The 286,924-nt window shown below is 44.8% G+C and overlaps 10 protein-coding genes and 2 long non-coding RNA genes across 32 annotated transcripts in view; 7 read left to right on the plus strand and 5 right to left on the minus strand.

The window, feature by feature from the left end:
- Positions 1–210: 210 nt before the first annotated feature.
- Positions 211–44,945, plus strand: pclob (piccolo presynaptic cytomatrix protein b). Its single transcript, XM_029842048.1, has 36 exons — positions 211–386; positions 1,642–2,824; positions 3,524–4,369; positions 5,117–5,866; positions 5,963–6,754; positions 6,835–7,689; positions 7,847–8,650; positions 8,776–9,603; positions 9,749–10,894; positions 10,964–12,379; positions 12,825–13,733; positions 18,239–19,063; positions 19,176–25,662; positions 25,998–27,559; positions 27,662–27,927; positions 28,254–29,076; positions 29,155–30,205; positions 32,170–32,196; positions 33,097–33,176; positions 33,264–33,339; positions 33,418–33,543; positions 34,837–34,945; positions 35,144–35,211; positions 35,304–35,542; positions 36,264–36,311; positions 36,438–36,568; positions 37,290–37,316; positions 37,768–37,861; positions 38,586–38,657; positions 38,871–39,162; positions 39,421–39,615; positions 41,365–41,506; positions 41,598–41,656; positions 42,145–42,282; positions 42,357–42,502; positions 42,720–44,945. The coding sequence occupies exons 1-36, from the start codon at positions 211–213 to the stop codon at positions 42,861–42,863; spliced, it is 22,932 nt and encodes a 7,643-aa protein (XP_029697908.1). The 3' UTR covers positions 42,864–44,945.
- Positions 44,946–45,897: 952 nt separating this feature from the next.
- LOC115251120 (uncharacterized) lies at positions 45,898–47,638 on the minus strand. The gene is made up of 2 exons (XR_003889675.1): positions 47,500–47,638; positions 45,898–46,593 (listed from the first exon to the last, which is right to left on the minus strand). It is a non-coding gene; the product is annotated as an uncharacterized lncRNA (long non-coding RNA).
- Position 47,639: 1 nt separating this feature from the next.
- Positions 47,640–90,026, plus strand: LOC101064543 (voltage-dependent calcium channel subunit alpha-2/delta-1). Of its 7 annotated transcripts, none has more exons than XR_003889674.1 (41): positions 47,640–47,770; positions 51,622–51,703; positions 51,870–51,986; positions 62,246–62,305; positions 62,774–62,809; positions 63,539–63,668; positions 67,500–67,631; positions 68,367–68,436; positions 68,651–68,701; positions 68,910–69,009; positions 71,725–71,883; positions 72,212–72,316; positions 72,614–72,692; positions 72,886–72,935; positions 73,017–73,106; positions 73,243–73,317; positions 73,408–73,488; positions 73,735–73,809; positions 76,302–76,373; positions 76,748–76,819; positions 76,945–77,006; positions 77,082–77,158; positions 77,923–77,934; positions 79,059–79,067; positions 79,607–79,667; positions 79,743–79,834; positions 80,927–81,008; positions 81,926–81,988; positions 82,551–82,654; positions 83,075–83,164; positions 83,249–83,316; positions 83,433–83,471; positions 83,589–83,660; positions 84,422–84,574; positions 84,669–84,721; positions 84,906–84,961; positions 85,074–85,203; positions 85,740–85,852; positions 86,619–86,701; positions 88,278–89,603; positions 89,677–90,026. XR_003889674.1 is itself a non-coding variant. In XM_029842280.1 (40 exons), the coding sequence occupies exons 1-40, from the start codon at positions 47,682–47,684 to the stop codon at positions 88,386–88,388; spliced, it is 3,255 nt and encodes a 1,084-aa protein (XP_029698140.1). In that variant the 5' UTR covers positions 47,640–47,681; the 3' UTR covers positions 88,389–90,026. The 7 variants fall into 7 exon arrangements, 5 of the variants coding, with proteins under 5 accessions (XP_029698140.1, XP_029698141.1, XP_029698142.1 ...); XR_003889673.1 differs by having other exon boundaries at positions 88,278–88,591; positions 89,472–90,026; XM_029842280.1 differs by having other exon boundaries at positions 88,278–90,026.
- Positions 90,027–97,330: 7,304 nt separating this feature from the next.
- On the plus strand, positions 97,331–113,678 carry hgfb (hepatocyte growth factor b). 2 transcript variants are annotated; one of them, XM_011606941.2, is made up of 19 exons: positions 97,331–97,493; positions 98,483–98,636; positions 99,081–99,193; positions 99,643–99,757; positions 101,156–101,304; positions 103,345–103,465; positions 104,248–104,366; positions 106,406–106,571; positions 106,645–106,775; positions 107,469–107,562; positions 108,588–108,718; positions 109,404–109,433; positions 109,775–109,880; positions 110,298–110,372; positions 110,469–110,591; positions 110,699–110,805; positions 110,925–111,067; positions 112,140–112,309; positions 113,305–113,678. In XM_011606941.2, the coding sequence occupies exons 1-19, from the start codon at positions 97,445–97,447 to the stop codon at positions 113,477–113,479; spliced, it is 2,271 nt and encodes a 756-aa protein (XP_011605243.2). In that variant the 5' UTR covers positions 97,331–97,444; the 3' UTR covers positions 113,480–113,678. The 2 variants fall into 2 exon arrangements, with proteins under 2 accessions (XP_011605243.2, XP_029698158.1); XM_029842298.1 differs by having other exon boundaries at positions 113,231–113,443.
- Positions 113,679–141,820: 28,142 nt separating this feature from the next.
- On the minus strand, positions 141,821–147,105 carry lrrc4.2 (leucine rich repeat containing 4.2). Its single transcript, XM_003967101.2, has 2 exons — positions 145,682–147,105; positions 141,821–145,522 (listed from the first exon to the last, which is right to left on the minus strand). The coding sequence occupies exon 2, from the start codon at positions 145,408–145,410 to the stop codon at positions 143,416–143,418; it is 1,995 nt and encodes a 664-aa protein (XP_003967150.2). The 5' UTR covers positions 145,411–145,522; positions 145,682–147,105; the 3' UTR covers positions 141,821–143,415.
- A 49,682-nt stretch (positions 147,106–196,787) lies between these two features.
- Positions 196,788–198,095, plus strand: LOC115251092 (uncharacterized). Its single transcript, XR_003889645.1, has 3 exons — positions 196,788–196,999; positions 197,906–197,989; positions 198,062–198,095. It is a non-coding gene; the product is annotated as an uncharacterized lncRNA (long non-coding RNA).
- Positions 198,096–222,593: 24,498 nt separating this feature from the next.
- On the plus strand, positions 222,594–224,043 carry lep (leptin). 2 transcript variants are annotated; one of them, XM_011606885.2, is made up of 3 exons: positions 222,594–222,834; positions 223,168–223,363; positions 223,450–224,043. In XM_011606885.2, the coding sequence occupies exons 1-3, from the start codon at positions 222,791–222,793 to the stop codon at positions 223,750–223,752; spliced, it is 543 nt and encodes a 180-aa protein (XP_011605187.1). In that variant the 5' UTR covers positions 222,594–222,790; the 3' UTR covers positions 223,753–224,043.
- A 391-nt stretch (positions 224,044–224,434) lies between these two features.
- On the minus strand, positions 224,435–230,327 carry rbm28 (RNA binding motif protein 28). 3 transcript variants are annotated; one of them, XM_029841964.1, is made up of 20 exons: positions 229,974–230,327; positions 229,723–229,869; positions 229,549–229,646; positions 229,395–229,470; positions 229,210–229,302; positions 229,061–229,132; positions 228,865–228,973; positions 228,548–228,774; positions 228,364–228,430; positions 228,113–228,222; positions 227,968–228,041; positions 227,758–227,893; positions 227,609–227,673; positions 227,345–227,503; positions 227,087–227,236; positions 226,899–226,973; positions 226,670–226,802; positions 226,391–226,529; positions 225,921–226,032; positions 224,435–224,820 (listed from the first exon to the last, which is right to left on the minus strand). In XM_029841964.1, the coding sequence occupies exons 1-20, from the start codon at positions 230,101–230,103 to the stop codon at positions 224,680–224,682; spliced, it is 2,313 nt and encodes a 770-aa protein (XP_029697824.1). In that variant the 5' UTR covers positions 230,104–230,327; the 3' UTR covers positions 224,435–224,679. The 3 variants fall into 3 exon arrangements, with proteins under 3 accessions (XP_029697824.1, XP_011605241.2, XP_011605242.1); XM_011606939.2 differs by having other exon boundaries at positions 228,524–228,774; XM_011606940.2 differs by having other exon boundaries at positions 224,690–224,823; positions 228,524–228,774.
- Positions 230,328–231,033: 706 nt separating this feature from the next.
- Positions 231,034–233,832, minus strand: LOC101063872 (transmembrane protein 53-A). The gene is made up of 4 exons (XM_003967144.3): positions 233,659–233,832; positions 233,021–233,339; positions 232,557–232,803; positions 231,034–232,443 (listed from the first exon to the last, which is right to left on the minus strand). The coding sequence occupies exons 2-4, from the start codon at positions 233,252–233,254 to the stop codon at positions 232,082–232,084; spliced, it is 843 nt and encodes a 280-aa protein (XP_003967193.1). The 5' UTR covers positions 233,255–233,339; positions 233,659–233,832; the 3' UTR covers positions 231,034–232,081.
- A 2,191-nt stretch (positions 233,833–236,023) lies between these two features.
- prrt4a (proline rich transmembrane protein 4a) lies at positions 236,024–240,949 on the plus strand. Its single transcript, XM_011606938.2, has 3 exons — positions 236,024–236,162; positions 236,251–236,912; positions 238,021–240,949. Exons 2-3 carry the CDS (start codon positions 236,324–236,326, stop codon positions 240,126–240,128), a joined length of 2,697 nt encoding a protein of 898 aa, XP_011605240.2. The 5' UTR covers positions 236,024–236,162; positions 236,251–236,323; the 3' UTR covers positions 240,129–240,949.
- Positions 240,950–240,953: 4 nt separating this feature from the next.
- Positions 240,954–247,211, minus strand: impdh1a (IMP (inosine 5'-monophosphate) dehydrogenase 1a). Of its 4 annotated transcripts, none has more exons than XM_029842258.1 (16): positions 245,999–247,211; positions 245,506–245,604; positions 245,100–245,148; positions 244,603–244,704; positions 244,417–244,491; positions 244,123–244,329; positions 243,925–244,012; positions 243,625–243,824; positions 243,453–243,543; positions 243,264–243,371; positions 243,039–243,182; positions 242,809–242,950; positions 242,585–242,728; positions 242,422–242,505; positions 242,160–242,176; positions 240,954–242,015 (listed from the first exon to the last, which is right to left on the minus strand). In XM_029842258.1, exons 1-16 carry the CDS (start codon positions 246,232–246,234, stop codon positions 241,909–241,911), a joined length of 1,893 nt encoding a protein of 630 aa, XP_029698118.1. In that variant the 5' UTR covers positions 246,235–247,211; the 3' UTR covers positions 240,954–241,908. The 4 variants fall into 4 exon arrangements, with proteins under 4 accessions (XP_029698118.1, XP_029698119.1, XP_029698120.1 ...); XM_029842259.1 differs by having other exon boundaries at positions 240,955–242,015; positions 243,276–243,371; XM_029842260.1 differs by lacking the exon at positions 242,160–242,176 and having other exon boundaries at positions 240,956–242,015.
- A 2,618-nt stretch (positions 247,212–249,829) lies between these two features.
- Positions 249,830–286,924, plus strand: part of frmd4a (FERM domain containing 4A) — a 72,793-nt gene continuing 35,698 nt past the window's right edge. For 2 of the 8 annotated variants that reach the window (XM_011606937.2, XM_011606934.2), the window contains exon 1: positions 279,672–280,176. In XM_011606937.2, coding sequence (XP_011605239.1) covers positions 279,991–280,176 — 186 coding nt within the window. In that variant the 5' untranslated portion in view covers positions 279,672–279,990. Of the gene's footprint in view, positions 250,627–261,936; positions 262,456–273,751; positions 274,054–279,671; positions 280,177–285,896; positions 286,919–286,924 lie in introns of those variants that run through there. The other 6 variants (XM_029841372.1, XM_029841371.1, XM_029841375.1 and 3 more) reach the window with 5 other exon arrangements.

Below are 286,924 nucleotides of genomic sequence, written 5' to 3' on the forward strand. Positions count from 1 at the left end.
GTGCTTCATACCAGTAAAATCCAAAAATAAAGAGTAAAATTAAAATGATCGTAAATGGCGAATTTTAGATGGAATCATCAGGGAATCAACAGTTCTTGGGTTCTACAAGCTAATCTGTAGATCAGAAGACCTTGCCTCTGATCACACGTGACACCACAGGAAATAAATCTGCCTGTCCCTTTTAATTTCAATTTCCGTGCGTGATATATTATGATCACCTGTCAGCGGCGGCGCCTGCGCACTGCAGCGGGAGGCGGAGTGGATGCTGATCACTCTGTATCTGGTGCCCCGTGCCCTCCATCCCTTCGCGATCAGACACACACGTACAGCGGACATCCGAGGAGGTTTGCTGGGGAAGACAGAGAGCCGGAGGTCCGGCCATGCAGGTACGCTCTTCGCGGCTCCTTCCGGAACGGCTGCGCTCCGGCGTTTGACATTGTGACCGTGGAGGGTGAAGGATGCTCAGCTGCAGGATGGGAGGAGATGAGTGAGGGGGACTCTGCGCGGAAAAACAGATGGCATTTCAGCAGATGAGGGGTTTGTCCGTGTTTCCTCATGATTCTTGATTTGAACTGATCTATTATTCGACAATTACGATTGTTCTCAAATCCGAAAAGTCCTCTCGGCCAAGGGCAAGTACAAACAACCCGTTATTTTTTTTTTAAATATTTGTGAAACAATCATTTTCCTCCAGAGTCACCTCTCACCCTCTGCGGGCTTACATTAGTAGCGCATAATGCAAACCGCTTTCCATTACAGTAAACGCTTTGCACGCATCCGAGCCGCTTCTGAGGCTCCGGGAAAACCACCGCGGCCAGAGGACTTTGCGTCGTAAACGTGAACAATTCTCGCTGTGAGACCGCACAGACGCGCACGGTCACACGAACACGTACCGCCTTTGCTTCGGATAGCGCGACTGCTCGCTTCCTATATGCATCATCTGTTGGGCCTCCTTCCGGATGCGCCTGCGGTTTCTCCAGAGACCGAGTGTGTGTAATACACGCGTGCCCTGCATGATGTCTCACCTCTCCATTTGCTGCTTGCGTGGATGAAGTTGGGGGTGGGGACTCGTGACATGTAACGACATTCAGCCGGACCGACGAGTGCACCTTTAGTGGTATTCTAGATTCGGTTTGTGACAGCGGGGTCAATTAACGATGTCTTGCATCGTGTCGAGGCTGCCGGCTGCTGTCAGGGTTGTCGACTGCGATGTGATCCACGGAGAAGCTCTGACCCTATCCACGGTCCTGAAAGCAACTGTTGCGCTGTCATAAACGCCTGTATTAATATGCAAATCATCACTTCACCACGGGGTTGTTTTCTAAAGCAAATGCAAGGAATGCAAGTATCACACATATTTTGGGAGGCGAATTAATCCGGTTTTTCAAATATAAAATTAGAACTTTAACCAAAATCACCCCACCTGTAAACCCATCTACATAATGCATTAATGCTCTGGAAAGGGATTTGTCTCCTCAGACCTTGAATTATTGGATTTGTGATATCAGTTTTCCTGCTTCAGTCTCTCTGTTGGTGCAGCTGGTTGTGTTTACCAGACTGTCTCGTGCCCATAATAAATCCTCTCGCTGTCTCGATTTACAACCCCCACTTTGAATGTTACTCTGTCTTTCATGGTTTTAGGAAGGCTGATGCTGATGCTGAACCAGAGGAGAGTCCTGGGAGCAGCAGTAGCGGTGGCGGCAGCACCAGCAGCACCAGTGGCAGCGGCAGTAGCAGCAGCAGCAACAGCAGTGGTGGCAGCAGCGGGGCTGTAAATGCCACAGCTCCAGCCCCAGCCCCACCTCAGGCCTCTGCAGGAGACCCTGGAGGGTCAGGAAAAAGCTCCTGCTCCGACTCTGACAGTTCCATAGGTTCCAGCTCCAGCGAAGAGGAGGAGGAGGACGACGACGAAAAGGAAGAAGAGGAGGAGGAGGAGGAGGAGGGAGATGAAGAAGATCCCATAATGTTTTCCTCCAAATTCCTTAGTGGGGCTAATCCCCTCAATGCGGTATCCTCTGCTGTCAACAAGTTTGGTTTATTTGGAGATGATGGTGAGGGAGATAAAAGTCAAAAGGTGCCAGCCCAGCAGTCGGCGAAGCTACCTGCCCAACAGCAGCCAGTTGGAGGTCAAAGTAAAGGAGTGCAGCAAGGACCTCAGAAATCAGGCCAAAGCCCTTCTATGCAAAAGAGTCAACCTCTCCCTAAACAAGGATCACCACAGTTGAGTGGGGAAGGACAGACTGGACCTCCCAGCAAACCTGGTGGACAAGTTCCTCCAAAATCAAGGGCACCGCCTGAAGGGCAGCTTAAAGATGAGCAACAAAAGAAACAACCTCCAAGCTCACCACAGCCAGGGGCTCAACAACAGACTCTGATCAAGAGCGGCACCCAGCCAGAATCTCGAAAGTCGACATCACAACAAGTCGCACCAAAGACAGGGACACAAAAACAAAACCCTGTTAAGTCTGGAACACACCAAGAACCTACAAAAAGTGGCTCCCAGCAGGCACCACCTAAAGTAGGACAGGGGTCACCAAGAGCTGGACAACAACAACAACAGAGCTCTGCTAAAACTTCTCAGCAACAACAGGGCACACCTAAGGTGGGACAACAACAGCAAGGATCTCGGCCCACACCGCAGCAGGGGTCTCAGCCTCAAGGCCCACAGAGACCATTTACAGCGACCAAAGGAGGATCTCTGTGCCCTGTATGTAAAACCACACAACTCAATGTAAACACCAAGGAGCCACCCAACCATAAAATCTGTACACAGTGTAAAAAGGAAGTGTGCAGCCTGTGTGGTTTCAGCCCTCCAGACTCTGCTGTAAGTATGCGATTAGGATTTTATTTATGCAATACTTTCATTTAGTGCTGTGTACGCACATTACACTTTGATTATGTAGAATTCTATTTAATTTGGAGCGGTAGGCATTATTTTACATCATTTTATGTTCAACAAAGGATAGCCAGGAAACATACAAATACATAATCGAATAAAGTAAATAATTAAAAAAATAAAGTTACACCATTGAAGTTGCATAGAAATGCATTTTTACTGTATTATCTTACCAAAAGGCATATATATATATTTTAGTTTATTTAAAGTAAGATATGGGCCCTGAAATGTTGCTCTGCCCCTTTTTCAAAAGCCCAAATTCAGACAGCAAAAGTCTTGATTAACCTGTCAGCTATAATCTGTACAGAATTGAAAACCAAATTTAAATGTTTTTCCCCAAATTTCAAATCAGAACCCTGGAATGCCAACATTTGTGTATGCAAACATGCTACTGTGGCCAGCACACCCCACAATGCATTATCCATTGTGGCATATGGGGGCCAGGCTATTATTTTTGAAATAGGGATTTTTGGATGTTTTTCAATATTAAACTTTCTTTTTCAAGATATCTTTTTTTAAAAAATGTGATAACATTTTGATGCTGTTGGTGCTTTATTAAAGAAATGCAGTTGTTTCTAATATTTTTTCATATCTATTATAATTTGTCTCCTATATATATATACATAGGGGTGTGAGTGGCTGTGTCTTAACTGCCAGTTGCAGAGAGCTCAAGGAGCATCCGAACCACAGGGAGCATCTATGAAAAAGACCACACCCAACAAAGGCTCTACTACTCAGAATCAGCCACCGTCTGCCTCACCCATCAAAAGAGAAACGTCAGCTTCAAATTCCCCTCAGAAAAGGCTGTCGACATCAACAAAATCTCCAGCCCAGGGTGAAGTTGAAGTGTCTGATAGTCACAAACAGGCCAGTCCAGTCACCACTCAGAAAGTACCACCCAAGACTGAGAGAACAGAAGGGCCGCAGAAAACAGTCCATACAAATCAAAACACGAACAAGCAAAGCGGAAGCGCACCAGCTCAGCAGAAAGAGTCGGGGGGATTATTTGGCCTCGGGGCTGCTAAAGCTGAAGTTACAAAGACAGAAGAGTCGGTGACTGGGAAAATGTTTGGTTTTGGTTCCTCCATCTTCAGTTCGGCATCTACCTTGATAGCATCCGCTGTCCAGGACGATCCTAAAACCACTCCACCAGTCTCTCCCAAAATGGCACCAACAAAAGAGAGTAAAGCACCTGTTATCCCAAAGCCTGAGCAAGAAAAGAAACAAGTGGAACCCACCCAGACAAGAGCCCCCCTGGCCGAACAGGTCAAAATGGCCAACGGTCTGTCGCAAACACAGAAGGATGCAGCTGCTTCCCACGGTCTTTCTAAAGCAGGTCCATCTGCATGTCCCCTCTGTAAGATTGCACTCAACATAGGGTCAAAAGATCCTCCCAACTATAACACCTGCACAGAATGTAAAAGCACTGTGTGCAACCAGTGTGGATTCAACCCAATGCCAAACGTTAAAGAGGTAAGACACAATTTTCATAATTAGTCTTGAGTTTTTTAATGTTTAAAAAAAAAGAGGAATAAGTGGCAAGACACAGGATATTAATTAAACTAATCAGACACTAGAAGGTGTCAAAATGTACAGGAAATATAATTTGTTTTTACTTTTGGCTTTTGGTTTCCTTCTATATATAAAACATCTTTCATGTATTACACAGATACACAAAGGAACACCACATACAGAGTAAATAGGCTCTGTATTTTTCAGGCTACCTGGAGCACAAAGGAGTTGACACTTGACTCTGTAATTCAATGCACAATTAGTTCCCTCCAAGGCTACTTGATCTTTTCTTTGCTGAAACTGCTTAAACTAATGGCAAAATCACAGGGGAACTACAGGGATGGAGAAATCTTGTTTCTCCAAGTGTCCTGTATGTGTGTGTTCGTGTGTGTGGGGGGGAGTGTTCTAAAATTTGTGCTGGTGTGGCTTTCCCAGTTACACACTGAAGAGACTTCAATAAAAAAATGCTGTGTATTATATGCAGCTTGTATACAATTATGATGACAAAAACAACTCAAACTCATTTTAAGTTCTCCATATTTATCTTATCAAGTTGTCTGACCAGTAAAAAGACAAATATTTTGTGATTCATTCTGGGGTGTGGGTGTTTTTGTTTTGTTTGTGTTTTATTTTTTTACTGTTGAACAGTTTTTTATTTATATTATTTGAATTATTCATGCATTATTTGTTTATTTTTATCTTTTGAAGGGAAAGGAATGGCTCTGTCTAAACTGCCAAGTGAAACGAGCTACCGGTGGAACTGAACATAATCCTGTGATGAATTCATCAGTTACAAAACCTTCTCCAGTGCCTCCTGCACAACCAAAGACATCTGCACCAGGCTCTCCCCAGAAGAAAATGTCAACACCAGCAGCACCTCAAAGCAAAGTTGATGCTCCTGGTCAGAAATTGCCAATAGAGAGCAAGAAGACAGGTCCACCAAGTCGATCAGGGCCGACAAACCAAACTGCACAGAAACAGGAAAATGTTAGTGCGCCTGCACAACAAGGAGGGGGATTCTTTGGCTTTGGTAGTTCGAAAATTCAGACCAGTCCTGCAAAACCTGCTGACTCAGTGACGGGCAAAATGTTTGGTTTGGGTTCCTCCATCTTTAGTTCTGCGTCTACTTTGATTTCAACATCTGGTCAAGATGAGCCAAAAATGACCCCACCCGTTTCGCCTAAAGCACCTGTTTCAAAGGAAACAAAAACCCCTGATGCAAAGAAACCAGATCAGGAAAAGAAATCAGACCAAACACAGGCCAAAGCGACTCCACCAACAGGTGACAAAGGGGGAAACGCTCCATCAAGGCAGTTAGGGAAAGCATCAGCCTGTCCACTCTGTAAACTGGAGCTAAACACTGGCTCTAAAGATCCTCCCAACTTCAATACCTGTACGATGTGTAAGAACATGGTCTGCAATCAATGTGGATTTAATCCCATGCCAAATGTCACAGAGGTAAGATCTTAAAGTTACGACAATATACAACAATGGTATTCTATACAATTTCTGATTTTTTTCTATGATTTCGTATATTGATTTTCTTACATTTAGGTGAAGGAGTGGCTTTGTCTAAACTGCCAGATGCAGAGAGCACTAGGAGCAGCTGAACCTCCGGGAACTCCAGCAACAAAACTTCAGCCTTCTCCAAATAGAGTTAGCGCCCCTGCCCCAAAGAAGTCGCCATCTCAATTAGATCAGTCTCAAACGAAAAACTTTCCAACTGGTGCAGAATCTAAAATAAAGGAATCGTCTGCACCCGGTTCCCCCCAGCAAAAACAAACAACAGCAGAGAAGCCATCCAAAGCTGAAGTTGGTAAAGGACCAGATAGTCAGAAAATAGCTGGTGCTGGTTGTAAAACCCCGGAGAAGAGAGGTCAGAAACCTCCAGACCAGCCTTGTCAAACTGAACTCAAAACGATCAATACTACCTTAGTGGAACAGGAAGAATCTAAAGGACTTTTTGGATTTGTTGGACCTAAACCTCAACAAGACTCTGCAAAGCCCGCTGAGTCGCTAGGTGGAAAAATGTTTGGTTTTGGATCATCCATCTTCAATTCTGCATCCACCTTAATCAACTCTGCTGTGCAAGATGAGCAAAATCTGCACACAAGAGAAACACCACCCAAGTCATCCCCGTTAAAACAAACCAAGACAGAAAAAGCATCATCGGAGCAGGCGAAGGAAACTGCCTCTTTAGTTCTTCCTAAAGTGTCTACTTGCCCGCTCTGTAAGGTCAAGCTCAACGCTGGATCCGAGGAAACTCCTAACTACAAAACCTGTACAGAGTGCAAGAAAACCGTCTGTGTTCAATGTGGATTTAATCCAATGCCAAACATGGCAGAGGTAAGAAAGCGAAGCATTTGAATAGCAACCCAGGATGAAAATAACTTATTCTTATTTGACATATTTTTTGTTTTTTTCAGGCAAAAGAATGGCTATGTCTGAACTGTCAGACACAAAGAGCTCTAAATACTTCTGAGCTCACAGCACATCCTAGTAAACCAGCAAACAAGGTTTCCCCATCTGTTGCCAATCCAAAAACAACACTTTCGAATCCAGTGGAAAATGTTAACAAAGAATTATTGAAATCTGAAGCAGTGGGAAAAACAGAAACTCCGCTGGCTTTAGTACAAAACAAAAGTTCCCCAAAAGGTTCTCCTCAGAAAGTGGTTGAAAGACCAGAATCTGACTCACTGGGATCCAATCCTCAAAAACCTGTTGATCAGGCAAGTCAATCTAAAGCAAAAGAAATTAAGGCCCCTCAAGGTCCACAGCAAGAGTCAAGAAACGTCTCTGGTCGGAGTAGCCCTCAAAGAAAGCCCACTTCTGCAAAAACAACAGAATCAGTGACCGGTAAGATGTTTGGCTTTGGCTCTTCCATATTCAGCTCAGCATCCACCTTGATATCATCTGCTGTTCAAGAAGAGTCCCGCACTACACCACCCAGCTCTCGCAAGATGTCTGCACCACCACAGGTCTCTCCTAAACTGTCTGTCAAGAAGATGTCTTCTCCATCAGTTCCTTCCAAAATGCCACCAACGGAGTCCAAAACAGAAAAACCAGAGCCGAAAAAGGAACCCGACTTAAAACAGGAGACTGCTCCCTCACAAACTCCCACAATGGCAGCAAAAACCCAAAAAGCAGACAACACCTGCTGTCCTTTATGTAAGGTTGAACTTAACATTGGTTCCAAGGACCCTGCAAACTACAACACCTGCACTGAGTGCAAGACCATTGTCTGCACTCAGTGTGGATTTAATCCAATGCCAATAGGAAAGGTAAATCAACAATTATTTGGGAAAAAATATGTTTTAATACTGTTTGTGTTGATAATATAACATATTTGGCTTTCCTTTATCTTGGCTGAATTTTATGACTTTTGACTTGTGTCACTATTGTTTATGTTATTTTTTAATTATGTCAACTGTATTTTAGGTGAAAGAGTGGCTGTGTCTTAACTGCCAGATGAAACGCGCAGTTGGAGCATCTGAGCCCCCAGGACTTCCCACCAAGGTGCCAGAAAAAAAACAAGACTCTCCTGGCAAAGTTTCTGCACCTGCAACACAAAAGCTGGATGAGTCTTCAAAAGCAACTACACCAAAGAAGGAACCTCACAGTTTGGTTTCACCAAAGGAGACCTCAGAATCGATTACATCTCAGAGAAAAGAATCAGTTTTATCCGGCAAGTTGGACTCAAAGATAAAACAGGTAACAGATCCAAAGGCAGCAGATCAAGCAGACCAACCTGCACTCAAGCAGAGTGCTCCTGCTGCAGCTACAGAGCGAACGTCAGGGGGATTCTTTGGATTTGGTGGTCCTAAAGCTCAGCCTGATGTAGCAAAGCCTGCAGTTGCTGGGAAGATGTTTGGCTTCGGTTCATCGATCTTCAGCTCGGCATCTACTTTGATAAACTCGGCTGTCCAGGAGCAGCCCAAAACTACTCCACCAGTTTCTCCCAACATGTCTCCTGCAAAAGGTGTGAAGTCTCCTAGTGTTCAGAAATTGGAAGAGTCAAACAAATCACAGATTCCAACAGAAGTGGCTAAATTAGACAAAGCCCAACCAACAGCTGCTGTGGCTTCCCGAGATTCTGTGAAACAAATCCAGTCTACGTGTCCTCTGTGTAATATTGCCCTGAATATGGGGTCCAAGGATGTGCCCAACTACAATACCTGCACTGAATGCAAGAACGTTGTCTGCAACCGGTGTGGATTTAATCCAATGCCGAATGAAATGGTGGTAAGGATTACATTTTATTTTAATTTTACATAGTTGTTTGTTTTAAATATTATTCACATCCTGTTATTTCTAGAAATGTTTCAAAATAAAACAGTTTATAATGTTTACTTTTTCTCATTATTTAGGTAAAGGAGTGGCTCTGTCTCACTTGCCAGATGCAGCGAGCCCTTAAGGCCCCAGAAGCCACTTCTGTTAATACCCAGATACCTGTAAGATCCCCAAAGAAAGAGGCCATAGGCCCAGTTAAAGTTGACAATAAAGCACCAGAATCTGCTCAGAAAATGCCAATAGTAGGTCAGCCAGCTAAAACTGAAGGTACGGGTGATCCAGGTGGTGTAAAACAGCCTACATCTTCACAGAAAAAGCCACAGGAACCCCAGAAAATTCAGATTCCTGATAGAGCAGCAAACAGCCCAATCCAAAGTGAACAGAAGGAGAAAAGGGCCAATTTAACAACACAACAAGAATCTGGAGGCCTCTTTGGATTTGGTGGTGGAAAATCTCAATCCAGTGGTGAAAAGTCAGCTGAATCAGTGACTGGCAAAATGTTTGGCTTCGGTTCTTCCATCTTTGGTTCTGCATCCTCATTAATTACTTCAGCTGTTCAGGATCAGCCGAAGACCACTCCACCAATTTCTCCCAAAATGTCCCCAGCTAAAGAAAGCAAACCCAACGTTGCCACCGAAGTCAAGGAAAAAAAGAAGACACCACAAGTAGCTCAGCAGAGCAAGAAACCTCCATTAGTGGAGCCTAAATTGGATGAGGCTCCATCAGAGCCTCAAAAGCCTGCAGCATCTGAAGCAACTGCCAAAACAAGTCCGTCCTCGTGTCCACTCTGTAAAATTGGACTTAACATAGGAACCAAGAACCCTCCTAACTACAGTACCTGCACAAAATGTAACTGTACCGTCTGCAACCAGTGTGGATTTAATCCCATGCCAAATGTCTCAGACGTAAGTAAGATTATTTTGGGCAAATCAAAGATTATCAATCAACTGAAATGCACTTTAGACAATAATGTTAGAATTTCATGTATCACTGTACACATGCAAATGGTTTATACATAAATTTACACTTAATAATGTGTTTTTCCCACAGAATAAAGAGTGGTTGTGCCTAACTTGTCAAATGCAACGAGCTGTCACTCCTGCTGAACCAACAGAGCCTCAGATAACGAAACCGCAGGCATCACCAAATAAAGTGTCCACATCCAGTGCTAAAACAAGTCCAATCAAAGAGATTATAACCATACAAAAGTCAGGAGAGAAAGATGAAAATCATCAGGGAATCCAAACAGCTGGGGGACCAAGAAAAGAAGACACGATGCCTCATGTAGAGAAGCCCTTAGGATCTATTTCAGGGCCCACAGAAGAGAAGATAGACGGGTCACCTCCTACCATGGAGTATCCAAGCATCACTACACCTCTCACCAAAGGGACAGCAGCTGTTACATTTGACAGTAACAAACTATCTCTGGATCAACCAGTTGTGGTTGATAAGGCTATAAAAACATCTGAGAGTTCCCCTGCCAATAAAGATATTGGCAAAAAAGAAGAGGCGGCTGAAACAGTAAAGAAATCTACTGATAAACTAGAGGAAGTAAAACCCAAACAAACTCTAATCAGAGAATCAAACCTTACATCTTCACTAGCTGAAACTACTCCTTCAGTAACACAAACACCAAATCAGGAATCGGGAGGATTCTTTAGAAGTAGCAGCCCGAAGCCTCAACTTTCTACCTCAAAAACCACTGAGGCAGTCACTGGAAAAGTGTTGGGATTTGGTTCATCTCTCTTCAGCTCAGCATCAACCTTGATAACATCTGCAGTTCAGGAGAGTCGCACAACGCCTCCAAATTCACGCAAAATGTCGGCTCCAGCACAGATTTCTGACAAAGTTTCAGCTTCAAAGATTCCTCCAAAGTCTAGTCCTCCAGTTTCTCCAAAGAGAATGTTAACAAAAGAGACCAAACCACCTACTACTCAGACACTACTGACAGAAAAGGAACAAGACAAACCTCTGCAAGCTAAGGTTACTACGCCAACCCAGACCAAAGCTGACAGAGGGCTGTCAGAGCCTGGAAGACCAGACGTTGCTCCTGCAGCAGGCAAATCTACTTGTCCACTCTGTAAAGCAGATCTTAATGTTGGCTCAAAGGACCCTGCCAACTACAGGACCTGCACTGAATGCAAAACTCTTGTCTGCAGTAAATGTGGATTTAGTCCTATGCCAAGTGTAAAAGAGGTAATACAATTTATTAGTCCCAGTCTTCATGCTTAAGCGAAAAACTCATTTATTGTCTTTATTTTTCAGGGAAATGAATGGCTCTGTCTCAACTGTCAGATGCAGAGAGCACTTGGAGCTTCTGAGCCTCCAGGCTTTCCAATGATAAAATCTCCAACTTTACCGCATAAAGCGGTCCCTGCCAACACACAGAAGGAAAAGAGCCCAGCATCGACTTCTCAGGAAGATATCCCCAAACCAGATTTAGCCAAGATTAATGTTCTTAAAGCAGGTGAACCAGAGGATTCATCCCTTGGTGAGGCAGCAAAGAAAGTCACTCCAGACACTGTGTCTTTGTCCGACAAACCTGTTACCCCTACTGTCTCAAAAGTTGAAGAAAAGATTTTGGACCAGACACCAAAAGGACAACCTATTTTACCTGAGCAAAAGGCTCCAAAACTGGATCCCACTGCAGCTAAGTCTACTCCAGATCAAGAAATTAAAAAGCAAGACCCTTCAAAAGATGTGACTTCTATGACTAAACCCCTGTCACCAGCAGCTCCAGAAACAGTTAAATCATCCCCTCAAAAGCAACAACCAGCAAAGCCAATAACAAAAGAACATTTAAAAACTGGAACATCTCCTGCCAAATCTGCCCCACCACCAGCCCAGCCTCCTAAACAGGATTCGGGGGGCTTCTTTGGCTTTGGTGGTCCAAAATCACAACCTGCCGTTGCGCAGTCTACTGGGTCAGTAACTGGAAAGATGTTTGGTTTTGGTTCGTCTTTTTTAAGCTCTGCATCTACTTTCATAACGTCAACCGTCCAGGATGAACCCAAAACTACACCGCCTACTCCACGAAAGATGTCCACTGCAGGGCATGCCTCACCTAAAACTACACCACCTGCTTCTCCTAAATCATTACCTGTGAAGGACACTAAGCCTCTTAAAACTGAAGAGAAGACACCAGTAAAACCTCCGCAGGCTCCAACAACAGCCCAAGCAAAACCACCGCAGGCTCCACCAACAGCCCAAGCAAAACCTCCGCAGGGTCCACCAACAGTCCAAGCAAAACCTCCGCAGGCTCCACCAACAGCCCAAGCAAAACCACCGCAGGCTCCACCAACAGCCCAAGTAAAACCTCCGCAGGCTGCACCAACAGCCCAAGCAAAACCTCCGCAGGCTCCACCAACAGCCCAAGCAAAACCACCGCAGGCTCCACCAACAGCCCAAGCAAAACCACCGCAGGCTCCACCAACAGCCCAAGCAAAATCAATGGAGGCTCCACCAACAGCACAAGCTAAAGCAGAACAAGCTCCACTAGAGGAATCCAAGGCATCAACAGACCAACAAGGTGCTACAAAGGCCAACTTATCCATCTGTCCACTCTGTAAAGTCCAACTCAACATGGGCTCCAAAGAGCCTCCCAACTACAGCACTTGCACACAGTGCAAGACCACGGTCTGCAGTCAGTGTGGATTTAATCCAAAACCAAACATGGTTGAGGTAAATGGCACCATACATGACAGATTCAAAGTGAGCACTAACTTAGCTAGACTATTAAATGGTCTACAAATTGGGAATATTACGAAGTATATGATAGTATTGTCTAAATATCTAGAACTCATCATCATCATTAATTATCATTAATTAACTGACAACAGAAAACTGTAACACATCAGTTTATTAATTCATTCAGATTTCTTACAAACTGAACTCACCTATTTCAAAGCAGGATTAGAAGATTTGATGTGGCTTTTTAACACATAAAAAGGCCTGATGATTCAACTGATTTCTGTTTATTTCATTACCAATTGAAACTTGCATTAGACATAACATAAGAAAAATATATTTAATAGATGGAGATGTCTGAAATTGTTGAATATTCTGAATATATGTGAACACCATCTTCTTTAATTTCTGATTGTTACAATTTATTGTTCTTTATCAGGTTAAGGAATGGCTTTGTTTGAACTGCCAGATACAGAGGACTCAGATGGAATCTGAACCAACTGGACAACTTGCAGTGAAACCACAGCTCTCCCCAAGTAAACTTGTTACACTTCCTGAATCGGAAAAGAAGGATGTGTCAACAGCAGCCCAAAAGGAGAAGCCACCAGTAGTCAAGAAACAGGTCACTGATAGGCAAGACACAACCAAAATTGAGACAGTGACTCCGTCCATAAAAACAGAAACACCACAAAGAATTTCTACAGAAAAGAAGCAGATTATTCCCACCACTGAACCAAAACAAGGCCAGGAAGTCTCAGACAGAAAGCCCCCTCAAGTCCAACCTTCACCAAAAGCAAAGCCTGAGATCAAGACAAGTACTTCAAAACAAGAAGAAGCTGGTAAACCCCCTCCACAGCCTCCAAAATCTGCACCTGATTCTGCCAAATCTATACCTCCACCTGCAGCTCAACCTGCTAAACAGGAGTCCGGAGGCTTTTTTGGATTTGGTGGTCCAAAAACACAACCCACAAAGTCATCGGAGTCCATGACAGGAAAGATGCTGGGCTTTGGTTCCTCTTTTTTCAGTTCTGCATCAACACTAATAACCTCAGCTGTTCAGGATGAACCTAAAACCACGCCGCCAACCCCTCGCAAGATGTCTACTTCAGCCCAAGCCCCTGAGACACCACTGCAGGCTAAGGCTGCCTCATCGGCAAAGGCCAAAGAAGAAAAAGGTCTGCCGGAGCCTCCTAAAGTTGCAACTAAAGCCAGAGTGTCAACCTGTCCACTCTGCAAGGTTGAACTCAACATGGGCACCAATGACCCTCCCAATTACAACAGGTGCACAGAGTGCAAGAACACTGTCTGTAATCTTTGTGGATTTAATCCCACACCTCATACCGGAGCGGTAAGTCCTATGAAGCATGTTTGTGTACTATTGACCTTGATTTCCTGTCCAAATCCTTCAATCACAAGAGTGATTTTGCTAGCTGGGCGTTACTATTATTTACAATACAAGAGATTTTTTTGCGAACACTTTTTTTAGAACTCTAACCAAAGTTGGAGAATCTATGATAATGGTTGTAGACTCTAAACTATAACTGAAGTGGTTACCTACTAACCTAAATTACTTATTTGCTTGTTAGGTCACAAATGGAGCAAAATAGTGTATTACTGAAGTTGACTTGGTTGGGGTGCTCCTTATGGATTATATATTTATTGGTGGCTAAGTGTGAGACATTTCCTGATAAAGCAAAAACAATGCAGCGGTTCACAGAGGCTGCTCTCAAACAGAGAGCTTTGAGTGATTACATAATGACCTATGAGGAGCGCAGGCCAGCAGACTTGCGGAGTGAAAATGTATTAACGTGATGGAGGGTTGTGCAACAGCATTAGTGAGATGGGATCTACTGCCGTAGCAGAACAGGGAATCTCCAGCCGCCCCCGTGAGGGATCGGGGATGGCAAAGCCTTGTGATATGCCAATAAACAGAGGTGAAATGGATTAAGTCCAAGCCAACATGGTGCACTGCATTAGAGCAGCACGTTTCCTTTTAGGCCACCTGCGCTCACTGCTTGGTGGCTCTGTGTTGTTAGAACAACTTCCCCTTCATTTAAAGCAGGTGTCAGTAGTCTGTGTTTAGCATTCGTGACGCCTAGCCATGATTGTCATCAGATCCACCTCCTGAGACTTAATAACCTATTGATGGTCAATATCAATTTGTTTAGTGACTCACTAAAGGAAATGTCACAACAGTTAACTAATAGACTTCCTGTTGGTAATTTCACTAAACTGACAAACAATACTGAAATCTTTTTAAATCAGGATTTAATTATCATAAGATAAATTGTGATCACATAATTGCAAATCGGTTAGAAGTGTGTTTTATGAAGTGCAAAATGCACAAAATGATTTGCGTTTGGTACAATTTCAGTCCCTGTGGCAGAATACAATCCAGAGAACACATTTCGTGAAGTACACCTGCTCCTCATATGTCACTGACCATCATGGAGGGAATAGACAGCCTGTGCAACATATTGTTCACTTAAAGGAACATAAAATAACTGAGTAAGGTCAGCTACCGTACTGAGTGCTCCCATTGTGACACATTCTCTCCACAGGGCATGCGAATCAAATGGTTTTAGGGACAGACCACTTTAGAAATATTGGCCGCTAGCAGCAAGCCTATCTATTTTCTTTTTCCTGTTCTGCCTCAGCTGATGTCATCAAAAGCCTCGGACCATTGTCTGAGAAGTAGGACACACGTGTGACATGCTCTGCCAGCTATGGCTTTGTGTGTGACAGATGAGACAGCTTTTTTTGTTTGTTTTGAAATGTGAACAAACTTTAAATAGATATTCCTTTTTATATCAGAAAAATGTTATTATATTTTGAATTTTATTGTTTGTCTTATTCTGGCAGCCACTGGAGATTGTCTGCCAACATTTTGCAAAACTTCTGTGAAAGATAAGCATCCTTTTTTGGCTTTATAGTTGCAAGGGTGCACAGTTTTAGGTGTAAGCCAGACAACCGCAGACTTTTCCTGGTAACTGAGACACGACTGGTGTCAGTGTTAAAAATAGTCATTATAACGAGACCAAACACAGCCTGGCAGGTTTATTCTTGCTCTTTTTCTAGAACATTTGTCTTGAGGGAAAAATAATGCTTTGCAAGGCTCAAATTGAGCAAACTAATACACTGGACCTTGAAAGCCACAGTGGGAAGAAATGAAAGAAACTGTGTTTATTGGCACGATAAATCTTTGATTATCTGCATTTTGTCCCTGAACTCTGAGGCATGGTATGTTTAATGACAAATACATTTTAAAGGATTTTATGCTTTAATTTCTTATCCACCAAGAAAGGACAATGTTAGGGTCACAAATTGTGACTCTTACTGAGAAAACATTGGATATCAGCTTAATTGTATGTTCCCTCAGTGATGTAACTCCTGCTTTTTTACCTTTTTAGACGACTATACAGCATATTTATGGTAGCTACACTTTACAGCCATCATTAAGATTGCCGATGGGAAATTTGACATATTGTAGAGAAATGGAAATTTCCCAGAGTTTAGAAAGAAACCCTCTCGAGTGCATGCTGTCTTGTCAGAACTTGATTTAAGGGCTCTCGCTTTGTCTGGGTTGCTTGGTATATCAGGCAGCTAGAGCTTGTGACAAAGGTGGTTCCCAGAAGATCAATAAAGGTCTTTTCAGCTCCCCTACCAGCAGCAAAAGAGCTCTAATGAAGACTTAGATAAGCTGTTAGAGCTGCAGTCCTGTCTATCACCTTTAAATATCATACCATGATGACAAATGGAGAGCGTCAGGATTGATACAAATAAAGGATGTCAGGTGGCTGCATTTAAAGTTGTTTTCATTATAAATATAAATATGGAACATCTGGTTTCACAATATGTGAACTGGACATTGGAATGCTTTATTGCCCAAGCACGTGATGTCCCAACTGCTGTCACAGTCAATGTCTGTTAGTCAAGCTCAGAGGCTATTTGTGGGCAGCATCTTCTTCCTGAATGCTCTGCTCTCCTGCTTCGAATTTATGAATCAGATTTAATTAGACAAAAAGACAGTGGCGTCTCTCCAAACATTGATGCCTGGCATCCAGACTGGAAATGAAGCAGTCACTGCCACCGGAGAGGAACGTGAGGGGATTAAGGCTTGTAAGGTGGCTGCAGCATCTACTTCTTTGAAAAAAAATACTTTGCTTTAGCAGATTAAGAAAATTCTGCACAACTGGTTTAGTGTTAAAGAGTGAATGTTCATCGACATATTTAAGGCATTTACTCAGCTTTCAAAACACCACATTTGCATGCTTGGATAAAACATGACTGCTGTACTCAGTGGTGTTGAGTTGGAATGGAAAAGGTCAACGACCGCAATCACAGTTTCGGAGCGTATGTGAAGTGGAAAGCTGCATTTTGAGGACCAACAAAAGGACTCAGAAATGAAAAGGCATGGCTGACAATGCTGTTTGATCATTTCCTTCTACTCATTCATCTGGTTTCCTTTTCTACTGGATTAAAAAAAGGCTAAAATTTACATTTTAATGTGATTTCTACAATGACATAACTGATTAGGTAAAGAACAAATGGGTGTCGGCCACTGTATTTATGTCACCATATCCTGAATTATTTAAAAATGTCAAAGGTCTGAGCAGCTCTTATTTGGAAAGGCTAGCTATCCCATAAATTGGGAAGAATCTCTACCAAGGCTGTGTCATACCAACCTTTACACATTTATCTATGAAAGATGAAATCATATACATACATATCTGTCTGTTTTCATAGAAAGTCTAAGGTACATGGGCCCAAGAAAATCATGATAATAAATTACCTTACATTTAGCAGCGTCAACTGCTGTAAACTGGTTTAAAGTGCAACATAATATATGCATTACAGTTATAATCAATTATTGTAATTAATTATACATTGATAATTCAGTTTACGTATGAAACACTGAGTGTGCAAATTGTCCTGTTGCTGTATTATATTAATCACAACAGTGGCACAAGATTAAACTTGACGTGGGCTCATTTTGATTTTGCTCTCAGCTTGCAACAGATCATGCTGAGGTTAGATTCATTTTTGTTTACTCGATTATCAGTAACATTCACTCTACTGATGAGGCTCTGTGTCCCCTCAGGCTCTGTGTCCCCTTTGTGATTATCTTAATGTCAAAAACCATAAATAACAACACAGAATCATCTCAATAAAGAACAAATTCCATTATAAAAAGTTCCATTCATTCTAAAACAATATTCTTCAGTCTTTGCAAGTGTTTAGATACGTGATATTTCAACAAATTGAATCAGCTACATTTGCAGTGCGATATTTTTGCCATGCTTCGTCCAATATAATAAATGATGTCTGGTGCAGCTGGACTGGAAACTCAGTCTTACGCCAGAATATGACAGAGGGTGGGTTACATCACTTGCCAAAGCTCAGCTCAGCATTTGAGCACGTGAACGGCGTTATTTACGTCACTGCAGTCTGAATCAGCCCTAATCTCCATCACAAACACACAACTTCCTCTCTTTATAAAGTCTAGGAGGATTAGCACATGTCATTATTGTGGTTTCATATTGTATTAAAGGCTCAAAAATAATCAAAAAGTATAATAGAATTTGGGTTAACCCAATTGGACTACTTTAATAAGAAAACATGTAGATACCAGTCACAGCGGTGAAATAACAGTACACAGCTGGCCTTTCCTCTCATAGTCATATAATGTTGGTACATATAGCTGTAGCTCATTTAATTGCTGATTTAGCTGATGAGTGAGTTGGTGTTGCCAAATGATGAATGATGCAACGTATGCTGAAACAGACATGATGGGCTCAGTTTTGGATTACAATTGTTTGATGGCTTCTAATTAAATATGTTATTTTGCTGTAGGAGGAGTGGCTCTGCCTGAACTGCCAGACTCAGAGGGCATTGGCTGGACAGTTGGGTGACTCAGGAAAAATGCCACAGCCTTCACCTGTTTCTCCTAAGAAAGAGAGCAGCACTAAACTTGTATTAAAGAAGACAGAGCCCACACCTGAAGAATCAGCCCCTATATCTGCCCCTCTCAAAGCAACTTCAACTGGTCCCAGTACTAAAGCAACTATGGAGCCCACTGCTGTTAAGCCAGGAACCACACCACCACCTGAGGAAATAAAAGCTGGGACTACATCTGTATCTCCAGCAGCCATCGATTTGCCTAATACAGCACTGGTATCCACAGCAGGAACCAATCTGAACAGTGTAACAACTCCAAAAGAAACAGCACCAAAATCAGAGGTTGCAGTGCAAAATGTAGATATCCCAACAGTTGCAAAACCAGAGATAAAAGATCCAAATATGACCAAACTTCCCAAAATTGAAGCGCTTAAACTCACAGCTGAAGCAACGCATTCTACAGTGACAGAGGATGCTGATGTGCCCCCGTCCACTGGTGCTACAAAGGTTGATTTGGCTGGTGCTGTTCAGTCAACAGTGAAACAGACAGAACTGTCTACTCAACACAGTATTACAAAGGAAGCACAGCCTGGCGATAGCATTCCAGAGACACGGAAAACAAAGTCATTACAGCAAGTTGAAATGCAACTGAGTTTACAGGAACCACATCTGGAAGCAAAACCAGAGACACCAGCCGCAGACAAAGACAGAAGTAGTAACCAGGCTCAAGATGTGGGCATTATCGTATCTAAGGAGACCACAGAGAGCATCGTTGTCAAAGTAAGATCATGTCTTTGACTCATTTTATTTTTTTTATTTTATAATAGTAAAAAAAAAAAAAAAATCATACTGTGACTACAAATTAAGTGTTTTCTTTCTTCTTCAATTTTAGGAGCAAGCTGAGACCCAGAAAGAGCCAATAACAAACCAAAGACTTTCCCTAACTGGAGGGCAGATTAATGCTGAAACAACAGAAGCAGAATCATCTGATGACACAGCACCCCAGATATTACCTATATCACAGGAGGTGGAGGAACGGATTGTCAGTGATACAACTGAAAAAGACAAAGTTAAACCCCAGAGAAGGCGCCTCAGTTTTCAAGGCAGAGGCGATAGCACTGAAAGTGAGGTCACACTCTCACCTAAGGTCCAGAGGAGAAGGCTAGAAGTGAGCAATATTTCATCTAGCAGTGAGGACATCAAAACTGAAAGCCCGGACTCCTATATGGAAGACGAAGATTTCATTCGCCAACAGATAATGGGTATGGGTGACGAAGAACAAATGTCACTTTCAGAAGATGAAAAAGAGAAGGCGCCGATGAGTGAAGAACCAGTCAAAGAACCTGAGCTTGATAATTCAAAAATTAGCAAAGATGACAAAACAACAGATCTCCCAATATCTGAAAAAGATGTTCAACAAACAACCCCCAGCGTGTATAAAAAAGCTATTCCTGTCATGAGGCAGGCTACTGATGAAGATATAGATAGCATCACAGAATCCCCCTCTAAGGGGTCATCTAGTGTGCAGGCATCTAGTTTTACTCCAGAATCTTCACATACATCAGCCTCGTCTTTGGAGGAGGACAGTGACAGCAGCCCCAGTCACAGGAAAATCAGTGGGGACAAACGTAAAGGAAAATACAGACAGCAAAAACTGCCTCTGCCTATAATCGAAGACTCTTCAGAGGATGAGAAATTGAAAAAGGAGGATAAATCAAGGAAAGATAAAGATGACCTTGAGGGACAACCATTGTCTCCAACTGATGGTGCTTCCTCTCCAAATGATCTAAGACAGGTTGTTGTCATGGAAGAAACCAGTAGAACATCTGGCTCTGAGTTCTCTGCCAGCATTGAGTCAGAACCAGAGATGAGGCAAGCTGTACAAATAGGACGCAAGCCTTCAACAACAGTAATTCCCTATACACCAGTTGAACCATTTATAGAGAATACTGTGACAAAAGTTCTCAAGAGTGCTGAAGAAGCATATGAGGAAATTATTCAGAAGACAAAAGCTATTCCCGGGGAAAGTCCTCCTGATATAGAGCCGCTGTATGGGGGAATGGCAATAGAGGACTATCTTTATGAATCTTTAGTTGAAGCACCTGAAATTAAAATAAGTGAATCCAAAGATGAAGCATTCCAAGGCGATTCTGGGTCAGAATCTGTCAAAAAGCTCAGATCTCCAGAGGAAGTCTATGAAGAAATGATGCAGAAAAAGCTAGAACTGATGATGATTGAGCAAGAATTTCAACAGGCCCAGACAGCCATGGAATCTTCCTTTGGGGATTTAGTAACTGGTCCTTCATCAGAGGCTGAAACTTGCATTGTTACCATACCCGCAGAAGAATCCTCTATCACCGAAGAGACAAATGTGTCTCCTACAAGCCCTGAAATTCCAAGTGAATTACCTGTGAAGAAAAAGAAACGACCAGCCCCACCTCGCCCCTCTGAACCACCTAAGCGCAGTGAGGTCTCAACTATTACTCCAGGACGGTCCACAGGCTTTGTCAGGCCAATGACTCCTCAAGATCCTGCACTCAGAAAGGCACTGTTCCCTATACCAGATCTTAAAATAACGCAGTGTTCATCTGGCGAGGAGGAAGATGATAGTCTTGCTGATGAATATGGTGTTGGTTTCTCCTCTGATATCACGCCCAGTGATGAATCTGAGACTAAAGAAGATCCACCTGTAAGCCCACCATTTTATGAAACAGCAGAAATTGAACCAATCTGTGTGGTTTGTGAAATTCCAGAACCAAAACCAATTCCAACTCCAATTTCAGCCCCAGAACTTACTACTACACCTTCACCAGTATCACCTACAACTTCCAGTCCAGATTCCAGTTTAGAATCCAATGCTACTTCTTCACCCTCTTTCAAAGCTCAAACACCACTTTCACCTGATTCAACTCCATTGTCTACCCCAACACCTCCAACTTCATTTGTATCCCAGTCATCTGCAGATATTTCACCACCATCACCAGTGACAATGGCAGTACACCCTAGTGGGGTCCCTTATCCCACTTCCTCCACAGTTGTGGTTACAATACCAGATGTTGTGTCATATCAAGCCACAAGTCAAACAACCGCAGTAGCCCAAGTAAAAGACTCTACAGAAACCCCACAGTCACTAGCAAATATGTCCACGCCTTCTGCTGTTGTAGTTCAGATGCCAGATCTGGTTTCATCTCCGTCCCAGGTGCCATTTGAACCTCCAGCTTCTATACAAGTCTCAGCAGCATGCCCATTGCCAGTTGTTGTTTTGAGTCAGTCTACATCCCTGGTTTCAACAACACCAATTAAAGCCTCCTCTTCAGCTGCAGCCCATGATGTTTCTCCTTCTATTCCTGTAGCTTCAGGGCCAGGGCCAGTTATAGTCCAAATGCCTGATTTGGTTTCAACTACATCTCCAATATGTGGACAAACTCCAGAACCAGTGTCTGCACTTGTAACTCAAGCTCTAGTTTTAGCTCAAGCTAACTTGGTTCACTCAGTTCCTCTACAACCCGTCACCCCCGGTACCAGCCCAGTTTTAATTCCAACTGTAGCTCCAACACCAGCTCCTGCGTCAACAACTATAGTCAAAAAGAAGGTCCCACCACCTCCTCCTCCTCGTTCTACATCAGTGTCAGTATCTGAGCCTTGTGCAGAGCAGTCCCTTATAAAGATTGATCATCATGTCAGTTCTACGTTGACCACTACAGCCAAGGATACCACTGTGACTGGTCAGCCAATGAAGTCGGTGATTGTGGATATACAGCCAAGAATGGAAGAAATTCTTGCAGATAACATGGCCATTGCATCAACCAGAAAGGGACATGTCGTCATAATAGTTCCCAGTGCTGAAACCACATGTCTGCATGGACAAACTTCACAAGACTTAGCTAACACTGCACCGACTGTTTCCACCCCTTTGCTGACACAAAACAGGCAAGCGGCATCACAACTTGAATCTAAAATACCATCAACTGTTGCACCTTTACCCTCCACTAAAACACCAGCAGAGATTATGGTATCAGCTTCATCGCTTCTGTCGAAACCAACACCTGGGGCAAGAATTGTACAAGATACATCCCCACCACCTTCTACCACAACGCATAAGCCACCTCTTTATCCAAAACCACAGGTTCCCACTACTGTGACAGTTACTTCAGCAACATCAGCTGTTACAACGGTTTGCTCTTATCAACCTGCTAAACCTCCTCCACCTATTCCACCTAAACCTACATCAATTCCAGCAGGATTAGTTTTCAGCCACAAGCCTGGTGAGAGTGTTAAACCACCTCCTGTTGTCCCAAAAGCTGCAACGCTTCCTAGGACTAAAGAGCCTCCAAAAGCTCTTTCCCTAAGTTTAACACGACCAGTGGAGTCTAAATTGGGGACAACCTCTCCAAAATCGCCCTTATCTCCAAGATACGCTAAGTGTTTGCAGACCTATGTTGTAATAACCCTTCCATCTGAGCTTGGTTCACCACCAGAGGCCATCACAGTCCAGGCACCTGTGCGAAGAGGTTCTATTCCATCTACAAAAACTTCAGACATTCAGACTTCAGAGCAAAAAGCACCCATTGAGGCATTCTCGGCACAAGATATGGTTAGAAGGGCCTCTGTCCCTCATGTCAGACAGCTACCTCCAAATTCTGCAGGAGAGCAAGTACAAACAACTGTGGTGCCTGTAGTAGTTCCTACAGATGTGCAAGTCAGCAGAGATTATGTTCTCTCTGTAGCACCAACACCACCATCTGTAGCTGATGACAATAAAGTGTCATCAGATCTGGAATCATATGTTATGTTACGCAGTGTTCCTGCACCTATCAAGAAACCATTTATAGAGCAGAAACAACAAATTGCTCAGCAACCAACCAAAGCTATACCTGAGGTCCAACCTCCAAGTGAGCAAGAACATGCACAGTCTATTGTACCACATCCAGACTTTACCGTCAAGATCACTCCCAGAGTGCCAGAAGTTTCAACTGAAGCATCAATTCCACAGAGCCAAACACCATTTGTTTCTGCAGAGTCACAATCTCAAATGGACTTTGATACTAAACAGCAGCCGCCTGAAGTACTTTTAGAAGTAGTAGTTTCCCAAGATAACCTAGATTCAATCCCCTCTCCTGTTCCTTATACACAAATTGAAAATCAAATTAAAAAACCACAAACAGAAGAGGATATGCCTATTGATGTAACTATCACAGAGGAGGTTTTGAGGTCACAAACACCACATAGCAGTCAGCAAACTGCTCTCCAACCACTAATGGCGATTCAACGTCCATTGTCCGTTGACAATGCATATACCATTGTCGAGGTCCCTCCAGCAATGCAAATTCTTCAGCCCTTGGATGTTCTGCCCCCAGTAGCACAGTACCAATTCATACAACATTCACTTCCTGTGACAGAAGAAGTCACTCCAACAAAACCATTTGCAGAAGTATTTCCAACTGAATCTGTCAAAGGGCCAGAAGTTACAAATCTGCTGACAGCAACGCAACCAATAACTGAAACGGCTGAATTTACCCAAATGCCCAAGCTTTTTACAACTGATGATGGAGCGACATCATGTTCTGTGACAGAAACCCAACTAATCGCTGGACAGCAAGACAAAAGTCATGTCACTGATATTCCACAAGTCTCTGAAGTAATTGTAACATCAGTCGTGGCACACCCAACACCCCAAATAGATCTAATGGCTAAGGAAACTTTAATGGATAAGGTCGTGACAGGCACTGCATTTTCATCTTTATTATCATCCGAGCAGCCTCAGACAGTACCTGGGATGTCCGTGGGAATAATTACAACTGAGGAAACCACCATGAGAAGGAGGGAATCTATAACATCTACGGTGCATTCACCTTGTACTTCAAACCAGATATTTAATTACTCCACAGGTCATGGAATCCCTACAAAGGTGGCTAATACTGAAGCCTTTACTTCCAGTAGGAGAGAATCCATAACCATTCAGCATCCTTTGGCAACAGTACAGGTGATCAGCATGCCTGCAGAAAGGGATCTACACTCTGATGGTCAATCTGTTCAGGTCCACTATGAAGCAGGATCCGTACCTTTAACTGAGCAAGGACCAGGAGTATTAAGTTATTCATCAGAATATGATCAACCTCTGGAAATAATTACCACTGAGGCATACACCAGGAGAACATCAGTGCCCACTGCACATGACATTGGCCAGGACACAGGTGTATCATTGGTCCCACTCACCATTACTAAATTTCAACAAGAGTCTATTGAGAGCCAACAGATTCGAGGTCCTGAAAAGGTGGTCTCCAGTATGAGTCACATGTACTCTTCAATTTCTACCTCAGGTCAACCACCTCAAAGCCTGCCTAGTTTGGTCACTCAAGTGGTTACAACTGAGGTCCAGAGAACCACTGTTTCTGTTGTCCATGAAAGACTTCCTCAGGTCCCTCCACCCAGCGTTGCGGTCACTATACAGCCAGATCTAGCTAAAGTCCAACCCTTGACAAAACAGAATGGAAGGATTCTGTATCCTGGTGATGTTATTGATTTGCGCACTATAAAAACTGGTGTAAAAATGACTGAACAAGGTATGGATTTGACACCTCCCGAGTCACATCGGCAGTCATTTTTAAGCGACTACACCGGACGTCAACTCACAGCGGTGCAACCAGAAATTGTAAATCTTAGCTCAGAAATCACACCTGCGCCCACTCTATCTGTTGTCACTGACAATATCACAATAGTCACATGTACAGCAACAATTTCCTCCTATAATAACACCCCAGCAGAGAAGCCACTTGATTTGCAGGGCCCTGCAACATCATTGCCTCTACCTCTCACTACATATAAACCATTTGAACCACTAGCACAGATAGTCTACAAACCAGTGAACTCTCAGCCTGTAGCCCATACTGTGACGGCTCAAGACACACCTATTAATCTTTCCTTCGGAGTTTCCTCAGTAAACAAACAGTCCTTAACCCAAGGAACCATAAGCAATGGACGGCCTGTAGTTTCATTAGAAGCAACAGGTGCAATTGATCTGTCAAATTACAGACCCGTAAGAGCTATAGTAGCTTTGTCTGGCACAAGCTCAGGAGTGGTGACAAGTGTTGTGGAGGATGATGGCATCCCAGTAGATCTCACAGCTGGAAGAAGGAGTGTATGCTGTGATGTTATTTACAAGTTACCATTTACAGGAAGCTGCAGAACACAGCCTCCTGTTACAACTCAGCCGGATGGACTGTATGGCAGTCAAGAAATGACTAATGTCAAGACAACCATGTCTGAGAGCAATCTAATGGAGTCAGGACTTTTCTCCTATGATACCAAAACTGATCAAGGATACCTCAATGGATCATCAGACGGGGCTATAGACCTTACTGCGGCCCACCTTTCTGCAGGTAAGTGCAATGCTGTTGTTTTTTTTAAAATTGAATATATGCTTGCTATATAGTTGTTCATTGTGCATATTATATTTTTGTTCATGTTTGTAATGTGCATATTTTCATTATTTTTCTTTCTTGTTTTGTCTTTATACAGATGCATGTGTTTGCCTGCGTGTGCTTCCTCAGTATTTTGGTTTTGCTTCATGCTAGCCAAAATGACTACAAATGTGCATGTGCCATAAGGAACATTTACAATCAAATTTGCATGATCCATAACTCAAATTGTAAAATAATTGTGAGATCATGATTTACTGCACTTTGTAAGTCTATTATATTTTTGATTATGACAGGTAAAGCTCTAGACTACACTAGCAAAGCAACTGGAAGCTACCCTAGGACAACTGCTGCTCCACATTCCCAAGTCCCTGCTGCTGGGTTTGGTGTCAATACTGTTCTGAGAACCTCAGATGGAATAGTTTACTCTTCTGTTGCTGCCCCTGCTCCATCGACATATGCAATTACAACCCAACCTGGCTCCATTTTCAGCACAACATTGACACCTACATCAACAGTTCAAAATGAAGCATTGGCATATTTATATGGATTCATTCCAAGTGCAGATCCAGGACAGTTAATTCCATTTGACCCAGGTTTAGGTAAGGAACTTCTACCAACTGCTTTAGCTGACATCATAACAGGATATCCAGAAATATACTCAGACACAACCCTCGAGGCAATTGCTGCCTCTCTGGATGTCTTGTCCTCCTCTCCCATATTCCCTGGCTTAGACAACAGCAAGATGGCCCAGTATCAAATGGAGAGAGAGTTTCTCGAGCTAGAGAAACTTAAACAGCTCTGTCTTGCTGAGGAGTTGGAATGGGAAAGGCAAGAGATCCAGCGTTACCGTGAACAGGAACAGTTTATGGTGCAAAGAGAAATTGAAGAGCTTCAAGCTCTGAAACAGCAGCTTCTCCTCCAACAAGAGGAAGAGCACCATGCTCACATGGTGGCCCAGCAGGAGACCTATGCCCAGCAGAAGGAGCAGTTGCAACAAATCCAACAACTTCAGTTACAACTTCAACGGCAGCTAGATGAGCATTATGGCAGCACTGGCACAACAGCAAACCTCTTAGATGCTAAATATGCAGGTGTAGGAGACAGTGGCCAATACTGGCCTGTCAAAGATGAAGGAACAGTTCCATCTGGTGGGCCACAATTTGTGGAAAGCCATAACCATCTTAATGTAGTGAATAAACAACAAGCTGATCAAGACATCGGGAAAAAAATAATTGATAGTGGAGTGCACACAGATGATGAAGATTCATCAGAGAAGCCCCATGTAGGAAGAAGAAGGAAGAACAAAAGAAATATTGATAGCGATACTTCAGGTCAGACTGATGATGAGGACCAAGATGAATGGGATGCTCCCACAAAAGCCCGAAGGCGTTCCAGAAAACATAGTGGTGATGGAAAACATGGCTCCAAAGTCTCAAGCATTGCTATTCAAACAGTGGCAGAGATTTCTGTCCAGACTGACCACTCTGGAACTATCAAGAAACCCAATGTCCAAATGGATACCAAGGTGGAAATAATAAAACACATCTCAGCTCCAGAGAACTCTCAAAGGGGTGGCAGTCTGAGCTGTCAGACAGAGTCAGACAGAAGACACATTGAGCTTGACTATAATACACGCCTTTCAGGGGATATGCCTTCAAAATCCAAAATCTTTTACAACCAAGTCCCTCCGTTATCCCCGGAAAAATCAAGCCAGAGAATGCTGACAGCTGATCCTAGCAGATTTTCATCTGGCCCCAGGATTTTAAAGGCTGGCCAAAAATCTCTCTCTGATCCCAAACCCCTTAGTCCCACCACTGAAGACAGGATGAGTGGATACTATATGGACAGCTATTCTGTAAGTGACATTAGTTTAATTTCACTAACTGGTTCTAATTAATTGTAAGATTGGTACTTATTATTCCTTTACTTAGTTTGATTATTTTTCTATGTATACAAGGGGCGGGGCTCACCCTCTGGTACAGGTAAGAAGGTAAAGAGGACTTTACCAGATCCTCCTCCGGAGGATGATTCACTCGCAGGACGGTCAGGCTACAGCACCAACTCTGCACGTCGCCGTCTTGCTCGCAGTACAACAATGGCCAGAGCAAAGATCCTGCAGGACATTGACAAGGAGCTTGATCTGGTGGAGAGAGAATCTTCAAAGTTGCGCAAGAAGCAAGCTGAACTAGATGAAGAGGAAAAGGAAATTGATGCTAAATTACGGTGAGATGCCACAGATTTAAAGTGATCGTTTATCATGCAGGTCTTCAATATGTTCATATATCCTTACATTTTGCATTCATTGCTCTCATTCATTCTCATGCATCATTATCCCTATTTCATCTGCATGATTCCATTCTTATCTTGGTAGCTTATGGGCTAAAAGGCTGCCTTGACATCAATAAGTGAGACTTCATCACACTTACACATTGTAACAGGTACCCACTGTGTGAGAAGCCATATAAATATTGGTTTGTTTAGTTGTAGATTTAAGAAAAATGCAAAAGCACTGCGCAAAACAATATGTACTTTTTTCCTTAATACTGTAGGTACCTGGAGATGGGTATCAACCGCCGTAAGGAAGCCTTGCTGAAAGAACGAGAAAAGAGAGAAAGAGCCTATCTGCAAGGGGTGGCAGAGGAAAGAGACTACATGTCAGACAGTGAGGTTAGCAACATAAGGGAGGCCAGAGGTGAGGGCTTGGAGAGACCAAGGACAGCACCTCAATCAGAATTTGACCAGTTTATCCCCCCACAAACTGAAGCAGATTCCCAGTACAATACTTTAACCAGTCCTTACTCTCCATATGCCCAGTATGTCCCACAGACCCAAACAACCAGTCACTTCAACCAACAGAGCCTGTATCAACAGCCATCTCTTTACCAAGTATCTCCCTACCCAACCCTATCCCTCTCACATGGCCAGACTCAATCTAGCAGCTATCAGCATGCTCTGCTCCTGCAGCAGGGAAAGCAGCATCAGTCCACTCTGTCTGACTTAGATCCCAAGATAACCTCCACCTATGAAGTGATCCGCAATCAGCCTCTGCTCATTGTCTCAACTTCCACAGAGAGCGGCTATGGGGTTCCTCACCTTGGAGGAAAGTACGCCAATGTGGATTTGAGATTAGGGCTAGAAGAAAGGAGCATGGCCTCCAGTCCGATGTCCAGCATTTCAGCTGATTCTTTTTATGCTGATATTGACCACCATAATGCCAGAAACTATGTTCTGATAGAGGATATAGGAGAGCTGACAAAGACTTCATCTGCACTGAGCAGTACAGGCTTGGGGTCTGGATTCAGTCTGCCTGATAAAGAGTTGTCCAAAGCAGACAGATTGCTCAGAGCCACAGAAGCCAGACGTTCAGCAGAGGTAAATACCTTCTTGGTCTCTGTCTATGAACATTTATGTCTACATGGAAATATACTTCAATTCTCTCTTTTTTTGTAGGTGGCAGATTTTTTGGGCTCGTCTCGACTTCAGACCTTTGGGAAGGGAGAAGATGACACCATGGAAGATCCTTATGAACTGAAACTACTGAAACAGCAGATCAAGCAGGAATTTAGGCGAGGAACTGAAGGACTAGAACATTTAACAGGTCTTGGCCTGCCCCATTATATTCCCAGCGATAGTAGTTTTCGTCACTTCCCTAAGGGAGAAAAATACAGCATTGGCCGACTTACCCTTGAAAAACAGGCAGCAAAACAATTACCAGCCGCTGTGCTTTACCAGAAACAGATGAAAAACAAAAAAGCCTTAATAGACCCAAAGGCTGTCACAAAATTTTCTCCAATCCAGGAGAGTAGGGACCTGGAGCCTGACTTTACAAGTTACATGGGAACTGGGGCCTCCTCTGTGACCAATCTGGCTACCACAGCAAGGTTACTTCAGGATGAGATTACATTTGGATTGAGAAAGAACTTGGCAGAGCAACAAAAATATTTGGGCTCCTCACTTGGGGGAAACCTTGCTGGTTCTCTTAATCTTGGGCAATCCCTTGGACTGGGATCAGGCATCAGGGCCACTGGTCAGGATGATGGCACATACCCAAGTGGCACCCGTTCCAGACCATCATCACGTCCCTCCTCTCGCCCAACCTCTGTTTATGGATTGGATTTATCTATTAAACGTGACCTTTCCAGCTCCTCACTTAGACTGAAAACAGAAGGAGATGTTCTTGATGCAGCATTTGCCTCTGGAGTGGCAAGAACAAAACCTACTAGCTTACCCATCAGTCAAAGTCGGGGACGTATTCCAATTGTAGCACAGAACTCTGAGGAAGAAAGCCCCTTGAGCCCTGTGGGGCAACCAATGGGAATGGCTAGAGCTTCAGCAGGACCTCTCCCTCCAATCTCCGCCGACTCCAGAGACCAGTTTGGTTCTAGCCATTCCCTCCCGGAGGTACAACAACATATGAGGGAGGAATCGCGAACACGTGATTATGAACGAGATACCGCATTCATCATGGATGACTTGCAAGGCGCCATGTCTGACAGCGAAGGTAAATGGAGGCTAAGACTTTTACACCAACTTGACTCTGTGGACCAGCTTTTCATGCATGCTAATGCTAAGTGGTCTGAATTTATGCATTAAGTGGTTCTTTTTATCAAAAAAATCTGCTGCAAGTTGCTTCTGGAGTTTCATTACTTTATTCCCCCCTTTATCTAAACAGTTTTTCTGCATGCTGTCACTTTTCCTTTGTATATCTGACCGTCTGATACATAACACTCTGATGGGCTGTGTTTATGTATGTACCACTCACCTCTCTCCGTGTTTCTGCGACTTCATTTGCATGCTAAGTCTTTTAATTTTCTAAACTTACTGGAGCACAAAAGGCAAGCGATACATGCTTACTGATAGATGCAGCCCTTAAATGGTAATTTACCTCTGTGATAACACAAATATCCCGGAACTTGAACTGTTCTCACACGTGTTAACGTCATAACTGCCTTATTCCTTAAGTTGCAAATGTGGACATATATGATTAAAATATACCCAGTTTGTATCCACACTCCTGAGGATGTACTCCTGCATATATAGTTATGTCATGACAACATAGGACATTGAATAGTAAGCCTGTGGTGAACCAGAAACTAAGAAACAGATCTTTGATGTTTTGTCCTTCACAGTATAAAACAAAGGTAAATGTCTAAAGATGTTTGTTTTATGCCATGAATAGAGATTAATATGTTAATTTAGTAATGTCCTAGCTATTGAAACCTTTTTGCAAAGACAAGCAAACCTCTGAAGTACTTTAACTTCCTATTTTTGAATGATCTTGTAGAGTGAAATAGGGTTTTTTTAGAACTAGATGATCACCTAAGAAAGTTACACTGTACATCAGTCTTTAGCATGAACAGCGACTTCTGTAGCCTAAATAGTTGTTAAGAAATATATATATAACTGACTCACACCTACCGTGGGTTTATGGAGTACATTTGTGTCACCAATCCCGTCAATAATGAGGAGTTCCCCTCAATACCCCGCTATGCAGTGACATATTATGATAAAATAAAAATTTAGATTGATTCCTGTTTACCATTTGTAAAATATCGTAGTTGCAGTTATATATTTTTAATTTGTCTGTATCCAGCTTTGAGTTCTTGCATGTTGTGCGATACATGTTTTCCATTTCCATCTCAATAAAATCTATGTTTTCTGCTTGTTGGTTGTTGCTCTGGATGTCTCATTGCTCTATGAGATGTCTGTGTCACAGTGATTGACAGCCAATATTGACATGTACCAGTAACAGTGAGATTGATAGTGTTGAATTACTACAGCTTAGTTAATTCTTTTCCAAAGGAATTCATCGTTGCTGTTATACTCTACCTGTCAGAATGACACAGCAATCGTACAAGAGGGCCCTTGCCTGATTTGGACGATGATTTGGCTTTTAATTTATTTACTAGCACGATGCAAAAAATAATGTATTAGGACCTATTGGATCTTTATTTTACCCAGTACAAAACAAAATGTAAACTACAGTAAATTTCTTGATGTCTTAATCTTGTTATTATAATTATTTTTACTTTTAGTATTATTGGAATTGGCTACATTTAATCATCTCCATTGCAGCACTTAATAAGTCAATGCTAGCTTTTAACAAATATGATGGACGGTTTGTTGAAGTATCAAACACATTAATGTGTCTTACTTGCAAAAAAAGGTTTAATGGCTTCAACTTTCACCAATTAATGGCTCTTAATATTTATACACTACAGTACAAGCCTGCTTCCTTTTATAAAAATCTGTTCATTGTGCCCTACAATGCTTTGGCTTGAATTTGTGTATTTACTCGCTAGCAGTGTACCCATGTGGTCTTGTCCAGCCATAAAAGTCTGCTTTTGCTGCATGTGCTGAAGTTTGATTAAGAACCTTACTAAATATAGCTCAGCTGTAGTCTGTCAGATTAATGAAATTATGTTGGACAAGCTTCTGAAAATTATATATAACCTTGTACCCCAGCTGGAGGCCCAAACTGGAATATAGAAGGTGAGAGAGCATTCCAATTTCCACATAGTGCCGATAGAGACTGTTTGCCTCCATGCCTCGCTTCATGGCTCTGGCCATTTGATTGATTTTGTAAACATATCAGGCTCATTCTGGAATGATCCACATCTCAATCTCAGTATATAATACATGTCATTTAGCAGATCTTTTGTAGTTGACATGCCGTTGACATGTCTGATCCATTTTGGAATGAACCACCATCTTAACGACTTTTTATTTTGACAATCTCATTCTGGAATGATGACACGTCACATTGGTTCTGTAAGACAATTAGACCCATTCCCAAAAGGCTATTCATGTTCATGCACGTTTTCATAAAGGAAGTGTGTGTTGTGTGTGATGATGCTAGGTTGGTAGTTCGTAATTGTCATTCGGTGGCAAAAAGGCTGAAGATTTCTTACCAAAAATGCTACTGGATTATGAAACTCGGAAATTAGACAACCAAATTGTTCAACACACATTTACATCAGGCCGTTTCTCCTCATCACTGCTTCTGCGTCTGATAAGTAATGCTGACAAGATGAAAAGCGTCATTTGAAACTTGGGCAAATTTTGTCATTAGTTGTGCCACTGAACCGCAAATTTAAGCCCAATTTTTCAACAGTTTTTTCCCCAGTACGGCTGCCTTTTTCAATGCACACTTTAAAATTACTTAACAAGCTTCACAGTTGCTGTCTGGTGGTCCATAAGTCTCTAGTAAGTGTACTAAAACCCACAATGTAAGTTAAAGGTAAGATTTAGATACTGTTCAACTAGTAGTACCTATACTAGAAGGAGAAGCAGTGGTAGTAATGGTGGTAGTAACAGTAGTCATCATAGAAGCTGCAGAGGCACCCAAATGTGTTCTTACTATATTTTGTTGATGAAATCTTCCTGTTGTAGCCTACCATCTGAGGAGAGAAGACACTGATTGGTTTGATAAGCCAAGAGAAGGACATCCAAGACAGGCAGATAGAAGACAGGTGAGGTTTTGTTTTCTCCAAATTTTCCACTATGTTTTCAGAAAGGAATCACTATTAAACACGTCTCATGTTCCAACTGTCTCACAGATGAAGCTGGTTCCTTATGCCTGTCCTCATGTCCGGATCAAGCTAACGAAAGACCCGAAGGACACCAGAGTGTCAGGTCAGGCTAATGCGGTCTTTCATGGCTTAATTCGTTTACAATCATTACTTTGCTAGCTGATATTTGATTTTCCTGCAGGAAATGGACTGGGGATTCGTGTGGTCGGAGGAAAGGAGATTCCAGGGAGGCAAAGGGAATGTGGAGCCTACATCGCCAAGGTTTTCCCCGGAGGTGTGGCTGAACAAACAGGAAAAGTTGTAGAAGGTAAAAGTAGATGCGTAAATCATCCATGTTTCTTTCCCTGTGTTGACACCAACGCCTTAAAGGAGTATTAACTTCAAAGCTTGTGCTCCTTCAGTAAACCTGCCTGAATCTTCAGTAGAGACATGCAAAAGGTTTCTGTCTGCAACCTCTAAACGCAACAAACGTCTGTAAACTAACCCTCTGCAGAAGCAGGCTGTTAGTCATGATGTTAAATTTAGCACCACACACACACACACACACACACACACATGCAAAAAAACAGGCCAAGTCTTTATCTCAGCAATTTCATTCCTCACATTATTTAATATGATTTTTCAGAGGGATCCTCCATTCCATCTTTTTAGCCTAAACTGGCTCCATTGTCTGTCTGTGATAGTGAATCCTCCGTGGCCTCTGCCATGACATTGCTAATGCCCATGAGAGGGGGGGGTGAAGGGTGTACCATCTATAGTGAATCTGGGCTCATCTTCTAAAGTAATACGAGGGAAAAGTCTCTTGTTTGCGTTATTAGTTATGCAAATGTGTTATTTATGTTTCACTGAACATGGATATGAAGAGAGCATGCCTTCGGGTGAAAGGAGAAATAAAGCAGAGACGGATGTGGTGAATTTCATGGCGAGCACAGTGGGACTAATCTAAATGAGCACTGGTTTAGTGCTGAAGGATGTAAGGACGTGACTTCAACTCTGCTGTCACAGCAGCTGCTCAATCCTTTCTTACGCAGAAATCTCATCCAGAAAACACATTTGTGTGTGAGTCCTAAAGTTTGATGCGCTCTGATCTTTCAATGTCATTGGTAAAGACGTTTCATATTGTAATTGGATTTATAGTGATTAATCATTGTTCCAAATTAAAGTGTTAGACAAAATACAAATGAGAAAGACTGGGTTACTCTCTCTGCCTGCCTGCCTGCCTGCCTGCCTTTCTGTCTGTCTGTCTGTCTGTCTGTCTGTCTGTCTGTCTGTCTGTCCGTCCGTCCGTCCGTCCGCCTGCCTGCCTGTCTGTCAGTCTTTTGTGTGGATGGATAGTATTTGGTCGACTAATTAGAAATGAGAAAGAAATACATTCAGGTTACTTCCTCTGTTGGTGTGTGTTTGCGTGCGCGCGCGCGTGTGTGTGTGCGTGCGTGCGCGGTGTGTGTAAAAAGGCTAAACTGAAATTGAGTTTATTGCTTTAAAACCATATCAGCTGTAGATAAATGGACGTACAGCAGCGCAGAGGTGAAGAGTTCTGAGGATTGACCTTTGAATCGTTTTTCTCCCCTCCATATCCTTTCCTTCCATCTCACCGCAGGCATGCAGGTGCTGGAATGGAATGGGATCCCTCTGACAGCCAAGACTTATGAAGAAGTGCAGGGCATCATCGGCCAGCCGTGCGCAGAGGTGGAGCTGTGCGTCAGGCTGTGAGTTCCATCTGTCATCGTTTACCTCTCTGTCCCACTGCAATCTTCATATTTATCTGCAATATGGCCTCCCTGCACTGATGCACGCCGCCCTCACCGTCCTCCGCATCTGACCATCTGACAAATATCACTCTGTGACTGATTAGGCTGAAATCACACTGGTTGTTATATAATCATCAATTTCCTGTATGGATCCAGTGACCTGAATATGCTGTCCGACCCTGAGCACCCACAAGCCCTGGAGCACCACGTCCAGCTTAAGGCTGGTATGTACGAGTCTGAATGCGTGCACGTGCCGACGCATTCTTTCCCAACCCTCTCGTGCTGCGTCAATCAGTGCAACCATTTGTCTGCGCAGGTGGGCAGCGTTCCCCTGGTGTGGACCCGAAGCAGTTAGCCGCAGAGCTGCAGAAGGTTTCCCAGCAACAGGCTCCCGGGATGGTCGGACCGGGGATTGGGTCCGGGGGTCTGGGCGTGCTGTCTGCGCTCGAGCGCTCCGCCCTCCTCCACTCGGGAGCGGGGTCGGCAGCCTCCAGCGGCGTACCGAGCCCTGGCCAGCCTGCGTCCCCCGCCATCAACAAGAAACAGAGGTCTAAGGTATAGAATTTGGTTGTGAGATGATTACCATGAGCAGACTATGGACAAGAATATTATACACAGAAGGTCATGTGACTCAAGGGTTCTGCCCTTAGCTTTATTTAATAGATAATTGCAAACCTGGAACATTTTGGTGTAGAAACACATAAATACATTCAATAAATGTATCCTTTTTAAACTGATGTATTTTAAAACAGCTTCTTCTAACCTCCAGCAGAACGCCAGTGGGGGCTGACCCTAATTAACATGACTTACAGCCCTGTAGAAGATTAAGAGTTCAAACTCAAGTCAGTGTGGTTTGAGTGTAAAAAAAAATCAAAGACGATGAGTCCGTACATTTGAATCTGCACAAAAATATGTCAACTCCTTGACTTTCCTTTTGCTTTTATGTTCCATTTGTCTGCGCAGTTCCACACTTGCTACTTAGGCAAAAATTATCCCCAAAAGGGGGGGATTTAAAGAGGATTATATTCTCTTACAGTATGCGAGTTTCTGTCCTTTCATAATCAAGTCCCATTTTGGGACAGAGTAAAATAAACACACAGTTTAACCTCAGCATAAACGCTTCAAATGATTGATGATGGTCATTTTCAGTCGTTTGCACGCTGCTGCTGTCAGCTTTCTGCGGGTGATTCCTGATCCAGGGCTTTATAGAAACTGTCCATTGTCCTCATGTATCTACTGCTGCTCTGTCTCTTTCACACTTTTTCTGTCCTTGCAGCCATCGGAGTTGATGAAGGCTCCTCATTCCATCACAGGAGAAATTCAGGTATTTAAATACACAAATTATTAAATCGTTTTTTGTTTTCCAGCAGATGTTGGAGCGCTCTCTCTCTCCGTCTCTCTCTGTCTCTCTCTCGTTCTCTCTCATCCCCATGTGCTTGCTTTCCCTCAGCTCCAGATCAACTACGACAGGCACCTGGGAAACCTGATTGTCCATGTGCTGCAGGCCAGGAACCTGGCCCCGAGGGACAACGACAGTTACTCGGACCCTTTTGTCAAGGTTTACCTCTTACCTGGGCGAGGGTGAGCTCCCGCTCTTTTGCGAGGCCTCCAGAATATCCGTTCTGTGTCTCCCTTTCTGCTTCTGTGTCTGTCTGGTCGTCTATTCCCTCTTTTCTTTCTGACCTTGTATCCACGGCGCAGTTTTGGAACTGACTAACTGATTCTGTTTGTATGAGAGAATGAGAATGGATACGATGACATGAGGCAGTCACACCGGTCCCCCCCTCGATTCGCACAAACACGGTGCATTCACTGGCTCTGTGCTCCGGCGTATTTTGGTCTGGCTCTCTTGTGTGGTGGCACCGGCCTCCTCTCCTTATCTCGCTCTATGTCTCCACACACGTCGAATCGATACGCTTTTAGCTGCTCTGTAACAGTATCTGCTCTTAGATAATGACTCCATCAGACCTGTTTATGAGATTATACCTCCTACATGCTGCACAGGTCTCAAAACTCAAGCGGGGGCACGTTGAAAGACGCTGCCCTTACATTAGTGCAGTCATGCTATATCAAATAGTCAATTGGACCTATGTGTAAAATGGAATCACCATCAGGGTTTGGACGTGCATCACAAGCTTAGAGTACCGTGGAGTAAAACCAGAGACGCCCTGCGGAGAATATTGATTGCCTCAGCTCTCTATCCTTTTATTGCCTTTTCTTTGAGCTCTGACTGTTTCTTTGTGTTTTTTGCTTTTCTTGTTTGTGATATCTGCCCTCCTCTTCCTCTTCTGGGCTCCCTCAGACAAGTCATGGTTGTCCAGAATGCAAGGTAGCGTGGTGCTGATCTTTGCTTTTAGTTGGTGTTATGATTTGCTGTCTGTAAATCTGGGTTCTCCAGCGTTTCTTTTTTTCCCCCCCTCCATCCTTCTGTTGTTGCCTCTGTTGTACGTCCAATTATCTGCCCACTTATCTCTGTTTTATGGTGTTTAGGCACACACCAGCCATCGCTTTCTCCCCCTCAGTGCCTCGCAGTTTAAACTCTCCTCTGCTTCTTGCTCTGATGTTAGCATCTTGTTTTACACAAGCCAGTATTTTATTTTAATAAGCCATGTTTATATTTGTTTTCTGATGTGTTCCAGACATTTTTCTTCCAAGCATTTATTCAAACTAGTCTAGTTCTTTTTATTTCCTTTAATGTTTGCTGTTATTTGGGGGTGAGGCCAGAAAAGGGCAATTTTAACTTTACTGCTGACAGCTGCTCTGAATATTATAACCCGCAGTGCTGATAACAAGAGAAGGACCAGGTACGCCCAGAAGACCATGAACCCAGAGTGGAACCAGACCGTTATCTACAAGAACATTCATTTAGAGCAGGTACTGAGTAAAACACACACACACACACACACACCTCAGCATCTTTGAACTTCTGTCTTTCTGCAGACTTCCAAAGGTGTCCATAAACCTGATCGTGACCTAAACAAAGCTCCAACCTCAATCTTAACCCTCAAATAGTCCCTTGAGGTTGTGAGAACCAGCTAAAATGTCCTCACTTCCTAAAAATGTAGAATGTGAGATTTCCTACTCAATATGAGCAAGTACAAAAGACACACACACACACCGCTTCTGTTCCCTGAATTCTTGCTCAACCTTTTATTGGTGCCCATAAGTCTTAATTCATCAGCATTTTCTGCAATCTAACAGAAAAATGTTCGTGAAAGGAGTGATAGCGTCTTTATTTGGCAGATGATTCAACTCCTTTTGGGGTTGATCTCCTCGCCGACCAGGACAGGGTAGAAATGGCAACACTGCAGCCGTATTAGTGAATGTTTCTGGCTCCTCCCACTTACACCAAGACGCATAAACGGACGCACGCGACAGTGAATGAAGCCAGCGTAGAGTTTCACCTGCGTGGCTGACTACAGTATGGCCTTCCTCCTGGAAGCCTCGCTGTTGTGCACACAAACATAGCGTGCTGGAGCTGTCTTGTGCTTCCTACGCCCCCGGATGCAAATGAGCAGGGACGCTGTGCCCACACTCTCACAGGATCCGCCATGACAGTCTCCCGTCTTCTGTCCTCCTCTCCTCTCTTTTTGTTCAGTTGAAGAAAAAGACGCTGGAGGTGACAGTGTGGGACTATGACAGATCCTCCTCCAACGACTTCCTCGGGGAAGTGAGTGTTTTTTAGGATGTTTGAATTGTCAAATCTGCTTGTGTTTGCTTTATTTTGCCCTCTTCTGTCTTCCCTGATGCTTCTGAGCTTTGGAAAGGCCCTTCAAATCCTTTGGTCTTCGGTTAATTCTCCTTCCTTTGTGTGGATGGCTCGTGGGGATCAGTGTTTGATCTGGAGTGACGTCGCATGTCTCCTGCGTCCGTTGTCTCTCAGGTGCTGATCGACTTGTCCAACACCGCCCAGCTCGACAACGTCCCTCGCTGGCTGCCTCTGAAGGAACAGAGCGAGAGCATCGAGCACAGCAGAGTCCACCCTGCTCAGGGCCCATCGGGACCCGGGTCAGGTCAGGGTCATGGGCAAGGCCACGGCTACATGTCCAGTTTGGGGCCTGGGCAAAATTTCGGACTGGGTCAAGCACCCGGGCAAGGGGACGGGAGTCAGGACTCGCCTAAAAACTCTGTCATTAAAAGCAGAAGCCATGGAATTTTCCCTGATCCAGCCAAAGGTATAATCACGTTAGCACAATTATTCCCTAACCATCCTGAATCATGACGCATCATTTTCAGCAGGTTTCCAATTTTCCAAATTCCATTATGTGGTCAGTCTGTTGCCATAGAAACCCTGGCTGCTACTATGGAGATAAATAATCGAATCATTTTTTGACGCCTATAATTAAATTCCATGTATTTGCCACCGTGGAGCAGAAAAAACAACATTAAGGGGCTGTAATGGAGTTCATTTGTCGGGTCTGGTCTCCTTTCAGACCTACAGATGATGCCTTTAGAGAAATCCCACAGCAGCTCCGGCAGCTCCAAGTCCTCCTCCGACGGCCAGCTGCGCTCCCACGGGCCTTCACGAAGCCAAAGCAAGAGCAGCGTCACTCAGGCCCACCTTGAGGATGCTGGGATAGCCATAGCTGCTGCTGAGGCTGCTGTGCAACAGTCTTGCCTGCAACCAAGTAAATCCCCCCCCTACCCTTAACACGCCCGGCGACTTGCTTCCTTTCTCTCGCATGTCGTTACTCTCCACTCAAGACCTGCTGTGTGTGGTGTTCTCCTCGTCCTATTGTTCTGAGGGCAAAGCGATCTGTTTTGGATCGTCTTCACTAAATTAGTCACTAAAATCAAGGCTGGAAAAGGAGATCTAAACCTGAATAAGTGTTTGAACTCATACTTGATTCAAGCTTTAATTTGAAACTAAAAGGTTAATAATCACATTCTATGAGTATTATTCATGTCGATTACTTTGTTTACTCACTTTTACAACCAATTGATTCTTAGTCATTCATTAAATTTTACTAAATACATACTAAACAAGATATCGCAAAATTTAAGGATGCACATACAGTATTTAAAAGTCCAGGGTGGAAGCTATGATGTAACTTTAAGGAGTTGAATACTTCCTTTTAATTGTAAGTATATTCAGCATTAGATTTTCTCTCTCGTAATACATGTTCCTAGTTAATGTTTTGGTTTGTCTGTTTGTTCAGGTCTAATTAGCACACTAAGGATATTATACACAAAGAAAATCATCTCTTTGTACAGAATATTAGAGCGCACAGTAGCCTATTAAAGTTTTTACTCTCTCAACGTTTAATTAATTCCAAAATTCAAGCCCAAACCCCTCTGCCGTTACATAAATTCTGCATGTGCCAATCCCATAAATGTGGTTTCTACAGATTCTTAGTGTACAGACCTCCAGTCCCAGTGTAGAAACCAACCTGGGGATGGCAAATTTGTCTTTCCTGTGGCATTTTAACATGAGTCAAACATCCATTCGTGTTCATGAGTAATGTCTTAAAACTAAAGCCCTGGCGTCGTGGCCCCTGTGAGAGAACCTCGCTCAGCATCAGAGCTACCTGAGCATGCACCTGCAACCCCCCTGGCTGCTGCTCCCTGGCCACCGAGGACTTTGCGATGCTGCCGTCTGCATGACATGACATGAATGCGTCGGCCAGTTGAAAAGAACGTCACCTAAACGCACATGCTCGTACACACACACATACACGGCACCCAGGTTCCTCTCCCTGCCTCCCCCTCCCCAACCCACTGCCTTAAACAAAGGGGACACAAAAGTGAGGCTGACGCAGTCAAACCGAGAAAGACAGACACGCGGAGATGTGCAAACGTCCACAAGACGCTCACTGCACTGACCGCCCATTGAGAGGAAGAGAAGTGTCCAGGGAAGGTGAGGCAACATAGGAAAACAGCACCAACAGATGCTCAAATACGCAATATAATTCAATCAACGTTAACCTAAACATTCCATAAGATTGATGAACCCTGCTAATCGTTTGTAATGGCTTTCATGAATGTCTGAGAATGTGCATGCGTGTCGGTTTTTTAAACATATATTAGCTTTCACACAAACTCCAGCTACTATTAGTCACCCTTTGGCAGCAAATGTGACGTCATCTCCTCACTGCTAATCATACTCTTACCCTCTGTGTGAGCGTTCACTGATGAATGAACGAGCGGATGATTAAAACCTGCAAAAGAACATTCACATTGTCATGTTTGGTTCAGCATTGAAGCCAGGTTACAGGCCAAACTGCCGTCCCTGATACATGTGTAAAGATATGTGTGACAGGCGGCGCTTCAGCGTATCTCTTAGCCGTGCGTGCATCTGTGGTGACAATCACCAGTGCAGACGGTCTTGTGTCGGTCGGACGCGTCCTCACAGCCGCTCTCACGCTTCCCTCCATCAGGACCGGGACACAGACTGAGCGACGTCTCAGGGTCAGTGGTGCTCTCCGCCCCGAGCCTTGTGGGCGACGCCTTCGGGAGCATCAATGAGGACGACGGCGAGGGCACCGGAGTAGACAGCGCCATTTTTCAAGTCCCACGCATGTAAGAGCTTTAAGAATGTATTTATTTAGCTCGTAAACAGCAGGGCAACGCTTCAGCTACTGCAGTGTGTAATATTCGCTGTGTGTTACAGTGGGAAGACTATCCCCAACGGCACTGACAAACTCCATCTGGGAACTCCAGAAAATGAAGGTACATTCCAAGTCACACCACAATGTCAAGTGTTTCTTTTCCTTCTCTGGATGTTGGGATGAATATTGGAATTGGCTGGAATCTGCTCCAGTTCCCCTGTAATTAGGGACAATTTGAAGTTAACAGGAAAGGGAAGGATGGATGAACGGCGTATGGCTCCCTCTGCTGGACAGATTGTATAATGACACTTATTTCGCTTTTTTCCAACCATATAAGCTGCTTACCCCAATGTGGCTGAAGGCCTTTTAATCAGGGCGTTTACTCCAATATTTTCCCTGTGGAACAAGTCCACCATTGGCTGGAGATGAGAGGAGGGGAGTGCTTGCCACCCAATTGCACGCGCTGTCTGCCTTTCACGCAGCTCAGGTGTCATCAGGCCGACCCTCCGGCTCTAGTTTCGATCGGGAGCAGAGTCAGAGGGCGTCATTGGCCTGGAAACCGCTGTGCAGCTGAGGGTCAGGGATCTTTGATGTCTTTTATCATTTCAGGTGGCAAAACACAAGTGATGGGGGAGATTAAAGTTGCTCTCAAGAAGGAGGTGAAGACAGAGGGGGACCAGCTGGTTTTGGAGATCCTTCAATGCAGAAACATCACCTACAAGTTTAAGAGCCCGGACCACCTACCAGGTATGTGTGCACGAGCACGGTTGCTTCAGCAGCCGTCGCTTCACTCATCCCTTTTTCATCCCCGTTCCCCTCAGATCTATATGTCAAGCTGTATGTGGTGAACGTCGCTACTCAGAAGAGGATCATCAAGAAGAAGACCAGAGTGTGCCGACATGACAGAGAGCCGTCTTTCAACGAGACCTTCCGGTTCCCGCTCAACCCCACCGGACACTCCATCCAGGTACGGCTGGCAGCGCGAAAACGTTCCCACTGGGAATTGCTCATCAATGCTAATTTAAGCTAAAGGCTTTAAAACTGCTTCCTTTATTCAGAGGGAGCTTTACTGACGAATAAAAGAAATGTTGAACATATAAACAGGCGTAATTATATTCGAATGGCCTTGCTGAGTGGTTCTTGTGGGTGGATAAGAGGCTGTGTCTTCTCTAACGGCTCTGCAGCTTTTCCTGGTATCCAACGGAGGCAAGTTCATGAAGAAGACCCTGATAGGGGAGGCCTACATCTGGCTGGACAAGGTGGACATGAGGAAGAGGGTGGTGAGCTGGCACAAGCTGTTCGTCAGCTCCACTCAGACCAACCCCTGAGATCCTCGACGAGGACATGAAGACTCAGCAGATCGGCAGCTCCATGGGGCTCGGACGTCTGATTCAGAAGATTAACGTCACAACTGGGGGAAGGAGATAGATTCAATTTGCAGTCCTTCCTTTAGTCCGATATGAACGTTTCTTTTCTTTTCCTCATATGGGCGTCACCTGGGTTATGTCCAACTGGGTGTGGTGCATGTGGAGATCCGTGAAAGGTTTATTGACAAGGACATTTCGGCTTTTTTCTTTCTGTTTCATGTTTAAAAAGGTACATGACAAAGAGCAGCCATAGTCAGAAGGATGACTTTGAGGAGCTGAAGATAAAACTGCAAATATCACACTCAGACCATCAGAGACCCACATGAGATATATGAAAATCTACTGTAGACAATACGATATACCGTGAAACATAAACATATGATGGAGGCTGGGGGTGGAGGTGGCGTGCTGACAATCCAGCAGGATTCTCCGGTCTGTTCTGATGCAGGAAGCTCAGCTCAGAGACGTCCATCGGTCTTCTCTCACACAGACGCACCCCTGGAGGTTTACTGGGGAGGGGGGGCGAGAAAGCCAACGTTCCACCAACAGGAGCGCAAGGAAAACGGCTCAGAGTTCAGAACTCAACGCGGTATTAAATGTCAAAAAGCCGTGTCCGTATTGCTCACCCTGCTCTCCGTGGACGCAATTCCGCTGTCCGCACCCCCCCCTCGTCTGGGTTTTACACAAAATAGCTTCAAAATCCCAGGGAAAAAAATACTCCTCTCGGGTTCCTCGGTGCGTCTGGATGTGCTGTGAGCTGCTGTTCCGTGCCAGTGATCCCAGTTGCGACCAGTTAACCGGCCTTTTTCACTGCCCAGAAGCCAAACCCTCTCTCAGGTGCACAGGGGCGAGGGGGTCACATTTATAGGATAAAAGAAAAAGAATAAAGCGAGTCGCAGTGCTACAGCAGTGAGGGTGAACCATGTATTCATCTTCAAGCATTTTGCCACCATTCATTAAAAAAAATATATATACATACATATATTTAAATATCTATATGACAGGGCTGGTGCAAATATTTAGGTCCAGAAGAAACAGCAGGTTTGGAGTAAGATTTCACTCAAATCTGACAGCAATGGCTGACAAGAAGAGAAAAAATATATATTAAGGAAGGGGAATGCATTCATTTGTTTTGCTGTGCCAATCTTTGTTAACATTATTGTTCTTTTTAAGTTTATTCCAGCCCCATTGGTTCTTAATTCTATGCAACATAGATGTGGCTGAATGCGTCAGTGTGTGCGTTTTTTATGGATGTTTTGTTGTTGAAAATGTGTCCAGTAGAAGATTCTTTTGATTTTTACCGTGCTGAAAGACAGCTTTGACTGTATCCCCCCCCCCTAATTATAATTCATGTTGTCTAAAGTTCTTTGCTTGTGCACTTTACTAGAGTATTATTGATTTCCACGTCTCTCGTCCCGACATGCAAGATTAAATGTATCGTATTTCTGCACTGGAATGGATTGTATTATGGCGTACGTGGCGGTAAAACATGTTTCTGTGCATTTTATACCTGTGGCAGACGATGTGACATGTGGGAGTTGTTACACACAATGCACAATCTCGGGGGGGGTTGAAGAGGAAAGGAAAAAAACAAACAATAACGCTCACAGTCTACATATCAGTGTGTGTACAAAAAAATTAGAGTCAATTAGACATTTGCCCTCAGTGGCCAGTGATGACTGTTTAACCCCTGGTGTTCCATCAGACCCCTCGTGGTGCGTGTCCAGACCAGTCGTTGCCTGTGTTCGTGAAACCATCGCTCGTCGTCGTTCACAGAGGGTGTGAATGTGACTTTTGAGTCCTTTGAGGTGTACATAGTGTTTATTTTTTACAGAGACTGGATGTTTATATTGTCTGGAAGCATGTGAGTGTTGACAAAAAAAGAAGTAGTAATAATAGAAAAGAGTTAGAGACTTACTTGTACAGCAATGCGTGTGTGTCGTCGTTTAAGGGGGGCCGAGTGTGTCATCCAACCGTGTGCTGTCGACCAATGAATATCTGTGCAACCCAAATGGGATGGGGAAAAAAAAACTAAAAAACAACTAAAAAACAATCTATTCAACCTGGATAGTCGTCTGAGACTTTATGTTCTGGATGTTGCATGTTTTGTTGACGGTTTGTCTGTATATTTTGCCGACGGTTTCTGTTAAAAAAAGAGAATATGTATAGATTTATCTGTATGCTGACTGCAAAGAAATATGCCTGTTCAATCGTCTTGTTTTTCACACCGTGTAAAAGCAAGAATCCGATGTTATGGTCATGTAGTTGTACACAGGATGTGTTCGGATATTATGCAAATTGTTCTGTAAAAATGGTAAAAAAAAAAAAAAAGAAATGGAGAAAAAAAGATGTTTCCCCTGAATCTAAAGAATAAACATTAAGGAGAGCTATATTACACATGCAGACTCGACCTGGGATTTATTGTGAATCGTGAAACAGATGTTTATACATATTTCAACCAGGTGAGAGTATTATTTGACAGTGAATAGTGTGCTAAAAGAACTTTAACGATCACAATAGATGTCATTCTCTCGGTTTCCACTAGATGGAGCCAAAACCGTTAAGAAGAAAGGGCTTAGAATAGTGACATTACAATATAATATATATATCTAGCCTCGATTTAAATAAGGCAATAAGTCCCGAGGAAAGACAGAGTCACTAATTGTTAATGTAACCTGAACAACTGTTGCTCAGTTGATTAATTCAACATAATTACTTAGAGGCAATGGTGTCAGTGATTGCTGTGTTACCCTGCAATGGACTGGTGATCTGTCCAGATTGCCAGATATGGTGATCTGTCCAGATTGCCAGTTCCGCCGAAAGATATATTTTGCCAAATAAAGGCACAATAGACACACGTATAACAAGATTTTGCTTTCATTTTTGCGCGCATCATCACAAAAATGTAGAGAGAAGCTGCAGTTTCTATGAGGATGCCTTTCTGTTTGGCACACCAGCAGGACTGTTAATATGTAGAAGCACTCATTCAGTCTTGTTAAAAATAGTTTATATTCATTTATGTTACACACTAAGCCCTTAATTTTATAATCAGGAAATAAAATTACAACACATAACAATTACTGTATATACTGTATACTCATTTTTTGTCTGTGAGTTTTATATATTGCCGCTAGAGGGCAGTGTTTATCAAGTAAACCCCACCATAACGGTAAATTACGCGACATTGCCCAATGCAAAGAAATATCTACAAAATCTTACATTAGGTTTGAATGCCTGTTAATGGAAAAATGTCCATATTTAACTAATTCGGAAGCTTTCCAGACCAAAATCTACTTTTATCAGAAGTTTTAGGGTGTGTCGTGTTTATCTTCAATGCGATCGAGCTGAACTGCTGTCACCACTTCTGCTTTGTCAGATGTTTACAATTGATTTTTGTGTTTTTCCAAAGAGGAAATCAGATTCAGAACGCCCGCCTGGCCCGAAGTCTCCCCATCTTCTCCTCTCTCGCGGTTCCTTCACCTGGCATGACCTCCGCGCGTCTCCGGTCCCCGACTTCCCCTCCATCAGTCGGTGCATCTGAAGAGGTAAATTCTGGGTGGTGGTAGTGGTGCTGGTGGTGGTGCGTGTGTGTGTGTGTGTGTGTGTGTGTGTGTGTGTGTGTAGGGGCTGCAGAGGGTGATGCGATGGGAAGTGAGAGCAACAGTGCAGTGCTTCAGGAGCTGGGTGAGATCTGTTGATGAGAGACAAAGAGTGAGAGGACAGGAGAGATGGTGTGTGGTTGCCAAGCAACGATTGATAACCAAATCCCCAAGCATCACGGTTGTGGTGCCCTGCCCTCCCTCCAGGCCTGAAACTCTCTCTCACGCGCGCGCATGCAGGGACATACGCACGTCGGCTTTACATTTCCCCACTTCAATTATTCAATCAAAGGGAACAAAAGGATGGGCGCTCTCGGAATTTGAAAGCGAGGTCCAGAAGAGTGACTCGGCTGCTGCTGTGTGGGGTTCTGCTCTGCTTTATCTAACGGCTGAGATTAGGATGCAGAGCACACAGCTGCAAATCCAATCTCACAAAACAAGTCCGAATGATCGCGCTGAGATTCATGGGCCCTCTTACAGTACCTTGCTCATAAGATTTCACACAATATCGATAGCTCTGTCACTGCACCGATTCCCACTTGGGACAGACTCCCGGCTCACCGCCCCCCCCCCCCCCCCCCCCCACCCCACCCCTCCCCATGAGTGATAGTGACTGGCAGAGATCGGGCCATCAAAGCCTGTAAATTCTTCTGGCCCCTCTGGGTTGAGGGAAATGAAAGGTTGCGGGGTGTTTTGCAACAGCCAGCCTGCATCAGTATTCAGCGAGGGGTGCGTGAGCTCCGTGTGTGGTACCTGCAGCCAGACCCTCAGCCGGCTCTTTCTAGAAAGAGGAGCGTGCGCGCACACGTAAATAAACATATTTATTTTCTATCATTTTTGATCTCCGTCCTACAGCCTGCGTCTGCAATATAGAAATCATGCATAACATAACAGCAGCATGTGTGATGTAGACTGAAAAGGAGGAGGAAGAGAGAGAGAGGAGAGAGGGAGAGAGAGAGAGAGAGAGAGAGAGAGGGAGGGAGAGAGAGCTTCAGTACCTGTTAGAGCCTGATGACCGGGTGATCAGATTAGAGGCGTCTGTTGGTTAATCTGCCGCTCCTGCCGCTCCTGCTGTCACCGCTCCAGCGGCGCGGCGTAAAAACGCGTTTGGTGCTCACGCACGTTGGGGAATCCCCCTCCAGCCCCTGTCCTTTTCTTCTTTTCTTTTTTTTATTCCACAATGGATACCTACAGGGCACGGCTGTGGGTGTTCCTGTCCCTGCTGTTCCAGCACGGGTGTTTGGGATCCCAGTTTCCGACTCAGCTCATGTAAGTACAAGCGCGTCTAATCCAATTTGGAGCGGCGGATGACGTTTCCTTTTGTTTCCTTAAGATGTGGACGCGGTGGGAACTGGGAGGTGGGTCGGTTTCACTGGTGCGCCACTGGTCCTCTGGCGGGAGGCAGTCACACAAATACAGTTGCGTGATTAATGTTTGCGGGGCACACGCAGCAGTTTGTCACCGTCGGCTGTGGCCAGGGCGGGGGGTGCAGCTGCTTCAAGAAGAGAAATAGTTTTACAGGGAGTCTTCTGGAGCTCGTTCTGCTCCATTTCCTCCCTGTGAAACCAGTTGGCCCTGGCAGAAAAGCGCGATGTGGCCCATGAACAGGAGGCGTGAAAATCGATTCTTGTAAATTGCAATCTATAGGAGTGGTGATAATCAGCAGACAGCTCGGTGTAAATTAACTTACAGAAATGCAGCAGCGTTTTTACGAGTTGTTCTTCAGTAATTTGATTACTTAAAGTACTAAAATCGTCTTGTTTCGGGTGTTTTCTCTACTGAACTGTATACACTGTAAGTATTTTATGCTATTTAATTAAGAAGTCCCTGTCTAATGAGCTGCAGGCATCACAGTTTCATTAAGATGAATGATTACTGATCATAAACCGGCCTATCAGATGCACATTTAGACACATTTAAAAAGTAAAACTTTTTTTATTTTAACCTTTTTTATGGGTTATGGCTGATCATACGCGATAATAGTAGAGTCGAGTTTCAAAAAATTGTGGGTTTTCACAATTTGCAAGTCAGCAGCTGCACAGAAAAATGAACTAGCTGCCATTTTTAAGGCTCTTTTTGACTATAATGTACAGACGGTCACAACAAACATCTGTCTGCAGGCTAATGGTGAACGCTGTGGCCAGCATGAATGAATGAAGGAAGGATTCTTTAAAAGTTTCGTTGCTTTCATGGCATTTATGGTTGGGCCCGTAATCCTGATCAGCCTTTGCTGCAGGTGCACTGGGAACGAGACATGCTGTCATTATTCTTTTACTTCTGTTGGCTGTTGGGATGCTGCATAGGAACGGAGCCCATTACTGATCAAATCTTGAGGGACAGCCTTCATCATGGACTGGGAGTCTGTCATCTTCACCGTTGTGTTCTTGAGCCGAACTCAAAATGTCAAGTTTCTCGCAGCCTTAATTATTGAATAATATGTGAATCAAGGCCAGATCTGAGGGCTCCTTTGTGCCTCAGCAGCTCAAGGGTTCTCGGTGTTTAGCAGATTGCAGGAACAGCCCTGCAGGTTTACGCATGTTTATGCCGTCGACTCTTGCTGGCCGGACTCTCCCCGCCTGCCTCTGCAGTGAGGTTGTCACTAGAATGTTCTTCAACGCAAACGCCAACCGGGGCGCACGCTCCAGCCGGGTCATTAGTGGAGCGCTGGTGCCGCCCCATCTGCTGCTCTCTTTCTTTTATCATCCCAGCATCTTTTCTTCTGGTCTCTTTTCTACCCTTGCTGTGACTGAGAGACAATGTAGGCCACAATCTGACCTAGCTGTCATCATACGTGGTTTTGTGTGTGTGTTTAATTATCCAGGATCATACCAGAGGCTGCAAACTCTGGCAAACAAAGCAGAAACGTTCTGCCACCTCAGCGAAATCTGCATGTGTATTATTACATCGTTTGTTCCCCCCAGCTTTCAATATTTCATATATTTGTGAGGAAACTCTTCATGATATATTCCTAAGGTCAGAGTCATTCGCACGAGACGAGGAAAGCAATCTTTAAATATCGAGCCTAATGTGCTAGCTGTTAGCGGAGCATTTAAAGTGGCGACACGGAACACAAATAATGTGTTCGGACACAAATGAGGAAGTAAACAATCACAATGACCAATAAGTTGGTAACTTGATATCACAAGAACCTGCTGCGTAAAAGAAGAGCAAACAGCTGCGTTTTCAGGTTAGATCATCATGCGGCACACTCATTTTTGTTCGTTCAGGGTAACAATGCTAAAATACATTATTAAATATGTGACGAGTGTGGATCGATCAGTGGAAAAGCAGCTTTTGACATTCAACAGAACGTAGCGAGATGCTAGCCTAACTACAGACACACTGGTATGACGTCATGCTTCGTACAAAGCTAGCATTTTTAGTCTATTTTAAACATGCCGCGCTGACCTCAACTGAACTGTTTGTGTACTCTTGTTTGAAATGAACCAGGGACAATTGGCTGCTAATATCAAATATTTACTCACCTGCCAGGCGACAATACGGCAGCTCCGCCTGTTGACTCAGGAAGCGTGTGCCACTGTGTGGATGCCAGTGCCCCAATCTCCTTTTTCGTCTCCTCAGCCCACCCCAGATCAGGTCCAATTGGATCTATAAACCCTTGTCGTGTCTTTAGGATCAACTTCAAACTACGCGTGTAACAGAAACACTCTTTATTGAGGTAAACAAGCTACCAGCCACCTGTTAGGAGTGAGTGTATCCTTTTATCTTTGGCGTTGGTGAACTAGAAAAAAAGATCCAGTGATTTACAGAAGAGATGAAGCAAACCTTTAAAAATCCAGATGCAAAGAGCAACATTAGTGGAGCGAAATCAGTCGCAACCATAAAGTGTAGCTCATTCACCCTGACTGTAAAACGTGCTGCTGGTTTATGGGGGATTCGCAGGAATAGATCATGATTGTCATTTGAGAAGTGTGTGTGTGGTGGGTGGAATATGTTCCTCCCCCATGGAAACCTCCACCTCTACATCTGTCGCATAGGAATAAACCAGCTCATAACTGGTTCTCTTTATACCCCAAACAAGGGTGAGAGGTCACTTGTTCCAGTAGCCAACTAGTTTTAGCTACCTGTAGATTTCTTTAGGCCCGAAGCAGGTGTCTAAAACAGAATTTAATTTTCACATTCCCGACATCCTGAGTAGTCCTGTCAGAGGAATCAGTGAGATATCAGACTCTTCGAGCTTCGCAGAGATGATGTGACTCTAATGTTCATACCCACAAACACTGAAGAAGAAGAATAGAATAAAAAGGAAGAAATGCTTCTTCTCGATTTTGCCCGGCTCTGCGCCTGAGCCAGATTGCAGCTGATTCTGTGTCGGTGTGAATGCGCGTTGATCCCAAACCGTTAGCTCCCTCATGCATTTTTAATGCTCCCGTGTCTGAGCACGCGGCCACGTACGCTCAAGCGTGTTTCCCTGCAAGTTTGTCAAAGAAGGTATGCCTGCAGATGTCTGAGATTATTGAAGCCGGAGTGTATCTCAATGCATAATTTATCAGCTCTTTGTCATTCCCCCCCTCATCCACGCTTTGTCCAAGGCCACTAGCTTTGGGGAGGGTGCAGTAACATACATATGCTATAGCGTGCATTGCTGGTGCTCATTATGGCCCAACCGTAAGATAAAAGCAGGAGAGGGAGTGTGTGGGCTCCGGCAGGCCAGACCTGGCATCACTATCCACCCCCCCCCCTCCCCGAGGACTCTTTGATGAAGCGGCGGGTTGCTGCCACCTCTTCCCTGTCCGGTCGCATCACCGTCACCAGTCACAACTCCGGCTGACACTTCTCTGATTTGGTGGCTCCATGTTTGAACCTTCAGAGAGGAGCCGTTATGAGGTGACGCTCGCTGACACGTGTTTGAGGGGATGATATTGTAGTGGCGCCAATCGAGGCGGGGAGCGTTTGATATTTCCCCCGACCTGCCGCAGCGACTCTCTGCTGCCGTTTTTGAAATCTGGGTTTTTTAGGGGGGGGGTTTGTCTAGACGTTTCCTCTGATGGTCCATGTCGAACGCGGCGACGACAGCTTAATTGCACGGTGAAAACGCCTGTGAAGTATCCACAGAGCAGAGATCTGAGTGTCTGCTGGTTGTGTTGTTTGTCCTGCAGGATCAAAGAATGGGTTGATCAGATGCAGAAGGAGCTGGTGACCCTGGCGGACACAGCCACGGCTGGGAGGAGCCTCACGCAGGTACACATCACCATCCCCACACATGTATGTAGAAAGAAACACACATGTGCCAAAGCTAGCTAGATTTGATCGGCGCGATACTCTACTGACGGTCTACAAACAGCTTTGTGATCCAGACCTACAAGCTGGTTTTGATATTATTTGCGCCGCTCCCGTTTCTTCATAGATTTTCCGGAGAAACCAAGATTTGTACACGGTGGAGCAGAACGACGCCGAGGAGCTGGTGGCGAGAGCGGCGAGGAATATCGAGCAGCTGCTGCGGAAAAGGTCTGCCGCCTTGGAGGTAAGACTCAACCCACTTAGAGGCGGAAACAGTCGGGGGAAACCAAGTCCTCCATCTGCTTCCCTGAGACTTTTTAGATTAGGATGTTTTCCTGTTCTTTGGGTGTTTATGGGATACGTGATATGTGCAAGAGCTTTTAAAAGCCTCTGACTGGAGACGATGAAGCTTGGGAGGATGAAGAGGAGCACAAGGGAGAGCTTTTCATCAATTCTCCACAAACGCGTACAACTAGGTTTCCATTTTCTTTGTGAGAATCCATAAACTCTGGTTTAAGGCTCAGCATGTGATCCAGCTAATACAAATGAGCTGTACCGAAGGAGCCGTCGGTTCCAGAGCAGAAAAAAGTTGAATCATCAAGGTTGAAATAAATATTTGGAGTCAAATTTACACGGAAAATACCGCAGTCTGCACTGACAGACTCTTTCCTTTGCCATGTTTTAAACCCATTTCTGAGGAATTACTCAAGTTTTTTGGCCCCGAGCATCAAAAGTCTTGAGATGGAGTTTTGTAATATGGGTTTGATGCCCCAGTGGAATAGAAACACGGTCTGAAACATTCCTAAATGAAAACCCAGATCTCTTTTTTTTCTCTGGGACTGAGGCTGTTAATGAGAGCTTTGACCCTGGGGATGTTCTCTTTTTCTCCCCTTTTCTCCAGCTTTTTTTTCCCACAGAATTGGGTCAGAGATGCTCATCAGCGACATCAGAACAGGGGAACTGTTTTCATGGCTACAAAGATCACAGCGGTCCCTACTTTGCCTTTTCAAGGCATCGCTATTGTTGTCTTATTAGCGCTAGAGGATACACGAGCCCCCACAAACACAACTCCTGCCAAGTGTCTGTTTTGTGTTAAGTAAACTCTGGTCTTCATATTGTTTTTCCACTAATGCTGTGAACTGTTCAAGCGTCCTGCTGTAAAACTGCCACCAGAGTTTTATTTGCGTGTGCTTGTTTCTGTCTAGTCTGTGTGTTACCGTGTGTGTTGTGGGTCGGTGGCAGATGGTGGGAGGGTGGGGGATCGGCCAACCTGACACTGATAGTCCATCGAACCTCTGGATATCGATCACTTCCCCCCTTTTTCTCGGCGTCTCTTCCTTTTTCACGGGGTAACCTGAAGGCACGCTGATATGGAATCCTCTGCCCTGAGATACGGGGTGGGGTGGGGGGGGTGGGGGGGTAAATGGACGAATAGATGATGTGGAAGGACAAGTGGGGATGGACAGATGACTGCACACATAAAAGACTCCTGGGGATTTCAGTGCTGCAGACAGTATTTCCCCTGTTAGCCACAGATGTGCTAACAAGCTAGCAAGCGTGCACATGGTCATAAAACAAGTGGCACAAGTCGAGCATCAAATATTCAGGAGTAATTATTTTTGGCAGCATATTACAGGAGGAAGCTTTATTATAGTTTTTACACTTCACGCTCTGAAAAAGGAAACAGGATGTGTTGAGGTGGTGTCGATGCTTCCCGTAGCGCAGAGTGAGCAAAACCCGGCTAAACGCAAACGGTGTGACGAGAGCGTGGTGAAAAATGGCCATTTTTGACCTGCCGCCATAAGGGGGACTCGCAAATGTTGCGATATTAACGCCGGATAACACGCCATGCAGGCATTCCAGCCCAAGTCTAAACAATGCAGATGATACGGACGTTCTGATAGCTTCTGAATTATTAAGGCGCAATATTTACACTCGTTGTAACCACCTGACACTGGCTGATGGGAACGGGGATAGCGGATTTCTCTGATGAGTAATGGGATAGTAACAATGCTGCGAGGCTTCAATAAGTAGCAGAGTTAATTATGACAATATGGCGTAGGCCTTCTCCAACTATCATGAGGTTTGCATTAGCTGAGCTCTAATTAAACAGGCCTCGCTTGACTGGTGCAATTACTTTATCTACTGCCTTGCCAATGTCCATTATTCTTTGGTTTTATATTACACGCATATATCATAGTTGTCTTATTTTGGTATCCTTTCCTGGATTCCTTCCTTAGATATATTTACGCATATATTTAGATTAGATTAAATTGCCATATGTAAATGAGGATCTTTTGTCTTTTCCTAGAGACCTGAGGCTGGATTTCATCTAGAATCTATTACATTATCAATAAATCAAGCGGTCTTCCTTCCTCAAAGCCCTGTTTTTCTCCGCCTGATGATAAATTTGGCTTAAAAAAGTAGAAGCTGGCAGGTCAGATTAAACCCTCAGTGTCAAACTAAATAAAGTGAGCGAAGGCAGTTATTGCCTTAATCTTTCCCTGAAACACCATCGTTAGAGAGATGGACTCAGTTTGTCACCGGCAGCCCGGCGACTAAAAGTCCAAGAATTATCTAGTGAAGATTGGCAGAGTATTACACCATCAATATCCTCTGAATCCCGCCAACAGCTCCTAGTCCCTGCTAGCCTCTAACTTGCAGCGTGCTCATGCTTGGCTGCATCCAGCCCATCCTCCGGTTCTGATCCCCTCGTAGCGTCCCATCCCATAGCGGCCCGGTTTGTTGACCCTCGCTCACTTTGCCGTTTTTGAGCGATAACCCCACGGATTTGTCGGGATCCGGCTCCAGCTTTGGCATGTCCAGGAACCGTGTCACACTGGCAGGATTCCCCCAGGCTGGAGGCACAGGCCGGATCTCCGTTGCTACCCATCCCTCTCCACATGCAGGAGGGTTGTCTAACAAATTTGCTCTTTCCTCCTAGGACAATTGAGTAGATTAGCCGTAGATTCCCCATATAGACGATCCTCCATTTTTAAGGGTTTTCAAGTTTTTCTTTTGTGCCGGTGTTTATTTGCCATTTTGGCCCCAGGTGCTGAAGCAGATTTCCGTTAATCAGGCGGCTGTTAGGATAATGAGCACAAGATGCAACATTCTTCCTGTTTTATTATCTATGTTTTTTGTGTTCTTTCGGCATGTGTGTGTAATTTTTTTGTGTGTTTGCCGGCGCCAACATGGTGCGCTAATGAACGGCGGCTGTGATACGATCAGAGACATATTCCAGTCTCTGGAGCAGATGTTAGTCAACCTCCCCTCTCTTCTCTTTGCTGATTATATTAAGCAGGCACAAGGTGTGTGTGCGTGTGTGTGTGTGTGTAGGGTAGGGATGGTGGAGGTAGTACAGATGGGGAATTCTAACTAGAGTTACGGTGGTCCAGAGACAGGAGCCTAATATATTCATGGACAACTGTGATGTGTGTCGGAACGCGCTCGCGGCTAAAATTTGGGAAATCTGGGAAACGGGAAACGTGGCGGTGATTTTTGACCTAAACTGAGGTGGAATTGAGAGGAAAGCCACTTTAAAGGCTGGATTTAAAGCGCAGCAGATCCGCTCTGGACCGCCTACAACTGCTGAGCGACGCTGGCACCGATCCAGCGGCATGTGCCACGCTGTGGTGTGCCTGTCCAGGCCTCGCTGCCACAGCCTGTTCACTGCTGAATCTAGTTTACAATCCATCCTGTTTGCGCCCCCAACCCCAACCCCCTCCCAACCCCCTCCCATGGCCAAACACCAGCCTATAGGAGTGATATTCCAGGGTCCTGCTTGAAGAATCCTTGAAATCCTGGAATCAGGATTTACTCACTGCCGCCCCCATGAGGCTGAATAATAAAGATGAGGGAGTGTGTGAACCAGGTTCTGGATGCTATGAGACATTTGAGAAATGTACACTGCGTTGACAAAAAAAAAAAGAGCAAACATTAAACATTTGGAATTGTTGATTTGCGGATCATGTTCCGTAAAATTAACTTTACTTGACAGCTCGACTTCTGCTGATTAGCGTTTAGCATCCGCACTGTCGGATGCTAAACTGACACCTCTCGAAAACTGACACGGAGGACTGAGAAGGTCCTGGAGCTTAGCTGGTAGCTGCGCTTACGCATGTATGATGAAGGCGTCATCACTGAGCGGTCCCTGGCTGGCGGCGCTGCGCTTCCCACGCTCGTCTAGGGCACGAAGGTGCCAGCAGGAGATGAGTTTGTCACAGTCACCATCAGCCAAGCTGCACATTTAAATGACTAAAATTAAATCGAGGGCTTCTGGGCTGTAAATCCAACAGGTAGCCAGCTACACATGGAAGAAAAACAACAACAAGGGAATGTGTTTAATGGCTGTAATTAAATGCTAGAACTTTGTGTTCCAACTAAATTCCCTTCCCTGTAGATGGGAAAAATGTGACTTTTTGACCTGAGTCAATAGCAGTTATGGGCGTAGGAATGTTAGCATAACTGCTGTGGAATGACACACATAGGGTTTGTGTTTTGATGAGCGGTGACATCACTCAGCAAAATGAGCCAAATTGACAACCTGCAACATGAATCTCAGTTTATTTAAATAATGATGCTGTTACAGTTGTCAGGATGAACTCATTAGATACTTGTTGAATGCCGAGTTATGTAAAAAGTCAGGATAATTCTGACCTGGAGGCTTGTAAGTTCAGCAACATTTGTTTTTGTTCTTGCTCTTGATCTTTTCGTTTTTTTAAAAAAATTCCACAACCCCGATTTAGGAGTTTCCATAGTAAGTGTGTGAGATTTTTCACTCTCTTTTTTCTTGGATACTCAAGGTGTTAAAGAGAACAAAGTTTGTTTTGGCTGGGACATTTGAAACCTCCTGAGAAACTAAAATGGAAACCTCCCGAGAAATAAATGGATTTATAACTGATTTGATTGTCTTTAAATACCTCACATGGTGCAACAATTCTCATGCATCTCCAGCACCATTTGTTCCTTAAAACTATCTAAAACTCTCCTCGCCAGCAGGAAAAACAACACTTTTCTTTACCTCCTGCGGCCACTGAAAATTTTGTACCAGAGAATTGTTCGAACACAAAGTGGGTGTGGTCTTTGCTGCAGTGGGAGGGGCTTAGTGCAGGAGTTCTACACTGAGCTCTTACGTATGAACTGTCCTGGCCAGAATAGAACCTCATCGTTTTCAGTCTTTTTTACTTATTTGTGGCCTTTATCTGCCTCGGAACAAATGATTTCCGTTGCCCATTTGCTCATTATTGGACTTTTTGACCTCATTATTAAATTATATGTGAAAATAAATCGGCTAGTAACTGCTCAGCGTGTTTTAAAATGTAATTATTTGGGTTCTATATTCCTGCAAATTTATTTGAATTAAGGAGAGTTTTTTTTTAAACTTGTATTGCAAATAATGACAGCATAAAAACCAAAATAATTTTAATGAGGGACAATAAGAATCCGGAACAGCTGTGAGCCACTATTAGCTCAATTATCTGTCTGCGCTTTGGAGTCATGCAGGGGATTTAAATCTCAGGGAAACAAAACACAGACGCACCTAATTAGTTGTCGTACATTAAGACCCACCTTGGTTTCTAATTAGCTTACAGCGGTTGACTGCACCATGAGGTTTGACTCTCATATTACAGCGTAAAAGTAACATTTCTTTAGCCATCTGAATTTGTTACATCCCACTCAGGGTTTTAAGATGACCTGGACCTCTTGTTAGGTAAAGCAGTAATAAACTCTTGCTTTACCCAAAAAACAAATGAGGCGCTTCCAAGAATGTTGACGGGGGTTGACAGGGATGCGCCATGGCAACCATTCAATGTCTCTGCCAGCCTTGTGCTGAGCATTGAACCCGTGACCATGGGAGTTGTGATGACAAGAATAGAGGAGCTCTGACTAAACCAGCGCATGGTTTAGCTTTACTTTAAACAAACCTGACGGCAGATCGGATTTTCCTGAAGGCATCTTAGGACGTCATTGTTGATTCCTAAACCTAAAACTTAAACCTAAATGTTAAAATGCTGTAATATCTTATTAAAATGTGGCCATTTATCATCATTAGAAGTACCATCAGTACCACAGCGACACGACAAGTCGTAGTTTTTTTAGGGTTTTCTAAAAGAGTTCGCCTTTTCCCAGAAACAAATGTGAGATGTTCTTCTTCTCTCAACCCTTGCTCAACAGTGATTTAGGAACATTCCTGCAGGCCTGATCACATTATTTATCTGAGAAGTTGAGAGGTGAAGACTTTATTAGTCACTCCTTCATTCCTACTCAGCTTGACCTTGCGCAAGACCGCCAAGCGGCGTCCTTAATATCACGTGTAAAACCACTGATGTATTCAATTTAGATTGAGATTTTGCTTGTCAATCATCGTTTTACATTAGAATTCAGATTCCCAGTGGAGGAAACAAGATACATTGGGCGAGGGAGGAAGACATAGAGCAGCTGTACATTAACTGCTCCTGCTGGAGCCCGTGAGGGGAGGCATGAGGGGCAGCTCTGTGCTCCCCTGGGCCCCCACATCTGCTGCTTGCTCTCCATCCACCTCACTGCTTCACTCCTCTCCTCCCGTTATACCTCCTGACCTCTGACTGCTGGATTCTCTCCATTTCTCTCAATGCAAATCTTCTTCGTCACCCCTCTCCGCTTCACTTTCCCCCCACATTCTCTGTTCTTTTGGACGCTGCTTGTTCGTCAACACCATTTTTCTTCCTCTGCCCCTATGTAAACATCCCTGGTACACACAGGAAGGTGCTTTTCTTTTTCCAGCAAACAAATGGAGCAAAAATGGAGCAGCTCCTCTAATTTCCATCACTGCATCTGAAATGTATTGCTTTCCCTGGACTGATCCTTATTTCCTTCTTTTTTCGACCTGCCACCTCATTAAATTAGGATGAATTAACAACATTCATGAATGAGGAGAAGTGGAGAAATCACAGTGGCAGTAGGCATTAATGATCTTTAAGGCTGTTGTTGTCTGGAGCTGAAGCCAGAATGCTCTGAATGGTCCATTGATTTCATCCACATGGGAAACACACACACACACACACACACACACACACACATGCAGGCGGAGTGTGTCTGGCTCTACGAGGTTTAGCCGAGCCTGCCTCATCTTCCCCCTCGATCCTTTAAGCCATGTTCCGCTTTCTCACTGCCCAAGCAAGAATGACGGCTCAGGCCGGTGGGGCTAGCTAGGTATTACCCAATCAACCAGTCTGTCGTAGCAGCGCCAGCTAGGAAATGGTCTCTCATCTTAAACAGCTGCACATCCCAACAATCCATTTCCCAAACTTGCCATAACCATCTATTTTTCCTTGCCCATTAAGAAGATCAATGGCTCTGCAGGTCTCCAGTGGACATGTGGCGAGGGAGTGGGCTCATTATGGTGTGGAGGAGGGACGTCTATGGTAAAGTATCTGAAAGAGAGACTAATGAGTAGTTACGTCTGTTGGGAACGGCGAATGTACTCGGAATTGCGAGTGTTTTCCATGTCTTCCAGCACCTCAAAGAGCTTTACAGAATGTCACGTGCGCACATGAGCCACTGGTTCACGACTCAGCACAACATGCCCAGGGACACCCTAACACACAGATCATGTGACCATAATCCAGATCCCTGGAAAACGTTGGTCACCTTCAATCCCCAGGGTCTGTCCCAGGTACTCCTATTAGCTGAATCATTGCAGGGCTGTTTGGGCTTGACCAGACCAGCGTTGGCTTGTGATGCGCTGTCAGACAGAGCAGCTTCCACCGGCTCCATTATGAACTGTCGCCAGTTTCACAGAGGTTAGCTGCCACTCAGTAAGTGGCCTCATCCAATCAAAGCTCTGTTGTCAAAGCACTACGCTGTTTGCTCAGGGTAGCCTCTGTTTGGCAAACGGAGATTGAGATTGGTGCACAGGGGAAAAAAAGAGAAGAAAGGAGAGGGGTAATTAGGTGTGTTTCCTCACCACCTCCACCCCCCCACCTTCATATCCCCCAGAGGAGAGAGGAGGCACGTCAAAGTGCTGTCATGAATTTTTAAAAATCCTGTCAGTCTGCACTCCTCGATAGGGTTGTGTGTGTGTGTATCACACCAGGGTTTGGCTTTCTACATATGTGATGCGCACCCTTGTGGAATCCATCCATTCATCTTTGAGAGTGTAACCTTTATTAAAGCCTTGGTTTGATCACACTTCATTCGGATTATTGTACGTTAAAAATCTCTTTAAACCGAACGTCATCGCAAACCCGAGGTAGATAGATAGATAGATAGATAGATAGATAGATAGATAGATAGATAGATAGATAGATAGATGTGTAATCCTATACTGGTTCTATATGTGTGACAGCTGAGAGCATCATTACGTTTGCAGTGTTGTTTGTGTGTTTGTGTGTATTTATGGCTCACGTGTATATTTAGCCTGTGACAGCCAGTGCAGAGGAGGCGGTGACGGGTCTGGAACTGATCCCACCACCGGGGGCCAAATGGATGGAAGTGTTGATCAAGAATGGCACCGGTGCTGACAGCAGACACATGGTCTCACACACTCTCACCTCAGCGAGAGTCAGTCAAAGACACATAACAGTTCCATAAACATCTCATTTATTTATTGCTCGTCTACCGATTAAGATGTAAATACACTTTAATGTAGTCGCTAATGGTCCATTTAATTGAAACATATCTCTGAATGGAGCTTCTCTGAGGCTGTGATAACCCTCCCTGGGTGGAATAAATCAGCCTGATAGGGAAATTTATTTAAGGGGCGATCCTTTCTTCCTTGGGGTTGTGATTAGAGTGCAGGAGGAGAGAGACCAGGGCCGGACTGAGGGTTAGGGTTAGGGTTAGATTTAGCTGAACGAACATAAACACAGGTCTGTCGAACTGTTTTTGTTCTTCTTTCTGTCTTCCTCGGATTCCCACCTGTCTTATTTGACCTGCTGCGCTTTCATTTGCATTCCACGCTGAGCCAAGAAAGACTGAAGGACCGCCACACCTTGAGTCAATGAATAAATTAATGTTTCGCTTCTCTCATTATAAACAGAATTTGCATCACAGGCTTTGCAACAAGCATTAGTTAATTGCTGCGCGTTAGAATACCATCAAAGATTTTCTCTTTCACAATTATTAGCAAAATCACCAGAATATTTCCCCCTTTGCAGCAGTTGTAAACAGTTTAAAAACAAATAAAATACATTTTAGTCGCGTGAAGCACTTCACACAAATTGTGCAACCAAGTGAAACAAAAAAAAGGGGAAAAAAAGCCTTAAAAGTACATAAACACGCTAACCTGTCGTAGCAGCAGCCTTCCACGTGAGTGTTTCCTTAAACTTCTGAGCGCAGCAGAATTCACGGCGCTCTTGTTTTCTGTTTTGCCCTCATTTCACTCCAAAGAAAAATAATGAGGGCGGAATCAAAGCAGTAAAGAAACAGCGTGTGTGCGCGTGCATGCGTGTGTGTGTGTATTTCCTTGTGCTTCATAGTGAAGCCCTGAATATGCAATTCACAAGCAAATGGAGGACAAAGTGAGAACATTTTTGCTGATTTTCACTACCTGAAAGGGCTGTTAGCGTTGGACAATTAGCATTAATGCTATAAGGAAGGGGTGTCCAGACCTGGTCCTCCAGGGCTGCAATCAAGCCGGGATTTCTGTCCTACCAGGTAGACACGGCTTTCACATGGAATCCTGTATTTCCTGGTGAAACCTTTTCTGAAACAGAAAACCCGGTTGGGTTACGGCCCCTGACGACTGGGTCCGAAGGAAACGCTAAGTGACTGGACATTACCTCAACTGAGTCCTCAAAAGGGGTGCTGGAGGGATAAATAGTAAATAAATGACATTAACTGTCTATCCCCCTTTACATCTTGTAACCTGTTGACTTTATGTGCTGATTGTCCGTTTGTGTGTCCTCAACGATTCCAAGATTAAATAAAGCGTAAATAACAATCAAAGGTCAGTCCCACAAATTAAATCATTTAGCAATGCCGAGGTAGAGCTGCGATGGGTGATTGGAATCTCCAGCCGTTCCTCGGAGACTCCTGATCAAATCCCGCTCTCCCATCAAGAGACTACAGGAACACCGTGTCGCCGCTGTATTTCTACCACGACTCGTTATAAATCTGACACCGCCATGATGGGGGGGACTATAATTGTCGCACAGCCTGTAAATGAATCATGGCGAACATTCAAACGCGTGTCGCTCTGGTGAAGCATGGGCTGCGCTGTCTGACAGGGCCTTTTAATCAGCCTTCATACCAGGAGCTCATTTAAGTATCTCAGCGCTCATCTCCCCACTCCTTTGGGTGTATCACCCTCCCTAATCGGGAGAAGTCTGAGTTAAAGAACATCCGTATCTTTCTGTCACGAGCAATAACGTGACCACTCGCTACAACCTTTTTATTCGGGCTTTCAGGAACATGGCGACCTTTAGTGGACGTAAGACGGTGTAAGACGGTGGTGACCCTGTGGTTTGGGCTTTGCAAGTGAGATCATTATCGCCTCGCTGTCTTGTTCCCCCTCACCAGAAACTGGCCACGGCCGCTGAAGACTTCCAGAAGGAGTACGTGTGGAAGGACGAGTTTGAGGTGACGTATTGGAATGTTCTTCATTTGGCAGCGATTGTGCCTCTGAATGGATGTTTATTGTTGCATCCGTGTCTCTGGCAGCGATTACAGCTCCCTCGGCGTGAGTTTTATGATGCTGTAGTCTGTGGCGAGATGCGTTCCAGCCATCATTCAGATCAGAGATCCCACACTTTCTAAGAGCTGCCAATTAAAGTGATGGGAAAGAGGAGCGTGTGGGATTGTCACAACGGCGCGAGCACTAAATGCATCCAGCATATTGCCTTCTCCCAGGCAGGGAAGGACTTTACTGGATCATTGCAAATGGCACCCAGACATAGATGTTAAAAAAAGAAGATGAGCACGCCTCATACTAAACAGCAAGTCTTATTTTAGCGAAAACTGATAACAAAACCAAGAGCAGAACTCAGAATTGAGGGGGGGTCACGCTGCAACATTGTGTACATTTATTTTTCTCTGTCTTATTTCCAGGATGATGAAATTGCGTACTACAACTCGAAGGACAATGTAAGACCTCTGCTTTTTCGTTTATTCTCCTTCCTACAGTAATATTCTTTAGCTGCACAGACTCCATCTTGTCCTCCCTTTCACCTGCTTTTGCTTTTCACACACATTTTTTTTCCTTCTCCAACCAGGCTTTATATCAATCCCTGTATTTCAGCCCCCCCCTCCCCCTCCTCTTCTTTCAGGTGAAGAGGTTCCTGCCATGTTTTCTCCCTAATTGACGGATGAGATGTATGAGCTGGCTACACTGTTGCTTTATTAGGAAGCGACTGTTCGCACTCACACTCCCTCCCCTCTCGTGTTTTTCTTCTCTTGCTCCCCATCTACCCTCAACCAGCTCCTCCACATCTCTTCTTCTCTATCATCCACACACACACACACACACTCGACTTTTCAAGTAAATGGGAATTGCTGCAAAAACATAATAAAACATAAAAAGTTTACTAATTTCAAAAATGGGGCACAGCCAAGCAGGGTTCTCTTCTGTTCCCTCTTAAGTGAGAATGAGGCATATGGACAATGGCGGCGTGCGTTTAAACAAGCGGGGAAGGTGGGAAACACGACGCATTATTACATCGGCCGCGAGCTGATGAGGATGCATCGTCTGTTTCTTGCTGCTTCGAACATTCAAGGATGCTTCAGAAATCCAGGGGAAGGCGGCGGCGCGCGGCGTGATGCCATAAACCTGCTGTCCTCATCATCCTCTGTGTCTTCCTGCTTTTTCTCACGCAGCTGGATGCAAATGAGACAGAGGGGAGGAAATATAGGATGCGACCAGACTTTAAAGAGGACCCGACATTTAAACGTCTGACAGATTACAACCACACGGCTGTTCATATCCCCACTGACATCTATGATGGATGTGAGTACACACACACACACACACAGATACACAAGCAAGCAAGTGCAAGCACAGTAACCATGGCTACAGCAGACACTGTTTAGCGACTGAGCCTGTAGCAAATTTACTTACATACTGTACTTATCTTTTTGTGACTCAGCATTGCAGGAGCTTTAGTTTTGCTCTGCTCTCTCTCAGCTGTGTCATTTCAGTATTACGGGATTCAAACCCTATTGGGCAGCTTGTGTTATGTGTGCTTTTACTACACCTCTGGTGATTTTTAATTGCAGAAATGTAGAGCCAGAGCTTCTGTCAGTGCTTATTGCATTACACAGTTTTCAGTCTTCTTTCCTTTTACGTGGGAGTTTGCTGTTGCACTTGACCTGCATGTTCCTGTTTGTCTCTCTGAACGATTGAGAAGCACAGGAAGGAAAAAGAAAACATCCTTTCATATCCTTCATTAGTTCTCCCGCACTTGATGCTGGGTCATCTGTTAAAATCCACATTTGCGTTTCCTTCCTGCCACATTTGGAAGCTCCCATTAGCCACTGTGCTGCAATAACAACGCAACATTACCTGGCAAACAGGAGCCTTTCTGACGCCAACCTCCCAGTTCAGATGCCAGCAGCTGCTTCTGCAGGATTTGAAGAGTTTCGCGGCTGCTAACCTGCAAAGCTCGCGGAAAAATCAATAAAAGCAATGGAGGGAAACATACATCTTCAATAAACTTATTACCTGCTTTATTATAAAAATGCATTTCTGATCATTTCCTCATCATGTGGTGACATTTACATTGAGTGGTTTTGAATCATTTCTTTCTCCAGAGTCCCTCTGACATTAGCACAAGGTGAATGTCAATGACTTAAGACAGGACAGTTGAAGATGGTTTGAATTATGCATCACAGCGCCTTTTTTTTGGTGAAATTCTGAGCTCTTGGGTGACGCTGTGGTCATATTGTGGCTAACTGTGAGTGATATGTTGCACAAAGGTAGCACATATGGTTCCTGATGAGTTTGGAACATCAGTCCAATTACTGGGCAGGGTTTTTTCTTCATTAGCCAGCTGCACTGCTGCTGCTTGGCTTGTAGTTTGCATGTTTTTTTTCTCCTTTTTACATATTTTACCATGGCAGCGTGTATTATTGAGATGTTGACTAATTAACATGCGTCGAGATGCGATGCGTCAGCAGTGATTTGGGGGTACGGGAGAACGGATGGACTTCCTCAGCCTGTCCACAACTCCGCGGGGAAACCGTCTGGCTGCAAGGTTACACGCTTCCCCTTTCACTCTGACCCCGAATGCTGCAGCAGATGTGAGTGTGAGGGATGGTCTTGGGTTCACGCTGCTGCCAGGCTCGTTTAAAGTGTAAACCTGCTTTATCAACAAGCATTCACCATATTTTCTACTTTGCTGCCTTGACTTGGTGCCAAAATAAATTCCGTGTGAATGGCGCCTTTGCTGAGTCCATAATTAATGAAAAAAGATCCTCTGAGCTGCTTTGAGTTATCCAGAGAAAAAGTTTAATCAGAGATACGAAAAAAATGAAAGATGTGTGTGACGCTAATGAAAGAGGCAGCTAGTGGATGAATCCTTTCAAGGAAAAGTCTAGTTGCTTTCATTGTACGGACACATATGCATTTTCTCTACCGGTGGAAAGGAGGAGACAAGAGGATTCATATGTCATTGAGGTTTTTCTCCAATTTGATCTTCACCCTATAAATGTTCCAAGAATAGCCTTTGCCCTGCCGAAGAAAATTGGATTTTCTGGGTAAGGTGTTAGGCAAGTCCATGAAATCGCCTTTTCCTGGCAGCATCTCATCACATGTGAGATACAGAGGTAGGAAAGAGAGAGACGCTCGAATGGCAGAAAGGTCACAAAGGCTGGATCCTTCGGAATAGTGATGCCAAAGAGGGAGCTGCTCTACACAAATGAATTTGGTTGTATTGCTTTTGGAAACTTGGAGGAAAAAAAGGTATAGTGCACAGTAAATAGGATAGGATTCAAAACCTATATATGGATTGTTTGATGCGTGTGTATTGAGGCGAGCACCTCAGAGCACCTGGAGACTGCAGCTGTCTGATAGTGAATGCTGGATGTAGAGATTCTTCTTGTTGTTGCTTCCTGCATGTCTGAGCGGACATCTGGCCTTAAGTCTCATTTACTCTTGGTATTATCTTGCACGTCCGGTGCCCACGTTGGCATCCACACTCGGCACATCTGCTTTATTTCTTTTTCCAGCCACAACTCTCAAGTGTTGTGGACTATAGATTCACCACCAGGATTGTGGCGATTGTGCTCAAATGTCCTCTTTCCCTACCATCAGGTGTGGTTTTGCAGCTTAGATCACACGTGTAGGATCAATGCTTCTTTGGTTTAACATTTATTTACATCTATACTTTAATACAAAAGCACAAGCCACAATCAGGGCAGCTGTAGGTTGCTGAGCGATTGTCTCAGTGATATGAGGGTCATTGGTTCGATCGTGCACACTACATGTTAAAGTGTCTGGGAAGAGTATGATGAGCCAAGATAGGTGTCGAAGGTGCCACATCACTGTCTGAATGGCTTTTCCTGAATCCTGACGGGCTGTTGCCATCATTGCATGAATGGGTGAATCCAGAGTTGCACAGTGGAAAGCTGGGAGTGGACAAATATGGCTGGAAAAGTGGCGGATGAATGCAGACCGTTTACCAAAGATCCGGAGGAACACGAAGACAAAAATACAGGACAGGCCACCTACACGGATGAAGACTGAAATTTAACCTTTGTGTGTGGCCCAGTCTTAAAAGCTGTGGACGACAAAATACAGATTTGTCGTTTGACGGAGGGATTTCTGTTGTTCACCTCAGGCTCGGATTCAAACCCAGGACCTGGTTTCTTCTGACAGGGCAAGGCAAGAGCGCCACAGATCTTCCTGTTTCTCCCAACAGATTATTGGGAATGGGCCAATAATCACAAGATGTAAAGGGGAACTCCCCCTTTAATGTGTACCTTTGTTGGTGAACTGTGTCAGCCCCTGATATCCCAGGCAGATGAAGTCATGGTGGGGTATAGATTCAGTACGGCATCAAAGCGAGGCGGAGAGCAGCCAGGGAATTCATTAGTGTCGGTGGCAATACGGGCGGCAACGCTACTACTGCTCTTATTAAATACTGCGACTAAACCAGGAATAGCTCCATTAAACAGACAGAGTAACCCAAAAGGAAGCAGCTAAACGTGTTTACGTCGGCTTCCGCCTGCTCCCCAGAGCATCCGATAACCGACATCTTTGCCTCCGTTACGCTGACTGCGGCTTTGCCCCCACTTGCCAGTTTTGTAATTAACGCTCGGGCCGCGGCGCTATTTTGTTTTCCCTGAAAAATTCCCCGCTTTACGAGGTAAACATCTCCACATAATAAAACCACACGCGCTCTCCATTAGAACTCTCCTCCAGAGACATTTAAATGAGCGTCCCAGTCAGTGCAGCAGGGAAGACAGAGGAAAGACAGCGTTGGGGCAGCGTGTGCCATGTCTCCATCCATCAGGGCGACTGTTATGTGGCTCCGAGCTGTCCTGGTGCTGTGTCATTACATCCATAATGCCTGTTGCTTCCCACAACACACACGATCAATCACCCCGATGCTCACGCTCCCACCTGCACATGCACGAACGGGATGGTTTGGCAGGCGAAGGGCACCGAATCCAGGCTGCTCCGATAGACTGTTGGGAAATTTCAAGCGTGTACCATATGTGACGTCTGTGTAGATTCTCAGTCATCCAGGTCATTGTATCCAAGGTAGTTTTCTACCTTGGATCCAAGGTAGAAAACTACCTTGGATACCATATGTGACACGCACGTGTGCTTTTCCAGCCACCATCGTGTTGAATGAGCTGAACTGGACGGAGGCTTTGGAGGAGGTGTTCAAGAAGAACAGGGAAGAAGACCCCACCCTTCTCTGGCAGGTGTTTGGCAGTGCGACGGGCCTGGCCCGCTACTACCCAGGTACCAGAAAACGAAACTCTCCGCTTGGTTTAATCTCCGGGAAACATCCCGATGGATCATCACTCCCTCCTCCTGTGCATTTTTAGTTCCATCCCTGCGCGCCCCTCCTTATTAAATCAGTAGTGCGTTTCTCAGCTGATTATCATTCAATTGACTTAGGAGGCAGCCGGTGGCTTTAAATCATCACTACAAACAGCCGAGGGAGCCAAATGAATTTATTTCATTCACACATCAGCGAGCAAAGGCAGTCAATAAATAATATCCATTGTTCAACCCTGGCTGATTGTTTATTTGGTGTCACAGATAGTATCGTATTATCTTTAGCCTGAGTGTTTCCCTTGCAAAGCTATTTCTATTCATGAGATTCCCCGTCATCATAGAGACACTGCATGGCTTTATGGGGCGAAAAAAAAGTTGATGTCTCATATTCATGAATTTTCATTGCCGCTGAATTTATTCCCCTCCTGTCCTTTAGTTCCATCTCCGCCTCCCTCACATGCACTCTCCTCCTGAGGAGCTGTTACTTAAAGCAAACAGACAGGAAATGTTGACTTAGTTCCCCGTCTCGTCTCTCCTCGGCTAGGTTAACGTGTCGCCGCGCAGATGGTTGATTAAACCCCCCCCAACTGTGTCCTTTTTAACACTTACCAGTAAATTTGGTGCAGCATCTGTCCAGCAAAGCTCCATCAAGCGGCCTTGATTCGGAATTAATTGAGCTATATTGTCTTCCTGCAGCTTCGCCCTGGATGGACGCTCGGAAGACCCCGAGTAAAATCGACCTGTACGATGTTCGCAGGAGGCCGTGGTGAGGAAACCCGAGCACGGGCTGTTGAGTGGGGTTGGATTTCAGTGTGGGTGCTTCTTAGATGGAAAGAAGGAAAATAGTCTCCTCTTAGTCGTTAAGTCAGCATTTTCTGGCAATGTTTTCCAAAATTTTGCACGATAGAATATTCCTTTTACAGCAATCATGATGTTAACCATTGTGTGTGTGTGTGTGTGTGTGTGTGTGTCCTGTATAGGTATATCCAAGGCGCTGCCTCACCAAAAGATATGCTAATCCTTGTGGATGCGTGAGTTTCTAATGATCTATAACCTCTCTTCAGTCGTGACTTCCCTAATTATCATAAATGCCTTCTCCATATATTCTGCGTGATATGCATTTCCTGGAGTGCAGGCATTTATAATTACAGAGAAGGAATGCCCCCCTCTGGGTTGGAGGGTGGGGGTGGGGGTGGGGGCGAACTGAACTGAGATTGTCTTCTTCAACATCTTTTCCAGGAGCGGGAGTGTGTCTGGCTTAACGCTGAAGCTCATCAGGACCTCAGTCAGCGAAATGCTGGAGACGCTGTCCGATGACGACTACGTCAACGTCGTTTATGTGAGTGCCGTTGCATCTCCCGCTCGCCGGGCGCCACGTGCGTTCCGGAAGTGGAGGCAGAGGAGCCGGTGATGCACGCAGGGCGGATGGGTTAAGAGTGGCGGGCGTGAATGGGTGGAGGCCTCTCCAAAGTGGCCCCTGAAGCCTCAATGAGGACGCACGCGCGCACGTGCCTGCCCGCGTGCACAGGCAGAGTCAGAAAGACAGATGACAGGTAATGGAGTATAGATTTCTCTCAGGTCTGGCCACCCTGAAACAAACCTGTAATAAAAGACCCGCTGCTCAGTTGGGTCTACAGGATTAAAAGTCTGGAGCGCGTGCCCCCACCCAACCTCTTAACCTGTATGTGTGTGTGGGTGTGGGTGTGTGTGAAAGAGAGAGATCCCCTGGTATTAAATCTACGCCCCTGACTGGATTCGATCCCAGGAAGCACGCATCCATCACTCACCTTTTGGTCACTTTGCCATTCCCGTTGACTCCTTTGTGCCGGCGCATCGATCCATCACATCTCACCTCATTTCTGACCCTCTCGCCAATTTGCTGCTTTTAATTATCTCACGTCTGCTCGTGATTACGCACCAAAATAGCCCACCAGGAGGCGGCGTGCTGCAGGGCTGGGCGGGGGTGTTTATTGACGCGGGCCTCGCCATTAAAGCTGTCATCCTTTCCTTTGCACAAAGACAAGCATTCCCTCCGTCTCCTCTCTCCGGGGACCTTTTGTCTCGGGAAGGATCCACTCTGATTCATCGCGAAACATGCAATTATTGAAGCTCTTCACTGGCTCCCCTTTTAGTTTTCCACACGCATTTCCAGATCATTTCCACCCTGATATCGACAGTATTATTATGATTAATCAGATGAATACACATAATATTAGGCCCTGAGTTTAAATAAACAGTGACATCCGATGATTTCCCTGCCTGTTATTATCTCTCTGTCAGCCACACACCCTCATAGATGATCATTCTCCAAGCCCCCTTCCTGGCCCTGAGGGCCTGATAAACTGCGACTAAACCATTAATCTCTTATAATATCCATAAATTCTCCCTCATTACCTGTAACCCAGGGACTAAGTTAGCATTTGGTCGCAGGTGATGCTCTGGTAGCCTCCTCAGCAGCTGCTGCTGATCATAATAATGCGGACAGATGTGTCTTTCTGCTCATTCCTCATCTCCTCTGCTTTCCGTCTCACCTGTTCCTCTCCGTTCCTCCGCGCTTTCACCTCGCCGTGCTCCGCTTTCATCTGGACGTTTCCGGCCCCCACGTGTTAGCCGCAGTTGTTGCATCTAGCCTGGTGTCTCCTGGGATTAGGGATTTACGATTAGCCCGTTGTCCAGTGTCACCGCTAATCCGTTCCCAAGTTGCTCCATGTACGGTCAACGGCCTGGACCGTCGCACACACGACCCAAAACCTGTTGTAATGGGATCTCAAGGGGGTTTCAATATGTGACTGAATTCATGTTTGTGTCAGAGGCCAAAATGCGGAAAACCTTTTTTTGTTTCTTCCCTTGCACTCGAGTTCTGCAAATCTGGGTTTCTTGACATGCTGCAATAAGATTTCAGTGTCAGTCGCGCTCATTAGTCCTCGTATGCGGTACACCTTCTCACTTTCCTGCTTTAAATTTCACACCCTTCTTCCTGTCACATTTTGTACCTCATCCTCCCACACTCCCCTCTCGTCTTCCTCTGTCCTTCCCGCAACATTCTTTGTGATTAAAAATCCCCGCCGATGCTGAGCGGGTGCAATTACGTGAACCTGCGAACGATCCGAGGGCGATTACTCATGCTGTAAGAGTATAAATCCCTGCTCTGTATGGAATCCGCCTCTTTTGCAGACAAATTGAAAGTCTCCCTAAGAGAAATCAGTCTTTGAAGGCTGGCATTTAGGGTTATTTTAAGGGGGTTTTTTTGGAGCGGGGGTGGGGAATGGGCAGAAATTGTTCGTGTTTGCACGTCGTTTTCTCCGCCTCTCAGTGCAGCAGAGACGAGCATATTTGTTATTGTCAGTCTAAAAGGAAGTTTGAGGCCACGAGGCTCATTGGAAAGCCACCCACACATGCACACACGCTGTCAGCCTTCTCTTTGCCTCCTTGCCTGTCTGTGTGGATTAGCGTTTCCAGCCTCTCTATTGGCCCTCTAACAGACACATTGATTAGTTGAGATCGATGAGTTGCACTATTGTTTCAGAGGAGTTGCGCTAACACACAGCTAGCCGTGCCGCTTTATTACACCACTGTCCCCTGTTAGTTATGTAACAACATTATCAGTTGTTTCTGTTATACAAGTTGACATTTGGATGTTTGACTTCAAGTCTTTCCTCTCCTCTTCTTCTACAAAGGCTTCCGACTGGAAATGTAACATAGAACCAGTTCAGAATCTGTGCAGACGGGAACAGGCTTGGTGTTTTTTACTAGGTGGAGCGTGGTTCTGTGCACACTGCGGGGTGAAAAAGGGATGTCTCACCTTTAAAAAAAGATGGTGTTGCTGCCTAACCTTGCTCTTGTACAGCACAATCCTGTTTCCATGGGTACCAGATCGTTGAGGTCTGAGAATGTGAAGCAATTAGTGGGGCTTGATGAATGTGTCTGTTTACCACAACTAGCCAAAGCCAGGTATGCACGCTGCATTTGTCAGCCGGAGTGTCAGATTTCGGAGGGTCTCCCCCCCCCCCCCCCCATTTATTCTTGTATAACTGATTGTTTCAATGTTTCCCAGTTCAACACTCGAGTGAAGAAGACAGCCTGCTTCGACCACCTGGTTCAGGCCAACGTCAGAAACAAAAAGCTGCTGAAGGACGCCGTGCAGAACATCACAGCAAAAGGGATTACAAACTACACAAAGGGCTTCGAGTTCGCTTTTGAGCAGCTGTCTGTGGTAAAGTACCAAGTTCCTCTCTCTCTGTAGTACCAAATAGGTGTGTTTTGTCTCGTTGTCTCGAGCCTTTATAAATTAGCCTGTAAAGTCTCTTTTAAGGTGGCGTCCATGTTATCCTTGTCATTTACTGCCCCCTGCTGGTGAAACCAGGTATAACTCCCTGTAGACCAGAAAGAGATCAAGAATGGCTGCTCAGGAATGATTCATCCTCACCTTCTTTGGGTGTTCAACATTTAGATTTAAAGTTATTGAGTCCACTAATAACCTTTCCTTTTTGACAACATGAAATAAAAGTAAATCTTAATCCCAAAACTGTCCCACTGTCCAGACCAATGTGAGCAGAGCAAACTGCAACAAGATCATCATGCTGTTTACGGACGGTGGGGAGGAGAGAGCCCAGGCCATCCTGGAGAAATACAACGCTGACAAAAAGGTAACGTCAAGGACACGAGATCTATCTGTGAGTCGCACGCTGACGAGCTGCTTTTATCTGCGTCGGGCTGCTTTTTGGTTTGAAGGGTTTTTAAGCGACTCGGCTTTTTAAAGCCTCCTTTGGGTTTTAGATTTGCTTCAAAACCTTAAAATCTAGACAGGAAGCAGGAGAAAGCTACTTGAAACCTACTTACACAGAAACACCAGCACACACACACACACACACGCTTTAGATAATATGGTGCATTTTTGGACCATACAGAACACAGATTTTACCTGGCTGAATGGGTCTTTCCAGGTCAGGATCTTTACCTTCTCTGTGGGACAGCACAATTACGACAAAGGTCCCATCCAGTGGATGGCCTGCTCCAACAAAGGTGCGTTCGAGACATGAACACACACCGCCGTCCTGACTGTTCCACATCCCGTTTCAGCCGTCGAGTGCTCCCATTCCTCTGTAGCCTCAAATGTGGCACCTGTGTAGATGTCGCCTACTCCTGTGGCTCCGTACTCGTGACGTCTGCTGCTTAGAGCACGTGTGTCCTGATGTCCGTCTGCTCCATTGTCCAGGTTACTTCTACGAGATCCCGTCCATCGGAGCCATCAGAATCAACACACAGGTGTGAGGCTGCAGAAGTTTTGTTGTGGGATGAAGAAAATGTCTTTAACTCTCTTTTAAATCTGTCATTTCTCTCTCGTAGGAGTATCTTGATGTCCTGGGACGACCGATGGTGCTGGCAGACAAGCAGGCCAAACAGGTCCAGTGGACCAACGTCTACCTGGATGCTCTGGTACGGCGCTCATCCTGATTATTTTACTGTGGAATTCAGATTTTTTTTTTTTAAAAAGTGGAAATTTGATGACCTTGGAAGATGACTAATTGCAGATAACACCTTGAAAAACTGGTTTTCTTTGGAACTCTCTCAGGAGCTGGGTCTGGTCATCACAGGAACCCTTCCTGTTTTCAATAAGACGAAGAGCAAAGACGACAGGAACGGCGAGGTGCGAATAATGAAATGTTTGAACAGGCGACAGGTGGCTGATCGATACCGTGTGTGTTTTACACTCTCTGTCATTCTCATGCCTCCTCAGTACCAGAATCAGTTGATCCTCGGCGTGATGGGGATCGACGTTTCTCTGGACGACATCAAGAAACTGACGCCCCGCTTCACAGTCAGTTAATTTATCCATTTCTTTATTTATTTTCGCCTATATGCACCGTGACAGACGCATCTCTCACACCCTAATGTGAAGGCTGGACACACTAGCTTCCATTTTCCCCACCAAGTATGAATGATAGCACTCCATTATGGTTGGAAGGCCATATATAAAGTCCTCTGCAGCCTTTAGCATGCTATCATGCTAGGTGGTTTTCCCCATTCGCAAACAATAAACGTCCTCATCCATCTTTCACTCCAGATTGGTCCAAATGGATACTACTTTGCCATCGATCCAAATGGATACGTCCTGCTGCACCCCAACCTCCAGCCAAAGGTATCGTCGTTAGAATTTATAGGTCTTGAAACGCTACATTACTTTACTGTATATGCCATAAATCTGTGCTAGAGCTGTAAAAACTTACAGATTAGCAGATGGCGCCTGCTTCTTTCAAACCAGTCCATTTTCTGTGGACTTCAGCCAGGTTGCCTTCAGGCAGTCTTGCAGGCTTCAGATACATACCTGCACGAACCTGGCATCGAACTATGAAACAGAATTCAGCAGCACAGCGCTGCCGTCGGGCTACTTTCAGAAAACCAGTTTGGATAGATGCTTCAACTATTTCTTTTAATTGCTAAAATGTTATGAGAATACATCATTGTCAGTCCTCTTCCGCTCATCCTGGTCTGCGTGGCTCAGCGGCACCTCTGCCTCCACCACCTTTTAGCAGAGCTTGATTTAATGGCTCAGAACCACCGATGCAGGCTGGAATGTAGACTGGCTGCTGTATTTGAGAGTTTGAGATTCAAAAAAGCCACTTCCCCCAGACATTTGTGACTCACCAAGTTCTGTGTTCTGACCCGTCAATCTGCTGTGACGTCTACCCTCACATTCCATCCATCAGCCCGCCATTCCCCACAGCCTCATATATCACAGCACACACAATTCATCCCTTCTCTCTCTGCGCTCCTTCACATGTCAGAGCACACTAAATCACAGAGTACAGCCTCATTACGAATCAAGGCTTCTTGAAGTCATGTGGAAAGCCTTTCACCCCCCCCTCCGCCACCACCATTTTTAACATCGACGGCGTCACATTTCACCTTTCGATAACTCTTCCTAGAAAAGGGCTCGCAACAGGAAGCTCAGGCTGAGAAACAAGTACGCCGTCACGTTTCACGAGGTGAGACAACGACCTCTCGATCGCAGAAGTAGCTCCTCGAAGCCCCCGCGAGGAGTCCTGTCGTCCAGTGTCCCAGTCCTGTAGGTGTAATTCCGCATTGAACCAGTAGTCGTCACTGTAGCCCATAGAGGAGTTTCCCGCGCCCCCTCTGATTCAGATCTTCTCTTGTAACTCTGAGGGCTGTGTTAGCATGAGGGTCATCTGATGAGTGTTACAAAAATTCAATGAATGATACGAGAGAGAAGATGAAGGAGACAAGATCGGCTGTAATTGATGCCATAAACTCTCAGATTCAGGGAGGGATGTGTTGTCCTGACAGTCTTTTTGGGGGAGAGGAGACAGTGTGATGTTTGAAAAGACGTTTTGCTTACGATGGCCATCGGACGACGACGTCCTGTGACTCAGTTGGCAAACCCCAGACGATGTCATTAAACAGTCTTGAGGAGGAATATTGGAAAGCAATGTGCTTTGAATTAAAATCAAATATTCCCTCCCCTCCTGACCCCTTTGTCGATTTAACTCGATCTTTCTGCTAATCTGATCAACAGACATTCCTTCCTTTCCTACGGTTTAGCCGGGTTTCGTCCGCTGACGTACAGAACCGTCCTAAAGAGCCGTGAACGAGCGCGTTTTCCCCCTCCTCCATCTGAATATGATCGCTGCGATGTTAGCATTTAGACTTGGTTGTCAGGCACTCACGCCCCGACCGAGTCAGCCAAAACGCGGGCCCGTGTGAACCGCCGGCGTTCCCCAGGGACCTCTCAAACTTGTCTCATGTCTCCCTCTGGCTCAGCAACGGACTTTGCTCTGCGTTTGATTACGCTTGAACCCAATCTCCGTTCCTCAAGCACATCCCCTCAGTTGCAAACGTTCTATTTTGATCCCACACCCAGTATGACCTCAGCAAATCTCAGCAGGTTCTCTCTCATGCCCGTTTTTTTCCCCCTCTTGTTTTCCCCGCTCATCAATTCTTGTTGATTTTATGTGCATCCTTGTGTTTTATTCTCTCTTCTCTCATTTTCATGCTCCGCCTTACTCATCCTGCGTCGCTGCTCCATTTCTTTTCACTTATCACATGTAAGGGACTCAAAGTTTGTTATTTAAGTTTTAAGCCCCCCCGGCTGTGCACGTAACTGGTGTAATTTCCATTATATTATCTTTAAAGCTTTGCTTTACTTCTTCCTTCACAGTTAAAATACACCCTTAGCATTAGCTTGCGTATATATTTACATAAAATGTGCTCTAGGCAGAAAACAGCATGCTTTCACCTCGTCAGCCCATATTTTGAGTCCCAAACGGAGCGAGCGTTCCATCCACTGCTGTTTTATAGAGAAGCGCCAGATTACTGCTACCATTTTATATCGCCATAAAGCCACACAGAGGTATTGGGTTTTTAAGAGAGGGCATTAATAGGGTCCAGCGTCTCTCTGTATCAGATCTGATTGAGCCGCGTCTGCTGTTGCTGATGCGACATCGGAGTAATGCCTCGTGGTACCAGACCAAAGCATTGGGACACAAATGTATTAACATTACATATTCTTGGAATGTTTCAGTTCATCCACTCAGCTGGTTTTAAATTCCAGCATCATCACTGACAGAGAGGGAATGCGATGTTCTGATGACTCTAATGTCTCCTTTTCCACAGAATCCTAAATTCCAGGAGCCTGTTACCCTGGATTTCCTAGACGCTGAGCTGGAAAATGACATTAAAGTGGAGGTACGGAGGAGAGGCGAGGTCCTGCTTACTGCCCCACGTGTTGTTTCTGTTCTTGGTGTTACGTCATCTAGGAGATGAAGATTTTGAGTGCCACCATCTGCAGCTGTGAAATCAGTTGCATCTAGAAAACCAATGGATGACAAGATTTGGAAGTCTAGATTATATATGAACTACAAATTTAAGTGCTTTGAGTTAGATATCAACACGATGAAGACTGCACACTAGATTCCAGAATAAAACCTATCTCCAGTGGGGGGAAAAGATCGTTTCGTAACTCCGACAGCCACCAGGGGGCGACAGCGGAGTGTTTCAGGTACTTCTCGGATGCACATGAATCCAGATGCATTGACACAGAACCCTCATTGTGTTTTCAGATCAGGAGGATGATGATTGATGGAGAGACAGGTGAACAAACCATTCGCACGCTGGTAAAATCCCAGGACGAGGTGAGAGAGGACACAGATGTACTTCAGGCATCCCCCCATTGGATCCACGGGCTGTAACTGATTTCAAGCTTTTGATTGTTGATTTTATTGTATTTTATTTTTTTGCTGTGCTTCATCCATGGCAGAGGTACATCGACAGAGGAGTCAGGACCTACACGTGGGCACCAGTGAATGGAACAGATTACAGGTGAGCCTTAAACAACTGTGAGAAAAGCCACCATTTTGTCCCCCAGCCATCATGATTGGGACTGTTCTCTTGCAGCCTGGCTCTCGTTTTGCCAAAATACAGCGAGCACTTCATTCAAGCTAAGCTGGGGGACGACATGAAGCAGGCCATGTGTGAGTACAGCACCCTCCACCCTCATCCGCCTTTATCGGGCCTCGCAGCCGCCTCCCGTGCATCCCTCTTGTTGCTTGTGCACGGCCTCCACTCGTGTTGTTTTGCTTGTTCCTAGCTGGAGCGGCAACCACTCCTTCACATGTGCCGATCGGATCAGATCCCTGCGGTGCTTTTCTTTTGTAGTGTAACCCACTGGTCAGTCGGCCTGAACTCCCCCGCACACTCGTCCACATGCTTCCCTTCTGCACGGCCCGGCCCCGGCACCAGCTCGTTTGATCTCCATTTTTCTCATCTCCCTCTTTCTTCGCTCCCCTCCTCTTGCCCTCCTGGCATCACAGAAGATGAAGCCTCCCACACCTCCTCTTCCCTCTTGCTATGGCCTCTCTAGTATATGTTTCCTACTCCTCTGGAGGCCATTTCTATCTCTTCAAACCATTTTTTTTGTTTCTCCAAGATAAAACATTATTACCCATTTGACAACAGACTCATTGGGAAATTGCGTTGCCTTTCTCTCTCTCTCCTTTTTCCTCTCACTTTCTTCTCGCTAAAGTTGTCCTCATTTTTCTACATCTTTTAAGTCTCCCTAAGCCTTTCTTTCTTTCTTTGCTAAGGAGGCTGTCTCGCTTGGCTTGTTAGCTTAGAGCAGAGCTCGCGAATACGAGGGATTGATGTATGCATATCTGTCACTCTTGGACAATTCGTTGCATTCTGATTCTGATGGAACTTTTCTGTCCTGTCCTCCCTCCACTGTTGGGTTTTACAGCTTCTTCTTGGGGCAAGTACTCACTCCTTTTGTGTCTGTGATGTCTTCCTCTGTGTGTGTGTGTGTGTGTGTGTGTCTGCTCTGTGTTTGATTGCATGATGAGGTGCCGTGCATGAAAAGATAGATGGATGCCAACCATCAGATCCCAAAGAGAACAGTCTGTCTCCGACATTGACGTGGCTGTAAATCAGATCGGCTCTTCGGCCGCCACATCGCTCGGCCCTCGACTGTGACTGGGCCGTGGAGACTGTCCCAACGTTTACGGGCCCGTTAAAGACAGTAACACACCATGCCTGGCTGCACGGAGGACTCCGACAGGGAGTCGGGACACTAAAGTTTTCCCTAGAGCCGTATAGAGTTTCTCGCTGGAGCTGGACCACCAGTACCTCGATCCATCTTCCCACTTTTCTGCAAGCGGTGGTCGCCGCAGCCACTCGTCCTCCTAATACATTAGGGCCCAGTCCCTTGCCAAGGGTGTGATGGATGAAAGAAGGTTGCTTTTTTTCCAGCAGGAACGCCGCAGAGAATAGGCTGAAGAGATGGCGACAGAGAAATAAAGAGGCAGATAAAAGGGAGGGAATGTATGGCACGGACATAAGAGGGTCTCCGTGGAGTCTGCAGAGACAGAGGGACAATGAATCTGCCAGTTATGTTTTTATATGAAGGCCGTCGTTTCATCCTGCACCAGATTGGCCCGAGCCAGACGGGAATCAGCGCTCGGTAACGCTGCACCACGCGGCTCGATATCTTTTAAAGTCCGGGATATCTTCATTTTAAAAGAAGAGTGAAGCGATGCCGTCCACGTTTGCCGTGTCAGTAATGAGACACAGAACACCAGGCAGCCTGTTCACCGAAGGTTGGAAACGCAGAGCAGAAGATGCGGCGCTCTCCCGCCGCTCGTTCCTGCTGGAATCTGATGATGATTTCCTGCTCTTCGTTTCCTTTCCCTGCTTTTGCGTTTGACCAAATGTACACCTTTTCACTGTAAACGTAGAACTGTGGCATCTTAATATCCGCCATGGGAAGTGTTTCAGCATGGTGGAACGTCTGATGTCAGATGATGAATGGATTTTTACCTGTCTTTATCTTTCCTACTTTCACTTCTCCACATCTTCTTGTCTTTGGGGTCACTGCAGGGCAACAATGTGAGTATTCCTCTCATCTCCTCTCTGCAACACACACGGCTTGAACCATCACTTCATATCTGTCTGATGTTTTATGAGTGAGCCCCCGCCTGTGAGTGTGTGTGTGCGTGTGTGTGTGTGTGTGTTCTTGGATTTGTTACATATTGAGTTTAAAAAAAAAAAAAAAAAAGGTACTCGTTTTACTACCAAAGAGAGGACATTTTTGCAATTTTAAGGCCCTTCTGGCTCGTCCGCACATCTTCAAAGGACTGTTGGAAGGTTAAGACGTGGTTAAAAGTTGGAAGTAAGAATTGGGTTTAGGTTTGGGTTAGGATACAGAGCTGTATTATTTTTATTAAATCTCTCTGAATGTCACCGCAAATATAGTAATACAAGGATGTGTTTTAGTGTGTGTTTGTGTGTCCCATGTTAACCCTGGTACATTTTACAGCATAAATATCAACAAATGTAAAGATAACCATTAATTAGCTCATCAGCGTAATTGCCCCTCGCCTGTGTCAAATATCAGTCATTTTCTTTATGTTTTTTTCCATTTGAAGCAATGGAAACCCTGCAGCTGGAGAGGTTTGACGAGTATGGTTACACCTTCATCTCCCCACGGTGAGCCATCCGTCGTGTTTGCTCTCTGTAATGGAGGCGTGAGTGACGGAGATTAAAGCAGATCTGTTTCTTCAGGGAGTACTGCAAAGAGCTGAAGCTGTCACTCAACAACACCCAGTTCCTCCTGGACTTCAACCAGTACATTGATAGATACACTCCCAACGCATGTAAGTGCTGCACATCTTTCACTGTTAGGTCCTGTTTTTTTCTTACAAATGTTGATTTTTTCATGTCAAGTCTTTAAATTAAGTGTAGTGAAGCTAATTTAAGAGAAATTATGGAACCTGGAGGTTTTTAAAGTCGTTTAACTTCTAATTTGTGATTTAGATCTCTCTTTAGCCTCAGGAGTTATATATAATGTATATGTAGTCCAAGTTGTACCAAAAATACTTTCTTTAAGATAATGAGCAAATACCTTGTAGATCAATCTGATCCAGAACTGCTCAGTTTGCTCGTGCTCGACAACCTGAGCAGCCAACCGCGAACATCCCCAACCGTATTTGGGGATGTTGATGGAAAGGATCTTTCAAAAGAAACGACGGTGCTTCATAATGCTGGCAGAAGTAAATATGATGATTTAGGCTGCTACTCTGTGTGTAATGGTTTATAAAAAAATATTTTTTTCTTTTTTTGGGCTGTTTATCCGAATACACGGTCAGTGTTTAGCTTTGGTGAGTTGTAGGTTGAAATCTGTCACTCTTGTTTCTCTAAGAATGCTGATTGAGATTTCATGTGTAAAATACGACAGTGATTTGGAGTGGAGTCATTAAGTCATTAAACTTGAGATGTGTAAACACCCGGAAAAGGAACAAACTGGATTCAAATGTCAGACAGCTGCTGTTGCATCTGTACTAATGAGTGTTGAAACGTAACTTCAGACGACCACTTATATGTCTGCGACATCATCACGATCGACATCTGAAGGTTGGATCACGACTTCTGCCAGGGCTACGCCGGCTGACGTCAGCATGATCTTATTGGTTTTCTTGAAATCCGATGTTGTCATGCTGCACGGTGACTCACGGCAACCGATTGGTCATCATCTACTGGATCGCTCCACTTCCCGCCATCACTCGGCTAATGGATCCAGAGTGGTCTGATCCATTTCATCATATGGGACAAAAGTCTGCCTTCCTGGTGTTTGTGCTTCATGTCAGTTGGTTTAAACCTTCCATTGGGGTTAAACCTAAAAGTCTCTCTGAGGGCTGATTTTAAGGCAACATCCATGATGTTTGATGTGTCTTATCTTTATTCCAAAGGTAACGTGTCCCTGGTGAGTCGGCTCATTCTGGATGCAGGTCTGACCGCTGAACTGGTCAAAGTTTGGAGTGAACAGACAATGTGAGTGCCACAATGTGTCCCTGTTTTATAGGGACGACCTATAAGATTATTAACGATACAGATGATAACGGTATAAACAGAACTAGCATACTTACCAGACGCATGTCTTGATATCGAGTCAGAAGCTGTTTATTATGGGTATTTCTTGTACGCTTCCAATTCAAAGTTCACAACCTGCCAAGTACGCTCCAAATTTTCCCGGACGTATATTTGTTCTGCTCATTTTATCAAAGGTGCATCAACTGTGACGTATGTAGACTATAAGAACAAGGTATCCCACAATGCAGCAGGAGCAGCAGCAATGGTGGAAAGTGCGTACGGACATCCACGTATCAACTCCAGAAGTTCACAAATCTGTACCTGTGTGCTGTGAATTGAAAAAATGATCAAAGTCTTCTAATGTGAGAGAGAGAACGAGGCCGAGATAAACTTTTAGAAAGTGAAATGCTGCCCCCTACTTGCCTGGAGGCCATGTCTAATAATTACAAATAATACTTTTAAGCCTCGCGAAGATGTTTCATATGGAAATTGTTGTTGCATGTTCCTGATGCGTTTCGCTGCCAGAACTTTTGCTCATTTCATGCACAACTTCTTCTCTACTTTGGGTGATTTCATCATGTCTAACTAGTATAACGTGATGAAAGCAAAGCCCAAAATACGCATCACAGCCAATCACACGGAACTCTGCCAAGACGGGCTGTTTTCCTTTCCTTTCATGACGCGCTTAACTTGTCCAAAATAATCAGAAGGCCTACTTGCACACACGCAGCGGGGTGTCTGTTTAACATTAGGACAAATAGAGACAAGTGACTGTGGGCAGAGAATGATTTCTGTCACATCTGCAGCTTGATTTTCACGGTTCATGAGCCCTTTTTGGACTTTGATGTCTAACAGTCTGTTGTTTTTCATCCTCTCAGGGACGGGATAGTGGCCAGGTTCGTGGCCACGGACGGCGGTGTAACGAGAGTTTACCCCAGAAGGTATTCGCCCCCCTGTTTTCTCAGTTCCCCTCTGCCTTCTCTCGAACGTCTGACAGCATAAATGTGAGATGGAAATGGATACAGGCTGTAATACCCTTAGGCCGATCACTTCTGGCTGCTTAGCTCACCTGCTCCACTGAGTCATTTTCCTGTACATGGAGGATTAGACGCGTTTCCAGCCAAAACTCCCAGAGCCTGCCAGACGAGAACATAGCACGGGTCAAATACAAAGATCCAGCAGCTTAATGCAGCTCATTTTCCTCAATTTCCTCGCTGCTACTTTTATCTGAATTACACTGGAGGCTTCCACTCGATCAGAATACTCAGCCCTGAAAATGTGCTCGCATTCCTCCTGACAATAAAGTTGAAATACAGTCGGTTGCAGCGTTCGCTGGATCCCATCCTCGGCATATATCAACGGGGCTGGGCGTGACGCTCGTCTTGATGACTAACGGTTGGCCGAAGATGAAAATATGAAGTGTCTGGAGAGAAGAAGGGAATAAGCATATTTCAGTGGTGTTTTATATCGTTAAGAGCCCGTACATGTTGTAAATGTTCTTAGTGTCGGGGAGGACTGGATCGAGAATCCGGAGACCTACGAGTCCAGCTTCTACAAAAGGACACTGGACAATGACGTTTACATTTTCACAGCACCGTCTTTCAACAGTAAGTTTGTGTTTTGCTCATAACTATGTGTCCATCCCTGAGGAACCCTGTCCTTTTCTAGGCCCTTTGGATCTGGCGTGGATCACTTTCTCTGGCCCCTGATATCACTCTTTTTATCCTTCTCCTGTTCCCGCTGTGTCCTTTCAGCAATCATCCCTCTCCCTCCCCGTCCAGCACACTTCCTGTTATCTGCGCTGATCTCTCTAGCAGACATCAGCGCAGAGAATTAAAAAAAAGAGAAACCAGCCACACTTAACTGGATTAACACATGTCCGGGCTCCACAGATCGCACCCCGCCGCCTTAAATCACCAGCACATAACAATGACATGAAAGTCATTTCCAAAAACAGACAGCGATTATTCTCCTTTACGTGTAATTCCCTCTCTGACATTTTCCCTGCCTTTCCCTCCTGACTCCAGCGGAGAACAAGGATTCCTTCTCCGAGTCCGGCATCCTGGTGAGCAAAGCGGTGGAACTCACCATCGATGAAGTCACGCTCAAACCAGCAGGTCAGCCTCGCCAACAGCAGGTCGGCGGTGTAGCGCGTAGGCCGACGTTCAGGCTGATCTCTCTGCTTTCCGTATTTTCTCTAGTGGTCGGAGTGAAACTCAATGTCTCCTTCTGGATGAACAGTTTCATGAACGCTACGCTCAAACTGAATGTACGTCTAGTGCACAATTGAGTTGTTTTATTTGTTTTATTTATGCCGCCTGCCTTCAGCCTCTCATAATGTTACTTGTCGTAATTTCACGCCTACTTTATTTTCATACCCTTAAGTGTAAAGATGAGATCTGTGGCTGTCTGAGGAATGACAAGGTACAGCAGCACCTTTTACTTATTTAGACCCTCATTCTCCCCAAAATAATTACACCAGTATTATATTGTCAGATTTCATTTGTAGGCATTTTAAATATCGTTTCATCTTTCTGCCAGCATGTAGACTGTGTGATCCTGGATGATGGAGGATTTCTTCTCATGTCCAATCAGGATGAATACATCTCTCTGGTAAGTTGTCTCTGGCCTTTTGCAATCCCAAATCCCAAAACATCTGGAGACAGGCCACATGATTCAGTTAAGTTATGAGTGCGGTTGTTACAGGACAGCCTTTCTCAGGAAGGGGGTTTTGTTTTCGGTCTCTTTTCTCCTCATTGAAGCTGTAGTGAGGTCCCCCGTGTATGTGAGAAGTACGGATCAGCCACGTTAGCTCACTGCAGGCTGCTGCTGTGTGAGTGGTTGGAAGAACTGGCTTCAGAAACACTTCATGTCAGTCTCCACAGGTCAACTGCTGGTTTTCATCCACCCTCTTAAATCAGTGTCTGCTGTTGACTAAAGGAATCCCGTCTTCGTTTTAGCCCATCTTGTTCTATATTTGGTGAGGCCGCTGAGAGCGTTTGGCTCTATCTGTGCCATCTGTGCCTCTCATATACAATCAAATCGCTTAATTACTGCAGTCATATGTGTATTATATGATGTAATCTTGTATAAATGGAGTTTTGCTTCGGTTAACATGTAAATCGCTTGACAGCTTAAACCGCCTAATTCAAATGCTAAGATAAAAAGTTAGAGGCTTACATGTTGCTTCCATAACTCAACGGGTTTAGCGTGTCGACATGGGTGCAGTAAAAAGTTACGGCTGAACAGTTCATAGTTCTGCTTCAGCGGTGTCAAATCTGTAGCAAAAAGTGTCTGTAAAAAAGTCTCATCCATCCTTTTGCTAGCGCTCCTTCATCTGTTCAGTGTTTGCACGCCTGTGCTTACTCGCCTAGATCGGTCAGTTCTTTGGCGAGGTGGACCCGGTGCTGATGATCAACCTGGTCAACACCTCTCTGTACTCCTTCAACAAGACCTACGACTACCAGTCTGTCTGCGACCCAGAGAAGGACAGCAAGGCTGCAGCAGGCCCCCGCTCTGTCTATGTGGTGAGAAGATTTACCTTTGATACTCTAAAGTGGACCTAGTTTGAAGAAAGAGCCCTGGTTATTTAGCTTTTTTCTTCCTCTTCCTGTCCTTCAGCCTTCCATTGCCGACTTGCTCAGTATTGGCTGGTGGGCATCAAGTGCTGCCTGGTAAGTGCAGTTTCTGTTCGTTGTTTATACATGTGTGTTTTAGGGTGGGAGGACTTTTTTTTTCTCTTTTACTGTAATGTGTTTGTTTGGAAGTGGACCACTGGGGAAAAGTGCAGTTACACAACAGTCCAAGTCTGTTTATAGACTCCTCCATGTCCGTTTCCCTCTCACTCTCCCTGACTAGGTCGATATTGCAGCAGCTTTTAGTAGGACTCTTGTTTCCAAACCTTCTTGAGGCAGGTGAGCGCCAGAATCTCCAACATTCCGCCTCGTTTCAAAACAGCAAAAGCAGCCTTAATGATCACCTCTGACTAACATGTTGCTGTCTTCTTCCCTGATTAAACCTGCTCAGCGGAGCCAGCAGATGAAGAGATACCAGATGCCATGTTCAAGGAAAGCTGCATCACGGAACAAACCCAGTACTTCTTTGATAATGAGGAGAGATCCTACTCAGGTGTTCTGGACTGTGGAAACTGTTCCAGGTATGGAAGTGTCCTGCCATCTTTCTGCATGTCAGCGTATCTGTTTAACAGAGAGGGGTCAGATGTGGTTAGTTTCCTGCTGTTTTCTGGTGACTCCTGATCTGACGCAGGTTACCTTGATTTGTCTGCGTGTACAGTTGCAGGGGCAGGCACAAAAGCCCTTTTATCTGTTTCTTTTCCCTCGTCGGGCTGCTCTTTGGCTGCACTTCAGAATCGCTAATACACACATTCACGGACCACCGCACATTTACTTTGTTCCCAACTCCTTTTCTGTCAATTTGGCCTGTCAGAGCGGGTTAAATATGGCAGTAATTACTGGACATTATGAGTCCCACGTGTCTATTGCTTTGCTCCCCGATGTTAACGACTAGCGACACAAAAATTTTCATTACAGCTATAAAAAAAATCCCCAAACGAGAGACGAGGATGATTGAATGTGCACAAGAGCTTCCGTCTAATGCCCTGCAGGTTTAGTGTTTAATCCATATGCAAATGCGGTATATTGAAGAGATTTGCTGTGTGTGTTTGTTTCCCAGGATGTACCGTGCAGAGAAGCTACCAAACACCAACCTGGTGTTCCTGATCACCGATGCCAAGGCAACGTGCTTGTCCTGTGACCCCAGGCCACTCAGACAGGCCGAACAACCATGTATCCTTTTACCTGAGTCATAAAAAGTCAACATGGAGTTACGTTTCCTTTTCGCTTTCCAGCCCTCCATCCATCACTTAACAACAGCGGCCCTTAAGCCCTCAACACAGGGACACACACTAAGGACTTTGCAATAGGTCCCCAGTGATTGTTCACAGATGAACAGTAAACCAGGTGCACAGCATATGAAAGCTTTTCTCGTATTACCTGTGGAACTGGCACCGTTGTTTGGGCTGCCGGGAGGTTAACGGGTGTGTTTTTACAACATGTGATTAAGGCCGCCGAAAAATTGCTGCACGAGAATCCAACTAAAAACCAGTAAGGTCTGTGGCTGACATCACTGGGCTGCATGGAGTTGTTCACCATTTTTCACCTTTGCTAGGTCATCGCGTAGGCCCAAAATGTGAAACACAAATGAGCGCACGGCCGCTCAGCACAACTGCGCATGTGCAGACACAACATTTCCTTAATGTCTCCCAAAAATACTTCTAATTAAGCTGTCACGAACAGAGCAGAAAAATGGCCGACAGCATAATAGATCATGAACACAGTGCAACGGCATGTGTAATTATGACCCCCCCCATAAATGTTAGTAGAAGATTAGAAAACATCTGGAAGAGAATAAAAGAGGGTATTGAGGCTGCCAAGGCCTTATGAGTTGGAGGCGTTAAGCCTTTATTGGCAGGGGAGATAAAAGTCGGCGCGTTGTTGTTTTAAGTGTGCTGTTTGAGCGAGAATCCCATTTTTCCTGAGCGAGCGTCTTCAGCTGAAGGTCCGGATCCGTGCGAGCTGGCGCAGAACCCCAGATACCGCAAAGGTCCGGACGTCTGTTTTGACAACAATGAAAATGTAAGACACAAACACACATGTGCGTCAGTGCGGAGACGGAATTAAGAGAGGGAAGGGGGAGGTACAGCTGAAGACTCTTTCATTAGTGAGCCACGTCGTTTCAGTGCTGTCAGATTCTGTCTGGTTTCCATCAGCTCTGTTGCCTGCCTGCGCTCTCCATCTTACTTTCTTTTCGTTACTTACTCTCTTCATTATTCATCCATCTGTCATTATATTGCATGCATGTGTTGTCTTTTTCTTTCTTCTCCTTCATGTGATCTCTCCGCTCCTCGTCTGTTCTGCTGGCGGCTGCTTTTGTCTGGTAGGATGAACCCTTGTGCCCAATCAGCCGAGGTTCCCCGCTGACCTGCACCCCTCTCTTGTTTCTGGTGATGAGTTTAGGGTCAGTTTGCTCACACAGGTCCGTGCACTTTCATTACCGACTGCAATCCAACGAGTCGGGGCCAATTTAAACAGTATCGACTCGGTAAAACAACATGAAAATCTAACGTCTGTCCACAATCTCCCCTCTCTTTTTTAGAAGTCCCATGCTTTTACATTTTCCTCTAAATTCTCTTTTGGAAAGAGCCGATGAGAAGGTCACGCAGTTCTGCGATTTGAGCTAAATTAGTAAAACAAAGGCAGCGCGCCGATAAATCATGTGTGAAATAACTGCAACGCCACCCAAAAGTTTATAGGATGTCTAAATATTTGGAATGGAAATATTTGCCATATCTTTGTTGCGCTGGCCTTTCATTGTGTCGTGAAGGCGTAGATCACACAGAGACACTAATTCACGCTCCTGATTGTTTACATTGTCAGGAGGCCGTGCCAGGCCGCAAAGGGAAGGGGGGGGCACAAAAGGAAGGGAAGGGAGTGAAAGCAAGCCTCGTCCCTTGTGCTCTTTCCATCTGTCCCATTACCTTTGGCAAAGCCGCTCATAGGAAGACAGTGACGTAAACACGGGGAAATGTCGCTTTCCTGCCCTTTGAATGTGCTGCTCATGGTGCTTTCTGATGCCTTTGGCGGGAACAGATATCCTGAATATTCCCATCAAATATTATTTTTTTTAAAAAGACTCTCACACAGTGTTAGTAGGTGTGGGCCCCCACAAGTTCAGTCCAAGAAGGCAAAACACACTCTCACAGCTCTGAGCTGACGATTAACCGTGACAGAGCTCAGAAATGTGGGAGAAATTAAAGATTTGTTCATGAGGTGACAGAATCTCTGTGCTTCCATGTTCATACAGTAGAAAAACTTATTAAACTGTCCACTTGATTTGAAAAAAAAAGTTTTATTTTAGCTCCCAACCATGATCAGCACCGAGAGGCAATGCCAAAAAATTAAACTGACTTTATTTAAAATACAGTTTAAACATGGTTTATTCATTTAATGTAAAGCATTGAGATTTTTTATTTTTGCTACATTTATTAACACATTCAATTTAACAACATTGAAAATTTTATTTTTCTATGTGACGATTGAGTGGTCCTTATCCCTTTTTACCCTTTTTAAAGCATTTTTTTTTTAAAGTTGTCCATCCATCGTATAAACTGAGTTTGTCATGGCCGAGACTGACAGTTGCTTCATCCAACAGGAAGATGATTCTGACTGTGGAGGCGGGACCGTGCTGAGCCCGTGCCTTTGGCCATTACTCGGGCTCCAGCTGCTGCTGCTGTGGTTCCTGTCATCTTCACAGCCCTTGTGACCCCCGTGCAGACGCGCTCGCACACTGACCGTCACACTTCACAAGAGGGCAGAAGACACGTCCAACAGACCATCCGGGACGGAGGCGGCACAGTTCCTAGGATATTTCCGTCGGCGTTTCTCTTATTTCCGATGCCAAAGGGTGCTCGTTCATATCCTCCAGCTGCACTCATTCCCATCTTCTCCTCCAATAATGGTGCAAGAGTAAGAGCCAACCAAACCCTTTAATTCAGTCTGCTTTATTTCTCGGATTGATTTCTCGGAAACGAAAGAGTCGCCCTCACGATGCCAACAAAACATCCCCCAAACACTGTCTTTGCTGACAGCATTGGTTTGTGTCGTGTCAATATTGTTTGTTGCTTCTTATATGATTGCTATGAATCATTATGCGGTAATGATTGTTTACTTTTGCAACCAGTATAACTTTGGGGAGGGGGGGGGGTCCCTTTCATTTGAGTGTTTTTAAATGTACCGTATCTGTTTATTTATCATTTTTGTACTTGAAAACAAAGTAGACTTTTCACAACTAACTCGGTGTTGTATTGTAGCAGCATGCTGACGACAGCACCAATACTCTGACCAAAGCTCCACACAACCTGCAAGCTAGTTTATTTCAAGAGATTCCTCAGACAAGGCCTTAGAGAGAGAGAGTCGGCTTTCCGAAAGAGCACCCCTGCAGTTCCAGACCAACAACTCACGATCCCAGCTCTGTTTGTGCACGTTCCGGCCGCGTCGGTCGCCTCCAGTTTGATGCATCAAAATCCCCAGTGCCTATGTAGTAGCTCAAGCAGGCCGCTTCCGGAACGAAGGAACCTGTCGGAGTTTGCGAGCTCTGGTGCTCGTTTTCGTTGCAGTTCACAGGTCGCCAAAGTTCGCCGCTCGTGGCAGAAGAATGTGGGAGAGAGAAAGGACTTGGGTTTTGCGTTCCAACACCTCTGGGTATCAGTCCTGTTTCTGTTAATCTCTCTGGACCACTGGACTCAGGAGCCAAAGTGACTTGTGAATGAGATCAGCGTATCAACCTGACTGTTGCATTTGTTGTTTTCCTCTTCCTCACGCTTGTTTCCTCTTTGTGTTGCTCAAGTGCTGTGAAACAGACGCTGAGGTCTCGGCGTCGAAACGCTGCAGTGTCATGGGATGAGCTTGTTCTGTGTTTGGACGCCGGATGTCGCCATCAGGGCCCGCTGGAGAGAATCTCACCTCCACAGCACCACCAGTACTGAGTTTGCATTGCCTTAACCTGTCGTCGGTCCTCAATCTCATGTTAACTCTCATGTTAACCGTTGCAGACGAGTTCTCTCCGCCTGGCTCTCATGGAGACCCGCTGGTGCTGAGCGTTCAGGTTCTGCCTGTTTATCAGAGTCGAGTGTTGACTTGTGTTCTACCCCGGGGCTCGCGAGTCTTTGTGCAGGCATGTGTGTGTTCCTCCGATATCTGATTGTGCTTTAATACTGTACATGGATTAATCTTTTGTGGAACTTGACCAGCCTGAATACATTTTATATACATTTGTACACTAATACTATTTACTGTATAAAAGAGCCAATGAAAGAAGATTTAAAAAAAAAAAGTTTCTAATATGGTGTTGATTATTGTGCAAATATAATATATTCACAATAAAAGTGTTGTATTGTTATGATCTCAGGGTTTCTTTGCCTTTTTCTTTCCTCATGTCGGAGTTTAATAAAGCCGTTAAATATAGAGCTTGCCGGAGTGGGAGAGTCAAACCCATGAGTTTACCTTAAATCGGGTTTAAGTTGAATGAATAAGTTAAAATATACATTTGTCTGTGATTATTTCAATATTAGCTGTCACATTTAATACCTCAGGTATAACACTGTACGTGTTGTGTACATACAACAGAGGCAAAAACGAGACTACACACTAACAAACACACACTTCAATGTAAATTTGCCTTCAGAACCACACAGAAGGACAGCTTGCATCTCAGATCCGCTGACTTTTCTGTGTTTCTCATCTTTTCCGCCGCCTCCAACGGGCGATCAAAAATCCAGAGGCGACCATGACAGTCGCAGGGATTCTCCTCAGCTCCACTTGATGCTGTTTGTGTTTATGTGATGGTAATCTGAGCATCGCTACGGCCAGAGCTTTAAGTGGGGAGCAGGACGTTTGTTTGTCTTGGAGCTGGTGTCAGACTGGGAGGTCTTCATATGTGCACTCCATACTGATGTGGAAGGAAGGCTGTAATAGGATACTGTTGTAAACGTGCACCAGGTCACAGCCTTTAACATGCCTGCCTTAAGACGTTACAGACACATGAAAAGCAGTTCTCTCCTCCCTCCAATTGGTTATTAAGTATATGATTGAGAGATTCGGAAACATCGATTTGCTTATTAAAGCGCACATTTTCACTGTGTTCGCCTCAGGACATGTTTTGTTTTTGACACTTAATCATGCACTTCGCTTTGTCAACTGACACGTTACCACAATGTGGTTTGGTGATGGCAATTTAACTTAGATTGTTTGCTCCGCGCATCGGCTTCCCTTTTGTCATGGCTCCTTTTGAACTCTTCGCTTTCCCTTTGATCACTGACATTTAAATGTGACAGGAGCCGTGGATAAAGAGCATCAGGGACTCAAACACAATCTAAGGTCCTGTGCCAGAATCCAAATGTGGGATCACAGTTGGGGAATGTGTCTCACACTCCTAGCCAGTGCAAAACATATCCATATTGCATTGTTTCTCTGTTGTTTTTGTTGAGAAATAAAGGGGGAAAATCCTGTTTTTCGTCATTGGCAACCTTTTTCTCAATGGAAATACAACAGCACACAGATGCAACTTTGTTGCATCCTGATTTAGCTAATGACTTAATTTTAGTTTGAGTATTTTCTTGATCAGACAACCTTTTTCACAAGAGCAATAAGGTCACAAGAGCAATAAGGTCAAGAACTACTGGAAAATGTGTTTTTTTTTCTCCCGAATGTCAGCTGTTTTTGTGCTGAACAGGGATTTCAACACTGCTCATGTTGCATTTCTTTAAAAGAAATGTGCTTTAAAAAAAATACCTAAAAAAGACCATTTCGCCAATGCTGGTGTGTTCAAAATTGGAACTTTTTGACTCATTCTGCTTGAGAAGCATCTTTGGGGCGTTTGTTGGAGTAAAAGCAGGAAGTGACACATGACACTGATGCTATATCATCAACACGACCTGTGACCGGGTCTGCAGGGCTCAGCAATCATCAGCCAAAAACCCCCAAAGTTCATTAGCATCGTATTGATCGGAAAGTGATGTCCTTTTTGCGCAGGATACCAAGGAAATTATGTTTAGAAAAGTGTAGGAATGCAGTGACGCTGTGGATGAAGTTAAATTTAGTCTCATATTGCGCTCAGTGGCCTCTAGGTTGTGGCACCCTAAGGGCAGTCAACTTAGATATAAATAAACTCGCCCTATTCTGCCAAATATAACGTGGTTTACATTAGCGATGCAATTTTTAATTGGTGCCGACCTTTTTAACGCGATTATTTTAGAAAAACTTCCTGTTGGAGGTCAGATTTTTCCATCAACATAAAACTCGTGCAGGGCGAGGTCACGGGGTCATTGAAATCCTGTTGTTTGACTCAAAAACACTGAACAATCACATGAGTCAAGCGATATTTGTAGAATTTTAAGCTAACAATTACAAGTTTACACCATTTCTTCAAATGAAAAGACAGACAGTGCTCAGACTCACACAGAGCTCAGATTCTCCCACGATTGTTTTAACTATTGGACCATCACCTAATTCTGGCAAAAGCTCAAGCAAAAAGAAAAAAAAAAAGAATTTGTAAACCCGAATGATGAAGAAATGTCCGAAAAAAATCAAGTTTGGAAAGAACCCCACGGACTTGGCACGGGCGATCCAGGAAATGCCAAGGGCTTTGTTAAACCTATAAACACGACCACAAAGCTGTCCGTGTTGGCGGCCCTGGCCACCTCTCCTGGATCGCAGGGCTGGCCTTGCGTGCATCTGAACGCGAGTGCAAAGAGTGATTGGCAGGCGGAACGCTGGAAAACTTTGTCCAGGTGAACAGTCTCAGTGGGACACATTCCATTCCAGCGTAGATTGAGAATTGATTTGTAGACGTTTTCTGTGTTTAGAGTGGGGCCCGACATACATTAACTGGTAACTTGAGGTGTTAGATTTGTGGGGGGGCTTGGTGGTTATATCCAGGTTAAAGACTGGATTTGATTCCCTTTGTGGGATTGAATGTTTTAATAAAAATAATAATAATAAATAAAAGGTACAACAATGGTTGAATTATAATATCACATTTGATAGATATGATCTCCACAGTGTGATGAACTAATGTTTAGTGAGTTCATGTTCTCTATGAGGAACACACCTAAAGATCTGTAATGACTTTTCCTGCTGCCTGTTTCTTTTTGCTCTTTTCTTTGACTGACAGGTGGTGTTGATAATGTCACAGTCATGCCAGGGTAGGAGAAGCACTGGCTGCTCAAAGCTTTGTTGGATCTCCACTGGGGGAATCTGAAAATGTACCAGGGAATAATAAAGTTCAAGGATATTGGCAGAGAAAAACAGAAATCAAAACACTCAGTAATGGAAAAAAGTCACGACTCAGTCAAACAAAAAAAAAAAAAATCTGACACAAGCAAGAGGGAATAACACATGGTTTCAAAAGAAACACGGAATCCTTCTTCAGAAATATGTATTTTGCCTCCTTCCCCTGCAGCAGATTAAAAGATAGCCTTGACTTGGCAAACAGTATACTAAGAAAAAGAAAATTCACCCAGTGCTGTTCAGATAACAATTGCGAGGTCTTAAAAAGACTAAGAATAAAGCAAAGAGGAAGAAAATGCATCAGCAGTTTTTAGTAAACATGGGAAACTGAGAGTAAATGGAAAAAGTTTGGTCAGAATATGATATCACTGATAACAAAGACAAAATGAAGCATAGTTATGGCAATAAAAGATAAGCATCGGGTTCCACTGAGGACATTATTGGATCAGGTGTATCGTGTTTTTCTAAAATCAATGTCTCAAAATGATCTTTATGTCTCCAGTCCAATTAAGTTACCAAATCCTGAATGTTGCAGCACGCCGCTGACACAATATTGTCTGCTGATGTCACCGAAATGTGAATAAAGGCCCTCTTATTTCTGTCTCCCAGCAGTCACCCGACAGACTGAAATCCGGATCTGGAACACGGCGAGGGGAGACATTAAAGAACTGCACTGGCATGAGCGTTAACCTTCGAATGCCTGCGCTTGAGCGGCGGCTGCTTCCATGTTGACACCTTTTTGGAGTCCACCTGCGATAAAGTCAAGCGATTGATCAGAGCTAAGAAAAGAGTGTCGTTTAGAGGCTTGGCCGAGACCCCAGAGATGGGAGAAAGTTCCAGAAAGTCACCCATCGCCACCATTCTGGGCTTTGGTTGTCCAGACAGAAGCTACGTCCCAGTAGAAGGTAAATGAAAACCCAAAAACAAAATGATTTAGTATAATTAAAAATTTAAACTATAACAATAAAAAGTGTCTTAAAGCAACGCAACTGTCCTCTGACTCTCCAACTGCGTGTCTACAGTCGAGTTGAGTTGGACTGAGTGTTGACGTCCACCAAATCCATCGCTCAGACTTTGGAACAGGAAGCTCATGTGGTTTTCTTTCCCTCCTAAATCCACATCAGCTCCCCTTAAACCTGATTTGAGCTGACACGCGTTCCACAAAAACAACGGCATGATGACAGAAAAGCCCTTTTTTCCCCTCCTGAGTCCATCCCAGGACATGTCTCTGTCTTATATATGTTGTCATGCGTGAGGTTACCGGTCTCCCTGTGTGACAGCTTGGCCACAAAGACCCAGCCTGCAAAATGTTTAGCCCCCAAATTCATCAGGATGTTAGTTATACATCTGAGGTCTGAACGAAACACGCAGGGTGAAATGTACCTGCTGACCTAGACCAACGATTTTCCACCCCTTCCTTCCGGCGTTAAGCGCTCACTCCGTCTAATTAAGCAGGTTCAGAAACGACTTTAGCCAACAATCATCCCTCGTGTCTCCTCCCCAGGCAATCGGCACTTTTTGTGACTGCCATCTCGTTTTGTAGTGGCTGAAGCGTCTCCTCGGGTGGTTTGACCCGGAGCCAAATTCCAGAATCCGGTTGCCTGTTTGTGTGCAACCAGCGCGTGGAAACGCGGCTCAGGATTTGGTAGCTTCGCTGGGTGCGTTGGATTTTACGGAATTGCAGCCACTGTGCGCGGTTGCTAACACATTTTATTGACAGTCATTACATTCCTGTATCATATTAAAGGGACGCAAAACAATTACAGACCACAGCGTAACGGAAGGTTGACACACAAATAAACATTTGCATTGCAACGGTCCTTCCTTCACCATATAGCCGGTGTATAAACATATACATATTTGCGTTTTGTTCCAGTTTCTTGCACATTTGGGGGGGCTGACAAAGCCCCAGTGTCCGAGGGGGCGACACAATGGAGATGTTGATGTGTTTGTGTGACATGCTTCATGTGTCCCATGCTAAAGGATGTGTCATTTAAACAAATATGGTTTGTGTGGATACACAAGCTCACAAGGTCGCCTTGTGGATGAATAGTTCCACGCCGCTGTCTGAACCGTTCACGTCAACACCCATAAACACAGGAGGGGGCGAACAAAAGGCCGATGGTGGACCGAGAACCTGACGTGTTCTGCTGCCCGATGCTTCCCGAGAATCTGAATAGCTTGTGCATCACGGACACGCGGGAACTGCTGTTGGTGGCCGCAGGTTTAAAGTTGTATTCCTAAAATTTAGGTGAAGAAGCGACTTTGCATCGCTAAAATCAGTGTCTCCGTAACAATAACAAAATTAAAGCTATTTCCATCTGAGAAGTTATATTTTTGGAGCGTACACGGACAGATTGAGCTGGCGAACGTGCGCACGTGGGTTGACCTTAAGACTGTCAGCAGATCTCAGTAACGAGAAGTGACTACAATCGCACACGCGCTGATAGCAGGAAGCATGTGTTTGTTTAAAGTAGGATACTCTTGACACAGTATCTGTGTTTACAGGATCCAGAGCCACGACTGTCTTCACCCCCCCCCCCCCCCCCCCCCCCCCCCCCCCCCCCCCCCCCCCCCCCCCCCCCCCACCACACACACACAGCACCCCCAAACACACAGCCAGAGAAAGAGAGAGAGAAAAAAAAACCGGAATGATATACAGAACCTGAGACACCTGCTCACCACTTCCTCCATCTCTCCCAGTTTCCCTGAAGCTTTCTCCACGTCCGTCCCGTTTCCATCATCCATCCATATGGGAGTGTAGTCAATGCTTCCCCAGTGTTCGCATTTTCCTTACCATCTTCATCTCCCTCTGGACATCCTTGTCCGTTACCAGCTCCTCCAACCTATTGGGTTTCTCCTATTAACTGGCTGCAGATGTGAGGGGTCTCCAACGGCGACGGTGCTCACGTAGTGCTGCGGATCTCTGGCTCTGTCTGCAACAGAAACCTCTCAGATGCAATAATAACACCCACTGGATTCTTCCAGGCAAAGTCAGTCCCGATTGTGACGGTGACGGCGGTTTTATTCATGAGCTCACACCGGTCAAGGGTACCCGGTCATCTGCAGCTCATTAAGTACGGTAGGAGCATGCACGCCAGCGGCGTGGCACGGCAAGGCCGGCGATCTTTACGAAGTTTGGTGGAAGTGGAGAAAACCAAGAAAATGACGGAGGCCTTGCGCTCCGCTCCAGCGAAAGCATCTGACTCATGGATGATTGTTTATTATTGCAAATGACTCTGTGGTACTCTCAGGAAGCCGCTGGAGCATTACTCATCAAATCAGACATCAGATAGAGCTGGAGTCTGTTTCCTTATTTATCCAGATGCTTTGCTGGTTTGTTGTGTGCAGAGTGAAAGCAAAATGTCCTCAACAGTGTGATCACTCGGATGGCTTTGGGGTTTTACTGTTGTCTACTGCACTGCTCAGCATCGCACGGCAGGACGGGACGGAGGACGGAGGACAGGCTGAGGGCGGCGAGGCGTCACATCTCCTATCTCATGCTGTCATCGCTGTAAATAGAGACGACACTGAGGAGGTGAATTGGTTGATCTGTGTGTGTGTGTGGGTCCAAATGTCATCACACAGACTCCTTCCCAACAATTGTTGGAATTTACATCCCCCCACTTTTCCCTCTTGGCATTCTATTGCATTGTTTTTCATGTGCAGGTGATCATCAGTGGTGTGGTGGGACCTCAGGTTTTTGTTGCATCCCCTGTTTATAGAACTATAGATGACGCAATGCACTTCCTGCCATTGTATTAAAAAGTAAAAAATAAAGTTAAAAAGCAAGGATATGGGCAACGCCACCTTCCGTAGGGGACATCGGTCGCAGCTTGGGCTGCACCCCGTCGACCTCGGGGTTCATGACACAGCCACCAGATCCAGATGATCAACACGTGAACGCAAAAGTCCATCTATCAAGCTGAGCGTTTGGAGAAGTTCTGATGAGATGAAAGCTTCTTTTTATTGCAGTAACCTCACAGGGAGTTGGGCTCCAGCATCCAGATATGTCCCAGTGTGCCTTTCTGTGTCCTGGAGGGTGCGAAAACACATTGGGTTGATCAATTTGTAGAACATTTTGAAAAGTATTGAATGATCTGTGAGAATGCCACTTGCTGAGATTAACAACGTGTGCAGCTGATCACAACTTTTGTTTTCAATTTCCTGTGTCTTTTAGTCAACATGTGCAAATGTGTGGCCATTTTCTCTTGTAAATGTCACTGTTTGTGTGGTTCTGGGAACAGAATTCCCGAATTTAGGCCAGTAAATGAAAGCTTGTCTGAAATGTTCAAACAGATTGGACGGACAGATACAGAGCGAGAGGCAGAGAGAGAGAGAGGAAGAGAGAGAGATAAAGTACACGCACTCTCGGAGGGAGGGAGGGGAGGGGAGGGGAGGGGAGAGGAGGGATGGAAGGAAAGCAAGGAAGTACTTAGAGAGGAGACGCATCCTCGGTGCAGCGGAGGAAGAAACGGCTGTTTTGCTCTCGGACGCAGCTGTCGGTGACTCCTGTCTGGCCTGGAAACAACGATGTGGATTTACGCGCTGTTTCTCGTGCTCGTCGTCATTTCTTGTTCTGGTAAGTTTGAGCGAAATCCATTTGGAGGCTCCCTGACATCCACAGGAGCTTGCGTGGAGAGTCTGCGCACGGGGAACACCTAAAATATACCCCGCGTTACTGTCATCACTTTGCCGTTGGTTGAAGGCTGTTGATCTAGAGGAATTTTCTGAGCTTCAAAGTGTTTTAAAAAAGGAATGCCATTCTGAATTTAAGTTAACCCCACAGTACTGTCATGTTACAATTAAGTTAAGTGAAGTTACATTAGGGGGAAAAATGCCTAAAGAGATATTTACTGTTGTGCGCATTGCGCAGTAAGGAGGCATTAACATATATCCGACTGGATCAAGTGTTAGTGCCATGATAAAGTGAATGAAATGCAAGCTGCCACCCTCCCCCGCCACATTAAAGCCGAATAAAGTGCTGCAGTGGCTCGCTGTAATCTCTAAAATGCGATTTCGCGCGTCGGTGCGCGCTGGGGCAGCGAGGTTGGCGAGGTGAAGTTGACAGCAGGACAAAGACGGTGGCTCGTATCGCCAAGAATTTCTCACGCTCCTGATGCAAAAACACCAGTTTGAAACCGCTTCCGTGGCCCGATTCCAAGAGAAACAAAGCGATCAGGGTTTCTCCCTAATTGCCTGAAACGCTCAAGGGCAGATAGTTGAAACAGGTAGGCGCTGTTGGAGGCGCTATGCAAATTTGAATATCTAAGAGTGCGCGTCTGTCACGGAATGATGAATGATGGTGTCTCCGAAGAGTTCACCTGCTTCCGTGACAGTTCACTGTAATTTCACCCTATGATGCTTGACAGTGAATGCTCCAGCTTCACCCCCTCAAACACGGGCAGCACAGAGGACAAATAGTGTCATTTGACCTGAGCGACAGCTCCTGTCCTCTCCTGTCCTGCCCTGTCCTCTCCTGTCCTATCCTGGAGTCTCCTGGAGCAGGATGCACCTCTAATACACAGAGAAAAAAGCGCATGTCACCAACATGTCCTTGTATGTTGTCAGAGTCCAAAAGAAATGCGCTCCAGGACTACCAGAAAACCGACGGCGTACGATTGGTTCCTTCCGATTCCTCCCACCTGACCAAAAGCAAGAAAGTGAGCATGGCCAAGTGTGCCAAAGCCTGCAGCCGCAACAGGAGACTGCCCTTCACATGCAGGTAGGTGCACTTCCTTCTTCTTCTTCCTCCTTCAGATTAAAAAGAACTAGACAATGTGGCATTGTAGAAAGTTATGTAGTGGTTATTGTAAATTCTTCCCGGAGGTGTGATTCCCTGTTGTTCGTCTGGTTCTGCAGGGTTGGGGGTGCTCTGCATGCTGTGTAGATTCTCATTCATCCAGGTCATAGTTATCTAAGTAAGATCTCTGCGTCGACTGGACTTGTTAGGGTTATTATAGGGACGTTTCTGCAGAAGCCTTCTGGAGAGAAGGTGAAACGTCTTCAAGAAAATACCCTAACACATCCAGTCGATGCGGAGATCTTACTTGGATAACTGCATGTTCATGCTTCTGCGGCGTGGTCACCTTCAGCGTCAGGATCTTACGTAAAAAAACGATCTTACGTTCCTTCACTGGTCTCCGCTCTTTTCCTCCTTATTCTCCAGAGCTTTCCTCTACGATCATAAAAACAGGAAATGCCAGTGGCTGTCGTTCGACAGGAACTCTTTGGGAGTGCGCAGCCTGGAGGACTTCAACTACCAGCTTTATCAGAAGAAAGGTACCACCTTTTGTTGGGCCCCCACATCACCGTAAACATTTCCACTCCTGTTATTGTGTTCTGTTTTAGAAAGTCATCTCCAAGTCATGTCCATTAGCCTGTAGCTCCGTATTTACAAAGTGGCCCATGGTCCCTCAAGAGAAAGATTAAAAAAATCAGGACCCATTGTGATTCTTGTTTGGCAGAACATTATAGTTAATTTTCTGTCATTATGCGGCGTTTGTGTAAACGATACCACCGCCCCACTTGACTCCGACAGACTTCAACAGTGTACTTGCGAGCCTGTGCAGCCTATTTTACAGGATTCAAATGATTTGTCGAAGGTCTTGAAAAGGCATTAGGGTTTTTGGCGTCGTCAGCGGCCTGTCCCGCCGTCTCTGTTTTATTCATCATCTGCACTGGCTCTGTCCGACCGTACATGATATCGCTGCAATCTCCCTTCTTTTCAGACTACGTTCGAGAGTGCATCGTGGGTACGGGTCAAAGCTACAGGGGTCGGAGGTCGGTGACAGTGACTGGGATTCTGTGCCAGGCCTGGTCCTCTCCTATTCCTCATGAACACAAGTAAGAGTCGAGCTTTCGAGTCGTGTTTTGCCAAAGTCAAAAAAAAGATGCCGTTAGCATCAGGCTGTTTGTGCTACAGTTAGCAGACAGCTAGTTTGTGTATATGGTGCATATGAGTGTAATGTGTTAGCCATTGATTAGGCTCCTGGGAGCTACCATTTATCTGTGCTGACCTCACTGTAATACTGAGTCACAGATCATTTCCTGCTCTACTTTCGGTGTGCGTGTCTCTGTGTGTCTGTGTGTTTGTGTGCGGGAGAGTGTCTGTGTCTGATTTTTAGTGGGATTAGGATCATGTCTGCTAAGCAGGCTTTAGTTAAAATGTGAGGTCACACAGCCGTTGCTACTTTGTGCAAAAAGTGCGCCTCTTATATACGCGTAAATCCAGCTTCAGCATTAAAACAACAATGACAAAAACAATATTTAATGCACTTCAGCAACGAGAGCAGGAAACGGCACCGTGCACGGGATTATGAAGCTCACGGTAGCGACCAGGTGACCCAAAACCAGTGAGAGATATTAAGGAACACGGGGCTGTGGCTGTTCAGTGGAACATTAGATCATGTTAGTAACCATTAAAGGACCTTAATTTCAATTTTTAATAGTCTACCTCCACTCGCCTCTCTTTGGGGACGTGACGCGACGACTCTGGAGCTTTTCTTGTGATTTGTCACCGCCGCAGTAGAACCAAAGAGGCGTCTGCAGTTTGGTACTTCCTGTGAACCTGTATTATCAGGCTACTATTAATGTCTCTGCAGACGAGCTAATTAAATTCAGCCGCTTTCGTTTGATTTATCAGCTGACGTCCAGGCCGGGGAACGCCTCACACACATGCGCGCACCCGGTGCGAATACCTTTCTTATCGGGGAAAGATTAGTCCTTGCTTCCATTTACCCATCAAAAGACCTTCTAATGTTCGTTACCAAAGAAAAGACTGGCCGATAACTTTTCATTAAGCAGTGGAAAAACACAACTTGACTCATCGCCCATGTTAGGGTCATCGTGGTAATTGATCACCGGGGCCATGTGTTTGCCTGATGCAGAAGAACGGAGTCATTAGTCATCGTGTTTACACTATATTCAGGACCGGGACTTGTGGAAAACTAACATTCCGCTGCCTGTTAATGAGAGTTCTCTGATTAATATCCTCACGCCAATGAGATTTTAATCGCCGGGATGTGTCTGTTGATGGCTCCCGTTGACAGGCAGGTTTCAGCCACCAGACTTTAGCCGCACAAGCGGGGGATTTGTCATCCTGCCTGGGAAAGTGTGTCCTTGAGGTTTTTTTCTTTTCTTTTTTCAAGTGCTTTTCCTTCATGCTAGCTGTGTTTGGCAGCGGCTCGCTGCGCATGTGTCTGTTTGTGTAAGACTGCTTTTTTTTTTTTCTCCTGCTGACAGTTTCATGTCCAAGCGCTTCAGGAAGAAAGACCTCCGAAAAAACTACTGCCGCAATCCCGACAACGCCACCGCCGGCCCGTGGTGCTTCACCACCGATCCCCGGCCGCACCTCAGACACCAGGAGTGCGGCGTGCCGCAGTGTTCGCAAGGTAACAGAACACCCTCAGAAAACATATCCAGCCACCATCTTAACATGTGTTTACGGCCAATGAGTGCCTGTTTTGCGGTGCAAATTGCTGCAGGAAGAGTGGTTTGATAGTGTAAAACCAGCTGCAGCAGATGAGGCGATCACATGGTGCCTTGGAAGCAATGCCGGCTCTAAACGCGCCCAGTTTTCCTACATCTGTGTGAGGCCAAGTGCAGCTGTTTCCAGGTGTGTGGTTCAGTTCATGCTGTCCTCTCTCATTCCATCAGCTCCAGTTTTCTTAACGGTTTGAGCCTAAAGGAGCTGGTGTAGGAATGTGAGAGGATATTAAGCCCCTGTCAACTCCTATAGATAAACTGTTATCCAGCCCTGTGGCACACATGGAAGGCAACTATTGAGCCTGAATTATGGGGGCTGTTAAAGTAGACCTCAGATATTTATCTGGTCGCTATGACAGGAAAACACTTTCCCACCAGTTTCCAGGACTCTGCGTTGCATCATACAATATTACTGTCAGACACTGACGTCCTCTTGAAGAACAGGGATGATAAGGACCGACGTTATCTGATGCCTGTGGATTTGGTCTGTCGGGGGGTTTGTTTCCCCGCTGCTTGTACGCCACCGGATCACCTTGATGAGCAACAGGGCTGTGCCTCGATAAGGCAGCGTGGGGATCCCAGTCGCTCCTTCGGCTAACGCGTGGCGTCCCTCTGGGTTACCAAGAGCGGAACGACGAGATTAATCGGTCCCGACTGCGATAGAGAGAACGCAGACGACGGCGACTGCTTTCCCCAGCTATTAGCTGCTTCAAGCAGGAAGCCCACGAGCACGCGCAGTTTTAAACGTGTCCCGTCATGATAGCAGCGGACTCATAAACATCTGGTTCTAATCTGTATGTTCCCCTCTTGTTTACGCTCGACAGTGTGTTGAACTCGCTCTGCAGCAAATGGGCCTTTTCGACATCAAAGATGAGCTCGGCTTCGTTAGCGTTCTCGAACGTTTGTTTTTGTTTTTGGAACGTCTCGACTTACCGTAGATCCAAACGTGTCCATGTGGAGGAGCTTATTGTACGATGGCTCATAAGCACTTTGGTGTGGAAAATGATGACCTGAAATATGTTAAAGCAGATCACCCTCTGCCTTTGCGTTTATAGCTGCATAAAAGCATAATAATGCTGCTCAAAGCGTAATTCTTTGCAGATGGAGGCATTATTACAGCTAGTAAAGTTCAGAAACTTAAAGATTTTAAACCTTAGTCAAGGTGTGAGACGGAGGGAGGCCCGGGTCGGTGCAACAAGTCAGCGTTTGACAACCTGGAAATGAAACTCAGCTTTCAAAACAACTAATTGTTCCTCCAAGCAAGGGTGCAGCCAGTGAATCTGCTCTTTCTGCAGCCAAAAATACATCCTGGAAGCTCGTGTGACTCGCAGAAAGAAAACAAAACTTTCCGGAACCACCAGAATTTAAAGAATGTAGTTTTGCACCAATACAGCAGCTTAACTGCATTTATCTTTATAATGGCGTGAAAACTTACTTTACTGGACGCAGCCGTCCTCGGGTTGCCTGGCTACAGTGTTCTACAGCTTTTCTGTGCATGTGATGGGGGGAACGTGCGCTGCATGTCAGAGGTGTGGCCGCACTTCTGCACGTCTGTGTTCGAAGAATGCCCAGGGTGGAACTTCAGCTAAATTTGCATGTAAATGCTTCAACCTAGATGATAAAAAGCTGCTTTGTCGACCATTTAAGCCCCAATTTAAGGCCGACAAAAGGGGGTTGTGAAAATGTAAACGCAATTGCTGTAAATCTCATTGGAAATTTCCAAATTTTGCAACCCTGGTTAAGGATGTTACTTCATTTATGACTCTGAATTTTACCCTGACGCAGTTTTGTAATTCAAAACAACTGAGTTATTGAGTAAACATGTAAATCTGAGGAGTGTGATTAAATCCTAGTCTTTTTCTTACGTCAGTGATTGGCTTCCTGTTGCATCTGTTTTGGATTTGTGTCACACTAAAATTTGTGTCCGTGTGTGTGTATCTGCGCAGTCGAGTGTGTGAACTGCAACGGGGAAGACTACAGAGGACCCATGGACCACACAGAGAGCGGAAAAGAATGTCAGCGTTGGGACCTGAATGAACCGCACAAACACCTGTACCACCCTAAGAGGTAACACACACACACACACACGCACTCACACACACACACTCCTTGACCTGCATCCTCGCGCTCCTCACGCCAGGTCACGTTGTTGTCGCCGGCTCTTGATTGTGAACTTTTACCGAGTCGTGCGGCTTGCTTTTCCCCGAAGGAGCGCTATCAGAGCCCGCCGTGTAATTGTGTGATTTTAGCAGCGCCGTGCTGGGAAAGCTCCTCGTTCTGACTTAATTGGACCAAATTCCTTTCAGCTCTCGGTAGAGTAGAAAGCGTAGCCACATCCAGCTGTAAGATAATAATATACTTATATTCAAAGAACCTATACTTGAGCCTGTGTTAGTGTTCGTGTGTGTGCGCACTCTTGGCTCCTGTGTGCGTGGAGGGCGTTCCAGTTGGTCCGATGGCAGGTGGTCCGGATTAGCTGGGACTCGTTAACACATCCTTAATCATCCCAGTGTTTGTGTAAACGTGGTCCCAGACCGCTCGCGGTGCTAATGTAATGATAGCGTCCCCCAGCCTGATACTTCATGCCTGTGAGCTGGACGCCTGTGGGGTTGTGGGACTTTGGGATGCCTTTCTGAACACCTGTAATGGCGCCGCCCGTGAGGTCCCCGGGTCCCTAGAGCCCGGCTGATTCGCAGATGGAGCCTTCGCGCGACCCCAGCTTTGGATGCCTGTGTTGCATGAGAAGTTGACTCCTTTTGGAAGACGTGTCGGTCTGGTTTTGTACAGCTGGACTTACTGTTTAAGGCTTTTCACCCTTCCAGGCACTAATGGCGTCCGTTTGATCGCAGGTACCCCGACAGCGGCCTGAGCGACAACTACTGTAGGAACCCAGATGGACGCCAGAGACCCTGGTGCTTCACCACTGACCCCGACACACCCTGGGAGTACTGCAACATCAGAGTTTGTGGTAAGTTTGCATGTTTTTTTGGATTTAATACCTGAATTATACAGCTTTTAGTGGCTGTGTTTATGTGGGGCTCAGATAATTCAAGCGTGACTGAATAAACAATAATTTCAACTTCCCTTTGCTTGACTCTGACCATACCTATACTCTGAGTGGCTAAAGCTATTTAATACGCGCACCCACATGCACACACGTCTCTTGTCTCGGCCAAGGCGCTCTGTTATGTCTCTTCTAATTGCCAGAATGTTTATTTTTCCCCCGCACCACTGAGCTGTTGTTTATTCTTCTATACCAGCCCTGTGTGTGTGTGTGTGTGTGTGTGTGTGTGTGTGTGTGTGTGTGTGTGTGTGTGTGTTAATGGGACTGTGCAGGGCTCAGTTACGGCTCCAAATTAACCCCCGTCTACATATAGAGACACAACACGAGGGTCACACTCCCCCCTCCCTCCAAACAGGTTGCTTTCATTAGGCTTCGCACTGTATGTGTGAGAGGTGCATCTTTTTCGGGTGCCTGCCTGCTTCCATTTGACCTCAAACAAGAGTCGCTGCGGTGCCCAAGGGCATAAGGCAGCCAGAGCACTGGTGTTACTGCTGGGTTACTGCTGAGTTTAGCCCCGTTAGCCTGCTAGAATCATCAGCGGGCCTGGCACCATGTTCACCAGACACTCGTCCATATGGACCCCATGAGTCACCGTTCCTATTTTTCTCCCCCAAATGTGGTGTTTTTGTCTCTGATAGGAGGTTTTGGGAGCAGACCAAGTTTACGACCCAGTTAGTCTTAATTAAAACAAGGCAGAGAGAGGAAGAAACAAAGGCACTGTGTGTGTGTGTGTGTGTGTGTCTGTGTGTGTGTGTGTGTGTGTGTGTTTGATGTCTGCTTCTTTGTTTACTTGCACAAACCATGCAGAGCTATTTTTAGAAATACTCGATGTACCAAAATGTCTAGAAATATGCATCCTAGCATGTTCATAGGCACAATCTGTTCCCCAGGCAGGTCGTGTGTTTAGGAGGAAACATAGATCAGATAAGAGTTTTCGTCCTGTTTTTCCACTTCTTGTTATCTCGGCTTTCTCCAGACCTGCAGAGTGAGCCACACCACCAACGCTTCTTTAAGACTTTCTCCAGTGCAGTGACATAACGGATATGACCGCATGTTCGTGTTAGCTACAACTGAAAGGGCCTGTTTGTAACGAGAAGAAGGAAAGTATTTGTAACTCTCCTGTAAGCAATTTTGGACCAAAGAGCATAATTGCAGTGGAATCCTTGAAGCAGCTTGTTTTTGATACAGATTGCCTTGTAAAATCATAGATCCGGTCCCACTGACATTTGCCGGATTATTTCTAAAGCTCATTCTTTGCCAATTCACGGTGATTTCCAAAATATCTCCGCCCAACATTTTTTTTTCTTTCCAGATTCCACTTTGAGTTTTAACAAAGCGGGAACAGTTGTGGACGAGGCCTTGCCTGGTATTTCAGGCATTTCAAACAACAAAAGATGAAACCGTAATAGATATTGATGCTAATGTTGAATAAATGCTAAATTTGGCTTTAGAATGAGAAATGCAAATGATCAAAATTAGCTCAGAAATAGCGCACACCATACAGAATATATTCAAACATACAAACACAACATTATTATTTATTTTGAGCTAACCGTTAGCCTAAATTTAATGCGTGTCTGCTTTTCATATTTCCATCAATCACAATCAGAGAGAGGATGGATGGAACCTCCAGATATTTATGTGTTTGTTTTTGGTCCAAGCTTTCGCATTAACTGTAAGCACAGAAAAATCCATCCAGACTTGTCTGTTACTATTTACGCCGCTGCGTGTGCGTCTGTCTGATTCTGATTACTGGGATGAGATCATGGTTTAATGTTTGTTTGTTTTTTTACTTTGGCTGAATGTGTGAAGCTGTGGGATGATTCTGGGAGACCGATCGGACACCTTTCACGCGTTTACTTCATGCGATTATTATAATGTCCTCTGATCCCTCTCACAAACTGCTGTTTGACCACCTCAAATGTCTCCCTGCCCTTTCACAGATACTCCCCCTAAACGTAGCGTGGTGGAAACTAGCGAGTGTTACGAGGGCAGAGGAAGGGGCTACAGAGGGACCGTGGACGTAACGCCGACAGGACTCACGTGTCAGCGCTGGGACTCTCAGTATCCCCACAACCACACATTCACACCTCAGGCCTACACCTGCAAGTGAGTGGCGTCTGCTCGGTCCCACACCTGTGCGGTTACAGCGGGTCCGCGGCTGACGTCTTGTGTTTTCCAGAGACCTGAGAGAGAACTACTGTCGGAATCCAGATGGCCAAGAGTTCCCCTGGTGCTTCACCACTGACCCGAGGATCCGGACGATGCTCTGCACCAACATCCCCCAGTGCGGCACCCAAAGCAAAGCCGACGGTGAGCGAGTCAACGGCCGCATTTTGACACTCGCAACGGGGGAAAAGTCGATTCTCCACCTGCAGAGCGGGGGGAAAAAATCAAAAAGATGCGTTTCATTATGTGAGGGAGACCCGGTGTGTCGGGATCTGTGGAGATCTGTAACCCTGCGGGGAGCGAGCGCCGCGTCTCACCCAAATGAGTTCTGACAGCGGCGCAGGACGGTCAGCTCTCGCAGAGGAGGGAAAAACGATGTGGAAGGAGCAAATGCGCCTCCGGGTTAGCAGAGCAAAAGATGTGCGTCCGCGGCTGAGCGCACGAATGCAGAGTACCCTTGAGATTTGCAGACGACGTGTCTTTATGAGTGCGTGGCGGCGCCTTTTGAGGCTTTGCCAGGAATAAAATACTAGATTAGGAACAACTAATGAGCGCAAACCTCAACTCAACGCTGGTCTTTACTACAATTCCCAGATTTTCTCTGTGAACCAGGCAGAAATGTAATGTCGCCGATTACTGCAAGTATTTGGGGATTTGTTAGTGTGATCAACATTATCCTCAATCACTTTGGAATTCGGAGTCGAAAGGTTCCTTTCCATAAAATACATTTTTAACATAGTAAATGCAGGTGTCTGAAGTTGACGTTTTCTCACGTGTCCAGATTGAAGCATATGTTCAAAATGCCTAATTCACATCATCTCTTTTCTTTAAACGCAGACTGTTACACGGGCTTTGGGGAGAATTACCAGGGAAAGCAGGCGAGGACTAGATCAAACCTTCCGTGTGCTCCATGGAGGGACCACCGCAGCAGGTCAGCTCCCTGGATCCCTGCTTCTTTCTGAAGTCGTAACTTTCCCAAACTCTGGCGTGATGTATAAAACAGACCCCGACCATTAATAACAGCAGACAACCGCCTGAATTAGAGGTGAAGTTGTCGTCAACTTCCGCTCCGTGCAGCCAGGCAGAGCGCCGCGAGGGCTTTCGCAGGCTTGACACAAGGGAGCCACGGATGATTGCAGAACTACGTCGTTTTTGCGGAAAAAAGCAAACTTTTTTTTTTTCCATGACCGCGTCGATGTTCCGCAGGAGGTTTGTGAGTCTTGGCCACCTGTTGGTGTGGACAGCTGAGGTGATAAGAGCGTGGAGAGGGATTATTGTTCACAGATCAGATAGCAACTGGGCTGCTGTGGTTGCTGTAGACGGCCTCCCTAGTATCTCATGATGGTTGAAGTGTTTCCATGAGGATGATCTAGCACTACAGGAATGGCTCCCTTTGATAACGTAGCTGGGCTATACACACTTCACTCCTGACCTGTGACCCTCTGAACCCCCACTTCAAAGCTAATCAATCGACTTGGCTCCTGCCTGGAAGTCAAAGGTCAGGGTGAGAGAGGCCCTCTGCGCACTGACTGCTGAGAGCATGCTTATATTAACAGAGAGATCGCTCCCTTTTGCTACAGTCACTTGGCGGCTGTCTTTTGCCGTTAAATTTCCCAGATCCGTGACTTTAACGCAAGGAATCACGGCCTTTTTTTCAGGGACACACATGTGTCCATGAGTGTGTGTTCATGGGAGTGTGAACAACCGCTTATCTTCCCTAAAAAGACAGATCCTCCACAGCTGCGGAGTTTGTCGGATTCTGTCTGACTATATTCACCTGGCTTAAATTTAAGAGTCGTAAATCGCTGTAAAAGCCTTTAAAAAAATATATTACCAAACAGACTAATTGTTTGATAGAGAAGAAATAATCCTTCTTCTTGTCTCCCCTCTTTAAACCCCCCCTTTGGGGCTGGTTCATAGATACAGGAAGTAATTGGATTGTGTGTGTGTTTGTAGTGGCGAGAGGGGCTTGATGGTGGCCAACCTGGAGGGAAGCTACTGCAGGAACCCTGATAACGACAAACACGGGCCCTGGTGTCACACCAACAAATCGGGCATTCCCTGGGACTACTGCCACGTCAAACCATGTGAGTCAGCCCAAAGTAGACACCGAGGACCCCCGTGTAAAGGATATAGAGCACTGTGCATGCGTTTCCCACCCACCCTGGTGTCTGCCACACTTGCACACACCTTCACACACTTTATTTGCAGTGTGTAGATCTGTCTACACTTGTTGGTGAGTGTGGGGTGGAGGGGGAATCACAACTCATCTGCTAGTCAAGATAGGAGTCCTCCTAATTACTCCCGCATGGGCCCGGAGCCATTAGAAACATTAGAACGTGTGTGTGTGTGTGTGTGTGTGTGTGTGTGTGTGTGTGTGTGCGTGTGTGTGTGTGTGTGTGTGTGTGTGTGAAGCGAGAGAGTTTTCCCTCTTTGATGATCCCTCCATTTATACAATTGATATTTTCCATACAATTTCTTTACTGTTCTGAGCTAAATGCTTGTTAGCAGCATTAGCATGAAAGAAAAGTTTGCACGCAGGCTACTAGAATGACTCGACAACTTTTCCTGTCCTAGAACTTTTCTAAATTATTGAGAAAAAAAAACCCCAAACCAAAACAAAAGAAAAAACCCTCCTTTGAGGCTGTCCAGGTCCAGAGAACTGATGGTAACATGACGGTGTAGAACACAAGGACAAAGGTCGCTTCTAATCTTGTATCAGTTCATTCCCTCCCCCTGATCCCTTATTTGTCTCCTCTCTCCTCTCTGTAGGTGACGCCTCACAGAACACAATTCCTCTGGGTGAGTGTCTGACACCTCGTCTGTCTGTTTGTGTCTGAGTGCGGCTCACCCGCTGATTTGAGGTTGATAGCCTCCGAGGCCGACAGCCCCGCGGGGCTTTCACAGCCTGATCGAATTTCTTTTATGTCCATTATCTTATTTCAGTGCATTTAATGAAGACTTGGCTTAAGAATACCCTTTTATTTATAACATGTAATAAATACCTTATATAGTATAAAAGAGAGATTAGTGGCGGATCATTAGGCAGCAAATGTGCATATCTGCCTTTGGGTGGAGGAACTTAGATGTCCTCCATGAGACAGGAGGAGCACTGAGGTATTTTGTCTCCTGTTTTTTTCCAGGTGAGCTCTCATCCGTGGGCTGTTTTATCCACAAGACAACCCGGATCGTGGGCGGAGGTCCGGTGGGGATATCGGACGGCAGCTGGATGGTCAGCATACAGAAAGGGTACAGCCTTGCATTTAACATTCCGCACGTTCACCCGCAAACCCCAGAAGAAGAAACGCTCCGGCATCGCTCAGAATTCCTAGCAGAGTTCTTTTTTCTACCCCCCATTTATGGATCAAATGCTGTTTTTGTAATTTTTATGATTCAGCATGTTCTCAGTAGTTATGATCCATTTATTCCCTCATCTCATTAAAAGGTATAAAGCATTAGTTCACTTTTTACAATCATTGAACCTATAATTGACGCTATATTTATATATGACATCACTCCTGTGGCTGATTCCAAGTCTGACCTGTCATTAAGACTCAGATTTGGTTCTGGGGTTGGAAAAGGTGGTTTGACTGCACATGTTTGTGCATTTTTGAACCATTGTTCTTGAGCCATGTGAAGGTCTTTGATGAGCTGCTCTGTTCCCAGGGCCATGCACTGGTGTGGGGGCTCGCTGATCAGAGAGGAGTGGGTCCTCACGGACCGACAGTGCTTCTCCTCATGGTAACTGCACCACTTCCTCTAACCTCCATTGTCTGTTGCTTCCATATGCGAGTGTGCGTGGACTTGCTAAGAGTTGCATGTCTGGTGTCTCTCCAGCGTTCCGGACCTCAGGGACTATCGAGTGTGGCTGGGAGACTCCTTCAACAGACAGGAAATCAGCATAGCTCATGTTATATGTGGTCCAGAGGGTTCCAGTTTAGCCCTAATGCGTCTCTCTCAGTGAGTACCTGAAGATCATGCATTCATCATCTTTACCTCTGTTATTCTCTCTCTATCTTTGCTTGGATGGAATCTAATCATGTCCTGTCGGTGTTTATTGTCCGTAGGCCTGCCCGCCCCGCAGACAACGTCCATACAGTCCAGCTCCCTGTAGCCGGGTGCTCCATCCCCGAGGGAAAATTCTGTAAAATGTATGGCTGGGGAGAGACCAAAGGTAGGACACAAAAGGACGCTCTCCTCCTGTCACCGACTGATACGTTTTAAAGGTTAGATTCAGAAGACGATCTGCATCTGCCTGAGGATTTACCATGGAAACCTGACCCTTTTTCTCAGGCACCGGCCATGAGGACGTACTGAAGGCGGTCGACCTGCCGATAGTGAGCAATGAGAGGTGTCGAGAGATGCACAGAGGATACCTCGACATCACCAACACCAGGATCTGTGCAGGAGGCAGGAGAAACGAGGGGGTGTGCGAGGTAAGGCTGGGTCCTCACATACCACAAATATATGACCACTACTGAACGGAACCTACTTTATATACTATATATGTTGCGCAGTGCTGTTATGGACAGATGTATGCATTTGAAAACGGCGTGGGCTGAAGAAAAGCTTATTTAACGCCTCCAACCACTCAACATTACGACAATCATAAATCCAAGCGAACTTGGACGAACTCTGCTATATTTCTATTTCAAACACAAGTGCAACCGAAAGTGTTTTACAGGCATAACAAGAGCAAACACACACACACATACAAGCACACACACACACACACACAAACACACGTAAACGCAATAAAAGCGTATGAACACGCACTAAATCAAACGATTGTGAAAATATAAATATAAAACATAAAAGTCCAATAGCAGAAGATCTTAAAAGCAGAGAAAAAGGAAACAGATTCTAAATTAAACTCAAACCATGTGACAATGTCAGGAAAACTAATGTATAACATATTTAAAACCCCACAATCAATCAATCAATCAATCAATCAATCTATCTATCTATCTATCTATCTATCTATCTATCTATCTATCTATCTATCTATCTATCTAGCTATCTAGCTATCTAGCTATCTATCTAGCTATCTATCTAGCTATCCATCCATCCATCCATCCATCCCGAGACAACATAAGGGGAAAGCAGTAGAGGACGAATGGATTTATTGATCATTTTGTTTTTCAGCCGTGTCCATGTTCGATGTCACCCAACACTGAGTCCTTGTTGACACACGGCTTTCAGCACAGGTTTTTAGTGTTATTACACGGGTCCTTTTGCGCTTTGTCCAGCGCAGCAACAAATAGTTTGCTCCAAATCTGAGACAAATGTTTTTGTACTTTTTACACATTCGTGGGCAAAGCTTTCGGTATACTGTAAAAAGAGCCGTCGGGAGTTGTGACAGTCTTGGTTTCTGCGGTTTCTAGAACTCCTGATGATGCATTTGGTATCCACTGAATGCTTTCATGGGCATAAACAGCGATTAAAGTCGTTTCTAACAGAGTTCCGCTCAAAAATATTGCATTTTGGTCTGTTTGTTTTGTTTTGCAGAGGGACTACGGCGGCCCTCTGGTGTGTCAGGACGGGGAGATCAGGGTCATCGTGGGAGTCAGCGTCCATGGCAGGGGCTGTGCCCGAGCCAACCAGCCCGGCATCTTCATCAACGTGCCTTTCTACACGCACTGGATACACAAAGTCTTCAAATACTACCCCGATCCCGAGTAGGTGCAGAGACAAAATCAAAACCCCGGGGGAGGGGGGGGCTCTTTTAAGCCTAAAACCTCCACTTGAGTCAGTCCAGCAGAGCGTTTAGGACTCGTGGATGCTATGCTCTCCTTACGTCCATAGCCGTGGATCAAAAACGAACAGATTTCATAATGCACTCGTGACAGATGATGAAAGGACGGTGGCGGCTGTGTTGGGGGGGGGGCAAACACTGTGAAGGCGATGATTAGACACCATGCTAATTCAGTGACGGCCGTTATCACAGATGATAACCTCCATAGCTTTGAAAGGACCTGGGAAAGGAGCCGATAGGAAGCGCCACCGATGGTTTCTGCAAACAATCGATCGATTTTGTTTCATCTTGTAGCAAATCCACCAGCGCGACTGCTTGTGTGTGTGTGTGTGTGCCCGTGTGTGCACGAAAACTCTTGATTCCTGGCATTACTTGAATGTTTGAAACACCAAAGTGCAGTGGTTCAGCTGCCTCTGACAAGTACATTAATGGGCCACTTAGAAAACTATCCAGCAGTCGGGCGATGTTAAGGGCACTCCTCCACCTCCAGGGGCTTAAATAAAGTGGTCCTTACTGTACATAGCATTTAATGAGTGTATTTGTAACACTCTGGAATTAATTTGGGTCTTATAGATCTAGATAATTGAATGTCGCAGACAAGTAAATGGTGTAAATGATGTATAACTGTATTATCTACATTTCAGCTTTCAGTCAAGTAACTGTTGCATAAAGATGCCAGCTATAAACAAGTTTTCTGTATTTTAGTGTTCTCACACAGCCACTCACTGTATATACATGCTGCTTGCCTCTGTAGATGAAGGGTATGCCTGTGTTGGCCAGCCTCTTGTGTCATTTATATGTGTGTGTGTGCACATTTGACTCTCTGTGTTTCCTCCCTCTGCAGCCGTGTCACTACATAAAACTGCAGTGCGTGAGTCTGCGTTTGGCTGAATGAATTATCCTCTTCCCCACATTTAGAGCCTGGCACAGCTCCATATCCCATCCGTGGCGGACATTAATGTCACAAAGTCTGTCCCTCCGAACGTTGCCCTGCGTTGTCTGTAATGGATTCTTCACTGAGATGACTGAATGGCCCTTGAAACGAATTACCGCGTGTCTTTTCGCGATGTCGGCAATTGAGGTTTTATTTTGATGCAGATGATAAAAGGTGTGCTCGTTGTGTGCGCGTGAGACAGGTGTGCACTGAAATGCTGCTGGCTGCTATATACCAGGTTGTACATTACTGTTTTGTGTATATTCATGATAAATTCCATGTTATTATGCATCATGGTAAATGTTGAACCAATGTTTTAATGACATCACTATATTAAATGTCTTTTTTATATATAAACGGGTGGGTTTTTTTGTTTAATCACTTCCTGTTTGCTCTGCTGCAGCAGTTTACGTTCGATGTTTTCACTCTTCTCTGCATCGGTTGCGTGTTTTCTTACCAGCAGATGGCACCACACGCATGGAGACCGCAAGATGCGTCTCAACAATCAGGCTACTCTCATACATGCAAGCGCTTACGCACGTGTGCGTGCGCGCAGCGCGCGTGTGTAGAGGAGAGGAGTGCGAAATAGCGCAGGAGAGTGCACCTGGGGATTAACTGTGAATCCACCGACGCTTTACAAAAGAACCCACGGAGCCAGCAGTAGATACCCTGCTGTGTGTGCGTGCGTGTGTGTGCTTTGCTGCGCCGTGCGTGTTGCCATGCACACACTGAATGCTTCGCGCTGACTCCGCCACAACGCGCAAATGGAGCAGATATGAGCAGAGTCAGGGCTGGTGCCGCGATAACGGCAACTACAGAGGCATCAAAGGCTGTAAGAAGAAGTTTGGCTTTCAACGGCAGGTCAAGCTTGATGGACTGACAGGGGAGGAATGGAGATCGGGGGTAATGCTGGCGCGCACGCACGCGCCCTCGAAAAAGAGGGACGGGCACGACCCCTGTTCGCTGCCTGCACCATGAGAGCTATACCATAACTGAAAGTAATGATCCAGAGAAGAGTTGTTCAGCCTGACAGAGAAGTGGGTGTGCGTGCGTGTGCGTGCGTGCGTGAGGGAGAGAAAGTGAGAATTTGAAAGACAGACCAATGCTCAAAAGATTGCCTTTCAGTGTCGTCTTTTTTAGTTAGAAACATGGAAATATTTCATGTTATTATGAGGCGATAACAATAAATTATGGAGTATAGATTTAGCATGTAAGTGGTGCTGTTTTTAATTGGTATGGCTCCACATTTAAGTCCGAGTTAAGCTTAAGCTTAGTAAGAATATAAAATTAGATAACTAACGATAAACATGCAACAAGCCGCTGAACATATTACTTACCTAAGAGACTGTGTTTAGCAACGATGGGTCTGTTTTTCTGGGGACAATAATACCATTTGTGCAATTTCAGCCTTTTTACCCCCTGAAGATGTGATCTGGGAGCGTTCTGTGACAGGTGTGTGCACCTCGCGCCAGCACAACCGTGGCTTCCTCGCTGTTTCTAGCTTTCACACATCTCCTAGTGGTGCTAGCTCTCCTTTCTAGCCTAGCCAATCCCCCAGAGCCTCTTAAGTTCTCCACCGACTCCCAGTGTTCTTCATTCTCTTAGATCTTTCTTTGACCTTACGTTTTCTGTGTTCAGAGTTCCTGGAGAGTTCAGAAATCTCCTAGTTTCCACACAGTTTGTATCCCCTCACCCCACTACTCTCTTCTTCTCATGCCCACTAGCATTGCTTGTTTTGCCTTCTCAGTGTTCCATTCTACCCCTGCTCCTCATGATCATGCCTGGCACTGTCCAGTCTGATTGCTTTGGATCCCTCCGTGTTCTGCCCCAGGATCTTCTGTTTGTGCTCACATTAGATGTCATGTCAGTGTTTGTTTTGGTTGCTTTTTATTGGTTCTTGGTTCGGTTTAGTGACTCCTCTTGCGCTTGTCTGTTGATTCGGCTTTCGTTTAAACGTGTAATTTCACTGTTTCCTTTTATGCTGCTGCCGCACTGCCAGATAAAATCGCTTTAAAGCTTCGTCCATCTGTCTGTCTGCATTTGGGTCCCAACCCCGCCTTTGGTTATGCGATCAAAAGATTATATCTATAATAGCTGTGCGACAAATAATGATTAAGACTGCTACATTGCGCATTTTAGGCATTAAACAACGCAATTTAATAAAGTTTATGTGCAAAACGAGCTGTTCTGCTTTTCCTCCGATGAACAATCTGTTGTTCTCATGGTTAAATGTGGTTTTTATGGCTCGTTTTAAAGCTAAATCTGTGGCTGGATGTGGACTGAAATCCATTAAATGTTGAGCGATACTTCCCCACGCTGCTACAGTTGGCTGATGACGATACGCAGAGATCCAAATGTGGCTGGTGGAAACCAAAGCTCCCTGCGTGTCTGCGTTGTGTGTGCAGGGAGAAAGATGGAACATATGAGGGAGGGAGAGAAAGAGCAGTTCTTCCAAGGAAAGACTTTTATAAGCCACAGGACTCTCATTACTGATCATTGAGTTTCAGACTTAGTTGAGAACATCTTTCATAATTTAATTGGTTAGTCTTTGTAATGTCGTTTTACCTCTTTTGAGGCACTTCTCCCTCTCTCTGCGGGGTCTTCACGTTTAAGAATCAGTCCCAGTGTCAGCACTTAGTGTTTCCAGGTCTCTTGGGTGACGTTGCTGCAGTTAAGGGTGCATGTGTGTAACTTGACGCAGAGCTACTCTGAGTCTTTATCATGAAGATGAGGAAGACAAACGCAAAAGGGGGAGAGTGAAAAAGGCCCCAATCAGGCATCATCAAACGAGTTAACATCAAGGCTGGGTTGACTTTAATCAGGAAGAAAGTGAAGAACTGTCCAAAAGATGAGTCAAATTATCTGTTTCTCCTTTCTGATCATACTTTAAGATTGTCCTCTTTATTGTTTCAAGAGAGCATTTGGGAAGGAAAACGATGTGATGATTTGCAGCCACGTCTTCAAATGGCTCCATACTGCTGCTCTGTTGCATTTCAAGTGTCCACAGACATTCATTTGATGAATAAAAAGCCAACCTTTATTATTACGCGATGCCTGAGTGACAAATTTTTGTGCCAACCCAACCCAAACTGAGTTAGCGGGAGGGGGAGGTTAACATGCTCTTCTTGGATCTTTCAGGCTGAGTGGAGAAAAATGGTTTTAGCTTTTGATGATTGTACTCTTGATTCTCCACCACTCAACAACACCAGGGCTTGAATGTAGGTGAACAAAGTTGTTTGCACAAACCAGAGGGGAAATCTAAGGTCGCCTTCCAGCAAAAAGGTCTGATTCCTGCATAAAAGCTCCAAATGCCAGCAGGTAAAATCCACAAAGGTCTGCAGTTTCTTTCCTACATAATCTAACCCTTCAGTGACCCTTTCAATACTCACGTTTCATTTAAAGGGACTGGTTCGGCCCCACTGGTTAGCTTGAAGTAAATCCTATTTGGACTGGATTCTCTATCATCAGCATCAAGATCATCTGGGAAAACTTATGCCAAGCTGAACCGCCACCAGTTTAATCAAAAACAGCCCAGTTGAACTCCAGCTTTAGAAGTTACCTTCAAATTCCAGATATATTTGACAGGTCCACATCCTTGTAGCTCAGCAGCAGCATTATCCGCCTGCCTTCTCCACAAATGCAGCCTGCTGCAGAGTCCACATGTTCTTCAACAGAAGACGAAAACCTCTTTGACAATTATGCTTCTGCAAAAGCTAAAAAATGTACTAAAGTGAGGATAACAAGTTCCAATCCATTTTTTCCTTTGAAAACATTGGTATTAAGGCACCTCTTAAGCGTCCATTAGCAGTCCCACGATGCATTATATTGGATTTGACGCGCTACCTCGTGCATTCTCTCCGGTCCTTTGTCTGCCCGTGTGACTGCGTTTGTGCTTTATTTTCCTTCTCACCTTGACTCGTCTTTCTAAGCCTTTCTTTCGGAGACACACTGATGTTTTATCTAGCTAAAGTACTGTACACCACAGAGCAATAGTATCTCCTGAGACAGCCAGGAAAACTGATAGGTATCATTCTACAAACAGGCTGTTCCTCCCCGGACTCTTCACAGAGATAATGTGCAGCTTTCTCTCCCTCCTATTTTTCTTTCTGCCCGTCTCTCTTTGACTCCGTATACCCTGCAGACTCTTTTTTCCCAGCGTCTCTCCGGCTCTTTTTGAACGTATATCTCTCCGTCTCACCCATTCTGCGAGGTCGCTCTCATGAGGATAGAGGTGTGTTACCTCTCCTGGCTGGAGATGTCACCCCCTCTGTGTTCTCTCTAACCCGGGTGGGAATGAGAAAGCCTCACCCCAGCTCATGTGTCGTTGTGACGGTGCAATTGCGTGTATTTGTCGTGCGGTGCCAGATCTCCTACGGTGTGTGAAGGAGCATTTGTGCATGACTAAAGCGTCATCGTGCTTTCTCGGGTCCAAATTCTCAGCTGTGTCCGGCATATGGTAACCATGGGATACAGGCCACAGATAAGGCTATCTATGCCACCAGTTACCGTTGGACGTCACAGACCCCGTCTCCGCCCTCCTGCTCTCCACAAGTCTTTCTTTTTTTAAAAGCCCAAACCACTGCTTGCCTTGTTCTGCCCAGGTAGAAACTGGAATTACCTTTGATAAACAGTCTTCACCAAATCCGAATCGATGCATTTGACATTAGCTTTGCACAACGAGCTCTCTCTGGATGAGCATCAAAACTTCGTCCCCGTCCCCACATGCTTGCATCTGCTGGGACACAACTGGATATAATTAGCATTTATGAAAATAAAAGGATAAATGATAAATTATTTTTGACTTTATAGGGAAGAGAAAACCATCTCCTGACCTACATGATGAGCAGAGTTTTGGAAAAACCTTGGCTTAAAAAATGTTATTGCGTTATTGGCTGCTAAACTTTGCTAAGTAGCCTCTCTCACAGCCAGATAATTAGCTGTTTCGAAGCATAGCGCTTGTCTCTCAGTCAACAGTTGGCTCCAAGCCTCAGAGAACATGAAAAAAACGCCTGGATACACGCGACAACCAGATAATTTAACGTCTGGACGACAAGCACGAGCCACAGCCTGACACAAATATCCACTTAGCTTATCATGTAGCCGGCGGTTGTTGAATGGACAAAACAAATGCATTAATGATAAGTTCGGTGATCCACAAGAGCATCAGAGGTCTGTCATTTATCCTCTTTTCTGCATTGCCATATCTGTCGTTGCCTTGTTGCATATCCATGCAGGGTATATCATGGGTGTATCGGCTACTCACCAAGGCCGATGGCTGGTGGTCAGTCCCAGTCCACATTTGAGTCGTTATGAATGTCATGCATATTCACTGCGATTGATAACATTGTTTTCATGTCGAATATCAGAAAGTTCATGTAAATTTACATCATGATAAATGGCACGATGGAAGAAATACATATATCCGCTCCCAGATTTTCATATGCGTGTTCTCGAGGGATACGTTCGGAGCTCACTAATCATTACTTCAGATAAGGTCAAAGAGTGCTGGCCCAGCATTGCCCTTTGAATTGGCTCAAGGCAGCACACTTAAAGTAATTTGCGGCCGGCTCATTTAATGAATGGTAGTACATCGACCAATCCTGTTCCCTCTGCTCCCTTTCCTCCCCCCTCCCCCCACTCCCTCTCTGTGGCCCGCAGTGAACACCCATATGAATAATGCTGGTTAGTGACCTTCTAACTTGAATACTCTGCGACGACTTCACCCTCGCCCCTCTGGACCTCAGTAACAGCCACAGTACCAGCAGAGACCAGCGTGAAAAGCTGCAGAAAAACACCACCAGATGAGAGCTGGGTCTTCGGGCCTAGCGATCACATGACCTCGTCCTCGGCAATAGAAAGGAGACGGGTTATGGATCCGACTGCTCTTGGCCATTATGCATTTTGTCGATCCCTACGGCCTTAACAAAAATGAGCTAAATGATCTCAGTTGTTAATATGATAATCAATTATACATGTGTCAGACTTAATGGCCTCAACCAACACAAAAGGACATCAGCGTTGAACTGAAGGACCAATGGAATCATTAGAGGAAACATTATTTCCCTCGGATATTACAGAGGATTAAACTCCGGGGGCCTGTGGGAGTCCGGAATTGTTTTGCCTCTCCCTGAAGTTATGTCAGGTATCAACTATTCGAGTGTTATTAAAGATCTAAAAATATCCCATAGAGGTATATTAACCTGGATTCAGATGCTGGGGGGTGTTTGTGTGCGTGTGTGCATGTTTTGATGGGGGATTCATGTGAGTGTCCTTGAAGGCTCGGGTGGATTCTGTGCCAATAAAAAAGACCAATGTGTCAGAAGAGTCTTATCCTCCAAGTACAGCTCTGTAGGAAAAAGCAAAGCCAAATTTGTATGTTTTATTGATTTATTGCTAATTGTTAGGTGCCACACAGGAAGCACTGGTCAGACATATTGGTTGTATATGTAAAAGTTCAAATTTAGATTTTGATTTATTGGTTTTTGCTGACAAAACAGGCTCCCTGTTTGAAAAACGAGTGGAGTCCCTGCTGGCACGTGCAGTTGGTCACACCTGTGCTAAGCTGAGGCAGCGGGGGCACAAATGGAGATGCTATCGTACACCTGGCACAGATCTCATTTCTGCCACATCTGCAAGATGGCCAGTCCAGCTGTGCTGCTTCTGCCAGCGCTGGGAGAACTGACGCGAAGGCACGGCTAAATGCTGTTTTGCCTCTTATACCTGGTTGTAATGAAGCCAAAAACACTTGGGTTCCTGTCCAGACAAAGCCTGGTGATGAGCACAAAGACAGAGCAAACAGTTGGCTGGTGATGATGTGCGGGCAGCCAAGATGCACACAAAGTGTTAGCTTACTTTTTTCCCCCACCTGCACGCAGATCAGATGCCCGCTAGCCCCTTGAACAGAGTTTAAATTAGAAATGAGGTTTACTGTGAATGTTTAAGTGTTATTTCCCCCCACATAGGATGGTAGGTAATGGCTTCCAGTCCAAAATTGACCATCAGTGTTGATTGTGGGGTGTTTTAACTGTTTATTTATTTATTTTTTAAAAAGAGGAATTTAGCCAAATTCTGACGTGATCTACTAGAACACTATTGTGAAAACCATCGTTCTACTTCACCTGACTCGCTGCAGTTCGACCTGTTTGATTAAACTTTAAAGAGAATTTCGGTGCAACCGTTTGCTGTATCTCTCACCGCGTTGCCGGCTGTTCTCAAAGATAATGAAAGCAGACTTTCTGATTGGCCATTGTACCCGCGAGCGTACGAGAGGGCATCTGCGGAGCTGACACCCGTGTCCTGATTTCCACCAGGAGAGCCAGTGGTGGTGCTGAGCCCCCGGCTAAATTGCGTCTGGACGCTCCTTAAACATTACAAGATCACACAACATTCCCTCAAGTGTGAGAGAGGGCCGAAAACCTTCATCCCCTCTCTTCATCCGAGTCTTTTTAAATGTCATCACTATGCCAGTACTTAGACGGCAGAGTCAACAGACCAGAATGTGCAAAATGCCAAAAAAAGACTTCTCATTTTACTGCAAATCCAGAATACTTCCCTCATTTTCAGTCTTCTTTTATAGGCGTCCGCTGCAGCCTCTTTAAATGCAAACAAGTTTAATTGTTTTTACATACTTTTGTGTGTTGTGCTGGGAGGCAGAGTGCCCTGGACATGGCCGAAAACCAGGTCAATCACCAATATCGCTCATTACCATGCTGCATAATAGCAGACATCAGCGGCAATTTACTTCGGCTTTAATTGCAGTTAAACATAAACGCAGCTGTTTTTTTTGAGCCCGTGCGGTTAACCCTGACGTCCACGGTGGTGGCCTTCTTGATGCACATTCATCCGTAGAGCAAGTGGACACATGAGTGTTCATCTCCCGCTGGTTTGAGTGAGGCGATGGCCGTCTACGGCGGCGCCTTCCTCCTTGGGTGAGTCCTTCAGGATGACCTGAGGCAGGTTGAGTGCTGGTGCCTGATGGTAAACATGCTGCTGGCCTGTCTCAGATCTCATTCACAGCACTGGCTGCTGGCATCAGCCGTCTGTTTCATGTCTTCTGTCCCAGACGTCAACATGGGGAAGACAAGACTCTAGTTTTCCTGGAAAGACCTCATAAAGGCATCACTCATTTTTCTAGTCAGTGATGTAGAAACATATTATATTGCTTAATTATTATCGTTAGCAACAAAACAGCATGTAAAATACAGTAGTTCAGCCCTACAGTAATTTTGTATGAACAAAAGGAAGATCCTGAAGATCCTTACAGTGAGATATTTGAGGGTAACATTAATAGCCTGTTAATCCTCAAATTCTCTTGCTATAGTATAGAAAATCCTAGGGTTAGGGCCGTTACAGTGCTGACTTTGACCAACCACAGTGAGGGTTAAGGGAACCAGCAGCACTTGGTGGCCACCTCGAAGAAGATCGTGTGATGTCTGCAGCGATGATACTGACTGAATCTTCTGCTGCGCAATGTTTAGGCAACTTGAGACAAAATTTGGGACTGGTGGGTACCGATATGAGGTAGCTGTATCGGGCCGAAACAACTTTATTTCAAAGCGTCGTTAATCGTAATAACTATTGTTATACAAAAAATAATAATAAAAAAAACCAAACTACACACAGACACACACACACACACACTCACACACACATACATTAAAGTAGTAGTGGCTTCATTGGTGGTGTACTTAAAAGTGTGTTCTTGTAATTGTACCGAAGGAAACATTTGACTTACAATTTGGTGCACATTTAAACAATTGAAATAATCCATTAGTTGTGGAGAAATAACCTGCTAGAATGTCTCCTTGAGTGCTTTTTTCCTATATAATTAGTGGAAGAATACAAAGCAATTTTCTAAGCTGCAATGGGAGGGAAAAATGAGACTGGGGAACAATAGGAAGAGTAGATGGAGAATTGAAGTCCATAGTTCTGAAATATTGTTTTACAATATTTTGGAACATTAGGTGGTTTCAATATGGTATGTTCCCATCCAAAAAAAAGGTAAGGGGTGAAATACTCTGCAGTGAGGAACTGAGTTCAGCAGAAGTCCTCTGCACTCCGTGAAATCTCATCGTTCAGCGTTGCAATTAGCCTTCCGGGCTTCTGAAAGTCACAGGACTGCGTGTACTACAATGCATTTCAAATGAGCCTCTGCTTTGCATCCTCATTCCTTTCTTCGTTTAGTCGATCTTGCAATGTTAGTACCATTTGTTGGTTCGGTTGCTTGGAGGAGATCCCCTAACAGTCTTGTTAGTTCTGTTCCACTGGAGAGAAGCTCAGTTATGTGATTTATCTCTATTGAGAAGCTAAAAAGAACAAAACGGCTGCATGTTGCTACATAAGTCATCTTTTTTTACACATTCAATGGGAAAAACCACCATTTATTGCTGTTTAACTGTGACAACACTATTACACTCCTCCCATCACCACAAAGTGTACTTGAAAATCAAAAACTGGAACACTCGCAAGCTAAAACAATGCACTGTAACTCAGTTATCCTTGAGTGTTGGCTGAGATAAATGCAAGGCGCCACTCTAGTGTCCTCCTACAGCTGGGCGAGCCTCAGGCAGATGTGAGGTGCTTGTGTAATATGCCACCATGTAGACACCCATAGGAAACAAAGAACAACCTAGAAACACAACCATCTGTCAAATGAGCGATGTTGGGATATCAGTTGTCCACTGGTAATGGTGACGAGCTTCTGCTTGATGATATTTTTCGGGAGAAATATGTTCCTGGGAAACAGATGAAGTCTCTGGCCATGTTTTCCAACAACTGCGGGGCATCTTGTTCAGGATATGCAGGTACAGGACAAAGATTTTTATCATATAAGATCTATTTTTAGACCAAACATCACAAGAACATCATCACAGCTTCCAAAGGCACTTTATATATCTAAAGTACATACACGCTTATCAGATATATTATCTTAAAGTCAATCCAGGATGAAAAAACAGTGAATACATAAACTCACCCTGCTCAGCTTACATCTATTCTCATCTCAGATATCTGTGTTTAGCTTTAATATAAAGTTATATCTAAAACCTTATCTGTTATAATAAATATCATATTTTTCAAGGTGTGTCTGACCTTCAACATCAGATAAACGGCAAGGGACACGGCTCGTTTGGAGAGCAATTTAGCTGTAATGTCAAGTCAAAATAAAGATAGCTATACACACAATTTAACACAGCATGCCAAATGCACCCTCTTCCCGCGTGTGCCTGGTCTGTTGAGCAAATAAGAGTCCAGGGGAAACTAAAACTGGCTCTCTTTCAGCAGATGATTGAGGATCAGTCAGATGTAATCAAGCACATGTTTCTGGCAGGTAACTACCATGGCATCACGACACTAATCTTAAAAGAATGTTGGAAAAAAATGGGGCTTTTATTTTGGCATTTTGGGCCATTTGAATCTCTTTGAAATGTTTGGTAATCTGATAATCCTCAAGACTCAAGATTTGTTCCTCATTCTGCATTTTATTTAATGTCTGACTTCTACTTAAAGCACCTCTACAAGAAACTGCATTTAAAAATCGAGAGACATAACAGCCAACCCACGTCACCCGGCTTAGTCAAGCACCTGGATCCTCCAGCCCTCTACATCAAGAAAACCAGGCCAACTACATTCAGACCATAATTACAAAAACAGAAGTTACTTGGGGACCTCTGCCTTCAAAATAATTCTTCCCACCACTCCCATCATTACAATGCAGATACGAACTACGTAATCCAGGACCACCATCTCCAAGGTTCCTTCCTCGCAGCCCTGATCTTACCAACCCTCAGAATGTGACCCTCCTCCCCTACTGGTTTTCAGCCCTTTCTAAACATAGTCCCCAGTCTTTTTACTCTCCAGCCACTCCCCCTCCTCTTCCTCCCCAAGATACACTCTTCAGTACCACCCTTGATAAGGTGACCTACCACTTGGCCTGGTTGCAGTAGAAATACAAGACTGCGTTTTCAGGCAGAAAACCCCTCTTTGGAGACTCCAATGTCACTTGTATCCTTGGACACAATAACCCCTACATCCAGCTGAACAGCTGCCCTGAAGCTAATGCTTCATTTTCTGAAGGTCTCCAAAAAATCCCTCCCCAACCTCAATGCAAAAATAGTCTTTGCATTGGGATTAACCGCAAAGACCCAAGACAAACAGCAATTAAACAGCTACACAACATCCACAGAAGAATTAAAATCATTGATTATTTTCACCTTCACACCAACAATCAATAGACCAAATTCACCCGCCCATCTCATGGGGAACCAGGAACAACTAGCTAATGCAGTAATTCATTCACACAAGCAATGGAGCCCTGCAACACCACCGACCATCAACAGATACACCCCAACAATCCAGAACACAGAACAGGGCCCCAACTAACACCCATGATATCATGATCATAAAATCCTCATCATGGACCATCACCAAGGCTTTTACAGAAGCTAATAGACAACTCAACAACAAATCCTACTTTTTGAAACTATAAGTTGGATGGTGTTGCCCACCAGAAACCCAAAAAGATAATTAACCCTCTAGTCCTCTAAATTCATGGGGACAAGCTAGGTAGAATGTTAGCAAAATGATTAGTTTGGTACTCAATATGTAGTTAATACAAGGGTGTGTATACACACACACCTACACACACACTGCTGTCTTTGGGGTATTGTGATTGGGATGATATGGGTGGGCTGGCTGCAGAGGTTGCCTAGTAACTTGGTGATGCAGGGCGTGTGTCTAGTGGAGGCATATGGGTGGGGCAGGCTGGGGATCAGGTCATTAAGATAATGACTGTTCTCAACAGTCTTAACCGGATCAGTCACTTCTTGTCAATTACATCTTATCTGTGCTCGATGGATTTCGTTCTATTAAACCATGGACATCTGATTGAAATTAGAGAGGACTTAATAAATAAGCTCTACCCCATCATGAGAAAGAAAGCTCAGCTCACATCAAGTACCTGCTAAAGGTTAATACAATTCCCTATAAATTCTGTTTCATTGATCCACAGACGACAGTACTTAGTCGCTTATCGATGTCCGTCTTTCTCAGATTGTATTTTTACATTTTATGGTGGTCAATAAAATCTTCATTTAACCAAACTGTCACTGTGATTCAGTGAGATTACATGGAAAGTCATTTAAAAATAACCACAATGGCTCAGATGTCTGCGTATGAAGTGAAAAGATTCACGAAGCCATAACAAATCATCATCTACTCAGAAATAGGAATAGCTCCCTCACTTCAACCTGTTTTTGATTAACCCGTTTACAAGTAAATAATCAGCATCATTCAAACTGTACAACAAAGTGTGATGTCCGTGCTCATTTTATCTGTGTTCCTTTGCTCAAATGTGTCGAATAATGCTGTTTTAATGAAGCCGCACAAAGCCAGATATCTGGAAAAAATAATGATAATGTTGCGTTTTTCTGCCGCCTTAGTTTGATCCCGATCTATGAAGCAAAATGGAAATATTAGCCTTAGAGAGTGATTCAGTCATGCATACTGATGGATGATAATAATAATCTTGCTAATTCTGCATTGTGCGATACCCCCCTCGGGGATGCTTTTTTTATTTTTGATAAGTGCGGTTTGACTGGAAACAGCTCAAGGATTTGTTTTCGTGCGCCGCCTAAGCTTTGATGGCTTTGTTTTATCGTGACACTCTGTGAAATTACAATGCAAAAATAAGTGTGAACTGTTTTTGTCTTGGGGAAAAAAAGGCAGTTTTGTTGTATTAAACACTTACTTAATTCTCCAAAAGACACAAGACCTCACCGCGTACTTACAAATGTTCAGCTGAGAGAAGGTTTAAGAGGGCTGTCTGTTAAAGAGTTGTTGTGCCTCTTTCTTAATTCACTCTTATTCGCTCTCAATGTCAGTGTAAAGGACACCTGGACCGAAAATGTCCACAGCAGATAGATCTTCCCTGGGCTTCCTGAATGGACCCTTTGGTGCCTTTATCTTCGACTCTGGTCATTGAATCCGTACCAGACAGTGAAATTTTGACTTTATCTTTTTCTCACAGCAACCCCCCCTGCTCATCTCTTCCTCCCCGCTACACCAGCCTTTACCAGCAACCACTATCACCTGGATGGTGGATAATGTCACCAGTTGTCTGTATTAAGAATGGAACGTTAGAGCCAGGCATGTCAAACCATAAACCATTAAAATCTAAAGGCCCCCTAGGCACCCGTGGTGACTTAGCAAGCTAGTCTTATAGCTACTTTTTGTAAGTTCATGATCATCCTTTAATGATAACACTAAAAGCAAATGAAACAAAACAAAAACAGGCAAACAGGCTAATCTGTTAGCTGCTCACCACACAATCCTCTTACTGGCAGGACTTATTATTCCAGACTGGTGGAGCTTCCAATCATAATTTGTCTGAATTAAGAAATCTGAGAGGGAGGCAAACAGGACTTAGCCAGCTCCCGAGAATTCAACTATTGATTTTCCTTTTTATGTGACTGCCGCGGCTGATTGATGTGACTTTTAGTAATTATGACAGCTACTCTTGACAAACTCCAAACTGCACAACAGTAGAAGCATCCTTCATCTTTACGGTTATGATATACTATAGCACACTGACAGGGACTCAAGCTGTGACCTGAATGCAAACGTCTTAATGACTTTATTTGGTCTTACCTTTAAAAAGTTTTGATTTTTCCATATATCTGTCTGGAAAAGTCTCATAATATTAGTGCATCAACGGTGACTCTATAGGAACCGTAAAGACTAACCAGAAAACAAATAATACAAATGAGGTAATAAATATAGCTTTACTACTATTATTACTAGAATAACAGTCATTTATAGCAACAAGGTTCTGGGTTCAGTCACAAGTTTCTTGCTATTCTATATGATATGGTATATTCTCCCATGCCCCTTAACGTGACGACAAGGTTTTGACAATAAAATGCCTTTTTTTTTTACTTAGCAGGACTTGCTTTTCTAGCTACTTTTCTACTAGGGTACCTGGGCCAGGTAGGTACTTTTTGGTACCCAACGTGCCAAGCAGGTACTATTATATTATTGTTGACGCTCTGATTGGTGAGGGGACGCATTTCAGAATCCTCAAACTGCCATCGTTAAATCCACACAACAGCGAGGGGTGTGTATTTCTTAATTTTACAAAAGAAATAGTAACGGCTACAAGCAATGTGATACTCTGGTCCAACAACGAGGTGCAGGCGTTTTGGAGCTGTTTGGCAGACAAGGAAAGCTGGAGCTACATGTGAGACTGGAAATGAGGTTTACCTAAAAGTCTTTGATGGCTGCTCAGAGGAACCAGTGGAGAGAATCTAAAAACACCAAACACTATCAAGGTGCAGAGTAGGATAAACAAAAAGGACAGAAAGTTCTTTATAGAAAGAACTGGAAGTAATTTAATCAACTAGACACTATTTACTGGACTGAACAGCGAGCAACGGGAAGGAGAGTTGCCTTGACTCGGTGTCTGGGTTTTACATCCAACTGTAATAAATAATTTATTGCATCCTGATTTCTGTCTTTTCTGTTAAGACTCTGGCAATAAAAGTAGAAGAGACAAGAGTACATTTATCAAATAGCGTCGTGCAGGTACAATAACGACCTGACCAGGAAGAAGAAAAGCCTGAGAGATGAAAAAACCCGGTTTGTGGGTTCAATTTTGATCCCGCTCCCTTCGGCCTGCTCATTTGACCATATTATAATGAGCGCCTACATCTTTTCATTAGTCCATGTCAGCCTAGAACAGATTTTCCAACATTATGTACTTCTGCACATTGACTTTTTTGGACTTTTACCTGCCTCGCTGGAAAGTCCTCTTGCATTCACACTAAGCCGGAAACAACGTTGCTGTGAAACTGCAAATTTTCTAAAAGCCATTTTCCAAGTTCAGCTTTTCAAAGTCTATTCTAATTTTAATCTGTGTAACCTCAGACTCCACTACATGCAAATAAAGATTAGCCTGAATGCTTCCAGCCAAAATGATGCTTTGAATTCAGACTGGAACCTCTCATACATTATGTGTAGTAGTGGAAAGATCAGAACTGGATCAACCCCAGACCTGCCTATGTACTGCTGCACTAAAACAATAAAATTCTCCAAATTTCTGTCGGTAACTAGATAGAAATCTAAACACTAGCTGCTAGTTCTTACACGTACTGTATACACGTCTGTTATATAAGGTAAGACTATGGGTATATTTTTTCTAATTTTAGTCAATAACTGCTTTTTGAAAATCACACCTTCAGTCTTGGAGGTGTACTACACTACCCAAACTCCTAAAGTGTTCAAAGACATCCATGTACCATCAGAATAGTTACAAAGATATTCACTGTTGATGTGACATTGAATGATACGACACACAACTGTTTAATGATTACCCACTAAAGCAGATGTTAGTATATGCAGCGGAGGTCATGAGGGGGCATGAAACATGACTATGAAATAGGTTACTGCAGTGTGGGTGGGAAAAAGAGAGAAAGAGAATAAGAAAGGGGGAAACGAGAGATGGAATGAATGAAACAGAAAAGCCAAACAGCAGCCGAGTGTGGTGAGTCATATATCCACACAAATGCAGCGGGAGAGACATGAACAGGGGATTAGGACAAGGTGAGTAAAAAGGAGAGAGAGACAGAGGATAGTGGGAGGATGGTAGTTGTTAGGGGTAGGGATAGAGGGAGTCTTTAAAAAGTGCAGTAAACATTTTCCCTCTGTGGCACATTTATATCCTACTTGCTCATCTTTAGAACAATTCAATAGTTTGGGATGTTATAGAATAGCAGTGAAAAGCTGCAGCTACAGTATACATATATATATATATATATTCACACACATGCTGGTCCTCATTGCAGACTTTTACATGACCTATAGAGGAAAGTTAATGGTTCGTCAAGGTTTTAATGCTTTTAATGCTTTGTCATGTATTCTTGAGATGTTATACTTTTAAACCTGTGCACCAAAGTTGCTGTAGCGCTGCAGGAGTTCAACTCAAGTGCTTGTAAGTGACTACAGGCAGCACAAGATTAAGCCAAATGGACTTGTTCTGATAATTAGCCATTATATACCCTAAACACCCAGCCATAAAGGAAAAGTTTTATCCCTATGCTAAAGGTCATAATAGAATGCATGGAGTTGAAAGAACACCCTTTGATGCAAAAGCATTGCTTGTTCCTGGATTCAATAAAGCTGTTGGAAACAGAACCTATTCCTGTCCATTTCAAGCACCTCTTTGTGGAGCTCAGCATGTTTGCAATTAGCCTGCAGGGGGGGAAGAGCGCAACTTTAAGATGCAAGGTGTGACACAGTCAAGATGTTCTTTATGTGAAGACCAAGCACATGGCTTCAGGGTTGACTCCTAATTTGTTTTCTGAATGATTCTGTAATCAACTTTGGAAGGTTTGGCCACTTATTTGGACAAATGTTCTCTCTCTCATTCTCTCTCTCCCTCCTAGTGATCGTGACTATACTTACAAAAGCTCTCATCTGGGGAAGTTGGTTGCTCTTCATGTGCAGACACCCTGGTTGCCAGGGAAACCAGTCTAAAGTTGTGAACAAACGGCAGCGCAGGACTCTGCAGTGCAGCAGAAAAACAGCAGCGCCAGCCTGTAGTTGGAGAGACGGCACACACAGCAGCACTCATCACGATACTCACAGTCGCATATTCTCCAAACTCGGTGTCTCTTTAAACATCTCTCGTGCTGGCGCGTGGGAGGATTTTGCTGGCGCCGAGTTTGTTAACATCAACAAGTCACATGGATAGCAAAAGGACGGGAAACTCTCAGAACAAACAGTAAATATCCTACATTTTCTCCATAAACAGCAAGAAAATAAAGGGAGACGAAATCTATACAAGGAGTATGGACCTGAGGGGTTGGGGGTGCAATGGTAGACCATGCATGTTTCTAGAGATATGAGTGTTGGGCTGATCACAAAGAGTCAAACTGCCACAAGTGTGATGATGTTTATGAATCTGGGTGCCTGATTCAGGAATACCACCTTGAGGGGCAGCTCCCGGGTAGACTGGCTGAAACTTCAGTTGGCTTTTGAAGGGTTGGCGTTAGCCCAACTGTAATGGTGTGTGGCTTTATTCTCTTGAATAGAAAAGACTCTAAGCTGATACCAGCCCACTAGAAGGGGTCAACCGCAATTAGCTTAAGGTTGCCGTGTAACCACGCAGCTCAGATCATGACAGAGAATTCTGAGCAGGGCTATTTCCATCGGATTCTTGCTTTCAGTTAAGACACTGGATTGTGAATGGAACCCTGGTCACTTACTGGCATTGGATCCACATCTGGTTGGGAAACTCATTTCAGAATGCAGCAGAAGAGTGATGCCCCAAGTCATAGACAATATTTACTGGAATGCCATGGAGATGTGCTGCTGCTCTAGGAAATTATTTTACTCGTAGGACACCAGTGCAACACAGAAGGGAAAGACAGGAGAAGGCTCAGACTTCTTTGCCACAATAAAACTGACAGAGAAATAAGAGTGAGGAGTTGAAACCAGTCAAATTAAAGGAACCAGTGGGTTTGTCTGGGTTTCTGTCTTTTGGATGACTTTGAATGCCTTTTTGGTTTGTCAAGCAGACATTGCGCACATGGAGGCCTTGTTCCTCCGTGTCTTTGGAAAAGAGGCTGCCATCAACGCTTAACCAGCTAAATGGTTCTGCATGTTTTGGAAACAAAGGGTTCAGCGAATCCAGGAACAAGGCTGGTGCATTAGCAAGGCCAAAAGGCACTTTTAAATCACGTCCAATCAGAGATCATGTCTATTGGTCTTCAACATTCATGGCTGACCATGATGAGATGGTAGAGTTTTTGTTTCAAGAAGGTGGCAATCATCTCCTGGTAATCATTTCAGGGTCATCAAAAACTAAGTTTCCTGACTTTCTTCTATATAAAGTGGAGCCCTGATTGAGGATTGCAGTTGCACAATGTGGCCTTAACAGTGATGAAATCTTCCTGATGGTGGTCGTAAACTATAAACCCAGCCAGGTGCCCCTTGCAGAACTGTCAGATTCTGCAGTCAGATGGAAGAGATGAGGCACATGTGGTGACAGGAAGAACCCCACAAAGTGTTGCCAGTGGACCAATCTATGTACAAAACCAAGGGATTCTCACGATGACGAGTTGACAAGTTGAAGTCAGGAGCAAGAACTGAATAGACTGATTCAAAGATGATTGCTGGAGACGTGCACACAAGATTCAGACGATGGAGTGCGGCTGAAACTGGCAGACTGCCCCGATGGCTCTGACGTGCATGGATGCGCCGGTCAATATGTGAAGACAACCTCCACTTAACAAGCCACCGGTTCATTTTTTATACTCGCAGCCTGGCCTTGCATATGAAGGAATCATGTAGAGTCACACAGGGGAGATGTGCTTCTCAGATCTATGGCACCGTTGGCAACTGTCCGGCTTTCCTTTCCAAGCATTGGTATGTAGGGGCCTATTGCCAATCCCACTATAGGTGGGACTTCACTGCTGTTTCCAGGATGAGTACAGTACACAGGACGTATTCAGTTGTGAAAGTGGACAACCGGGCATAAAACACATGCTGGGTCATCACTGTGGGGCTCAGAGACCATCGCAGTGAGATCTGATAAAGGTGTCCCGGGGGGCCTCAGTGGACGAGGCTAAGTAAGTGAGGAGATGAGGTTGAGATTCTGTCCCCACCACAGAACGACTGGTGCTCCCTGAGGACAGCATGTTGTGAGTCCGCACATGTGCCAGAATTTTGTTTTCATCCTGGCGAGATAATCACCGGCAGATGACTTGGCGCAATCATCCGGTAACAGGTGTAGCATATTTATACTTATTTTAATGAAAAAACCTCTGAGGCTTTGCTTGTCGAAGTTGTCATGTTTAGAATGTTTGGGAGGGGGGGGGGGTTGAAATGGAATGAGAAAAAAAACAGCAAAAATGATCTGCCCAGTCGGTCTTGCGTCCGTGACGATCGTCCCTGTTATGAACCAGCGGATCTAAAAATACGTCAGTTGCAGCTTTCAAAAATCAAGAAGCTAAAAACTCAAAGCCTCCTCCTCCTAATTTCTTCCCTGCCACTGTGCGTGCGTGCGTGCGTGTGTGTGTGTGTGCATTGTATTTGCTGTTATAATGCTGACGGGCAGAATGGGAGCAGGAAGAGTTTTAGAAAGCGAGAGGGGAAAGGAGTGACGGAGAGGATGAGACGGGGAGAGAAAGCAGGGAGGCTGTCAGTCAGGGCTCCGAAACTTATCATTTACAAAAAGGCAGGAAAGACTAAAAAAGGGAAGGTATACGTGTCAGTTTGTGCGGGGGGGTGGGGGGGAAATGAAATTAAATAACCGGCAAACATTGTTGCATCTAAATTAAGTCTATTTGTCAGCAAATGCCAGTCATTGTGTCTGGCTCGTGGCATTTCTGTTATGAGGAGGGCTGCCTTGCATATTTTAAGCAAGATTGATGTTGTTTGCGGTGATGGAGATGCATGAGCTTGTGAACGGCGTTGTCTGCATGGGCTGGAAAGTTTATTTCCCACCGCCTTTGCACAATTGTGGAGGTCAAGAAAATGAAAAACTGCATGCTCGAGGAGATGAGAACTCTCTCCAGCTGGCTTTAATAACTTTGGCGTGTGCTTTGATTAATGGATGAGGAGCGTTGGACACTTCTCAGTGTTGTTCATTAAAACACACACAGCTACCATATTATGCCCCGGGCTATGTTGTTTACTCACATCCTACTCAAGGTGACCAATCAGGCACGTAGCTGCTGAGCTGTGTTGCTACCGTTAGCAACTTTCAGTTTCTCGCCAAAGGTGGCCTGTGGCCTGAGAAAGGACTGAGCATCTGTCCTTGACCTTTCCTTGCATATTAACATCTTCCCCTTCTATTAAGGACAGGAAAATGAGATGGAGGCAGCAGCACGTTGTTAGAAAGGTTGAGGTGTGGGTGGGTGTGAAATCTGTGAGAGAATCTGTGTGCGTGTGTGTGTGTGTGTGTCCTGCTGATCAGAAATGTTCGCTCTGTAGGAGTCCAAAGTGAACAGCGTTGCCTTCAGGAGCAGATTAATATATTCGGCTGATGAGTTCTGCACAGTAAAGTGTTCCCTCCAACGTGCTCCTGTGAGCTCTCCCAGCCGGCTACATAAATAAACGGTCTCAGGGCTCCCGTGACTCTTCCATCCAGACCCTGAATATTTTATAGTGTTTTCTTTGGGGGGTACAAAATGCTAATCGAATCATCAACAGTTTTAGAACAATACGTAATGAACATTAAAGCAAATTTAAAGGAAAGAAAATGGCTGGATGTTGGCCATGGGCTGTTTATATGTATTTATAAATGTATACAGTGGAGTGTGTGTGTGTGTGTGTGTGTTTGTTTCTGTATGCTTTTATATTCATAGCATTTACTCTAGTCCTTCAGTCAGCTAGCAACATGCCTGCTAGCCTATTGTTGGATGTGACAATTCCAGGGGGATCGTTATGGGGTGATTCAAATAATAATAACTTTTGGTCATAACTGCACCACTTTCCTTTTTTTTTTTTTTTTTAATTCGGTGCCGCAGCAGTTCAAAAGCCATGCCCCTGCAGTGATATGCCACTTTTAGCATCCCAGTCACTGCTGAGCCACAGCAAGCCCCACTTGACAGAGCTGCCGCCGTCTTCCTGTATCGTAATCATCATCTGTTAGCAGCAGCTTGTTGAGACGCTGCTCCAGAGATCTGCATTTCCTCCAGCTCTGCACCCAATGCGAGGCACAATTACCTCCGTAGTTTGTACCACGCCCTCGATCCTGTGCTGCAGCACGAGTGATGCTGCCATCTCAGGTACTTGTTCTGCTGACACAAACTCTCCTGTGGCTGTGTTGGTACAAGGTTTCTGTGGAGTTGCGTGTCTCCCACACCTGCTCACTCGGCATCTCAGATGCTGCTGTCTTGCTTAGATCTCTGGATCACTGGTCTCTGGCCTTGCAGTTGTTCTTTTCAAACATGCACATGTGACACAAAACTACTCATAAATATAGATCATCTACTTCATCCAACATAACCTCCTAAATTGCAGAGCTAACATTTCACCAGGACAAATGTGGAGACAATTCCTCGAAGCAAGGTACACTTTGTCATTTTACAACAGCCTCTGAAGCATTGGCCATGTCATTGGCCTGGTTTTCAGGCTAATTCTAACAAGCTGAAGCGGCGTTTCCCACAGGAATCTGGTCAGATCACAGATTTAGCCTCTCCGGCACACTGTGTGATTCACTGAGCGGGAGCTGTTACAGTGCCTTAGTGTGTATATCCCAGCATTTTACAACCAAATTGAGGTTTATTTGCTTTGAGCGCAATGAGGCCACATAAAAGAGGGGGAGCGAGAGGTGGGCTTTGATGCCCGTAACTTACCTATAGCTTGCTATTTTCTAAAATACAGATTCGTCTTTGGATTAATTTCATTTATAACACCAAAAACGAGTCCCCTGTGTGTCATTTTGGGCATTTACTCTCTGTCATGAATGCAGAACTTCCCTGGTGGGTGTGTTCTCCGCTAATAGATGTGTGCTATTTGGTCACAGTGGTTTTATTATCATTTTAGGAAATAACAAAATCGCTCACCTTGACAGAAGCTCTGAAGGAAGTTTCTTGCTTTCAAAAACGGCATTGGAATGACTGTAAAGACCGACAACTTCACACATCTTTGGTAAAGGCTGAAAACGAGGAGCCGGCAAAAACGGACTAAGAGGCAGGTTTGTGGTAAACTAATGACAGTGTCGCTCGGTCGTTTCTCAATCAGCATCCATGTCTTATTTTGAACTCATTACTCCTTTCTAATTCATGCACAGACACATAAGTAAGCATATGCTGGCATGGTTTTGATGTTTTGCTATTTATTATCAAGTTAATGAGCCTTTGATAACATCAGCGCTGACGATCTGGGCTGTCAGGAAAACTTAAGGGATTAGATTCTTCATTTAGGCACCCCAACCACATCTGTACAGACGCCCCCCACCCCCCCTCACAGACACACACACACAATTTCCTGCAATGATTCTACTTCTGCTCTGCGACGGATTGATGCTTTGGAGATACAATAATAGCGCGCAGGCGTTTGAATGAATCCTGAGATGGCAGCAAGCTCGGCATCCCCAAATCCCCATCCACTGCACCATGTCGCTTTGTCACAGCGTAATCCTCACTTAGTCCGTGAGAGGCCACAAAGATTCAGGCGGAAGGAGACGGGAGAGAAAGACAACAAATCAAACATATTTAACATATATACTGTGTTGGCAGCAGAGGTTAAATGAAGAGTGGAGAATTTAAAGGAGGTGAGCTGTTGCTGAGAGGGAGTCACTTCAAGAAAACAGCCTGAAGGAAAGGCTATGACTCAGCTGCATCGGCAATTAGGACAAGGTGCAATTCTTAGACAGAATCCAAATTAAGGAAAGGCATTTAGAAAGTGTGTGTCAGACAGAGAGGCAGAAACAGTGTGTGTGGATAGAACAGGAGGCATGAGGGAAGGAGATAAAATGAATGAAAGAATAGGAGACTGAGGCAATTAGCTCATTTGATTTGACAGAACTGTACCGGAGTGTTTAGAAGAGATAAGGTAGTTTGCCGTGCAGGCAGAGGAAAATAGCTGCAACTCTGCGTTTAGCCCTATTAATACCACAAAAGCGCTACAGATCACGCTTGTTTTCACTTCCAAGCGGATACTGTACAAGCAGGTGCACATCTGCTCCGACAAATGGATGACAGACACCCTGCACAACACAACTGGCAGTGAAAGGAAAACACATTTGTGCCACTTTCGAATGGCCAATTATCCCCAATAATTCATGTGTGCTATTTATCGACATACCAGCAGTTTACAAGAGCCCATTTGCTTTTGAGATAAGAAGAACTGGAGAGAGTAGTAAGCTATGTGACACCTGATCATTTGGGACGGAGCAGTTGATCACCACAGCCCCAGAGCACACATCCAAGACCATTCCGATATATCTTCAAGGCCTGCTTTTTAAATTTGACCCATCTTAAAACTGTGGGAATTTAATGCTAAAAAAATCTGTCAAGCCCCATTTGACGCGTATATCAATGTAGCATGTGGCTTTTATTTCTCCACACATCTCGTCACACAGACAGACAGACAGACAGACAGACAGGCTGCATAAGCAACTTCTATACAGACATGGCTCGTTTGGTCCACTGCAGCAATAGTGCTAATTATAATATTGATGATTTACAGGCAAGCAAAGCAGACTGAAATATTTCTTGGCCAAATGTGGCCAAAATGATATTGTCGGTTAAACTGAGTGACTGGCCAAGTCACTAAATTGAATATGTACAATGAGTTTAGGTTTCACAGAAAACGTGGCCAGTTTTGACTGATGAGACAGTTAATAACTAAGGTGATGGTGATATTTGAGCCTGATAATAGATCGTTTGACTTTGGTTTCCTTATTTACCATTTTTAAATCAAGATCAGCTTGGGAAAGCAAAATGTTGCAGCCCCTGATAGATTTTTTTTTCTCTTGCATCAATCTTGCTGGCTAAGATATCTGTAATTTTACAGCCGTAAGCAGTATTTTCCTCCTGGGATTTTCTCTTTTTATTGCACTCGGCTCTGGACTCCGGCTCATTTTTATGTGTCCCCCACTGTTCATTTTGTTGCCACAGCACTGTCTGCTCATGCACTGACTAAACATTTTGTTGATGTGTGAGTGCCTGTGACCAATCGGCTGCTGGCGGCAGGAGACATTTTACTGTATTACTTTAAAAAGCAAAATGAAGGCTGCTGATTTAAATCTGTTACTTCTGGTTTATTGTACCGACCTGTGGAGAATAACTATTTTCATATACTTGTAAGAGCAAATAAAGTAAAATTAATACATGCTAAATTCATTCTTTTGGTTGATCTATTATGTCAGAGGCTAAAGCGACATAAATGTTAGTTCTGAGGAAACTGGCAGGACGTCGGTGGTGAGTGTGAGCTGACACACCATAAACTGCATCTCTGTGGGTACATAAAACCAGCGTGTGGAGCATTAGACCTCAGGAAGTTGTTTCTTTGTTTTGCTACTCCTGATCAAAAAGCTAACCAAACAGGTTTTAAATCCATTCAGTGGTATTTGGTATTAAAAACAGTTATAGCAGTTTAACTCATGCATCATTTTTTCCACCTCTTTAGTGTTTCCGGCTCGTTCTAGTCAGCAAATAGTCCAGTTCAGCTCTCTTTGGTGTGGCTGCTTATCAGAAGTCCTCTACAATAAATACAGACCCCTCGTAAGTCACAGTAAGCTCCCTATTCATGCCGACCCTTGTCTATCACAATTTCCTCAACAGCGTATCACCACTGTGCTGAAATGCAGGGGAACCATAGCAACTGCAAGGCCATGAATGTTATTGCCGGGGTCAATTCAGCAAAATAGAAAAGGAAACGGAAGTCAAATGTTTAAAAAGCATCTCTTTAGCTGCCGAACTATTGAGGAATCTATGTGCACAAACCAGCTCAGTGTAAGAAACCTCCACTAAAGTGCTTGTTTATCTCTCTCTTTCTCTTGCACGGCTCCGCATATCTGGTTATAACAGTGGTTAGGCCACGGTTAAATTCTTTCCAATTCAAAATTCCTTTAAAATCCTTTTAAATTGTCAGACAGATCAGATTCCGCCAGTCCTTCTGTGATTAACAGCCATTTTTTTTACTGTTTATTACCAGGCTATGGTCATCACCGTGAAACATGATCGCATCACTTGGCTGTAGATAGCTGCATTACAGTGCCTGACATTAAGGTCCCGACAAAATAACATGCAGAAGCATAAAAACTGAGACTCGGGAGTAAAAAAGTCTCTTCAGACCAACTGAAAGAACTGACAGTAAGAGAGTATGAATAACTCTGCCTTGTGTCTTTTTAACACAAGAGAATATTTGAATCAAGGGCAGTTTGAGTGACTTTACATTTTGGCCTGTGGTCATGACTTCATTTCCTTTTAATTGCAAAGCGATTAGTTGCTTTGTATGTTCTTTCTCCTGCAGGTTTAATAAATAAATTAAGTGCAGCAGCCCTCAGTGCTTGAGTGTGTCCCTGGGTGTGATACACAAGTCAGGCAGTATGTGTTTAAGCCTTGCACACCTCCACCCAGTCTGTTCTAGCACACAATGATGGTGACACAAAACACTTAAACACACACACACACACAGTTCACAGGTGACGTATAGCAGCTACAGCTCACAGGTAAACAAGAGACAAATTCTCCATAATTCCATCAATTTTTGTAGCATCACAATAGAGTCAAGCCAGCTTCGGGATTTTATGCCACTAGATCCGACTAAAGAGAAGCCCTTTGAGAAAAATGTTGTGCTGTAGTTGCAGCTGGTGACATTATCATAAATGAACTATGAGTTAATTAAGAATTGTTCTTTCCTCCAGCTGAAGTAATCAACGTCAAACAATTGAGATAAATGCACCTGATTTCAGATTGACAAAATGCTTCAGTGAGACGGCAACAGTCTTCCATTGTTATTTTCTCTGTTGTAACAACGATGGTATGAACAAATGGTTATAATTCACCCTATTATTGCTGTTATTGCCTATTTTTGCTGTTTTTTTATACAATTATACAGACTGGAATCAGCTATCGCTAGCTTTACTCTTGTCAGAACTCACAAGTCATTTCTAGTTACAGCTGAACTATTATGCACAACTACATTTGACCCTGCAAGGTTGCGTAACATCGTTCCCTTTGTTTTATTTGAAAATGTACTTTACGGCCCACATTCATTCCATCGTGTGGCTTCGATAATTTCATTTCTATGTGAAGCAGACAGAGTCTTAACTAAAGGTAATATTGGACATATCGGCACAAGGCAGATGTATAGACCGAGAGCCCAAGAGCTTGGTCAGGTATAAGCTGACTAATCAAGCGTCAAGAGGGATTAGAGTTTAGTAGAGGTCATTCAGCACTTCTCAGACGACCACGGATCATTTCATATGATCCCTTTGTGGTCATGAAAAGGCATCAGTCAGTGGAGGAAGTGCGACGGAGGTGCTGTGGCCCGCCAGGCGGCCAACACCTCATACAGAACTCATTAACAGATAGGGATCTTGAGGCTCAAGGACTTGTTCCAAACAAACCCTTAACCGCACAGAAGTCACAGAGTCTTATCCGAGCCCCTTCCCCGTTGTCTCTCTGCTGATCCTATCAACTTTGAATAAGATGAGCCAAATGGAGTGTGTTAGCCATTCTTTTCACCCCTTCCATCTCTTGCCAATGCAGAGAGGAAAAGCTGGTGAGCTTTGGACCAAGTACTCTAGAAAAAAGGAAAAAAAAAAGATGCTTCACATATTTGCCCTCAGATTTATCAGTAACACAATGCCCACAAATCAAAAAAAAAAAGACCAAAAAAAGGTGGGTATTAGAGAGCGTGTGCCAAGCCTAAGCTAGTGTCAAAAGAGATAACATGAGGAAGAAAAGAAGAAAAAAGACAAGGAGCAAGAAGGACAAAGAAGGAGGAGGCTACTGTCTTAAAATACAGCAAATTATAATGAAAAGGTTTCCGCAAATGGTTTTAAGTCAATTATTGCATGATGAAAGGGGGAGACTGAGCGGCAGAGACGGCAGCAGTTCTAAAAAAGACATATTCACAGCTTATTAGCGACAACAATTTCAAAGAAAAAGGCCAACTTGGTTCTGCAGATAAGACAAAAGCCACCCACGAGAAAATATTCACATTAACCCTATTCATGTTTTTAAGGAACATCTTTTGTCTGAGCCCTTGTTTTCAGCACTGAACGCAGCTGTTATTCCAGCCCGCATCCTCATCACCCCCACCCCCCCACCCCCCACTCCCCGTCACCGGGACAACAAAATTCATTTCATTCCCCATTAAAGAGTGTATTCATTTGAGGGCATCTTGACTCATTAACGACAGACAGCAGGAAGAGGGAGAAGAAAAAAAGTAGTTTGAGCAGATTTTCCGCATGTTGCTGGGTATCTGGCACATGAAAAGGCCCGCGCTCAACTGAGGGAAATAACAAGAGCTCCGCTCCTTCTCTACCCACACATAGTTGAACATCTAAGAAGCCTCGGATCGGTCAAAGTAAAAGGGAGGCCATTGCATTCCGGCAGTGCATGAGCTTCCAGCAGTGTGCTGCTCTCACACATTAAAGACAATGTAGAAGTACTTGACATGTTGATAAGAGTTCCATCTGTTTGGTGAAACCCAACGGCGCTCACACCCTCCCAGGCGCTGGGAAAAACAAAAAAGTCAGACCCTAGGAAACAAGTGAATCAGATTATTTGGCTGGGTCGGCAATGTTTGCCACATTGTGTTACACAATGACATCAGGTGCCCGCCGAGGTGTCGCACGTGAACACGATTGGCGACCAGCTGTCGTGGCTTTCTGACATCGCGGCCGTTTTGTTATCGGCACTATTCTGCACCTTTAATGTGTGCAACAACAGCAGCATAAATTCCAAGAGCAGGAGCCCATGTTTAATGTATCAGTGCAGTTTATTGTGAATTAAAGCCAAAACTCTTCAAATAGGAGCTTCATCGCCACCAAATGTGAACCACCCGTCCTGCAAAGTGACCCCGTAGGGTTCGTGACTTGTGTCTATGATCACTGAGCTTCATTGTTACAAAAATTGATTTCAAAATTCAATCATTTCAAAAAGTGTTTATTTTGTTCTTTGAAGTTTTTAGGTGGAGACTGTTCGGTGTCAACACTCACAGTAGCTGTCTTTAATTATCATTTTATTCTGCACTTTTCTATTGGATTGCCACAAATATCCCAACTATAGCAGAAGGAAACAACTGCCAGGTGGATTCAAGTCTCTGCTTGGTTGTAGAAGACTATTTAGTCTAGAATGATGCTTTTTATACTGGCGTGTGCATGTTTGTTTTTTAAACATGATTTTTATCGATTCAGGTAAATCTAAATCCCCCAAACTCTGCCCATTGTTACATACTGACCATCCCCATTCGGCTTTACTGCACCTCTTGTAGACATTCAACATTGACAGATTGTCACTGGATTCACCAACTAACGTCGCCTTGTCTTCACATAACCTAGATGTATAATATGGTATAAATGCGCGCTCTGCGTAGCAAATATACTATGATATATATCACATAAAATCAAAATAGGGACTGGTGGTTGGTTGAAAGAGCAGCTGCAGAGTACTGCATATTTGGTCTTTCAGTCACCACATTAGGCACACTTATTTATCAGAGCTGACCTTTAAGCTGACATGACATCAATATAATTCAAATTGATTAGAAAAGCATGAACACATACAGCAAAAAAAGAGTAAAAATCGTACTCTCCCCCGGTCGTTGTTAAATAAGATGCTTCATCTACATACTGAAAGTACTTGCACTGCTTTTGTATGACCATTTTGTGCTCATATCAAGGTGAATGGGCACCAATGATTTTCTTGTTAAAAAAAAAAAGACACAATGCACATATGTTTTTTTACTTGATAAATATCAGATCCTAGTGGGAATTATAAACTGCAGAGAAGCATGTCAGAAAGAAAGAAACCCACAAAGTCTACAACAGTGGGATACATGTATTTTTTTTCCTCTTCACAGTCACTGAGAAATCAATGTTAAAAACTAAGCTGAGGCATCAAAGACCAACAGCCTATCTGACCTGCATAGAGCCCCACTGTGAGGTATAATGCAGCATTGTATGCCAGTTACTTAAAGACCCATTCATGCAGACACCATGTAAATGCATAGGACCGTATACGGGGTGTTTGTGATACAATTTACAATGCTGCCTTCAGCCTTTACCATTAAACAAGACACAAATGGGAGAGAAAGGTATTAGAGATGAGGCGACAAAAAAGAAAAGAAAAACAAAAAACAAAGCCATCAGATCAAACTGGTTTTGATTAAAGAAATACAAACCAAAGGTTTTTATTTTTCATAGCTTCCTTTGTCTCTCCATAAAAATAGTGCTGCTGAAAATCAATTGTTAAAGAAAAAGGGAAAAAAAAACCCAATGTCATTTTCAGTGTTGTCCAAGGAACATCCCGAGAATCAGACATTCATTTCCCCTCTGTTAAATCCATGTTCTGTTTTGTTTTCCCTCCTGTTTGAGCAGAACGGTCAGCAAAGCCCTGTATCGCTGCACTACATGTCTGTTCATTGGAGAACTTAACATCAGAAGGAGCCCTTGCAGAAACAAGTCAGGCAACTGCTGTAATGCATTATGAAATTAGCCCTAAACACTACACAAGCCAGTTAAAAGAAGCACAAAACTTAACAGAAAAGAACTTTTTTTTCCTTTTTTTTAGCAAAATGCAGCCAATGATCGAACAGCAACAGTTATTAGACTCTGCTTCAGCTTTGCCAGTTAAAACAACAGAGAACCAATGTGCACACTAAATAAACATGTTCATATACGCTACAAACTAAGAAGCACTGGCACTGTTAAATACAGTAAATGCAGTCTTTCTCCAGTGAATTGAGGGTTAAACCGTAGCTGCAGAGATCCACTGCAGTCCAAAAAGCATTTGGCTGATAGCTACTGAACGGCACGTTCTACCTGTGCCATTACAATACTATCCTTTCACAAATAACTGCATTTCTATACATTTAGACTCCGCTTTTTTGTGATCCTTAATCTGGAAATACCATTTTATTGCATATCATATTTGGCACGATAAAAACTGGAGCTTATATTAGGGTCTGTATTTAGAAACTGGTGAATGTATAAAGACTTTTTTTTTTACTGCATCATAAATATGGTCAAAAGTAAAGAAAATAAACTGAAGGCCTCCTTCTACGATAACGATACAACTTTCTATAATCAGTCACAAAAGCAATAATCTATCTTTTGTATCCTTTTTTAAATAGAAGTCACCAGTTATTAGAAAATAGTTTCAAATTACTTTCTTTTCTAATATAATCTGCATGTCTGACCACTGCCTGGCAATAGTTTCACCGATATATCTTTTTTATATTTATATACTTATGTATAGGCATGTACAAGAAACAAAATTGTCTGTTTGTTTTGCACATCTGTACAAAAAGTCACCATTTTGTTCTTTGTGCATTCTATTGCATGGGGCCATGGACAGATGGTCGGAAAGGAAATGCTGTGGCTGAGTCACTGATAGATCCCTTGGGAGCGTCACTCAGATTTGGGTTTCTTGAACCTTCTCTTTGCCATGAGTGGTCTTAATCATGTAGGGATCTCCAATGGTGCTGATATGGCTGTGATGTTGTCTGACTGAGCGATGAAGAAAGTTGTTCTGGGTCCAGTGAGCTCCATAGCCTCCCTGCCGGGAAGAGGAGGACACGTACCCAGGCTTAAAGGTGTTGCTGTTGTGTTCCACTAAGGTAGGCAGTACCAATCCTGTGTCATCTGAGCCGCTAGATCCCGATGTGGGTGGTGGGACAGGAGGAACTTCTTCCTCCATTTGAATGATTTCTATGGTCCTGGCTGCTGCCACAGTGCTCCTCTGTTGGTGTCTCTTACGCAGCTTGTAGAATGCTATCAACATGGCAGCTGCCAGTAAGGTAACAGCGACAAAACATCCAATGATGATTTTGGTGGTTTTCATCACCTCGTCCAGGCTAGCAGCTGGCCCGATCGGGACCCTGGCAGTTGGAACTGACACTTGCTTTGGAGTCTGTGTGTTCTGAAATAGCACAGTAGGTGTGGATATGAAAACAGGCTGAAAGACAGAGGGCGAAGCAGGGACAGTAGGTTTAGGTTTAGGGGTCTCCTCTACCGTTGGTTCCAAGACCTCCACTGTCACGGTGGTAAAATAAGACAAATTAGATGTGTTTAGTTCGGCATTGCTGACGTTCAGGTAGGCTGAGGCGTTTGAATTCCCTGCCATGTTGCTCACCATGCAGGTGTAGATCCCTGTGTCAGACAGGAGAACATTTGAGAAGTTTAGTGTGCCGTCATTGAGGACCGATATCCGCGGATGATCCGAGCCGTGAGTCAGAACAGTTCCATTTGGGAGAAGCCATCGGACTGAGCTCATGGCGGCTGTGCGACACTTCAGTTCTGCCACCCGAGCTGCAGAGATGTTCAGGTCTCGAGGGGCGTCGAGTATGAACGGCGCAGAGCACTGAAAGGTGGTTTGATCAACCTCCACCAAGAAACGTCCTCTCATATGGATCGGGGTGTGGCAGCGTCCGCAGCAGGTGGAATTTGTGGGAATGTATTCTCGGAGCCACCAGGCGAGCCACACCACGTCGCAGTCACATCGCCACGGGTTGTGATGAAGGTGCAACTCCACCAGGTACTGCAGTGGGGTAAAGAGATTGTGGGGCAGGGAAGATAGGTTATTGTGGGCCAAATTCAGCTCCACCAGGGCTGTTATGTCGTCAAACGCATTCCTCTCGATGGTAGTAATGACAGAGTTCATAATCCACAGTTTACGTAAATTTTTAAGCCCACGGAATGCTTCAGGCTTCAGTTCTGGGAAAACATTCTCTGATATTTCCAACTCCTCCAATCCCACCAGTGGTGACAGATGAGGAAACTCTTGAAGGTTGCACATCCCCAAGTTAAGATACTTGAGGTTTTGAAGGCCTTCGAACGCCCCGTCAGAGATGTACTCCAACTTCCTCAGTTCTCCCAGGTCCAGTCTCATCAGCGAGGGGACGCGGTTGAAGGCATAGGAAGGAATGCTCTCAATGGGGTTGTTTCGAAGCCACAGTTCTCTCAACTTTGACATGGACTCAAAAGCTCCACTCGGTATTACTGTCAGCCTGTTGTCAAACAGCTCCAAAGTGTTGAGGCTGGTCAGGCCGTTGAAGGCCCCAACCTCAATCTGCCTGATAACATTTCTGCCTAGCTGCAGTACTTCCAGGTGATGCAGGTGCCTAAATGTATCGGCCTGTATGGTCTCTATGCTGTTTTCCATCAAGTTCAGGTACCTGGTGTTATTAGGAATGTTAGGAGGCACCCTGTTCAGTCCCCTGCGGGTACACACCACCTTACTGACCTGGTTAGTGCAGGAACACACAGCCGGACAGTTCTGCGGGTTTACTGAACCCGATGCAGGGCCCAAAGACTGGCACATACTGAGAGCAGGCACCATGAGGGAGAGCACGGCAATCAGGGCTGTGTTCCAGGTAGGCTGCACACTAACCTGGCCCAGAGGACTCATGGTGCGGAGGGCTCATTATTCTGCATGGTGGGGGGACAGGACAGGACAGACCACCTTAGCCTGGCTGGAGCGCCTCAAGGCTCCCAAGTTCCATCGACAGCACAGGGAAATGCTACGTTGTAATAGATGAGGGAAAAGGAAGGAGTAAAAAAATAAGAGGGAAAGACAGAGAGAGAGAGAGAGAGAGATTAATACAAGAAAAGTAGGCGAGGGGGGTGAAAGCAGTGCAGCAATAGAGTAAAAAGCTTGCACAGCAGTGTCAGTGACTTACCTCATCAGTTTAAAACTTGTCCTTTTAGCATCCTTCCAAATTTTGAAAGCAACAGACACATTTCATCTTCATTTGGCGTCTCCATCAATGACACGATTTCAAGATTCGTGAGCTCCTGTTAAGCATCTCCTACAAATTGTAAGGTGGCCCTCGATTAACCAAGGGAACAAAATGGCTCCTGGTATTAAAAACTGGGTGCACCATAAAAAGCCCTCACAGACAGAGGTAAGGCCATGAAGGCTGAGCAAGTCCCTGCATCACTCCTGCCCCCACTAACTGCCCCTGCCAAGCTGCAGACTCCACAGTAGAGCTCCACTGCTGATAAATCATGATGATCCATTACGCAGATAAATGTGGCAATGAAGAAGAGGAAAAAGTAACCAAGTGAAGAAAAATTGTTCAAAAAGAAATGAAAAAAAACAACCCGTTCTGACGCTCTGACGATGCATATGTTGTCTCATCGGCTGGTCGCCTGTTTGGTGGCGTGAGCTCCCTTACTGTGACTTTGCCAAGGGCTAGTCGGTCACTGATTAGCCCCGTTGTGACAGAGACTGTGACACAGAAAAAAGGCTACGGAACTCCCGGCAGAGTCAAATGCCGCCTCTCCTCCTCTCCTGCGCTCCTCTTCTTTTCTTCCAGTGTTTGACTGGCCCTGGTCAGAGCAGCTGCATGCTGCCGTGTGCACAGTTAGCAGTAATCCGTCTATTTCTCCTGGGTGGGGGTGGGGTGGAGAAGGGGATGCGCTGCGCTGTTGGAGCTTCGCAAAAGGCTGTCAGAAGAGAGAGAGAGAGAGAGAGCTCTTGTCCTCTTCTGCAATGAGGGGAAAAAAAGAGATGCTGATGCTGAGAGGAGGAGTGTGGTAAGCGAGCTCCGTATACTCATCCCAATAAAATCAAAATCAGCGGTGGCGAGGATTCTTCTTTCCACTCACAATTTCTCCCTCCAGCTGTCTCCTGCAGGGTTCTCGCTCGTGCTTATTTGGTAGTTGTCCTCCAGCGCTGAGGTAGTAAGTTGTAGCAGTGAGCCATGTGTGTGGCTGTCAGACTTGCCACTGGTTGGGTGACTACTGCAGTAGCCGGTGTGAAACAGAGGGAGAGATGGAAAAAGAGACAGAAAGAGAGCGAGATAGTGAGGCAGAGAGGGGGAGAGAGAGGAAGAGAGCGAGAGAGAGGGAGAGAGTCACTTACAAATCAGGAGCAACAGAAAGATAGAGTGCACAAAGGAGAAAGTGTGTAAGAGACAGCGTGATAGAGAGAAGGAGGCAAGTCGACGCTCAAACAGGCAGCCCACAGTCGCCGGAGCAGCGAGAGTGGCATTTCATTCCTCGTCTTCCCATCTTATTTATTCTCCAATCTATGTCTTTGCTTTATTCCCTCTATTGGTGTCGCAGGCAGCTAAGACGTTCGCTCCCTCCCTTTGTCCTTCAGTGGGAACGTGAATGTACTGCTGACGCACTCCTCTCAGCTGCTCGGCCAGCCTCTGAGCAGTGCATTGGTTTGATGCAGTGTTCCTGTGTATTAACACATTCAACCTCCCCTCCTCCCGTTTGCCTCCTCCACCCTCCCTCCACTGCAACTATCTCCTTCCCTCGTCCGCGCTCTCGCCTTGTTCCTCGCGCGCTCCGTCCCTCGCCTCCTTCCTTTACTTTTACCGTCACTCATGTTGCTTTTTTCCAGGTCCCCCACCTCAAGTTTCCCCCCCAGCTGTAGGTAAAACTGAAACATTGCATCCGCTGTATAGTCTAGAGTGGTTTTAGCATCTGTCTCCAAGGAAAGGTCCGATCCAATCACTCGATTACTGTTTATTCAAAACAGATAGACAAAGTTGATTAATGAGTTTATGGTATGCCTAAAGAAGTTTGCTCGAGCGTTCTGTGGGTATGAGGGTTGGGCCAGGTCGTCCGTGACAACACAGAGGTTCAAAACGCTGACTCTGCTTCCCTCTGTGTGCCGGACAGACTTCTCTTCAGGGAGGAGAGCGATGAAAGAGCTTTTGCACACTTATCTCGCACAAAGATGAGAAAGAAAGATGGAGTGATTGAGGGAAAAAGACTTAGTGTGTGTGGGGGGGAGAAGGTGCCAGGCAGGAGGCAATATATTCACGTCCTTGCTGAAATAGGGGGGAAAGGAGCCTATAGATGGAGGACAGAAATGAGATAAATACGTACAGAGAAGACAGATGAAGGAGACCGATGGGGGAACGGACTGCAGGAGCAGAGCAATGCAAAAGAGAGGGTCTGAGAAAGAGTGAGAGGAAGGTGGGGAGGGAGGAGTGTTGATAGTGCTGGATTAAGCATCATTTGAATGCAGGAGAAGGAGTCTCTGCCTCTGGTTAATGACCACATTCTCTCCCTCGTCTCCTCTGCCCCTCCTCTTCTTTGGCTCTGTCACCTGTATTGTGCTGGTTATTAATCTGAAGTTATTATATATGTGTGTGTGTGTGTGTGTGTGTTTGTGGAATTGTGGAATATTACAAGTAAAGTAAGTAGCTGAAAAACATATTCAATTATTATTTATTAGGAAAGGTCTGTGTATTTGAATTTATATTTTACATTTTAAACACATGATAAATATAGTTGTGTATTAACTGCAAAAAAAACATTACCGTAATTGTGTGTGATATTTGTGAACTGATTGTTGCTTTTTTCACTGCAGGAAGGCAGACAGACCCTTGTGACCCTAACAGGAAAAAGAGGCCAACGACATTCTGGCATCATAAAATGCATTTTAAGATAATCAAAGGTGAATTTCAACACTTTCTGTGATTAAAAACAGTAAAACTAGTAGAACTTTAACTATGAATCAAGTGCAGCGTGTAAGCTAGAATTATCCAATGGTCAAGCTAGTGGAGGCGGAGCTGGTCAGCTAATGGATGTCTACAGTTGATGCAATGTAGATGTAACGTTAATACAATTATGGACATCCATGGAAAGGTCAGTTGGAACGGTGACATATGCACCCACCGTCTCTACATCTCTCTGGCCATTTTATGGGGTTCCACAGGGCTTTTGTATGAGGAAAGCACAGTCCCGTTGCTCCTTTAAAAACCTCATATGAAGTTTTGTGAGATGATTTATGGCCGTCTGAAAAAAAAAACCTGACATTGTGCGGTAAATCAAGATGACTTTTGCAGAATCACCGTGATCTGACCCGCATGTCACTTCCATAAAATTTGCGCAATAAATTCGGAAACGTTCTAGATTTATTGGTTCGGGCACTTCAGATTTAACAATTACGACTCCGGTGGAACTCTTTATGATGGACGCCATGTTTACTTTTCCTGTTTGACAGGAGCTGTCAAAACACACTTTTTTTTTTTTTTTTACAATGTTGTCAGAATGATGCTTATTGGCCATAGATGGCTTAAACACTAGTGGCAGGTGAGAATACGTGTTGAAGGATGGGTACCAGGTTTATACCGGGGTATTTTCTAGTAAACATCTGCAGATTCGAAGCAGTGAGCAGAAATACTCAAGGGTACTATAGAGAGACAATATACCTTCATAGGTGTGTTAATACTAAAACAAAGCAAATGTTAAATACCGATCTTCATGGCCAGTAGTCCATCCTTCCACAGAGAAAGAACTCCAAAGGCTCGACACAGGATTTGTGATCCCTTTGGATCGTCGTGGCCCAAATACACATTCTATAAGGGTCGAGACTGTCGCAGGCTGTGACTAATAGCCTTGCTACCGTGTGTCTACTCCAGCCACATTATGGCCACCCACTCAGTTTTGGAGCTGTTCAGCTGTAGGACAGATGAAACAACTCTTGCTTAGTCACTGTCGGGGACCGGTGATGCCTCGCCCCTTCCTGTAGTTAGAACTGACAGATTTAATTAGCTGTAACTATTTGCCATTACCTTGCCTTACCTTCTTCTGGTCCCCGTGGATCCCTCGCCACTCAGCCCATGGCCGCCGTGGCAGCTCGACAAAGTGCTGGAGCAGCATTTGGCCTGAAAATAGAGGAGCCGATGTGACTGAGAGGAGACCAGTAAGCAGATCGATGCGGCCTGTATTCATTAACCCTCGCTCATGGTTTCCTTCCCCCTCCCCATTCACCACCACCCTTCCCACCACCCATTTTAGGTCGGCGGGAGGTGATTTATTAGCTGTCCGGACACAGTCAGCACCATATCGACCCAGGGTCTGAGGAGAGTTGACTCTCACCAGGATGTACCGATTCCCTCACTGTGGGCTGAACGTGCTGTGACGTCATGCAAAGAGGAATCACAGCACACAAAATATTGGTAGAATTGGCAAAGCTGCCTTAAAAAATACCAAGCTGCATCTGGTAACGGACAGCAGAGACTGGTTCTTCTCTTGGCCTTTCAAATTCCCCCAGTCATATGTCAAAAGCCATCAACAGGAGCCACCACGTCCATCCCCCACCCTCACCACCCTAGGTTCTGCTCAGGCTTTCTCCCTGTTAAATATGAATTTTTCCTCGCCACTCATACATGCTCAGGTGTCTGGTTCTGTGTTTCCACAGCACCCCAGGACAACCTTGGGATTGATGCTATTGCAATAAAGCCCAATTGAATTCCATTCCAACCACGTGTGTGTCATGAAATGAGTGTTTCCTGAAGGATAAATAATGTTTTCTTTTTCCAAGAGTGTATGACCTTTGCTTCTTCGAGACAAAAAGGTTTTGCAGATGTATCCTCTCTGCGGCGCATTCATTTTGTGGATGAAAATGTTATTTGTGCTGCTATAGTACACCATTAATATTGTGTGTGTCTGCAAAGTAATGCCAATGGGGGAAGCTGCGTGTTGTTTTGAGCAGAGAAAGAAAGATGAGCTCAAAATTCACTTTTATTATCGCTAATTATCACAATTTAAACACTGCATCAAATGGGTAAATATTGCATGTACACATCTTAACACACAGAGCACTTAAAACAGTTTGGATTTTCAAATTATAAACTTTTTGCACCAAGGGAATGTAGATACGACAGTGCTCGGTGTACAATGTGGTGAAAGAGCGTCAAATCATTTCCTTTGGTAATCATAAGCAGGTAATATCGTTCATGCTGCAGGGACATAAAAGAGGCAGAACGGAGATTTGGCAGCACAAATAGACGCATCTGCTGATTGGAGTCCATGTTGTGTTTTCTTGTTTTGCTAATCTGGCGTCAACACCCGAAAAGCTGACCATCTTGTTCTGTAAATCCATCATTCTGAAGTCACATGCTGTCTGACAAACAGCCCCTAGAAGAAACAGTGCGGCTCGATCGGTTTTATTGATCTCTTTCAACTGTAATCCCTGCAGGTATTTGGAATTTGGGATGTAAACGGCCAGCAAAAAAAAGGAGGGGAAAATCCAATAGGTTGAAAAAGCTGACGTATGGGTCCAGTGAAACATGGCGACAAAAAGAGAGGCAATTGGTAAGTGTGCTCATCACATGGCTGTCTTGGCACAATTGCAGACCAGTAGTGGTTTTTGTTGCTTGTATAATATAAATTGATTTGCCGCGATGCTTTTGCCAAACACACCGTCACTTTTGTTGGTGGCTATGATCCCTTAGTGTTGGGTAATTTTTAGCTCCTTCCATGTCTGGTTCATTGATTACAACAATTACCATTCTAAAAACTATTAATCACACACACACACACACACACACACACACACACACACACACACACACACACACACACACACACACTGAGGAAAATAAATAAATAAAAGCCCTCCGGAAATTAGCCTTCGGCAGGTTGTGTTATTTATCTATTTTTGTTTTCACGTCTGGCTGCTCAAACCTAATTAATTATATTTGCGTATCCCATTAGTGCTCTAATTGATTTTGTGAGGTTGAAATAAAAATGTGTCATTGCTACTCGTTAGAATACAAGCAGTGTACTCCGGCGTAGAGTTAATTGTCAGTCTTGTACAGTATATATCTTATATTAGACAGGATGAAGACACTTTTGACACCCAAGGAACACCTAGAAAACTTTTTTCTTTTATTGTCTTTCTATTTGGCTCCTTCCTCCTCCTTGAGAAACACAAATTGTGTCCCTTTTAAATCACAAACTCTGGGGGCTGGCCGTGTTCATCAGGCTTCTTTTGTTAAAGCCTTGTTTATCTGTTTGACTTCTGGGTCAGGATGATGTGCAGAGCTCCAGAACCTGTTCAGAACATCTCGCCCCCGTTCCAATCCAATGCTTCTCTGCTCACGCAGGAGTCGATCAACTTTCAATTGCACTATTGGCTGTTTTCTAACTTCAGTGTCCAATTGTTGTAGACTTTTACTGCTGAGAGCGAAGTCTGCAACCGGTTGGAAAAGTTTCCCCAGCAGTTGTTGTAGCTGTAGATTTGGGATGCGTTTTATCCTCTATATCAGTGGTCCCCAACCTTTTTATCACCGTGGACAATTTTACTGCGGCCGGGAGGGGGGGTTGAACTCCCGGATAAGTGTGCCCACAAAGACTCACAGGCGCTACTCTCTCCTACTCGCTACGATAACGTTGAAACGTCCCTTCAAAATAAGCTACAGATACGCTACATAGACGAATTTTAAGAAAATTTAATTTTCATGAAAATTTTAACTCAAGTGTGTTGCTTATGCCCAGTCTGCTCCATTGTTTTGGTTTAGTTGCTGTCACCGCAGAAAATCCCACTTCACACAGATAGGATGTCGGAAATGGCAACCGGGTTTTCAGTGCTGTGGTGGCGATTTCAGGGTATTCTGCCATGACTTTAATCCAGAATACTGGACCACATGTTCTCAGTGCGTTCACATTTACTGATGTGGTGGCCCTTCTTCTGCCCATCGTGTTCCTGTTTTTTTTTCCTTTTAAAATACTCCAGGGGCTTGTCTGGGTCTCCAAGTGGCGAAGTAGTTTTGAAAGCTTCATTGCCTCATTAGCAAGCCAGTCGCCGCAAATTATGCAGAGTGGGATTCGTATGCGGGAATCACCTACCGGGTTAAATCCATATTTTCAGTAGAACTCATAATATTGTCTGTCAAAAGCTTTCTTTTTCTTGGAACAGTGCTCTTCTCCCGTTGCTTGATTGGGGCTTTTCTTTTTCGCATTTTTTTTAAAGACGTCTGTTTCTTACTCATTTTGCTCGCTTGTGGGTCCAATTTTGGCGCTTAAGATGTAACCAAGAGAATCTGGTAATTTCCCAAAATGTCTTTCAAAATAAAAGATCATTCAGACTCAGCTAATGCATAAAACCAATTATTTCTTTCGCGGGCCGGTACCAATTGATCCATGGACCGGTGCCGGTCCACGGCCCGATGGTTGGGGACCCCTGCTCAGAATCCCTCAGAATTTCAGAAGTGATTTAAGAAAAATAACTGCTATCAGTTCCTGCCATGGGTTTCTCTCTTTCTTTCAAAACGACTCTTTCCGGGGATCAAGCACATTGTGTGATCAGGCATCCTGGCTTGTAAATGGCAGCTGTAAAGTGGATGTTGGTGGGGGGGGGGGGGGTAGTCACCAGTGAACCAGTCAAATGCGTTGCTTTTATTTATTTACCATAAAAATGTTCGCAGGCCCTTTGAAACGGCGACGAACAGCAAAGTTGCATGCAGATATGCATCTCGCACTGCTGGATGTGTATGAAGGCAGTGTGCTGGATGGAATCCCGAGCCTCTCATATGCAAATAACATTCCCACATGCAGCTCTGTGATTGGCTTGTCTTTATTAATATTCTGCCAGCGTTTGACTTCGTTAGCCTGGAGTTACTGTGCCAACAGGCAGCACTAAAAAGGGACTTTGTCAATGTTTGATGTCTTGTGAAGTGATGCTGTGTGCGTGTGTGTGTGCGTGTAAAGACTGGATGAATGGAATTCAAATGTGGACACTAGAACACACTATTCCCTGCTGACATCTGAAAGAGATGGATGTGGCGATCTGCTTGTAATCATGATTGTAATAATATTTTTCTCTAACAGCGTCCATTTTGTGCTATCTGTGAAGGTTATTGAGCCGCGCGGCACAGGCGCCAGTCTGTTTTATGAATTACAAGAGCTTTGACTCTGCCTCGTGAAGCCTCTCCAGGTTCTGCACGCAGAGAGAGGCGCAGCGAGGTCGGATGAGACCGAACTCAGCCGTGACGTGAAGCCTGAACTGGCTGTGACATATGAGCCCGTGGCCGAGCTTCAGTCATCTGTTGTCGTGGTAGGTCACTCTGTCGCCGCGGTATTTCAACAGTGACAGCATGTGTGGCTCATTCCTAAGATATTAAATGGATTGTCATGACATGTGGAGGATGTCCTCAGTGTGTATGTGTGTGTGTGTGTAGGTTTGTGTAGTAGTGCATGTGTGCTTGCCCGTAGGTACAGTAAATCCACCCCAACTGGTGCTTGTGGTCCTCAGTAATATGTTTCCTCTGGCACAGCAGCTCTTGCCACCTACCTCCCTCCACCCCCCACCCCAAGCCCCCACTCTACCCCCCCGGGGTGCCCACGATGTTGTAAAGAGAAAAGTGTAGGGCAGCATTTTCGAAATTGAAGTCAATACCATTTGGCCATTTATCTACAAGCGCCCCACTGCTGAGGGCAACTACACACACACACACACACACACACACACACACACACACACACACACACACACACATACACACACACGCACACCCTTATTCTGTTATCTTTGTGAGGACATTAATACACATCACAACTAAATCCTTAACTCTCACCATAAACCTTAATTTAAATCTTGTTTCTTCGATTTTTTCTCTCAATGTATGTCATTTAAATGTCACCCAGTCTTCAAAACAGCCCGAATGTCACGTTCAGATGAAGCCACAGACCATCGGGGTTTCAAAACTAATGTATCTTTCTGCATTCATGTACATTCTAAACATGTTGAGTCATCACAAATTCTCTCTTCACCCCCTGGATGTGTGTGTGTGTGTGTGTGTGTGTGTTTTACTGTGTCCCGGTATGATTCATCTCTGTGGACATCAATGTCCCTCATTAATTGCAAATGTGTCTTGTTGTGTGTTTAGAGATTCCAGTAATACGATTTCCAACTGCTGCGAATTTTCTGAAAGGATAAATAATAACACGAACACATCCGTGACTGCAGGGCAACACTTCAGTCCTGTTTGTTTTCAGTGACCAGATGCATAATTCAAATTTGCAAATCTGTCGGTTTTTCTTGCCTTTAATTAAACGGATCTATCCCTTTTGTGTTTGCACTGGCTCATATGCAGAATTCACAGGATTAAAATGGTTTTGCATGTTTTTATGGCTCATCATGATCAGATTTCGCTTTCCAGCCCGTTAAAACCCAGGATGGCACACCGCACAAGACTCTCAGGCAATTAAATCCCAAAGCCAACATGGATGAATCTACATTTTCCAAAGCCAATGAGGAATAATATACAAAAGAATCAGCAGTGGAACAGTGTTCTTTTTAATATCAATAAACACAAAGAGAATGGTGGACACTCGGCTTGTCTTCATATCTGTCCTGCCACACACAGACACAGATGGTTACTAAATTTTACAACGTGAGTTGTGTTATTTTGGAACCATCACTCTGATGCGCCGTAGCAACGTGTCGCAGGGGGAGATGTAAAGAGCTTAATTGCATTCTGAAAATAATCCTGCTCGTTTTAAACAAATTAGAATCACCATCGAATATGCATGCAGATGGGTTTTTTTTTGTTTTCATTTGCATTATTGAAAATGCGCAGTGTCAATGTATATTTTTACAGTTATTTTCCCCTCTGAGACAGTTTTCGTGAATTTCTGCATAAATGTGAAGTCAATAATTAGAAAAACATCCATAGCGCTAATATTCAGTACTAAGAGAGTATTAATGTTGTTAAGGCTAAAAAAGCAATAAACACATCCACTAAACAGACTTAAAATAGTTCTGAGTTTACGCCAAAGTAACAAGCTAAAATTCTGGTGGTGGGGGGAAACAAAAGAACCTGAATTTAGTCATGTTGCAGCTGACAGACCAGCGTAAATGAGCCGCTCCCCTTAGAGAATCACTTTTAATTGTGTGACTGTATTCTGTACGATTTCCCAGTGTTCCTGCAGAGTGAAGCTACATCTGAAGTATCATTTCTCCATGAGCTCTTTTCATTATCAAAGGTGTTCTCCATGTTCTCTGCCGATGCGCTGCATATTCAGGCCCCGCGGCCGCGCCCGGAGATGGGGATTAGGAAGCTCTGGAGGCAAGCTAATTTCATATCCATTGATTGAGTGCAGAGCTGATATTAAATTGAGGAATTGTAGTTATTGATATTGATTTTAATAACTAGGGTGTTAGAGTCCATTCAGCGCAGCTCTGTGGTCGATGCAGAGACTGAACTTTTCCATTCTTCCTACGTTTAAGGGACAATGCTTCAGCCTGTGGTTCCTCTAGCCCTGTTCCTGTGGTATATGGCAACAATAACCAATGAAAGTTACATAAAGAGCAATTAAAATCACAGTACATGAACTGTGCAATTAATTGCAATATTAATGTACTCGAGTGCATTCGTTATTGTTGGCCCACCACTTGTGTGCACATTATAGTCAGGCACATCTGTTGTGGCCTCTTGGATAGCACAAACTGTTTAATTAAGACATTCCCTGAGTGTAACATAACGGTAACCCATTTGAAGCTCTTTAAATCATGTTTTAAACTGTAATCTAGATTCCATCTGCACAAGAAGGGGACAACACAAAAATATAATCAAAGCTAACAGCCTATCCGGCACTTTAATAGCAGCTGGTCTCGCTCTTACCGCCGCCTTAAAAATTGAAGGTAAAAAATCACTCGCATAGTGCCTGTGGGGACCTGAGGGTGAGGGGAAATGTTGCACGCCACCCCGCTCTGTCATGTAGAAGCACAACTTGCCATACGGGCCTTCGGTGTGTAGAAAATGGGGCAGAGTTACACTTAGAGATAAATAAAATGTAGCAACTTTGTTTTCCTACACTGCAATTGCATGGATGAATAAAAGTGTGTGGAGGAGGGAGGAGTGGGGGAATCATGTGCCATCAAACATGTCAATTCTTGTCCTGTGAAGAGCTCGGCAAGACGGTTGCTAAGGATGCGATGCGCGGTTCTAGCAGCTGTAAGTGGGGCTGAATATGGGGCTAATTTGATGGGAGCCACTTTTCTCCCACCACATTTAAAAGCCCATTACTTTAACAGCCAGCATGAATACCTCCCCATGAGGGAGCCACATAGGTCACAGATGCATACAAATCACTATAGAATAGTGCGTACGCTGCAGTTTACCCACAAACAGAGGAGAATGGGACTAGCTTGAGCAAACACGGCGTCATATTGTGCCTGCTGGACCGTGGGCGATTCTCCGGTGTTCAAAGGTTACATCAGACGCGAATAACCTCCCGCTCTTTTCTCCATGCAAAGACACACTCACGTCCACACACAGCCCCATAACCGTGGCCCATTAGCACCCACGCTGGGGTTCTGTTTGCCTTTGAAACTTGAGCAGAGAAGTACCCCCTGTGGGGTGAGGGACAGCAAATCCACTTCTGTGCCCTGGACTCCTCACTCGTGAACAGAAAGCCATCAAAAAAGAGGCACCACAGGGGTAACACACCAGAATCCAGGGAAAATGGAGGTTTGTGGTTTTAAAGGGGAGGTTTGGGGTCTAATTTAATTATTTAGAGACGATCACACTTTGATGTGGAATCAGATTTAGATTGAAATAGTCGAATAAAGAGTGAGAAACACATTTTTAAACTAGTGACTGAACATCTTGGAGTTCCACACTGACTGGTTTTTGGGCCATTACATTTTCAACTGACTCGTTTCTCAAAGCGTGACACCTCGAACCACCTTTATAATGAAAATTATGTAATATATATCCAAAATATATGATATATAACATCTCCAAAATATAACCAAAGTTCTACCAAGCAAACAGAATCATTCTATTATTATCATAGTGACTATGTTAAACACCCCCTCCCCCTTTTCTTAGTCTTGTTAAATTATATGGAAAATCAAAAATCTGTCACTTCTTTCTATAACTATAACACTGTTGATTCCTCACGTCAATGTATATTTTTGATAGTGTGATAAGTGGGAGGCACTAAGAAAAATAAGGAATAAATAGCTTAATTTTAAGGATCAATAAATCAATATCTAATTATTATTGTATTGTAAATTCAGATGAATTGATCACTCATTTCATATATTTTCATTAAAAAAAGGCATTGAAAAAGGTTGAGCAGCCCGCCACATGCGGCGAGGAGAGATTCAATGCATTTTCATCGTGGAAACAGACCAGCGGGGGACCAATTCAGCCGTATCGACACGAGTAGCAGCCACATGTGCCGTATCGACCAGAGGTGAGCCGTGCAGCCGAAAGAGGAATCCTTCGTGTTTGTGTGAGCGCTTCTTACCTGTGTGAGGTGTATTAGACAGCAGGTGTGAGAAGAGACCATCAGTTACGTGAGGGGATACTTGATTTTCTCAACATTGTCTTCCTGCTCCGTCAGCATTGGATGGATTAACTCGAGAACAACGTGTCTGCAGAATTCACCACACACCAACAGACAACCAGCAGTCTCCCGCCCAGAGGTGCATTTGTCATTCTGCAGATCTATATGTGTGTGTGTGTGTGTCTGAGCACCTTAATGTTATTAAACATGCGTGCGCGCGTTTGTGTAATGTAAAAGGAGCTGAGCCGTGGGGGGGTAGATGAGGCAAATGTGTTTGTCACACCACCCTGGGCAGCTCATACTCACATGCCTGGCAAATGATTAGAAATGGTTTTTTATTGACATTGTAAATGCGTTTTACACAAGCAATAGGCTGCCAAGGGGATAAAAGACTCCTGCTATCAAAGCCACGTGTGGCAGGCCTCCCACGACGCACGGCTCTGAGTGCGCGCCAGTCTGTGTGTTCCTCCATTTGAATGTTTTTCATAGCTTTTCTTTTAATTACCCCCCATGTGATTTAGCCAAGTTGAGCTGTTGAGTATCTTTGGCCAGGAATTATCTGCTCGGTCTGTTTTGTTTGATCTCCAAGAATACGTTGTTAGTTTGAAAGCCATCTCCACCTCTCCATTCCTCCCTTTTTTCTCCTCTTGTAAACTGCCTTTATCTTCTTTTACTCCCGTGGAGCGTCTTTATTTAGGCGGCTTCCTCTGGATTTGAATGGCTGTCCGAGTTATGTAACAAGAGGAGATGAAAAGAAAAGTTGGTTTGGAAAAGGGGCGCAGTTAGCAGAGAAGATGGAGAGAACAAGGAAGAGGATGTGACTCTTTACTTCCAGCTGATTGGGGAAATGAAGGGGTTCATTGTACAGTACATTGCACATGGCGAGAGCGGACCAGTTGTTATAGCTGCAGGGCACAAGTACAGATTAAAAGTGTGTGTGGGTCTGCGTATGTGTGTGTAAGAAGATTGTTAACGCAGAATGAAGAGCGACCATTACATGGTAATTGGCTGACCAGATGCTCTTCCTGCCCCATACAAATTGCAGGCTTTTAACTCCACCGTGCATCTGGCTTACTCTGCACAATTCCGAATGCGCGATTGGGAGTCTTCGCTTACAATTATGATGTAATGGCTTTAACCAATCGGAGGCCAAGCCCGCCCTGACATTATAGTAGCGCAGCAGTATTGATCCCTGCTGTAAGGCATGCAAATACACGCATCACGACATAGCCCGGCTCCACCGAGACCAGAGATTGCCGCTCTAATGCCGCCATCCACACGTAATCTGCAAGTAGATCCACAGTGGCGAGAGATCAGCTGAGCAAAAGCCGCGAAAACGCGCTCGGTTGCAGTTTTAATTGGGCCATGCTGATTAGCCTGGCCTTGTTAAAAGGTGCTGATCTGGTCTTATTTCCCCCAATTAGGTCAGCCGTTCTTGGGCTGTTTCATTTCCCTTAACTGGTATGTTTTTGTGCGCATGAGGACCTCCAGGATGTGTCAGTCACTCTATTTGCAGGAACAACGATGTTCGAACTACAAACAGCAGTTACCCTGGCGACCAGTGGTGGGAACCAAACAGCCCAGGGCGTTTCTCCCACAGTCGCCACAGCTGCGGTGTTTTAAAACTCAGAGTGGCCTCGGCAGCGTTTGCAAATGTCCCCGTGGGTGTTGTCATGCTAAGGCCACGCCAACGTTTCATGTGCGTATCTGTGTGACAGTGAGGCGCTTATCAGCGATTCTGTTGCCTCCGCGTCTGCGATGCGCGATTTTGTTATCCAGCACTTAGAGGAGTCGCTCAGAACCGAACACCAGAAGTGAGCATCTGACTCGCCCTCCCTCTCCTGCTTCCTCCCGCGCGCTCTCGCTCTTTTCGTTTGGTGATTCAAAGTTACTTGGAGCACTTTCGGAGGCTTTTTTTAAACAGGGTGCCAAAACTGTGTCAATGCCAGGAGAAGCATTAGTGGACCCTATACAGTCCTCCCCCGAAATGGATATTAATAAACCCCCGCTCCATCCAGCATCTCCCACTCTCCATCCCGCTCTAATCCCCTCCTATCTTACACTCCACTCCCCTTTTCTGTCTCCAGTCCTTTTACCCTTAAGTGTCAATAACTCACATGCACAGGGGCGCGAGCACGCAGGGCCGAGATTCAGGCAGGCTTTCCACGGGGCCTTTCACTTATAGACTGTGTGGGTTTAGTAAAATCCTCATTAAGTCTAAGAACGTAGGTGTGAGCATCCCTGCTGCTGCCTCACAACAAACCGCTTAACTTAACAGAATGCTGACAAACACACGCGGACCTCACAAAGAGAGCAAGTCAGACACCAATGCACGGAAGAAGCGTTCCAACCTCTACGCGTGCACGCTGGTGTTGATTATACTAATATATGCCCCCTCCAACCCACAAATGAACATCTCAAACACACACTTAGGAGCAAACATGAAGTCCTCCTGCATATTGCAAAGTGACATTTTAATGGGAGATGACGTCTTTGTCTAATTAATGCCAGTCAGGATGGCAAAGAATTCAAAAATAACTCTCTGAATGACTGGAGCACGGCGGCGCCATCACAGCCAGAATGCAATTATAATATTCACAGAGTAGCAAACTGTTTGGACTCATACCTAATCTGACAGTTATTTGACCTGGATGGTGTTGAAGAAGGTGTTTATGTGATTTTTGGGGAGGGAGGGAGGGACTATTCCAGCTTGCAAAAATAAATATGTAGTTTGGAAACAGGCTAACCCTTGTGAGGAGCCGCGTGTTCGACACTTTATGTAGCATCAGCGCCTGAGCTGGAAGGTGCAGCAAGTAGAACATGCTTGTTTTATCAATGAGGAAGTATCTGTGTGTGTGTATGTGTGTGTGTGTGTGTGTGTGTGTATGTAATTTTCCACACAAACTCTATTTTATTAATCAGGGAGTTACACAAATCAAATTCCCTGTGTGAAGCAGACTTTGGTTTTTAATATGCTCGTGTTCTGACTATTCTTACTGAATATATTAGCCAATTATCTGTTCCACTTTAATCAGAACGCTTCCACTTCCTTCAAAGATTTCATTGTGATTTCATGAGCTCAGTAATGTTGCTAAGCCACTGACGGTGATAGCGTCCAAGTAACGAAGCTTGTCTAATATAGTGTTGTAGTGTGTTTAGTTCGTAAGTGTGGCAGTCTCAAAAGCTGGTTAACCTCAATGGCATTATAATTTTGATGTTACCGGGATTAAATTCAAATATCCCAAAACAAAGAGTGATGACAACATGTACAGTAGAAATGTCAGTCGAGGTAGTGCACGGCGATGAATACGGGAAAACACACGGCATGATATATTATGTTGCCCAATTATTTACGATAGTTTTCCATCTCTGCCCCACTCAGTGCGCAGCGAAAGGTCCGGACATTTACTTCACTGTCAGGAAATGTCAGTTATTCAATTGGAGACGCTTTCAAGATAGAGCAAAAAGAGGATTAAAATGTCTCCAGCTAACTTTTCGAAATTCATGCTGGAGACAATATTTTGTGTTTTATTGTGTGATCTGTGGGTAATGAAAAAGTCAAATCTCTAAATTGCTTTTTCCCATTTTCTGTAAAAGAATTACAGGCGAGTTGATCTTTAAAGGTCAAGTTAATATGAAATCAAATGGTTTACTTCCTCGTCTTTCCCTCATGTTACTAAACATTATTACACGCTTGATTGCAGTTATTAACTCCTAAGCACGTTGGAGACAAACAATTATGATCCTATGAGAGCAGATCAAGGAAAACACCGAGAAGAAATGAAGCAAAAGAGATCGATAATTGTAAATAAATGTGGATTTAGACTAGAGCAGGATTACTGAGGGGCAAATAGGGCAAATAATCTACTGGTTTCAAGGAGACTACAGGGTTTATTTGTTCCATTTTTGGGTTGGAAAATTAGATTTATCTTTAGGCTACTTAATAGCCTCAACAGAAGTTGGGAGGCAGCTGCCGAATTCCTTTTAATGAAAATCCTGAATGGAGCCAATGGGAATTTTTCTAACATAATGATAAGGTAGAGATAGTTTTACTTCCATTTACGCAGTGTTTAACGGGAGGGAGATATAATTTAAGATGTAAACACTAAATAAAGGAAAAAACATTTGGTCATCAAACTGGGAAAAATCAACACCATTACATTCTACATAAATTTTTCCAAATGTGCTATTGGGCGGCGAAAATAGCTTTGCGTTCTAGCCCTGAGCGAGACTGACTCATCTCGGTCTCAGTCCTCCCTCGCTTCACATATTTGCTGATCTCTGGATAAGCCGACGTGGCAGCAGATGGAAACGTCCAAAAATGAGCCACAATTGAAGCGCCGAAGAACGGCTCTTTAGGTGCTCGTGTCCGCAGGCTTGGGTTCAAATCTCCAACCTTAGAGCTGCAGAAATGCTGGAGCCGATGCATCGAGCCTCACAACTACTGACCGCCTGGGTTTGACTCTTGACTAAGTGAATCCACCTGATTAGAACCGATAACTCCATAACAGTGCACGCACACACACACAAACACACACACACACACACACACACACAGTGGCTGTATTCATTCTGGAGAATAGCTGCAGATGTTCCTGTAAAAGAGGGCATTTGGTTTTCTTTGTGTGACTGTGAATAACACTCATGCAGCCCCACACCCCCCACCGCCACTGCCACACACACACACACACACACACACACACACACATACAGGGATATATATTTAAAAAAACACATGCAAATCAAGCGCATACACACAATAATTTGCATGCACTTAAAACCACTATTCCTCCTCTCTCTCTCTCTCTCTCTCGCTCACACACACACACATACACACACACACACTCCAACGCTTACACTTGAAGGGCTGCTCATTTTGTTAACAGACCTCATTACACGGGTGGATGGAGCATCGACCCCTCGGTGGAGGAGGCACGAAAAAAAAAACCCTGCCTTTTCGTCTCCTCCAGCCAGCATTGGGTGACATGATGTCCTCCAGTTATTTACCTGCTCCATGTAGCATGACAGCTAATCTGACCTGCAGCCACGTAACCTTGCACAACTAAAATGTCTGGAACAAAGTTAAGTGGGCAGACTAATACGAGGGTGTGAATGTTTTGCATGTCCACACCGAGGGTCCTAATTGATGTTTCATATGAGAGAAATAACTGAGAGACAAATGCCAGGATCTAAGTGAGACCAGAGTTGGTTCCGTTTTCTTGATTAGCTGTTGAATTGGCTGTTAGTTATTTATGGAGGAGGGGAAAAAAGAAGTCCTTAAGTGTTTATGTTTTTCTACCCTGTCTGCTTGTTGGATCTACGCCTGGGACCTGATCCTGTCGCCGGTGTTGAATGGTACAATCATTCGTGTTTAACTAGCATTGAAGGTACAGTACACAACATTAGAGCAACCCAGTGTTTCATTAACATGAGAAAAAAAAGACTTGCATATCTTTTTCTAATCTGTGACTTGCCACTCCATTAACTTTGTACAGATCCAATTCTGAATTCAATTATCATAAGCTTAGAGCTGTTTGGTCTACAGAGCCTCACCCTCCCAACTTAATATGCAGCTGATAAAACAGACATGCACGCATCTGCCTCGGCGTCGGTTCTATCTGACAATTCAATCTCACCACGGCTTTCCTTCTATTTATTTTAATTGTAAAGCTATCAGAGGTTCCAGATGTGTCCTGGAGGCTGCAGATGTAACCTGTGGCCGCTGCCGCAGAGGCACTAATTATCATGACAACGCTAATTACACCGATGACAACCAGTTAAATCGCCTCCACAGCTGGGCCGCGTTCAGCATAGTAGCACATCGCAGGCTAGCGCTCCAGAACATTGGGACCAAAAGTGTCCACAAGCAGCGGTGGGGAGAGACGAGCAGAGTTACGCAGACGCCAACGCTGAGCTGTGCAGCGGACAGACGCACTCGCAGGCTTCAGGAGGTGTGTTTGTTGTGCTTGCTTTCAGGACAGCTCGGAGCCATGTCTCATCTTTTTGTGACCTCCCAGCTGGCAGCTAGTAGAAAGGAAACTGAAAAAAACAATGACGCGTGCATGTTTGTGTGTATGTGTTTGTGTGTGCACCTTGGGTTCAATTGGGCCTCATTACTGACTGCTCCTCCCTACAGTCATCCTCTCAGCTTCTTTTCATTGAGATCTCCAAGTGACTCTGAGGTCGTTCCTGGTCGGTTCCTTCGCTCCCGACCCCGCTCTTCCTTCCACTTCCTCTTGTATATTGCATTCCCCGACCTCCCCGCCCCAAAGCCCCCCGTCGCCACTAAAAATGGAGACAAATGCTTCACGCTGATCAGACGAGACAGTATGTCAGTTCCATCACAGGCCACAGGGAACAGCAGGAACAAGAGAATTTATTTGTGACATGTGTGCTAGAAAGCACTTTTACACATGCATGTGTGTGTGTGTGTGTGTGTGTGTGTGTGTGTGTGTGCGTGCGTGTGGGTGTGTGTGTGAGTGTGTGTCACATGAAACTGTAAAGGTCCTCATGTGGTATGGTATGACATCAGTATATTGCCTCAACAATCATGCAGGGAAGGATATGTGTGTGTGTGTGTGTGTGTGTGCGTGTGTGTGTGTGTGTGTGTGTGTGTGTGTTCTTGCTACACATTGTAGTTCACTCTGACATCACAGCTCTGCTCTGTGAGCTGATAGTAGCACTTTTAGTAGGTAGTTTAAGGTAGTATTTTATTTAGATTGGTCTTAATTCTATAGTGGCCTGATTGTGTCTCTCACTGTAAGTTGCTTTGAACAAAATAAACTACTTTTGTCTGAAATATAAACTGTAAAAGTAATATTGAGTACCAACCAAAGCATTCTACTGGCAAATTGATGATGTTTTGGGAAGTGAGGACCTTTTGGGTGGTCCAAAATTGAGTTCTATGAATGTCCTCATATAGATAGAAGTACAGGGATGTGTGTGAGTGTGTGTGTGTGTGTGTGTTCTAGAGGGAGAAGAGTTCATCATCCAGAATGAAACTGTCACATTTATTGCACGTAAGATTCTCGCACATGCCATAATTCTGCTTTAATGTCCACATCGCCTATTATCGAGTCTGCATTTCCTTTCCAGTAGAGTCGGACATCAGAAAGGGAGAACAGGTTCATTATTGTCCTCCAGTGCAGCTGTAACCCTCCTGTTATAACCGGTTTCTTTTTAATTACGATACAGTTGCATAATGGATATTCCCCACGCTAGCACCACACAAGTTCAACAATAGCAGCATTGTCCTTCTACATGGACCCTCATGTTGTTTGCTTCAGTTATTGATATTTATAGAACATAGGCAGGAGTGCAGATGTTTTATGTTTTTTTTTGTTTTTTTTTAATAGCAGCTGCAAATTACTTAATTTAAGGTCAATATGTGTTATTAGTCCCACACTGGGAAAATGAACCCTGATTTCCTGCTGGGATGTGGAAGCAAAGCCCAGTTTGTGACAAATTTGATTTAATGATGTTGACTGCCAACCCGCGGATCTTTAATGGAGAAACAATGGAAGCAGCTGAAGCCGCATTGGAAATAGATTAAAAACATGTATTTTACATTACCTGTATAGAAAGATTCACTGATAATAGCTTTCACACCTTTTAATATTTAACAGACGGCTTGTAGGCAAATGGGGAAATGAGCGCATGCATTAGTAACTGGCGACATTCTACAGAACCTGTACATCAGCCCTTGTGAAATATCTTTTAATTATATTATGCCCTTATATTATACATTTAATAAATCAGAATTTATAATGAGATACCATCTGCGTGCTGAGCCTTTGTCTTTCTTTACACAGACGTGAGTGTTCTTTTAAAATTTGCACTTCTAAAACCTTCCTATAAAAAAGATGTAAAGAACATAATTAGTAGTTAACTTTTTCTCCCTTTCAAAATTTAAAAACTTTAAAATAAATCACTAAGGAGCAGCAACCCAGTGAGCCAGCTGAGCACTTTCTAAGGGAAAAAAGCTTTTTAAAATGTAATCTAGCACAGACAAGGCGCCGGTGGAGGGAGGGGACGATCAGCCATCTTGTTCCTCTGTTCCAGAGCTTTTAACTCAATAGCTTTTTAATAATTTTACACCCTTTAAGACAATCCATCATGTTCCACTCCCGACTCTGACAACGCAATCTCCAAAAACTACACACGGACAAACACCTGCACACACCGACGTTTCCTGCGGGTGTGGAGGATGTAGCAAAGTGAGGATTACTTTTGCAGGCTTTTGAACACAGACACACACACACACACACACACACACACACACACACACACACACACAGAGGCAGACCCATGGAGTACAGAGGACGTGACCAGAGAAGTGATGCACGACACGGACAGCTGTGCTGAGCTCACAACCCTCGTGACAGACGCGCAGACGTTGTCGTGGAGACGACGTCCTTCAGACGAGGACAAGCAATCTTTACATATTTTATAAAAACACATGGAGATGCATCGCAGGAGGAGACAGGAGAATGGCCGCGTCTTTCAGATTGAGACAGAATTCCGACTTTAGCTTGTCGCTCTGATACCATTATCCTGATTTACGGATGTGATGCGGCCTTAAAAGAAACAACTCTTATCTGATAGGCTGTAGTTATGCTCGAGGATGAAACCACATTTATTCGTATGGACATTAGAAGCAGGAGGAATTAACTTACACAGCACAAAGTCCTGTTTTAATGAGATAATATTAAAAGTAAATGTTAAACTCTAATACAGTCACTTGTCCTTTTATAACACACCTCTTTATAGTCGCTCTTTCTCAAAGTGACTGGGGTCTTTTACTTTTTTCATCTTTTGTGTGACCAATTAGTGTGTTTAAAAGTTTAAAACTCCTCAAATAACTGGCGTGAAGCATTGTCGTGACTGTGCTGTTGTTGCTGCTACTGATAGCACATGAGCCCTGGATATGGAACCAATACCAGGACATGACAGCTTCCCCACGAAAAAAAAACTCATCCAAAACTATATTTACATGCATAAATGCGTGGATATTTAAGTAGACACTGTTTGTGGTCGTCAAAGCACTGTAATCGACTGTCATGGAAGGAAAAAGAACAAATCAATTGGGCCGACGTGCTGCATTTCTTTTCTATGAACAGTCTTGCAAATCGATAGGATAGAAAAGTACACGTAAGCGTCCATATTGTTATTTCAGGCACAAAGAGTCGTCCTCTGGGAGGGTTAAGAGCACCAGAAGACCACAGCGTGTGCCATCCGCTGTCATCATTCAGGGCTTTTCAGCTGAAACATGAAGTCAATACAGGGCAAATTGCTCTCACTGTGTTTCGATGGTTCCCAAAAGGAATCAGGAGGAGTGTGTAAACAGTCTACTTAGGAGGAGTTGCTGCTGCTTCGGCGTTCAGTGTGACGCACGTTCCCTCTCCTGCCTTTACTCAAGCAACAGGTTTGTCTCAAAGGGGATTTTAAAAGCATCCACGATGCTGCATTTAAATAATAATAATGACAAAATGTTTTACAGATGCACAATAAGATCCTTTTGTATACTGAAGTCAAGTTACCAAATCCATCAGTCTGTCGCACATACGCCTCCCTCCCCCGCCCCCCCCCCCCCCCCCCCCCCAAGTTTTTTCCTGACTTCACTTCTTCAAGGTTGGAAGAGGAGACTACATCAATTTGGTAATGATGAATTACCCTTTATCAATCCAAAAGTCAGAGAAGGTTGAAGGTTTGCTGCTGGAGATAAAGTCGGTGGCAATCTGGACATAATACATCACTGACACCGAGGGACACAAAGCAAATCACTGCTTTTATATTTGGAAAAAAAAGGGGGGGTACAAACATTAATAATACAGTTGAGAACAACATTTCACACATTCTGTCCTCGGCAGAGTCACAGGAACAAATAATACATTGCAGAGAAGCTATATATGTGTTGTGGAAGAACCTAATGCATATTATGTTCTGAGAAACCTTCAGTTTGAGTGTTTGTACATGAAATATCCTTGAAAACGGTCTTTGCTTGTCCACCGTTCCTGTTGTCAGAACTCCATTGACTCAATGGCCCGAGGAGGTTCGGCCTTTGTTGTCACTACCAGGCTGGCCTCTCATCTCGGCCTCATTTAGCCTTGGGCTAAAGTGCTAGCTAAATCTTCATGTCACGAGAAGACGACCCGAGACGGATGCCGAGGAATACAGCTGTACATGAGGAATCAACACACCGATCCGTCTCAGGAGAGCTTCGTTGTCATCATATGAAGAGATAAAAGTCAGTTTATTGAATTCTGCTTGCAGAACTTTATTATAAAGTTGTGCTTTTGTCACATACCAACACAGCTGATACAGTCATACAATGCCTCGTGGGAGGATGGTGGAAAAACAGCATTTATGTGGCTGGATTGCTGCAGAGCTGTTTAGGAATGGGTTGAGTATGAGGAATATATAGTGGGAGAAACCGGGGGAAGCAAAGGACAATAGGGATCAGGAGAACTCTTCGTCACATTTTCGTGAGAACAATCAAGGATCAAACACAAGTCACGTTTAATAAAGTAAGCTATGGAGTTTTCTGGGATAATTTAACAATCCTAAAATGTATTTCCTGGTTTGTCCTCACAGGGCTGCCGTAGAAACATGGAGGAGCCCCGCTGGAGAGGGATCAAGGACAAGTGTTTATGTAAATACGTTTCTGCTGAGTGAGCAAAAACAAGTTAATTATCATTTCACCTCTATGATACTCGATTCCTGACAATAGATGAGTGTAGGTCAGGTTGCCTCTTTTCTCTCTTTGACCTGTATATCACAGCCTTTGTCTCCCACGTGCACACACGCCGGCGCGGGCACGTTTATTTAAATCCAACTACAGATGTCAGCATCAACAGCTGGTCCTGAGGCGCCGCACAATGGCTGCTCAGCGCTGCAAAGGTCAAGCCGCGCTCCACGTGCGACCGTAGCCGATGAAGCATCTTCTCTTGTGGTCGTGCAAGTTAGATTTGGAGAGGAGGCCTGGCGCGCCGCCACGGCCGCGGCGGCACTCATTAACACCGCACGGCCCTTTGGACGCCAGCGTTTAGCGTCTCATAATGAGTTTCCCTCCGGAGCAGCCGACTTGAATGTCAGTCAACGGCAGTTTGAGTTGGGTTGTGATGATGTGTGGGCGGACAAGCAGACAGTTTGTGTTCTTTTTTATTTAGGATGACGGACAACAAAATAAACAGACGGAGCGAGCTGGTCATAAGGGCCCGGGATAGAGTGGACTTTCACGAGTGCGCCGCCTTTGTGCTGGAACAAACATCCTCAACACGCTCTAATAGGAGAGAGAAAATGCCAGAATAAATGCCACAGAGTGGCTTTGTCTGCGCAGCGTGCCCTTTTATGTTATATCATTATTTAATTGCGAGCGGTAGAGCTCGCTGGGCGTAAATGAAAGCACAAATGGAACCAGATTTGCAAGTCATACATCACACAGATGAAAGGAGCGGCGTGCTTAATACATAACCTTAAGCTGATGGGAATGCGCAACATTCAAGTCCTACCTTGTAAATGAAAACGCGATCATCCCGTGTTTCGTAAACAGCGGTTAATGCGACGGGTGCATATTTGCGTGGAATTCCAATTTGAATGCCTATGAATTTTAATGCATTATTACTCTGCTTTGTAGAGTATTAAAGGTGTCATGACAATAAAAACCTCAGAACCAGGGAGGACATTCAATATAGTCCCAGGTATAATAGAGAGCTGGAATTGACAATGCCGATATTTTAACTGGGAAAAGCAGCCGTCCTGTAGGTGAGTCGTGATTGATGAGGTCGATGTTTCATCCATTATAGCCACAACACACTTCAGCAGCTAATGGGTGTAACAAAACAGCCTTTGTCCAAGAGCAACGCTTACGACAACAAACCCACTGAATTACAAAAACTGGAAATTCCGACGTTTACAAAGCTGTTCAACAGAAACAAACTTACCATTTTGGCTGGAATCAAATGATTTACCATTTTTTGCATATATGCATGATATTATATGTCTTGCATTTCATGTCAACCCTCAAGCATAAAATGTCAAAGGTCAGTCAGTGTGATCTGGAGTTACTGTACTCTGTGGGCCTGCGTCCCATCTTTACCATTAGGCAGATGAAAAGATGGATTTTTGGAGCCACTGTGGTTTATTATTCATTCACAAACACCTGAGGCTATTCAGATTCACCAATCAAGCTAATGCCCATGTTTCTGTCCGTGGGAGGAAAGAGCACCAGGAGAAAACCCACGCAGCATTCATGCTACGTGCTAACCGCTACGTTTCTGGTTCTGTTTAGTCACAAGAAATCAGGTCCAGGTTTCAAATAAAATTATATTAATCATACCTTAAAATGTTATCTGATTTTTTTTTTTTATTGACATCATTTCTACAGGAGAATTCAGGGAGACAAACTTGGTGCCACCAAATGTTGTTCTTGGGAAACTGGAACAGAACAGAATAGAGTGATGTTCTTAGCGTGGCCGTGGGTGTGCACCTTTAATCCATTTTATATCTCTTCTGGATCTCTTGTGCTTCACACGCTGCTTCTGAGATTGTTTCACGTCCTTGTCTCATTTCTTTGCGATATTTTACCTACGTAATCATGACATGTGGTCAAGCATATCTCTATACCCATTAGCAAATGTGCTCATGCATGACTTAATTACCTGCAAAGCTATTCACAGTGTCACCTCTCGTTACTTTCACATTCCCAGTTCCTGTATCCCTCGTGCCCTTTCTCTCCCCTTTCCTCCTCATCCATTCTCCCGTGATTTTTTGCTTAAAGACAACCCTGAATTACCGAATCCAGTAAAAGATGAATAAGAAATGTCCTTTGAGTCAGACATTTCTGGGTTAAACCAAATACTTTATTGCACATAATGATCTGCAGAGCGTCACTTTCGACTCATATTCATGTTAACACATGCAAACTTTCCGAGGAGATGCTAAAATATGACTAAGACAAGTTTTCTGTGCTTTTGTTGTCATCTTTTATGTCCACTGGCGAGGAAAATAAAGACTTTGAAAACAAATGGTGAGCGACTGAAGGTTTGCAAGGGGGGTGGGGGGGGGCAGGTTTGTGTGGGATGCAGTATGAGCGAATGATTTTTTCATGAATTTCTGAATTTTTAAAAGTGAAACGACTTCAGTCAGGCGTCCCTGGTCCCCGAGATAAGCGCCACACAACTAGACGATGTCACGCTGCAACACTGGAATCAAGGCAGTAGTTGAAGCTGCCAAATCTCATCATGTGTGTGCCTGTTTGTAAGATCCTGCTTTTTATTCTCACGATCTGGAAGCTTGTTCTTGTACCTGACGGGTCAATTCTCAATGATCTGTCTCTAATTTCTTAAAACAAATAAACATTTCATCCAGTAATGAGCTTTATTTGTTTCATGTCACTTAATTGCTGCATTTTATGTCCAAATCCACATTTAGCTCTTTGGGACCAGACACCCTTTCTCAGAGGCCACAGGGCACTTGTGAGTGGGGTGCATTGCAGCCCTTCCTACGTGCTGTTGAGCCCTTTCAGGAGGTTTGGAACCTACATGCTATTTTTATTAGACAATAATGTTCTTGTCGTCTTCACTTCTCTATCAAATCAATGTTGTGGGCATAGTTCCAACTGGCAGATGTGAGTGTTTGTGTATCCATCTTCCAAGTTATCCTGCTAACGTCGCTCTGCACACGGTGCCCGACTCTGCAAATGTCACACAGCACTGAATAAAGCTGTTTTAGTAGTTACAATAATATTACTGTTGAAATCCTTTGGTGAATTATTTACTGGAATAATGATTCCGAATACTTGCCATGATGTCAAAAGGGGGACAGGGACAGGGACATTTTCACCAGATATAGGAAGAACCCCATGTGACCAAATGATATGACAGAATTATATATATATATTAAAAAAAACTAATAACACCAAGAGTAACCAACAGTACCAGCATTAGTTGGGATGATAAGAGCTAGAGTTGGGGGGCATATTATATTATGTTTGCTAAAAGATAGAAATATGAGTGTGTGTGTGTGTGTGTGTGTGTGTGTGTGTGTGTGTGTGTGTGTGTGTGTGTGTGTGTGTGTGTATGTGTGTGTGAGAGAGGAAGAAGGTGAAAGGCAAGTCAAGGTTGAGCGAGAACAATCTTTTTCTATTACTCTCCGCATTAAAGACACATCACAGATAAATAAAACAGAGATAATGTGATAGCGCTCGATCCAAACTTCCGACGCAGGAAAACAAATGGTAGGAGGCGAAGAGCCCACGTTCTCCTCTGGATCCTGATGCATGTTGTCCTCTCCAGTCCTGTCAAATGAGCCCTCTCCGATGCTCAAGGCAGATGTAATTGGTCCATGTGAACGCTTCCTTCCATTTACGAGGACATTAGTAAAATACGAGTGAGAGGAGGCAAAAAAAACCAACAAAAAAGGCTTCCGTGCTTCTTGTCTTTCAATATTGTATAATGGGAAGTGCAGAAACCCCCCCTCAACCGGCCTCATGCATTATTTCATCTTCATTACGATGCTATTTGGAGAGCTGTGTTGGGCTGAAGAGAGATATGAGAAGGAACAAGGATACATTTGTTAATAAGAAAGGCAAATCTAGGAGGAGACGCAGAACAGGAACATTTTAAAGGAACATTTTTGGAACAAAGGGGGACATTCAAATAAGCCGCCCCATCCCTGATCGATGTCCTGCCAGGCAGCAGTCACCTCTCTGTTTCCTTTGTCCTCTCCGACAGCTAATGCAGATGGAGGACACGCACCCGGATTGAAAGACACCGTAAAGACAAGTCAAACAATCCGTCCTGATTGATTCTGTCCTCTCCCAGCTGGAGGAAGAGGCAAGCTCCTTCCCACAGGGACCAGTGTAACAGATTGTGCACCGGGAATGTTATTGAAACCCATATTTTCCCCAAGAAGGCTGCGCTATTTCTCCTCCTTTCTTCCCTCCTTTCCTTCTCCCTCACAGTGACAAACACTCCTTACGTGATCGATGGTATAGCTTCCAATCACACATCTCTGTTCCTCTTTGTTACTTTTGGGTCTATAGTAAACACTCCGATGCCTTTCACACAGTAACACTTTCCGATTTTTAACTAGGAAGAGGACGTTAAGGAATCGTGGATCCTTGATAGTGAACAAAAGCTGTGGCGCCACAGTGACACCGTGCACGGAGCTCCATGGGCCTTCTTATCTGCCAGTCAGCTCCTGTTGATTACAGCTGGCTGCCGCGCGGAGACAAATTAATCAGCGCTGTCAGATCACTCTACAGATCATCTGATCGAGCGCAGGAAGACACAAATTGACACAGTTTATGCAGAAAGTGTGCTCACAATCCATCTTTTGGATCAAAGCGTTTCCTTGAGAAAGTCGCTTTAACCTTCGGAAAGTTGCCTTCTGTCGCCAGATGGTGCGCTGAATGAAATTTAGACGGCAGCCCAACGAAGTGCAAAGCTGGGCTTTTTTTTTTTTTTCTTTCAAGAGGACAGAACATTTGTTACGAAATGTCATTCTTGGATGGTGTTTATGGAGTCATTTTAACTCTCTTATTTTGGTTCATTTCAAACTGATGCAAAATGTCACATTAATTCCGCTCGTGTCCACTATTGTCCACGATCACGGTTTGGTACTGGGCTCAAGGGTACCTCGGCACTAAAGGTGTCCTCCCCCTGCTACCAGAAGACCTCTGGTTCCGTCCACACCGGGGCTTAAACCTAGACCCTCTGATTCTCAACTCACACCCCTACAGACTGAGCTACCAGCTCCGGAAACACACAATTAATTAATAATTAATAATTAATCAAAGCTCTCGCTCACAAAACACCTTTTTTGCCCTACTCTGCCTTTTTGGGGGTGGCACTTCAGAGACCAACTGCCACTTTGACCAATGCAAACAGCTATCCCATCATACCTGAACTTCTATATACAGGATATAAACGGTGAATGATCGGCATATTTAAGAGGTTTCAGTTGTTTTTGTCAAATTGCTGATTCAAATAAACATTCTTCTAACTTTTGCCAGAACTACCTGCCAGTAGAGATGATGGACTGCCCCCTTCAGAGGCTCAAAAGCTGGAAAATAAAGTGGAATGCCTTTGGCCCGGGTTGCAGGAGGTATTGGGAGGATTAATATTAGCGTTGTGTTGCTGTAACGGCTGCAGAGGTTGGAACTAGTGAAGTGGACACAGACAGTCGGATTCCCTTCGGCGGATAATAGCTGTGCTCAGAGGAACCATCTGCAAATTTTATCAGCATTATGACAACAAGTCCTGTTTTGGAGGCAAGAAAAGGTTTGATATAGATATTGTCCGTGCTCCGCTGACGCCCAGTAGGTGATTTTTCTGAAAGAATTATACTTGTCGTGCAACAAAAGAGCCGTATTTATCAGAGCGCGCTAACATGTGGACCTCTGCCCTTCCGCGCCATCTGATCCATTATCCTGCCACATTTTCTCCGAACCCCAGCTAAATATGGAGTATCATTTTTCTTGTTGCAGAAATGTCATGGGAGCGTGCCTTTCCCATTCTCTGCCACTCCTGCTTTAATTAGACTTCTGTAATTACTGGGACTGTAATTTTCTGGGTTGAAGAGATGGGATGCATGGTGTGGGCTGAGGAGGAAATCCTCTGAGCTTTCACGCGATGCAAGATACTTTCTTTCAGATGCAATCATGCGGAAAGGCTCTCAACAGCATAATCTGCGAGGGAAAATAAATTGGAATTGGTTTGTCCCATTATATATGCTTATTTTACCATTTAATCTATTTTAATCAGCAAAGGTGCTCGCTTGTAATAACTCAGCAGTCGGACCTGCGCTGTTGCCTCACAGTTGGAGTGGCGCGGTCCAGAAAGCGGTGACGCACGGCCTAGATCCTGCCGCGCAGAGCAGGACAGGTAGGGGAGAAGCGGATCAACTCGGAGGAGATAAGATGATTATGTATTATGCTATTGGGCTGGTGATGATGCAATCTCAGGCAGTGAACGCTCCCTCCTGTTTTTTTATGGGTTTTTTTCCCCCGTTTTCTTTTTAAATTTCCCCCCAGCATCTGTTTCTAAATGGGATTTTATCCTTTAAAGCTGAGGAGCTTTGTAACCCTCAGCTGTTTTATTCTTTTCTAAACACTGAGCAGGATAGCCGGAGGGAATGCTGCTCGGCTGCCAGTGTGCTGAACGCTCTTCAATGAGGGTAATTACTGCTAGACTCTGCTCAAGCCATTACCAACTCTGGGGTTGGGAGGGTGTGGGTGGGGGTGGGGCAGAACCTGCGTGTGCGTTTACAAATCTGCACTGTAAAGCGGGCACGTCGTAATTACTGCTGACTCTGTACGCGGTGAGCTATATTTCAATTTAAATTATTCAAATCCGGCATCCCCCCCCCTTTGAACTTCTTCCACTAAGCTCTTTCCCAGCAGCCCATCTGCTGAGTTTCGATTTGAAAGCTCTTGCAGAACTTGTCAAATTATAGTCAGACACTTAAGACAAGTCCTGCTTTCTTCCAGCCTCATAGTAAGAGTATTATTGGTTGACGGCTCTTTGAACCCCATAGTTTCCCTGGTATACAGTGGGGGGGGGGGGGGGATCATTGTGGATCATTGTCTCCTAGGATAAAAACTTGGTCCAGACTGGCCTCATCTGACAACACAGAGCTTAAACACTATTTGCTATTGTTACATTCACACGCGGGATCACAAAAAAGTATTATGTTTCATCAGTATCACTCATTTCCCCGAGCAGGTAATTGTTGTCAGGTGGTGTGATGGGGAATCGTCTGATTGTCGGTATCCTGGGTCGCCTTGAGGAGAGGTTCTGAAGCGTTTGTGGAAGCATATCAAAGCCGATTTTCGACTGAGCTCAGATAAAGTGTCGGTTCTTTGTCAGGCAAATAGTAAGTGGGTTACAAACCAACCTGATGACGCACTCCCGTCAGAACGCCGTCAGGAATCTTTAGTGGGAGGGCGAGTTTTACTGCGCAAATGCAGAGTATTTTGGCGCGGTGAGGAGAAAAAGCAGAGAATCCCGGCAGAAGAGCCGCATCCCACAGAAGTTGAAAGCAAGTTTTCTTTGATGGCTGACAAATGAGGTTGTGTCTTCCTCAGAAGTATTTTGACAAGCATCTGACAGCCTGTCAAACCGCTTTTTTTTTTTTTTTTTTCAGGCGAACTGAAAATCAATCTCTTTCAGCTCCGCGGAGCTCGTCGGGAAAGGGCTTTACGCTCAGCTTGGCAGCCTGCTCCATGCTTGGTGTCCTCCATCAGCTCCACGGGTGGAGGTGCTGACATCTGAATATGTCTGCAAGTATTGGTGCTCATGGCTCTCAACGCTGTTCCTGGCGGCTTGAAGCCATTAATGCATCAACATGTATACTGTAAAGGCTTTAGCATTAAACTTGACCCTATTGAACAACCTGTCAACCTCCCAGGAATAGAACTTCCTCATCGGAGTTTCTAAAAGAAGAAAAAGTGGAGGAGAAGAAATGCTTTGTTAGGCACAGAGGTGAAGTTTTATAGTCTGTTTTTGGCCCAGATGTGCGCAGGATGCATTCAATCATGTAGTGAGGGGTGTCTGGCAGGTGTTCTCGGCATGTTGGAGTTTGGTTCCTTGCTCAAGGGCACATCGGCAGTGCGCTAAATGTCCCCGCTCCTCTCCTCCTTCCGGCCCACGATTCAAAGGACTTGAAGAAGAGACCCTGTGACCCCTGTAGAGCGCGTCGTCCCCTGTTAGCGACCTCATAATAGATGCTGACCCAATCGGGAAGGGTGCAGATCTAAGCGTCCGTACGTCTCTCGGTAATACAAAGCCTGACGGATTGCTGCGTATTTACAGAGGGAACTTTCAGCAAACATCGATCTGCACGCCGCCGCCAGACTCAAGCGCGTAATGAATGAAACAAAACAAACCCAAATGCCCACCGAGACAAATGCTACGCCAGGCTCGGAGACTTGGGAGCGGCTCCCGGCCATAAATCAGCCTTAACCTCAACAGGTTGAAGGTTGCGGGTGGGAGCAGGTCTACATTCCCCAAAGGTCTTAATCATGACACCTAATTTTCCAGAGGGTTTGATGAGGCGTCTTTTGGATAAGAATCCTTTGCACTAAATCTTCCCAGCCTCTCCTCCATGTTATGTACAATGTGCTTACATGTGCGTCTGATTGATCTATTCCCAGCAATGATAATTAATGTTTCAGAATGTTTCATTGGCACCCATCCTCTTGACCCCGCAGTCGTGTAAAAGGAAGCTAACATTAATAAATGAACGTGTGATGGATGAGCCCCGTGCGCAGGTCTGTGATCCGCGTCGTACCACTTTGAATGGAAATTGGCCGGGTCGCGTATAAAAAAAAAAAAAGAACAGCTGGAATCAAGGAGAAGGGGGGGGGGGGGGGGTTGTGGGGGGGCAAGGCTGTGGAGCAGACAGCAAAGATCTTGCTGAGTCCTGGAGACAAAAGCAGGAAAATATCACCACATGTCAGAAATGCCGCGTGCAGAGGAAATTAAAAAGAAAAACAGCAGGGGGGGTGCAGACAAAGACAAAGGGAAGAGTAGATGTGAAAGGGAGATAGAATTCTTATTTCTTCTGTCCTTTTATAAAATGTCACCTATTTTAGAGCAGCTCTGGGATATGCACACATGTGTGTGTGTATATATAAATATATCCATTTTAGACAGCATAATGTCCTCTACAAGCTTAAAATAAAAAGATTTTTTTCAGGAAATGCATCATTTATCTATGCCCCTCTTTGTTTTCGCCTTCTTCTATGTCCTCTATTTGCCCCCTGTGCCCACCTCACCTCCCTCAGCAGGTGGTGGGGGGGCACAAGATATATTACCGAAGTGCGTTTGTTTGTGTGTGCGTGCTGATGCCCCGCGGTGTCTCAAACACCAAACGGACCTCTCTATCTGATCTCCCCCATCTGCTATCAAGACAGGTATTGTCTCCACCGGGGGGGAGAAGTCTCTTCCTCCCTTTGTCTCTCTGTCACTCTCAGTTTGTCTCTCCCCCGTCTGTTTTACACACAGACAGTCTGCACAGATGTGCCACTGAGTCGACCCAGAGTGCCCACTGCAGAGGCATTCGTCAGAACGTGGAGTGAGTGGCATCGTTCATTCAGCTGTAACAGATAATGCTGAGGAGCAAGGTCAACGTTGGCTTCGCCGTCACGTCAAATCCTCAACAGCTTTCGTTGTGACTTTATTCTCATTTCTCATTCTGCACCACTAAACTTAGCATTCCCCATTTAACTAGCAGTTTCCCCTGAGCTTTGGAGTTCATTTTACTGTGTTATCTGCTGTTTTTTTCCACATTTCTTGGTGAAATTCTTGGATTTCCACCAACTGGTGCAGCTCATTTGAAACCAGCAGTGTGGTACTCAACAACCATCCATGGGGAGTCCACTTTATAAAGCTATTTCATTCCTTCCTGTTAAATAAAGGTTTACTGTTAATTACAGCTCCTCAAATCACATTGCAAAAGTTTGTTTTAATACTGCAGCATCAAGAATAGAGGAGGTAGAAATGAGCGCGTGGCACCTGCTTGTTTAAGGAACTTTATTTTTATGTGGAGATTTGTTGTGTTGTTTACTGTTTTAAATTGTCAAGAACAACAGACTAACTTTGGAGCAATACTGTTAGCATGGCCTTCAGAGCTGACAGCATCTCAAGGATTGCTAACTACACTAAGTACATTGGTAACTTTCGTGTTTAGTAAAAGTATTCGGTGTCTCAGTTAGCAACAGTTAGCGTCATGCTAATTTAACATGTTGAGAATCAGGGGATCCACCCTGGACAAGTTGCCAGGCCCATAATTCTCCTTGTTCACGTTTAATATTTACAGTATCTGTTTGGGCCTCAGCGGGAGGACAACTGCCTGGTCGTCTTGAGAAAGAAAATTGTAAAATTCTGCCACATAAATTAAATTAGCTGCCAGTTAGTGTGACTGTTCCTAAAAAGAAGCCAAGTGCAGCCGTTGGAACAGCAGAGCGGATCCTGCAAACGCTCTGAAGCGCGCACACTTCCAGGTAGCTGTACGGAAACGTTAGCGTTAGGCTGTACTCACAGGATGTAAAAATATATATAAAAAACCCAAACACGTGTACTCCGGGGCAGCTATAAACGTAGCCAATATCACTGTCGTTCTGACTATTTGTTAAAGAAAGTGGTATTGAGCAGGAGAGAAAATGTCAAGGTCTCCCTTAAGGAACAGTGTGTTGCTTCAGCGGTGGAGTTCACATGACAGAGGGGAGGTGGGTTGGGGGGTTGGGGGGTGGGGGTGGGGGGCTATGGGAGGGAAAACAAGGCGGAAAAGGCACAAACGTAACAAATTTAAAAGCAGAACCTCAAAGCATCCTTTCGACTGTTCAACAAGTGTCTATTACCCCCACCACCACCTCCATCCTTCCATTTCTGCCAAGGACACCGTCCCTGCTGCTGTTACTATGGAGACGGGCCCAGAAGGGCTGTGGGCGAGACATGTGAGGGACTGTGGGTGGCTGTGTGTGTGTTCGTGTGTGTGTGTGTGTGGTGGTGGTGGGATGGGGGGAGAGAGGGGGGTATTTTGTACTAGCCTTTGTTTGTTTTCAACTTTAAAAAAAAAAAAATTGCTTCCTCTCCACGTTCATTATTCCAGTCCTCTCCAAATGAACCGCTTCAGTAACGGCAATAATGTGCGGCGAGAGGAGGACGCTGCGCCAGAGACTTTTATCTGCGTCATGTCTTATTCACACAAGACGCCAAAGTCATTTAAAAGGCCGCCGCGCTGCTTCCTGCCACCCTGACCGAGCACGGCCAGCGGATAACAGAAGGTGATTGAAGAGGTTGATCGGACGCAGGTTTAAGTGCAGTTTGATTTGCTGCTGACACCAAATACACACATGATATTGATTTCCTCCCCCCGGGGGCACATGTCCAAAGCAATATTTTGTATGAAATACCTAATGGCTCTCTGTAATCTTCCTTTTGTGCCAGCTAAGGGAAGTTGTGCAGCGGTGACTTACAGCCCAGCTTGTAAAAGTTTGAATACAGCATATTGTGCCATATAATAATCAATTACAAGAGAAGCAGACGAGTACCTACTTCAGTGAAAGCGTCTCCCTGAATCTATAGAATGGATTCAAAGCCACATGCGCTGAATCTAATAGAGTGGAAACAAGGCAACAATTGAGAGGGTTGGCTGAATGGGTTTACCCTGCATGCGCGGAATGTAAAAAGGGGCCAGAATAGCAATTACTGATCTGATGAATGAGCATTTTAAATTTAATCTTTGCTTTTGGTGAAGCCCTGTTCGTGTTGCCTTTCGTGTCATCCATATGTGGACGCATTTGGCACAAACAACTCTTTGCCTGATAAAGGTCTGGTGAATTATTACGATTTAATTCCATTTAATACATTCGGGATTAGTCGGACACGGAGGGAGGAGGAAACGTAATTGGAGAGAATTAAAGAGTAGTATCTTAGAGGTAATTACCTTTGGTAAACAGCAGGATATTCGGGAAGCATTTTTATTGTTTGTTCTTGGGAGCTTGTGCGCGCGCGTGCCTGTGAGAGTGCACGTTGTGTTTCCTCCGCTCCTCTGGCAGTGATGGAGAGCCATCATTATCACCTGGGCTGAGGGTAAAGTGGCTCCTCTGCCGGACCCCTTCGACACGCGCCGTTACGTGTCGCGCCTCGTGTACGCGTCGATGTGTGCGTTTGCGCGTGTTGCCTTTTTTTTTATATCGCAGTCCCAGTAAAAGGAGCGTCCAGACACACAAGGTTTCGCTGGCAGGTCCCTTTTAGTGAACAAATGGCCCCGGTCGGCAGGTTCAGCGGAGGGTGACGGTTGGGTCGTGTTGCGTCAGTCGGCCATTGATGGAGAGAAACGTGCAGTTCATGTGCAGCCAGCAAATGCTGCAAAGGTATTTTATGAATTTACACATCAACTGGATCAAGCATCTAAAGCTTTAATGATCAAACAACACTTGTTTGAAGATGTGGGTTCTAAATGTACAGCTTTATTTAAAAAATCGGAATCACGAATCCCCCCGGAGTTGTGCGTTAACATTCATCAGGCGGTTCTCTCAGAGTGTCACAAAGTCATCCATGTGACAGCTCATGGCGCACAATCACAGCACGTGCACTTTGCAGACTGGCAGCGTTTCCCCCCCCCATCATGAATTCTGTATGAATTCATGTTTAGTGATTGGGAGAGCTCAGTGATAAAGTTAGCCATCGTGCTACAATGTAAAAGCAGCAGCATCCCTCAAGCTGTGTCCGAAACCGGCCCCTATTCTCTATAGTCCGCTACCAGGGCGGAGGGGGGGCCTGGGCCCAGTCCCCCAGAACCGCCATCCTCTTGGTTTTTCTCTCCTACCAGCCTGGAAATGCTTAATCCCAGGTGAAAGAAATGTCCGCCTGATAGGAGAGGAACCCAGCTGGATTGGTGTCCAAAAGCTTAGTGCACTCGACCAAACTGCCTGTTTAGTGAATAATATTTCATTTCTGATGCAGCACCTGTCTTTTTCTGTGAGTTTCTTCTACTTCACACTCTTCAAAAATCCTATATTGCACATTACGAAGCATTTTTTGTGGCAGATTAATGGATACATGGTTAAATACCTTCCATATAGTATGACCATGAATCATTTTACCAATAGAAATATTTGGAAGTAATAACATCAGCACGGGACTGTTTTTCAGTTCTGCACCTATATAGAATCATTATTAGCACAATTCTCACTATTGTAGCTAAGATACAATGATGTTGAGGCTTTGGCCATAAGAAAACTATCTTAATAGTCAGAGAGAGATCAGACTGTTCTGTATTTTTTCACAGCCTCAGAAATAACTTTGTCTTTTAGTGATGTGGAGCAAAGAGACTTTTTACAGTAGTTCACCAAAGAGTAAAAAGTAGGTATGAACAAAAGCAAAAAAACAGCACACGCACTTACATCTTTTTTTTTTTTTACATATTTTTTAACAGAACAATGAACACGTATATTTGTAATGTCGGTTCAAACTCATTTCCAGAGGTTATATCAGACCACAAAGTTATCGGATCCAGTAATTGCATGCTGTCGCCTCACCATGCGCGCATCAATAAACACGCACTCGCAAGCACACACACACACACACACGCAAACGTGCGTGGCATATACAAACTCACATTCTCAGCCAGTTGGTTCCATTTTCACCACGAGCAACAGGTGTGATAACAGACTGCAAACTCTGCGATTCCCAGAGTGAAGAACGAGTAGGTGTTTTTGCAGATTAGTTTGGGAGGAATACCTGCCAAAATTACACACATTCCAGAAGTAAAAACACCTATTTATTTATTTATTTTGCAAAATGTTCACCCACCCCAGGAGGGATTTGGATCTTTGAGGGAGAATCGTGCAGTTAAAATATTATGCTAATCGCAGTTGTATTTGTGTCGAGCTAAGTTGTTTGTTTTAAACCCAGGAAATGCACGGCCAAGGATAAAGCTGGACCTAAACGGATGCCAGTGAAGGGAATTCAAAATTAAGTTAATTCAACCCTAATGGAACCTTTGAAACGCACAATAGTGACACGCGACAGTTCCCAACATGAAAGCGGAGGAAATCCTTTCACAGACACAGAGGGGACATCTGCGGGGTCCCAGGAGTGGCGGCTCTGGAGGAGCGGAGGGGCTCCGGCAGCCCCCAGAGTCCGGCGGCATTCAGCACCACGGACAGCGATGCAGCGCGCCAAGGCTGCAGGGTAAATCCGGGAACGTTCGGATCTCATTTCAAACTGTCTCTGCATCACATTCCACAAAAATAAGCCATAACAGCATGTTTAATGTGTGCTGCCTGCTGAGGATACAGCGCCGACACAGGCAGACCTGACAGCCCCAGGGAGGCAAACAAGCCAAGGAGAAAAGTTGATTATAAGGCTGCTAACGACTCTGCTAATTACCATTGATGCTAATTAGCCGGGGCTCCGAGTTAAGTGAATGGAGGGTAATCAGCGTCTGGAACGAGACAGAAGTTACTGTCAAACTATCATCGCAGAATCCTTCAATGCCCCAGATATTTTAGCATTCGTCTGACGGGCCCCTTTCACAACAGCGGTGGTTTTAACTCCAGGCTGACATCAGCACGGAGGAGTCCCGCCTCTGATAAGACGCTCCTCACTTTGAACTCTAGCTACAGATTTGGTTATTAGCGCCTGACCTTCATGTCAAAGACTAATATATGGATTTCTTCTCCCGGTGCGAAACTCTTTCAAATCCGCCCGGCCCACAAACACACAGACGCACCATCCATTTAGCCTGACTTATACGGTCAGCGACTCTTATTTGGTGCAGTAAATCTAGGTTTCTCACTATGCCAAGATACCAGTTTTAATCTTCTTCCTGGCTGTCAGTGCAACAACCGGCGGGCCTGATTTACTGTGGTCAGCTTCGATTACCAACTGTGAGAGCCGAAGGGATTCCTCAGGGTCCGGACGGCCATACGTTTCAAGGACAATTATTTTTAATGAGACTTCCTCCAATCCATCTGCATGTGGGCCGAGGGCCGCTTGAGGAATCCGTCCTTCAGAGGGCCGCCTCCTCACTCTGATCTAAGGTTCCACTTCATTTCCCCTGCCTGTCATGCTGTGTGTCGAGCCGCTATCAGCGTCTTTCACCTGGCCGGGCGTCTCACCACTGGAGGCATCGGCCTTGTGACTGATACGGCAGCTTGGTGTTTATGGCATTCAAAACGAGAGGCACTGAAAAAAGTATTGGGATGATGAATAAGACCAGTAAACATGGAACTGCAAACATGGAACCTGTACAGAATAACAACAGTCTCGAAATCAATAGCAGGAGTGAAGACTAGCGTGTGCTATTATTATTATTAATCTACCTCTGAAGGACGAAGGTTTGGGGTTTCCTTTAGCCACCGGCGCTAAGCGCTGCCACCTCAGGAATTCTGGGGAATCTGAAAAGTTCTTCCCCTCTAATAGCTACAGTTACCGGTAAAAGTCTGGGGTCAGGGAATCATTTCAGGTCATTTCCATTTAGGATCTATTGATCGCGTTGATTGTGTGCTGCCTTTGTGTCAATGTTAAAAAGTGAAAAAAAAAACAGAAACCACTCACCATTCTGATCTTTTTTAGCTCCTGGACTTTTGATTTACATCTCTAAAGGTTCCTCCAGCTAAAGGCGAAGGGTCTCTGGCTGTGGTTCTCCTCAGTAAGTGAGGCAGTGGGATGGCGGGGATTTAAACAAACTATTTTCCTGTGTTTTATATCCGATTTCTGTTTTCCCCAGTAAAAGAATCAGGCCCCACAGGTGGTTTAAGAGTATTTGCTCTTCACACGAATAATGACTATATACCGGAAATGGCTTCGGAAGGCGAGTCTGACCTTGCAGGAAGAGCACAGCGACATGGCGTTTACATACACATCTAAATCGGACATCGCGCCGCAACAATCCACAGAGCAGTTAGCCAGCGAGGTAGCAAGCACAGCTACATCACCAGCAGCAATGGGAGGCTTTAATCAGCACATGTTGCTCCAAAAATCTACCGTGGTTCACAGCTAGTGGGTTTGTGAACAACTCAGTGGGACAGTTCTGCTTCCAGGTCAGCGAAATATAAGTGAAATGTTGCCCATGCATAGATCACATTGGCCAGTTTGCTGTCTCATGGTCATCACCTCATTCCCCATAGATCACACAGAGCTACGCTGCATCCAAAACGCTTGATTTTACCACAAATGATAGAACTAGCTAGAGAAAATAGATTTCTAACAAGCAAACTGCACCCTGATTACAAAGCCGGGCGGTAACGGGGATCACCAAAGCCGACCTTTCATCCCGGGCGTCACCTGTGGGTCCTGTGGCGATGATGCATCGCAGGAGCCGCGTCGCCGCCTCTCTCCTGTGTTTTCTTTTCTGATGAAGAGCTCTCCCTGTGGGCCAGACACTCCGCTTTAATTTGTTGTGGTAAAAGAGCCGGTAATGTCGCGCTCCACGGTAATCACTCAGAGCTGCTTCACAAACGTGGCGTCGGCGCGAGGACGGATACTTTAGTGACAATGGAACGGCAGCTCTGGGAAAAAGGAAATCAACTCCTCAAACAGAACATGAGTGGGGACTTCGGCGGGGAAAACGGGGGTCGCTATTTAAGCGGTGAATTGGGGTTGCGGTTTCTACTTTAACCTCGAGCGCTGTGGCGCCGTTTAATATGCAAGCGGGCGCCATTTTTGGTGCCCGTAGGAAGCCACAGGACGTGAAGCGTTAGTAATAAGAGCAGCGTGCGTTTTTCCCACAGTCGTTAACTCATCCAGTCAGATAAAAGAGCCAAGCCGACCCACTTAACCCCCGTCTGATATGAAAAATCATGATGCGGAGAAAACGGTGGAATGACTGATGACGGCGCAGCTGCGCACGTGAAGACGGTTAGTAGCTAACTGGTGGGTCAGACGGCCCGGTGAACAGGTAGTGTGTTCTCTGGGTTCGAGTCAGGGTGGAGGGAAGGAGACAGCGACGGGCCAGCGTCCAGATACGAGACCACAGGAGGAAGATCACAGGCTGAAATGAAATGTTACAGGCTGAGATATTGATGGACAGACGGAGACTCGACTTCCTGTCTTGTTGCCACAGGGCGCTCGTCGAAGCGGCGAGACAAAGCGCGCGCTAGCGTCCCGTTAGCATGTGCTGCTGATGTTAATTCTGATGCCCGCGCGACAGGAGCGAGCTCCTCACAAGGCAGACCCTAAAATCATTCCTTTCGATCTAGCTTCAAGCGGCGCCGCGTCAATAACGGAGAGCGCGGAGTTGGTGTGCTGGACCCTGCAGCGGCAACGCCAGAGGAAGAATGTCGATTCTGAGTTAATATCCAATTTGATGGCTAATTGCTGTTGAACTTTTTATTTTAAACGCGCTGGAACTCAGACAGTAACTATGTCTTTCTCTCATCGACTATGTTATGAGTCAAATTCTAATATTATTGCTTCCCAAACCCTCTCATGGAGCAAGTGGCCCAATTTTAGGGGTGCAGGTGTGTCAGGAACTGCTCATTTGGGCTATTTCCTCTCTGGGCCGCTGGCTCTGTGTGACTCCTGAAGGTTGGGGAGTCAAGAGTGATTTTTTTTTTCCTACAGGCATCAGCAGAGCCACACAAATGAAGGAACGAAGGAAACTTTACATCTCTCTGCAAAATTCTTGTCTGCAGTCAGCATAATGTGGTGCTGGCTGGTTAAAGAGAAATTCAAAGGTGGAAACAGCAACAGAAGAGGTGATTTATTAGAAACGTTCCACTCTTTGCGACCGCACTGTTTTCAGTATTAAGCTAATTTAAGTTATGCAAGCTCTCTATTTCACTCCCTTCATTAGAAATATAAACTTCTAGTGCTTCACATTCACTCAGATTGCACATTGGATTCATTTCCGTGAAATGTTGTGAGTCGTATGACTTCAATCAATGAGAAATACGGCTTAATTATGATAGAAAGAACTGTTTCCTGACTTTTCCTCTAATTAATCATTCATCATTAGTGAGACTTTTCCTCTCCTCCCAGTGGGGCTCACACTCTGCTTTGCTAATACACTGTAGCATGTTTGCCAGCGAGATGGAAAATCCCAGTCCTCTGAGCATCTGCTCAGCACAGCCAGGGATGTTGTACCTCCCCAAAGCCCTCGACTACTTGTCTTCACAAAACACAACTTTGAAAAATTTGAGTGGAGCGGCTGGATGAAACGGAAAGTCTCCAAACTTTGCGAGAAACAAAGAACACGTAGAAAAACGATCCATTAAAAGATGATTCGCATTTCATGTTGCGGACTAGCGCTGGCTAAAAACAAACACGGCGAAAGAAGGAAGGCATCTTCTTTCATCAATTCAGGGCAATAATCCAGAATCTGAGAGAATAAAGAGAATTTAGATGAAGCTCTACAACAATGCCCACACAGACCCAGAACCATCAGAAAAACCACCCTTGATGAGGTGCTGCTGATCCCCTCCTACCACAGAGAGCATCCTAATGCACTGCGTCTCAGCGTGCTGCTCAGAATGCTCAGCAGCAGCGGAGAGAACGGCTCTGCGGAGAATAATAAAGAGGGCACGGAACATCACTGTCTGCTCTCTGCCCTCGGTGGAAGACATTAGCTGCCACTTCTCCTCAGCAGCGCCGCTGTCATCACCAAGGACCTCACACATACTGGCCATCACCTTTTTGACATGTCGCCCTCTGGCAGGAGGTCCAGTAACAGGTACACTGAACACACACACACACACACACACTCTTCCAGAGTGTCCTGTTTTCCTTTTCTACCCTCAATAAATCCAAATAAAGACTCAATGTTTTTATTTATATCTGCTGGTTAATTTCATAAATCGGATGCAGCCCCTTTAATGATGCAGGTGAATGTCATACACAGCTCGGATGGTATTTCGGAATCCGCTGTCTTGCTCAAGGACATGTAGCATACAGGGGTCAGGGATTGAAGCACTGACCTTTGTATGACTGGAGAAGCACCTGAGCTACAGCTGCCCTTTTATACAGACCATGAAATTCATCATACCCTAAAGGCGCTTGGTTCATCATTTGGTTCTTTTGTCTTGTGACCTGGATGGAGGCACAAGGGTGGATCCGAATCCCCCTGCAGAACGCTCCTGTGTGTCTCGTTTGTCGTCTAGGTTACGGCGGGTAAAGAAAAGGCCTTTTGTGTAACGGAGACGCATTCAAGAACGCAAAAGTCCAAAGAAATCCTGGGGATTGGAGACTGTTTCCTGCTATAACCCACATCAGATCCAACCACATTAGCTCCACTAGCAGCTGCTCTGAGTGTCTGACTTCGCTGGCGGTGACAGAAATAGGAGCAGCACCAAAATAAAGTCATTTTGAGACACATCCCTTAAGGGAATTCTCTTTTTTTCCCTCCCTCCCTGCACCACCTGTGTTTGTCAGGTGATTTATCCAAGAGTTTTGTTTTTAGCAAGGAGGCTTGAGATAGAGGTTAACTCTGGGTTTTTTTTATATTCCTGGCTTTAAGGTTAGAAATCAGTCTAGTTTGGCACTTGTTGACTTGTCTGTTTTGAAACCCTTTTTTCATTGATTTAATACGGCGAGTGAGACGCGCTGTCGTCTTCATTCAGACGGGATTAACGGGCATCTCACCATGCGACAGCATAAAGTGGACGGGCCTGCCAATCTCCGGAGAGCGCGATCTGTTCTGAAGTTTAATCAAAGACTTAAATCTTCCGTCCCCTATTCTTTTTTCCACCATCCCAGAACTTACTGTTAAATTTGATCCCCCCCTCCCCTCATGAGTCGCCTCTCTTCTCCATTCCTGTCCTTTTTACACTCACACAGGAATCAAATATCACTTTGGCGTAACCTCGGCGCACAAATAAGCCTTAATCATCTGCATACGGTAGATGCGCTCTTTATTTTTTTGTCATATCGCATTAAGAGTACTGCGCTGATTCGGCATATCACTCCAGTAATGGACTCGCGATGAACAGTTTAGACAAATGGATTTTATTATACACATCTTTCATCCCTGTCAAAACTTTGTGCCAACGCTACCCACAGTGCAACTGAACCGCTAATGGGTCGGTCTGAGATTTAGTGTGTGTTGTGCTACTAACGGCTAATGTATGCTAGTTTCATGCAGCGGGGAGCTCGTTTTTAGACTCGGATTATTTAGCTGCGGCAGATCATTTGCTTGATTGTGCAGTTTATCAGATTTCCATGGAGAAACAATTGGCATCGAAAATTCGGAGTCGCCACTGTCTCCAGCTGCAACCCTTCCTGTCTCAGCACGCTCACCTGCAGTGGACATGTCCACCTCTGTGCCTATAGGCAGGTTTTAATGTGTGTAATTATGTCCAGGCTAAAGGGAGACGTGATCAGTGCCTTCAGCCTACAATGTCTCGCTGTCTAACTGTATTTTATTTAAAATGTATGTATTTTAGCTACTGGGCTACACTAGCACTACAGCTAACTCTGGTGTGACATCCCAAGTGTGTGCAAATTCCATGAGACTACTACAAGACTCTCAGCCCGTTTGAAAGTAGGACGCGATCAACGCATGCATCTTAAAACCTCTCTGGGGAAAATCCCTTTGAGGCGAAACCCCGCTCAACCGGCTCCCGGCGTGCATGTGGGGAACATGCCTCCTTCTTGACAGCGCTACACGTTGACCTTGTATTCCACAATACAGGGCGTAGAGGCTCGAAGCTGTGCGGGCCCTGGGTTGTTCAGTGCCAAATGTTCTTCAGTGTTTTACAGTTCTGCTCTGTCTAAATAAGATGCTAATTATCACCCAAGGTTATGTTTTTAAGTAAGCTCTTGTGGCTGCGTCCAACCTCAAGTGGCTCTCAAAGGCTGCCGGATAATTTGCATGCAAAAGTAGTTGACATCATTGTTGGACAAAAGGACATCTCTTCACATTTAACTATATATATTTAACTATAAGTGGGGAGAAGTCACCGCTGGTTGGGGAAGTAGGTTATGTGGATTAAATCGCTAGCCCCTTTTACACCGCGGGGAAGGCTATCACTTTGGGGAAAATAACGACCCATAGTGTGTTTTCACTGAAATTTCTAGGTGGGGAAACTTTAAACCCGTTCCCTAAAAAGTCCCTAGATGGAGGGTAGGATTTATCAGATTATATACTGGGGGGCGGAGCTATGTACTGATGAATGTTAATCAGGGCAAGTTTGGGCTTAGTCTCAAAACGTAGCGGTGCTACCTCCCCGATGCTAGTAGCGCTGGTGGATCATGAGCCCACCCCTCACAGGAGGTGTTGGAGTTTTGGCATCCACTGAGCTGGTGGAAATAAGACAGAAAATTTCCAATTAATTTCAGCTAATAAAGTTATTTCAAAGCTTTGATTGAACTTTTGTCCAATATATTAAAGTATTGCAATTCTAGATGCAACATGTCAGCTCCAAAATGGCCTTTGATGTCTGTATCTGTCAGTGCGGACTGTTGATAAGACTCTGCATTCCTCAGCTGTCAGTCATGTGTTCGAGAGCAGGCTGGTGGCACCAGGTCATAATTTAGCCGCCGAGCTATCGACATCGTATCATCCATCTTTCATCAGCCGGGCGCTCGGATAGAATTCAGCCTATAAACAAGATTTCTGAAGGTCGCCCTCATGTGAGCTTTTTGGTGTCAGGTAACAAAGGACACACACACGCACACACACACACACACAATAACATATTTCATGTAAATAATGAAACTACCTGGACGTTTTTCAGAGTCAAGCGATGCCTTTTCCATTTGCATTAAAATTCACAGAGTGAGTCAGTGATGAATATGGTGATGCGCGGATTCATGCATGTCCCTGGTGCACCAGCAAACACACCTCGCGCCAAAACACACACTTGTACGCTGCACTTACTCGCCTCGCGGCGGCGGGGTGGAAATGTATTAAGAACGCAGTGTGTGATGTGTGTCTGAGGGAAAAGACTGCCAGCTGACACAGGTGGCACAGAGCAAAGATACAACTTATTACTGCCAATATCAGACCCCTGCCGAGGAAAGCTGCTCAGACAACAAATACAAGCAGCAGGCGGGAGCCAAAAAGCAAAGACTTGGAGGCAGAAAAGGCTTTGAACAGGGTAAAGGATCAGGGCAGAGCGGTAGGCGAAAAAAGACCCATCGGGGACAGAATAAATAGGTGAAATATGCCAAGAAAAGCCCAAATGTGAGGGGAAATTCAGAGGAACGGTGTGGCTGAGCCTTCGAGGGGGGTGGGGGGGATTAGCACTGTCTTAGAAGCCAGTTTTAAAGGTTGTCTAGGATCAATGTTTATATCACCTGCATTCAAATGATCAAACACACACACACACATACAGCCCTCTCTGCTGCAAGTGAAGGTGCACGTGCGTTCAGAAGGGAAAGATTTAATGTACTTCATTGCACCTGTGGCAGGTTTCCAGTGTTCAGATGTAGATAAACGAGCTGCTCTTTTAGGCGGGCCTGCAGTCTGACAACTCTGCTGTTTATGAGACGAGAGCGAGAGGGAGAGACGGGGGAGAGGGGGGCACGAGGAGCAGCAGGGTGGCGGAGGGTAAGCGAGGGGTGGAGGATGAATAGGGAAATGCACAGTGGATGATTTGTAACACGACCACCTTCAATTAATCTTCTGCGCCGCACCGAGGGAGGAGCAGGGGGCCATCGGAAGATCTGATAGGATGATACTGGCGAGTCAGGTGTGAACTTGTAAAATACCAGACATGACGACATCATATTATGACAAACATTGCGTGAGCAAGTGTTTTGAGGTTCAGTTCCTTATTTGTCACACTCACCTGTTAAAATCAAAAGAGTGGAAGTGTGAGAAAAATGGGGTGGGGGGGGGGGGGGGGGGGGTGCATTTCAGAGCTACTTCAAATCATCAGCAAAGGGCGTGAGTGTTCAGAACTGACTGGTTTAGATAACCTGTTTTGGTAGCGCACAGGCACAAAATAAAAGCATAATAGCATAAACGCTATCTCAGTTTAGCCCTTCAGCTTTTAACGAGGTTAAATAAAATGCTTCGGACCAAATCTGCCAACAAATCTGTGCAAGCTAAAGCGTCTGCAAGGTTAAATGACGCTGAAACTCTCTGCATGAAGTGGTGCAGCCTGAGTTCATGAATGTTAGAGCACATGATAATGGATGGCGCAGCGACACTTCAAACCTGAGCTGGCCTTCCTAACAGCGTTTCCCAGGAGACCCTCTTTCCAGGTCAGACACACACTGCTGATTAAGACACTCATCCAAGCATTGATGCAGCTGTAAAATATGGGGTGTGGATCCGGGGTCCCGAACCCGACACAAGGCACTCATGTTGAATATTAATCTGCATTTACCACCATATACCCCTGACACAAACATGTGTGTGCATGTACGAGGGCTGTTTACTGCTTCATAAGTCAAATAAATACCTAAAAGCCAACGTGATTGAATGGCCCAAGTGCACGCACAGCTACACACAAGCTACGGATGGAATTGAGCTGTATCTGGTGAGGATCTTCGGCCGTAGATCGATGAGAGATGAGGCTTGAAGTGACAGCTGTGAGTAAGAGGCTTGTGGGCGCTATGAGCGCATCTCCTGTCAAAGCCTTGACTGTCCCTGTACTTATCGGGTGCACGAGAGCATGACACGCACGCGCATGTAGGTGTATGGACGAGATGCGCGCCTGGGTATGTTCTTATTGAGCTGCAGTGTAGGTCAGGAGATGTCCGTGTGCTAAAGGGAGGAGGGCGGTGTTCAGATTTTAATCATGGCTCCGGGGTCTCTGGCTGGCTCGTCCTCTGTTCCCTCTTCCTTTCATCCCGTGATTCCGTAATTAGTTGATTGACCTCTGCTGTCATGGTCTAATTAGACATGGTAATTAAGGATTAGACGGGTCAAGAGGGAGTGCGTGTCTGTGCGCGCTTGCGTGCGCGTTGGTCTTTGGTGTGGAGGGTGCCCCGGGTGTGTGCGTGAAGCCTGCTGATAAGGGAAGTGAAGGTCAATACATTGCTTTTTTTTTTTTTTTAGGGGAAAAGGAATTTTTCCGCACCATCCACCATCAAAAAAATCAATTTAAGACAGGATCAAGATGAGTGTAAGCAACTTTAATTAAAAAGTGTCAGCGGGCTGAACCACTTTTGCTGACATGGGGGAGCTGAATAACGCAACACACTGAAGTAGCCAAAGGAGGGGAGGGAAGGGAGAACGGTGATGTTCGTAAACGAGCTGCCTGACCACCCAACATTCAAATACCCCTCAGAAAGCTCAAACTCACCAAAGAGGGCCACTTTTAAACGAAGCAGGAAGGAACAGACGGTCGGTCGGTGTGTTGAAACCAGTGAATGTGCCATCCAAAACCACATTCACATATATTTGTAAAAAAAAATAAAAATAAAACACGCGCATTTGACTGTGTAAAGTCTAAAATCTGCTCTTGAGCAAAAGTTCAGTCACAAAGTGGATCAGGTCATTTTCTGTCGGCGGCCGACGGGCAAATTCAAGAGAGGAAACGCAATGCAAGCGACCAAAACATGACGTTCATGGAACAAATGCAACAGAAAAATGCCAAAAGGGAAAAATGTTGCGACCACAGAACCAAAGCCGCTAAAACTTAGACAGCCACTAAACAAGTGCGAAAGAAAAATGCTCCAAGAACGAGAGAGAAATGACGCAAAAGACATAAGAGGAGATCACACACCTTTTGTTCTCCCCTTCAAACGTTAGCTACCTTTAATCTGGGTATCCCATTCCTCTTTCAAGACTGTCGACTCCCCCTGCTGGCATGGAGCACTTCCGCTGTGGAGTTAATTTGCCACATTCCCCGGGACAATTGTTTCGGGGGGGGGGGGGGGTTTGTGTGTGTGTGTGTGTGATTTTGCTCCTGCTTAGATTCTGTGATTGCAACATTTTTGTCTTGCGGCCTTTTTCTGTTTCATGCGGTTTATTTCTCTGTTTGCAGTGTGTTTGCCCCCGTCAGCTGCCTTGATCACGTGACTCGTGGACATCACGAGTCACGTAACCCAAAGGTTAGTCAAATAACCCTCATATCACGAGTCGCCCTCATAAATAAGTGGGGAGCGTCTCATAAAATTGCGGATATTCACCTGTGGGCGCAGGTGCTGCACCAAAAAGGTTTTAATCACCAGCCGGAAGAATCCAGCAAGCAGCCGAAAACAAGACAGATGAAGGGAAAGTACGCAGGAAACGAGGAGAGGAAAAGGAAATGAACTTTTTGGGAATAAGACAGATGAAGACGGAGCGCGTCCTTGCTTATGACGGGGTGAGACTGATTTTCTGGATGCGACGACTCTGTCATCCTTCAGCACGATGAATCGAAGAGACAAGGCAGCTCCAGAGACAGGCTTCGATAGCGCAGCGTTCCGTGCGGAACAGTCAGGGCTGTCTCCGAGCGGAGCCCACTTGACTCCTCTGTGCATTTCCTGGGACGAGCTGCCACGAACTCCTCTGACCTTTGCTGCCCTTTTTTTGCCAACTCATCCCTTTTCGTTTTGAAATTCTCTTCGTCAAAACGCCGAGAACCCCTTCGCGAAGATGCAAAAGAAGAGAAAATCGAAGCGACTGAGGCTCATAGTGGTGCTTTACTGTACACGTGGTTCCTGTGTGCTATCTACGGAGGCAAACACCGAGGCCCCGCTGTTTGAGGGTGCACAGAGGATCCTAATTCATGCATGCATGCAAATCAAGGGGAGCAGCACGGCCAAGACTTCACTGTGGGGAGAAGGAAAAGTTAAATTTAACACCCGCAGAAACATCCACGCACGCTAGTAGGGAGAGGGGAATAGTAATGAGGTGGAGCTTTGTGATATTCTAAACTTGGCTGTCTCCTGACGTAGGTAAGCGTTGGCAGAGCGTCCCCTTCGCCCCCCCGCTGCGCGCCGATGAGTGGAGATGTCGAGATGCTCCTTTGGCAGCTGATGCATGCCTTATTTTTCTTTTCTTTTTCTTTTTTTTTGCTTGTACAGACATGAAGAGTTTGACTCAAATCTATTCAGGAACATGCTGACTTTGATTGTGCCGCGCGATTGAGGTTTGATACCTGTTCTGATAAAACTGAGAGCAAAGGACGGGGCAAAGGAAAACAGCATCAGTGGCACTTTTTCAGTCCTGGGGAGGCCGTTGGTGTTGTAGTTCAGTCCCACAGAGGGACCGACGCGCCAAAAATGACTGAAAATTGGGGATGTTACTATCAAAATCGTCAAATTCTTCACAGTAATTGCCAAGAAAATGATGTTCAAGGAGGGTAAAAAAAGGAGGGTATCTTTAAATAACCACTATGGAGATTAATCATTGCAATTAATGAATAGAAAGTCTTCTAATTCATGTTTACTTTCAGCTCCTCAACAGCTCCAAGTTGACTTTTTCTCCTATTTTTCGGTTTCGTGACGAATCAGGGAGTTTCAGTGGGTGACAAGTTGGGGCTGCAGGGAGTCTAACTTGACATTCTGTGATTCTACAGAGCCATGTCGCACTAACAAGCATTCAATTCTTTTCAGCATCGCCTCTGGAACTGAGCAAGCCCTCCCAGGAGAGATGTCAATGTCTCACCGCCCTCCAAAACCTTCACCTTCACCATCACGGATGCTGGCTTTGGAAATGTGTATTGATAACAAACTAGATTAATCACATCCCTGCATTTTAATGCACACGTCTAGCTGATTTTTTCTTCTTACAGCTCAAAAATTAGATGCTGCAGAGGGTGATGTTCTCAACTGCACTGTGTAACTTTGTGACAGTCTTTACTTCTGTTTCTGTTACCATTTTAAACAGTGCGCAAACTTTGTTTTTGGAAAATGGGTATTCAGGAGGACGGCGGCTGTCCCTGACCCTAGCCTGGCCTCTGTGGACACTGCGCTGAGGACAGGGGACAGCGAACAGAAATGCACAGAAGTTACAGAAGTTTTCCTGTACAGATATAAAAGGATCTCGCTGTGCTAAACACCCCCTCCCCCCCCAGCCCCCCCCCCCAGTGTTGTTACAGGGGAGGCAGCGTGAGCATATATAACAGCTTCTCTGTCTGGCCTTGAGGACAAGACAGGTTGTGGTGTGAGTTCTTCGTCTCTTTGTGCCGTTAGTATAGGGTGTCTGGTTTCAGCGCCTCCACTTTCCGACCATATGCTCCACCACCACAGTCCCCTCGGCTTCCCTGCGGCTCCCGGTGAGTCTCCTTGTCAGGTGTCTCACCAAGCTCTCCCAACTTCACGAGCCCCTCGTTCTTAATAACTAGAAGGGCTGCGGTGCATCCCGTGCTCGCACGGCTGCGAATGCAGATGCGCGTGTGTGTGAGTGTGTGTTTACATGTACAAACAACATCGTTTGCATCTGCAGCAGGACCTGCCAGTCTCCGGAGCGTGTGCTTTTAATTATGGGGATGTTAACAAGCATGCTGCCCTGCTGGTGAGGGAATCATCCCCGGGCGCGTGTTTCCTTACGGGGAGCTGCACACAAACATGTCTGCGCAGATGTACTCTTCATTAGTCACATTTTTCAAGCTGACACGTGGTCCTCCGTTTCAGCTCCCGCTGCGTCCCTCGCACCCTCTTGTTAAGAGTAATTCCGCTAATGATGAGAGGTAAAGAGGCAGGCCGGCTTTGTCTGAAAACAACTCATTGATTACAAAGTCATCAAGAGGGAGGAAGTGCCACTGCTGTGGGACATTTGGGGGTGTTTGCATGCAGGAGAACGGTGAATCATCGGGGTTCTTCATCTTGTTGATGAAGTTAGTGTTGTTTTAAGGCGTTCACTTAAATTCTTTAGCTCAGAATCAGCTGACCTCAGGGCTTTCTATAGGCGCTGTTTGTTAGGTAATCAATGATATTTCTGTTCTACTTCCTGATTCACTTCTTTTACCCAGGGACAATACAGTAATGTGTATTGATTAAGAGAAACAAAGTTTGAAGTGAGAGGCTCCAGCACGCTCCAAGGTGAAGTGAAGAGAATCAGTTCAGAAATATCCTGATTCTTGTAGCCAGAAAAATGTTTAAAAAAACGCTTTTAAAGTGCCCTTTGTTGCATAAATTAAACATAGGAGATAAGCAGGGGTTATGATTAAGCCCATACACAGTTCTGTCATGCTTGACGTGTGTTTTGTGGGTCTGTTGCGTTGTGCTGACGGAGCCTCCCCTCCCTGTCTGATGATATCACATTCTGTACCTTTCCAGACGACTAAACTCCTTCAAATGCGACGCGACGCGCTGATGGCTGAGCTAATTGCCAGAAACAGTGTCGAATGACGAGGAGGAGCTCAGTAAATACTTCAGAAAATCTGTGTTTACGTACTGGAGGAACCAGCAGACAAACATTACAGCCTCTGAAGTGAAATGGCTCCAGCCTGGCTGTTGAAAAACTGTCGTGGCTGATTGGGTTTGGATAAATGAGGCAAATGTTAAGTCTTATTTCTCGTATGAAACCAGTGAGCCGTTCATCTCTACTGGTTGTTGGGCCGAGACGATGGATAAATTTGTTTGTTTATTTGCACTGGAGATGAGGTGAAGGTAAGGCCTTTCTAAAAACAACAATTTTTGAGACCAGGGATAGAATTTGATCAAAATCACATAGCAGAGCAATTATTGCCTTCTCAGGTCTCATTTCCTTTAATGGATTTTATTATGCTCAACAAAACACTGCCAAATGGAATCTAATTAAATATAAATGAAAAATAATTAAAAAAGGAAATTGCTGCTCAACTTTTCTACATTTAGTTGCTCAAAGGATTATTTTGATTTCCCTGTGCTTGTCTCCTCTCTTTGTCACTTCCTGTTTATACCCCGACCGGAAAGAAGGTGTAGAAGTTTGCGCTCGAGCCAGCCTATTATTAGGATTAATAAATTCGGCAATAAATAACAGTTGAGGAAGTTCTCACAGTGAATAGAGGTGAATGAAAGCACCACATTGTAGTTGTTTATGTATCTCACTTGGAAGAGATGTCGGTATTCTTGCACCATCAACGTTCTGCGTAGCAGACTTTCGTTGCTGTGGAGGCTGGCTATACCTTCTGTAGCACGAATGACAAAAGAATCTTAGCTCCTGCTGCAGTTCTCCAGGTTGCAGCAGTTTAAAACAGCTAATTTCATCAGAAATTTGACCCATTAGCAGCTAACGCAGGCTGGCTGAGCCCTGGTGCCGCGGCTGTGCAGCCTGATGGGAAAACTTTGTGTACGCCACACGTATCTGACCACAGCAGCACAAATCAGAGTCTATACATCACAGCCCAATATTAAATTATTTTATTATTTGAGGGGGGGTGTACAACCACAGTACTTCAAAATGTTCGGAATTATTCTCTATTCTGTTCTATTATTCTAATGTTGTCTGCTAATGGAAAGATGGTTCTTCAGTCTTCTAATGTAAATTCTTTGAGACTGCATCCAGATGATGTGTGTAACTGCAATGCAATGCAGCCTCCCAGCATTCTGCAGGCCCTCTCGCTCGGAGCAGCTGTCCCCAAAGAATTCCAGGCAAACGGAGCATGAAGGGAAGGAGAGGTCTGGACCACAGAAAGATAGCATGACTGTCTGACAGGATATGCTTAGTTACACACTCTCTGTTCCTAATAGATGCCCACCAAGGCCAGACAAGAGGGAGAAGACTGCAGAAGGTGTGTGTGTTTGTGCGTGTGCATCTTTTTCTCAATGAGATTTGATATTCCAGTGCTCATCCAAGATTCCAACAGCAGTGACAGCATCATCAACATAATGCACTGTTTTCTGTGATAAACACACACACACACACACACACACAGGCGAACACACAGATTGCCGCCGAGCCACTTGAGACAACAATCCGAATGTGTTTAGGAAACTGGGAGAGTACGTCCCTCTTTCTCGTCTCTTGTTTTCAGGCTCAGGCAAACAAACGGCGACACACTTGCTGTCCCTATTCCACCGAGTGGAGATTCTTTTACGCCTTTTTTTATTTTTTACGAGGAAACTTTTCCCCGACGTCGCGTCTGTTGGTCGTTTGGCCAATTACGGCCGAATGAAGCAAAAGCCAGGCAGGCTTAACAGGGTGTCAAATTGTTCCTGAAGGTCAAGCACCACTCAGACTGGATTGTTCATGCCCCCCACCCCCACCTCACCTCTCCCCGCACACACACACACACACACACACACACAAGTTCAGATAAGATCGTTACTGCCATTCGCTGTTAGCGCACGTGTTTATCTGATGAAGTTATTCCTCCATAAAGTAAGACTTAAATCGCTGGCCATTCGCCCAGTTTACCTTTATGGGCCATCTCTCGCTCTCATCTCTCCGTCTCTCTCTCTCTCCCTCCCTCCCTCACATCTCCTTTTCATTTCCCAAGTGGGTGATTTAGTATGCTGAAGTAGCAGACATTTTTCACTCTTTGAACCACTTGGAAATAACAAGCCGTGCACGGCTGAGATCCTAATAAGAGAAGCGCAGCCACGAGGACACGTGCTAATGAGAGGTGACAGTGATGAAAGATCCAAAGTCCCTCAAATGCCGTTTTAACAGTCGGCCTGATTGAGCTTGTGTCAACATTCCATTAAAATCCCCTTTTAACGGGCAGCATCAATGCAATGTAATTGGCACATACGTACCGGTGAAGCAGGGGTCAACTTGAACGGGTCAAACATTTAATGGTGCTGTCCAAGCAGCTGAATAAATCTCTTCAAATGTATGAAAAACATAAGAGTAACAGCTGTGGAGTCTTTTACAAGGGCGCGTGTGTGTGTGTGTGGCCTAGTTTTGTTTCCGCGACTGAATGGAGGAGCTACCTCGTGAATGACCCACCACAGAGAGCACGTGGGAGTCTGAACTTTGACCTCCGCAGGTGGGAGGAGCTCCAACGAAGGCTGAGGTCGAGAAAACAGAGAGACGAGAGCAACATATGCTAATGAGGATTTCCCAAGAAGCACTTTAATATTTCATGTGTCCTAGATTCCACCCCCCCCCCCCCCAAAACCCCTAGGACCAACAAAGTGACTGAGGCGCCAGCTAGATGGAGAGAGAGAGAGAAAAAAAAGGTTGAGAGGTTTTTTAAATGAGAGCATCAATTCGTGGTCGTCTGATTTTGACCGCGAAACCTCAAAGGAGGGAACAAACACTCCGGCGGGGTGTTTGTTTTGTAACGCCGAGCGGGAGCGTAGCCGCCACCGGGCACGGAGACGAAGTGCAAACACCGATATGACTCTGACGCATTCCAGGCTCCGCTCTTACACAGGTGGTGGGAGACGGGCCCATCGCCTCCCTGCCGTACTGGTCTGTGAACGCAACACGAAGTCCTTGGCATTTCGGGCACGTTTGCAAGCAGCATCAAAAACAGGTGGTGGGGAAAACAACCCCCTGATGAGCCAATAAAGGGGAAGAACTTCCTTCTTTGAGGGGCATTTTGATTCCTACGAAGGGAAAAAACAATAAAGAGCTTTATTATTATTGCATTTATTAATATAGAGTTGTGTGCTATGTGGCAGATCATCTGTCCTAATGTCAGAGGGGTTCTTGGCTCCTCCCACATTCTCTTGACTCTTCTTCTCATCGCCACAATTTGCCGGCAACATTTTAGGGAATGTTTTTGCTGAGGTCGACTGAACTTTGTTCTTAGCAGCAGCACTTCTCTTTGCTAATCTACTTTCAGAGTTCTGAGGTGGGGTGGGGGGGGGGCTGCGTCCCTGTCCGATCTCCACTCCCCAGTGACTGATGGATGGATGTTTGCAGCTGAGACTGTCACTCACCCCAGGAGCCTTCTCTCCCAGGCTTGGTTCCAGGACCAGGCCCCGGACGGGGTCCATTAATCCTCGCTTTTGTCCGTTTCTGGGGTCTTCTCCAACTTTCTCCTTCCCTTCACTAGAATTGATTTTCTCTTGAGAACCTTCAGAGACAGACCCTGGCGATCTGCTGAGATCAACAGGACATTCAAACACCGGCACCAGAATTCCAGCGGCTCCTTCCAGGAGGATATCAGACGCTATTAACATTTGATAACATTTCGAAATCCAAGCTGTCTCCTTTTATTTTATCTGTCTGTCACCTGCTGTATTTCTCCACGAAGATCCTGGCATCTGAACCTGCAGCTAGGATCATAATGAATCATCCTGCAGTGATGGATTGTAGCTTTGGACCTCAATAATCCACACTCCAATAGCACAAGGGTAATGATAACAAGCACCACCGTCTTATTAGACGCTCTCTTGCCCGTGTGTTACTAGCGATCCTGCTCCCGTTTCCCCCCGTGGCACCGGCTAACATAATAGCACCGGGAAAATGAGGTAAAGGTGATGGGAAGCCTCGCGCCTTTCCGCCGGCTGTCAATCTGCGTTATCATTAGGACTGACCTGCAACTCGCTCCGGCTGATTTAAGACCCAACATTTGTTGGCAGGCCTCGAATCCTCTGGAGGACATGGGCTGCTCTGTTATGGTGTGAAGGTTCTCCCCATGTCTGTGTGGGTTCTTTCTGGGTGCTCCAGCTTCCTCCCACACTCCAAAAATGGACATTTCGCCAACAAGTTAATAGGTGACTTAATGCTGACCTTAGGTGTGAATTTTCTATATGTTAGCGCTCGCCCACAGACAGCTGGGATAGGCTCCACCCACCCCCACATGGGTGGGTGGAGCCTGTGGATGGATGCTGCACATGTTTTGGACTTAAAACAAGGGTGTTGTCACGCGCACTGTTCATCTGTTCAAACTAACCCAACATCTGTGCCGATGGTGAGAATTAAAGGACTCCATCAGACGCCAACATCTGCAGCCTCAGGGGATTTCTGTTTCAGCTGGCTGCCTCTGATAGCAACAGGTTTTTATTCCAAGATCAGACCTCGACATATTTGACTTCAATTAACCGCCATGTCAAAAACCTTTCACCTGCAATAGGAGAATATTATTTGACTTCAGGTCTTTTAGCGCTGCTAATTTGCTGGTATCGTATTTCATGGCAAAATTTTTGAGGAAAAATCTGTCATTAGTGAAGTCCTGTCATAACTGCGCACCACAGGAAACCAGTAGGTATTTTACTCCAGTATTTTAAACAGGCATATGCAGGAACTTATCCTTGATGTCTTAAGCTATCAAATGGTTCACTTGGGCTTCTATTTGATTTCCTCCAAAATGGTGCTCCACGTCAGTCTAATTGGACCTAATTCTAATTCTTCTTTTCTCTTCTGTAGTGAGAGAAACATGTTTTGCTCTATTGGCTATATTAGCCTGGCATTACATGACATGTCATCATATTAAATGTCCTTAGATTAGCCTCTGAGCTTTTGACCATCAGTGCAAACACACATTGGGGTCATGATGGCTGACAGGATTAAACTGGACAGCGCTCATACATTCCCAACTCCTATTAAAACACTCAGTGTTACCAACAGTAGCATGAGCATGAGGCGCTATCTGCGCTATGCTGTGTAACACTAGCATTAGCAATTCCGTAATCATTATTCTGCTGGTGTCTCTCTGTCCCTGAAACCTGCCTGTTTTACACAGCACTATCATCTCTTTGTGGCAAGGCACAATTATAAAGATACTGTTTAGATATTCTCCTATTATCCGCCAGACCCAGCACCATGTATTAGCAAAGGGGCAAAAAAGGGAAATTATACCTCAATCCTTCCTTTATCACTGGACAATTACAATATTTATGAGAGGGGCCCTGCAGGGGAAAATGGTTAGTTTTATTCTCTATTACTTCCACTCCTTGTACAATATTCTCTTTTTTTTCATTTTTTAATGAAACACCGCCAAGAAAATCACTCAAGCATTTGTCAGCGTAATTGTACAACACAATGCCATGAATGGATGTGAGCTTGCCGTTTCAAACTGCTGACAGGCACAGAATAAAACACCTTGCGCCGAACAAGGATTAGGGCAGAGAACAGCGAAGGAGAAAGGATGAGTGTGTGTCTGTGTGTGTGTGTGTGTGTGGGGGGGGGGGGTTCACAGGTTCTATTTTTTTTTTTGCCTTCTACAGTTTGAAAAAGAAATTCCATCAAAATTAAGAGGGCGTGTAACACTCATAGCATTAGGCTAACCGACGCTGCTCAACCAATCATTTAAAAATAATTCAAGTTTATTTATGTGACAAATGTTACGTTCAGGATTGTCTCGAGGCACTGAGGGTCCTTTATTTTTATACTTTTAGGACATGAGGCATAATTCGGAAACATCTCCTCTTAAGTCCGAGGTGACCTCCACTAAACATGGCATCTATATCTAACTTGTTAATCAGAGAAACAACAATGCTTTCCTTCCTGAGCACCAAAGCTTCACTGTCTGCACATGTCTGAACCTCAGTATCAGTGGAATGGAGGAGTAATGCCTTATGTGAAAGGGTTAGAACACAATCTTAAGAGTCAACCGCTCCCAATTTAAAAGATTGGATCCCATTTATAGCAATACGAATGCTTGACCTGGATGCCGGTGTTGCCGGAAAACTCTCCAAAATGGATTACGCCATAAGCTAGCAAGCCAAGACGTAACATTTGTTCACATTTGTAGTCTGAAATACTATTTTATGACCTTTTACCTTTTGTTCTGATGCATCAGTTTATTAAAACCAGAATCCACTGGTGAAACTGGGGAAAAGGAGCCGCACTTAGTTTTAAAAAGTAGATCATGACTTATTGATATTGATTGAATATCCTTAAGTAACAGATGCCTTCCCACCCCAGGTTTACGGCTCAATGTCACAGCTTTAAGTTCCTCTGTCAAGTACAGCAGGCTGTCGCTGTGGATGAATTATAACCATTCAGCCATGCTGCCTCAGGCTCCACATACCCACTGATGCAATAGGTGCAGCCACCCCCACACACACGACACACACACATCATGACTTTTTCATATAGGGATTTCTATATAAATATCAATGCGATTCCCAGCACATCAATAATGCACACGCACACCGGCTGGTTGATACAGTTAGGGTTCATTTTCCAGTTAGAGCATCAAAAATTTATCATGGAGCATCAACATTCTGTAAAACTGCAGACCCCTGGTGCTGGGAAGGGGGGGGAATAGCACTTTACTCTGAACTTCGGTCCAAACTCTCTGGATGTGGGTGAGAGACGCCGTTCCAGGCAGAGTTTTCATGTAGTTTAACAGTAGTTTTAGGGAAACCAGGTCCTCCACTGATGAATGCTTTTATTTATGTCATACACTGATTGAAATCTGACTAACATTTTTCACGAGCAATATAATGAAAATATTTTCTATTGATGAAAGGAGGGAGTCGTACCAGCGGGAAGACTTTCATCCCGGTTTGCATGTTGCTGAAGGCTCCTGCAGTGGAGGTTGTTTTTCCGCTCTAGCGTGAAATTATTTTCAAGTGTGTTATTTGCTGCATTTTTCATCTATTTATGTTTCCCTTGTAGGAAAAGATGGCCGAATGTAAACATGGTAGCTGATGCAAGGGACGGGACTTGGGGCATTATTGGCTTTTGCATTGTTTGTGATGATGCTCTTTGCCACTGCAGATTAATAAAATAAAGCCTTTAAGTCATAAGTATGAAGCAACCCAGCCTGGTCCTTATTATTGACACGTCCCTCTTTAACTCAAGGGGTCAACTGATCTTATAGTAAAATATTCAACCACGTTTTCTTCCTATTTTGAGTCAAAGGAGTGGGCTTCAGGCTTCTTTGCTGTCTGATCTACACCACCCACGCAGGACAGAGGCCAGACGGAGCTTTGCATGCTTAGTCTGCAGCCATTGTCGGACCACGAATTGGACAGGAGCAAAGATAAACAGGCGGAGAGTCAGGAGTTAATGGTAAAAAATGACGAACATCCATTCTTCCCTCCACCTTTTCCCTTAATGACGCCTACCCCGCTGCTTATGGGTGAGAGGCAGGGTAGGAAATTACTGGGATTATTTATGATATTGCCTCAACTAGCAGCACAAACAGCAGCAGCCACAACAGAGGAGCTAAAATGGATGGAGCAGGAAGTGATTGTTGGCAGGATGGAAGTGATGGAGAAAAGCAGGTCTGTGGAAATATGGGGGCAGGGAAAGTCATATCACTTAAAACACACCTTACTGTAAAAAAAATAATAAAAATGTGTGCAGGAAATACTCTACTTGTCCATGGAGTCTCATGTAAGAGGACAGAGGATTCGCTGTCACCTGCCGAGAGCCTTATTACTTTTGATTCACATTTGTATTAGAGAATGTGAGGGATCAGAACACATTAGCCAAACACTGAAACGGGAGCGGGGCTCTCAGAAAGCGCCGTGCATGTGCGGCATGAATATAAATGCGTCCTTCTTATAAAAGCATGTTTCACCAGCAGACTGAGGAATGAATTAAATCAAGTGAGACGTCTCTCTCCATTCCGCTCAATAAATCTGCGGCTGAATAGACCCGCGCTGCATGTTGCACGTCGCACGTCTGTGTTTTATTCTATCTCCAGTCCATATCACGCGGGGAATTTTGAATTCTGTGTACACGTGAGTAATGACCGTTTACTTTGTGCAAATGGATGTGTCAGATTGAATTAAGCACCTGCTTTAATTTCATCCTCTTAGGCACAAGCTTTCCAAGGCACGCCACAATTAGCTTTTGATCATTTTCCCCGTGTCACTGCGGGTCACGTTGTTTGGGCGTGTGTGCGTGCGCGTGTCTGGGAGGTTGTTTAAAAGCCTCATTCTATTTTTTTTGCCAGTTTGCAGCAGCATTGTGGATTCTTGAGAAACTGAAATGTAAGAATTCATTATGGACATAGCCAGATGTTTGCTCTCGCCCGAATTTAAGCTCCCAACAAAAGCATATTTGGGCGGCTCAAACCTAAAATCACCTTGGATTGGCTGTCCAGCGTGCTGTTCCACAGGCATCTTCTTATGTGAAAGCACCAATGTTGTTTTTGTATTTTAGACTATTTCTTTGGACCCAGCATTTGACTTCAATTGTGTCCAGTCAGTAGGGGGCGCTGGAGACACCTCCCTCGCAGTTATAAGGAGATATGACGTGTGAAATGGGGCAACGACCAAATTAGTGTCTTCAAGACAGACCCATATAAAGCGCTGTGAGTGCACAACTGATAAAATGGCTGCCGGTTTTATTCTGTTTACTGTACTTGTTCCATTTCCAAGGCCCTTTTTCCCCCACATGATTACCTGTCCAAAAGAAGTAATAGAGGTCATGAAACTGGAAAGGAAAGAGCCCAGAGTTAACGTGTGAGTTTATAAGTGCGTGCGTGCCATGACGGCTGGGTCGAGCCCCTGTGCTAATCTGCAGGACAACGAGATGCCCTCCGAGCACTGCGGCCATTAATCAGCCGGTCATTATTGAGCCGGGCTGGGAGATTTACGCAGGGTCGCTACTAAATGCGCACACAGGCATCGGAAGGGACCCGGGTGCACATGCACACAAGCACCGTGCGGCTCGGGTCCATTTCAATCTCAGACTACTGACCTTTAAGGCCCTCCGTCCACCATTCATGAAACCCATTTGGTCAGCAGGGGAGGCAAACAAGGAGCCAAAAGAGTGCACATTTAGAGTATTTCTGGACCCGTTGTTATCTCCTTGACCACTCGGTGCACCTTCAGTGGATCACTACATGTTGTTTCATGAATGTATTCATCAGTAAACCGAGCCAGCGACCCAGGGAGTGTCAAATAGTTGCCAGTTATGCTTTGGTTAATTAGCATGCTGCATATTAAGGGTATCCAAATGGCCATTTAATATTTATGATTTCAGCTTCAGCTGTCAAGGCTGCAGGTGTTCTCTATTTCACACCCTCGATTTATGTGCGCACGTCTGTCTGGTCAAAAGCACATTACGCTGCAGCACCTGTTGGGAAAGGTGGGAGTAATGATTGACCCGCCACCCATCACAGGCCATAAGGCTGGAAGGAATGAGTCTGAAATGAAGCAGAAATGTCTGAAACATCAATCACCCTGTGATAAGTTCTTCAGGGAGACTGATTGCACGGAAAGGCGTCACGTCTTTACAGTAGGACGCGTTTGTGTGCCATGTGCCTCCCCTCCTCAAGGATGGAATCATATTTTTTGCTTTCAGCGAGGTTTGGGGATAGAGAGAGTGTTCCGTGCCCACGTTTTCTTGCCCCAGTCCCTCCCTAGCCTTATTTCCATTCTTCCAGGCAAATTTTTTTATCATCAATCAGCCGCAAAACACAGAAGCTGTCCTTGCCGTCTCGCGAGCAGCCTTCGTGGAATGAAATCACTTCCTTCCACAAGAGACAAAGATTTATAACGATCCCCACTCTCCCACCCCCTCCTCCCCGCCCCCAGATGCGAAGATGTCTGGCTGGCAAGTGATCTCCTGTGTCCGGTCGACGTCACTGTCTAGCACGGTCAACCTGCAGCGCGCACGTGTGTGTGTGCACATGCTTTTTTTGTTTTTTTTCAAATGTGTGTCAGTGCGGCAGCATGTGTCAGTCATCGCTGTGCTTCCACGGAGGTGCGGAGGGCTGTATCTCTGCTGCCTCATACAGGACAGAGGGTGCAACTGCAGCGAGACGTGCGTCTCCGATCACATCTAACAAGTGCAGAGTGGTTTCCTATACAAGCTGTCCTCCAGTGTCCTTCCCTCAGGAGGCCTGACAACAGTGGTGGGACTCCAGCTGCTTCTTCACTTAGGAAAGCCGCAGTTTACCCCTCGGAGGCACCCATGCGTGCGCATACACACCCACACACACACAGACGCATGCACTAGACACACACAAACAATCTTCTCTGACTCCCCATTGAGAAAATGGAGAACGAGTGGATCCCATTACTTTTCCCCCCACTTATTTAATTCATTTATTGTCTCCATGAATGACAAAATGTGACCCATTGATCGACCATTATCACTCATCTAGCTGTACATGAGAGGACCTCACCCGAAGGAGCTGTGCAGCTAAAGCTCTTAGGTTTGGAGTTCAGCTGTGAAACCTTGTAAAGGCGAGTTTGTGCCTGTCCAGATCAAGTCCGCTCTGTTGACTTTACCGCAAGATGTGGAATCATCTCAAAGATGGTCAAGAGCGACAGGAAAGGAAATATAACCGAATGCCTAGCAAACAGAAGAGGCTGAAAACTGTCTGACTGCATCGTTTATGGAACATCTTCTGATGTTTGGCACATTGAGACGTGTCAGACAATAAACAAACAACAGAAATATAAGGAATAAGATTATTTAAGTATGTAGGGACACGGTTGACTTCCTTGGGTGATTAGAGACCTCTGCAAGTGTCCCAGTCTGCTGTCTTCATGGTGATTTGAGCTGCTCTCTGAGGTCCCAGCTCCCTCCTCATCGCTTCTCTCCCCACTGGCCTTTTAAGCGGCGAGCCTCCAGACGGAGACAGTTCTGTCTCTCATTCCTCATCCTGCTTCTTCCTGTGGGAGGAAGACTTCACCGTTTGATTGGAGATCCTCAGAAATGTGACCACTCAACTGTCCATGTAGTTTATGATATGGTCCTTTTTCTTGAGATCTTCTTTTTTTCCTTCTGCTTGTGGGAGGTCGGACTGACTCTGGGCGGGGGGGGGTTGTTTTCCTCTGCTGAAGGTCCTCCTGCAGATGCTGAACCTTTTCCTGCTACGTCATGAAGTAACAAGTGGCCTCTGCTCCATCTATATAACAGAGTGAGCTGTTTCTACTAATGATACTACAGACAAGGTTAATGACCACAGTTACAACAAACTCCCGGAAGCAGAAGCAGAACAGATCAGACTCAAGGTAACAGCCGCTCTTGCGAGTGCAAAACCTCCCACCTCCAATATCACGAATGAGGAAAGAAGGGCCATTGCATCCTTAGCCAAGGACAAGAACATCACCATCTTACCAGCTGACAAAGGTAGGTGCACGGTCGTACTTAATACCACTGACTATGACACCAAGATACTCAGTCTCCTGACAGATACCGCCACATATGAGAAACTCAAGCGGGACCCCACCAGCTCATACAAGAAGAAGGTGGTAGACTTACTACAGAAGCTGGAAAAGGATAAAGCCATTGACAGACCACAATACTACCGTCTATATCCAGGAGAAACCATCCCTTGCATTTATGGATTGCCCAAGATCCACAAACCAGGGACCCCTCTCAGACCCATAGTAAGCAGTATCAATTCTGTAACCTACAACATTTCCAAATACTTGGCCTCCATCTTGTCTCCCATGGTTGGCAAGACCCCACACCACATAAAAAACTCCCAAGACTTTGCTCAAAAAGTCGTTGGACTCACACTACTTCCAGAAGAGACTATGGTATCTTATGATGTCACGTCACTCTTCACGTGCATCCCCACCGCCAGCGCCATAGACACCATCCACAAGCACCTTCTATTGGACAAGAACCTTACAGAAAGAACCACCTTAACACCGGCCCAAATCTGCACCATGCTGGACCTGTGTTTGAACACCACTTATTTCCAGTACAGAGAAGGCTTCTACAGGCAGAAACATGGCTGTGCCATGGGCTCACCAGTATCCCCTATAGTTGCCAACCTATACATGGAGAAGGTGGAATCCCAGGCCCTGACATCCTTCACAGGAACTGCGCCAAGCCACTGGTTCAGGTATGTTGATGACACCTGGGTCAAAATTCAAACACAAGAATTGGAAGCTTTCTCCGATCACCTCAACGAAACAGACGAACATGTAAAATTCACCCGGGAAGATGTAAAAGGAAACAGTCTGGCCTTTCTGGACTGCGCGGTCAAGATCACTGAGGACAGAAATCTCACCATCGAAGTCTACAGAAAACCTACACATACTGACCAGTACCTCCAGTTTGACTCTCACCATCCACTGGAACACAAGTTGGGAGTGATCAGAACCCTCCAACACCGGGCCAGAGAAATACCCACCACATCCCAAGGCAGAAAGAAGGAACAGGACCACATTAAGACAGCTCTCAAAACATGTGGCTACCCAGACTGGGCCTTCACCAGGACCTCAAGAAAGCGAGACCTCAGCGAAGGAGAGGAGGAGAGAAACAAACGTCGCAGCGTTTCCATCCCCTACCTGTCTGGAGTCTCGGAGAAGTTTAGGAGGATCCTCCAGAAACACGACATACCGGTTCATTTCAAACCCAGCAACACTCTCAGACAGAGGTTAGTACACCCAAAGGACAAGACACCAAGACCCAAACAAAGTAATGTTGTCTATGCTGTACAGTGCCAGGAGGAATGCAAGGAACTGTACATTGGGGAAACCAAACAACCTCTCCACAGAAGAATGGCACAACACAGACGTGCCACCTCTTCGGGTCAGGATTCAGCAGTCCACTTACACTTAAAGGAGAGTGGGCACTCCTTCGAGGACAGCCAAGTAAGGATACTGGCCAGAGAAGACCGCTGGTTTGAAAGGGGGGTTAAGGAAGCTATCCATGTTAAATTGGAGAAACCATCCTTGAACAGAGGTGGTGGCCTGAGGCACTTCCTATCACCCACATACAATGCAGTCCTCCACTCCTTCCAACAGCAAAACAAACATTCACACCATTCCAGGAGACCCAGTGACTCATCACCATGTGACCCAGCAGACAAAGGGGAGACACCTCAACAGAAACTAGGTGAACGACCCGACCAACGACCCTGCTAACGACTCTCAGGTGACCACCCGGATCATTAGCATGCAAATGGTCCACAGGGGCTATATATTTTCAAGCTCTCTCCCAAGCGATTTCAGAACTGAAGAAGCCTTCTGGATAGAAGGCGAAACGTCTTCAAGAGAAGAAACCCAGTCCAGTTGACAGAGAAAACTACCTTGGATACAATGACCTGGATGACTGAGAATTTACACAGACCACAGTTAGCTTTGGGTTAAGCTTGCAGGAGATCTTTGGAACATTACTGTTACAATCTGTTACAAATGAAGCAAATCATTGTATAGAAAGTAGTAAAACAGACATTTATTGTATCCTAAGGTGATTCCATACAGCCATACAGAATCAGAATCTCTTTATTGTTCCATGAAGGACACACAGAAGACAAGGTGATAATGTCACCTTAAGGAAGTCTTTCCGTCGTCCTTGTCGGCACCCTATAACAATGGCCCAAGGACAAAGGCTCAAATTCATTGGGAAGTGGAGGATTATGAAAACAAACACAACCTGAGACTTCCTGAGATTATACCAGCAGTTTCGACTCTTGTTTCCAAAACTTGCAGCCATACAAAAAGTTAAAACTGGCTCAGTTAAACTTCTTTTCAGAAGAGACGGTTCAAAACACACTTTATAATCGAGGATCACACGGAGGATCATACTTGAAGTCCTAAAATCGATTACTGTATTTTTTCATAGTTTGTCAGGGGGTGCGACTTGTACTCCGGAGCGACTTAAATAAATACATTATTACAGAATTTCCCATGTTCGTAATTTTCACACTGACAACCACAAGGGGGCGCTCTAGGCGTGTGTACCTGAGGAACAAGTTCCTTTAGCAACGCAGAAGAAGAAGCGGTGCTTCGTCAGTTAGACTTGATTGTTTGGTAAACTTGCTCGGATGTTCTTTATGCTATAGTTATCTGAATAACTGTTAATATGTTACATTAACAAAGCAGACACGTACTCAGTTCGTTGTGGGTCATGTAGCTGAATTTGTTATGTTAGCATACCGTAACACTATTGGAAATCCATGCTAATTGCCTTTCAAGATGAAATGTATGTTCTTGGTCTCGGATTTTATCAAATACATTTTCCCCCAAAATGCGACTTATAGTCCAGTGCGACTTATACGTCTGTTTTTCTTCTTTATCATGCATTTTTGGCTAGTGCGACTTAAACTCCGGAGCGACATATAGTCCAGAAAATACGGTATATCTTTGCAATTTTCAGGGGGGGTAAATTGATAAAACAGTAACACTAGAGTTAATGTCCACTGATAAACATTAGTTCCTACGTGTTTTGGTTTAAGGGGGATGGTTGTCTGATGGTTGTTGACCAGAACAAACTGTGGCCTCCATCAGGGCTTCTGATGGAGGCAGGAACCCACCTCAAAGCTCTTCAGCCTCAGCACAGTCCATGTGAGGAAACCCTCCAGGCCTATTTGTCCTTTTCAGTCTGGATCGGAAGCACACATGACAGGGACACAACCGGAGATGGAACACTTTCAGGAGACTGTTAACATCAACTGGACGCGTCAGACGCGAGATGAATCTGTGTAGACAACGTCTTTATACACATTGTCGCTTTTTAAACTTCATCCTCAACCTCTGCAGGCTTGTGTAATGAACATGAATGTGACCGTCTGGAAAAGCTTTTCCCCCCATCAAAATTTCAAATGGATACACGCTGGAAAAAGAGAGAAAGCAAAATAAAAAACACGATTCCAGCGCTGGTGCTGGGTAATACCCGAGGGAAGACACTGCAAATGGCAAAACAGGGACAAAACAAATATTTGATGCAGACATGCATGCACACAACATGAAGGACTGGTTTCTGAGGAGAAATAACGCTGACAGATGTCTTCACATAAAACCGCCTCCTATAGAGTCTCTGTCACTTATTATTTCTCTCCATCCTCTCAACACAACACAAACAGTGATGATAGAATATCAATCTGCCTTTTTTCCGCCCCCAGCCTGTGTCCGTTGGGTAATCCAGTTGATTTTACTGGTTCCTTCTTCACTCATCTTTTTCCTCCCTACGCCAGCATTTTGATCATCCATCACTCCAAAAATAAAATCATTCCATCCGCCGCCTGACAAAGAGGTTCATTATTTTCCTTCCAAGTGATGCGGCTTTATCAATACTTCCCGAACAGTGGAATGCTGAACACTTCTATAAATTGTGACGAATGATGGTTAGAGCTGAATGCACAGCCGCCGTCAGTCCGACTCAGCAGGAAGCAGCGGAGGATTTAAGTCACCCTCAGAAGCTGATGACAAGCCTCTGACAGCAGCTTCCATCCTCCCGTTAGCTTCCCTGCTAATTCGCTTAAACACTAAAGTCTTTTAAACACTTCTAGTGATATAATGAACGGTGCTGATGTGCGCTCTCTGGTCTTATTCGTGCATAATTACCTTATAAGTGTTGTAGCATGAATACATTGAGCCATGATGGAAATCCTCACCCATTTCTTCTCTGGCTCTGGGCGTTATGAAGCAGAAGGTATAATAAATTGGGAATCACAGGTTGCTTTGTTTAGGTCACCATGGTGATTTGTGCAGGAGAGCTCTTTGTTTTAAACCACATCAGCGGCATTTGTGGATGATGGCGGGATCTTGCGAAGCTTCACACGACTCTAAATGGGGATTTCAAACAGGGATTTAGCCTCTCCGGCTCAGTGGCAGGTCGTGATTGATGCTAAACGTTAGGCGCCTGTAAATGGCATTTGTGCTTTCATTTGCTCTCGGGCCTAAATTAGCCGTCAATTTGTGGCAACCGAATGGGGGATGATAAAGCAAGCTAATATTATTTTTCTACAGAGCAAACCCGAAATGTTGGCAATTGCAGTAAGTGGAAAATAAACCCATTCGTCTTTATAAAATATTCAGCAAGTCTCAAGTGGGCTTCTCTTAACTGGAAAATCAAATCCACCAGATCTTATATTTCAATATCTCTGTGTGACACAGATATAAATCCAGCACACCAAACTTTGTAACTCACATCCTCCAAACAATAAAAAAAAAAAATTGTGAAAAAGAGCAAAAAAAAGAGCAGTGGTGGCTGACAAAGAAAAAAGAAAGTGATCGAATTCTCTTTCTTTTATATTATTTCCACCAGTTAAACGTTACCTTCACCCAAAATGTGCTGGGAACTCACAAGATACTCAGAAATTGGATTTGGGGAATTGAAAAACTGAGGTAAGCCAACAACTCTCTTCAAAATTCAAAACAAACCAGACTTTGTTTGACTTCCATCTCAGTCTCAGCAGGCCTCGCTGAGGAGATTTAGGTATCTCGCTACCCAGAATCCCATCTGTAGAGCTCATGTTCTGCTCCATGGGCCAGCAAACAGCCTGAATACTTCAATCAAAAGCGACGGGACGTCGTTGTCCTGCCCTGAGACGCTTTGTCACACAACTCTGTCACCGTCTTAACTCTCCCTCCGCTCACTGACCGCAACCAACCTATATACTCCCACTTCCAGAGGTCTTTTTTCTACCACCTCCTGCACACCTCCATGCTGTGGGGATTTGTTTGTGCTCCTCGGGGATAACCAGCAACCTACCCACGACCTGCAGGGAGCCACCCGGCAGCGCCGCCAAACACCATTCTGTGCATAAACGCTTCTGTCTTCCTGACAAGTGTGCATCAATCCGAGTGCACTTTGGCGCGTTGGGCTTCAAAACTGAGTGCATTTTAGCCTCTGTGTATTCTCTATTCACAGTGCAGCCTCAGCAGAATCCAGACTTCACAGACTATTGGCTTATCTAACAGCATTACTCTCCTCTTTAATATCTCCAGTTAATGCGGGTCTCCAGCTAATTGAAAATGAACTAGCCTGTGTCTCCCTGCAGTGCCTTTGTAAAGCTGTTAAAGGAGCACACACCCTCTCTCCAAAGGACAAACCTCCTACTTGATGCAGGGAATAGCTCGGCTGTGTGCATCAATCAATACGCTGTTGAGTGCAAAGCCACTGTATGGTACCAGGTGAGGCTCTGCTGGTTTTTATTCCTCGCTGAATTTGAACAACAGATAAATCAGGAATATGTGAAGATAAAACCACACATAAAGCCAGAGCAGAGCACATGACTCCCGCAGCAGTGATTTACAGCAGGCTGAGCTAAACTACTTACCGTCAGGATCTGTAATAGATGCCAGCGTCTGCTCTTAGTTTCTGTGTGCGGGGGATAAATATACGGCTGCTTTTTTATTCCCCCCAAAGCAATTTCACTGATGTCTTCCAAAGTACCCCACTGTGTTATATGTGAAACATATGGGCGCAAAATGCGGCAATTAAAGACATGCAGTTTTCCTCTGAAATTGATCGCAAGGAGGGGGGGGGGGGGGGGGGGTTAAATTCTGGTCCACGCTGCCACGCTGGGAACGTCTGATGTGTGTGATCTGGCAAATGGAAAGGAGGTTGTAATGAGACTGAAGCTCTGATGTGCACACGTATGAAGATTAGCAACTCTGGAATAATTAAAAGAAAAAAAAATCTTGCTGTTAATGTTTTAAAGCCATCTTACACAGCTTATCTTAACTGCAATTAGTGCAGTTGAGTTTTGGATCTGTCTGGCAAAAGGGGGGTGGGGGGCTTTCTGGATGTGCAGGATCTGGTTGGACTCCCACCGGTGCTCCTTGCTGCCCCCTGCTGTTCATCTATATCCACTGCAGTTTCTAATTAGCTTCCCCCATTGGCTTGTCTCAAGAAATCCACCTTTCATTCATCTATAGTTGCGAAGAACACGTGTAAATTAAAAACAAACTACACTGTGTCCATTAATCATCGGGGTAAGAGAGGGGGGCTGACCTCCCCCCTTTTCTTCCTCCTAATCTGATCATGAAGGGGGTGTAATATCAAAGTCCGCCACCAGGGTAGGCAGCGTGAAGGACCTCTTCGTCCTGAGTAATAAGGATGATGCAACCCTGCAATCCCGCGTTGGTCTCTCGCACGCCCAGTAGATGGCATCAGCACGTTAGGATTAACAGTGAGAGACGCAGAGCTCGTCATCAGAGCAGACACGGAGCCCGGAGCTACGTGGCCTTTGTTTTATCTCCATGTTTTCATTTTCCTCATGTCATATTAAGCGCCATTGGCGCATGGAGACTTGCATAAAGAGCATTAGTTGCATTGTCCTTCCGCTTTCCTGCTGCCTGGTCTGGGATGGCGGGTTGTGCTTGAGCTAAGTAACAGGTTGTTCCATGATGAGACAAAAGAAAAAAACTCACTCAGATAGAGACGAGCGGCCCACATAGACCTGGAGATCACCCGCGGATGTGATGGCGACATAGCGAATTTCAACGCGTGAATGAGCCAACAGCGTGCATGTGTGTGTATCAGTGAATGTGTGCAGCGACAGCCGGCTCCTCTATGTTCGTGTCCACGCACACGCGCGCACACACGCCACCCATCCACCTCCCCCGGCTGGTTAGATGACCGCTCCTTTGCTATTTTTATCCCCGCGCTGCTGTTTCTGTTTCTCACTCAGAGAGGAGGGCAGAGGTACGGGCGTCTCTCATCACGTACACACACACACGCACACGCACTCACACACCTTTCCCCGTTCTCTCTTTCACCCCCCCCCCCCCCTTCCCTCTCTCTTTTTCCAAAAATAGCCACGAGTCGTGATCAGCTCGTCCTTGAGAGAGGGAGAGGTGTGTGCGCTCGCGTGTGCGTGCGTGCGTCTGTAGAGCTAATGTATTATTGCTTAGAATCAGAGGAGGGGTTATGGATTGATACAAATAGTCACCCCCGCCAAGCCAACCCCGGCGCAGGCTGAATTAATGTGTTGCTATTTTTGGGAGCCCCGTGTTTCCAGGGGAGACCTAATGACGCAATGACGTCAATGCGAGTCAATCGCAGACTGGAGGAATTGAGTGGCTTCCATTTGGGGCTTTTGCAGTATTTCCTACAGAAAGGATGGCATCGAGTCCAAAATGGAAGTGGATTTCCTCCTCAAAAACCGAAAGAAAGGGGAAAAAGCCGATGGCATCGCGACCCAGAGGTAAATGAAAACGCAGCAGCCAGAATGATCAGAGAGGCATCACGTCGCCACAACCCTCGGAGCCTCGGCGGTAGTACGGGAGGTGTGTATGAAAGGATGCTTCTTACTCCTCGTCCACAGTGTGTGCACGGGATCATACCTGCCGCTGACTTGTGGAATACTCGTATCCAGATTTATCGCTATTCAATGTGTCATTTGACGGACGATTCCGGCTGTTTCCTCCTGGCGTGATGCGTGTGCGTGCGTGTATTGTGTTGGCTCTACATGTGGTGTCTAGGTGTCCTCCTCGCCGCGTCCTGTTTTACTTGCATTTCCATGATTCTTTCCTTTTTCTTCCCAGGGGGCTTCACACAACCCCGACCTGTTCCAGGCGCTCCGTCCTGGAGGCGCAGAGGTAACGAGGCACCTTCTCCCTCCATCTCACGCGCCGACTGTGCGTGAGTCTCACGCAGCCTCCGCGGAGGGTCGAATTCAGTCTTTTAAACTGCCTGCGGTGCTTTGTGTGGTGGAGGAACAGTTACTGCAGACGGGATCTGCGCGTCACGGCCGATCGCACCTCGGGACCTGTCGACGCGCACGGCCGAGCTGATCGCTTGGATGTGTGCGCCCCCCCCCCCCCCCCCCCCCAAAAAAAAAAAACTTTAAATTTTCCGCTGGATGGTGTCAGGGGGGTATTTACTGCGAAAGTTCAGTGTCTCATGAGGAGTTTGGAGGTTTTTTTTCGTGTGTGCGAATTCTGATTGTGAGCACGTCCATCACGGGGGGAAGGGGGGGGGCAACTAGTTTGTTGGTGGGGAAGGTAGGGGTGGGCCATTCTCCCGGTGGGTTGTAAGCAGGCTGCCGTCCAGGTGACGTGGGCAGCCCGGCTGGATTGCCACAAGAAAAACCCCGGGAGAGGTCGCACGCAATGGGCCGGAGTGCTTCCCCGCGCGCCCGCGCGCGCGCACGCCGCTTCGACAGACGTGCAAGGGAGAGGGACTTTTGCACACATGCACGGTGTCGTGATGGGAGAGGGGGAGGTGAGGGTGGGGTGGGGGGGGGGCGGTTTTGGGCGTTTACCGGCGTGACTCCAGGACCGCGGACAGCGCCGAGGATTGTGTCTGGCGCGTCCGCATCGGCTCTTTGTTTGGTCTCAACGCTTCATGGGAGACCTGGAGGAAGCTCAGAAATTAGGTTTTTTTTAAGGACTGAAGCGTCCCTGCCAGTACAGCGGCTTGTAAACCCTCTGACATGACCTGGTGGCCGTTCCTGTGCACCTGTGTGAATGAAAAGCGCTGCACCCCGCAGGTGTACCGGGCCGGTTGGATCCTTTCTGCTGTGATGGACAAACAGCAGGTGACGTTTGCGTTGAAGGGCCCCAGATGTGCTGAGAGCCTCCACATGTGTTCACTGCCCCATCTCCTGGGTTCCTGGGCATGATGTTGTGACCTTACAGTCTGGTTTTTGAAGTGTAAACTCCTTTTAGTCACAAAACCTCTTTTAGGAAGACACGGATTATTTTACGAAGTTTAATTGATTTCGTTTTCATTGGCTGGTTTCTGAGGGGGCTTTATTAGATGTGATGTATTTGCTCTCTACAGTGATAGATAGTGACAGAGCAGATACATTCAGGCTCTTTGGACCGAGGTGCATTCTCGCTTGAAAAGGAAAGATTCACCAGAAACCCCAAATCAAGCTAATATGAAGAACTGCTGGTTTGGGATTTTAAATATAACCTTTGTACCTGAAGTGTAAATAGGAGCTTCAAGGAGGGTGGCGGCGACATGGATGCGACATCTCAGTGGTTAGATCTTCTAGTCCTGAAAGTGTATTTGTGGAATTGATCGGTTTAGATGGATGTGTTCCACTCTAATCAGATATTCTACATTAATTGCAGGAGTACTTGAGATTTTGCAGACTGGAACTGGTGAACAAATTTATAATAGTATTTTTTTTTTAATGTGCAAATTTTACTGTCCTCAAAGCTTAAATTGGAGTTGAGGTCTGCTCAAGCTAGAAAGAAATCTGAGCGTGACTGAACACCCTTCTTTGTCCTTCATAGCTCTGTTGTGTGTTTCAGATGCTGAGCTGAGTTCACAACCCTGACCATGACTGCCGTTCTTTTCAGGTCTTTTTGCGGTCTGGGCTTGCTGTATATGACCACCCAGGAAGCCCTTACCCCAAAAAGCATCTGCAGGGGACCCCCACATCAGAGCGGCTTGACCCTTGACCTCAGCAGATGTGGTATGACGCCCTGTTTTCACAAGTGTGACACTGTAAAATGGTGGATGCCGCTTTTGTTCTTCTTCTGCCAGCCTAGATGTGTGTTCAGTCCCTAAGAAGTGAAATAGTTTATAAACTTGGATTGTTTTTTATGTGATAAGATGGGGGGGAAAGCTACAGTCAAATATTTGCTTGCCATTTAAACTATCCCAGCAATGCGCCCTTTCTCCAGAAGGGGGCAGCATTTGACCGCAGCCCTGGATTTCGCTGGATTTGGTTTTGCGGCGTGAGTCACAATATTTACTCTTCATTGATATGTTATCATGTAAAGACGGATTTATATTTACAGCCATATTCTACTGCACCCACACTATTATATCACCTGTCCCCTGAGGGGGTCAGCCCTTCTCAGCGCGTCCACACAATAAAACACTTTTGAGGAAATCCTGTTGTCATTTCTATGAAACGATAAAATTCACACATTTAAAAAAAAATCAACAGTTTTTTTGTTTACATATTGGTTTGCCAAATTAATTTAATAATTCATCTTTATTCATACAGCATTTGTTACACTATAGATGGTCCCTGGGGAGGGAAGAGACAGACTGGAGGTCTCTGGTAGCGGCCTGATTGGAGGATTGGAGCTGAACAGAGGAGTGTTAAATAGTTCAGTTGCATCTTTCTTGACCTTGCTCCTCTTATGTGCCGTTATCCACCTATTCTGCTCTCTCTTCAGTCTTTCTGCTTCTTTTTCTCATCTGTTTCGATAGCTTTCCTCTTTCTGCCCTTCTGCATCGTGCCTTTGATGGCAGTGACCTCTGTTTTTCAGCAGCGCTCACTGGTGTGAGAGAATACTGGAGATATCCATTAAAAGCGGGATAAGACATCGAGAAAAGCACTGAGAATGATCGAAACATGATTTCATCAATATGAGAGAAGCATGCCATCCAGATTATAAATGCTTACTAAGCAGAACAAACTAACAACAACTAACTAACAAACTAGCTATACAAAATAAAAAGAAAAACTTTGATAGTCTTTTTCTGGTAATATGAGTAACAGGGTTACTTTGCTTTGAGTGGCACACTCCATTTTGGCTGAAAACATTGAACAAAGGAAAATAGAGCACGTAAAATATGTCTGTGTTAAAACGCGATGTTTTGACAAATACAGGGAAACTATATTAACAAACTCATGCCAAAATAATCCGACTTAAACCTCATCTTATCTGTTATACTTGAGGCCTACGTTGGCAATCAAGAGGGAGGGACAGGAAATGAAAAGCCCTTTTAGGGGGTGCTCGAGAGCTATTTGGTATTAAATAATCAGTAATCACTTTTACTAAAGCTACACCTATATTTTATCTCAGGGTGACTGTAATTTACACAAGTGGATGTTTCCATCTTTTGTGTATGTGTAAAATTTCATGGTGGGGACAGAAAATTTCCAATTCCCATTTATTGACCCATTTATTGTCCATATGGCTGCGGAACTCCTGCCAGTAATCTTCGTCAGAGAGCTTTGAAGTCTGAGAGTGTTTGTGTGAGTTTCAAACCTTTTCACATGAATTCTGGCAACCATTTGGTTTTGGGTGTTATTACTGATGGGAAATGACTCAAAGCGAAGTGTGTGTGTGTGTGTGTGTGTGTGTGTGTGTGTGTGTGTGCGCGTGTGTGTGTGTGTGTGTTTCCAATGCTGTTCTGTTGTGGACGTGCTGCTGTTGTGGCGCCAACTCTGCAAATTTTAACCTACGGGAGCCCCCCCCCCAGCCCCCTGATGGACAAAACAGGTATTACACCCCCTCATAGACAGGGAAGGTCAACAATGTCGTGATGGTCACTTATCCAAAATACTTGAGATAAACAGTAAATCTTACCCAAGATCTTACAGTAAACTGGGTTTCATTATATATATATATATATACAGTATATATATATATATATATATATGTGTGTGTGTGTGTGTATGTGTGTGTTTCCAATGCTGTTCAATCAGGACAAACCTTCACTGATTATTTTGTTTCAAGCGGAGATGAAAGCAGAAATGACGGAATGACCAGATTCGCTCATCAAGAAATATTGGGGGGTGGAAAAGCCTCGGAATACTGAGTCTGAGCTAAATTCCCAGATCAAAAACAGACAGAACACCTGGTGAAACCAGTATTGAGCCAAAGAGTTCCGGTCAACAATGTCATGATGGTCACTTATCCAAAATACTTGAAATAAACAGTAAATCTTGCCCAAGATCTTATAGTAAACTGGGTTTCATTATATATATATATATATATGTGTGTGTGTGTGTGTTGTTTTTTTTTGGGGGGGGGGGGGGGGGGGGGGGGGTTGGGGGTGCATTAGCAGGCTGTAGAATTAACTCTAAGTGTCCTTCCAATATATTATTGAGCATCTACAAAACTAAAAATATGCTTGTGAGAATACACATCAGTGTGATGAACCTTTAAATGTTTGGGAAGTTGCATAACGTGTCACCAGTTGTAGTCTTCATGGATTCGGGGGTGTTTTCAAACAGTTTCATTGGCCCCCTTCTCAAAATGCTGTTAAATATGTTATGATGTGAGCTGACTTTTATAGTGCTGAGAAACACCAACGAAGAAAAGCTGAGTCGGGTCTTTTTCGGACTGGATTCATGGCGTTAACATCCCCCATATCCCAGGGGGCGAGCGACGCCATTTAACCTGACTGGGAGCAGGTGTGGGGTCATTACAAATTCCCGTCATTCCCCGTGACTCATCCAAGTCCTTCTCAGTGGAATTCTGCATCTGGATCAGTAATCTGATATTTTGCAATTCCCCAGTAATGGATGAGCCGCTAGCTTTCACCTCCTGGTCCTCAGTTCTTTCTAAGCGGTATAATGACCACATCCATTCTCCTGAAAGTAGATGGAAATGGACTTTTCATGCATGTAAAGTTTGCTAGGAGGGCCACGTCGTTTTTCTGAAGATGTGACTCACATGCTCCCATAAGTCATGTGACCGGATCCTCATGAATTATTGATGAGGCCTTTCAGCATCATTCTGTCATACTCCAGGTGACGTCCCGTGCCCCCGGGGGAATGTCCTGTCCATCGACGCCTCTGGAATGCATCGTTGTGGTTTAATTCATGGCTTCAGAGAGGAAATAAAGTGACTAAAGTTCTGTTGAGTGAATAGAAATTTACACTAAACTGGTGACACAACCTTGTTTTTGCTGAGCATCAGCAACAGGCTGCATTTATTCATCCCAGATGTCCAGAAAATTCTTTGGATGGAATGAAAGCAACCTTGAATTTGTCAAAACAACTCTTAAATTGCAAGACCTCCGAGGACATCGGGAAAAACATCCTTTTTTTATTCGTGTTTCTGGTTTAATAAATAATACACACTTACTGTTAGCACAGCACACGCGTAGCAGCCAGCGTTGCTCCACTACTTCCCAGAAACACGTCCTGCAGCCAGTTTTCCCCAACAATTGTCAGATCTTATCACATCTGTGTGTGTATGTGTGTGTTCATGCACATGTGTGCAGAGGGATGATTAACTTCACTTTTCTCTTGAGGCAACTTACAGTAAAGGCTGCAGTTGACGGCTTCACATGTTTCAACTTATGTGGAGCACACACACACACACACACACACACACACACACACGCACACACACACACACACACACCCACACACAGAGTTAAAGAAGTTCATTAGCCATAACATTCTGTCGAATGCTGAGTCAAAACAGAGGAGGGATTCAAAAGTGAAGACAGCGGGGAAAATGATTTAATTTCTTTTCCCGATAAGACGATCGGAGAACAGGGAAAACATTCACCAGTGAATTGGACAATGTCCATTTGTTTTGAACATATTACAAAGGACAGCGTGCATGCAGCAGTAGTCAAGTTTACACTTAAAGACCACGCTGATGTCCCGGCGTTGTGCATCTATACATGCACACACCCAAACTTTTGTAATCATAAAGGCTTGTTTAAAAGACGGGAAATGATTTTTTAAAAGCACAGGTGAAGGTGCATTGAGCTCTGGGGAAGGTTAAATGTACATTTTAAATAGCTAAATGTTACCCGGAAACCCAGGAAAATCATGTGTTTGTTTGCTTTTTCCACTTATTATAAAACATCAGCATTGATTTTTCTGCCATAAAACACACACAGGTGTGTTTTATCTTGCTGGGCAATTTCCCCTATTTCAACAGAGATACACATAACTTTTAAAGGCATCAGACCAAATTTGGCAACGTCGAGGTCGGCCTCAGCACAGGATGTGACATATATGGTGTGTGCTGGTCAACACTTGTTCAATCAGACTGTTTGAACCGGAGGGGGGGGTGGGGGTTGGACTGGGATATTAATCCACTGATGCTTCCGATCAGCTCACAGCCGGAGAATACTCTTTGAATTTTGATTAAGCCCCACTCAAACAGGTCAGCTATATAATTCCCTTATGATCGGACCCTTTCAGGGCTTTTAGGGGTGTGACATGGAGAGGTAGGCGAGGGGGCGGGTGTGGGCGTAGAGCGAGAGAGGTGAGTAAGAGATGAGTCAACAGCCTTCCACTATAAGACACCCTGATGGAGCCTACCAGTGGCACACGCTCGAACACCACTAAGGTAAGGTCAGCGCCCGTTTTTTTTTCCCGGGGAGGGTTTGCTTTTGTCGGTGCATGTTTGTTCTTGAAATACTGGCTGTTATCGTACAAGATGTTAGTGGCAGGTGAGAGATTGTTGCACATATCAGCTGGGAGTTTGCATTTGAGTCTGGATGCAGATTTTCCTGTGGGAATTTCCCAATGCTGCAGACATCAGTACAACTGCAAGAAAGTTTTAAAAATAAATAAATAAATAAAATGACCAGGAGGTGATAAGCCGAGGGATATGGGACGATGGTGAAACGGCCAGTGAGCGAAGGAAATGCGTGAACCGTGCGGCTGACTTTGTTACTCTTCCAGGAAGCTTTCAAGAGCAACACCTGGACAAAAAGGTGCCGACATGGATCACATTCTGGCCCTTGTGCTGGCCCTGCTGCCGCTGAGCTTGTGCGTGGCCCTGCCTGGTGCACTGGATGCAATGGACGTGGAGAAGATGAAGTCAAAGGTGACCTGGAAGGCCCAAGGGCTGGTGGCCCGGATAGACAAGCATTTCCCGGTAACCCGCCATTTGTTTCACAATCTTCGCTCTTCCTTGATTGGTTATCGGCACCCGTGTCACTAACACTGGCCTTTTCACCGCAGGATCGCGGCCTCCGCTTCGACACCGACAAGGTGGAGGGATCCACCTCTGTCGTGGCCTCCCTGGAGAGTTACAACAACCTGATTTCGGACCGCTTCGGCGGCGTCTCGCAGATCAAGACCGAAATCTCCTCTCTGGCGGGTTACCTCAATCACTGGAGGGAGGGCAACTGCCAAGAGCAGCAGCCCAAAGTGTGGCCGAGGAGGAATATCTTCAATCACACCGTGTCCCTCGAGGCTCTGATGAGGGTGAGGGAGTTCCTCAAGCTGCTGCAGAAAAATGTGGATCTTCTGGAGAGATGTTAGAAAACAGACCAGTGTTTGGGAGTCATGGCTGGTTTTCCCCCCTTCGGTTTGGAGGATTTCCTGCCACGTCTTCCTCCGTGATGCCATCTGTATATTATCTTACACTTGTACATTTTATGCAGTTAATGCATTTATTTATCTACTCTTGAAAGTGTATTTTGAAACATAGTTTGTAGAAAAACACCCAAAACCTTGAGCGAGAAGCGCGCGGCACAGAAAGGCTTTTCTGTATCGCTGCAGCCGCGCCGACAGAGAAAAATGGTTAAAAAAAAATAAAAATATCTAAAAATATGCCGGTGTGTACACACAAATGCACCTAAACACAATTTCAACTCTTCCCGGACAGCAGCTGAAGTAAATATTGCAATGACCAACAAAGAAACTTGCCAGGGTTACCAGGTGTGTTTGTACGTGACCAAGGACACGCGGGATAGACCCACTTTGGGCACGCCTCGATGTCATCTCGCCCCTCAAAAAATTGCAATACTTTGTTTATTTTTATACTGTTGACTATTTTTTGAACAGACTGGATTGAATATGCAAATAAGGACCAATTTCCTGCCGTTTGTGTGCCGACATGCAGAGACACATCAGGGTTTGGAAATACTGACTGTTTATCCAGATTCCTGATAACTGATCTCACACACACAACTTTCTGCCAATGTAACAGATGAGACACCAGTTCACATCTTCCGGATGTCTTTTATTGTGGCTGTTTTAAAAACAAAATAATAAATGAAAACGGTTGGAACGGGACCAGTTGAGTTAAGGGGATGGTATGAGTTGTACAAACAAATCTGACACCCACGACGCTTGGACTTTGAAAAAACATGGGCTGTCAGCGGATGGGGGACCCTCACTCACGCCCACACGCGCTCACACACACACACACACACACACACACACATACAAACGCACACTTGCACTTCACAAACTATCAAACCACTTGTTCCTCTTCATGTTGCTGCCCTTGTCACTGGACGCCATCAGTTTCTTCTTGTACTGCGACACCAGGCTTTCAAAATGATCCCCATTCCGGTTTTTGAAAGGCTTCTTTGCCGTTTTTACCTAAAAAGAATTAATTAAACACAGCGGGTGAGCAGAGGTGATAAAGCACCCCCAAATACAGCGGAATAAACGGACAATGAGGAATAAACGGGGCTGTTGGTAGATTCTGGTCTTCGGTGAGGAAATTCTCCCACTTATCTTATTAAACTTTACAATGTTGCTCGGTATTTTTCCTACGTGGTCATCTTTTACTGGGAAAAGATGATTCTGAACAGTTGATTGACAGCGGTATTAACTGTGTAGGAAGCTGCGCGTCCACAAACTTGCAAGCTAAAACTTATCGGGTGCAAGTTTACGTGTGGACATGTTACAGGCGAGAAAGTTGCTGCTTTTTTATTTTATTTTCAGCAGTCTGGGCTGGCTGATGCTCCTTGACCTTAACTTTTACTTTACATCTCACTCACATTCACCAATCACTTGTTGCTACATCGGGATGCCTGATTTATTCAACTGGATTGTATGTCTAAAAGGCAATTTGCAGGATTATGGGTGGAGTCTTGCAAGATTATCCTATAAAATTAATCTGTGGTGTGACGTGTGTTAAGATTTATCCAAAACAGTTGGTGCCCACAATCATAAATATTAAACTTGACCAAAATCTTTGACTGTGTGTGTGTGGGGGGAAAGTGTCATGGCGCTGTGCATAGTGACGCTGAAGCATTCTTTTTGTATTCTTTTTGTCTGAGATTACACAGGACCATCAAATCTGTTCAATACCGGATTTTTTTTTTTTTTCGTGTGTGGGGAGATAAAAACAAAATCCCACAAAGTCAAAATCTCCCACTTAATGGTCTGTGAACTATAAGCATGTGCTGAGCCCACGTGCATTTTATGTCACCAAACTAGTGCAGGAATTCGGTTTCCTTGTGTGCATGTAAACACACGTACTGTGTCATGTTCTGAGATTAGTCACTTTTCCGGATGTTCATTTGCTGTCAGGGTTAAGGGTGGGGCTTAGGGTGACTGCTTTTCTGGCACTCAAACTACTACATCACCAACCTTTATACGACTTTTAAGCAACTCCCCCTTTTACTTTCTGACAGTAAATTTAGGAAGAAGAATAAATCTCAGAAAGCCACACGGAGGCTGAGAGCCCTCACCTTTTGTAGCTGTCTGGGTTTTTCCATCTGTTGTATTTTCTGTGCTTTTCTGCTCATTCCCGGTCTGGTTTTCTTGGGAGGGGGAACCTTCTGCTTTCCTCGATCACGCATTCTGCAATAATAAACAAATAGATAAATAAATAATAAATAGTGTGAGCAAATGAGCATTGCTAAAAAAGAAGATGCAAAGTTTTACTGAGGTTAAGTTTAAAATGTAACATACACAAAGTAAGAAATGTATGCAGTTATACAATTATGGGACAAGGTAGTAGGCAATTTTCTGCCAAGTTAAAACAAGCAAGAGGCAAAATAGTTTTAGGATGGTGTTAGGATTCCTCAATAGCAAAACAGATTTTGCTTAGAAAATTGGAAAATCAAATCAAACAAATCATAAAACGCTGCCCCTGGCTTAGCATCAAAAAGCTCTGCCACAGAGGTTAAATACACAATGTGACCTGCCAAAACTGTACCTGATCTTTGGTCCTCGGTGGGAAGGAAATGCAAGGACCTTCCTCCGCTTCTTGCCGTTCTGCAATTCTATGTGCTCCACTTCTGGGTTGGTCACGAATCCCAAATGGCTTTTATTTGGTGTCTGGCCACGAGGAGCAGCTGGAAGAACAGAAAAGAGGAAACTGAAAATTAGTTTGATTCTAAAGTAAAGTCTAAGAACTGTTTTTTTTCATATTAGATTTTAGTACAGTTGCATGTGTAGTATGTGTTACATCTAAAAGCAAATCTGAGGCGCTTACTCATCTGTACAGATGGATCCTTTACACCTTTCCCCTGACTAGGCAGCTCTGATGATTCCTGCGTGTTAATGTCTGTCCCAGGAATCTTTTTTTCTCTAGTCATCTGGGATTGAGAGGCTCCTTTCAAGGTTTCCTTTTTTAAAAAAACAAGACAAAGTCAACTTCCATTTGAGAGTGGGGAGAAAATCAGCATCATTAGGAAACGGTGTGTGAATGAATTCAAACATACTTTGTATTTTTGTTGCCTCAGTTCTTTAATTTTGAGTTTTCTTGAATCCTCCAAGGAGAATTCAACAATTGGCCTCTGCATGGTAACAATAAAGCAATTAGTTTCAAAATAAAAAAAGTTTTTTTTTTAAACTCTAAGTTATAATGCTGATAATGATTTTACGTCTTTGATGTATTGTAAAAGTTTACCTTGTTTGGACCAAAGATGTTAGGGTTGTTGTTAAGGTAACGAAGTGCACCAAGAGCGTGTTCGTGTTCCTTAAACTGCACAAATCCGTAACCTAAAGACTGCCCCATCACCTGACCCTTCAGTGGCTTTTTGTCATACATCACCCGGCTCTAAAAGCACAAACGTCACATGCAGCGGAAATTGGTTGAAAACAGCACCCCCTACCGGACATGTGGCCAATTTATCAACCAAAATAAATGTGATATTTCTTTCCTAACCTCATTAACGAAGACTCCTTTGTTCCCTTTAACAGCTTGCAGACACAGAGCTTTGAGTTTTTTACTGTCCACAGACTTTGGCAAGTTATGGATGCACAAGCGAGTCTTTGAGACGTACACGTTTAAGTCCCGGAGCTTGGCCCTCTTTAGCTCTTCAAACTAAAGTGAACAAATAAGTATCAATACAAGAGTTATCAAAGTAATGACGAGTGCAAGACGTGATGATCATGATCATTGGTCTTTTAAAAAATTATCTATACGTACTCTGGTTCTTTTGATCATGTCTGTTTCGGACACCCCCTCTGCAGCCTTAGTTCCAGCACGGATCACTGCGAAATACCCATTATGTTACAGTTTAAGGCTGATATGATAAAGAAGGTGGTGAAAAAGAAGAATTAAAAGTGTGGACTCACAGCCTTCTCGTGCCAGGTACAGGTTTCTGGTGCCAGTTTCCACTTTCACTTTGTTTACTTTCATCTTGACAGCATCTTCTTTGCTGACTGCTGTCACAATAAACAGCTTTCTGCCATCTACACGAATCCCACCGCACTGCATCACAGGACAAAACATTTAATGTGCAGAAACATGCCAAAAAAGCTTGGTAAGGACATTAAATTGATTACCTCTGATTCATCTTGTGCTGCAGCTATGCACTGGTCAGCGGACTCTTTGCTTCTGAACTGGGCAAATGCACAACCTGGAAAAAGAGCACGAAGAAAACCCATCAGTCAGAAAGCAGTGTGTTTCACTCCGCTGTGACCAACTGACCTTTTGAATGTTCCGTTTCTGGCTGCATAACAATCTTTACATATTTAAGTTCTCCAAACTGCAGGAGAACCTTCTCAAGATCCTCCTCCTCTGTGTCAAAAGACAGGTTCCTTGAACAGAAATGAATTAAATCAACAATGGAAAAACAGATTAGGAAATGTGTCCACAGCTGTTACATCACAACTAAAATGCACAATTGTGCTTTTCCCACTTTTATCAGTAACAGATCAGTATTTAAAAGAATCACACACCTGATAAAAATGGTTCTGCCCTCTTTCACATCCGATGGCAAATCTTTTCTTACGGTCTTCTTTTGAGCTACAGATGAAGGTGTCACAGAAGATCATGTTTTAACTACAGTATGGATGAAAATATTTTTAAATTGGCATAAATTTATGGCATAAATTTTACCCGATTTATCTTTCTCATCATTGCCCTCGTCAACGTCATCATCATCATCACTATCATTGTCATCATCATCACTATCTTTGTCATCATCATCTTCACTGTCTTTGTCATCATCATCATCATCGTCATCTTCATCGCCATCATCATCGTCCAGGGACACATCATCTTCCTCGGTGTCATCTTCCTCCTCATGAGAGGCTTCATCGTCTGATGGAGATTCCACTTCCTGCCGTGTGGCTGGTTTGGACAAAACTCTGTAAAAAGAGTTTTTTTGCAAGACTTTAAAAATGTAACCATTTATATGCGTAACAACAGACCCTATACAGCTGAAAGATGAGGTTCACTTTTTCTTTGGAGGTCCTGCTGATGCCATTTCTTCATCTTTGTTATCATCTTCAGTGACAGTCGTGACATTAGACTGTTGAGGAGCTTCTTCCAAAGTGTTTTTCTTTTCTAATTTGTAAACAAACAGTATAATTACTAAAAAAAAAAATTTCATAATGCCATATCATGGTTCTTTGTCTATTATTTTAAGGTTACCTGCACTTGAAGATGACTGTGTAGCAACATACCGGTCCTTTGGCACAGCCCAGTCAACTGCAACCTGCCGACCTATGAATGAAAAGAATACGATTCCAAATATGTATATTGAAATTAAATGACAATCACAAACATAATTTCGGTCTGACCTTTGATTTCCTTCAAGTTGAGGGCATTCAACGCTTTAGCCGCACTGGACATGTTTTTAAACTGGACAAATGCAAAACCTCGCATCTTCCCATCTAGAATACAAAAACATTAAGTCACAAATATAGGTCACGTGATGGTTATCATGTGGAGTGTATGCTTTTTGCAAGATCAAACTTTTATTCACCAGGCTTTAGAGGAATTTTAGCCTCAAGAATTGGTCCAAATTTGGTACAAACTTGCTTCAGATCATTCTCTGAACACTGTCAATACAAGAGAGTCCCAGTTACTAAAGTGTCCTCTGCTTCTACCGGTTTCTATACACATGTAGCTCACTGCACCTGAAAACTAAGATTCCTGATGATGAGCCTCGCTTTAAGAACGTTTTTCCTGATGCCTTTGGGTGCATGTTCATTTTTCTTCTTTTCCATATCCAGAGCTTTAAGCAGAAACAGAAACAGTACCGTTAGATGTGTAGTACAAGCTATCTAGAATATGACTTCATACGTACACACCCGGTTTCTTTTTCTCGTGCATTTTCTTCTTTGACACACATAGTGTAATCTTCTGTCCATCGTATTCTTTTATTTCTTTCATGGCTCGTTGTACATCTTCCGTCATTGAATAAGTAACATAACCAAATCCACGACATTTTTGTGTGCCTGGTTTATGAATGAAATAATGGTAACACGTGTTTTTGGCTGCACTCCCCAGTATTAACAAATCTGTAAATTGTCTAATTATGGAGTGAAACACACAAGCTCACCTTTTTCGTTGACCACGAAGCACTGTTTTACCGGACCAATTTCAGAGAATATTTCCTCTAAGCGTTCATTCGAGGCTGTAGTTGGGAGGCGGCTAACAAATACGGTATGTTCTGACATGTCTGCTGCCATGCTAATGCTAACGACAGTCACTAATGACGTTATCAACAATTACTTAGTGGAGCCTAAACCAAGTATAATACTTGAATCCGGAGCCAGTCCCTTTAATGATATGAGTACATCAAATTAACATATGAAATGTTAATTTAAAGAATGACTACACTCCAGATCATATCGCATGTTTACATATGTGGGCCGCCATCTTGGAAATCTAAACGGAAGTATCTTGTGATTACCTATTATCGCTGCCTCGTGACCAGGAAGTTTATTTGTTGTCACTTTGTGTATTTTCAATATTGTGAACAATTACGCCAGTTCTATACGGTGGCCGAGAGGTGCAAAACACTTTTCCAAATGACGAAACAAATTTACAAGCGGCTGAAACAAATTTACAAGTAACATTTTCTACCGGAATAGGAATTACCGACCCTTGGTACGGTTGGGCCAATGGATGTGTTCCGTCGGTACAGTTGGTAATACCCTTTCCGTAAGAAAAAGCAGCCGGCAGAAAACAAATTTACAAGTTACTTTTCTTACGGAAAGGGTATTACCAACTTACTTTTTAGTGTTTCGTTACTTGTAAATTTGTTTCAGCCGCTTGTAAAAGTGTTTCGTCATTTGTAAATTTGTTTCATCCGCTTGTAAAGTGTTTCGTTACTTGTAAATTTGTTTCGTCATTTGTAAAAGTGTTTTGCACCTCTCGGCCACCGTAGTTCTATGCACACATTTTGATCTATTTAGTGAATAGATATTTACAATTAAATTATGGAACTGACAAAAAAGCAATAACCTTGAAATAAAATGAATAACTGTATATTCTTATAATCTAACTTGCATATTGGAATATGCAATAGTATCAGTCAATGCAGTGGAAAGTGAAGAGTAACAACTGGTCAGGCTAATCACGTAAGATCAATAAAATAAAATCACAACACACTTACATTCACCCTGAAAAGCCCCAGAGGGCTTTATATTTATTTCAAAAAACTTCAGAAAGAACAGTATTTATACATTTATCTAGTTGCAAATGGCATATAGGTTCAAGAATTTATATAATGTAGCATTAATTAAAACATTCAACGATTAATGTCTTACACTGTGGCATTTACGCAACAAATTATGGTATGTAAAATAAAATACACACTTGGAGAAACATTATCTTATTTGACCTGATTTCATCTGCTTTAGCGTGAGTTTTTTAAGTAATTTGAAACTAGTAGAAATATATTTATTATTGATCCACAACATTCATGCCAGGGAACAGTTATAATCAGTCATTGTTGAGTATAAATAATTGAATAAAACTGATAATCAGATCAGTTACAGTACAAAGTCCTCAGACCTTGGAGCCCTGTAATTCAGGTACTTTGATCTACCCCACATTAATTTGGAGCGTATCTTATAGAAATAAAAACTTAGTAACAGACTCATGGGTATGATCAAGAAGATGACCATCATCCAGTTTGAGGTATCATGCATCCTTCTAACCAGACATTGTGAGATAAGCAGTGACTGAGCTACAACCTCACAGGGACGCCTGGAAGTATCTCCTTGGGTGGTTCCTGAGCAGTTTTTATGGTCTGGCAGGAGGCACTATCCTGCAGAGAGAACCCATCTCATCACAGACCCGCTGACACCAGGCAGTTTTTTGAGCAGGTGCAAGATAAAAGCTGTGCAAAATATACCAAGGTCGGCATCGTGATGTGCTTTAGGTTAGGAGAAACAGTTTACACATTCAAGCACTTGTTATTGTTGAAGCTGAGACACCAGAGACATGGAGACACCTCCTGCCCTGCTTTTCCCATTTGCTTTCGTTTCGTACATTCCTTCGCAGACATAAAATTATTAGCATATCACACCATCTCATCTAGTAATCAGAGAATATTATGATTAGTTAAAATCAAATCCCATGCAATTTATTCAGATTACACCGAAATAAATCTTCATAAATCATGTTTCAAGGAGAAAATAAGCCATGTTTGAAAAGATATTAGAGCTTGGCCTTCAGAGGGCTGAGCTGGAGTGAGCAAAGGAACCCGTCTACATGGCTCAGATATTCCTGTGGGTGCCTCTTGAGGTGACTCGCATGCGTCGAATCCTCCCACTTCTTCGCAGTCACATCCATTCCACGTTTCCTCCAGTGATTGATCAGTTCTTCTGTCATTTGTGCGTTACTCATCAAATCATTCTCACAGAAGAACAGCAGCACGGGCGCAGTCACTGGAGTGTTCCAAAACACATCGATGCCCTTTTCGAAGTGGTCCACTGTCTGGCTTTTGAATAAGCTAAAGTATGTCAGACTTGCGTGTTTTACCAGGGTTTCCAAGTTTGGAAATAAAGCTTTCCCAAGACCTGTGCAAAGATGAGGAATGGTTGATGAAAACATACAAATGCAGATCCAGCCTGTGTGAGGTGGCATTAAAAACATAATAAATAGTATGAGCGCAATAAACATTAATGCTGACCTGCCGCCATCGTCTCCAGGGTGCCCACCACCATGCTGTCATATACTTGACCTTTGATCCTCTGTATGAGGGGCTGATATTTCTGTGTGTCCTGAGCCACGTGCACCAGCAGCTGAGCAAATGTGAAGGCACCAATAGAGAAGGCATGGATGATGAGAGGGCGGGAGATGAAGCGTTCAGTGTGGAGCAAATCTAACAAACTCTTTCCACGATCGAGACCCCAGCGAGGCCACAGGAACTCTTGCACCTTGTGCAAAACAAACACGATTTTCTTATTTTCATATCATGCTTTGGAAATGTCAGCATTTCTATTTACAGTTCAGGTCAGGAGACTTATTAACACCTTGAAAGTGTATATAGTTGTGCAAAATATATTTCAACTTCCAAGAATATCTAAATGGCCTGAAAACTTAAATCATTAATACAAGGTAATTTAAGCAAACGTTAGCTGGTGTAGCTCTTACCTCACTCTCAACTACAAGCACATCAAACCCTGTCCGAAAGTAGATCTGACAGTACTTGTCCACAGTCTGTGGACGTGAACCCAGCCAAGGAAGCATCAGCATCAGCGGTTTGTGATTCTGTGATGTTTCATTCTGAAGTACTGGGACTGGGGAGGCTTCCGTAAGATATAAAGTGACATTCTTACTTAGGCGATGGGCGTTAACGCCAATGCTCTGCACTGTCCTACACAACATAGCTGCCGAGTAGGACCTCCAAGAGGGGTCAAGACACAACAGGCTTTGGACACCAAGAGACAACAGTGTCCCGCAGTCAAGAAAACTGGAAACAAGGACAGACAGGAGAAATTGATCAAAAACCGGAAAACGAGAAAATCAAATAATTACAATTTTATTGTCTGAATATTAGAACAGCTGGAGGGGGGTCGTTTGAGTTTGTATTAATATACTGTAGGAAAAAAAGAAGACAACACTAAATATCACAAAATAACGAAAATAATGAGTCGTGGATTAGACTTGCGCAAAAATCTTGTCAAACTTTGAATGAATGAGAACACTGAGAACAGATATCGGTCGGACGCAAAGGTCGGCTTGTGTAAACTTTACCCTCTTCCCCTGAATGTAGGATTTAACCTACTTACCTATGGAAAAAGATGCTGGGATGAATCTGGCAGATTTTTTCAACTAACAAAGTACCAAATTTCACCTTGTTTAAACAAAACTATCTGTCAACAAGCTGTACCGACACTTCTGTTTGCTGAGTATCTGGCTGTCATCATTCTTCTTCTTTGCTGTTTTGTGGCAGTTTGCTACCCATTTCAGGGAGCATTACCGCCCCCTAGTGAGCTGGATTCACGACGCCAGCGTAAACAGGCAGTATAGTACTAGATAGGTTGTATAGTAATAGATTCTTCCGATTAATGCTGTTCTGTAGAAACTGAAATGCATGCCTCAAAATTTCGTTCACCTGTACTTTAAGTTGATTTTCTAAAGCACACTGTTTTACCCTCTCCACTGTTGTCTTCAATGTTCTTCTCCCCCATAGCTTCCCCTGTCCATCATCATGTTCCATCATTCACTATTCTCAGTTGCATGCTTGCCAGGTTTATATTCTCAGCTGTATTTATACTGTCTCTTCCCTACAGTTCTGTCCAAGCCTCCCTCCCTCCCAAACTATCTTTTTAATGCGTATAAGTGTCTGTCTGTGCCTTGTAACTCACAATACTCTACGCTACACTCTTTGTATGTGGGTCTACGTAAGTGCTTTCCCTTCTGTTTTGCTTAACTAGACTTGAACATCCACCAAGAAATATCTTAGTGACTGTTTAGCTGAAATATCCACATTATCATTCCATTGAATCCCTACATGAGTAGGAACCAAAACACACTGCATCCCTCTGTTTTTGATTTTATATATCACATTATGCACATCAAAAATCATATTTTTCCTGCAAGAGTTCATTGCTTGTATGCTTGTGAGGGCTGCCCAGCTATCTGACGCTCCTCTATCCATTTCGGTGCAATTATTATTGCTTTATTGCTCAGATATTTACTATCCGAGTACCTGTTCCCTGAATATTACAACTTGTTTCTCTGTTTTCTCAAACTGATTTTTTATTTCTAACCCTATCCTAACCTTATCTTCCTCTTTGCATTTATTTTCCTTCCATAGCTTCAGTTGCTCTGTGCACTGATGCTCCCTACCAGAAACAGTCAGTATTACAGCTAAACCATTAAAGTGAGGCCTTAATGGTATTGTCTTACCTAAGCATAAAAATTATTATTTCTATTATCCTTATCATAAATGTGACATACAGTAAGGATAAAATGGTCTCAAATTCTATGCCTTGTGTATCTAGGATTCATTGTGCTGCATGGGCAGTAACCTTATTCAAACCTTTATCCTAATGAAGACTGTGGATTGTTTTTATCCTCTTTGCTTGTGCAGCTTTGTTTCTGTATCATGCCCTGAGTGGCCATTCCCAGCTAGACACCAGTCCCTGCTGACTTATCTCATTGCAGGATGACTTATCTAAACAGAAACTAGTTGCGAAAGCAATTGTTAGGCGGCAATAATTTGGCCATGTCTCTGTGTGAGCTCATATGTTTGGCCTGTCATTGTTTCTTTCCAGTCCCTTTAGTTACGGCTCGGTTAGTGCTTTCCTGTGTCCTCATCAGGGAACAGCATAACCCACGCCCCTTGGAAAGTTCCTGTCTTCACCAATGCCTGATCACCTAAATGATCTGTTCTCCTGTATCATTCTGCTTTTAGAGGATCTGAAACTCAAATTTTTCCAACAATAATTTTCAAATCCTTGCTTTTAGAATACTATGGATTATGATGTAGCAGGAAATGGAACTTTGCAGACATTCATATACAGCAAACACAAGAATCATGTAGGTCTGACTGTGCTTAATAAATTGGGACAGTCAGGTTTGTGGATCAGTGTCTATTTTAGCACCATGCTTGGGGACTGAAGTAGGCCACAAGACTCTATAGCAGAAATTAGCACCCGCTATATGGCATCTAGGTCAGGGTTAGCAAATACTTGCTTTGAAGCATATAGACTTTATACACTTAGGGAAGCACAGAAACAATACATTATGCATGTGTGCTATTTAAAGCTATGCTAGTAAATAGAAGGATTTTGCTCTATCATCACATGTTCATGTTAATGTTTAAGTGATGGCTATTGAGAAAGCTGTTGTAAATTACATTCAATAACATGTATTGATCAGTGGTTAGTTGGATGCAGGGCCTCTCGGGTGATGTGTGCGCCATAGTCTTACGTTTTTTCTCTTCCACTCTGGTCTGCTCTCCTATTAGATATCCCATCAATGCGTAGTGGAAGTGAGGAGCATGTTCGAAACCATGACAACCATTCGGCGATTGCCTCAAAGTTAGAGGAAGGGTGCACGCAAACAATCAAAGTTACTATCAGATGAGGGCAGCAGTAGGGTGTGGGGCTGGGGGTGGAGGGTTGTCTCATGGAGGTGGGGACTGTCCCATGTGTCGACTGTGTGATGGGGAGAAGCGCAGTGACGATGTGAGGACACAGTGCTACGCTGAGAGAGACTGCAGACATGCAGCGACCCGGCAGCATATGTGGTTACAGAGGCTGCGGCAGAGAAGGCTATTAAAGAGGTAAGAGGGCTTGGAGGATGTGGGTTTGTGTCAGTGCTTTAATGAGTGAGTATGTTCTGAATGGGATTTACTGTTCTCTCTCTTTCAGATGTGTTAATCATGAGAAATGACCACGGTTAGCGATCTGGCATCATGTGATTGGACAACACTTTTTCAAATTTATGGCATGTGACTTTGTGATCGCCATGCGGAACCTCTATGTTGTCTTTTTCTCCTTGAATCTGCTCCATGTGGCAATTGTTACCGAAGAGAATGTCACGGAAAGAGCCCAGCCAGAGCAAGGAGGACCGATGGCTGCAACTAAAAATGTTGCCTTCCCGGGTCAACCTTTGAGTTGGCCTCTCTCATCATCAGAGGAGTCGCACAGACAGGGCGTGATCGGCGAGTATGCTGATTTACCAGAGGGCACAGAGGTGTCGCTCTTGGATCCAGATGACAAAGGAACAAAAGTACCCAGACCCACAGAGACTTCTGCAGAAAAATTTACAGAAGAACTTTCTTCCAAGAGGAGAAGACAGACTCCAACTGTCCAGGAGCTATCAACAATAGTAACCCAGTCGATGCCAAGCAGGAATGTGCACCAACCTTCACTTTATTTAGACCAGAAAACCACTCTATTGGTGCCTCCTGGACCTGAATGGAACATGGGACACCCCACTCCAACAGACAGTGGCAGTTGGACCACAAGTCCTTTTATTGGCAGTAAGGGGAGGACACAGTCTGGGACTGTCACAGTGGAAAAAGACACAGGTAAGATCCTGGCTTTGATTTAAAATCACTCAAAAATTAGCATTGTGACATTAAAAGATATCCCCCTCATTTACGACTTAAAATGTCTCAAATTTCAAAAGAATCTTTCCATCACACTTCCCAAACCTTCATTTTGGCCCCGTCCTGAGCAAACAGAGCACAGTGTTCCACATGCATTATTAGCTGTGCAAACAGAGCCACATGACCACACGCACTTGTCAAAGCAAATGATGCGTTGTGTCCACAAACAGGGAACAAGAGGGACATGAGGGCAAGATGTTTACCCCTCTCAGTGTTCACCTTGTGGAAGTTGAATACAGCCGGTCCTTCTGGACATAATGTGAAATGTCTGGAGATGTTTTTGTGCCCCCCCAGTGATGTTGCGTGATGTTTATTTCTGCACTGACGTGATTAATTCAGCAGGAGCAGAAATAGGACACATCGCAAATGCATGTAATTAGTAGGTTCCTGATTGTGGTGCCTCTAACTGTCGAATCCTGAGCTGTATTTGGAGAATATTTGATATAATAAGTCACAGGCAGATATAGCAATATGATCCATAATGTAACTGCCATATTAATGATTTGAATACTATAGTATCGATACATATCGATGTTTTTTTCTGGCACATAGAATAATTACAATAAACAGATATAGTGAGAGATAGAAAGGTCAATACTTTCTCTCTCTCCTTCACTCTTTCTCTCTCTCTCTCTCTCATGTCAGTGCTTTTTCTGTGACCCAGTTAAACATTCCCAGTTACAAGCCTGCTCTCATTTATTATGGATGGCCTTCATGTGGATTCTCTACTCTCTGTTTCATTTAAAAAAAAACATAAAATTAAATTAGATTATTTGAATTTGTGGACTACATTTTCAATGAATAATCATCTAATTGCTACAATCACATATGTAATATAGTGTTTTTCCAAAGCTTCCTTAGCAGCAGACTGTATTCTATGTGTAGTGCCAGCCGATTGAGCTAACATGCTAAATGTTAGCACAAGTACAAAATTTTATACCAGCTTTATTTTCTCTTTTCTCTGTAAAAAAAAAAAAGAGAAAGATAGGCAAAGGATAACTGTCACTCTCTTGTGTTTGCTTTACAGAGGACATTAAAGACAATGACCTCCATGTCTCCAGCAACAGCGCCATGGTCTTGTTTGACAGGAACATGCAAACATCTGGCACACCATGCAGAACACTTAACCAGTCCTGGACTTCTCCATACCCAGACAATGTAACGTCCAGCGAGTCCCTGCAACCCCCTTTGGCTTTCAGCAGTGCCCTTTTTGTCCCTTTGTATTCAGACTGGAACTCTGCCCTGGCCACTTGGGGCTTTGCCTGGGAAGCACACATCTACGGTCTGGGCTCTGTCTTCTCTGCGTTTTGCCTAATCTCTGTTGTCTGCCTGTTAGGTCTGCCACTGCGGTGTCCATCAGGAATACCTTACTTCATCCTGCTGCACTTTTTCCTTGCTGCATTTGCAGGGATCCAAGCTTTTAGTTTGATTTATGATGCTTATAGTCACCAAGACCGGCTCTCCCCCCTGTTTTCTTTGCTGCTGTTAGAGCTCCCCTTTCCCTGTTTGATCGCTGCCTTCTCCTTAGCCATCTTGCTCCTTTCCTTACGCTCACGCATGTATCTTCCACTGCACCTTGCTAATTCCACCTCATTCTCAATACTGCCAAAGCCTTGCCCGTTGCTGTGCATGGCGCTGCTGCAGTTTGCGGCCTCTCTCGGTTGTGTTGGGATACTGGAGCTCTTCCATAGCCTTCCCACTGTGATCCTGCTAGTCCCGCAAGCCATCTTTGTATGCCTCACCATTGTCCTCGCATGCTCCTATCTTATCTTTTATTGTTTAGTAAAAGTTAACACTAAACACGTCTACAGACTGAATGACAGTGGAGAGAGTGGAGGATCTCCTGAATTGGTAAGAGATGCAAGATGCCCCTTTGCCAAGTTAGAGGACTGGGACAGGGCAGCAGGAGCAGGGGTAGGAGCCTCACTGTGTTTGTTAGGCTGTGGAGGTCTCCAAGTGTACAGCATCTTGCATGCTCTTGGACTGGGAGGGGTTGAGGGATATGGGTTCCACCCCTGGCCCTGGTGGGGCTTCCACATAGGCTGCAGGCTCTGTGAAGTTGGAATGTGTCTAGGTTTGTCTCTGATCGGTACACACCCTCTGTTCTGTCACAACAAGGTGTCCATTAGGTCTCTAAGTCATTCTAGGCCAGGATCTTGGTCACGCCTCTCCTGCAGCTTGCCGCCTCAAGGGCTTACTCTGCCACCCCAAGGAGCTGCAAATTCCCCCGTTGCCTCCACGCAGAATTCCTGGAATAAGCAGGAAATCCTAGACAACTGTGACGCAACATTTAAAAGACATTCAGAGGCTCTTCCTCTATTCTCGATGACAGATTCTCCTGAAAATGCACTAGACTGTGTCGCTAAGACCAGCCAAAACCAAACCACAATCCTACCTCTACCTACACCAACAAGCCCACCACACAAGCTTCAAAATACGGTTCTGCCTCGGCTTTCATCACAGGACAGCCTACAACTTGACACCGATTCTACTATTGATCTAAGACCCCCAACTCCCATAAACCTGTCTCGCAGCATTGACCAGGCACTGTTTAGTGAATCTATTTTCTCTCCAAGTATATTTGGGATGCCAAGAATGTTCTACGCTTCTTCCAGTCAGTCTTTAACTTCTCCGGGCCAGGAAAAGGCAAAACAAGGGCTGAGCTCTGTTGAAGGTGCACTATACCGTACCTCATCCTGCGGAGATGTGGATCAAGAGAACGTCCTCTCCACTTCAAGGCCCTCCCATACACATTCTTCTTTGACACCTCAGGTCAGACCACAGACATCCCCAGTGGAATGGGACTGGAAAGCAAGTGTCTCTGGCTCAACTCAGGGTTTATGCGGCAACCCCAAGGAGACGAAAAAGCTGCGATCGCATTCCTGGGCCAACAGAGGTCAAAACTTTGCCCAAAGCAGCATCCCGAGAGCCATCCCTCACCTGTCTCACCACAGGCGTTACAGAACCCTTAGCTTAGCCTCCCAGGACAGTCGAGGATCTTGCAGGCTGGCAGAGACCAAACACCTGAGTGAAAGCAAACAGCTCGAATGGGATCTGGCTGTACAGGCAGAGTTCGTCAATGTGTGCAAACAAATTGACGCTTTTAGTGTGTGCAGTGACACGATTGAGTTGTAGCGTGTCTCAGAAGATGAACGCTCGAGTGCCCGAGTTAGACAGAAGTAAAGCTGATCTCTGTAACTTTTTTACGCACTAATGATATTCGTGTTGTTACTATTCTAATTTATAAGCCAGTGTAAATTTGAAGCTTGTGAATCATTCAGAGGTTATCTTTAGAGTGAGTTTTAACATTATGTAAAAGGTTTTGTAGAGTTTTTGTTTGATTCTAAATGTAATATTAAAGACTTTATTTGTTTGTTTGTTTTTCAATAGTAAGTAAACAACATGGATCCAAACAGCAGTTAGTCTATTTGCAGATGGCTGTGAATTCAGAAAGGACCTAACCCCTCTGGACTCCTGCTGGTTATGGTCATAATGAGGAAAATGTAATTTATTTATATTACAATTTATGACAGTGGAGCACATTGATATTCCGCTAGATTGTGTGCTTAGCATTTGGACATGTTGAGTTTTCTTCACGAGATTGCATGATACTTTGGTGTGTTGCAATAAACAAGAGGAAAATCATTATATAGAGTTTCTCTTACTTTTCAGGCCTCTGAAACATCTTGATCTCCTATTTGTTGCAACGATTGCCACACATTTTAATGATACTGGCTAGTATTGTGCGTGATCATATGTTACACTTGTCTTCCCCCAAGATTTTTGTTGAATCATAGAGGATAGACCATAGCCCAGGATTCAGACCTACAAAAAAATCTTTGATAAGAGATGAAATGGCTTCTAAACACTACTGGATGATTGATGGAGGATAATGAATATTATTGCAGATGTGATTAAAAAGGACCAAAAAGATCATCAATAACACTTTTTGCTTCATATATTTCTGGTGTTTTGCCATAAATGTTTATCATGTTCATCAAAATGCATTGGAGAAATGGTCGTAATGCAATACTGCTTACAATAAATTTCTTTTTGTCTGTACACATCAGGGAAAAACAATTTCAAACACATTTTTAGGAAGCGCTCATTTAATTTCAAAACTGTGTGCAAGACACTGAGTTCCTTTTATAAAATGAGCTGTCAAATTTGAAGCTTTTTAATAGTTTTCATTGCAAATCTAAATAAAATCATGTAATTTATAATATAATAATGCAATTAACTATCTCAAACGCTCTATTAACATTAAAATTCGAAAACCCACTGTCCAATAATCTCAAATAACTCGCTCCATTATGTACAGTCCGTGGGAATAATAATAATGCAAAATGCAACGGCAGCTGATCAGGACCTTTCCGGACAGCATGATTATTCTTATTGTGACGAAGGATTTATGGAATAATCCAAACAAACCTTTCTTGTCACTTTAAAATTCGGTTGATTAGATCAAATAAGAAAAAAAGAAAGCTCTATTTACTCCTGTCAGACTTAGATTCACTCTGTTTTGAAAAGAGAGGAAGAAGGTTGTGTATTATGCTGTATAGAATCATTTATGCTTCCATTCGGCTCAGAGAGATTTACACACATTCACCTTATCAGAAAATATCTATACTTCTGGAGTCTGCTTTCACTCTCTCTCAAGAGATATCTCGAGTTCTCTTCTTCTTTATTTAAAAAATTATTAATAAATAAATATTTTGATTACTTTACAAAAGATTCTGATCACCTGATTTTTTTTAAGTCAATATTAAGAATTCTTAATATAGATGTAAAGATTACTATGACCAGTCCTGGCCATGATGTGACGGAACATGAGCTCTTTGGTTCTTCTCTGAACTTTCATGATCAGTTTAAAGGTTTCCTGAGATCTCTCCCACACTTCCTGTCTGGGGTGCTGTCACATGCTGCCGGTGCATCTGCTCAGGACTGCCGGGGTCGGGATGTTGGGTCCTCCTGATCGACTGCTTCCTCTTCCTTTTGCCTCAGTAAAGCCGCTTTTCATAACTGGCCGCATGGAAGAAAAGCAGACACATTTCAGCCATTTCCCCACAATCTGCTCATTTTACTGCGGCAACAGCAAATTGGGATGAAGACGAACAGATGAAAGAATGAGATGGAGCTGTGATAACAACCCTGGGATGTACTTACATGGCACAAAAGAGTATCTAACATGATAGCATGGGTGAGAAAAGAGGAAGACAAGAGAAATTTGATGCATCTGCAAATTTCATTCCGTTTGACAGTAATGGGTTTATTTGAAAATATGTATAACTTTTAAAGTGTCATAATCACAAAGGAAACATCGCTCATTGAAATATTTAAGCTCTTTGTAATTAGAGATGACGGGGGAGACACATCAGAAGACGTCTCAGTGGTGGAGTCGGTCGGTGCAGCGTGTGGTCAGACTTACGAGTGCAGGCCGTGGACTCCTCCCTCCATCTGAGCAGACATGGTTCGCTTCTCGAATTTGAGCTCTCCTGAGTACATCATGGACCTGTTAGGCACAGCTCACCAGAGTCAGAAGAATGTTCAGATGTGAGCCCTTGAACAAACGCGTGCAAATCTGCATTTACCGTAAAATGGACAAACTCTTGGCCCCGATGTCCTGACAGCCGTGCTGGATCCCAGCGATGAGGTATGGGACAAACTTGTGTATGGAGCCCTTGTCCTGTACTGATCCTGACACGCCCTGGGCCACCTTAACCCGATCCCCCTCACTGGAACCACATAGAAAATGTATTCATTTTTCTGTGATGGTGATATTCTATGAATTGTTGCCACTGAAAGGACATTCCACCTGAAATAGCGCTTCTGGCTATTATTTTTTTCCATGGCATCCAAGGAGCCCATCCCTCTGTACTTTTTCAGACGCACACCATCAGAAAAAAAGTATTCCCCCGGAGCTTCAGTGGTCGCGGCGAGCAAGGACCCCATCATGACTTGGTGGAGACAACAAGGAAGACATGTCTCAAAGAAAGGAGAAACTGGGTGATTACAAACACTCAGATGATCACAATATTGTCGTACCTGTAGATGCCCCCAGGGCCAGAGCCTTTACCACGTGCCCAACGGTCTGAATCCCCCCATCGGCGATTACTGGCACCCCAAATCGTCGCGCATACTCCGCGACCTTGTACACCGATGTACCTTGGGGCCGTCCGCATGCCATCACTGCACATTAGTTTTGGTCAGCTACAAACTACGGTTCATACCTGATTTTAAGTGATGCAAATGAACCTGTAATTAGTTTACCCTTTACTCTACCTTCCTGGGTGATGCAGATGGAGCCACAACCCATGCCCACCCTCAGAGCGTCCACGCCAGCGTCTATGAGGTTTTTTGCCTGGGCGGCTGTGACCACTAGAGGGAGACAAACGCACAAAAAATCAGCGTGGGAGCGGGGCGTTTGAGCGTGATGGCGAGGCATGAACAGGCTGTTACCGTTTCCACCAACCACCTGGAGTTCAGGATATTTCTGCTTGATGTAGTTTATTGTGTTGATTTGATACACAGAGTTTCCTTGGGAGGAGTCCTTCAAAAAAAAAAAACGATAAAATTCTCTAGTTGTATTAGATGTTTAGTCTTTACTTGGTGTAAATGCCAACAAACCCACCAGGACGACCACGTCCACCCCAGCCTGCACCAGTAGGTCCAGCCTGTATTTGTCGTCCTCCCTTGTACCGATAGCAGCTCCACAAAGCAGTTGTTTGCGGGAGTCCTTGGAAGCCAGAGGATAATCCCTGTTCTTCTTCAAGTCAGTCCGGGCAATTATGGCCACCAGCTCATCACTGTCATTCACGATAGGGAGCTTACCTTGAGGGAGTCAGGGGATCAAAATTAGTTAAAGGTCAGTAGGAGTCAATGTTCCGAACAGACTTCCTCTCCAGAAGCACAAAGGACTTAGCAGATTTACCTTTCTTGCTCCGCTGCAGTATATCATTTGCTTCTTTCAGTGTCACTCCAGCAGGTGCAACAACCAAATCTTCCCTTTTTGTCATTGCCTGAATCAAGAAGATATATGTACACATTTTTATTCATACATCTAACAACTGATCTCTCTGCTGAATTATAATACATTTGTAGCATATGGATGTGTCTGCTACACTCTCACCTCCTCCAGAGGTCTGTCATGGTCCTTCTCAGACAGAAAGTCTATGTCTCTGGACGTCACTATGCCGACCAGCTTGCTGCCCATTTTGCCCGTTTCTGTCACGGGGATCCCAGAGAAGCCGTGACGTATTTTTGCTTCGAACACGTCACCGACCGTGTGCCGCGGACTCATCACCACTGGGTCCGTGATGAAGCCCTGCTCGAATTTCTGGCGAGGGCAAAAAGCTTTGATTGAGATCAAAAGCAATCACTGCATACTGCAAAAGAAAAAAGCCCCCAACCCAGACGTTCTTACCTTGACCTTGCGCACTTCATTGGCCTGAAACTCAGCTGTGCAGTTGTGATGAATTATTCCAATCCCGCCCATCAACTGAAAAGAAACCCAAGGAAAGTTGTGAGCTGCCTTTGAAACTGCCACTGGGCATCAAACTGATGGAGCAAAGCAGATTCTGTGATGTTTGTGTGCAGCCCTTCTACTCACTGCCATGGCGATGGCCATGGATGACTCTGTCACTGTATCCATGGGAGACGAAATGAGAGGCGTCTTCAGGGTTATCTTCCTCGTTAATGCAGAGGTGAGATCCTCAAATTGAAATGCATTTGGAAGCAAACAAGACAAGATTTTATGACCTTATAAAAAACAATAATGCATGTCTCTCAGACAGTCATGAAGGAAGAAAAGAGTCTAGTCTCAAATATGAGGCCTAGCCTGTATTAGTTCAAAACTAGAGTAAATTTAACAAAAAATGACTGAAGATGGTAAAACTTCATTGGAAATAAAAAGTCACCTTGCAGTGACTCTGTCTGAATTCACCCACTGAGAGATGCAGTTGTTCCTGTTTGTAACACCTGCCATCCCCCAATAACCCCCCCGTGAAATTAATTAAGTGTCCCAGCAGAGTTTGCAAAGCCGAAAAACACAGCCAGTGAAACAAACAACCCTGGTCAGGTGAGCAGAGGCACAGCCATGGCACTCACCACTTCATCGGAGGTAAAATCTATGAAGCCGGGCAGGATCAGAAAGTCGCTGAGGAGAAACACAGGAAGGCAGAGCGATAATTTATCGTCCACAATTTACATCACAACAGCCTTCCCCATGTAACGTGTGGTTATAGCTGCAAATGTGAAGCAGAACATCTGCGCAACTTAACAACTGTGGCGCATGGATGCGGCGTGCGCTCACACACTTACACAGGCGGCATTTTTAATGTCTAGGACATCAGTCAGTCATCCTTGAAATGAGCATTAGTCAATATAATCCTCCGTATAAAACCCAAGCAGATGCGTCACCACTGACAGCACTAAATATTTAATGGAACGTGTTGCGTAACTCCGTGTGTGTGTCTCGGTATGTGCGCAGACATGTGTCAGTAGGGTCTCTTACTTGTATGTAAGTCCATCTCCAATGGAAAAGAGCTGCTGCGCTGTCAGGCCGTCTTCTGGAACATACCCGGTGCCACCACTGATGAGGTAGTCTGCCATGCTGAGTACACGGACAACAAGTGTCAGGCTAGCAAAAATTTAGCCATTTCCCCATTTTCTGTCACTTAATAATGTTCTCCTTAAAATTATTTTATGAGGCTTATTATACAAGACTTCTACTGGTTGTGGGCAGGTCGCACAATGTCATATAAGGATAAACCCTTTAAAACATTATTTTGCACAAGTCCAATCCCATTAAGACCATTGGAGTGAAGACAAGGAAACAAAGGGAATGTGTCTGGCAGTACAGTAGGTAAGAGGATTTGGTTGGTTGCCCAGGTACGTAGACAAATGGGCTTGTGGACCCAAGAAGCCTGTGTTACTAGAAAGTGAAAACATTGGGGATTAAGAGCTTCTATCAGAGCATGAGCCAAACAGCTAGAAACAGGACTGACCTTTCTGGCTCATATCCAGCCTGGATGCGTGTAGCACTGTATCTCTGGGCCGCGGTCTCATGCCCGTGTCCATGTGGCATCGGGTGGGCATACGCCCCAAAGGGGTGAGGTTGCTCCCCTTCTCTGTTGGAGATCCGTGGCCGTGCCGGTTCCGTGTCTCCCACAATCCTCCGGTAGTCGATTTGGTAATTGTCCCTTTCTCCATCTCCAAACCGGTCATAACCATGACCCTCCATCTCCAGGAAATCCAGGGCTACACCTTCCACCAGGCCGCACCACCTCTCCCTGTCCCTCCCACGCACACTTCAAGGACTTCTGAAGGTGATGCACTCAAACTGCTGTTCAACTATACAATTTCATAGACACCTAACGCTCTGGGTGCACGCTCACAGAAAAACCCTTCAGACGCACCTGACAGGAGAGGAGGCCGACTCGCCATCTGTTATAAGGTCGGTAAGCCACAGAGATGTTTAAAAAGTTCTCCAGTCAAAACAGTGGCAATAAAAGCTTCCTAAGACTGAGACGGTTGCCCGGTGTGGTATTCCATGCTGTCGTCCATCATCCTTAAGGTTTAAGGCCCCTGACGGCCTACAGGTGGGGACGACGTGCTCCTCGCTAACCCGATGAAGCTGACGTACGCAGTGTTTTTCAAGTCAACCAGCCAACCTCTGGGAAATGCGCTTCAGGTCTCTGGTTAGGTGGCAGCAGTCCCAACAGAGCCCCTGAATGCAGCGCTGCTGGTTTATCTGGGGAGCTTCTCCTTCCCTCCGGTGCCTGTTGAGCTTAACTCTGTTTCTGACAGTAGCAGACGTCACTCTCCCACAAAGAGGATTGCAAGCATTAATGCGGGACGGGGTGGGGTGACATGGGCGTGTGTCAGGGAGGAGTGAGGCGGTGGAACTGAAGGAGAGAGGGACGGGTCAAGATGACACTCGAACACTTTCCCCCCCTTTAAAGGATTACAGAAGTGTGGGGGATTTTTTTTTTTCCAAAGCTAAAGGAGGCAGAGCTGTGAACGAGACTGAGGTCGAGCCACTGCAGCGTGACAATGGAGGAGCAATCGTCTGTACTTGTGTCTGCTTGTGCTGCAGATTTAATTCGTCTTTAAGACCTTACCTCCACTAATCAGACGGGTTACCTTTTAAATTATATCTGTTCCGATTTTGAAGCGGCTATTTGTTGGGCTCCATCAAACTACTGACGCAATATTGTCAACGGTGACAGTAACAAGCAACACATCTGATAAAATTACGGCAGACGGGCGACTGATTAGTTGCCTGGGATGCCCTCAACACCATCATCTGCAGGTGACTGACTGACTGCTTGTGACAGTTACTGAGGAATTGAACCAGAAAAGCCTCTTAGCCAGTCAGACCCTCTCTCTGACCCTCTCCCTCTCTCTTTGTCTCTCTCTCTCGCTCTCTCTCCCTTTCCTACCTCTCTCTACCTCTCTCTGCGTTCTTCTCTCATACATCCTCCTTCCCCATTAGAGCTGTAGAACAGTGTCTGATAATTATAAAGTTCATTAAATCATTTATCTTGCATCATTTATCTTACACATTCATTATAAAGTATGTTGTACACCAAAAACAACTTTGACGAGACTTTGACACTTCTGTCATTAAATTGAGGAGGGCCAACTTTGGCTTAAAATTAGTCACCTGAGGGGGAAAAGGTGGGCTTCAACTGACCCAAATACATAAAAGATTACTTTTATTCTGCTCTCTTACTGAGCTTCTCGGCCAGCCTTGGCTGGCGTTTCTTTAAGGGCATCACAAAAAGCTGCTTTCACCCTCAACCGTCCGGATTTAAAACTTCTGGAAAGAACGCTGTCGCTCCTGGTTCATCCCGCTGGCACGAATTTTGGGAGCAGACGCTATCTCCAAGGTCGTCCTCCACTGCAGTGACCTCAGAAACATTTTTATCCACAAAGGTTGCTGGACAGAAAGCACAGACGCTTTACTGGTGCGATCGACCAAGCGTTATAGTTTCCAATCCTTCACATCTCTGGAAAAACCAAAACCGATCCATCCTGTTTAAGGAAGTACAGAATCACTATAAAAGGATTATTCACTCCGGTGAGATTACCTGGTGTCTGAGGAGGGCAAGAGGATGGCAAAGCTGTGTGTAACCACAGAATGCTGGTTTCTAGTCGTGTCATTGGACACAGACAAAAAATAAATGTGCAAAGTTTCATAATTTTCTTCGGGTATTGTCAGAATATCGATATTTTAATATTGTTAATCTATATTTTGGAATCTACACACTACACAGCAGACTTGTTCGAATTGTCGAACTGTTGTGTTTTAGGAGCACATTTTCTGTGATTTGAAGGCACTCTGAAGGATGAAAGGGTTTTTCAGTCAGTTAACAGAGATGTGAGCTGCCAATCTTGATAAAATAAGAAAAATGTGGCAGAGTAGCCTTCAAATAAAAACTATCCAATATAATCCAGCAGATCATGTTCCAGAAAAAACTAGATATAAGAGAAATAGATCAAACAGAGGTGTCTTTTAAATGGGATGGATGATGGGTTTTATGAGGTCAAACATCTCTTTTAAACCCTTCATGGGGTCAGTCACCTCTCTTGGAGGCCTGTTCTTCTGTAGAAGAGAAGAGAAGTCAGCCTCATTGATTGTAAAGACATATGTCCAATAGAACAGGGATGAGACTGGAAATCGATAAAATAACTCGAGCGTGTTTATGTTTATGAGATCAGAAGCGCTGGAGGTGGAGGAAGCTACCTGGGCATTGAGTCCCTTGCTCACCATGACCTCGTTTCAGGTTCTGGAATGCAACAAGTTCAAGCAGAAGGCCAAGGACCACGGCGGAGGTCCGGACAGGTCGTCCAGCGTTGCCTCATTAGAAAAAAAAGTCCTGAAATCAGTTTGGTCTCTAATGTCCTGAATTTCCCATCCAAACAGTAAATGAGGGTCCCAATTTTCATCAATTTTTGGTTTTGTTAATGTCACATAACATTTAACTCAAATAAGTTCACCATTTTTCAATCAGTTAAAAGTTCACAGTTCGAGGGTTGATGCCTTGTTTTTAATGTGATTTATTTTTTATTTTCCTTCATACACTTACTGCAAAGCATATTAGTTATAAATATGCTATACAAATAAATTTTACTTACATTTCTTATATGAAATATGACTCAACAGCGACCTCTCGCGCTTAACTCGGGTATGATAAATGGCAATTAATACCAAAAACAGAATAAGCGCAATGTTTAAAGACAGAATAAAAACTAATGATAACCCCTGCACTAAATAAAATGTATTTTAAATGTACAAATAACAACTGCAAAACAGTTTCAAGTGAATGCCCAGCCTTCCTTCTGTATGAAAATCCCATTCTGCTCTGCAGGATTAACTAGAAAATAATCTTAATATCTTATATTATAATATCTTTTGACAATGCATATATTAAGCAGACACAGGCGTATTTTTTTAGACTCCAAAATGTGTTTTTTGCATATTGATATATGAGTGAATAAATAAATGATTGATAAACAGCTGTGGGGAAAAAAAATATTAAAAAATAGAATAAAATTTGGTGCTGATGCCGAGCTAGTGAGCGTACTGAGACGTCCATGCTGGAAATATCTGAATTATGAATGACAAACAATAGAAAAGCATGACAGAAGCAGCCCGTCTGCAGCTAAATGTGGAGCGCACATGTCTCATTAGACCGGATGAGGTGTGTTTCCGCCGCATCCCTCATCACCCCGCTGCCTCGGCCGGTGCTCGATAGGCGCGGTCTGCTCCCGTTGGCTGCATTTCCCCTCCCTCTCCCTCTCCATCTCCCCCACCCACCTTGTTTTACGCTCAGCGCGGTGTGGACCTCTCTCCCCAGTGGCTGCTCTCACCACCACATTGCCCTCTTCTTGACTCAACCATCATTTCCTGTCTTTTGGAAAAGCTTCTTTTCTCGCCTCTTCTCGTTCCCTCTCTGATTTTGTCTCATGTTGACGATCCATGAGGCAGGGGCTATCACTCCGAGGGGGGGTCTCTTTGCGCTGGATCTGTTGAGTGGAGAGGTGAGCGTCTGCGTTTCCAGCCGGAGCGCCTGAGACTGTGGGGGCATCACTGATGCAGGTTACACCCTCCGGAGGGGCGACAGGACAGCGTGCAGAGAGCTGCCTGCGCTTTGTGTTGAGAGCAGACTGAAGAGAGGAGACAGGCGGCAGCAACAGAGGGAGGGACTCGTTTAGCAAGAGGCGCACTAGTGACAGGGGCTTTGGGGAGGTGGGTGCGGGGTCTGGCCGAGAGTGCTTTAAAAGTGAACGGAGGATCTCCAGATTAAAGAGGAAGAAGAAGTGGAAGGAGGAAGGTCGCTTTCTGCTGAGACTGAGGGGCAGCGCAGAGTCTGGAGAGTCAGAGTGTGTGGCATCAAAATCAGAGCCCAGAGAGCCTGACACATAGAGGTGGTTAAAGACAGAGTGCGGGGGGGAGCGTGGAAGGACTTCATCTCCACAGAGGTGAGCTTACATCTGGAGTGGAGCAAGGACATACGAAGAGCATCCCTGCAGGAGATTCACAGCATCCCCTCATCCCGAGACCCGACAGAAAGATCCCATCATGGCTGTCCAACTCATGCCGGAATCAGCCGTCTGTTTGCTCATGGTGAGTCTCGGGGGGGGGGAGATATAGTATTTCCAGAACTGTCTCCTTTCTGTCTTTGTTTCTTTTCTCGCACCCCCCCCTGCTTCTGAATTCTCCTTGTCACTCTCCTCACACTGCAACGGCACACACGCAGCGAGGCAGGAGCGGAGCCTTCATCTCATTAAAGAAAGGGGATGTTGCCCCGCTGCTCCTCCCCTTTACAACAAGCCTAAAAATTCCTCGGACAACTTTCCAGCCGGGCTCCGAAGCGGAACCGGGCTCCAACGGCACATTGAAACTACTGCAGTGGGTGGAGAAATTGCTCACCGGAGGGTTTAAAGCCCGCGGGCTGATCCATGAAACGAGAGCAGCTGAACTGAGGTTACTACCTGTTTGTGCAGTTTGCAGTGGCAAACCTTCGACCAATTACACCTGCCGGTGAAACAAAGGCTTTGGCTGCATGTGTAGGATGCATATAAGCTCTACTGAATTGAATGGAGAAGCCTGTACACGCATGGGGGACTGGGGGATATGTGGAAGTGCGCAATGCTCATTCTGATTCCATAGTGTCGGCATGCTGCGGTCACAGGGGGTGTCACGCATCGCTGCACTACCTGCTATCTCCACCTGTCATGGCTGTCTGTTTCTATGGCGATGGGCCATGCTTCCCTCTGAAAGGGGAGTGGAAGGAGCAGAGCCGAGTGGACGGGATGATGGACAGGCGGTAGGGACCAAGGTGGAAAAAAGAGAGAGTCAGGAGGGCAGAGCTAAAGGAAGGAGAAAGAGTCATAGAAATGGGCCAAATGGATTGATTTGCTGAAGGTCATGTTATATCTGCCATGAGAGTCTTATCATCATTATTACTGTAACAAACCTAAATATGGAAAGCACGGTTCCTGTATGAGATGGATGTATAGATAGATATAGACAGATCTGGGCGGTGATGAATGGGGTTTTTACTCCTCCTCTGGGGTTTGCAGGTCTGGAACTAATGTGATTACCTCAGCCTTCATTTGGCCCCATAAAAAAACAAATGAAGGATGGCCGTCAGTAGCCGGGACACGGAGACGGTCGCAGGAGAATTTTGATTATATTGTAATGTGTGATGGAGTCAATACAATTCTGTGGCCAGGTGGGGACGTTCAGGGCTCAGATTTTCTTTTGGGGAGGTTTATCCTTTCGCAGACGTGATATATCTCCCCCACTTTCCTCCTTCCTGGGTCTGGTTTAGCGAAAGCACGAGGGGATCAATAATAGCTGTCTGTCTCCAGTCCGGGCAGGCACAAGCTGCTGTCTGATATCGGAACAGATCACAAACCAGATGATATCAGTTGACCTCAGTGAGCCGTCTGACAGCTTGACTGCTGAGACCTACGTCCCCGTGATTTGACACGCCGTATCCTTCGTGTAAACTCAATTCTGCTCTTAATGGCCAATTTCCTCTTTTGGGTCACACCGGGGGCAGTTTTCGTCTCTGTCACCATGCCGACTGAGCTGCTCTGCTGTCTTTTTGCGATGCTGTGCAACCTGGAGTCTTTCAGCCGTTTCTAACTTGACAGACAGGCAGAATGAGGCAGTTTGGTTGATATTAGGCCGATATCGGTGCTGTTTATCCATTCAGATGTCGCCCCCGGTCTGCTGATGTCTTCTCCCTTAATGTGGACCCTCCGTGTCTTCTGTATCTGTTCCACTGTAACTGTAGCCGAGAGAAACCAGGGCAAGTTGGGATCTTGACACAGAGAAGCTAAGTGGATTATCTTCATTTTGCTAGAGGCTTCTGCTCTGCATACAGGGAATGGCCAGCAAGCCGCTCTCAGCTTCACCGCTCCCCAGTAACAGCAGCCGCTGCGTTCCACATCTCTGGCGCTTTTCCTGCTTTTACAAAACAAGCTGTGATGCAATGAGCTTCCAAAACAAATTAGAAATGGGGTGTCAATGGAGCAGCTTTGCCTGTTGTAAAGTCACCTCGATAAACTGGGAGCAGATTCGCCTTCTTTGGAGCCCAGTGTGCAGCTGCAAGGAGCCTCAATGTTCACGTTTGCCTTCATGCCTCTTCATTATTGCCCCTCATTCAATTACTCCGTCACTGAACGACGAGACCGGATGAGTCACTGTTTTCAGGATTCGTTCAGCACTAATTCGATCATCCGTGCCGCACGACTTGCATCGGCATCGCATTGGACCTTTAGCCGTGTGTTCACGTGGACGATCTTTGTTGATTATGTTCACAATCTGTTGATGCATTTAGGATTTCTTTTGTAATTCTGATTGCGTAACTACAACGGAGGAGCACCCAGCAGAGGATGGCCCAACAGGATGGGGGAGGGAGGCAATGACATCATGCTGAGATAATTGCTACAGTGTAACAATGGCACAGGAAAAAGAAAAAGTGTGTGTGTGTGTGTGTGTTGTTATATTTTGCACACATGAGCAATACAATTAACAAAAACCCCAGAAAAGACACATCAATACCAGGATTGATCAATACTGAGAGAGTAGCCTGTGGTTCTCCAGCTGAGCTAATTTATAACCTGCATAGATTCTCCGTCTTATGAGTGATGTGTCTGGATGAGGAGGGAGGCTCCAGATGGCACTTCATTAGTGCGCTTCTTTATTTTATGAAGTTGACTCCCCCATCAGGCACCCATCACCGTCTCTTCCCAGCATTCCCAGCAAGGGTTCCGTCCAAAATAAACTCCCCATGTTCCCTGAAACCGCAATCTGACTGCAGAACAGTCGCGCTGGACTGAAGTGATGTTGTGCTGATGTCAGCGAAGCATTGGGTTGTAGACGCTGAAGGGAGAAACAGAGAGAACTGCGCTTTAGGCATCTGGTCAAGCTTTTCTTTCTGCCATTCTCCTTGTAACTATATTAATGCTATTTGAACTAAAGGTGTCGTATGAAATTGTTGTTTTCTTTAAATTTTATGTGTTACATATGTGAGAAAAGTCCAATAGTGTTGGTAGGATTGTGTTTCTCATGCATTTCTTATTCTCTCTCTGCCTTGCTGGCTAACTTTGCTACGCGGCTAACAGCTTCAAAGTCAAATACACACCATTTGCTGAGCACACAATGTCGCCGTCGCAGCCCAGGAGCGGTATTGATTTCAGCCTTGAATGCTGCTCATGATCACAGTATTGACCGCCCAAACGACACCAAATGAGCATCTTCAGGAGATTCTGATATAGGTGGGAAATTCTTGTCAAATCAGTGGAATTTGACTTACACAATGGTGTCTGTCCTTGAGGGATCTCAAAGGCACAGAGTCGCATGTGTGAGAGACAAGCGTGCAGCTTGGGGATCCGGGGGAAAATCAAAGAAGATTAATGGTTTAAACATCTTACTTTAATTAATGTAAAGGTGTGTGAGAGAGAGAATGTGAGCTGTTTGCACTGCGGCCTTTTTAATGACTATCGATGGTCTGCAGAGGTGAAGGAGCCTCACTTCTAATTGACTTCAGCGGAGTATCTATCGGTGGTTTTGTGGGCAGTGTGCATGCGTGTGTGTGTGTGTGTGTGTTCACAGTGCTTGCCCTCCTGCATGTTAATGTTCGTGGCAGCCCGTCAGTGGGACGTGACAATGAGACACTGATCATAGTGCATCTAATGCCCGCTAGTTCACTCTTGCTTTGTAAATGTGAGGAAGGGGTTAATGAAGCAGCCATTAGCGGGCAGGACGCGACCCGGACCAGCACACGAGCTCTGGCAGATGCTTATCAAAGGCTGCAGTGCTCCTCTCTTCCCCTCATTGCCTTCATCCTGGTGTTTATTGGGGCTGTGCGTCTCTCCCTGCCTCTTCTGCAGGTACACATGACGGCTAATGACTCTCAGGCTGCTGGGTGCATTCGTGTATAAATTTGGGCTGTTTCATCGATCCAACAGCGTCTTGAGAGAGAGAGCAGCATCTTCTTCTTCGTCCCACCCACACACACACTCCCCCATACGTGCCAACCATATCTTTACACATGACCTACCACTATATGGTGCAGTCCATCAAGGCCTTCAGAACAAACAAAATGTTTAGATGAAATTCGAGCTGCGGTTTCAGGGAACCCTAACTCATTTCGAATGGCTTGCGGGATATTGCTGAAGGCGAAAGCTCACCTATGACATTCATCTAGAGGTTTTGGAAGGTCAAACGGCAGTGGAAATAAACCTTTCACGGGAGATAAATGGGCACTTTCGGTTCTGTGTTTCTGCATCTGTACACCACAAGCTTCTAGTTCCATCAATCACAGCTGAATCTGGCCGAGGAGAGCCGCGGGATAATGTATAGCATTTAGTAGAGAGAGGGACAAGAAGATGAGAGGCCTTTTATGGCGCAAGATTTGATTTTACTCTGTATTTTCGCCCTGTTATGTTCCGGCTGTTTTTTTGGGGTTTTTTGCCCATTTTGAAAAGTCAGGAATAAATTCTTTTAAAAGAGGCCTTTCATGTGTTTTTCTTTAACATGCCACACTGTTTCATGTTCAAGATGCCAACTGCCATGTGCGCCAGGATGCAGGTAGAGGGGTGGTGCAGGGAGGTGGAGAGTGGCAGAGGCAGCAGGCGGCCTGATTGGCTCACCATCTGCCACTGGGACCGAGCAGATGTCTGAGCACATCCAGACACTTCCTCTCTGCTTCCCGGTGCCCTTCGTCTGAAGTGTGCAAGTGCACGCGGGTGTGAGGATTTTTCTTACTGTTTGATGCTGTGTGTGGCATGAGTCTGAGGTGGACTGAGGGCCCGCAGGTGCTGATCGTCTCCCATATGGTGAGTCACCATAGGGGAGGTTTGCGTAATGAAGGGCAGTCTTGTTATCAAGCTGTCAGGGAAGAAAAGGTCAGGAGGAGTACAAGAAGGCACCTTATCAAACTCTAAATGACACTGAAATAAACATCAGAACAACTATTTGGTTCTTTACACCCTTATCCCCTCATTTACATCAGGATAATATGACCAAGATTCCACTGTCAGGATTATCATCTTGTCTCCTTGACTTGTTTTTAAAATAGTTGGTCTTCTACAGATAGCTTTTTTTTTTAAATACCCAATTAAAAATTGCTTTCTGAGCAAAGAAGCAACCTCCAAATGGCCTGTTGTGATATGAAGTGTGGTGCATTTCAGGTAAACTCGGGAAATCTGTTATATATGTCAGTATTTCAACTTGGCTCTGATGCTAAAGCGGGTTAAATGCATTTGTGAATGCTTCACCGGTGTAATGGAGACACGGTGATGAAAGAGCAGGACACAGCCGGGTTGGAAATAACAGAGAACTCATCTATTCCAGCGCGCTCTTTCATGTTGCTTCTCCCCTTTACCTCTAGATGGAGCTAAAGACCACTGACTTCCTCGGTCGTCCCGTTATCTGGCGCTTATTTTGCCTTTGGTGCCTTTTTGCTTGTTTTTTCTACGGATCTCTGGACGATATAGAGACAGGATGTGACTGTGTCTCTGACTTGGCCTTTCAGTGGCATTTCCTCCCCTGTTCGGAGCACCTTTGCATGGTTAAAACGGTCAACCCCCTGCAGGCATGAGCAGGTCAGGGAGCAGGAAGGCCAACAGAGCTTGTTGCAGCACAGCGTGGTACTGTAAATGGCAACTCCCCATAAGCCTGTTCACTCTGTAGACACACACATGCACACACACACACACACACACACACACACACACACATGCTTGCTGTTGGTAGCTGTTTATGCCCCTTTTATGCCCTTTTATTGCTGATTGAGGAACTGAATCATATTTAGGTGTGCATTAATGAACTAGATGCCGTTTGTGTTGTCCACAAGCAATGTTGTCAACACACTTTCATGATCCTTGGCAGGTTCCCGGGGCCCCGGTTTCAACCTTTCAAATGAAACATGGCTAAAATATGACACTCTCGAAGTCGAGCTTTTGTGAGGAGAAACCACCAACTGCGGCATACAGAAGACAATGTTTCCTCCTGTATTCAAATTTACCCTGCGCTCTTTTCAAATTAACTCTTGCCTAAATATTATACGATCAGCTGCATCAGAAAGCCACAGTGTCTTTGTATCCTGTCAAACTCCGATGAGTCAGTTCCCAGATACAAAACATGTCAAAATGGCGTTTCTGTCATTTAAACCCAAAGTGACATGAATAACATTTTATGGCAGCGGGGGACAGCAATCGCCAACCATCATTAACATTCTCTTCCCAAAAGGGGAATTTGTCAGATTCCTCATTCTGTCAACAGAATTTGAATTAATTTCCCATTAAATGGGAAAAACATGGATGGAAAATACAAGTGATTTAGATCCTTGGACAGCAATTCAAGCATCTCGTGTCCGTGGTACAAATATAGAATCATGTGGTTCATTCATTCTGGTCTTCTATTTTAAGAGGGAGAATTGCAAAGTGAAAACACCTTTTTCCAATTTATTTTTCCCCAATTTGGACTGTGTGTCTATGTAGCGACTGAGCAGCAGAGGGCGGCACGTAAATGGGAGTCAGTTCTGCACCATCACCCACCCCTGCACACAAAACGGTCTCTCCGTGGTTTCACTCTGCATTTTTGTGTCTTTTTAGTGTAAAATGCACAGCTTGTAGCACAAGATGTAAAGATAAATCTGATTCCTCTCAGTACCTGTACACCATATCAGTGCGTGTTAGCATTTGTGTGAAACATGCTAAAGAAGCAGCTATATGCTACAAATGTAGCAACTATTGCGGTGCTGTGAGTGCTATAAACCCTTGTTTTTGTAAGTCCGCTCAACTACCAACCACGCTGTCTCACTCAGTGGTGCCTCTGCAAAGCTCTGTGTGCCATCTGCAGAGAAAAGTGGTTGCTCTTGACAACGGTTGCTAGGAGACCCCCTCTGAGGTGACGTCATGGGACTAGGCACCTTGCAACGTGGCTAATGATGAATGTAGTAGAGTCACACATACTTTTGAGCCCATGTGGGTTAAAATATGTCAAAATATTTGATATCCACGCAGTTTACTATGCAAGTGGGTGTTGTTGGTTCCAGTGGGCGATGATGTCACCTTCTCAGCCACCATGTGACATGTGTCCTTGAATTTAGCCCCTCTGTTGTGCACAGTGATGAAGATTCACTTCAGCCACATTTTCAATCAGTGGGATCCCAAAGTTGATTGAAAATTATGGAAATGAGGCTGATTAAATATTAAATCTCTTTCTCTTTGGCTTTCTAACTCGGCCACTCTGTCAATCCCCTCATTTCCTTGACCAGCAGCCCAACTCGCTTTACCATCAACCATCCTACCATCCCTCTCTCTCTCTCTCTCCAATTCTCTGTCCTTCTGCAGTTGTGAGATAAGATGTTTCGTCCCTCCGAGCTGTGCTGAGGTGAGAGAGAGGGGGGCTTTCCCTCTCGCTCACTCCCTTCAACTAACATCAGAGCTACAGAGCAGCAGCGTGTGTGTTTGTGGATGGTGGTAAAGGATATTTCCCCATGTTGGCATGAAACAATCTACACATGCGGCACATTTTCTGCGATTGCTGTTTAATGAACTTGGAATTGGATGTCGGACAAATTGCCTCTGGCAACAATCAGGCCGCATGTCTCAGACATGACCGGGAACTACGGCTCGGGGAATTGTTTGCTGCGTTTTCACTCCCCGATGTATTATAGAAAGTCTCGGCCTTTTGGGGTGAGCCAGGCGCTGAGCCGCAGGAAAATTGCCCCAAAGTCTCGTCAAAAGCCTTTCAAGGGGGCGATAAACCTCTGGAAATGTTTTCCGCTGCGTGAGTGAGTTTTTGCAGGGATTCAGGGTATCATGGCCCATCACAGTTGGAGTAATTCCTGGATTAACCCATCTACTGCTCAAAGTCTTACCTCCAGTCTCCTTCAGGGAGGAGGCTCTTGCATTTTTAATGTTGCTAATGCGGATAATTGATTAAGCCAGCCATTAACACTCTTCTCGGTTTACTAATTTAATCCCACAAATGCGCGTATGCCGGATGTGGTCTGTCGATATCGCCTTGATAGATTTATAGGTCTTAATTGGATTCTGCAGTTGATTTAATCTTGAAAATATATCATAACAGAAGAAAGATGTCTGAAGACAAATGGATTTTTAAAAATGTGAACACCTGCTCCGCTGCTTGGACCCCAATGAAGCTTGTATTCATCAAGGACAACGAGTTGTTTCTTTCAGTGTCCGAAATGTGCGTAAAAGCTTTAACCTGAACCTCCTTTGCCTCCAGACCACCCACGGTATCGACAGTGATTGTTAACAGACATCCAGCTTGTCTCTCCAGCTCTGTCCTGAGTTGATGTTATTGGCTGACAGAAGAAGAAGCCCCAGCATGAGAGGCAGCAGCCGCCGTTCCCTCCCTGGTGACATTGATTTAGCTGTAATGCTGAGACAGGTTGCAGCATTGACTTGTGGGTTGCCTCTGATCACAGCCGGACACCAGGGAACAGATGAATATGATTCCTCCTTTTCTCTTCTTCCCTTTCTGTTTTTTGTCCTCCACTCTCATTCGGTCCTTGGGCGGGGGAACCAAATGGCTGCGACGACCAGCATATAAATAACTGTTCCCTCGATAGCTGACTGAATCCCAAATAAACAGATCAAACAGAGGTTTTCGGTTAATAAAGAGCTGGAACAGTCACAGATGGAACGAGAGTTAAAGTTGTGGCAACTAAATGGCAGAAGAGACGAATGCTAATTTTCTGTGATGCTGCTTAATTGATAATCATTGCAATTAATTCCTTTGTGTTCCTTCAAAGTTGCTGCCTATTTAGCAGCAGCTAATTACTTTCGGCCATTTCCCCAGTCTAATTGCAGCTCTCAAACACAAACACACAAAGTAAATTACATACCATCCCCAGATTTGTCAAATGCTACGGCTCTTGAAGCTATATTTTATGCTACACATAATAAAATGTCTTGTGTTTTCTAACATTTCTGCTGAATCCAACATGAATCATGGCACAGCGATTAATCAGGGTTCCCCCCAACGTGATGGAAACATTCATGAGGGATTTGGAGATCCAGCTGGGGCAGCGGGGAGTGGGGAGGAGATGGTGTCTGGACTGGGAGGGGAGGGTGGGTGAGAGGGAGGCAGCGGGGGTGGGGATTGGTTTAAGCGAAACGTGCAATAAACCGCAACGTGCATTGTGCAGCATTGTCCTGTGATTGCAATAGTGATCACCTCATATATCCCGTTCACCCGTGTGGCTATGTGCAGATTTTATGGTGACAGGGAGGAACTGGGGGCAGGGATAAGGTGTGTGTCTCTGAGTGTGTGTTGTGTGTTGTTGGGGGGGTTCACTGACAGGTTAACATTCAATGTCAGCAGTAATGCGTGATGGTGAAATACGGGCTGTATGTCATTGTGGCTGCACACACTCGCACACACACACACACACACACACACACACACACATACACACACACTCACACACATCCAGTCTGATATAAAAAGCACATTTTTTGCCTAGTTTGATCTTAAAACACCCATGTTTAACGTGGTAACAATAAAATTCGGAATCCATGTGAAACAAATGTAGGCAGTATATTCTCCACTGATGATTGTACCCAAAATGACAATTGAACCAAAAACATGAAAACCACAAAAGTAAAGAGTTGTTTGGACCAATGCAGCGATGGTTGTCTAGCTTTGATCAAGAACCTGAATTTAGAAAACAAGCGAGGTCAAAGGTCATCTCCCTGACAGGAAGGTCATCTTCCTTCTCTTCCCCTCGCCTTACAACACTCTTACGCTTAAATCATGAGTAACTTCATTAGTGAGAGAATCAGGCCTTGATAGAGTGTCTCTGTGTGTGTTTAATCGCGTGTGTCTGGTTTGTGTCCATGAGCGAGTGAGCTGTGATCTTGTGGGCCAGTGGCAGCGTTCCATGTGAGGTGGTAAATTTGACGATGGGAAACGGACCCCCAGAAGGTCCTCCTGTGGGATCTCTCCCCTTTAAATATGCATTTTGAATGAAGTGCAGGACTTTGAACTCTGTTCACGGAGGTTGGTTTTAATCAGATGTTAATTAGCCTTGCGATTCTAAATGCCGCATCGGATTCCACCTCTCTACCGCCTTCATGTTTTTAAACCAGACACTAGCCTTAATATCAAAAATGTTTAAAGAAACCCAATACTATAAATATTTAGAGCGCAGGGCAATTCGAGAGCACCTTTGCAACATTATGCACATACGGCGTAGACGCTCTGGGCCTCGGCGACCATCACAGCTTCACCGCGATCGATGCCGTAATGTGAAAGCAGGTTCCGCTCTATCTGCTCCGCCGCCGCTGCAGCCGTGCGGCCGCGTCACAATCGACGCGTGTTTTTCAGCTTGCCTGCATTAATCTATCAGCAGGCCATTGACCACCGGCTGTGGGGATCCAGAAAAGCACTGATGACTGAACGTACAGTTGTGTAATGAAGCCAGTTGTACGGATTCACGTTGGTCCCATGCTGCTTCAGGAATGGTGCCATTTTTTAATGAAATCGTGAAACACTTTTTGAGGGAACATATCCGGCTGGAAATTATGGTTATTGCGTTGCTTTTTCTTTTAATGGGGAAATTCAGGCTAATAAAACAGAGATGACAGGTGGAAAGAGACAGAGAGACTGAATCAGGCTGCCTGCAGTTATCAGGCACTCACTTGAGATACAGTAGCCACAGGAATGCAGAGATTTGATTTATTTATTCCAGTTTATAATGGCCTCCTGGCTGTGGTGCGCTGCTAACCTAATGGACGTACAGTTGCCGTAGCAACAGCAAGATGCAGCTCAAAGCGGGGGTGATGATTTGTCCCCTGCCGTCTGCAATTTGAGAGCAGGAGCATTAGCGCACATTAAACAGAAAACACACGCGGGAGCAGGGTGACGCAGCCATGGTTCTTCGCTTCGCTGCTGTGGGTTTTTGTACCTGATGGCACCTGATGATAAATACAGACACGGTGATCATACGGGAGGTTCAGATGTGTTAGGAGATCTGGAAATAAGGGACACGCTGGGAGTGCATGTTGGAGAGAGTGACTCATGCTTCGTCTATTAAGAGAATACAGGGTGATCAGGTTGCTAGGCAGTTAAGAGCCACCATTGTCCCTGGAGACAATAGTGCCTCCAAAAGTGCTCTTTCACCTCTTTCCTTGTCTCTCTTTGTCTTTCTTTCTCCTTTATTTTTTTAAGACACGAAATAAAAGTGCATCTTGTCTGACGTCACCGCACTCCACAGCCTGTGGCTTGGGCGGCACCACGGAGTTGACAGTGAGCAGCAGGGACGATAAAAAAGGGACATTTGTGGAAGGCTGAGAGGGCGAGGGAGAAGGGACAGAGGGAGAGAGTCAGCGGTGGGAGAGCACTCGCAGGAGAGCTGTAGCGTGAAGAGGAGGGAAAAGGACCTGCAATCATTTGCAGCGTTGAAAGGAACAAATGTAGCTGGGGGCAGTGTGGAAGGGAGAGATGGAGAGAGGGGAACAGGGAGAAGAGGAAAGGAAGAATGAGACACTGGGGAGACTGAGAGAGAGAGAGAGAGGTGTCGTGGACAGTCCACATTAGTGTCACAGTCTTTGTAAGAAGAGAGCACTGATCAGAGAAGAAGAGCCGGGCATTTGGCACTGTCTTCCCTCCTCCTGCTCCCCACTGTGAGAGTGTCTATGCGTGGATGCAATGTGTATGTGTGTGCTGGTGCACACATGAACACACACACTCTCTATTTGCGTGCCTGTCAGTGCACCGGGCTCTCTGGGTGGGTAGGGAGCTGCAACGTAGAGATGTTTGCTCAGAGGATGAGACAGCGTTTCTAACAGGATCTATTTGCGGACTGGAATAATACATTTACACAGCTGAGGGTACCCGAGCCCAGCGGAACCAAAGGAATCGGCCATGGAGGGACTGCTGTCTCCAATGAGGACTCGGGTAAGGTTGCCATGTGCGGAGCATCTCAACTTTCCTTGAAAGGGCTCCAGCAGAGGAGAAGTGAGACATATTCTTTGGCGAGCGTGAATTTGTAAGGATTAATCAAAGCTGTAGAGTTGCAGTGTGCACGCTGCTGGATGTAGGCGGGTGCGAGTGCATTTTGCCTGTCCAGTGATTCAGAAAGGACAGTTGTGAACGAATGACTCAGTGTTTTCAGAGTGGTGCCTGTCTCCCTTCAGAACCGCCGGGCTTTGTGAAAGGACAAACCCGATCCCAGTGTGAGCAGACAATTAAATGACCGGCTGAAAGTAGCAGCAGAGCGAGACACTTGTCCTCTGTGTTTAATGATCCCATCTGTGTCCAGTGTGGGACGGTTTAGCCTACTGTCTCACAGTCCACTGTGCTCACAGCATGTGCGTGATCAAGGATGTGCCCAACTAATGAAAGGAGATAATGCGTGTCAGCCCGAGCAAGCGAGTGTGGGTCACTGATAGAACGCTGGGGTTATTTTTCTGCACGCATGTGACATTTAGGGCAACGGTCTTCTTCCCAGGGAAAATTGGAGATGAAATCCTGCTAGTTCCAGCCAGGCTTTATGTGTGAATCTCTATAATCAGTCTGCAAATGTTGGCGCAGAGGCAACAAAGCTGTGATTGTGTTATATAATTAGAGTGGCACAATGGCTTCTAGTAAAGGAGTAGAGTGACAACAGGCCTGGTAGTTGCCCTGAGGTCGCCTGTCACAGCAAACCAATCTGGAAAAATACGATTTCTGAAAATGTAGCGTCTCGGCTTCAGCTGGTCTCTGCTTGAGAAGAAAGAAATGATTTATCAACCTCAGTGACACGACCCAATCCCTCCCCCTCCATATTTGCATCTCTACTGGTGCAGACCACTACAACAAACTGAACATCTCCAGGCGTCCTCCACCAACCAAACATGAGGTCATTTGCATATATTTTATGGTTTGCTTAATCATCCTTGAAACATTAGCTCTAAACACTCTAATGGCTTCTACACTCGACTTGAGAAGATGCTGATGAAGTTGACTGTGTTTTCATAGGCAACTATCCCTGTTTGCTCATTTGTCACCACTCATATCACAGCAGATTGCTTTTCTTTGCAGATTTGACAATATTTTTTAACTATTTTTGACAATAAATCACATATATTGGATGATGCATTTAAGCTAAAGGTGCGTCTGCTTCTTCTTTCTTCATCTTTCCGAAAGCCTGTCTGTCTTTGGCAGCTAAGCTGAAGGCTGTGATTGGTGTCTGCAGCTCAGACTGTGATCTAATCCAAAGGAAAGTGGTGGTGGACAATTTTGGAAATAGATTTGGCTTCAAAGATGTGGCCCGGAATCAAGATTTCTATATCTGCACCGTCTGCTACTGAAGCCAGATTCGCTAAAAAGCTGTGGGAACCATTTTCAGTAGCTAATAACGACTTTCACATTTATCTCACATTGAGTTTCATGTGTTCTGGGGTCTGAATGTGTATCTCCCTTTTGGCATCAGACACTTTTAAGGGAATGAATCACAGCAAGGAGGAGCCTCTCGGAGTCTATCGTGGCTTGTTCTCTTTTTGTTTGCTGATGTTTCCAGAACTAACATTCCATATCCAAACTTCCATATCCAAGTCTTGATTGAGGGAAAACTGTGACAACCCCATACCCATTAGGGATAACATCAGGCTATAAAATGGCATGGTTCCTAATCCCCAGCACATTAAAATAGGGAAGGGGGAATGTGCTGAGATAGCGGCGTGTGCTATCTAGAGACTTTAAAATATTGCCGTCGTATCTTCTCCAAACTCCCTCTTCCCCACCTGACTCTCTGCTTCTTTATTTAGGATGACAGGAATGGGCAGCGACGCGGGAAAATGCAGTAAAATAAGCCTCAGTGAGTTGTGTGTCTGCAGCGTGAGCCGTTAAAACAGAAAAGCACAAACACACAGAGAGCAGCACAATGACGTGAGGAACTGCAACAGAACCAGACAATTAAATGTAAATGTTGGCCATTCCCCATTCAACTATAGCTTTTTCTCATTTAATTTGACAAACTACAAGTGAATGTAGACATTGTTGCACACATTTAGATATGTTTTGGTTGCCTGTTTAATGATCTATATTATCTGACAATGAATGTCAGTGTCTAAAAATGGAAGATGAGGTTCCCTTTGGAATTCCCAGTTGTGTGTAATATATGCATATAGGTCAGTGGAACGAGGCGCTCTAGAAATCCTCCTCTGGAGGACGTATGTACCTATACGACGCACATGCTTTTGTTTCAGTGGGCACACGCGACTGTGCATCAGCTGAGTGGTCAATTTATCCTGTGTGGTAGTGGATCAATAGGGAGTTGTTATCAAGAGATTAACACTGTCAATGCTCCATCAGTCTAATCAGAGAGACCCCCAGCGTCCTTCCCCCCCATCAACCTCCCCCCATTCACACTCCTGTTGTCTATCTGGCCGACACGTTCAACACATTGTCACCACCTCTCTCGCCTCTTTCCTCTTTGGGTCATGCGTGTGCAGTCACACACACACACACACACATGCACACCTACTGCATGGAATAGATGCTACTTTAGCTCTGCTGCATCACATTGATGCACCGGTTTGACATCTCCCCTGATGCCTTTTCTACCCCCCCTTCCCCCCATCCCCAGCAGGCCTGAGTACCACATGTCCTGGTGCTTCACCCCTTCGTTTCCTCATCCTTCCACCTGCTTCATTAGTGAACAGACGGATGTCAGGATGGTTAGGATCAGACTAGCACAAATGAAAGGACAAAAGGTTTAAAAAGTGACCAGTCTAGCGTCGCTGAAGCTCACCGCTTCAATGCTTGGATGAAAATAATTAGGACAGACAGAGCTGGGGGGGTCGTCCAGGTATGCAGCGGAAAACCTTTATCAACCCAGGTAGATTCTGAGGTGTTCACACACACACACACACACACACACACACACACACACACACACACACACACACACACACACACATCTAATACACAGCGGGATGCTTGGCAATACTTAAAGGCCAAAGCAAACAGTACAAGGTGGTGTTGGATGTGCTGGTTGGGGGGGGTTGATGAGCCAAACCACATGGGGCACCAACACACATGTCTCCCAGCTGTCATTTTAGCCTACGCGGTACACTGGCAAGGTTATTTGACTTTTTTTTTTACTCTAATATAGTAATATATTTTCATAAATCATGAATTTTTAATATTTCTCTGTGTTTGTTTTAATACGGTTAAAAACTTCCATTGTTTGTCGTTATATGAAATGACACAAGCCCTTTTTTAAGGTCTATTTGAGATATCCACTACCTCAAAGTCTTTGCAAATAAAATGGATGCATGGAAGCGGCGCACAGAGGCACAGTAATTGTTTTTACTCTGTAATATGTGATCAAGGATGAGACACAGAGAGAACGAGTGGCCTGACTCTCTTATACTGTATCGTCACTTTCCTCATTTGGTGATGCTGCACGCCGTATCGGTCAAACATAGGCTATGGTAGAGTGTGTGTGTGTGTGTGCGTGTGTGTGTGTGATAAAACCAAACATGCTTTGTCAGGCATGCCAAATGCATTGTCCCTTTAAGAGGCCCAGAAATTGAGATCAATCAGAGCACAGTTGTGCAACCGGAGAAGCGAATCAGTGATGTTCCTCACATTAGTTGTCATGGAAACACAGCATGCAGATTTTCTTTTTCTTTGGCTCCCACAGACAGACAGACAGACATACAGACAGACAGATATATATATATATATATATATATATATATATATATATATATACCATAGATAGATAGATAGATAGATAGATAGATAGATAGATAGATAGATAGATAGATAGATAGATAGATAAATAAATAAAATAAAGGGTCTCTTTGTTTTCCATGCTCCATTACTTGTGATGAGATCTTATCTCTCCAATCACCTGGACCAAAGGATGCCTCCGGTTGTTATTCTTTCATTTTTTACTTCAACACCCACCCAAAACACACCATTTAAAGCCATTTTTTCTCTCTCTTTAGCCTGCCTTCTTCCACCTCCCACCACTTTATATTATCTCCTTGGTTCTGGACCTTTGACCTCTTCACACGATAAAGGGAAAAAAATGCTTGCAGGAATCGACAGAAGGAAAGCTCTGATTTGATTGGCTGACCAAGGCAAGGACTGGCGTCAACAAAGCCATGTGAGCAGAGAGAAAGGGGGGGTGTTGAGAGCACGCAAAGGGAACATTCTGAATTATGGAGCCTAATTATGATGCTATCAAAAGTGACACAAGGCGTAATACAGCTCGACACTTAATAGTCACATTTAATCTGCAACAGCAACCAGCCTATTCACAGACTCTGACACATATTCTGTAATGACTAATTTAGTCTGAATAGCAATTTATTACATGAGGAACACCCCAACTCCCCCATCCCCCCAAAAAATGAATAAATAAAACCCTGCAGTGTGATTTTATTCTGGAAGAATTCTGTTGTTCATTAACTCTCATACTATAAATACACTGGATGGATGGATGGATGGATGGATGGATGGATGGATGGATGGATGGATGGATGGATGGATGGATGGATGGATGGATGGATGGATGGATGGATGGATGGATGGATGGATGGATGGATGGATGGATTCTGCATTCGGTACAGCTGTGTTTGGACTTGATGGTCTACTTTCAAGGAGAAAACTGTTTTCAGAAGGAAACCCAGAGGGAACATGCATGAAATAAATAGTCAGGAAGGTTCTTAAATGGACCAACACTATGGAATGGATTCCAAAGTGTAAAAACAGCTCAGAGCGTGTATTTTCAGTCCCCTGATAATTTTATCGGTGGGGCATTAACTTCTACTTGTCTGTAATTTCAGGTTAACCTCCTTTCTGCATAATCATCACGCCATTTCTCGTGCTTGCCAAGTCTCCAAATACCACCCTTCTCCCATGTGCACAGACAGCTGTTTTTACACTGCGTTGACCCCAAATATGAAATTAAAGTTGCCACAGCGATGCTCCTCTGGCCTCCCAGGAACACTCACCTAACTCACCCGGAGTGCCTCACTGACCCTTGACGCCCTCATTATATCTTGTTAGAATTATTAAATGTGACGTGCGTCAGATTTATAGCACTATCCTATGCGAGTCTGTGCACCTGTGTTGGTTCTACTCTGAACAGATGTGAGCATCTGGCTTTCTGGTTAAGGCCATTAATACGGGTCTGGAGGGGTTTGAATGGGAGTCTTTCTGGTTGTCTTCGACAGCCGCTGTAGTCGTAGTGGTGTGTGTCATATGTAAAAACCAGAGACGGGATGTTTTAACAGAAGGAAATAGCTGCTGTGTTTTTCCCTTTTCTGTTATTTACACTGGCCATTTGCTGTAATGTCGAGCATTTTTTATTGGTTGTTATTTGGTTGTCTTGGATATGTTGACCGTGCTCTCTGCCCTCGAAAGCCTCGTATTTTATTTGATTCCGGTTGTTTCACCAATCCGTGTGGACTTTTTCGCCGCTGTGATCTGTGTTTCTACTCTGGCCAACAGAGTGTGCTGTGAGACTGGAGCAGCTCTGCCGGGGCTTCTTCAAATCACAAACCCTTGTAATCTAGTCAGGACGAGCTAAATTTCTTTTGCTCGAGAGGAAAAGGTCCATTTGGCCTACTTTTTAATCTGTAGCCTGTGTTTCCTGTTCCAGATCCTTTAGTAGATTTGAAAAATCTACTCACTAGGCATCAAAGGAGGTCAGTACAGGTACACAAAATCGAGTGAATCTGTAGATTTTCAAGTATTGCTCAGAATTCCCCAGCCTCCTCTTCACTGTCCAGCCTGATGTATGAAGCCAATAAGTGCGAACCTTCGGCGGTAACGAGCGTCAGTGTGGCGCTGCTACCGTGTGTGACTGCTGGCCACTTGGCCTTAATAAACACCGGGCTTTATAGGACAACAGCACTGTTCCTCTCATCTGTCACCACAGAGACACAAGCGCTTGTGGAGGGGACCATGTGGGCAAGTGTGTGTGTCTGTGTGTGTGTGTCACCAGTGGGAGCAGTAACGTGGATAATTAATGACCTCATCCTGCTTCTCCGGCTGTCCAAGAAGCTGGAAATGCGGAGACAGAGACCTGGGATAGCAAGTAAGCTCAACTATCTAAATGGAAACAACAGTGGAGGACAAAGGAGGATGATCCATAAAGCTGAATTTTATAAATAATTATGAGCGTTCTCGGTGACCATCTCGCCACCCCTGCTGGGTAACGTGGGTGCCTTACCCCTCCTTTGTTCTTCCTCCCCTGTAATTCCCCCCGGGCTGTCATTTGTCATGTGCAAAATCTTCTGTTCTTTCCTGTCCCCCTTGTCTTTGGCAGCCCCAGCAACCCCACTTCTCCCCTGGCGTGAAAATGAGCTGAATGTAAATAAGTGGTTAATACCAAGGGACGAGACCTTGGCTTTGAGGGGAAACCCGGGACTGATCAAGCCTCGGCTGTCACGGGGCACATCGTTTTTCTGTCTGCTGTGAAGGTGAGAAGGTGTAACGAGGACAAAAGGCAAGAACCGTGTGGGAGGGAGGTGACTCCTTTGAGTGGCAGGAATCCCCACTGGAGATTATGGCCCCAAGGGGGTCAGTCTGGCTCCCTTTTTAGTAGCTTTTCCCCCCTTCCTCCATACCATCCACCCTCAACATGAGACTAAACCAGCTAACGATCAGTAGCTTGACAAATGTGTCACAGCACCGACGGCAGGGCCGCAGCTGATTTTTCATTTCAGATCCGTGGTGATGAGTCGTAGACCCTGAAGTGATCTCAGAAGATGAACATGATCTCTTTCTCTCAACCCCGGGGGCTCTTTTTCTCCTTCATGTGGTAACCAAGTCCAACTGCATGCATCATTTTTTTTTACAGCATTTGCCATTGGTTCGTGTCGAGGAGGCCGAGCCGATGCACCTGTCAAAGGTGTGGTGTCCATCTGCGCTAAGTCATAGCTGACTGCCTGCAGCACAAGGTGGGGCTCACACGGTCCATCTCAGGTTACTCCAGGCCCTGGAGGGGGTGGGGGGTTATTCCATCTGTGCCATCTATGTTGTGAGTTGTAGAGTTAGTAGCTCATTAGCAGGACAAAGAAAATGCAAGTATGAACACATGAATGTGTTTATTTGTCTGTGTATGCACGAGGGTGCAGGTGCATCCCATTTAAACAGCTGTTTTGATACACTCTTTGTTAGTTTGCCTGAGGAATCATAATGAATCATTGTCTCCTGGAGATGGAGAGCTGTTTAGTTGGGGGGGCTGAGAGGTTTACAAGCGTTATAAGCACAGCTGCATCCTGCATGTAGACAAACAGCCCTTACGCAAAAGTGAGGGATTAACACTGTTTGGCTCAAGTATGCAGAAAGCAGGAAAAGTTTCCTTTTTTTAAAATGTATTTTAAGGCATCGCTGCGGCACAGCTGGCATTGTAGATGAATCACTCAGAGGAATTGAATTTACTTTGAGTTTTAGAATGTTGCATCAACATAAAAACAGTAACAAGGATAATGGCACCAGTCCCACACGTGCACACATGTAGTTCTGCGCATTAAAGGACACGCGGGCTTTTCTGCGTGTCCCCTGTATCGAAGTGCGTCTCTTGAGACTGCGATCATGTATAACCCATTTCCCCCCATGATCTGCCCTGTAAATATGAAATATGTAGCCGTATCATTAAACATTTAATACTCGCACTGCTGCACATTAGAGTCGCAATCATGTTTCTCACATGTGGGTCTTAAGTTGTTTTGAGTGTGCCCTTTGCACACTAGAGTAATTCCTTGAAGTTTTGCCAACTTGGAGGCAGAGAGGCTTCGATGCTCACTGGAGTGTTAATTGTTAAATCAGTGTTTAGGAAGCTGTTTCCTTTCACTTAGCGGTGTACGCTGTTCAGTTGCCTGCGTCTATTTTTGTGCATGCTGCTGCACAGTGAAGCCTCCTCTGCAACGGCTGAAGTGGGCTAAGTTTACTGGGGCAGAAAATTCTGAAGCGTGACTCAATCCTGCACCTTAAACACAACCAGCCAGCAAAATATGCCCCTGTCGCACTTTGTCTGCTCAGCGCCTCTCAGACACACACTTGAATGTAGGACAAGGAAGACAGAAGCAAATACCAGGAAGTGTGGAAAAGTCTGGTTTTACGCAGACCTTTTGATTCTGGCAATATTCGTCGACATACGTGTTTCGAGCGTAAGCACGCCCGCTTCTGTTCTCACATATGCAGGCTTTCCATGCACACGCCAACACACAGAGCGTAAATAACAGAGAATGACAGATTTGGGGTATAGAATGACATGGCGAAACTCTGATCCAGAACACAAACGGAGCAGAGAATGACTCGGCAGAATTGTCTCATCTGCACTGGCTGCCCTGCTTTGTTATCCACGTAATCAGTAGCAATTTACATTTGTAGACCGTTTACCAGAAATAGAACCAGGTGAAGGAAACATTTTTAGATCTTTTAATCCGAGAAGATAGAACAGGCACCATCAAAAGGAGAACAACATTCAGCAGAAATAAATAGTTTATGCTGCACCATAGAGACAAATTCCGCATAAGGATGGGAAGTTAGTGCATGAGTGTTGAAGCCTTAGCTTGCACTTGTGTGCTTTAATGTTGGCTTTGAGGACAGTGTGCTGCTCTCTCAGCAGAATTCACACTCCCTTGTCCAGAGTGTGATGCAGGCAGTAAACCATTTAGACAGGTTGGTACCAACAGGTGCTTAAGAGGCTTTATCAACATGTCTAGAAGAGAGACCAGTTTTGAATTTCTCAATGTGTACAAACCACACCACAGGGAAATCTGGCCACAGTTCCATTAGCACATATCCCTATTTTCCACGGCAGGTTTTTAACATCAGCCAGATCCACAATCACACACACAAAACTCAAATTTTGTAGTACTTCAAGAGTTTAGAAATCCTTTTATGTAAATCATTCGGACACGCATCCTTGGGCCAGTTTTGTAAATCGGGGTTGCCATAGCCACTGCTCTGCTTTCGATGGCGCTAACTTGATTACTGGGACAGACGGCTTAATCTGTGCAGCGGGGGCTTAGAGGGAAATTGGTTGCATTGTGATGGACTGTATCAGGAGGACCGTGACGTTGTTGGCAACAGTGTTGCCTTTATAGTGCATGTATATTTTTTTATATTATATTATATTTATATTTTATTTTTGGACACCAGTTCATGGCTTGTATTTCTATGTTTTAAAAGGTCACAAACACACACTGGGTGTTATTTGTTTTGATAGGTAATATCAAGGTGCTAACACAATAACATTAACATTTCAAGTCTTCGGACAAACTTCTGTATGTTTAAATAAAGACCTAATGCATTTAAACCAAGCAAAGATAAAACCTTGCTGAACGGCTGCTTTACACATTTACCAATGGTTGATTCCACCACAGCGCACACATGTGGGATTATAATCTGGGTTCTGACCTCGACTGTATCATGGAGTCAGACTGGGACATGCTGTCCTCTGTTGTGTCTCCGTTGCAGGATAAGCTCCTCACTAATGAGCCGGCCTGTATGGGCTGCCTGCTGCTCTACACTTTACTGTACCCAGTCTCTGTGTGCCATGCTTCACAAGTCTTAGTGACCATAAACTGTCCATCTTTGTCGTGTTAGCAGGTGCTTGTAATCCTTGAGCAGCATGCAAATGAGAATTAGAGGGATTTCCAGAGTTATTATTAACAGTGGGTTAAATATTGCCTAGCAGGCCGTGCAACGGATACAGTACAGTGATGGATCTAAGCAATGAGACTTCATCTTGTGATGTGTATTATGGTGCCATTGGAGATGTGGGCGTGCACAGAATAATGACTGTGAAATAGAACAGGTCACACCCCAGTGGTCTGGTTCAGCTCGTTTTTTGATGTGGGGGCTGATCCAGAGCACCCAAGAGAGGTCAGAGGGTAAAGGTCATTGTCACTCTGGGCCTGTGGGGTTTATAAACTGGGCAGGTGGAGGACAGGAATATGAGATAAGATTGGGAGAATTAGAAAAAGAGGAGTTTAAATATAAGGCCAAAAAAGAGATGCAAGAGGAGAAGACAACATTCAGCAATGTTCTTCTTATGTATTTTATTTGAAAAGCATGCTTGCTTTTGGTTTTGAACTTTGGCAGAAGAAAAACCTGTAAAGAACCCGATATCATATAATAACCAATATGAATCTACCTGAAAGATACCTGAAAGCTTGACGCTGTGATGATCGCTTGATTCCTTAATTAGAATCTCATCAGCTACAAGTAGGAAAGCATGCCTTTATCAAACTTTCATTATAAATCTTTGATTATTTATAAACACGTCTATTTACCATTCCTTAATGTTCTGCAGCATAATTTCTCTCCAGACTTGTTTTCTTGTTTTCTTTGCGTGTACACTGTGTTTCCCTCCCTGTGGTTGACTGCTGTGTGATATCCCATTTGTTGGTTCAGCTCCACTAAATTCTATTTTCTCTTTACCCCCTGCTGTCTGACTTGTTTTTGCTCAGTGTAAGTTTGCTGAGAGGATTTGAGGGGCTGCATTCCACCAGTGCTCCACAGAAAAACAAAAACAACTTCTCTAAGGAGCTCCACACCAACATCCTCCAACCTCCTGCTTTCCTTCTTTTCTTCTGCTTCCTCCCTCGGTGAATCAGCTCTCTGCTATGCACCAATATCATCCTCCCGACCCCACACTTTCCCAATCAGCCATCAACCCCAAATGCTCCATCAATGAACCAACTCTATCCCCCTCCGACAGGCTTTTCCATAAGCCTCCAGACAGATAGGGGCCATATGATCGTTGTTTTCTCCCTGTGTGTCTGATGGAGTTTGAGCATCCGAGGCCAGTCCCTTAATGAGCAGCCTACAATGGACCCATTGATGAGAGGCCCAGTGTGAGAGAGGATGACCCCAGCCAAGAGCTCCCAGAACTGAGCAACAACTGCCCTGGGCGTCCCATTCATACAAAGATGTCCACTGTGGACCAAAACATGAAAGGGGGGGCAGAGAACAGAAAGAGAGTGAGAAAGTGGGGGAGGAGATATCCTGCCAAATATATTTGATAGGAAAGTATGATTAAATGATGCAGTACTATGGTACAGCCTATTCTCCCCCGACTATTAATATCAAGAGTTATGTGTGGCCGTTTCTCCTCCTTCCTTCCTCGTTTGAGCATCTCAACAAGAGTGGGGCCCACCCTAGGTCCTGCCTCTGCCAGGGAGCTGTCATCATCCTCATCCCACCCATGGATCAAACTTCAGATCTAAAAAGTGGACCGAAGGACAAACCATTGTCGTTCGAGTGTTCCAGATGGGGGGTTTTGAGACAGATTTTGTGGAAAATAGAAGCGATCCTTTATCTTATCTGGACAAGAGAGAAAAGAAAACACGCACAAACTAAGTTGGACTGTTAGAAGCTGAACAACTAAGATGACAACTAAGTCACGTCGCCATCGCAGCACAGGGAAAACCGCTCACGATTAACAGAGTATTCGTCTGATTGCGTTGAACGATGACTCTCGCAGCACGGCTCGAGGACATGGAAGTCACCCTGGAACACATGCTCATGGACGTCTTTGTGAGTTGGCCCACTTTTAACTACCCATCAATTGTGTTTTCAGCCCCAATAATCAATGACAAGGCTTCAGTGTTTCACACAGTCAGAATTTATCCTTCATTGCCATTCATGACTGCAGTCATTGAACAGGGGCCAACATATGTTTAGATCTCTTTCCAGATGTTCTGTCATTAATTAGCAACAAAACCAAAGCGTAGATTGAATTCAAGGTCTGCACACAAGACATAAAAGTGGGACGTAAATCGTGTGCCTTCTACGACAAACTTAACCTGAAGATATAATTACTTAATGAATGTACACATGTAAAACCGGCAATAACATGTTTTGTTTTGATTTAGTGCATTATGAATAGACTTGACCTAAAATGTCTTAATACTCTTGGAATATTATGAGCTTTCTTCAACTCCTGGCTCCTACTCTCTGTAGACTGCAGCCCTTCTATCTACTGGCGCGGTGAAAAGGGGTTTTATTTTGTTAAATGCAGCAGGAAATACATAAGGAAAAGTCAATGAATGCCTTCCCTTGTAGGCATTTCATGCTGTAATAAATAGACAAATTGCAAAAATATCAGTACTCCTAAGTAAAGCCAGGTTCACCGTATCCCTGCGACACGTAAACACGGCAACAGAAACCCTGCTTCCTTTGATCTGCCGAGTGCCGTAATGACTTTGGTCGTTAAGCTGCTGTTTTCCTTCTACATTGTTTACAGGCAGAAGCATCTGTCGGTGTTAGCAGTAATCTATCCTTCCCTGACTTACATTGTGTTTCCCCTCTACCCTCATTCCGCTGCTGCAGGCCGTCTGTGTCACTTATTTAATGTGCAATCCATCAGCCCGTTATAGAGATTGAGGAATTTTATTTTATACATCCTATACACAATTGAAGCAGTCAAGATTAGTGATTGTGGTCTGGATTATTGATGCGCCGCACGTGGAATGTGGGGGAAAAATGTCAGAAAACTGCCTCCTTCTCCTTCGCTTCTTCTCAGAATTTTAATTTGACTGCTTATTTATTTATTTCTTTAATTGCTGAAAGTGGCTCCTTAACAGAAGGTTATCTGGCCACTTTGCATAAATAAATGAGAAATATTCAAATCTCTGGCACACATTTTTGAACGTGACGGAGTGTGCATCTGGCAAAAGGTACGCTGATGCGAAAGCGTTCATGCACGCAGTCAGACATGCGACATGGCTGCTTTGGCAAAGAGGTTTAGTCAGTGGATCCTCAAATCAAGGAGGGGTGAGGCAATGAGCACTTTCCAGCAGCAGCAGTGGGGGATGAATGAGAGGCTTTTGCTGTTAAGAAGAAAAAAATACTCAAACACAATTTGTCAGCATGTATGTGTCAACATATATGTTGATTATATGTTGACTATAACAGTCTTATATGTGGTTTCACGCAGCAGTGAAAGGGGAGAGAGCTCATATTGAAGGGTCATTAGGCTAATGGCAGTTCCTTCATCGTCCAGTAGGAAAGGACCTCTTGAGCCCCATCTGCTCTGCTCATTGACTTGAAGTAATAGCTGAGTGCACGACTTTATTCACGGAGTTCTCCTTTTCACTAGAACAGCATCAGCGCAAATGAGCGGTGCCTATATTCAACTATATACAGCTAAGTGGGCCTTTGTAGAACAAATTGCACACTTTTTGTCTGTCATCAGGACCAAGACCTCATTCAAAACCGTCAAGGACTGCACATATCTTGTACTCAAGGTTACGCTCTGCTAATATAGCAGATATGCAGTTTACAATTTAAGTCAGGTAGACACGATCTGGGCAAAGCAAATCTGGCTTGACATTCATGCCACAGAGGTCTCATTTACATAAAGAACATAGCAACACTACTGCGCACAAGGAACCCTCTGGCATCAAGGAAATAATTGTGTACTTGCGTCTCCTTGTCAGGTTCAGCCAAATTTTTTTATTGTGTTGCTGCTCCAGTGAGCTGGAGAGACATGAGAGGAAAAGAAAAGCCGTGTGTGTGTGTGTGAGAGAGAGAGAGAGAGAGAGAGGTTGGCCCTCATCTTTCTTCATCTTTCACAACAGCTGAAAGTCACATCAGTAAGTAGAGCATTCTGATTAAATATGCATTTAATTCATTTGTAGTTTAATTCAAACTCCTCCTCACATGGCCTCCCACCACGCAGTCCCGTCCCCCAACATTTCCATCCCCTCCATGACATCAGCCTGGAGAAAAATCTTCATCCTTGTCTCCTCCTCCTCCTCTGACAGAGGAAGACCTCAGCTCTATGCACTCGCTTCTATCACTGCCACGCTCTCTTGCTCTGTTGTGCTCGGCTCTTTTCAACATGGACTCTCCTCTCTCCAGCAGCCATTAAGCACTAATTCACATCTTTTGAGCGAGCTGGCCCGGCCACAAAGAGCCCTGCGGTCTCTGAGGTCGCCCAGGCTGCAAAGAGAACAAACGCTGTGACGTTCTGATACCAAGCGCCCCATTGTTGTGTATTTGTGTTTACGTGCATGTGCATATCCTGTTCGTCATGTAGCAACTAGCATGCCATTGTCTTCTAGTCATTCCTCTATAGATATTACAAACAGAGGCCATTGATCGCGCTTATTACATGTGCTATTATATAATGGGTGTGTTCTCTGCCCGGTGACAAAATAGTTCAATTATAGTAAGCTGACCCTCTGCTCTCTTCTCACTCTGTGACTCTCAAGCCTTCCATTTTCTCCCGCTCCCCCCCTCTAATGTAGTTCTCTTTCTTTGCCTCAGCCAAAGACTCATTGTCCCATTTAATAGCCGAGGAATAAAGTGCAAAAATACAGAATGCTTGTGCCCCATGAAGGAAATGGGAAAAATCTATCTATCTATCTATCTATCTATCTATCTATCTATCTATCTATCTATCTATCTATCTATCTATCTATCTATCTATCTATCTATCTATCTATCTATCTATCTATCTATCTATCTATATATATATATATATATATACAGCCATCAATCAGTCTATTTCTATATAGATTACGGTATCAGCTGGCTCAGCGGGTGCAGAGGGTTTCCACTAACCTGGGGAATAATTCACCCTCATCTGTTATTCACCGGGGCAAAAACACATCTAGTGCTCCATTTAAGTCTGCCCGAGCTCTCGTAATAGACTGGTAATTTGCCCATTGGAATGATATAGTATATTCTAATTCCATTAAAGCCTATAGTCTGAATAATGGCATGCACTCAGACAAAGTTCTACTATTATTTTTCCAAAGGCCCCTGCCAGTGCATCCCTGGCTGTAAACGTACGTCTGCCGCGGCTCAAATTTTTAATCATGGTGAGAGACACACAAGGACATGCGGCAGACAGTGCGTGTGTTCGTGCACACATGCACACACACCCAGTCACCTTGAATCAGGTGAAGCAGATGTGCTGATTCATACCGCTGGATCAGGACAACCCGTTCTAAAAACCTCTCAGACATATAAATATGCCCTATTTTTCCTCATGATTGAAAAAAATAAAAGCTCCAGATTCCTCGGTGTCTAAATGTTACCTTTCCACGCAAAAATGTTTCCCAGGCTCTCTCCCACAGACACCGGTGGCGGGATAATAATTGAAGTGGATGCTCCATTAAAGGGAAGTCATTATGATTGGTTATGGCCCGATGAAGGGGGGGTGCTTTTTCTATTCATCTTATTCACACAGGAAGGAGACAAACAACACTAGTTGAACATGAATCTTAGACAGGGGGCAGAATGTGGGGATTTTTTTTTTGGTCTGCATAATGATGCACTAATGTAGCCCTTTGTGATTTGTGGAGCCTCTAAACCCAAACAGTCAACCCCCTCTTTTGCTGCCTGAGTGGAGGAGAAATTCCTGCTTGAGGGGCTTTACATAAACACACCTACCCACGCATATCACACACACACAAAATCAGGAGTCGGACCAGTGGGATGAGTCAGGCAGCTGTGGACAGAGACTGGCTAGGTTATTGGGATACATTTATTCATAAAGGATAGCTTCTTATTACCATAGCTATGAAGGAAACAGACCAAAACAAAACGATAATAAAGCCCACCCAGTTCTAACACCTCAGGTATTACCATCTGTCTCTGGCAGTCTTCCTATTGATGTTCTTGAATACAGATCATGTTGTTACTCATTTAACTCCATTTTATTGGCGATCCAGCACGGTGTCGAATCAAGCAGCAATAGTATATTATTATGTTTGGGATTTTTGGTGCCGTATGCTGGTGCTGTTTTTAGATCTGGAGTGAAAGTGAAATCCTGTTTACCGTCATTTTTGTGTGTTGTTGACTGAAATGGGTCATTGTGTATCCAGCCGGAGGCATGAAGGGTTGCATGTTGTGGGCTTCTTTTATTTTGTTTTTCTTCCTGTCAAGGCGAGGGTTTTTTATTCCGCTAAACATGATATATATATATTTATTTTTTGATAGTCATAACTAGAAGAAAAAAATTCAGAGCTGCAAAAAACATATAGTTTTTAAATATAAGTCAAGACTGATCTCTAAAAGCCTTGAACTGTTTCCTGGTGCTCCAGGAGCAGTTGGAGGTGGTTCAACTGTGAGCAAAGAGACAATCTCCATTCATTCCTTTTTGGCTTTGAGTCCAGCTGTTCCCGCATCCTACAAGGCCTAGATGTGCTCTGCCTGAGTTTATATATAGCACTGTGTAGCACTCATGTAGGCCACAGTCGCTCACTCAAGTGGACCAGGGTTTTGAATAAGTGATGCTTGCACTACAGATGCATTGAGCCACTGTTGCATGATGTGTGTTAATGTGTGAATTGTTGTTGGGTCCTGTCATAAACATTAGCAGGGACTTTGTTCATCATTTCAGCTGGTGGCTTTAATCTGATCCATCATCAGATCACTTTATAAATGGTAACTGAGCTAAATTGTTGCGTGTATAATCCGCCGCTGCTTGGTCACACCAAACACTGAGTCCATACGAGGAGTACATAGGAGCCGAGCTGTGCATAGACCCACTTAGGTTAATTCAGCTGGCAGCTAATATTGATGCTCAGAGGTAACCTTAGTGGTCATTGATAACTGAAATATGACAATAAGTCACTCGGAGCAGCTCTAACTCATGCCTCCAATAACTCTAATGGTCACGTAAAGACCAATATGGATGTGGATGACTGACTCAGCTCTGTGTGGCCATCGCAATGAATAAAAGGTTCACGAGTCCTGGAGCACTTCAGTTACGGTTTAAAAGAAATAAGGACCAAAAAAAAGCCTCATTTATACGCCTTTCTTCGGATAGATGATGAACCAAGTAATATGACAGCTACTATCTGTAACCACTGGGTGTGTGTGTCTGTGTGTGTGTGTGTGTGTCTGTGTTCTCTCAGTTTTTGTTCTGCTCCAGACAGCACAGGGAGAAAGCTGGATGTGGTATTGCAAAGATAATCTCCCAACCAGATGGCAAAACATCCCATATTCCTTTTGAGGTTCCCCACGTGACTCCCTGTGTGTGTGTGTGTGTGTGTGTGTGTGTGTGTGCGTGCGCGCGCGTAAGGGGGGGGGGGGGGGGCAGAGGGTGTGTACAGTCTGCTTGCACGCAATTTTTTTCTTGGCCCACGTGACGCAAACGCGTATGCTAATAACAACCATAACGTCACATTAATCCACTGACCTGGTTAAGCCCCCGACTGAAGTAAGCGAGTGTGGGAGGCTGGGAGGGGGAGCTGCCAGTGCCACGGAGGAGAAGCGAGAGGAGAGACAAAGCATGCTCCCTCTCCCTCTCACACACTCTCACACACTCAGCAGCGGCTTTGTGGAGCGGGAGCTGAGAGAGGAAGAATGGAAAGAGTTTCAACACGAGGGGAAATAGAGGTGGAGAGCGACCCGTAGGAGTGGTGCGTGCTGCAGCTCTATCCATACGCGGACACACACCTCAACGACACACACTTTTTTTCTCCTCGGTATAACCCCACGCAAGAGCTGGTGTGAATGCCTGCTGCCAGGCTGGACGGGACAGAGAGGACGCCCACCTCGCACACACATGTCCACACACCCACAGAGACGCACACCGTGGAGCGCACCATGGTGGTCCAGGGAGCGGTGACGCCTGGGAGAACCCGCCGGCTGATGCTAAAGCTGCCGGTGGGGACTCTGCGGAGGAACAGTGGAGAGAGGGTAAGGCAGGGCTTCCCCCTTCCTTTTCTGTTTCTCACTTTCTTCCTTTTGTGTGCAGGGTTGTCTGAGGCTGTGTTTGTTGTAATGGGAAGACCAGAATATTCATTTTCCTAGCAAAGTGAGGACTTTTTTTTTTAATCAAAGAACATTGGGGCTGGTTTTCATCGCTTCAAAACACTGTTTGAGGGTTAAGACCTGGTTTAAGTTTAGGGTTAGGCATTTTTTTGTGATGGTTCGAGTTAGGCTAGTTGGCTGGGGATTTATCTATGTCACCGTGAGTCCACACTGAGATAAAAGTAGAAACATGTGTGTGTGGGGGAGATTTCAAAAGGTTCTTGGCTAATCCAGGAGATGGTATTAGAATCAAGTTGGTGGAAGGAAAGTCAAGAGCAAAGCTTTTAATCTCTCCACCGGACAATTCTTCTCCCCGTTCCTCTTCCTGTCACTCTCAGTCCGTCAATCTTCCCAGTGCCTTGGTCTGTGTCTGTCACTCTTAATGTATTCCACTGCAGTCCTGTTTTTCAAGGTTACCAAAAAGTCTCGCTGTGGGAGGGCTGTCTTCCAGTGCAGCTTGTTTGCCTGCCACTTTCACTGCAGTTAAACAGATTTAAAAAACATGAGCGTGGTTGCTTCCGTAAGGCAAAGCCAGCGTTGCAGTCTTGATTTACAGATCCTGCAGCTCAGAGGTCTTTTTGGAGACTGAGAGCATCTTAAAATAGTTTCCAGCATGGACAGGGAGGATGGGTTTGAAACGCCAACGTCAGCAGCAGGACAGGCTGTAGCCTGTCTCTCCAGGAAAGTGACGCATCATTTAAAAGCTTTGTGATTTATTCCTCAGGTATTCATTCTGCGATGCAACTGGCTTTCATTTTGAGTGCTAATAATCAGGTGCATAGACAATTATTTCCAGTTCCCTTCTACGTGGCGTCCTCTCATACTTTGGGGTCTTAATCCAAAGATTCCAGGTCACAAATCACATTTTTGTTTTCTATTTACTGGATGGCAATGTTGCTTGATTGTCAGAGGCTAGAGCTGAATATTCAGCACCATTCTGAGAGAAGTCAATCCTGCTGGTTGATTGGCTGGTGCCTGCACACCCCTGCACACACACAGAGTCACCTAAATCAACATAATTAATAGAGGAAAGCAGACTTTCTCACAGGAACAGAGGTCTCTCTTTCTCTGCTGATTGCATTTCTTTCCCGTGCCCCCTATTCTTCTCGCTGCCAGCTGGGTGCAGACGCACTGGAAGGGGATTACTCGTGATTTCCATACACGTATCATTGTGCTGGGAAATTTTGAAAGGAATATACTGGTTTGTCATGAATTAGTTCGATGTGTGAAGCCGTGCGCGTGTCGGGTGATAAATCCGAAAAATGTCTGTCAAAACCGCACATGCGTTGAAAGGAAAGAGCTAAATGACCACATTGTGATGTAGCTTGTAGCTTGCTGGTTTAATTACAGAGGAACAAACTCAGTGGTGCATCCATACCATCTGACAGTCCTTAAAAGGATCCGTTTCCGAGCCTCATTGTGACAGGAAAATACTTTCACTTCCATGAAAGTCTGCAGATTTGTCGTGCTCTGACTTGTCCCATAACTGAGTTATCACTCGATTTCCACATACTGTAACCTGCATAGAGGAGACATGGGAAGAAAAATATTGACAAAAACTGGATCTCTAAGCAGCTGACTGAGCAGAGTGGGAACACAGTCAGTAAAATGTTTATTGCTGAAAGCATAAATCTAATTAAAAGCAGGTTATGCACTTGAGAGTTCATCCTTCAGAGGTTAGTAGGCGTGCGCTTGCCTCTGGCTAAACATCGGCTTTTGAAAGATGTTTTATAAATGGATCCTCCAAATTTAAGCGCGTTAACGATAGCGTGCACTTGTCTGTCACTCGCTGAACGCAGATACATTTCATCACCCTCGTTTGAGCCGTTTCAGATGGGCGTGATATTTTTTCATCCCGTGTAATTGAGCAACATTGACAGGCCGAGCACGGACTTTCACGGGCCCTCAGCACGCCTCATTAACCTCGGGACAATGAGAGGGGGGAAAACTTAAAAGAAAACAAAAAAAAACTTCCCTTTACTCAAAATAACTTTTTTTTGCAACTCATTTTCCTATATACCTCAAAAACCCAGAATCTTGGCTTCAGTTTCTCTTTGTGCCTTTTGAATAACTCTTCAGCATGCGTAACACTTGAACGAAGGATAAAAGACCGGAGGAAATACAGGCGTAGATAAATTGTAAGAAGATCAAAGTATAATATGGCGATGAAGGTGGTGACAGCTTCTTTTACGGGACGTGAGTGGTCCGAAAGAGGATTATCCAGCTATCATGCTAAGCTGCTCAGCTCTTTTGTGTCAAATTAAGAAGGCAAACAACAAATAAACAATGAGAAGAGAGGGCACGAGGAAGAGGGACGTGTTTGTGTAAAGGGGAACCAAGAGACAAAAACGGTTCTGATACCCAGAACTTGAATCTGTCTCCAAGGAAACATATTGTTTTCAGCCACAGCGCAGGAGGAGGAGAGTTAAAGGTGGGGGTGGCTGGATCAGTGTCAATGACGCCTGCGTGCAGTTTCAGTAGCTTGAATAAAGAGAAAAAAACATGTTCATGAGTTGGATAGGAATGCAAACAGACAAAAGGGTGACTGTAATTTAACACCAGAGGCATGAAAGGTAGAAGGTTCCACGCCAAGTGGTGAAGGGCAGGGATTGATCTTTGTTACCTATAAACGTCTTGATTGAACCAAAAGAGAAGGTCAACGCTGGACTCAGGCATTCTGTAGGTCAAGGGAAAAGTTTTACTTGTTTTCCATCAGGTCAATTTGATTGTCTCGGCATTAGTGTTGGTGCTCATTTGTCAAAGCGAAAGAAGCGACCCTGAGAATTTTGTGCTTTTAATTGTTTTAGTCCTCCCTCCACCAACACCAAGAGCTGATTTATGCTTCCCCGCAAGTTGGCTTCCTTTAGTATTGATTTCCTGGGATCTCAACCTGAACCCAGCATGGAGGTGAAAGGGCTGTGGCCAGTCAGTCCAATTAGGAAGATAAAGGAAAGAGAAATGAAGGGATGAAAGAAGGAAAGAACAAACAAGATGTTGGGCTCCTGAAGCCCCGGTTCAGCATGAAAGCAGATTCTCTTCTCTCTGTAAGACAGCTCAGAGGGGGGAATGTTTTGGAGCAACGAAGGGAAAAGTTGGGGTTCACATGGGACTCTGACAGCTTCTTTACTTTCTGTTTCTTTCATCACTCTGCAACATTTTTTTAAAAATGGTCTTCATTCCCCATCCAAAATTAAGCCACTGTTCCAGAGATAATGGCACAGCTGCACACAAGTATGTCATAGCAGAGCACAATCAGACAAAGAGATGCTCGTCTATTGACTGGAAATGAAAGCTGAAGGCAGCGATCTGCTCATAAAGTGCACTCTTTGGAGACAGTTGCTAGCTGGTGAGCTATTGTACTGGCCAATGGCAAAACTTCGCTATAGGGTGTGTGTGTGTGCACGTGTTTGCACATGTGTATGTTCCTCTGCCACCCTCTCGGAATGATTTCTCCGTTATCTCAGCTTCTCCGGTCTCAGAAAGCTGCACAAAGACCTTTCTTAAGCAGAGGAACAGAGTGTGGCTTGATGGGAGCGAGTCTGTTCCCCCAAAACAGGATGTAGAGACCCTGAGATGGTCCTCCTAAAATATCCCAGCACAATCTGGGCCCTTTGTTAGACATAGATAACACTGCTCTTTAAGAACGAAACCACTGTCTGTGGTTCACGTATGAAGGCTTTTATTCATAGTGTGCGTGTGTGGGTGTGTGTGTGTGTGGGTGTGTCTATATACCGAAAAAGGGAAGACACGAAACAAATGAGGAATGCACTGGAAAAAAACATTTTTTCTTAAAAATGTTGGAAATGTCACTTGTTTTCCTGTGAGCTGTAACACGGTAATCCTCATTAATATTTATCTGCAAGGCAGAGTGGAGAGAATGATTAGCTCGCGAGCGTGAGCAGGCCCAGTGCACGTTTCCCCGAGTGAACATCCCTTCGCGCAGCTTCTACACTTCAGGGACTAATGCCTTACAACAATACTTCAAAGGTTCACGGGGGCCTTTTTTCATCTAGCATCATCAGAAGTTGCATTGTAAATATTGTGCAGCATATATTTATTTTTAATGAAGACTGAAAACAAGGTTTCTGACATGCACATACCTTCTCGTGCTGCATTCATGCTCCCTTTGGAGTCACATGATGCTACATTGATTTTCCTGCTTGCACCTGTGATACAATCACTGAATGTCAGGCCGGGTCTATTATTTGCCCATCACCTAAAATCTCTGTCACACTGGCTGTGTTGTGTGAGGCTGTGGGTGTGTGTAGGTGGGCGGGTGTTAAAGCAAGGGAAATTAGGAACGTGTGCACTTTGTGGTATGCTGTGATAGACTCTCCAGACTAACTCCCCTCAAGATACATCAGCGGTAGCACCACAGCTGAAATATTCTTGTGTTCTTGTGACCCACTTCCCTCCATTGCTCTCCCACTCTCCTATCTTTGCCTCTCTGTCGCTCTCTCCAAAATTTGCCTGTGCTCTGGTGTAACACGCCTCACTGGAGATCAGAAGGCAAGGGGATCACTGAGAGAGGGAGAGAGACAGAAAGAGGAAAATAGATCAAAAGATGGAGAAAAGTGATTTATTTTTGACTGGGATGTCCTCACAGCTAATTAGGTTGTGGGTGTAAAGTGATATTTTATTCCCCTTTGGCTGTCACTTTCTGTCTATACACCATTTATTGCGAAATTCCAAAGTTTTCTTCTTTCTGTCTTGTTACCGTGGTAATAGCCAGTCAGCTGACACGCCGGTGCTGACTGTTTGCATCACAGGGCCTTGTCTGACCTTTCCCAGGAGTCAACAGGATAGCACGCACACAGAATCATGGGAACGGCTCAGTGTCATACCTCAACCCCCCCCAACTACCAACTCCCTCCCTCCTATCACAACAAATATTTGCGCCCTTCATAAATTACAGTGGCTGGGAAGTGACCGTCCCACGCCTTTTACGTGTAGCCCGGATTGATCTTTGGAAAATTCTCAGTGGAGGAATGCCCTACATTCCTCATGGGTATCCGAGGACACCACTGAGAGGGCAGCAGGGGCCCTGAGATAGAGCTGTGGAGTTGCTGATGTGCACAGACAAAGCATGCAGCATGTGCCGAGCGAAGTTTGCTAAATCTATGAAGCTTTAAAGGATTACCGGAGATTTATCGTAGATTTGAACATTAATTTCACTGTTGTGTCAGTAGCGCACAAAGAAATTAAGGGAGGAGATGCTAAATGCAAAAATCTATTATTTACAGTGATGAAAGGCATCACACTGTGTGCTGACAAAAAAAGGCATTGTGTGTGTGTGTGTATACACACTTATAGCATGTCAGCCATAAAGTTGGTGACCCCGCGCATCGATAAACTCCACAGTGAATCAGACTGTCATACCAGGCCATTTAATCCCCCCTCAGATTGGGTTTAGTCGGCAGGCAGATCATTACTGTACACACTGCAGAGTTATTGAACTTGATATCGATCTTAGCTCGCTGGAGAAAGCGGAAGGAAAGTGAGAAAGAAAGGAATCAGGTTCCCTTCTAAAAATCATTGGACATTTGAAGAGGTCCACTCATGGAGACCTCAATGTTGCCTCCTTGTGACCGCTGATGCAAAACTAAATGTTATCAGTCATATTTGCATATTTTCTAATCTGCTCAAGGATAATGTGTCAAGTTATTAGAGAGTGTCGCATGGGCTGTCTGTCTTCATTTCCTTCTGTTTAGTTTGGATAATCAGGATAATCCTGTTTTGGGAAAGTGGGCTAAAATTGTTTCCTTTTTTGGGTAAAATCACAGCGAAGTGAGGTGTTTGTGCACCCGTACCTGCATGGGGAGGATGTGTGTCAGTGTCAGTGTGTGCATGTGCATCGCACGTTTAAAAGGCAGTTTTTGCAGTCCTGACTTCTCTTTGACTCCGACGCTGATGTGGTTGCTGTTCTTGGGAGCTTCAGTGTGAGAGTGCATACCACTTTAAAAACGGCTCGTCGGGGAGAGACGGAGACCTGACTGCATTTCCTTAGTGGGAATGTTTGTGTTTATGGCGCTCAGGCCGGCGAAGAGAGGCCGTATCGCTTGAGTGAGAGGAAGGAAGGAGGAAGAAAGAGAGAAAGTGTCTGATTAGTGAAAACCGGCTCTTCGGGACTGGACAGAAGGACTCGGAGAGTTTGACCTTGAGGATGCAGCCGACCGCTGTAGCCCGTCGTGCCTGAGAGAGGATATGGGAAAGAGAGACATTAGCATAGGATTCTCTTGTCTCTCTGTGACTTACCTCTAGAGATGACCTAATAATTATCTGGAGCTAAAGTGGTTTCAAGAAGACGAGAAAGGCTAATTCCTCCTAATTACCAGGGCCCCTGTGGAGTTTACCACTGGGGCTCACCTGTCCAAATAAAGGATTGCTAATGTGATACCTGTGGGTGTCCCACTAACAGCATAACTACAGATCCAACTGTACTGATTCAAAGAGGAAAAGAATGGAGGCAGTCCTGGTGGGTCTCGATGAGGCAGTCTGTACGCGTCATAGTCTTCTGTGGACTCTCACTTCAACAGCCCTGCGACACCTTCACGTGCATGCCAGGAACTTCCCTGCACACTTGCATCTGATACAGAAACACAGGTGTGTCTCAAGGCCACTTTATCAGGTAGGG

Source organism: Takifugu rubripes, chromosome 9, assembly GCF_901000725.2.
Source record: "Takifugu rubripes chromosome 9, fTakRub1.2, whole genome shotgun sequence".
Taxonomy (NCBI): domain Eukaryota; kingdom Metazoa; phylum Chordata; class Actinopteri; order Tetraodontiformes; family Tetraodontidae; genus Takifugu; species Takifugu rubripes.

What these genes read in the sequence shown, in the direction of transcription:
- pclob (XM_029842048.1), top strand. Translation starts at nt 211, where the DNA reads ATGATCACCTGTCAGCGGCGGCGCCTGCGCACTGCAGCGGGAGGCGGA. An exon ending in CAATGCCGAATGAAATGGTG is followed by an intron (nt 8,651 to 8,775) that starts GTAAGGATTACA and finishes CTCATTATTTAG; the next exon opens with GTAAAGGAGTGGCTCTGTCT. An exon ending in GAAATTGATGCTAAATTACG is followed by an intron (nt 27,928 to 28,253) that starts GTGAGATGCCAC and finishes TTAATACTGTAG; the next exon opens with GTACCTGGAGATGGGTATCA.
- LOC101064543 (XM_029842280.1), top strand. Translation starts at nt 47,682, where the DNA reads ATGGATACCTACAGGGCACGGCTGTGGGTGTTCCTGTCCCTGCTGTTC. An exon ending in CCATCAGAATCAACACACAG is followed by an intron (nt 72,936 to 73,016) that starts GTGTGAGGCTGC and finishes TCTCTCTCGTAG; the next exon opens with GAGTATCTTGATGTCCTGGG. An exon ending in ACCCCAACCTCCAGCCAAAG is followed by an intron (nt 73,810 to 76,301) that starts GTATCGTCGTTA and finishes CCTTTTCCACAG; the next exon opens with AATCCTAAATTCCAGGAGCC.
- hgfb (XM_011606941.2), top strand. Translation starts at nt 97,445, where the DNA reads ATGTGGATTTACGCGCTGTTTCTCGTGCTCGTCGTCATTTCTTGTTCT. An exon ending in AGACTGCCCTTCACATGCAG is followed by an intron (nt 98,637 to 99,080) that starts GTAGGTGCACTT and finishes CTTATTCTCCAG; the next exon opens with AGCTTTCCTCTACGATCATA. An exon ending in CGACAGTGCTTCTCCTCATG is followed by an intron (nt 110,373 to 110,468) that starts GTAACTGCACCA and finishes GTGTCTCTCCAG; the next exon opens with CGTTCCGGACCTCAGGGACT.
- lrrc4.2 (XM_003967101.2), bottom strand. Translation starts at nt 145,410, where the DNA reads ATGAGTCCTCTGGGCCAGGTTAGTGTGCAGCCTACCTGGAACACAGCC.
- lep (XM_011606885.2), top strand. Translation starts at nt 222,791, where the DNA reads ATGGAGCCTACCAGTGGCACACGCTCGAACACCACTAAGGTAAG. An exon ending in TCGAACACCACTAAGGTAAG is followed by an intron (nt 222,835 to 223,167) that starts GTCAGCGCCCGT and finishes TTACTCTTCCAG; the next exon opens with GAAGCTTTCAAGAGCAACAC. An exon ending in GGATAGACAAGCATTTCCCG is followed by an intron (nt 223,364 to 223,449) that starts GTAACCCGCCAT and finishes TTTTCACCGCAG; the next exon opens with GATCGCGGCCTCCGCTTCGA.
- rbm28 (XM_011606939.2), bottom strand. Translation starts at nt 230,103, where the DNA reads ATGGCAGCAGACATGTCAGAACATACCGTATTTGTTAGCCGCCTCCCA. An exon ending in TAAAATTCCTCTAAAGCCTG is followed by an intron (nt 229,303 to 229,394) that starts GTGAATAAAAGT and finishes TTTGTATTCTAG; the next exon opens with ATGGGAAGATGCGAGGTTTT. An exon ending in TGATGAGAAAGATAAATCGG is followed by an intron (nt 228,431 to 228,523) that starts GTAAAATTTATG and finishes CTTCATCTGTAG; the next exon opens with CTCAAAAGAAGACCGTAAGA.
- LOC101063872 (XM_003967144.3), bottom strand. Translation starts at nt 233,254, where the DNA reads ATGTTGTGTAGGACAGTGCAGAGCATTGGCGTTAACGCCCATCGCCTA. An exon ending in TGCTTGTAGTTGAGAGTGAG is followed by an intron (nt 232,804 to 233,020) that starts GTAAGAGCTACA and finishes GTTTTGCACAAG; the next exon opens with GTGCAAGAGTTCCTGTGGCC. An exon ending in CCTGGAGACGATGGCGGCAG is followed by an intron (nt 232,444 to 232,556) that starts GTCAGCATTAAT and finishes ATCTTTGCACAG; the next exon opens with GTCTTGGGAAAGCTTTATTT.
- prrt4a (XM_011606938.2), top strand. Translation starts at nt 236,324, where the DNA reads ATGGCATGTGACTTTGTGATCGCCATGCGGAACCTCTATGTTGTCTTT. An exon ending in CACAGTGGAAAAAGACACAG is followed by an intron (nt 236,913 to 238,020) that starts GTAAGATCCTGG and finishes TTTGCTTTACAG; the next exon opens with AGGACATTAAAGACAATGAC.
- impdh1a (XM_029842258.1), bottom strand. Translation starts at nt 246,234, where the DNA reads ATGGAGGGTCATGGTTATGACCGGTTTGGAGATGGAGAAAGGGACAAT. An exon ending in GCTGGATATGAGCCAGAAAG is followed by an intron (nt 245,605 to 245,998) that starts GTCAGTCCTGTT and finishes CCGTGTACTCAG; the next exon opens with CATGGCAGACTACCTCATCA. An exon ending in CCAGGTGGTTGGTGGAAACG is followed by an intron (nt 243,372 to 243,452) that starts GTAACAGCCTGT and finishes GTCTCCCTCTAG; the next exon opens with TGGTCACAGCCGCCCAGGCA.